We start from the raw sequence: 287,584 nt of genomic DNA, 5'->3' as shown, positions 1-287,584 counted from the left end.
GAAAAAAAAATTACCTCAATAAATGAGAATATTTTTTCATTTTTCTACAAAAGATGCCCGTCTGTGCTTTGTTATTTACCTTCAATCTACAATGCATGAAAATTCCCCTTATTGAAGGGTATTAGAAGTTTTATTGCCAGTAACAGTCTCCAGTCTTCATGCTAAGCTTAAATAAGCCATGTTAACCTTTCTAAGTGGTAGCATCCTACTTACAGGTATAAAACCATTTACCATTTTTATAAAATTAACCGCTGATTAATCAATAAGGTTTAATACCTAATTTCACTAAACCAAGTCTAAAATAAGCATGGCTGAGAAGGTAGCCTAACTTTACCTGATTGTTTGTTTTTTAATGTTAACCACCATGTGATAGAGTAACGCTATTACCAGTTACTCCTAAGGACACCCCAACATCCCATGAAGTTATGTTTCCCCATCTTGTCTGAGCAAAATAAAGATTTGGGTTTGCAGAACTTTTGGGGGCTTCCTCTGTTGTAGGAACAAAATTAAGAAAATGCACCGTTTAGGTTTCTTGCACAAAGTCATCAGTAGGGAGCCCACAAATGAGCAAAATTATTTAGTTAATTTTCTTTCTTATAAAAGCATTATCAGGGAGAGTTTGAAAATGAAGCATTTTAATCTGGAACAGAGTGGCAGCAGCCATTTCAAAGAAACTTTACAAATACCAAAGAACCGATAAGCGGAGGGCCATAGTGCAGAGTTCCCTCCTGTTGCAACAGAAGCCAAACATAGAGCTGCAGGTTACCGGTGTCTGTATGAATATCTAACTACAAGACCACCTCTTCCCCAAGCTTTTAAATGTTAGGAACAGTCTGCAAAGACTTTGGGCCATGCCAGCATGCAGGCCTGACCACTTCTTTAAGCCATCCGTGGCCTTGGTGCTTCATTTTAACAGAGCACCAAAGCACCGGAGGCTCAAAGTGGAGAGAAACTCTTTGAAAACTGGGGTTGCACTAAATTCAGCAGCAGCTTAAATGTAATATTTTGCAATATGATAGTCCTGATGGAAACTGGAAAAAACAAAAAGCTCTATCCAAGAGAAAGGTGTGGGCTTGTTTCTTTAGTTGTGGTTGATGGCGGAGCGCTCAGACAGCTGCTTCTCCTTCCCTGAAAGCTGTGCACTGTCAGCGTCTGGCATCCTTCACTTCATCCCCGAGTTCTCCAACAGGTGCTGTGTGGTAGTGAGGGGGCGGGGTCTGGTGGTGCTGGAAGGTAGGGGTGTCAGTAGTCGTCCCCCCGGCTCACCACCTCCTTGCAGGTGGGCCTGAGCAGGATGGTGTGCTCGAACTGAGCGGTGTAGCAGCCCTTGGTGTCGCAGAGCGGGGGGTAGGGGTCCACGATGCCGAGGTCGCACAGGTTCTTCAGGGCCATCAGGTACTTGCTCTCGCCTAGGCGGTCCAGCCAGCGCCGGCAGAACGCCAACGTGCCGAAGTTCTCGTTGATCACGTTCAGCAAGTGCTTCGCTCGCGGCAGCCTGGAGAAGAAAAGGAGTCAGTGAGTTACTGCTAACCAATACGCTCCCTGTCCAGGCGAGCTAAATAAACACAGGCTCTCACCTGATAGGGACGTGGCCGACGTCAAAGTTTTTCATGTAGTGCGAGCACTCCATGTCGTCGTGGACCACGCCTTTACCCGTGCTGCCGAACGTCTCGATGGCGTACACCTCGCCCTCCTGTAGAGCGACACCCGAGTCAACGAAAATAAAATCGTCAGAAGTGAAGCTGAAGGTGCTCTTCAGCTTCTTTTTACAGCGTTTAGTTTTTTTTTTACTTTTTAGAAATTCTGATATTGCGTTAGAATCACGTGCAGTGAGTAAGTTGATCAAAATGTGAGGAAACCAGGAAGTACTCGCCTCCATTCTCGTCGCTTCTCCTCCTTTAACGATGGGCACAGTCTTTCCAGCGTGTATCCTGTACTGACCGATGGAATGACCGTTCAGGTTTCGGATGGGCTTCACTGCAACGTAGGGGAAAAAAGACGAAATGTAAGTTTTTCCCAGTTTTAAAGTGAAAATATTCAGTTTGTGTACACACCGGCACACAAATATCAGCAGAGGAGAGACTCCGTTGTAGATTTATATCTTAGAATAATGCCCTGAATCTAATTTTTCATGATCGGCATATTCAAAATTTTTGGTTCAATGTCCTTTTTGATGCAACTCTCCACCTTTATCCAGACTTGAGACGCCTTGTGGACACGCCAGTTGTTGTTTTAATAAAATAAGAGTAATTTGTTTAACTCGCTTGCTGACTAGTTGCACACGTCTTTAGTAAGCACTGGGAAATATTTGAAGCTCTTCATGTCAGTTTTTTACAGGAGCTACGCAGAGTTTAAAATAATGTCTGAGCTCTGATTTTGCTGCATTTAGAGTAAAAGGATCACAGAGGGAAAAATATGTGAAGCTCTGTCATGCGAGAACGACCTCAGATCATTTACATGTTGCAGATTTTTGCTCTTTTCTTTATTTTTTTGCTTAAAAAAACAAAATAAACAAAAAATAATTCAGATGAAACAGAAATGCACGAGTCTGTGAACATTACCACACGAGTCATGGTGCACGTGAGGGTGGATTTTCACAGATAGCATAAACTACTGTTTTCTATAAAGTTGAGTATCCTGTAATGACAGTGTGATCTCACCCTGGTATGTTTTGCCATCAAGCTCGACCTCGTAGGACTCCATCACCTCTTGGATTGCCTCTCCGACATCACACAGGCGCACATCGATGCCGGCGTTCTTCAGAGGAGAACAAACATGTTTCAGCTGCAGGATCCACAAACACACACCAACTAAAAACGAGGCGTCCGTTCAGGTCTTACTTTGATTCCGGTATTGGTGGCGTCTTTCACGGCCTCCAAAAGCTTGTCGTACTTTGGGTTAAACGTGACGGTGAAGGCACAGTCAATGATTCTCCCTGCGGGCAGACACCGGAAGAAAGAAGCACACCGGTCAGCATCCAGTGGCTGATGTATTTTTAAACAGCAGTAAAAGAAGCAGAAAGGTTCAGTCGGCGTACCGTTGATGTGAGTGCCAAAGTCGATCTTGCAGACGTCGTCGTACTGGAGGACAGTGGTGTCTCCAGCGTTGGGAGTGTAGTGAGCAGCACAGTGGTTCAGGGAGCAGCCGGTGGGGAAGGCCAGGCCGGCGTTCAGCCCGTTCTCCTTTATCAGCTTACGAGAGCAGTCCTCCAACCGCTCGCTAATCAAAACAGAGAAGGGCATCAGCAGGAAATCCAAATCTTCTCATCTAATTCCAAAACAGCCGCCTCTACGAGCGACAGAAGATAAAAGCAGTCTCACCAGATTTCGATCATGGTCATGCCAGGTTTCAGGAAGCTGCGGACATGCTTCCGGACCTGCCTGTGCGCCTCGGCCGCCTGCCTGAAGTCGTTCCACATCTCCTCGTTAGCTTTATCCAGCACCCGCTTCTCCTCGTTGGTCATGCGTGACACGGCGCTGCGACTGGGAGGTGAAACAAAAACAGCAGCGCAGCACGTTCAAGCATCAAATTTGGATTCAGTTACAGTTTCTAAAGCTAATAAAAACATCTGGAGACCACATTCTTCATGAATATGCACCTGCTGAAACTACTTAGTTGAATGTTTTTGTCTTTACTGGAAAATACAGAGTCTCTCCTCTGTTAAAGACAGAGATGAGTGAGTAATTTTTCAGATCACAAGATTAAAAAGTGTTTCCCAGAAAGAGGAAATAAAGACTGCGATATAAACACTGCACAGTGTGGTCCACAGCTTGCTGCAGGAGCCTCACATGTAAAACCTCTGATGTAATTCAGCCAGAAAACACAGGAACAAGAAGGGAAGGCAATGGAAGTAAAAACAGATTAAATGAAACCTGCACACCTCAGGCACACACTCAGAGGAAACCACTAAAGAAGTCCTTCCATGCTAACTATTGTTACTGTTAGTACCACTCTGAGTGATACTAACAAAAAGAGAATAAGTTAAGATTTTGAAATATTATTCCAGAAATGTAGTTAGAATTTTGAGAATAATTTTGCAATACTATTTCAGGAATAAAATCAAAAATATGCATTGCAGGGAAATCCACGTCTATTCCAAGAGTAAGTTCAATAGGGCTGCCACAAACAATTATTTTGATAGTCGACTAGTCACCGATTATTTTTGCGATTAGTCGACTAATCAGATCATCATCCATTGGACGTACAGCTTATTGCACCAGCAGCATCTGGTCTTATATAACTATCATTAGCTTACAGCTTGAAGTGTTTGTGCTAACTAAAAATAAAGACAAGATGGTAGTTTATTAATTTTTAATGAAATTTGCAGATTGTTTCGGTGAAGTTTAATAAACTCCTTGCTTTCTAAAATATAACAGGACACCGGAGTATATTCTCCAGCATCTCACACTTCTGATAATCAGCTGTCTGCTTGACAGTTTTAGCTGTGCAAAAACTATAACTTTAATCTCAGCCAAAACGATTTACTCAGGAACAAATAAAATACTAAAGAAAGCCAAACAATAACATTTTTAAGTTATCTAAGTGACTTATATATCATGTTTAACCTGACTAGCAAAAGACGGCGGTGGGTTTGAAAACGATTTGCCGGGAGTCCGGTGTTCTCATGGCTCTAGTTAGCCTTGCCCCCGCCTAGCTAACGAGCTAGTGGGTAACAGACGTCTCCGAAAACGTTGGAGCACTTTTGAAAATATGTGGTGTCTTGATAAACTGAGCAGATATTTGAGGTTTACACAGCTACATTCTCGGCTGAAAATATGTTAAATGTTTATTTTGTGACCCAGAAAGAATAATAAGAGTAAAGTTAAAACTAACTAGCTGCCGCCATTGTTGACAACTGCGCTGGGCTGCGCTATGAATTCTGGGACACAGCTTCTTCTTCTTCGGGGTTTAACGGCAGCTGGCATCCTTGTACATGCAGTGCTGCCATCTTCTGTTTCAGTCCGTTATTACACTCTTAAATCCTACTACTCATTCCTGCGTCCTTTGTGATCTTACAAAGCTTCAAACGATGCGTCGACTATTAAATTAGTCGTCGACGATTTTAATAGTCGACATAATCGTGACTAGTCGACTAATCGTGGCAGCCCTAAAGTTCAATTCCCAAAATTAACTCAGAAGTTTTGGAAAAAAGTCAAAATATTATTTTGAAAAAACCCACCTGGCATTTTAAAAGCTAAAGAGATTTAAAAGAGAAGTAGAACTTAAGTCGCAAGTGTAGGTGTGTGTGTGTATGCTCGTCTTACCCATCCTGAACAACAGGGTATTCACATTCCTGTCCAATGGGGAAAACTCCGCTTGGGTAGAGCTCACAGATGGACACAGATGGAGGATCAGTCTGACATTTAGCTGTCAAAACACAACAAAGACTCACCAACAGATGTCTTACAGAAACACCTGGCTCCGGTATAAAACACACCGAGTCTGCTTTTCCACTAAAATATCATTAACTCACTTCCTTTCTTCTTCTTTTTCTTCTTCTTCTTCTTTCCTGCAGAGTTCTCTCCATCGTCTCCGTCTGTGTAAGTTAAGACTTTTTTAAAAAAAAAAACAGCTACTAAATCCAATGTTTACATTTGACCTGTCCACACCACCGCAGGTTAAAGTGTTGATGTTTGACTTCAGTCACCTTCCTCGCCCTCCTCTTCCTTCTCTTTGTCCTCTATCGCCTGCTTCTCCAGCTGTTTGGTCACCTCGGCCACTCCGTCTGCCTCCACCTCTGCCTCAGTGCCTGTAAACAGATGCCAGTGACCCAGAAATGAATCGTTACTCACTACTTTTAAAATATACACCTTTAATGGCCTGATAGGGAAGCAATATCAGGGTTAAAACGAAATAAGATGTGAAGGTCTGAGCCACGCTCTCCTGAAATCTCAACACTATAATCCACAAATGAGGAACATCCTTCAAGAGATTCAAGATTCTTTATGTGTCACATGCATAGTTATACAAGTATAACACGCAGTGAAATGTAACCTGACACGCTCCTCGACTTGTGCAAAAGGGGGGGGGAGAGGAAGAACATTATATATTATATACATTAGGCGAATGTGCAGTAGTAGCATTGTATGCAGCAAGCAGGTGAATTCTGTACATTAAGTGAATTAAATAAGAATAGAAAATTGCACATTTTCCTGCAGTTTTTGATGGATTAAAGCTTACATCACTATAAAGTAAACTAATAAAAACAAAAGTAACATTTCAATTTAACTCTCTAAAACACCTTCGGTAATGAGGCAGACCTTAAGGTGTACACTAAGTAATGTGACCACACACCTGAGCTCTCAACTTAGCCCAGCTTAATCCTGCTTTAACACAGTTTTCCCTGTTTGATGAACCTCTACAAAACTGGCTTTTATTAATAGAATTGTTAAATGTTCTGACAGGAACTGTGCCCCTCTTTTCACCTGGGCAAAGATCAGGGCATACACACAAAAAAACGAGGGCAATATTAAACCGCTGAAGGGCATGCTGGGTAATGACAGCGTGAAGGTCTGTTTGTGCTCACCACAGCTCTGCACCATTTACACCAGCAGCACTAAGGGCGCATCACTCGCTGATACAGGAGCCAGCGACTTTTCATTGACACTATGCCACAAATAACCCATCAGCCAGGATTCTCCATGACATCACGGCCAATTAGAAAAGGAGGAAGAGCTTAATGACGCCAGACGGTAGCCAGAGGTGTATGGATCAGAGCTCAAAAATTGAGTGAACAGAGTCTTGCTATCAGTTTGGCTACTGCTGGTCTTGTTGGTTAGCATAAATATTTCTTGGCTTCCAAAGCAACTGCATAAATTTGCAAGGGGGCGGGGGGCTACATGCTGATTCAGAGTTAGTGAAGACAGATACAAGAGCAGAGATGGCCTCAGAGAGGAGACGTGTCTGCTGGTATTCAAATAAAACAAGGCTTGTTTTACTTCATTACTGCCTCAGCTGAGTCTGTGCTGGACCTTCTATGTGGGCGGGGCTCAGTCAGCTCTACCCACACAGTTAAAGATAACCAGGTGAAGAAGAATAAGTACTGTTGTGTTATTGTCCTACTTGAAGGCAGTGTTTTTTGTTTCTTTTCTTTTTTCTCTTAAATAAGAAAAACAGATCAGACACAAAGAAAACTGACACCACTGCCCATTCCCCATAAACTTAAAATATGGCTTTTAAATAAATGTCTTCAATTACACAGTGTATAAAAGCTGTATTTTATTTTGTAATGTTCTGAATGTTATTAACTATCTAATAAGTAAGAAAAATATTTTTAACTGCGGCTAATTTTCAAAATAAACCTTCCTCTGTTCTTTTCTTACATAATAAGTCTGGCAAAGGGAGAATTACGAAACAGGAGAGCTTGGCTGAAGCTCGGCGGGGGGAGGGCGGCAGCAGCAGGGAGGACAGCTCCTGGAAGGACTATCTTCCACCCTAAAGCTGCCCTTCCACGACAGAGGGCACGTTTCCCGTGGGGAGCTCCGCTTAAAGCCCGGTGTCCTCGCTGAGGCCCAAGAGGCACAGCGGTAGCCCAATCTGCACTGATCTGCGCCCGCATGTCCAACGAGTAGGACGTGGAGAAGCTGAAACCACTCAACTGCACTGCTTCCGGTGTAAATTTCAGAATAAGATTAGATTAGATAGAACTTTATTAATCCCTCGGGTGGGTTCCTCTGGGAAATTCGATTTCCAAAAAAGCACAGCACCGACAGAAGTTACAGAGTTGCAGAATATTATATATATATATAATATATATATACACACACACACACACACACACACACACACACACACACACACACACACATATATATACATATACAGAGATAATATAAATAAAATATACGAAGGGGATAAATAGAATAAATAGGAATAAAAAATAAAAATACAAGTGAATTGCACATTTCAAGTATTGAGGTCTATTGCACTGTTGACTATTTACAAAAGTATTGTACAGTGAGGTGAAGAGGCACTACAGCTTAGTTGTTCCCCCCTCCTTTGTCCTCCTGTTTCCCCTCCCTCTCCCCTCCAGAGAGGAGTTAAACAGTCTGATGGCGTGTGGGACAAAGGAGGTTTCTGTCACAATGCCTCTATTATGGAAACCAAGAGATGTAAACTAACACTGTCTAAATAATATAGTTAATTCTTCCAATCTTATTCCTAAATCTCATATAACTGACGCATTACAGCTCTTGTAATGCATGGCTCAAGATCTCTTCCTATATGTCAACACATTATCTCACATACTTTATCATGGAAATCAGCATCACAACTTAAATAAAAAATTTCCTAGCAAAAACAAATCACAACTACTTAGCTTTGAAACAATACACGTTGGTGCAATTTAAATATTACATTTATAATTAAAACTTTAACTGTCGATTTTATTTTGAAGCCGTATGCACATATTTCCGGTTTGGTCGCGGCTAACTCGTCCGTCTAACTAACGTTAGCCTGTTAGCACGAGACTTCACCTGTCGTGGCTCACCTGTCCCCGCAGACTTGTTCTTCTTCTTCTTTTTTCTCTTCTTTTTCGAGGTTTCCTCCGCTGGATCGGCCTCCTCTCGGTCCTCCGCTTCTCCGTTCAGCTCCCGGTTCAGGACCGCTTTCTGCTCTGCTACCCGCTCCGCTATTACGTCCGCCATGATCGCAGGCGCTGCTGGAAGAGGAAGCACAAGGGGTTGTGGGAGTCCTCAGTATGTGTTGCCTTCATGGACACCCGGGATTTTTCTTCTTGTTAATAAAACTAATTACATTAATATTTTATTTGTAAGTACAGAGGGACTATGTTTTACTAAAACAAATACACATATTATCTCAAAATATTTAATTATAATATAATATAATTAAATATACTCACACCTAGTGAGTAATCATATATAATTACTCAATAGTTGAGTCTTTAATTAATTTAGAAACATTTATTTAGTAAACACGATACAAATGGAAATAATAACGTTTTTTATTATATGTTGACCCACGGGCACTCTAAAAACCAGGAATAGGTTTAATCTCCCTGCAATTTCAGTTTAAATAGTACTTTCAGTGTGGTGGCATATGCTTGAATGCTTAAAATTAATTATTAAATGACCACACCCTTAATGCACCACACACTGACTGCCATGTTTGGTGTTTAGCATTTGTTTAGCAGTTAACTTGTCTGCCAGATGAACGAAGGTATGATTTGGAATATTTTTTATAATGCGCGGAGTTTAAAGACGTTTAGTCAGAAACCGGAGCTCTGTACGCAGCCCCTGAAGGCATCACATAGTAAAACATGCCGAATCAGCTGAAGAGGAGCTTTAACACCTGAGGAACCAACAGATGTGATATACGAATAATTAAAAGGATAACAAACGAGTTTATCACACTAAAGAAGACGAGTTTTTCTTTCTTTTAACACAAAAATATAAAATACTATTTATTTTACAAGTTTAATCCTAATATAAGGACCGGGGAAGTTCCAGAATCCGCCACTAGGTGGCAGTAAATACTACAGTAAACAACCTTTATAAAACAATGTAAACACTATAGTTGTACACATGTTTGCAGCATGTGGGTGGCCTAAGTGCTAGTGGCCGACGATAGTGACTGTTATTGAATGTTTAAGCAGTTTAATTTAACCGTTAAAGCTTTTACATTTTTGTTGTGTTTTTACACAAAAGTGATCAGTTTTTCCTCCTCACTACCTATCAGTGCATTCGATGTGCACCTATACAGCAAATTTTAACTTCTTCCTATTTTCAATAGCAACTCGTGTGATAAATAAAGTTAATCTCAACTAATTTTCTCCCTTATTTAGTTTAAAAGTTTTATTTCGGTACAACTCATTTGGAGATACTGTCTCTGAGTAGCATAGATGGTGTTATTTGTTATTTTCTGCTGGTACCTTAGCAGTTTGAAGTGTTTCTCCAGGATCACTTGAACAGATCAGATTCAGGCTGGCTATGGGGCAAGTCGACAGACAAAGAAGCCTTTATCTCTTAATGATTCAAACCTAAACCATAACAAAACTGTATTATACTGAACAAAGAGCTCAGTATTGCTTCCATGAAATTGAACTTTGTCAGTGCAGTCTCTTTGGAGATTTTAAGATGTCTCATTAAGTCAGAATTGTAGATTTCTCAGGTAAATATCTTGCAGTTACAGAGTAGCAGGTTCTGCTCCTGGTTGTGTCATGAGGTTTATTATAGTTTGTGTTTAACTTGTTTTTGGGAGTGTTTTTTAAGCTGCCGTAAGAAATTAACTTCCCACTTCTGTGATAAACAAAGTTTATTTTAATGGCTCTCCTACTTAATTTGGTATGGTTTATAAAAACTCACCACACACTTTGTTAGGCAAAATGTTCAACTGTTAGTTAATGCAAATGTCCAATCATCCGCAGCTCAGCGCATTTAGGCATGTAGACACGAACGAGACAACCTGCTGAAGTTCAAACTGAGCATCAGATTTTAGTGACTATAAATGTGATTCGGCCTTTGAGCTGACAGAGAGGCAACAGTAACTTAAATAACCACTTTATAACCCAGTTACGAGGAAGAGAATCTCTGAACGCGCAGTACGTCAAATCTGGAAGCAGATGGGCTACAGCAGCAGAAGACCACACCGACCGCTGCTCCTGTCAGCTAATCCATAAAAGTTAATTCTGTTTATCTGGACATAGCGTTTTTAGTGGGAGAAACGTTTTGTCACTCATCCAAGCGACTTCTTCAGTCTGCACTGAAACGTTTCTCCCACTGAGAACACTACGGCCAGATGAACAGAATCAACTTTTTGGGATTTACTTGTCTGGATGATTGAGCATGCATCCTGTCAGCTAAGAACAGGAAACTGAGGCTCCAGTTAAAATAGGCTCACCAAAATAAGACCACAGAAGATGAAAAAATGTTGCCCAAGTCTTGATTCTTGCTGTGACATTCAGGGTTAGAATTTAATGTAAAAATCATAAAAGCATGGATCCATCCCTTCCTTGTATCCATAGTTCAGGTTGCTGCTGCTTGTGTGCAGGATATGCACACTTTTACCTCCTTAGTACCAACTGAGTATTGTTTAAACTCCATGGCCTACCTGCATATATTCTTTGATTGTTGCCATCCCTTAACGGCCACAGTGTGCATATCTTCTGATGTACTCTGTACTCAAACGCCCTCCATAGTCCAACGGAGCACCTTTAGGATGCTCTACTGGAAGCCATCTCAGAGAAATATTACCAGCACCTTATTGAATCTGTGCCATGTAGAATTATTGCAGTTTAGAAGACAAAAAGAGGTCCAATTCGGCACTAGTAAGGTCAGCTGAACAGATACAAGATGAACAATTGTAACTGATTCAGGCTGTTTTTAAGATCTCTTTGAGCATATGTCTGTTCTTGGTTTTTGGTGAAGTGCCTTACTCACACCTACATTAACTCTTTCCACCATGAAGACCTTCCATGTACCCTAATTAAAGTGTTTTAACACCTCAGTATACATCATTAAAGATGAGATTTGATGACCATTAGAAGGGCAGAGATACCCCTCATTGACTTCTTAATGCATAGCCAGGCTTGAAATATGACCAAAACAAGTGTCAGCTCTATTTGGCATTCACAGAGGAAAGAGTTAGGGTTTAGTTTTAGTTTAGTTAACTAAAAGTAACTTTAGCAGCTACCTCTGCCCACTGCAGATCTAAGTATTTGCCTCCAAAGCCAAGAGGGACCCAAAGAAGGCGCAGCAGCAGCTGCAGCTGTTGTAAGTCAGGCAAGAACAAAATCCCACACGAAACAGATCAAATAACCGACCCAACCTGTTCTTTAACCCCGCTGTGACACACGAGCGTGAGGACAAACTTCCAGGATGGTTTTTTATTTCACACTGAAAAATGCAGGAGGACAAGGCAGACATGGTGACAGGAGAGAGGGCTGGTTGGGTTGGAGGCGGGGCCAGCATCAGGGCTGTCAGACAAATGAGAGAAATACACCTTTGTTTCTTTTAATACCGTACCCGTAGAGGTGAACGTAAACTCACAGCAGATCGTTAAACTCACACGTTTGAGCCCGACCCTTCCGCTGAGCGTGGCCCTGTAAACACTGACGCAGAGAAAGGGGATCGAACTGTGAGCAGTTCACAAAACGTCACTGGAAACAGGATTGTGGACGCACGTTCAGCTACATGTCACCTCCTCCGAGTCCCATCAGGGGCGCAGAAGCCCCCACGAGGACAAAAATAAAAGCGCTGATTGTAAAAATAGCTTCACTTCCTTTTCCCGCAGAGCTGCCTCTCACACAGATCCTTAAGAAATCAGCTGATTTGACCTTCAGCTCCTCGGTGTGTGTGTTCAGACAGAAAATCGCTCCTGGACAGATTTCACTGTGTATTTTACTCCCTGAAACATTAAGGCTCAGATTTCCTGATGTGTATTAAAAACTTTTGGATTCATATTTAGAAACTGGCTAAGCATGTAGAACCTGCAGTACACTTTTTTTTTTTATTGTTTTATTTAAGTTGGTGTTAGTGTTGAATTCCTGGTTTGAGTTTACTTCCTGTGAGTACAGTTCCCCTGGCGTTTCCTCATCTGCTCCTCTCTCAGTTTTGTCTTTCTGTTTGTGTCTCAGGCTCAGAATGGTGTACTGCAGAACAGGCTTAAAGCCTCTTTTCACCAGGCTGAATCACCATGGCAACCTATGCTGGAGCAGGTTATGTTCAGAGTTTTGTTTAAAATCTGTGAAAGCTTTTTAACGCCACAGGAAAAAAAAAAGATTATTATCTCAGATGTTTACATTTATAAGTCGTCTCATGGCGAGATGTATTTATTTTTTTCCAATGGCGAGAACAATCTTCCGTTGGAAACCCACTGAATTGAGAATATAAAAAGTAAATGACTTTTAGTTTGAACTAAAGTGATTCCTTCGTCAGAGAGCGTCAGACCTGAACACACCGAGTCACCTTTTAATATTTAAATGTCTGCAGCGTTTTGGAGCTCTCGTGTGCAGCTGTCGAAATAAACAGCCTCACGCAGAGCTGTAAAACAAATGTTAATTTTAAGCCACCTAAAGCAGAGAAAGCCTGGTTATATTGAGCTTTGTTGGCAGCTTGCCCCTCTGTCTTCATGTTTAATGCCAGCATTGTTTAATGCAGCTTGGTTCGTTTTGGGTTACTTCCTGCTTTACTGAAGGTTAGCTTTGTGTCCTTTACCCGATTCCCTGACTATTCTCGCCTCTTAACTGTGTTCAGCTGCTGTTATGCCTCCGAGTGTTTTTAGATACTTATCTGTCTCCAGCGTCCTGTATTTGGGTCCAAACTTTGCAATTTTTAAGGAGTTCTAAACCTTTATTGGATGAGAACAGGTGAGAGGAGACAGGAAAGGAGGAAGAGAACTAAAGGAAGCCATCTGCAGCCTTTCAGCCTGCAGGTCGCTTGTTATTCTTTATATTATGAATAAATTTTTTCAAATTCCAATTTTATAAAATTTTTCGTGTTATTATTATAAATGAATAAAATCAGATGACTGTGGAGGGGTTTCTGCCTGAACACACAGTGCAGCTCTGATTTAAAGTTAAAAAATGTGCAACTAAAACCGTTTTTCTTCTCATACAATCAGAAGTTTCTTCCACATCTACAGAGCGACTGTGATCACGTTTCAGAGTGTGGATGACACCGGGGTCTGCTGACCTCAACACTGTAAGGTCTTCATGTTGTTATAGTGGTTCTGGTACCTGAGTTTTAACAGCAAACAGAGCAGTAAGAATTGTGGGTAATGTACAGTAATGTGGACGGATGGGTGACAGAGTGTCGTGGGCTGGATTTTCTCTGATGTAACACAGACATAAACACTGTCTCTGCTTAGTGCTCGGTTAAAGCGGTTTCATCTCTAGTCCTTCTCTGGGTTTTGTCTGTCTCTGCCCTCTTCGTCGTCCCCCTCTTTCTCCTCCTTGTCATCATCATCTCCGAACGTCTGCTCCTCCATGCTGATGAGGGAGTGTGAGCGAGCAGCCACCTGAGCTGCGAGGGCGGAGCTGAAGCTGAGCGCCTCAGAGCCGTGGATCTCCGTCAGTCTGTCCATCACAGAGACGGCGGAGACTTTAGGCTTCAGGAAGCAGTCCAGGCCGTTCTCCCCCTCCCCCTCCTCCAGGACGCCATCATACTGGTGCAGCTCTGACGCACCTCCTCCTCCTCTGCTGCAGACAGACGTTCCTCCCATCTCTGATTGCTCCACACCGCAGCTGAACTCTGTCACGGGGTCGGTGGAGGGGTTAGGCCTCACCCCATCGTGTCTTCCTTCCTGCTCCTTCTCTTCATTTCCAGCAGAGTGCTCTGATAGGTTGTTTCCTCTGTTGATGGCAGGTTCTCCTTTGTCCACAGATGTCAGATCGTCTGACGGCTGAGTGGAAGGGTCTGAACCCTCTGTGTGAACCGAAAGCCCCACGGCGGCTGCGAGAAAGAAAGAAAGACGTGGATGATTTCAGTGACATCTGCTGGTGGGGAAACTTGTAGGAATAATAATTATTTATTAGGCTCTGCTGCTAACTATAACATAACATTAATAAGGAACATTAGCTCAAAATTTGAGTAATAATTATTCGTTTTGCCTGCATGCATTTAAAAATGTACACGCAGATTTTATGAACTGTCATCCTGAGGATCAGTAGACGCGTTTTTCGAACGTCCAGTGCAGACCTTGGTCGCTGAAGAGCAGCTGCTTCCTCTTCATCCTCTCCCCCTCTGACGCACGGAAGCCCAGGACAGCTTTCAGCTCAGACAGGACGCGACGGGACTCCTCCCTCTCCCGCCGCTGCCGCTCCCGCTCCTCCGGTGACAACATGTCAGACCATGACCCTCTGCCTTCGCCATCAGAGTCCGAGTCAGACACGTAGGCCTCCCACTCCTGGTCGAATAAAAGAGTGGGAGAGGCTGACAACAGGGCAATAAGTCATCAGGGGAAGGGGCACGAGTTATACACATGGTTTCCTGTCCTGACAAAAAATACTCAACAATCGTGCTAAAAATAGCTTCAGATTTAATGTTAAACAGTCGACAGCTGATCTTACCAGCTCCTCCGGCACGGGGTCTCTGTCCAGGATCAGCGGGTAGGATGGAGGAGGATCGGGAACCTCAGGTGGAGGAGGACTGCACTGCTCCAGACCCTCAGCGCTGGCTACACAGAAAGATTTCAGACTAACATTATTGTGGGAAAGCAACAGTTTGGTCACTGTGCAGACAGCTGTGCTATGATTGGTCTATTTCTTGTCCTACAATGTGTTTAAGCAACTTCCTTCATGACCGGCAACAGTCTTGAGTCATGGTAAAGGAAGGAGGGATAAAAATAGGCCTGAAGTTACGTGAAACCACTGAGCTGATAACGTGGAAGTCACTGCGATGCCTTCACAGGTCGAACCTGACATTATGCGTTTGACCCGCCTCACCTGTACAGGCGTTGGCTCGTCTCAGCATGCGCTCCACCTGACTGATGGTGTCCTCCCAGCAGCCAGTGCTAGCCTGCATGTGTGGCTGCAGCTGGTGGAGCCGGTCGCTCAGGTCCTGGTAGCCCTCGAGCGTCAACTCCGTCAGCTCCTTGGACACCATCAGCTTCTCCAGGTCGTCCTCCAGGATGATCATCCTGATGATGACAAAGAAAGAGGTTCTTTATACACAATTTTCTTCTACAGGGAGTGCAGAATTATTAGGCAAATGAGTATTTTGTCCACATCATCCTCTTCATGCATGTTGTCTTACTCCAAGATGTATAGGCTCGAAAGCCTACTACCAATTAAGCATATTAGGTGATGTGCATCTCTGTAATGAGAAGGGGTGTGGTCTAATGACATCAACACCCTATATCAGATGTGCATAATTATTAGGCAACGTCCTTTCCTTTGGCAAAATGGGTCAAAAGAAGGACTTGACAGGCTCAGAAAAGTCAAAAATAGTGAGATATCTTGCAGAGGGATGCAGCAGTCTCAGAATTGCAAAGCTTCTGAAGCGTGATCATCGAAGAATCAAGCGTTTCATTCAAAATAGTCAACAGGGTCAACAGGAAAAACCAAGGCGCAAAATAACTGCCCATGAACTGAGAAAAGTCAAGCGTGCAGCTGCCAAGATGCCACTTGCCACCAGTTTGGCCATATTTCAGAGCTGCAACATCACTGGAGTGCCCAAAAGCACAAGGTGTGCAATACTCAGAGACATGGCCAAGGTAAGAAAGGCTGAAAGACGACCACCACTGAACAAGACACACAAGCTGAAACGTCAAGACTGGGCCAAGAAATATCTCAAGACTGGTTTTTCTAAGGTTTTATGGACTGATGAAATGAGAGTGAGTCTTGATGGGCCACATGGATGGGCCCGTGGCTGGATTGGTAAAGGGCAGAGAGCTCCAGTCCGACTCAGACGCCAGCAAGGTGGAGGTGGAGTACTGGTTTGGGCTGGTATCATCAAAGATGAGCTTGTGGGGCCTTTTCGGGTTGAGGATGGAGTCAAGCTCAACTCCCAGTCCTACTGCCAGTTTCTGGAAGACACCTTCTTCAAGCAGTGGTACAGGAAGAAGTCTGCATCCTTCAAGAAAAACATGATTTCCATGCAGGACAATGCTCCATCACACGCGTCCAAGTACTCCACAGCGTGGCTGGCAAGAAAGGGTATAAAAGAAGTAAAACTAATGACATGGCCTCCTTGTTCACCTGATCTGAACCCCATTGAGAACCTGTGGTCCATCATCAAATGTGAGATTTACAAGGAGGGAAAACAGTACACCTCTCTGAACAGTGTCTGGGAGGCTGTGGTTGCTGCTGCACGCAATGTTGATGGTGAACAGATCAAAACACTGACAGAATCCATGGATGGCAGGCTTTTGAGTGTCCTTGCAAAGAAAGGTGGCTATATTGGTCGCTGATTTGTTTTGGTTTTGTTTTTGAATGTCAGAAATGTATATTTGTGAATGTGGAGATGTTATATTGGTTTCACTGGTAAAAATAAATAATTGAAATGGGTATATATTTGTTTTTTGTTAAGTTGCCTAATAATTATGCACAGTAATAGTCACCTGCACACACAGATATCCCCCTAAAATAGCTCAAACTAAAAACTACTTCCAAAAACATTCAGCTTTGATATTAATGAGTTTTTTGGGTTCATTGAGAACATGGTTGTTGTTCAATAATAAAATTATTCCTCAAAAATACAACTTGCCTAATAATTCTGCACTCCCTGTATATGTTCTGCTTTGTTGCTATGGTGACCTGCTATCTCTGAATGGTACACGGTCTCCTTTTATTTAGAACGAGATTATTCAAGGTTTTCTCACTCGCTGAGCAGCGCTTTCAGGTGCAGCTGCAGGCTTCGGATGGAGGTGTGGAGGGTGTTGAGCTCTCGGCATTTCTCTCTGGCTCGCCCTGTCCTGTCGCAGCCTGTGGTCCTCGGCTGGGTCTCAAAGTGTCTGTGAAAGTCGAAGCTGCGCTGCACTTCGCCGAGACAGCTCGCCAGAGCGTGATGGAGGGGCTCGGTCACGGCGGAGATGGACCGGTAGAGCGGAGGAGGAAGAGGAAGAGGAGAGGAGGCGTCTTCTGTGGGTCTGATTTCCTCAGACTCCTCTACTCGGCTCGGAGAGAGGAGAAGGGCCAGCCGACGGAAACATTCGGAGCTTTGACCGACCCACAGCTGGAACAGCATCTGCATTAAGACAAGCCAATAAACCTGAGATAAATAGCTTCTTTCAGGCGTTCTTGCTTCGATATAACCAACACACTTCCTCTCTTTCTTCAGCACTGCTTCAGGCTTTTGAAAATCAGAAGCCAAAGTGAGGTCAGAGCATGAATAGACTTTTTTGTATCCTAGTTATTTATCGAGCTCTAAAAGGTTGAAGAAAATAAGCGATTTGGCTAAAAGTGTCCGAAAATGTGTCTGAAAATAAACAGGAAACAGAAAGTATATGGCAAAATTCATAATAACGACTGTTTTGGTTAACTGAAATCAGGATTATTTAACAGGGGGAGCAGAGATGTTATCAAAAATCAAAGATTTTTTGAATTTTAGAAAAAGAAACAGACGTCTTTAGGGGGGAAAAAAACTGTGCTTTTCCTGATTTTTGTGTTTTAATAATGAGTGGAAGCCAAAATTGTAAACGCAATGAGAATTTGATTAACTGCCTTTGACCCTTGGGCTTTACCTTCAAGGCAGGCAGGCTGTAGTCATCCGTAAGCTCCTGGGCCTGCTCGTCTCCCAGGTGTTCGATACCCAGGCCAAGCCCCAGCTCCTTCAGAGGCACCGCGGACACGTAGTTGGTCACATTATCGATCTCAGAGTTCAGAGGGAACGTTGATGGGCATTAAGGACAAGTGATAGAAGTGTGGAAAGTCTCTTTTGCATAAATACATAGAAGTTTATAAATTTCTCATTTTATATAGATCTGCGCGGATCTTTTCGAATAGTTTAAAGAGGTAGCCTTGACTGTCATCAAAGGAAGCTTTGGGATTTCCACCCACACCATCAAAGCCTCAACCTTCAAAGACAATCACATTTCCCTCAGATATGTGACCACGCTTTGATGACAACGATAAATTCAATTATGAGTTCGGTAAAGGACATTCAAATACTGAAGAGAAGAAACTGTCTAAATTCAAGCTCCTAAAAGCTTAAAAATCATGAAAATAAAGAATTCCCTGACAACAGCATCCACTCCCAGTTATCTCAGGTAAAGGATATGCCTTGAGCATGTGACAGGTGGCCCTGCGCGATGCCCTGAAGGCCGAACGCAGCGCCCGGTACAAGGCCTTCCTCAGTCCGATGAGCTGTTGGCCACGTAGCCCCGCCCCCGGCCCCGCCCTGCTAAAGGAGCTGGCCGCACTCACCCTGTCGAGCAAACTTGACAAGTGAAATGTGATACAACTGTGGAGACGTCCCAAAGAGGCAGGGGGGCAACACACAACACTGAACAACACATCACAGAAGACGAGACAAAGACACTGAGACGGGTTAGAAACGCTTTAGTGTCAGAAACAAGCAGGTGTGACAAGAACAGCTACGCAACTCAACACATCATCTTTTCTTAAATGAATCAATACTTGAGTATTAATCCAAGCTAGCAGCATGTAAATAGCTGTCCAAAGATAACCAAATCCATCCTCCAGCAGCTTTTGTGTAAAAAAGGTGGAGGCAAAAGAGGACCTCTGCAGGTCTGTTAGTCCTGGTTTATTGCAAAACACTACAATATAGTGATTAGAAGATGAAAATTAGAATATTTTACATATTTTAAACAAAGTTCTAGAAGCCGACGGACAACTTCAGGGAAAAAATAATTAGATAAACATATCACTTATATGGATGGGTTCAAAAATGACTCCACTTGGTCACTTAGGGGTTAAAAAAAGAAAACGCTCATCATCACTGACTCCAGTAAAATGTGGACACAGAGGAGTACACAGAGACATCAGAGGAAAACAATCAAGGCTGTGCATATATGTGTGCCCTTGTAATCCTCTGAAATGACTGTGTGTGATGGGATGCACTACCAGGAGCTCCACACTGTTCTTTCAACTTCCAAGCAGAAAAACCGAGCCGTTCAGAATAAAAGACCTGAAAAAGGGTGCTATCAGCAGGAAGCATCACTGATAAGTCAACCAAATGTCAGGCGCTGATAGTTTACAACTTGTTTTACAGTAAAATGTAGACTGTTCGAAAAGCTGTGAGTAACGTTACAATATTTGCATGTAGCATGTGAGCACATTTGTCAAATCAGCCATAGATATATATACACAAAGATGCCCTTTTATATTAAAAGAGTGCTTATATCTATGATTATTAGCTTCTAGCAGCTAAATAACCACCAGGCACAGTGAACTATGAATTTTTGCCAAAAGGCATTTTGTTTTACATTGTGATACTGATTGTTTTCCCCTTGTTTATTGACTGTGACATACAGTGCATCATGCCTACAGACAGACAGAGACCACAGTAGGCTAAAAATCAACGATTAACCAAGATAAACACAGAGGATAACTAATGGTTAGGACACAGAATTAGTTTAGCATAAACAGTCAAATATGGGACAACATTCTGTAAATGCCCACCTTAACTACACTGATCGATTGATGTGTGGGTGGATGTAAAACAAGCACACTTACAGGGTGAAACCTCTGGAGATGACTTCAGTCTCCTGCACCAGACGCAGGGCTTTTCGGGACAGCCCCGTCAGGGTCTTGCCGTTGTGAACCAGAGTCTGGAGCTGGGTGGCCCTGGTGTGGACAGCTCTCTGCATACGGCCCTGTCTCCACAACGTGACCATCCTCAGTCCCACCCAGCCCAGCAGGGCCAAGCCCCACGGAGCTGCAGCCAGCGACCACAGGCCCCCAGACACGGAGCAGAGCCCCAGCAGCACTGAGGCCAGGCCGACCAGCCCGGCCATGTCCCTGAGAGACGAGCACAGGGAGGAATTTTGACCCTGTCAACATTTATATGTACTGAGCCCGGATAAAAGGGCAACAATTTTACATGTCAGTGTTAGATTATTAGAGTTGGGGAGTACGTGGGAGTAAACGGCTGTGTAATGTCTTCTGTGGTTCTGGAGTCACATTAATTAAAGCTATAACGATCATGCACCACATCATCCTGTGTGTGATGCAATTTATATCTGCACTGGATTTTCTCCAGCATCAGCATTCATCAAACATTGTTAAATTCCTGTTTTTGAAGCTCTTTGATGTAAACCTCCCACTAAGATGCTGAATTTTCATGAATCATTAAAAATAATGAACACAGAGGTTCATTCTTGACCTCATAGAGACCTTTTCACTTAAAAGCTTTATGAAACATCAATTTTAGCCAAAAGAATTTTGAACTGTAAGAGCTTCATTGACAAACTAAGACTATTCACCTGTAAAACTTAATAATAGAGACTTTAAATGCAACCAGCTTTATAAAGACAATAATCCTTATTTATTTCCTGTCAAACTTTAGTGCGGCCCCTCACTTCATTGACCACTTGAAACAACACTCCCCTTAAAGGCCACCTGCCATTTAAGCCAGTTTTCCTATGATTGAAGGTGGCGCTTCTGTGCCAATGAAAGCCTACAGAATAGCTAAGTTTCATATGATAAGAATTTTGGTCAAAAAATTTGACATTTAGTTTTGTAGAAGATATCCAATACCTTGGATGCAAAAAAAGTCATTCAATATTTGTGAAAGGGAGTTCTCGACTGTCTGTTTCAAAGTGGCGTACCATAGGGAGGGCTTGGCGATGAGGCTCGGTCTAGGTAAGGTGTTCGCTCTGCGAGGCGAGCCAGAGGGTGAGGAGCCGAGGGTGAGCAGACTCGGGTCTAAGAGCTCGATCAGCTCCACGTCCTCCTGCAGCAGCACGTCCTGGTCCAGAATGCACCTGACCGAGTACTGGCCGAACATGCAGTCCTGCAGAGGGCAAAAAAAAAAGTTTATTTTAAAAAAACAAAACAAAAACAAACCAAACAAAAACACGAACTGTAGGCGCTGGTTTCAGTGCCAGTCTTCCTGCACCTACCAGCTTCTGGTCCAGCTTGCGAGATGCTGCCGCCTGGTGAAATGGGCTCCATCTCCATAAGGCCTCAGCCAGTCTCCATAAGCCCTGCATATTACACACAAGGGAAAGGTTTGGATCATTTAGGTCAGGATTCCATTCCAGCTTCATGCAATATTTTATCCCGCCAATAGTAAACAAAAGAATAAAAGTGAAATATCCCACTATGAATCACCTCTATGACTTTTTGTTTGCCAACATATTTATTACATTTTTAACACAAAACAAACAACTGATAGAAAACCTCAATCAGGACAACAAAGTACACAGCTATTATAATGAAAAAAAGGCTATATTAATTTAAAAAACACAAGAAAAACATCAATAAACAACCATTCTCTACTCTCCGATCCAAATACTTCCCTTCAAAAATTTCAAATTTAAGTGTGTCATTCAGTTCAGTGACTCAGATGCACTGGAAACCATTGACCTGCTGGATCACTGCTCTGCACCCACATGTCTTCAGACTGTTTTGGTTTGCTTCGAGTCCCAGAACGAGTGTGCAAACACACTTCCAAAAAAAAAAGGGAAAAAAAAGGAGTATCCCAGGAGACAAAGCCTTTCAGGCAACCACAATAAGTGCAATGTGTGTTTGTGAAACACCCACGAGTCTTTTATATCAGCACCAGGGCACGAAAGCCACACAACCACTTCACTTTGATGAATTTCTAGTTTAGCGTTTACACTTTCTGCCTCAACAAGACTACCTTTTATCCCTTCAAAATGCAGGCCGGACAGAGGAAAAGGACGGGCTCCTTTGATTCCAGAAATATGAAAAGTTTGTACGCCCTTCATTCGACACAATGCAGACACACTTCTGTTTTATTTCTCGCTTCCTAGGAGCCTGGATTCCTAGCACAGTAAAATATACGATTAACTGAGACGGCGAGCCTCTGGCTTTTTGGTATGTTGTAACGTATTTTTTCATGTGCAGCTAAAACAACAAAAAAACAAATCCAACCCGTGTACTAGTCATGAATGGGATTTTCTTTTCACTAATCTGCTTAGTGTTGCTTAGTGGTATCAGTGAAATGCTTTGTTAAAAAAAACAGGACTCATTTTGAAAGACGTTTTCGGCCTGGAGGCTTTGGTTCTTGTTCTGCTAATGTTACAAAAAAATGAAGGCCAGCCTGGAGATTAGCGTGATAACATTATCTGAAGTCTGCATGTGCTCCAGTTTACAGCAGAAGCAGGGGGTTATTGATCCGACATGGGCAGCCAGGCCACTCTGACCCTTTTTCTCTGGGGATGAAAAGAAAAAAATCCAAAGTGTTATTAGTCTAAAGGCTGCGGTCGTATTGATTACTGATCAGAGAGTGAGTCTAACCCATCACCATGTGTGCTGCCAGTGTGGACCACAACTCTGTTCACTCTGGTGTGGAAAGTATAATGAACACCTGAAATACCTATGGCTTCTGCATTAACAGCAACATGTAGTTCTCAGGTTACAGTGCAGGGTTTTCAGCTACGATGTACCTGTGGTGCAGATTTAACACAGAAGCATAAATGCACTGTTGACTGTCTCCGTGGCTGTGAGTCAGCTGCCTCCAAACGTGCTGCGTTTGCAACTTCTTAAATATTCTCCAGACAAGCAACCTCGATATAACAGCGATTAAAAACAAAACAAATTCTGAATATAGTAAAAGCAAAACCAAAACTAAAGATTTCCAACAATATAAGAACAAAGCTGAAATGACCAATCTAACTGAAGGTAAACTCAAAGCAAGCCTCAAAATGAAACTGAAAGAAAAGCTCATTTGAAAATGCAAAATTATAACAACTCTGGAAACACAGAAATAGATCAACCATTTAAACTGAGAAAATGTTTTTAAGAAGTTGGGACAGAGCTGTGTTTACCACTGTGCAGCATTCCCTCTTCTTTTAAAAACAGTCTGTAAACATCTGGGAACTAAAGAGAGCAGCTGCTGGATTTTTGGGGGAGGAATGTTGTCCTGTTCTTGTCTGATAGATGATTCTAGCTGCTCAACAATCCTGGGTCTTCTTCTGGGTATTTTTCCCTTCACGATGCTCCAGAAGATCTGGATTACAGGCAGACTAGTTCAGCACTGTGACACTTCTACTATGATGCCATAGTGTTGTAACAGCTTCAGTATGTGGCTCAGCATTGTCTTGCTGAAATATGAAAGGCCTTCCATGAAACAGACTGGAACTTGGTGAACTTCTTTAATAAGAAACTCTGCCTTACTCAGATGCTCTTTCTCATTCCCAGCCATGTCACTGACCTGTTGCCAATGAACTGAATTATTTGCAAAATGTTCCTCAAGCTGTTTCTTTTTAGTACAACTTCCTTTTCTAGCCTTTTGTTGCCCCCATCTCAACATTTTGACACATGTCGCTGTCATCAAAATTTTAAATTACTTTATTTTTCCTAAAATGTTCAATTTTCAAGGTTTAAACATTAGATGTGCTATCAATGTTCTACTGTGAATAAAAAAGGCTTTATGAGATTTTACAGCACCCAACTTTTTTAGAACTGGGGTTGTATTTGGACCTATAATTAAAGTAAGGAAGCACAGTAAAGAAGTAGCTGAGAGGGAAGCATTATTCATTCATCAGTAGTGTAACTTCGGGAATAATGCCACCTCAAAAACCGAATAAACAAACAGCTTATTTTTCAGAATCTTTAAACACGCTGTGCGTTTACCCCGTGTTAGGGTCAGGATTTTACTGTAATGAGATCTGTCTATGTGGTCGAATCGTTTTTGCTTGAGCTCCAGCTTTATCTGGACTCCAGGAAACGGATCACGGTGGAACAACCAAAAAGCTTTCCTGCCTGATCTGAGTCCCTCATCCTCCTTGACTCCTTAGAACAACAGTGCACAGCAGGGAGGAAGCATGACACATACGGAAAGTTCCTGAACACCATTTCCCATTTCAGGAGGAGGGGAGGCCGAGTCATGTTGTCCTGAGCTTCCCATCCTCAGACTGAATCACAGGCCGCTTCAAACCGCAGACGTTTACGGTTAGCATGATGAAAGTACCATTAAAAATTCAGGAGTTTAAATCTTTTAATTGCAGGGGGAAAAAAAGCATGTAGCACACATGTGATCATCAGCACACACACGCAGGCTGTAAACGGATGCTCACAGAGGCAGGAATTACGTCAGGCGGAAAGCAGCATGTCGGTAATCGTATTCAGGCGTTCTCTTCTGAGAATCAGAGCAGCAGCAGGGAGAGAAAAATATACCTGAATCAGTGTGCATGAAGCCCTGCTCTCAATGTCTGTCCAAAGTGAAACATATAAACACAACTCACGCAACCGCTGTCTGTGGACGACTGCGTGTCAATATGTGTGAGGAGTCAATATCCAGATCAATTACTTTCTGCCTGACTGCACAATCGTGCACACATGCTGCCCGCTCAGGGCTGCAGAAAACATGGTTAGAGCAATAACCTAACCTGATGAGGGCTTGTTTGACAATGAAGAAGATGTTTTATATGACCTAAAACTTAATGTGCAGCCTATCTGAGCTCTAACAGAGAGCTGGTGTCAGAAACTGATCCACGTAAAGCACGCTGCAGTGTTTGGCTCGTAACATGTTCTGAAGGGGCAAACAGATTTTTCTCAGTATTTCTTTTTCGGCTCCATTGTTATTAATGTTAATAAGGATATTGTTAAATCTTATTGCTATTGCTATTTTTTCAGTAATTACAGGCAAATAAATGGACAGGTTCCACCATCTGAACAGTTTATATCTAATAAAAAAAATTAACCTTTTAATACCTTAAAGATCTTAACTTTTTTCTCATTTTTCACTATTTTCAGACACTTTATAGACCAATGAATAAATGAAATGATCCAAAAATAAAACAAGAAATATTATTGTTGTTATTAATTTATGTAACAGATTTAATATACATGTAATTTCTTGTGTTTTATGTAATGTATTTTCCTTCTATGGATCATGATTATGCAATAAAGATTAACTGACTGTAAGGTCGGAGCTGGATGTCAAGCAGTCTCTTGCTTATAAATTTATTTTAAGCTGAATCTGTGTTCCATTCACTCAACCGTGTAACAAATTTTTGTTTAACAAATGGCCAGAAGTGAGATTACAAAAGCACAGACTACTGTTAATTTGTGCATTTATTTCATTTTCAGACATTTTATAGACCAATCAACCAGGTAAATAATCCACAAAAAAGAAATTAAGAATTATTCCTAAACTCAAATATCCTATTTTAAAACTAACTTAACATTGGATTTTAGTCTGACTTTGTAAGATTTTTTCCACAGAGGAATAATGCAAAACTGTTTTTTATACATTTTAAACAAACTAATTATGTTCTTCAGCTAACAAACACATTGCTTCAAAGATCCCTGTGGTTTTTTCCCACCCTTTTTGAAGAACGAATAACTGCTTTTATGTTCTTTGTCACTCATGGATAGTGTTTTTTTAATAACAAGTTCTATCTACAAAGCCTTTTATTGTATTTTAAGATCATGTCTTTGTCTGGTTTGTGTGTCACTTGGGAGCAATGTGTTAGAGGTTTGATTTAGATCAAGTGGTTGTTAGTGTGTCGTTTCTGGGAGAGGATGTGGGGAACTCACTGAGGTTTTCTGTGGGTCTCCACCGGGAGAGGTGAGGTCTCCCTCTTGCTCGCCATATTCCTCCTCCTGTGATGCTGTCGGACATGCCTCAAAGTCTGTGTGCCCTAGATCCTGCAGATACTGGAAAAGAGGAGAATTCTGCAAAGAGAGAAAGAAAGAGACCGGTTAAGGAGGAGGGGGGAAATTGCATAAAACAGAGCCGGACGGATGAAGACTGGGAGAAGGAGAGGAAATGTGATGATTAGATTAATCAACTGGATTCAGGGTGAGCTGACACTCATCCCGATTTTTGTCCCAGTTTGTCTTGCCGTGAATAAAAAGACGAGGGAAAGGCAGAGACTTTCCCTCAGCTGAGTCTCTACCCTCTCTCCCATGCACCTTCTTCTCTACTCTGGGAGGATGTGAATCTGGAAATCATCTCACACTCACACAGATGTCAGCAGGCACCTAGTTCTTCTCTCCTCAAGTCTAAGCACAAGGTGTCATGTTATAATCCTTTCCTGTCAGAGAGGTATAAACAGAGGTATTGCTGCCTGCTTTAAGAAAGCTCAGAAGCAAATCAGCCATGCAGAAAGCAGAAAAATATCCCCCTGCTAAAATTTGCCCAAACGATGTCTGACCCAGTTCTCCCCAGCTGCTCCTCTGCTGCAGCTCTGATAAGCCAACATAAAAACGCATATAGCACCAGCCTGCACAGACGGTTAAACAAATATTAACTGCCACTCACATGCATGGTCACACGAAGTCGCAGCTCATGTTGTCATCATCCTGGATGCAGAGGTGTGTGTGTCATTTTTCAGAACCGACGCATTGGACGTGGTCATCCCCACCCCACCTCTTAGTAGTGATGAAACACCAACAAACAATGCGCACAACTAGCCCGGCTCAGCCCCTTCTCATGACCACCAAAGCTCCTTGGTAGGAACACGGTTAAGCAGCCAGCCAAATATGTGGAAATGCTTAGGATTGGCAGTGCATGGCAACGGGGCAAACGGCAGGACTGATAGCTAGCTCGGCTAGCTAATGAATTGGGCTCGTAGCTCCTATATTTAGTACAGAACTCGAGCGGTATGACAAAGCATCGGCTGCAAGTTTTGCTAATAAACAGGGGTGGTAATACGTACCTCAAACACCACATCTTCATCAAACTCCTCAGTCATTGCTCTCCGCCATCAACACGCAGCCCGTTTAGCATTCTGAAGTTGTAGGCAACAGTAATCAGGGTAGGAGCAGCGGCTGAGAAGTTAGTTGTTAGCCGGTTGCTAAAGCTCGCCTACAACTTCCATAATGCCTCTGTGTCTTCCAAACGCCGAAAACGAACGTTCGGCTCGATACGCTTTAGAGAGCCTCAGGTGGTCACGAGCGGTAGTGTGGTTTCCCATCCGTTAATGCAAGGGGGCACAGGAGAGTGAAGTTTTCGAAAATTAGCGCGCAAAAAAACGGAAGTTATCTTCAAAATAAAATGCTTCATGTTTTTAACACTGTAGAGTGCTAAGATTTTAAGTAAAACAACTGCAATTGCGATATATTTCAATGGACTCGTATGTTTGAAGACAATGTGCTAACATACACGCTTTACTTCACAATTTAATTTTCTATACGTCTTCTTTGAAATGTAATGTATTTTGTAAACTAGGACCGGAAATCTGTTGTTTGCTATGTCCAATTTTAGATTTACACAGTTGGAGGAAAAGCACCGTGGCTGAAAACTTGGAAAAATGGGAAAAGTAGCAGGCATTAAGACTTTATCCGCGCATCCGCTGGCGAGATAAGGAACCACAGAGATGTATCTGCATGTTTCACCCACGGAGCGGATTTCACGCTGACAATAATGTCGAAGGAGGAAAAAACGCAGATTTCCTCGCAATTCCATTGAAAGTAAATTTACTCATGGAGAGAGGAGCAAGTCGGGAGTCATGAGCACAGGTTTGTGTCGTGGGGGAGCTGAAAAAAAATCTGCTTTGCAAGCGTATTTTGTGGCAATAAAAGTACATGTAATGTCTTTTAGTTTTATTCGTGATACTTTTTCAGAAAGAAATGGTCAATTTCCACGCTGTAGCTGTCGGTAGCACCACTCTATTTTTATCCAGCCAGAGTTAATTACAGTTTTTCTTAATAACAGCTTCCAAAAAGACATAAAGGTGAACTGTTCCGACCTCAGTTTGAGTGCTTTGTAAAAACTCAGTGAAAAACAGCAGTTTCTTTTTGTTATCTAAACCTCTGTTGCAGCTGGAGGGGGTTAAATCCTTTGTCTCAAAACATCTGTCCTGCTGTTCCTGAAACATGTCGGACTTAATATCAAGCTGCAGCCCAAACATTTCACGAAAAGCAGCAAACATGTCTCTGGATGAAAGTCTTTTCATTTTATTTGGGGGTTATACTTTTTAAACGTTTTAATAAATATGCCCGGCGTTGCCTTATAGAACTAAACATAACACCAGATTCCGTTTTAAAACATGCGAATTTAAAGTTGCTTCTTTAATAAATATGGTTGTGTGTCTTCCAGAGTGTAGTTTATGACTTTACATGCTGTTGTTGCATACGCTGACAGATTCGGCTCATAGATAAAACAGAAAGAAACAATAAAATTAAAAGTTGTGTATCCACACTCTTCTTACCAACACCGCCATCCATCGTGGGGTTTTTCTTAAGTTTGGGTGAAGCACTTCGCAAAGTGTACGCTTACTAACATGAAGTGTGCGCCGAATTGAAGGGTGGTTCTCGGTGATCAGAAAAAAATTCAATCACTATTTATTAGTAGTTATTACTGGTTGCAGTCACAGTGAATTAATGTTTTGCGATGTTTTTGAAGGGAATTTGGTTGGAGTCAGGCTTTCAGCTGCAACCGGAGAGCGGTTTTCGATCGTTGGCCTTTTCCGAAACATCCGCTCGATGACTCGACTTCTCGTGGTGTCGGCCAGCCAACAGTTTGAACCAATAGAGTGGAAAATATAGCCTACAATCCTAAACCAGAGGTTTTTTTTTTAAATTAACGACTATACTTTTTTTTTCTATTTTAACCTTTATTTAATCAGATTATTTCCTAATAGGATTAGGAATGCTAAGCAAGGATTTTTTTCAGGAAAACAAACTGTCATGAAGAAGAGTAGGAAATGCTCTTGAGTACACAGGTCTATCGACAAATAAGAATAAACTGTGACTTATTTAAGGAAAAATTGGACCAAGAAGAGATAATACAGTAAACGCCAAGGTTATTATAGTGAACTGATACAACATTAAATGCAAAGAAATCTGGTCCAGCCATACCAAATATGTCAGAAATTAAGCATGTTTGAATCAAATAATCTAGATTTGCTGCCACCTTCAAACATTAGCTACGTCAGTTCACACTCATGAGTAAATACTTTGTTATAACGGGGAAGATGGTGCAAAATAGTTGAAAATTACTCATTTCCTATCTTCGCCCTGTCAGTGACCTTGTGACCTGAGCTTGCCTGTGCTTACATTAGAGGAGGCATGGCTTTTGTGTCTGACACTCCCTCTCTTTCTAACACACAGGTGTAAAGAAGCCTCCATTAGCTCCCAAACCTAAACTCCCCGTCACTACCAAACCTTCACCCCCACCCGTCGCTCCCAAACCGGGACTCATTTGTCAGCCTTTGGCGGTCTCCCAGCCCTCCCCTTCCACTCTGAAGAGGGCAAAACCGGCTGTTGCCCCCAAACCATGCATCCCCAAATACTCTGTTGCCTCTTCTCCCCTGGTTTCACCCCCGCCGCCACCCAAGCCTGCTGAACTGCTTATCCCATCTCAGGAACAGCAGGAGGCTTTTGATGATGGCCTCAATCTTCTCAACTCCAAAAACGGGATATTATCTGAGGCTAGCAGACGTGAATCGGATTACATCATTCCCACCTGCTCCTGTGGGCTCCGGGACTGTGCACAGTGTCAGCCCCTGGAAAATGGGAGCACATCTGAGGCTGGGGGACATTCACACAAAGAGCTGTTAGAGAATGGCGTTTCCAAAGAGGGGTTCGTGGGGTCAAAGCCACGAAAGGGTGGAGAAAATCAAGAGGAAGATAAGGGTGAAAGTGTGCAGATTAGCAAAAAGCCCAGGGGTAAACCTCAGAGACAGAAACACCTTGATAGGGGACCGGTAAGCAAGGAGGTACAGAGGACTAAGGAGCAGGAAGTAACTTTAAAAAATCAGGAAAGCCCTGCTGCTGAGCTCGATGTCTCTAAAGTATCGACGGAGGCCCAAAACACACACTTGAAGTCAGCCTGTGATGTCATAGGTGGCATCATTGTCTTCTCAAGCATCTCTCCTCTTGAATTGCCTACAGAGTACTCTGAAAGCAGCAACACTGTCAGCAGAGTGTCTCCTACCCAGTCACACCCTGATCTGCAGGTCCCCGCTGCTCCTAGCAAGCCTCTCCCAGTCCCTCAGCCTCGTAAACTTAAAAAGCCGGCGTTGGTGAGGCAGGATGGTCTGGAGGGTGGTGCTCAGGAGCAGTTTGTGGAGGAGCAGAAACAAAGAACTGAGATGAAGGAAGCTGAGGGGAAACTAGCTGCTCTGTCTCTCAGTACAGAGAGCGAGGAGCTCAAACCGGATGCGTGTGATGACAGTTCACCCCCAAAAGACTCAGGTTTAGGAGACGATGAGGCTGACGCGCCTGTCCCGCCTCCTCGGCAAACCTCTCTGTCACCTCATCTCCACAGGTCATTTCGCATAAACCCCAATCTTAACAAAAACAACTCCCACTCCTTAGACCTACTCTCACAGCCCGACTCTGTCAGCCACAGTAAAGAGGGTGAGGCGCGCCGGGCCGAGGAAGATGAGGAGGATGGGTACGGCGACTTTGAGCGGTACCCCATCAGTCATAGCCTCCCTAAACAGATCAAACTCAGCTGTCACCCTCCTCTGGCGAACGACAGGAAAGCCTTCTCCGCTGAGGAGGAACAGTCGCCGAGGGCACCGCCAAGAAAACCGCAGAGACACAGCCTGCCCGCACCTCCTCCACCCTCCATCTGCCCTCCTGCACCTCCACATGCTAACACCCCAATGAGGGAGCTGCCCGCTCCTCCTCAGGAGAAAACAAGCTGGCGCTTCTCGCGACCCTACGTGACCTTCTTCAGTCGACAGATCCCCACCAGGAGCAGCGTGCCGCCTAAGAGTCGAGCCCCGGTGCTGGGGGGCAAGCAGAGGGCGCAGTCTTTCTCTGCAGCTGACCTGGCAACCCGGGCCAACTCTCCAAAGAGGAGCCTCTCTTTCCGGAAGCTGCTGGAACTCCGGCTGTCAGTGAAGATGCTGCCAAAGCTGCTTGCCAAGGGAGGGCAGTCCCTGGACTGCACCAGCGTCGAGTCAAACCGGGGCAAGAGGAGCCTGGAGAGGCCCAGTAGCTGCATAGGGGAGGCTGATATTTGCGGAGAAGGCATAGAAGGCTTGGCGGAGTATGAGAACGTCCCGCTCTATGAGGAAATCCCGGAATACATGAATCTGCCGTTTCACAGTGCCAGGCTGGGCTGGCCTCATGACCCAGATGCAGCTGATGCAGACATCTACGAGGTGCAGGATCCATACCACAGATGTCAGGAACATGAGTATGAGAGGTACGCTGCTTTGTTAATCAATTTTTTCTCAGCTATTTGAGTTGATAGAAGCAGTTTAAGAGAGAGTCAGAAAGGTGGAGGGAGAAGGAGTCGGGGTGGTGACACAGTTGTTTTTCTGTTTATCTTTTTATCTCTTGTATACTGATTTTGTTGATAGCCAATCACTGCTACCAATCTCAGTCTGCATGCTCTTTAAAAAGATATTTTAAATCTCAAGAGTCAGATTTTCCTGGTTCACTGGAGTTTAGGGATCAAACCCAAGCCACTGCAGAGGACTCGGACTCAGTACACACTCTAACAAGTGAGCCTCATGACCGTTTATTTCTGATTCTGGTCATTTGGGGGATTTATTTTAGAAGGATTAAAGTAGGTTAATCCTCAGCAGTTTAGCTCTTCTAGCCCTCAGGAGGGCTGGTTAAGATCCTAAAGCACGGAGGATGAAAAGCTACTAATTTATCTTGTTATTCCTAATATCTTTGCTGTATTTATTCAGATGACAAAAACGTGGTTGTTTATAAATGATTAACAACAGAATGATATAGGGTTAGGGTTAATTTAATTATTAACCAGTGAAATCAGTACATGTATTGATTTCTTTGGTCAGTAATGTAAGGTCTCCAATTATAATACAAACTGTGTACTCCTGGATTCATATCTTTGCTTTCAATTTCAATTTACCTGCAGGCTGACGGCAGCACTTTGACACATTTAAACTCAGACTGCTGCCATCACAGTATTTTGTTTATATTTTTAAAAACTATCTATTTGTATTTTTACTCAATACAGGAATGATTAACAACACCCACAAAACATTTTAAATAAAACAGAATTTTCCATAAAATGCAGCAGCTCTGTTATGCTTTATGTCTGTGACATTTCTTTACTCCTAATTCTTCATCCTGTATTTAGCGGTGACTTGTACAAAAATCATGTTGTGGATACAGATTTTGGTGAAGTTACATACATGACATGTGAAATAAATGCAACCAGAGAACATAACATCTCATTCGTACTAGGATAGTGAAATTAACATAACATAGAGGAAAATCATAAGAATTGGGATTTAATACAATCTTTTTTTAAAACCGTAGAGATGCTAATAATCGCTGTGTGTGTGATGATGCTTGTGAAAAGTTTCATTCAGACTAGCTCAAGCGTTAACTACTTTCAGGACCTCCCCAAGGACATGCCCACGTGTTTTAGGTCCTGAACCTAAAAAATGTATAAATCTATTTACAGCTTTATAAAAACTTTATCAAGTCTTATCATGTTTGGAAAATGAATTCGTTGTAATTGTACAAAAACCGTACAAGAAATGGTTACACGGTTATATAAGATCAAATGTACATTATTGATGGGATATCAATATTTAATTGGAAAATATCACTGCTGTCAGTGTTAATCTCGTTAAAATTACTTTAATGCCATAATTTATTTAACCGCATTAACACGGCAAATCTCCATTAGCGAGTTAACGTGGATCGCCCCGTGCGTTAACGCGTCAACGTGTTAGCGCCATGCAGCTCATCACATGCAGAAGTATGTGGTCTCAGACTAAAATTCTTATTAGTTTTTGTTTAACTGTGAAATATTAGGTTCACAATCACATTCAATAGAAAAGCAGAAAGTTCTAAGTATTTATCTCTATTGATTAAAATAATTTTTTTAATCCTCTTTTTTTCTATTAGCTCTTTTTTCCTCTCTTTCATCATCTTTCTGAAGTGATACTGCAGAGTAAAGATGTTTTATAGTGTGAGATAAGAAGGGCATCTTTATACCAGGAACAATGGCATGCTTTTCTTTGTCCATGTGGGAAAAAAGGACCTGCAAATTGATGTAGCGAGCTTTTATTACTGTCCTGTAATACCAGGTGAGCCACAGCTTCATTGCATGAACCGCCAGTGTGCAACAGGTTGGACAGGTGAAACGAGCGATTTGTGTTCAAGAGCATGTGAAAGTCAGCCTTTGAGGCAGTCAGACATTGAATTTGAATAGAGCATTGATGTGCAGCAGGTCAGGCTGTTTTCCTGTGGGTTATTTTCAGTGGCCAGGGCAGGAAATGTCTGAGAATCGCAGAAACGCCACACAGCTCTCTAGAACAGGGAAAATAAACCTCTAGCAACCACCAGCCTCCTTTCTCCTCCTCTGCCTGCCCGCCCTCGCACCATGTTTAGCCTCTTCTTAACCTCATCACTCCATTTTTCTCCTTTGCTTGGCTGAGTTTGTTCTCATGCTGAGTACATGCTAAATAATTTTCACACTCGTGGAAAAGCAGAGTTTGCAAAAAGAGCCACATAAGAGATGTTTTAAAGAGAAGTATTTATGTAATAAGAAGTATAAAAAATGAAAAAGGTAGACAAATATGGTACATGAATTATTTTGGAAAGATTAACAGCTAGGGAGTAGGGACTAAATTATGACAAAATGCCCTCGAGCAAGTTTGCAGTTCTGGACAAAACTTTACATGCACTCAGCATTGGTGTAAATGTCATGGTAATTTGGGCTTCTAGTTATTTATTTGAACTATTCTTTTTCCACAGTGGAATGTTAGTACAGTAAGCATCTTCAATGAATGTAAAAAAACAAGAATTAGGTGCACAAGTTTGAATTTAATTTCGATTTTCTCTAATCAGCTTTTGGCATAATTCTGGTTGGATATTTCGCCACTCGTCTTGGTAAATTTTTCGTAGGGTTTGTTTAAGATGGTTGGTTTCCTGGCGCAAACCTGGCTTTTAAGGATATGCAAAACATTTTCAGTAGTGTTGAGGTTAAGGCTTTGGGAAAGCCTTTGTTTGTGGGATTGGTGTCCAGGTTTCCATTGTCTGGCTGTTGATCTGAGGTGAACTTAAATAATTTGGAAGTAGTCCTCCTTCTCCGTAATTCCATCCAGTGGAAATGTAGCTGGGTAATTATGTCATTGGCATCGGTGAGCCACTGTCAATATGTGACATATTGAAATCGCGTTTGAATTTCCGCTTGTTTTTTGCTTTCACTTTGCAATCGCGCGAACTGTGAACTGAGAGCGACGGTACTGATTGGTGAGTGACGATAATTTGCGCACCAATTCCTCTGACATCGTCTTATCAATCGTTAGCTTACTGTGCAAACATGAAAAGTGAACTCTCCCGCAGCAAGCTTAAACATGTGAGAGGTTGATCGCGCAGAGAATCGCTGAGCGTTATGTGAGTGCGGCAGGATATATATTTCAGTTCTGCTGAGCCAAATAAGACAGGTCAGGGTGAAGAAGTGACAGCCAAAGAAAAGCTTACCACAAAACGGAAAAGTTATGACAAATCAGACTATAAGGCAAAAAGAAAGTGCAGCTTTATGGTTTCATGGACAAAAGAATTTCTGTGGCTGCAATATGACGAGCTAAATAACCAGGGCTGCACATAAGTGGTTCGCAGGTGCTCATTCGCTGTCAAAATAAAAAACGCGCACAAGATGAGAAGTTGCAACGCGTGTTTGCGTACATAAGATTTTCTGGAGGAGGACAGACATTTGTTTAGAACTCTTAAAGATGTCGAAGAAGCTCCTTTAAGCAATTACTTTGGTGTTCCTCTACCTCCAAAGAAATGTCAGAAGGAGTCCGAACCACAAAAGAAGCGCGTATTCTCGGAAAAGTGGTTGCAGGAGGTGAGCTGGCTTCAAACAAATGATGAACGCACAGAGATGTGGTGCGGAATGTGCCGTGAAAATCCCACTCTAGCGGACAAAAACAGTGCCTTTTTGCAACTTCTTATCTGGTGCACGTCTTTTATTTTGACAGCGAATGCGCACATGCGGACCACTTATGTGCACCCGTGTAAATAACATAATGTTCTGCCGGGTGTGTTGTTGGTTAAAACATCAATCAAAAAAATTGCTCTCTTTTTTATTCGGGCTACTTAAATTTATTTTGGGCTACCAAAAACTGAAGAGTCCCTGCCCGAAGGGCTACCAGGGATTTTGAAATTTTGCGAGCCCTGTAACCTCTAGATCACAACCATTAAAATGACGACTGTAGGACAGGGTCCTCAGCATATATCATGTCATTGGGACCACATTTTCTAAAATGTGATTGCTTTTAGGGTGTCATTAGCCTTGATAACTTAGAAACTTCATGTGTTTTTAAAGGAAAAATCAGGATGAGCTGATTGTCATCTGGGAATAAATTGTGCTAATTGGTAAAATGCTCAACAATCTAGCTAGACATATATAAAAAAAAACATAAAACAGGGGTCCCAGAATTGAGCCCTGTGGGACACCACAGGACAAAGTAATTAGAGTCTCCAACAGAGGCAATGAGCCTTTTATCTAAGCCCTTTATCCAGGCCTTGTGCCTGTTTCCTCTGTTCATACAGGTGATCATGTCAGGTCACCTTAGCTAACGCTGAGGTAAACTGTTGTGAAAGTGGTCTTCTAAACAATTAAGATGTGCTCTGCGTCTTAATTCTGTCTGGTATGCAGAGCAGTCTGCCGGGTGTTTGTGTGTCAGAGAGGAAAAAAGAGGGAGCGAGTGAATCTGTAGTGTTTCCCAGGCATCCGAGCCTGTTAAGTTTATGTAAGTAGCCCCGGGCTGTAAACAAGTGGCGCTCTGTGCCTGACCCAGTATTCTGGAGCGCTCGACTACAGAGAAAGCATAAGGGAGAGAAAAGCAGACAAAGAAGGAGGTAGAGTCAGTGGGAATTGAAATTTAGGTAACAGAGACACATAGGAAAAGCAAGGAAGTGGGCAGAGTGGGCTATTCGTGGTGGGAGTGAAGGGAGATACCCATTTATTTTCATACCCCACACCCCAACGTCCACAAGACTCTGCATAAAGATTAGGATAGGAACTGACAGCAGGACATAGAGGATGAGACAAAATCAGGATGCTTTAAATCCTTCTGTTCTGAAGTCTCAGACAGGTTAATTCTACAGAAGAGACTGCGAGAGCCAGATCAAAACATTAGCAGCACAAACACATGTTGCTGCTTGTGCCTGGCACACAGCGCTGTTTGTGGGAAGACCCGAGCCAGCATGTTGTTTCATTGATGGCCGTAGGGCTGATAAAAGTGCAATGAAGAGAAAGACAGGTCTCAAAAGTATAATCACTTTTCAAATGCACATTATGTACAGCTGGGTGTTATAGAGGTAGGTCCGGGCAATTAATCATCTCTAGTTTTGGCCAAAATGACTAAAAGGGAGTCTTAAGATAAAGTAAACTCTCAAGGTTTTGTAGTTGAAATCATGGAACAAGTATTACTCAGTTCTTTTTATCAGAGGACTGCTCAGGGAAACACCAGATTCTCCACGATACAATATTATCAAAGTACCTTACTCATAATAATATTATTTCAATTTTCAGCATTTTGCAGAGTGGAGTATTCCAATAATGTATCTTGTGATTTATCACCTTTTTCTAACTGAAAGTTATGTCCTCAAACTTGTTCACTATCTGTTTTATCCAATAAGATAAAGATTCTGTGAGTTTGTCAATCATACCAATACTGTCAATAAAACCTGCTATATGAAGGAGTCAGTCTGCAATTTAATATGGTCGTGTTGGTAATTACATGCAATCTTTTTCTGATAATACAGTAATTAATTGTGATAAACTATTGAAAATCACATATTTCTTGCTGTGTACATAGCCAGAAATTCACATTTAACTATTACATTTATACTCAGTAACCTTCTTGTTCAATAGGTTGATTGTAGTCGTTTGAAGTCATTTTGCAACTGTTTGCAGAAGTGTTCCCTCTAATCAGGTGACCTGTGCAATTGTGAGTGTGCAACACGCTCAAAGCTCTGGGCAACCATTTAATCACTACAGGTTGCAATCAGTTGCAGAGTGTAAAAAAAATCACTACAATCACCAGGTAGCCAATATTTTTTTTTTGTAGATGCAAGGAGGTTGCTGTCCAATTTATGTTTGCTCTGATTTAGGAGGTGGCTTTCTCAAAAAGTGTTTCCAGTTATGTATGTTTTTGTGGCTCAGGGTTTTCTCAGGATGGTGGTGCAGGAGATTGGCTCTATGTTCATAGTATTCCCAGAGTATTTTCATTTTTTAATAAAATATTCAGATTTGGTGTCCATGTATCGATAAAATATCACAATACTATGCTGTATCGACTATGAACTAGTCTGATTTTGGGATTGTGCAATGGTTGGCTGTCAGCTTTGTTTCTCTGTTGCTTGCAGACGAGCGTTTGCCTGTGCAAGATTGGATTTGCATAAAAAAATTCCTAGTAAGGGGCGTAAAACTCCTTACTATATGACCATGTGTCTCCCACCACCTGCTCCACCTCTTTTTTTCATTTGAATTACATTTAAAGTCTAAGAAAGTCAACTGAACCCCCCCCCCAATTTTTACCAGTAATGCATATTTTTGGTAAATAATCAATTTTAAAAAACAACTAGTCACTCACATAGCTCCCAGTGGTTTGGTCCATTGCCCAGGTGTGGCTGTCTTATTTACTTCTCCCACACAGTAATATCACACTTGTTGTAATGAGACAATATTTCATTAGCTCTGTTATCCTTGTTACCAAATCTTATGCGCCAGTGCAGCCACATCTTACAACACATGGAGGCAGATTTGTGCAGTTTTCCAAGAGCTGTTGAGTTCTCTAAAGGAACAACTCAACCAGCTCTTTTACTGGATATAAGGAAAGGAGCTTCAGCGCTTCCTTTATTACCTCCTTATCAGAGGATACACTGGGCCTTTCTTTATGATGCTGAATATTTGTGCATCCAAACAACCAACATAGCGAACAAGTGGCACCGATGATAGAAGCCACTAGAAACAAACTATTCCAGCCTAATTGATGACATTTATGGCATTTGTTTTCTGTGCTGACTGATATGCTGCTCAGTGCTTTGCTGCCTGCTTTTAAATCAGATGTCACTCTGAACATAAACACAAGCTACATGTGATGTCTCTGATGTGTATCTGTTTCTACCCGTGCTGATGCTAGCATGACTAAAGCTAGCCAAGCAGCAGTAAATATGTGAAGTAAGGCAGAAGGATATACTCATCAAACAAACAGGATCATAAGAATATAAAACCACGAGCACTACAAATGTAACAGAAATATGTTGACATAAAATGGCATGTTATTTGAAATCTACACGAAACAATGACACAACTACTTTTTTTCAATTTTTTCAATTTATTTATTTTTTACCAATTGTCCAAATTAGTCTGTGATTGGCCTTAGTGTGACAGAAATCATATTTATATACAACTAAATATGACTCAGCAAACATGTTTTAAATGGATGATTCCTCACTTGATGACGAATGATCCATTTCCATATTTGCTGAGTCTTAAATTTGATGTCAGTGAACTTTTCAGTGGTTGGTGTTAAAAAAAAAGCCCCCAAATCCCCTATGAGCAAGCACTTGGCGACAGTGGAGAGGAAAAACTCCCTCTTAATAGGGAGAAACCTCTGACAGAACCGGGCTCAGGAAGGGGTGGCCTTCTGTCTTGACCGAGAGGGGTTCAAATGTTCACTGACAATTTAGTTGTATATAAATATGATTTTTAGGACTTGATGTTGACACCAATTATGTGAAATTGGGGACGCGCACAGTTCCGCTTCTTCTTGTTCTTCTTCTTACTTGGCGGAATCTCTGGCAGGCTCTTGACTTCAGTCTTGAGTTCAGCCACCTTGACATTGAGCATTTTCTGTTTGTCTTGTACACTTTGCAAAGATTCCTGTACAGAAAATGCAGCTGACTCTTCTTTTTCTATCTTCTGTTGTTCTGTGGTGTCTTTTTCTTTCTGAGGCTCCTGCAGAGACCTTGCAGTGGATGGCAGTGAGTCCTCTTTTTCCATCTTCTCCTGTTCTCCAGTCTCGTTTTCTTTCGGAAGCTCAAATTTGTGCATTTCATTTGCAGCAGTGGAATTTTGTTCTTTGTGCTGCTGTGGGATTTTAAGTGAGGAAGCTTTGGCCCCTTTCAGCTCTGGCTCCAGAGACTCTAGCTTCAAATCATGAAGGGCCTTGTTGGGGCAGAGCTGGGATTTCAGGTCACTGATTTCCAGGTTGAGTGTCTCCTGCTCCTGCCTATGTTTAACGGCCTGCTCTTCAAGCTGATTTTGAGCTGCTAGGAGCTGTTTCTGGAGCATCTCAATCTGCTCTTGCTGAATCCTACATTTGAGCTCAAATTCAGCCTCCTTAGAGGACTTCAGTCCTACAGAGTCAGTGTGTGAAGCCTCTGTGGTTGGAGTGGCAGACTCCACACACTGCTCTGTGGTAGGGTGGCTGATTTGGTCCTGCAGGGTAGCAATCACCTCATCCAATATGACCATAGCTTCATTGTCACTCACGAGAGTGTCTGTCTCACTGATGTCATAGGGCTTATTACTAGAAGCCTCTTCCAGCTGCTCTATGAGGCCTTTGATCGTTTCCTCGTGATTTTGCTCGTTCTCGTGAATTTCTTCACGAAGTTTGTTCACCTGAAGCTGGTGATAAGAGGCCCTCTTGTTTGCACCTACCATTTTACCGTAAAGGTCGTTCTGATGGTGTTGGGAGGCTTCCAGTTGGTGTCTGAGAGCAGCAATCTCGTGCCAGGGATTAAACGGGGGTCTAAATGTGGGAATGGGTTGATATTCCCAAGTCCCTCCATTAGGCACAGGGTTTGGTCTGCTGGGGTTCTTCCCATTTCTCTCTCTCTCCATGTCCTCCTTTGCATTTGAAATGGGGAGCATTTCTTCATTTTTTGGGTTTGCTCCATCAGCCGTGCTGTTTTGAGCTTCAAGAAGAGCCCGGGCATATGCCCGAGTAATTGCTCTTCTTGGTTCTTCAGCCACTCTTTTCTGTTTTTGCTTTTTTGGTTTCTTTGGTTTCACAACCGTTTCCTTTGGTGGTTGTGCCACAGGAGACTTTTTAGTATTTGGTTGTGCGGCTTTATCAACCTCAGGTTTTGGTGTGATGACCATTTCTATTTTTGCTTCTGCCATTGTAGATGCGTCAGCGTGTGCGTGTGCGTTTCTCTGCGTCCGCCTTGTCTTTGTTTTAACAACCAGGTTGCTTTGTGTTTCTGCCATCTGAGATCCACTAAAGTCGGTTGAACGTCTCCCCTATTTATAGGGTTTTCCAGTAGAATGTGCACTGTGACATCACAGGCTGTTCCTGTGATGCGCTGTTCCTTTGAAGTGCCATGATTGGAACAATTCAAAATAAAATGCCCACAAACCTAATGTAAAGGAAAGGCTTTTATTTTGTAGCACATACTGAATTAACACTATAAAAGCTACTCTACAGGAATTGCAGTAAAAAATAAAACAAAAGCAAAATATGTTTTTTAAATGGTTGTTAAAAAAACTAACCAAAGTAGAAGACAACTGTTTAGTGGAAAGTATTCGACATTCTAGAGATTCTCAGGCATAATAACTTCTTTCATAATTTAAACAAGGACAGGTAGAAAACGTTCATATTTAGTGAAAGATATTTATTAACATTATCCAATGAGAGTTACTGAATGTCTGTAGGCAGTGAGATCTTGGTGGTTGATGAGGCGACAGAATGTCATCTATGTTTTGTTTTAAATTCAGTTTCAATGCTGAATCTAAGAAACAACAGACTGCAGAGGGAGACTTTAATAGAGGTTTACTAACTCTTACTATCATATACATTGTGGAAAAATCTGTCTTTATTTAGCATAATATATTTGTTATAAGCACTAAATATGTTTTATGATTAACTGATGAACACTAACGTACCAAGCTGAAAATTCTGCTCACCAGTCAGCAGCTTATATTCACAAAAAACGGATAAATCTGCGATCCATGCAACTCTAACCAGCCAACAAAAACATGTGTTCATAATACAAAACAAGTTTACTTTGTGAAATGTTAAAAGGTACAAAAAATAAAACAATAAAATAAAACAATATGTTTTATGTTTTCTGCAACCATGTTCTACCGTTTTGTGCTAGTTCTGGTCGTTTTTCTTAGTTTATTTCTACTTTTTTCACGCGTGTCTGGGGACCCAGAGCAGGGATCCTTTGTTTACAGTAAGGATCAGCTGTTAGCGCTGCGTCCCGCAGCGGTACTGCCGGCGGACAGACCCGACATTCCCAGCGAGCTGAGGAGGAAAAGACGGGGGTGTCGTGCTGGGAAGGAGCGCCGTCGCCCGAGAAGGAGACGTTATCGACCATCTCTTCCTTCTGTAATCATTGGAAACGTAAGATCTTTGCCCAATAAGATGGATGAGCTCACGTCGCTAACCTGGTCACAGAGGGAGTACCGGCAATGTAGCATCATGATGCTAACGGAGTCGTGGCTAACACCGCTAACTCCGGACACAAGCGTGACACTACCGGGATTTCAGATGCTGCGAGCGGACAGGACGAGAGACAGCGGTAAGAGGAAAGGAGGGGGACTGGCAGTTTTTGTGAACGACAGATGGTGTAACCCTGGGCACATCACTGTGAAAGAACAACTCTGCAGCAGAGACATTGAGCTGTTAGCCGTTAGCATGCGTCCGTACTATCTGCCCCGGGAATTCTCGCATGTTATCGCAATAACAGCGTATGTCCCCCCCCTCGGCCAACGCGGATGCAGCCTGTGACACTCTCCACTCAGTGGTCAGCAGACTGCAAACACAATCTCCGAGAGCCCTTCTCATAATATCAGGGGACTTCAATCATGCCTCTTTGGACTCCACACTGCCCACCTTCACCCAGTATGTGACCTGCTCAACCAGAGACAATAAAACACTGGACTTACTGTATGCCAATGCTGAAGAGGCATACAGTTCATCACCTCTCCCTCCACTGGGCAAATCTGACCACAACCTGGTGCACCTTGTCCCTGTGTATGAGCCCTTAGTGCGCAGGGTGCCACCAGCCACCCGCACAGTGCAGAGATGGTCAGAGGAGAGCGAGGAGGCTCTTAAGGACTGTTTTGAGTCGACTGTGTGGGAGGTGATCTGTGACGACCATGGAGAGGACATCGACAGCCTTACTACATGCATTACTGACTATATTAATTTCTGTGTGGATAACACCGTACCTACCAGGACTGTACGGTGTTTCTCCAACAACAAACCTTGGATTACCCCAGAAATTAAAGCTGTCCTCAAGCAGAAGAGGAGGGCCTTCAAATCCAAAGACAAAGAGGAGTTGAAAAGGGTGCAGAGAGAGTTGAGGGGACTGATAAGGAATGGGAAGGACAGCTACAGGCAGAAGATGGAGAACCAGCTTCAGCAAAACAACGTTGGTGAAGTCTGGAGAGGCCTCAGAACCATCTCAGGCCACAAACAGCAGAACTCTCTGCCTGGGAGGGATGTGAGGTGGGCAAATGAACTGAATCATTTCTTCAACAGATTTGATTCAACCATGAGACAGTCTACAACATCGGCTGCAGACTCACCCACCCCCACTGCTGCTGTTCCACCTCTGACACCTCAGACACTTCACACCTCCTCTATTCACCCTGCTCACTCCCCCCCACCCCCAACAACAGCATCCAATACACACTCAACACAAGGCTCCAGCCTGTCTCTCTCAACCACCCAGGTTAGGAGGGAACTGAGGAGGATTAATGGCAAGAAGGCAGCGGGCCCAGATGGCATCAGCTCGAGGGTCGTCAGGTCCTGCGCGGACCAACTGTGTGGGGTGATGGAGCACCTCTTCAACCTGAGCCTGAGGTTGGGAAGAGTCCCACAGCTCTGGAAAACCTCCTGTGTTGTACCAGTGCCAAAGACTTCACGCCCCAAGGACCTCAACAGCTACAGGCCGGTGGCTCTGACATCCCACCTGATGAAGACCCTGGAGCGGTTGGTCCTGGCTCAGCTTCGGCGCCTAACAAGCTCATCACTGGACCCACTTCAGTTTGCCTACCAGCCTGGCATTGGAGCGGATGATGCTGTCATTCACCTCCTACATCGTTCCCTCGCTCACCTGGAGACCGCTGGAAGCACTGTGAGAATCATGTTCTTTGATTTCTCCAGTGCCTTCAACACTATTCTTCCCTCGGTTCTGAAGGACAAGCTGGTGAACTCTGGAGTGGACCATCACCTCACTACCTGGATTTTGGACTACCTCACCGACCGACCACAGTATGTGAGGACTCAGGGCTGTGTGTCGGACAGGGTCGTCTGCAGTACGGGGGCCCCACAGGGAACGGTTCTGGCTCCGTTCCTCTTCACCATCTACACTGCAGACTTCTCCCACAATTCCACCCAGTGCTTCCTGCAGAAGTTCTCTGATGACTCTGCAATAGTCGGCCTCATCACTGATGGGGACGACAAGGAGTACAGAGGACTGACTCAAGACTTTGTGGACTGGTGCCAGCTGAACTACCTCCAGATCAACGCCAGTAAAACCAAGGAGCTGGTGGTAGACTTCCGCAGGCACAAGCATTCTCCACTGCAACCACTGAACATCCAGGGTATGGACATTGAGGCTGTGGACAGCTACAGGTACCTTGGTGTTCATCTGAACAACAGACTGGACTGGACTCATAACTCAGACGCCCTCTACAGGAAAGGGCAGAGCAGGCTGTACCTGCTGCGGAGACTCAGGTCGTTTGGGGTGGAGGGCCCACTCCTGAAGACCTTCTATGACTCTGTGGTGGCTTCTGCTATCTTTTATGGTGTGGTCTGCTGGGGCGGCAGCATCTCTGCTGGGGACAGGAAGAGACTGAACAGGGTGATCCGAAGGGCCAGCTCTGTTCTAGGATGCCCTCTGGACCCAGTGGAGGTGGTGAGTGACAGGAGAATGGCGGCTAAGCTGTCATCCCTGTTGGACAACATCTCCCACCCCATGCAGCAGACTGTGACAGCACTGAGCAGCTCCTTCAGTGGGAGACTGCGGCACCCACGGTGTGGGACGGAGAGATTTCGCAGGTCTTTCCTCCCCACTGCTGTCAGACTCCACAACAAAGACTTTAACTGAACAAACACACACATCCACACATGTGCAATAACACTAAGTGCAATAATCTTTTCTGGCATCGTTGTATTTTTACTCAGTTGTATATAGCATTCGTATTCTATTTTTATCTTATTGTATATTTTTATTCTATTTTATTCTACTGTATATAGTATTTTATTTTATTCTATTCTGTACAGCTGTGTACTGTATTTATTCTTATTGTATTCTAATTTTTGCGTCATAACTTTTGCACTGTCCACTTCCTGCTGTGACAAAACAAATTTCCCACGTGTGGGACTAATAAAGGTTATCTTATCTTATCTTATCTTCAAGACTTTTTCACAAGTTCCTATATCTCACTGAAATGTTACTCTGTAGCTGATTTCTCGTATTTTAAGTGTGATGAGAAATTTTGACTAGAAACAAGACAAATATACTTGATAAGAGTTTGAGTTTTTGCAGTGTATATGCAGCTGATTGATTTGGTCTTTAACCAACATGGAATCATTTATGTTGGGCAGCTGTGGCTACGTGTACTAATCAGTGCTTCAGTCCACACGTCAAAGGGCAAGATACTGAACCTTCGATTGTCCCCAATGCATTTGGGTGTGAATGAAATGTATGACTATGACTTCTAGTTCAAAAAGGGCTATTTATGTATTTAAGTCCAGTTGTTGCTCATTCACTGTTACCTTGAACGAGTCATGCTATCACCACTCTGTGTAACAGATATTTCCTATATAAGCAAATATGTTTTACACTATTTACCTACTGAAATGAAATGACTGAATGTATCAAACATACATTTTGCTCTTACTTCACATTTTAATATTTTTAATGATAACATTATTAGGTTTTTAATGTCCCTTACTGCAGAATAAAGATTTCTTATGAAAGTTTGGTTTTGTTTTGTTTTTATCTTTAGCTCCATTCTAAGAAAATGACCAGTTTCAAGTGTCCTCAGTGTAGGACACATACAGGATGCCATGCTGAAATGTAAAGCACTTACAATAGAAGCCACCAGAAACAAATTATTCCAGCCTAATTGATGACATTTATGGCATTTGTTTTCTGTGCTGACTGATATGCTGCTCAGTGCTTTGCTGCCTGCTTTTAAATCAGATGTCACTCTGAACATAAACACAAGCTACATGTGATGTCTCTGATGTGTATCTGTTTCTACCCGTGCTGATGCTAGCATGACTAAAGCTAGCCAAGCAGCAGTAAATATGTGAAGTAAGGCAGAAGGATATACTCATCAAACAAACAGGATCATAAGAATATAAAACCACGAGCACTACAAATGTAACAGAAATATGTTGACATAAAATGGCATGTTATTTGAAATCTACACGAAACAATGACACAACTACTTTTTTTCAATTTTTTCAATTTATTTATTTTTTACCAATTGTCCAAATTAGTCTGTGATTGGCCTTAGTGTGACAGAAATCATATTTATATACAACTAAATATGACTCAGCAAACATGTTTTAAATGGATGATTCCTCACTTGATGACGAATGATCCATTTCCATATTTGCTGAGTCTTAAATTTGATGTCAGTGAACTTTTCAGTGGTTGGTGTTAAAAAAAAGCCCCCAAATCCCCTATGAGCAAGCACTTGGCGACAGTGGAGAGGAAAAACTCCCTCTTAATAGGGAGAAACCTCTGACAGAACCGGGCTCAGGAAGGGGTGGCCTTCTGTCTTGACCGAGAGGGCTTCAAATGTTCACTGACAATTTAGTTGTATATAAATATGATTTTTAGGACTTGATGTTGACACCAATTATGTGAAATTGGGGACGCGCACAGTTCCGCTTCTTCTTGTTCTTCTTCTTACTTGGCGGATTCTCTGGCAGGCTCTTGACTTCAGTCTTGAGTTCAGCCACCTTGACATTGAGCATTTTCTGTTTGTCTTGTACACTTTGCAAAGATTCCTGTACAGAAAATGCAGCTGACTCTTCTTTTTCTATCTTCTGTTGTTCTGTGGTGTCTTTTTCTTTCTGAGGCTCCTGCAGAGACCTTGCAGTGGATGGCAGTGAGTCCTCTTTTCCCATCTTGTCCTGTTCTCCAGTCTCGTTTTCTTTCGGAAGCTCAAATTTGTGCATTTCATTTGCAGCAGTGGAATTTTGTTCTTTGTGCTGCTGTGGGATTTTAAGTGAGGAAGCTTTGGCCCCTTTCAGCTCTCGCTCCAGAGACTCTAGCTTCAAATCATGAAGGGCCTTGTTGGGGCAGAGCTGGGATTTCAGGTCACTGATTTCCAGGTTGAGTGTCTCCTGCTCCTGCCTATGTTTAACGGCCTGCTCTTCAAGCTGATTTTGAGCTGCTAGGAGCTGTTTCTGGAGCATCTCAATCTGCTCTTGCTGAATCCTACATTTGAGCTCAAATTCAGCCTCCTTAGAGGACTTCAGTCCTACAGAGTCAGTGTGTGAAGCCTCTGTGGTTGGAGTGGCAGACTCCACACACTGCTCTGTGGTAGGGTGGCTGATTTGGTCCTGCAGGGTAGCAATCACCTCATCCAATATGACCATAGCTTCATTGTCACTCACGAGAGTGTCTGTCTCACTGATGTCATAGGGCTTATTACTAGAAGCCTCTTCCAGCTGCTCTATGAGGCCTTTGATCGTTTCCTCGTGATTTTGCTCGTTCTCGTGAATTTCTTCACGAAGTTTGTTCACCTGAAGCTGGTGATAAGAGGCCCTCTTGTTTGCACCTACCATTTTACCGTAAAGGTCGTTCTGATGGTGTTGGGAGGCTTCCAGTTGGTGTCTGAGAGCAGCAATCTCGTGCCAGGGATTAAACGGGGGTCTAAATGTGGGAATGGGTTGATATTCCCAAGTCCCTCCATTAGGCACAGGGTTTGGTCTGCTGGGGTTCTTCCCATTTCTCTCTCTCTCCATGTCCTCCTTTGCATTTGAAATGGGGAGCATTTCTTCATTTTTTGGGTTTGCTCCATCAGCCGTGCTGTTTTGAGCTTCAAGAAGAGCCCGGGCATATGCCCGAGTAATTGCTCTTCTTGGTTCTTCAGCCACTCTTTTCTGTTTTTGCTTTTTTGGTTTCTTTGGTTTCACAACCGTTTCCTTTGGTGGTTGTGCCACAGGAGACTTTTTAGTATTTGGTTGTGCGGCTTTATCAACCTCAGGTTTTGGTGTGATGACCATTTCTATTTTTGCTTCTGCCATTGTAGATGTGTCAGCGTGTGCGTGTGCGTTTCTCTGCGTCCGCCTTGTCTTTGTTTTAACAACCAGGTTGCTTTGTGTTTCTGCCATCTGAGATCCACTAAAGTCGGTTGAACGTCTCCCCTATTTATAGGGTTTTCCAGTAGAATGTGCACTGTGACATCACAGGCTGTTCCTGTGATGCGCTGTTCCTTTGAAGTGCCATGATTGGAACAATTCAAAATAAAATGCCCACAAACCTAATGTAAAGGAAAGGCTTTTATTTTGTAGCACATACTGAATTAACACTATAAAAGCTACTCTACAGGAATTGCAGTAAAAAATAAAACAAAAGCAAAATATGTTTTTTAAATGGTTGTTAAAAAAACTAACCAAAGTAGAAGACAACTGTTTAGTGGAAAGTATTTGACATTCTAGAGATTCTCAGGCATAATAATTTCTTTCATAATTTAAACAAGGACAGGTAGAAAACGTTCATATTTAGTGAAAGATATTTATTAACATTATCCAATGAGAGTTACTGAATGTCTGTAGGCAGTGAGATCTTGGTGGTTGATGAGGCGACAGAATGTCATCTATGTTTGGTTTTAAATTCAGTTTCAATGCTGAATCTAAGAAACAACAGACTGCAGAGGGAGACTTTAATAGAGGTTTACTAACTCTTACTATCATATACATTGTGGAAAAATCTGTCTTTATTTAGCATAATATATTTGTTATAAGCACTAAATATGTTTTATGATTAACTGATGAACACTAACGTACCAAGCTGAAAATTCTGCTCACCAGTCAGCAGCTTATATTCACAAAAAACGGATAAATCTGCGATCCATGCAACTTAAAACTACTGATGCATTTTATACCATAATCTGTTAATATGCAAATATGGAAAAATTATGCAGTTGTTTTCTTGTATTAACTCATCTGTAAATAAAATAAATTAACAGTATTAAAATGATCAAAGTGCAGTGGGATTTATTGTGGTGTATTAGTGTGTCTGTGAAGGTCTTTGACCTGGAGAAGACCTCCAGACCTAGTAGTTGGTTGTTTTATTCTTTTTTTTGTGGACACATTTTTTGGCGTCCCCTCATTTTCAATTCCTACCTAACCGCTGTCTGCATGACTACCCAAAATATTGTCTAATTGTATTCATCAGTATTTTCCGTTATACCAAACCTCTGAAGAAGTGTCGGTCTTGACTCACATACTTCTATGAGTAAATATGCGTGTTAAATTTGTCTAGGCCCCCTTATTGCACAAGGCTTCCTTAATCTTTATTTATCCAAGGAGGGTTTTTCTGAACTCACACACCACTCTGTAGCCCTGCCCTGCTTCCCTTTCACAGATTTAAACATTCCCTGTTAAGAAAGGCTAAATTAATCTCTGTCTGTCTGTGTTTGGGCGAATAGCGGCTGCCTCATCCAGGAAGTCCACTCTGAGGAGGAGGAGATCCACAGCTCAGATGACGAGGACAACAGCTCCACCTCTAGCAAGGAGCACTTGGACGAGGCAGACAGACAGGTACTATAATGAAACTCCGTCTGTAACATCAGGGGAATTCAGACAATAAAATGACTCAATGTGAGCAATAAAGTAATTAGGGTTGAATTTAAACTGAAACTTCTCCCAGTACCTGATGACTGATCATTTCCATGCATGTTACTCTGATACCACAATCCATAAACATTTATAATATTTACTTACCATCATGCCTCATGCTTTCACCAGTGTAATTATTATAATGAACATCCAGTCAAACGTCTTGGTTCTCAAATTCTTCCAGCAGAGTGTCTTTGCAGCTACGAAAGGCTCTAAACACTTATTTTCAGCCATTTTTTTTCCTTCTCTTGCTTCTGTATGACGTTAAAGAGAGTGGATATGCCTAATCTGGTCATATTTATGAGGGGTAGCCAATCAGAAGAAATGTGGGGTAAAGGGGGAGGGGCTGAAAAGCTTGTTTCAGAACTTAAGAACTGTGTCACAGCTCAGTAATAGAGAAAGGAGGATGATTTTAAAATACTAGTCATGCAAAGCTACTGTAGTAGATTCCAGGAAATGAAATATACTAATAAATATAATACATCAATTAATGTTAACATAAAGTTCACCTTTAAAAAACTATAAAGAATAATATATATTCTTTATATTATAACAATATATAATAATTTCTATGTTGAAATCTCCAATGCAATCCAAGAAACAAATATGGAGTTTGAAAGTAGTGTAAGAGGTCCCATTTTAATGTCTTCAAACTATAGCTTGGTTATGTCGAAATCATAATACTGAGATCAGGATTAATCATTAACTCACAGATTAAGATTTTTTTTTAATCTGTTGACCCAAATGAATAAATGAATATGAATGTGATAGGAAAACACAACGGTCCACTCAGGAGTTGAGTATAGGTTAAAGCCTCGTTTATACTTTCGCCTCAGAGTAACATAAATGTCATCATTAGAGGGTGAGGGTCTGTGTGCCCGCTTGTTTTCATGACCACGTGGACTCGTCTGGAGAACTTACATTACAGTGCACCAGCTATGACTGCAGCCCAGGAGGAGGACTTGGAGTAGATTTTCAGGGAAGTATAACAGGAATCACTACTCAGCTGGTGGTCTCTAGCTGACCATGTCTATAATGAAATATAATGAATGCAGTCCTAATGCAGTTAGAAAAATGTCTGATTCAAGTGGAAGATTTCCTTGTTTACTTTCAATCAAACATTGACATGTGACTCCTTGTTATTCAAGGAACGGGTGAAGCTACTGTGACTTATAGACTATATATAAAAGATGTGACTGCACAAAGTCACCTATTAGTACTTTAAAGTGGACAGGAGTCACTATATGTATTGAGAAACAAAAAAAACACCTTTGTGTTACAAAAAAAATACAATCCACAATCTGCACTGTAACTTGGAGATTATTTTCTCCTTCACTTACAGTTGGGCTTCATTTTTCCTCAATTCTATTATGACTTTATCTACTCAGTGAGATAATGTTTCCAACAAGTGTGGCATCTCTTCCTCGGAGGGTTTGGCTTTTTTTGGGGGGGGGGGGGTCCTACGTTGAATACATCAGTCTGTTTTCCCTGTGGACATCATGATGGATATCAAGATTCCCGATCGTGCTTCGCTAAGAAACTGTTTGTTCTGTGATGCGCATGTTGTAAACTGTTAGGTTGTAAGCTGTTTGGATAGACCATTTTATTGCATGAAATAATGCTGATCTCTTCCGTGGACATCTGCTGATCCACAGAGGTCCACAGTCTTGACTTCAGCTTGTTGTTTTGGTCAATCAGACCCCCCCTATGAGCAAACACCTGGCAACAGTGGGAAGGAAAAACTCTCTTTTAACAGTAGGAAACCTCCAGCAGAACCAGGCTCAGGCAGGGGCTGGCATCTGCCAAAACCAGTTGGGAATGAGGGGAGAAAGACAGGACAGAGTCCTCAAGTGCTTTACAAAAGTGAACATTAAGAGTAACAGGTGGATTTTTCTGTTTCAGTGCAGCTAGCAAAAAAAACAAAAACAACCCTTTTTGCTAAAAAGACAGAGAGTGGCAGTGGACAGTATATGCTTCTTATTACCATAAAAGTCATTGTTGCATAAAATGACTTTTATGTTAATTTTATGGCAGCAAAAAGTGGCCGCCTTAGACTGCTTTTTAGCTTTAGTGTTGTGGTTTTCTACTGTGTTACCAGTTCTGTTATTAGTTAGCTAGCATAAACTATAAGCTATAAACAGTAATTTAGAGCAAGGCTCCATGGTGAAAATTAGCCTTTATACATGTAGTGCTTCATGTCCACTTGAACGATTTGGTGTTCGCCCAACATCACGAGTCAGGGGTGAGTCTCAGAGGGGACATGCTCATTCAGAAGCTACTTCTACTAATTCCTCTTTAGACCTAGAGGCTCCATCCCTCTTTTATATACAGTCTGTGGCCCGAGCCACAATAGTCACATTAATGGTGACTATCACCTATAGCAAGATTACTAAGACTCCACTATTTGTAGTTTTTAGACACTTGAAGAGGTTAAAACAAGAAAAACAGAGAAATGTTATTTTTAGTCTCATTCCCAACCACACTAATCGGAAACCATAGTCTTAAAGTGGCTGTTTTTATTCACACTTAGTGGAAAATGCTACAGAATTATTACAAGGGCTGAAGTGAGCATATTTCCAGGGAAACATCTATGGAAAAACATCTCCAAGCGCTCTTAAAATATGATGTCAGCATGTGAAGCTGGCAGATCATTTACAGGTCACAACGGACGACTCGTATCTCTCCCGGTGACTCAACTGTCACCGCAGCAGCTGGAGGCTATGTGCTCACATGCATCCTGCCGAGTGTGTTTGTTGCCTTTAAAAGCTTTTCAGAAGTGGGTGTGTTTGTGTGTTGAAAGTGGGGGATGTTGAGCAAACACAGAAGGGCTACAGGTTCAGGAATAGCTCCCTCAATGGCTGAAAGAGTCAATACTGTCAGCACCTGTGTCTGATGGCTCTCAGAGCGCCGGGGTATCACAAATACAGGCTCCGATAGGACCAGTCGGCCATTTCGGTCAAGCAGGGGCCAAGGCCGGCGTCCAAATTAAGTCAAAGAGAATCCCCCCTCCCCCTTTCCCATTCAACAGCACACTGTTGGAGAGAGATGGGGAGAGGAGACAGGCAGAGAGGAGGGAAAGGTTCCTGCTTTATGTTGTTTGAAAGAACCTTAATGGTCTTTAAACACCAGCACCGGTGATCATGGTGATTTGCAGCGAACCTGTGAGTTAACTTAAAACTGTATTGGCGCCGGCGTCTCCCTGGCACCGTCCTGACCGTCTGTGTTTTGTCTTTTTTTGTGAAACTTTAGCAAGAAGACGAGATGAAGAGGAAGAAGGTGGTGCACATCGCCCAGGAGATCATGAGCTCGGAGAAAGTGTAAGTGCTTCAGTCACGAGGTAGCATCTGTACTGTAATCCGTGGCTGTCTAACGGACGTGTTTCTCTCTTTTATCAGGTTTGTGGATGTCCTGAAGCTTCTGCACATAGTAAGTGTCTTGTTCAGTCAAGACTTTTATTAAAGGAGGATTTCCATGACTTAATTTAGCAGCCAGAGCAAAGAGAGTGCCCAGCATAATAAGCAGCACTGTATGTTTTGGTGCTGGCACTGTGCTGTAACTGTCTTGAGTGGTGATCAAAGCCTTTTCCCTAGGATGGATTTGAATTAGTGGGCCCTTGACTGCAGTTGTCTTTGCTCGAGTGCCCTGGCTGAGTTGATTAATGCAGTTACAATCTACAGCTGAGGCTTTTAAAGTTGCTGCAACGGAGTGTTTCTGGTTTTCTGGGGGGCCGTGGTGGGCAGATAAATGCATGGCCACAAGGTGGGGGAGGAGGTGCTTTGATCAGATCCATTACAGAGATGCACTGAGAGAAGAGTGTAGGCACAAGAAAAAGAATGAGCTGTGGGCTGTGGAGTTTGCCTGGTGGCTCGTTTAGTCTGTTTGACATATTTTGGGAGAGTTGTCCTGCAGACATTTGTGTGTGATGGCCCAGTGATTTTTTTGAATATTGCAATTAACTGCAGTTATACTGCTAACAAATCTGCTGACTATTACTGATTTGAACTATAAAGCATCGATAGAAAGAGAAATCTTTCATGTGGAGGAGGATCATCACACGTGATGAGTGTCAGGTTTGATGTGGAGAGGAAGAAAAGGATGGAAACCTCAAGCTGAATATTCAACAAAAGAAGAGCCTTTTGTTGTGGCTGATGAAAAGTTCAAAATGAAACACAAAAGTCCAACAAAATCCAAAGAAGATGAGACAAAAAGGCGTTTCAACAAAAGGAAGGCGGGATTATTTATACTAACAGGAAGGGAGTGAGAGGCAGGTGAAAGTAATTAACCAATGAGGGCGAAACAGATGGTCACAAAAGAGGAAGTAAAAGCAAAAACAAGACTTGAAAGAAAACCAACTACCTAAGTAAAACAGGAAGAGAACAATCAACCAAAAAAACAAATACTGAGTGAAAATGGGGACAATCGGGAACCGATGAGAAGAAAAACAAAGAGGAGAGTGACATTTAAAAAAATCCAAACAGAATCCAAAAACACAAACTACAAGAATCAAAACTTCAAAACAACAGTGAAATCCGGAGTTCGGTTTCTAGCTACAACCTGGGTTAGTCCTTACTGTACTGTACTGAAGATGGTGATTCAGCCCAGGAGTGCAGCCATCGTACTGCAACCTCTGGGGGCTTCTGAGGGATAACATCAGGCGCAAATAACCTCAACTGTGGCGCTTATCACCGTGCACCAGTGCACACCTCATGGAAAACTAGCAGCCACACCAACACAATATTTGCTTTGCTCACCAGAGCTGGCTGCCTGCGACTGCCCTCTTCCTGGTGTTTTTGCCAGTGTATTAAATCCCTGTTAAAAAAGAGAGTGAAGAACCAGGCAGATGTTATGACTTAATACAGATTTACCCACTCACCTCACACCAGTCCACTCATAAGCACTCATGAGGGCAGTAATAAAATGATTTATTACTGTATTTGACCTTAGTTTGGCTCACTGAGTGTTGCTGATTAATTTTCTGTCAGCTGATTTATCGATTGTTCAACTTTCAGCTCAGACGTTTAGACAGGAAAGCTGTGCCTTTGTTTAAGTTTAGTCCAAGGACGGACTGCAGCAGGCGTTGTTCCCAGGGGGAATCCCAGGTGAGCGGGTTCAGATGACCCACGCCGAGGGCCCACCTGTCTTTCCGCCTCAGACATGGCTTTAGTGAAACCGCCGTGGGATTAGTAGAAAACGCCGCCCTGTGGCTGACGGGGAAGGGCGAGGTGCAGACCTCTGTCCAAGAAAGGAGGTCAGATCGCATTCTTCCCTCTCCGCGGCCAGCCCGGGCGCGCAGCAGCTGCTTCCTCAGGCCACAGAGGCGACCTCCAGACACGCACATGCCTCAGATAATCCTCAGTGTGTGTGTGTGTGTGTGTGTGTGTGTGTGCAGGTAGGTGCGTGGGCTCATGAGTGTACTGCATATTTGTGGTATGTTCATCCAGTTGTTTAATTTTTTAATTCTTTTTTTTTTTGTTTCTCCCCAGTCGACCTCTGTCTTTGTTTTAACTGCAGGTTGTCGATTTACCTGTAGGACCAGAGATTTTCATTCCCCATTTGTTAGATCCTCATGTCCTGCTAGGAACCGCTTTAAAATATACAATAACAACATATGTAGGTGTTTTATATGTGCGATAATAAGGTTTTAGTTTAAGTGTTTCAACTCTATCTAGCTTTTTGAGTTAGGTTCAGAGAGGTTCATTATCTGTCTAATCTGTACATTAGGTAAAACATTAGCGAGTAACATAATGGAGATCATATGCAAATCCTTTTTTGAATAACAGATGAGACAAATTAAAAGGAAAATCTGAATAATGTGTTGAGAAACAGCAGATGCAGAAACTTCCAGAAAGAGACACAGAACAATGAAGCATTTAACATCCAGCCATGCTTTGAGATGTGCTGAAAGATTGATTCTGTTAATTATGTTATTGTGTCAAAAGAGCTGCACATTCATGTTTTGTTTTATTTTTTTAATGTTTTAGATTTTAGAGTTTAGAGTTTCTACCAAACTGCTGGAACAGTAAATGAAAACGGTGATCAGAGCATTATCCTTCACCTGAGGAAGGACAGTGGGAAAGAAGGATGAATTGTTTTAGGGGTCCTAAAAGGCTGGAAGAGTGTGGTTGATGGGCGTAAAGTTAAAAGGAAAGTTACACCTTTTAAAACGTTGACTTGGAATATCAGTGAGGTCATGTGATCAGGCTGTTTCGGCATAAAACAGTCAAAGAAAGGAGGTTCTAGCAGGGCTTCAGTGCAAAAACCTTCATTAGAAAAGATGAATGCTCATCTGAGAGTTCAGTGGGTCAAAGCCCACAGAGGTGCTGCTTTACAGACGTGTGGGCACAAAGTGACGTTCAAATCAACTGAGTCATCCCTGACAATATTTTGTGTTGGAGTGTTGGCGAGAGCAGGCCAACTAAAGAAATGTTACAGGCCTGAATGTTTGATGCGCTTTATATTGTCCTGTAATGAAATACCGCGCTCATATTTTTAGGGATTTAGGGGTCATGGTTGATTTAATGTTAGATTCTGCTCTCCTTAATTATCACCTAAACACCAAAATGAAGGGATCACTTATTAAAAGTTTCAAAATGAATGCATGGAAGCACTAAAGTCTCACGGCTGTTGTTTTCTGGGATACATCTGGTCAGCCAGTCATGGCTTTTAAAAGAAAACTGTCCCTTCACATCTGAGTTTAGTTGAAGAGTGAAAGGAGAGGCTACGATAGAGATTAGAGCCACTAATTAATTTTCATGTGATTATTTGGTTGTAAATTGGCTGTATATCCACACAATGTCCATTCTGGGTACACATGCTAATTAGTTAAGATGAGCTAAGATAGGGGGCGGCACGGTGGTTAAGTGGTTAGCACTGTTGCCTCACAGCAAGGAGTTCTCTCCGGGTGCTCCGGCTTCCTGCCAGAGTCCAAAAGCACAGATGAGGTCAGGTTCGTTGGTGATGCTAAATAGACTATAATTGACCTTTTGCCCTGTGACAGGTGAGATGGGCTCTACCCTCCATGCAAACGTGAATTGGATAAGCAGAATAAAATAGATGGATGGAGCTAAGATAAGCTTTATTTGTCACATTAAACACAACATAAATAAAGCAGAATAGCGCAATAAAATCAATACAATATGGCAGAACAAAATGACCCATTAAGGTAAAAACACCAAACAAAACAGCACAAGATATAAATGTAATACAAATAGAAGCTTAATACATAAATATCTAACAAATAAATCCATGTTTGAGGTGGTGAACATTTTGTTTATCTGTAGTTGTGGCAAATAACAGCAAATACGTGTGCGTTATATTTGTTCTGAGATTATATTTTATTGTGTGTTGCGTGGTGAGTTTATCTTTCCGGGCATCTGGACAGTCATAATGTATTTCTCTCAAAGGTGACGCTGTGGTGCAGCTAAACAGACATATTTCTCAGAATATACTGCTGCTTCATTTCTTTGTGGTTGTTTTTGTTATATTCAACAAAATATGAAGCGCTTATGATTTTTTTCAGCAAAATTCTGTCTAGAATAAAAAGCCTTCCCTTTATATATTTTGGGTAAAAATGAGACTTTAAAAAAAGCGCTTTCCCAAATAAGGAGTTGAGGTGTGGGACAAGGAATGAAAATGCCATTCAGTCCCAGATAAAGAGGGATATCTGGTTTTACAAAGGCAATAAGATAAATGGGCCACGAGCTAAACAAACACATGACAGCTACGATTGTAATATTGTGTTTTGCTAATTGTTGTACAAACTGTGCTTATCGTCTGTAATGCCAAGCAGTGGATATATTTGTGAGTGAGAGAGCGCGAGTTATCCAGGACGTCGGGATTCCTTGTCACCTCCCTACTTCCTTCCAGGTGGATGTGTGTGTTGGCATGCTGGACAAAGTCAAAGTGCTGACTCAGCTCCATGTGTGTGGGTGGGGGTGGATGTGTGTGTGTCATAAAATATGTGCAGAGGTGTGGACGGGGAGGGTGGAGGAGCGGGCAGTTTATGAGGTGCTCCTGATCAGTTGTAGTAAAGTTTGTCGTCATGTGTCACTTCCAGACTGCCCAGCTGTGTCTGTGTGTGTGCAAAGTTTTGTTAGAAGAATTAACCCATGCGTTTCTCTCCAGGATTTTCGGGATGCCGTTGCCAAGGCAACCCGTCAGAATGGGAAGCCGGTGGTAGATGAGCGGATCCTCTGTCAGATCCTGTACTACCTGCCTCAGCTGTACCAGCTCAACAAAGACCTGCTGAGAGAGCTGGAGGAGAGAGTGGCACACTGGTAACACAAACACACAGTTTTCTTTCTCACTATCACAGCACAAAAAGCATCTTTGTACTGAACTACACCTTATAAGGCTTTAAAAGTGGAACATAAGGTTCCTTTTATAGAGATGGAAAAGATGGAAGATGAAAGCAGCAGTTACATTATATACACAAATCCATCCTGACATACACTTCCCTAAATGTAACTGTAACTACTTGTCACATTAATGCAGTCCACAGTGACTGTGATTGGCCTGTTCAGAGCTGTAGTTATCTCCATTTCATTTCCTGCTACTTCTTCATCTTCTTCTGGCATCATTTTTCAAATCAAATGTTTTGGTGTGCTAAATTGCACACCAACGCAGGTGTCAGGGACCAAGCAGTAAAGCATAAAGGACACAGGTGGTTTTAATTCAAAAAATGGGTTTTATTGACCCAAAAATATGAAAACATATTTAACAAAGCCAAAACTTAAACAGGCAGACCAATAAAAGAGGTCAACTCAATAGACTAAACTCAAGATAATAATTAACAAAACCTCAAACAAACATATGGTAAACTGACCTGCTGAAATGACACACAGGGGGACTTAAATACTGGTTTAGCTAAACCAAATGACACACGGGGGAAAACAAGATGGCTGCCATATAACCAACTAATACAAAACATTTAAACAAACATGAAACACCCCCCAGGCAATGAAGCATGTGGTGCAATCCAATTAGGCTGTCAGTAGTACTTCAGGTCTCCCAGCCCTTTGCCACACCTTTTGCCAGACAGGAGGAGACACCAACCCCCAGGTAACTCAAACAAAGAAAGATGTATTAATATAACATAAAACAGAACTTTGACCTTGCAAGGTTAATATGTGTGCACGCCATATAAACATTGGAAGGTGTGATGGAAAAATGAATACATTTAATAAAGAAACAATATTGAACAATAAGTAGAATATTTTAAAGTAGTGACTGTAAATTAAACTAAAGTGAACAGCGGGTGGTGAGGTGTGGAGCTTACCATGTGTGGCATGCCATCACAGCAGGGACATCACAAGCAAGAGTCAATGGCATCATAAAAAGTAACGGTGTTGTACACTTGCATCAGCTAAGTGGTGGGCTTTACTAGATTCAACACAAAAGTTGAAATAAAGCTTTAGTTTGTCTCGAGCTTTATTTAGTCGTCATCCCTTTAGCTTTCTGAAACCTGATGTCATGAGTGCATCTGACGCATCTGCATCTGAGAAGCCAAAGAACGCTGCACTCTCATTGGCTCATGAGAGCACACGTTACTTTATTGTCCTTTTTTTTACTCGAGTGGGTCATAAAAAAGTGATTATGTTTTAGTCAGTAAGAACCTTTAGCGATTGAGCCCACAGATCATAATCATAAATACTACCACAGGAGTCGCCACCTGGTGGCCATTAGAAAGAATGCAGATTAGCAATGCCCATCTTTTGTATACAGCCTGTGCTCCTTCTTTATTTTATTGTAAACTACAAAGGCATAACAAGCCTTATTTTAAATCAAATTAGACGAAACTAAGGAAAAAACAAAAACAACATGCTCTTTATTAGTTGGTAAAGAAGCAAAGTTATGCCCTAATCAGACACCTACTGCATTAATACAGTATTAAAATAAGTTATATCAAAAAAGCCTTTATAACAGTAATGGGAAAAAAACGATGAGCTCAGAGGAGAACATGCTCATTGATCCTTTATTTTTTGTCATAGTTTCACTTTATTATTATACCATAAACTGAAGTGAAACACCAGTCCCTCGTTTTGAGAATGTTGTTTAAAGTCCTGTGGAGTTTGTAAGCAATACTTCCTCGACTCTCTAGTCTTATATCTCGAGACCAGTAGCTACTCCCAGCATACTGAATCATCATTATGATTTAGATGCTCAATAAAGTTTATTGGAGGTCAATTTGAAACTTTATATGTGGAACTGTGTCAGATAAAGGACCAATAAATACATTTCTCATCAGAACTATTACTTTAAAAAAAAAAAAACCAGTGAGATTCATCTTATTATATGTTCATAATGTATCATAAAGTAAAGGGTGACTTGACAGGAGTTTTTAGAGGTGATTTGTTGAGTCAGAGCTGAGTCACCCTAACAGCAAAGAGCTGATCCTCTCTGATCTTTTTACACATGAAGTTGGGACAATCTTTGAAGAATTAAGTAAGGTTATTGTCAACAGCTGCCCTTTCTCACAAAAGGAAAGCGTTCTTTAGACACACTAAAGTCAGCACACTGGATTAGGCAGTGTTGCCTCACACACTCTTTGTTCTGGGGCGCAATGAGACTGTTTAATGTCCAGTCCTGCTGAGTCAGACACTGGCCTTCTCACATGCAGCTCGCTCCGGAAACATCCACTGAGAAACGTTCAGGGCTGCTGTGCCTGTTTGACAACAGCTATAGACTCAAAATATGAGCATTTTAAAACTTATCCTAAAATAAATATAGTGCAGAAATACTCATAATGACACGTGATACTTTACTTTCCTAGTTTTGGTCCAGCAGCTGCACTCTGTATGGTTAAAATTCAGACGTTAGATTAAGTCCTGAAGGTTTCTGTTGTATCTTTGTGTTTCTACATCTTAAGACAGCGCTCTGAACATGTAGGAAAGATAACCAGAATGGCCAAAATTGAATTAAACTGTTATAATATGAATATTCCAGGAATTTAACACTGAACTTCCAGGCAAGTTAGACTAGTAACCACAGTGCTGACACATCCTGACTTTTAGTTGCTTATTTAGAGTTACAGTTTTTTATATTTATCACAATTCATGTGTCATAAAAACTGTTAAACATGAGAGTGAAGTACTTGGACACATTAAATTAAATGCAACACGATTGCTTCTCTGTAGTTGGATGTTTTTCCCCATGATGAAGTTCTTTTTTCTGCTTTAATATATCAGAGCTGTTTCATTGACTTCAGGAAACTTTATGTCCACCTGGTTACAGGAGCGACCATCAGAGGCTGTCGGACATTTTCGTACAGAAAGGTCCTTACCTGAAGATGTACTCCACCTACATCCGCCAGTTTGACAACAACGTGGCTCTGCTGGACGAGCAGTGCAGGAAGAACCCCGCGTTTGCAGCCGTTGTCCGAGAGTTTGAGGTAGAGATCCAAACTTTTTTCCAGCCAGGACTTCAGTGAAGAATTTAAATGAAAAAAAGAAATATCAGAAGCCTCTGCACCATCATAGCCATAATAATAAAGGTCTTTAGATAATATCTGAAACCTCTCATATCTGTGGGATAATTGGGATTTGCTGTGTCTGTGCATCTGTTTGGGTTTTGCAGCAGCATTTAGAGTGACTCTGCTCTTGTTTTGTCTCAGATGAGCCCAAGGTGTGCCAGCTTGGCTCTGAAACACTACCTGCTGAAACCAGTGCAGAGGATCCCTCAGTACCAGCTGTTGCTCACAGGTACAAACTCAGAGAGGTGTATTCACTGCTCCAACACGCTGCAGGTCAAAACTTTATTGAATCTTTTTATTGGCGGCACGAGAACGAAAGCTGGAGTAAAGTCAAGTTTTAACTGTCCTGGTGTTTTGGGAGTGCACTGCCACCCAGTGGACAAATACGATGATCGAAGGAGAGCCTGTTTTCTGCAGAACAAAGTTACAATTATTTACTTTATTACTTTGAGGAAAATAAGAAGCTGTCAGCACACTGAGCTGAGGCTTCTGATATCAAAGAGGGAAAAAAATGTTTCAGACAAAAAGTACAAAACTTCTTTTCTTTTATGGATGTTCTGGGACTTTAAGTCTAAACTAAACCCAAAATGACGCCAGAGTCTAGAAAAAAGAAGAAGAAAAGTTCTTCACAACAAAATAAAGCTATGGTTGTATATCCTTGATGAGCTGAAGGTCTGTAATCTGACCCGCTGTTTTTATTCCCTAGATTACCTGAAGAACCTTCCAGAGGACTCTGAAGATTACAAAGACACACAAGGTTAGATAAAGGACATCCCTCACTGCTTCCTGTTTCCACCTTTATGCTGGGCACTTTAACACTGATGCTTTATCTTTGCTGTCCATGCAGCCGCCCTCAGTATCGTGAAGGAGGTGGCCAACCATGCGAATGACATCATGAAGCAAGGGGTAACACCTGATTCCCTTTAAAGCCTTTCAACGTTTTTGCAGTGATGGAAAGCCACTTGAGGTGTTTGGTGGTTTGTTTTTGCAGGATAACTTTCAGAAGCTGATGCAGATTCAGTACAGCCTCACTGGGCACCATGAGATCGTTCAGCCAGGCAGGGTATGTCACTCAAAATGTTATTTTTTTTGCCAACAGCCTTAACAGAGTGGTCTGACAGTGGGAGATTGTTTAAGCAACAGCAACACAAATAAGTAACACAAGCAGCATGCGGTAAGCAAAATTTATGGAGGATTAGGGCCACTGGGAAAAAAAAAGTGGGCACATTTTTTTTTTCTTTTCTAGAATTCTGAGATTAAAGTCTGAATTTTGAGAAAAAAGTCCAAATTCTTTATTTAATCTCAGAAATCTGACCTTAAATTCAGAATTCTGACTTTTTTCTTAGAATTCTGACTCTTGTTTTTCAGAATTTTGAAATTTAATTCAGAATTCAGATTTTTCCCCCCTCAGAATTCTGACATTAATCTCAAAATTCTGACTTTTTTCTCAAAATTCTGACTCTTTTCTCAGAATTCTGACTTTTTTCTCAAAATTCTGACTTTTTTTCTCAGAATTCTGACTTTTTTCTCAAAATTCTGACTTTTTTCTCAAAATTCTGACATTAATCTCAAAATTCTGACTTTTTTCTCAAAATTCTGACTTTTTTCTTAGAATTCTGACTTTTCTCAGAATTCTGGGAAAGAAGAAAAAAAAAAGATGTGCCCACCCCTAATCCTCTTCCGTAAAAATTAGAGCATCATGTCTCCACGCTAACTTGCAGCTGAAATCATGTATGCTTGACTATTACACTGCATGTTCTCAGTGAGAGTAAACTATGGTTAGGTTGTCATAAATGCTGTAAGTGTGCAGAGATAATTACACCGCTGTGGATTATTTGCACGGTGTAACCTTATAATGTATCCGTGTTTGCAGGTGTTTCTGAAGGAGGGCACGCTGATGAAGCTGTCCAGAAAAGTCATGCAGCCACGAATGTTCTTCCTGGTGAGCAACCAGTGAATTCAACACAATCTTCACCATTACACTCACACTGCCTGCCTCATTTTATTGTTTCTGATTGTTTTTTCAGTTTAATGATGCGCTCATGTACACCACTCCAGTCCAGTCTGCCCAGTATAAACTCAACAGTGTCCTTTCTCTGGCTGGGATGAAGGTTAGAGACGGTGGTGGTTTCTTGTCTTTCTTAACTTTCTTATTGCTGACTTTATTACTTAGAGATCCACCAGCAGATCCAAGACCAGCTGAAAACCTGTTTACACCTAGGCCAATCAAACGTTATTGTGAACTGGAAGTGATGTGCGGGCCAGTTGAGCGTAAGAGGTGTGGTGGGACTTGCAGGTTTTGAATTTGCCACAACTGAAATATAAGGTCTTTGCTTTTTATTCAAGGCACTTGCAATAGGATGTAATATGATGCGTCTATAACAGCTTCAACTCTTCTGGGAAGGTTTTTCAGAAGCTTTCGGAGTGTTTGTGAGTTCTGAGATCAGACGTTGATGTTGGATGAGAAAGTTTGGCTCGCATTATCCGTTCTATTTCATCCCAAAGGTGTTCTGTTGGGTTTAGGAACGGTCTCTGTGCAAGCCAGTCAACTACTTCTACACCAAACTCACTCATCCATGTCTTTATGGATCTGCTTTGTGCAAGGGTGCGCAGTCATGTTGGAGCAGGAAGGGGCCATCCCCAAACTGTTCCCACAAAGTTGGGAGCAAGAAATGTCTTGGTATTCATTTTAATTATGAATTATTATTTGATTTTTATTTTATTCGTTTTTAGTTTTTGCCGTTTCGTTTTATCTATTGTTCTTAACTAACTTGCTGTAAGCACTTTGGTCCTGTGTTGGCTTCAAAGTGCTTTGTAAATAAAGTTGGATTGGATTGGATTGGTATGCTGATGCATTACGAGTTCCTTTCACTGGAACTAAGGGGCCGAGCCAAACTCCTAAAAAACAACCCCACATCATAATCCCCCATCCACCAAACTTAACACTTGGCAAAATGCAGTCAGAAAAGTATCGTTCTCCTGCCGACTGCCAAGACTCATCCATCAGATCATTTATCACTCCCGAGCACACGTCTCCACTGCTCTAGAATCCAGTGGCGGTGTGCTTTACACCACTGCATCTGACTCTTTGCATTATTCTTGGTGACGTATGGCTTGAATGAGGCCGCTCGGCCATTGAAACCCATTCCATGGAGCTCTCCCTTCAGTGTTCATGAGCTAACAACAGCCTGAGCAAAATCTGAGTCTGATTTTTAAAAAAAGTCAAAGTCTGAGTAAAATCTTCAATAAACGATTATATAAAGTTTATGAAAGTGTCGTTTCAGCAACAAAACTGAAAAAAATTGTAGTCCTAAAAGCTGCAGTCGGGGGATCTGCTGGGGGTTTTCTTTTAAACCCTCTACTACACATTTACTCGTGTTGCATCTACACTGAAATACTGCCTGTTGTGTGTGCAGCAGCAGCTTCAGTTTACTTGCTTTTGAATTTTTGCAGGTGAGTAAGCCCAGCCAGGAGGCCTATCAGAACGAGCTGAACATCGAGAGCGTTGAACGCTCTTTCATCCTGTCAGCGAGGTAAGCACTCGGGCGAGTACTGCATCAGATTTTGTGCACCCATCGTGAGCTGTAAACTCACGAGTGCTGCTTGTGTTCACAGCTCAGCTACCGAGAGAGACGAGTGGCTGGAGGCCATCGCCAAGGCCATAGACGACTACACGAAGAAGAAAATCACCTTCATATCAAGCCGAAGTCAGGAGGAGGTAAGAACGTGACATCTATGTGGGTGGACAGTGTGATAACTTCACCTGGTGTGCATCCATATTAACCCGAAGCCTCTCTCGCCGCAGTCGGAGGGGGTCGTTGATAGCGGTGCCCCGTTAGGCTCAAAGGCTCCCATCTGGATCCCAGACCTGAGGGCCACCATGTGTATGATCTGCACCTGCGAGTTCACCCTCACTTGGAGGAGGCACCATTGTCGCGCCTGTGGAAAGGTCTGTATCGCTATAACAACGGCCACTCCGTCACATTTTCTATTACATGACCCTTTTCTCATGGCGGCTCTGTGTGCGTCCAACAGGTGGTGTGTCAGGCGTGCTCTGCCAACAAATACTACCTGGAGTACTTAAAGAACCAACCAGCTCGTGTGTGTGATCACTGCTTTGCAAAGCTACAGGAGAACAGTGAGTACAGAGGAAGGTTGCGCTGGATAACCAGCAGCAGGATGTCTCAGTTTAAGTGTTTGGAAGGATGTGAAAAGGCAAAAAGCGCCAAAGAACTGAGATCTGATGATTTTATAATTTGATACGTACACTTATGGACATTTTCACAGCCTGAAGTCTTAATCAATTAAGGATAAAACTAAATTTCCTATACTGTAGGTTATTTACTTTTTGGTATAACTCCTGTCTTCTGTCCTATTTAGTAACATGTTATCATATTTTAGGTGACCGCTGTGCTTCAACATCAATTTCTCCCATCAAATCTGGAGCTTTCTCCTTCACCAGGAAACAGAAGAAGATTCCTGCTGCACTGAAAGAGGTAAACAGGCTAAATTTATGTCAAATGTGTGATGTTATTTTGCATCTTTGGCATTGCAAGGATTCATTTTTTGCATGTTTACCAGGTGTCTGCCAACACTGAGAATTCCTCCATGAGTGGCTACCTAAACAGGTCAAAAGGCAACAAGAAGCAGTGGAAGAGGCTGTGGTTTGTCATTAAGAATAAAGTCCTGTACACCTACGCTGCCAGCGAGGTACTGTAGCTAAGTGATCTCATGTTTTTCTGTAAGCTGTGCATTTTTGCAGACTTTGAACGCGTATTTTTTCCGTGTAGGATGTGGCAGCGTTGGAGAGCCAACCTTTGCTGGGTTTCTTCCTGAGAGAGGAGAAGAACGGACCCGCTCAGAAGCTGCAGTTCAAGCTGTATCACAAAAACACACTGTTCTACATCTTCAAAGCTGACGACATCCCCACGGCACAGAGGTATCTGACAAACAGTCCAGTAATGTGGTAATATTAGAGATTTTTGTTTGCATTTGTGGTAACTACATGAAACAGGTGTTTGATTCCAGTGTGGTTGTTAATACTGTTAATATCCAGAGAGCAGGCAATGAGCTGATTTCATGTTGCATTTTCACAGCTAACAAACACATTTTAAAACACTCCGTTTGTCCTAATCTGAAGCTGAAATCTAGTCTCTGTTCAGTATAGCTTCAGTATTATGGGATATATCACAATTTCAGTTTCACTTTAGAAAGTGACACTTAGGTAAACATCCACATCACTATGTGGGTTAGGCGGTTTCTTTTCCTACATTTTGATGTCAGAAAATAACATAAATAACTATTGCTTAAACAGATCTTGCTGTGAATAAGATCAAAAAGTTGATCCGAGTGCATTAAAACTCAATAGTAATTCAGCTTATTTTCTGTTTTTGGCATTCTTACTTTCAGATGGATCGAAGCCTTCCAGGAGGCAATGATTCTCGAGCAGTAATCCCCCTTTTTTCAGTAGTGAAGTTGTGTGACAGCCCCGGAGCCAGTTGAAAGACAACTTACGACCCCTGATTGATCACAGGTCAGAGGTCACCAGCTCAGGAAGGACTCCAGGTGGACTGTCTACCTTAAACTGAAGCCTGCTGCAGAGCGTCACAAACTCTGCTTGGAAGCCAGACTCCTTTAGCTCTCCAAGAACTGGTTTTTCTGAACTTATTTTCAGCTTCTGATGCTCAGCGGTGCAAAAAGCGAGTAGCAGCTGCGGGTCAAAGGTCAAGTCCAGAAGCACGTGTGTGGAAGTGAGACCAAACAGTTGACTGGGCTTTTTAAAGTCCCTCGGAAATCCTTGGAAGTCGGAAGTCTGGGGATGATTTTTCAAACGCTGTTGGGCGAAGGAATCCGTGTGAAACAAACTTCATACTGGCTGCACACAAATAACATAAAATACCAATCATGTGTGATTGGCACTAATGTCTGAGGAGAGTTCATATATGTAACAGCATGGGCTTTTAATGTGAAAATCAGGCTTTAACAGAAACAGGAAGTGGACATTCTGCTCTTTAAATGCATCTCTCTGGTCAAGAGATTCTTTAATAACAAACATCCTGGAGACAACTGGAAGTGTCATGAAGATTATTGTATATAGGTTTTTTTGGCCTGTTGAGCCACATAGGAAGTGGTCAAAGGGTAAAACTGTGTACATTAAAGAACAACGCTGACCTTGTTTGTTTGTTTTTTGGTTTTTTTGCTGTTGTTGTTATTGTTGTTTTTTAAAGCCGAGAGCTAATATTTATAAAATAGGAAGATTTATTGTTTAAAAAGCGCAGGCTGCATTTAATTTTGGGAGTCAGGGTTTGTTATCAGAGACCTTCATACCCTTCAAAATAATTTTATTTTTAATACATGGGGCTTTTTTTAATGAGAAAACACTGTAGGCAATACACATGAACTATATATTTCTAAGGAAATATTCATTCTTGCATTTAGCAGACTTTGTGCCTTCTATATCCTCCTGTTTGAGATAGACTGCAGCAGCACAGATTGAAATTCCTTGCAGCGTAGGACATGCATGGCGCACTGTCCCGCGTCCTGCTAGGGTTCTCAGCCTTTCAACATGTTTAAAAAAACTGCATTTTGTTGCAGTCTGTTTGTTTGTTGCACACAGTCTGTGTGTTGATGTCACATTTGAACAAACCCAGAAACTTTTTTTTTTAGTAAAGTAATAAAAAGGGGGGAGAGTGTCATCAGAGCTTATACAATAACATTTGTAAACATCCACTCTATACGCGTTAGAGTCTCTTATAAACAGCATTTCTAAACTGTCAGGAAACAGTTTTTAATAAAATATATATGAATATAAAACGTATCCTCTTGTCTTCATTTCTGTGATTAAAAGCAGTGGCTATTTGGTGCCACAGTCATTAGCGCTGTCACCTCACAGCAAGAAGAGTCTGAATCCACCTACTGGTTAGGTTCTTTGGGTCCTCTGCCTTCCTTCCACAGTCCAAAGACATGCATCTTAAGTTAAATAGTGATTTATAAATTGTGTGAATGTAAAGGTGAATGGCTGCCTGTCTAAGTTAGACCTGCAACATACCAGGGAGGTCCTGAGAACGTTCTGCTCTGACATTCAGTCATGCATCTATTTTAAGGCCCAAGATTTTTCTTAAATTACAAATCTTACATAGGTGCTTAAAAACCTGATTTTCTTCAATTTCATGAAAACTGATCTTCTCTGAAGTGGCAGGTTTATTTACAACAAAGTGTTTCACAATGCTTGAGGCAGAAGGTTTCCAGTTAGTGAATTTGTCTAGATTCACAATTCTCTGTCAGATTTCTTTTAGGCTACACAGAAGAGAATAGGGGTAAGTTAAACAGAGTAAAACAAAGCAAACATACAAGCAAAGAGAGGCAGCTTCACAAATGCAGTTATTTCAATGATCCGGCATCAACTGACGTTCTTCATTAACCTCCAGGTCCTTGGAGTTGGAGGGTGAGGACCCAGGAGAAGAGCTCAGGAAAGAGCAGTAAGGAGGAGAGGGAAAGAAAAAAGGAGGACTAGGAGACCGTGATGAGAATGTCCATCTTACTCAGGCTTTTTGCTTTAGACTTTTCATTTTGGATCATTCTATGTGCAGAAATGTGCTTAAATCCCTGAAAACTGTTAAAACTCACCACAGATATTCATTTACTGGCTGTAATAGCAACATTTCATGGTTTCATGAATTGTGTTCATCTTGCACCCAACCACTTTTATCCAATACTACTTTAAATTCTGCTCTAATACAAAACCAGTACTGATGACCAGAATGCACAAATTCCATACTTGACAACACAATAAAGAACAACAAAAAATCAGAATGTGTGGAGCATCTCATCTAAGACAACCTTATGCCTCGCTATGGAACAATATTGCTGTAAGGATTGGGCGGAAAACTGTGTTCTGGAAGGAATGGCTTGTCAAAGGCATACGCAGGATAAGTGATCTTTACTCAGGGGGAGTGTTTATGTCATTTGCTGAAATAACCCGAAAATACGGTTTGATAAGAGAAAATAATTTTTGGAAATATTTACAAATAAGGGATTGTGTTACCAAAGGAAAATTTGCTCAAAGCTCGAATATGGTGGTGGAGTTTTTAGAATTGTCCAGTACAGCACATAGGGCAGCGGTTTTCTACAAACTGTTTAACAATCCAAAAAAAGAGATATGTGAAAACTTGAGGGTTATATGGTAGAGGGATCTGGGTTGTGCAATTTCTAAAGAAGACTGGCGCAGAATTTTGTCATTCTCTGATAAATATATAAGAGAGGCCAGGGGTAAATTTACTCAGTATAAATTAATACACAGATGGTACTTCACTCCATCCAAACTTTATAGAATGGGAATTAGTCCCAGTAATGTATGCTGGAAATGTAGATCAGATCCAGGGACATTTATGCATGCTATTTGGGAATGTGGGAAAGTTTATCCCTTTTGGCAAAAAGTATTGGACAAAATAGGAAGGTGGATTGTTTTGATGATACCCCTGTCACCAAGACTGTGCTTATTAGGGGATCGGTCAGTATTACCTGGGGTTTCAAAATATGACTTTGTGGTTATAAAGGTGGGGGTGATCGCAGCGGCTCGAGTTATTCTCAGTGTATGGAAGGAACCGTCTCCTCCAGAATATAATAGGTGGAAAGAAACTATGCTGAAAATGGTGTCGTATGAAAAACTCTTGGCTAGGATTAATGATGATAGGGAGGGTTTTGACAAATCGTGGGGACGTGTTTTTGGCTGAGATGGTTGGAACTTATTTGGTCAGGGCAATTATCTTTAGTCATGTTGTACGCTTGCTGCACTGTTTGTTTGTGTAGGCACTCAGTAAGGGAATGACTTAAAGATTTGAGTTAACTGATTTGAGTTTTTTTTTTTTTTTTTTTTTATATATATATTTTTTTTCTGTTGTTGTTTGTTGGTTGTTTTGTTTGTTTTAGTGTTGTGAAATGTTAAAAACAAATAAAGACTTCAAGTATAAAAAAAAAAAATTCAAAATGCCTTTTGTGTGGAATATGCATTTCTTGAGGATCTTCATGATCCAAGAAATGCAGTCATTGGCAATTCTCTCAGCAGCAAGAAGTGATATCAAACTTTTAGGGGGATCCTCCTGTAAGTTCTTAGAGGTTGATGGCTGACTTTGACCTTCTGTAGGCCCAGTGTCAGTGATTGGTTCAGGCTCAGGGCTTTGTTCTGGAGGTTGGTCCTGCTCTAGTACACTTCACACAGGAGACGGTTTTATTTTTGGGAGGAGAATCTGGACTTGACTGTGGTTCACACAGTCTGTCACTTTCTTTTTCCTCTGTTGGGGTCAGTGCTCTTAAAATCACATCCTGGATGTCTTCCATGGCACGAGAAACGTTTTACTTTGGACGGTTTGATCCAAAGCATCATTCTGTAACCACACTTTTGCATGGAGTCTTCAACAGTCACGTAGACGACTTCAAAAGAAAAGGGTAACTCATCTGTTTGCTCTGGAGACCTAGAGATTACCGTGTCTGAAAGATTTCTTCCCGGTAGCATCATAGGGAGTAAATATCTTTGAGTCGACTGGAGGTAGTCATTTTATCTGTCAACTCCCTGTGAAAAGTCTCAATTTCAGCACTTGTCATTATGTTCTCGGGGGTTTCTGGATAAGGTTAAGGTGCTCTGCCCGGGTTAATTTATTAAACAGTTGATCAATATTAGGTTTGATGGTGTTAAAATGGTGTTAAAATCAACTTATTCGTACACACACATTCACATTCAACAAAGACCAAAGCACGAGTGCTCAAATTAATGTGGTTTCTAAGTTAATACATCTGCGTCCCATAAGGAAAGAATATAAACATCAGTAAAGCTTTTTTCAAATCGTCTCTCCCTCTTGTAGTGGACATCGGATCTTGCTTAACCTCCTAGGACCTGGCGTCCACATATGTCACATTTTGGGTTATTTAGACCAAAATACTAAATTTTGCTCTACAAGGGCCTGATGTCCACTTACGAGAACAATATACTGCCTCTGTTTTATCGAAATTTAAAACGAATATCCTCATATGTGGCTCTCATTTTTCTTAGAAACAAAAATCAGGTAAAAAAAATAATAAAAATCTGGTGATTCTTTGTTTTTACATTCATCGGGTCCTAATATGCCCAAATATCAAAGAGAAATTAAAAATGCATGCCATGGAAGAGTTCGGGTCTTAGGAGGTTAAAGACCAAGTTATGTGACGTAATCCTGCGGAGCGAGAGAGAGAGAGAGAGAGAGAGAGAGAGAGAGAGAGAGAGAAGATGGAACTGAAGTTCTGGGCCTTGTTTCCCCCGACCGAACGGTCCGTCCTAGTAATCTTTCCGTCTTAAGATGGCGGGGTATGGAAACCTTGTCCGAAGGGCTTTGGGGCAGATAGGAGGTCATGGAGGAGTCCGGGGTTTTTTGCTCCAGCTGTTCAGGTGAGTTTAATAAGACGTGTGTGCCGTCTGTGTTTATCCGCTGGAGGTGAAAGATAAGGGTTAAATGCGGCAGAAGAGAAGCGGGGATTTGGAGAGCTAGCTGATGTTAGCATGCTGTAAAGGACTCCTGATTAGCTAGACATTAAGAAAATGGTGTAAAGCCCATTAAAGGGCTTGAGGAAATGTGTGAAAACTATCAAAACTTTAGGACTTTAAAGGTGATTCGTTTTCAAAATAAGGTTATGTAAATGCTACATGATGTTGTGTTTATGACCTGCAAGTTTTGGGGAAACTAACGTCTGTCTTCCTATTTTATTGGCAGAGTGAATGATATAAAAACGGGCACACTGGTCGGTGTGGATAAATATGGAAATAAATACTATGAGGACAAGAAGCATTACTTCTTCGGTGAGTCAAATTAATTTCAGAGCGCTATAGTAACTGTTTCACGTCTACAGATCTTTCTGTTATCTGGTTTCACTCATCCTAATGTTTGCAGTCAGGGTAGTTTAAGGTGGGTATCAACTTGCTAAATCAGTCTGGGATTTACTGATCCAGCCGTGATCTTTTCACGTTTATTTATATTTTACTAGGAAAATGGAAAATTAGGTGCAGCGATTTATTGCAACATGTGCAAACATACATGTAAATTAGGGGTGCAACGATATTCGTATTGATATTGAACCGTTCGATACAGTGCTTTCGGTTCGGTTCGCATATGTATCGAACAATACAACATTTGTAATTTATTTTATCAACTTTCCTTCTGAAGATGCTGTCTGTGTTGAGCGCTCAGTGAATCTGCGTTCGACTACTCCGCCTAGGCTGCACTGTCGAGCGCAGATCCACTGAGTGCTCAACACAGACAGCATAGTCAGGAGGAAGAGCGCAGGGCAAGCTAGCAAGACAGAAGTTAAGCTCCCCCACACTCATTCAGATCTGGCGTTTGGAATTATTTTGGTTTTCATGTGACGTATGACCCTGAAGGTAAGCTCAGGGACTAAAGTAAAACAGTATGTTGGATGTGCCATGCAATGCTCAATTACATGGGTGGGAGCTAGCGTGTTAGCGCAGTTAGCTCGTTAACGTGTTGGCCGTCTAGCCCCACCACGGGGCGATCGGCGGTAGCTCGTTAACGGAGATTTGCCGTGTTGTGGCGTTAAGGTCATTTCAACGAGATTAACCTGAAAGCACTAGTGGGAACACAACGAATATGACTGCACATTTACGCCGACATCATCCTAGTGCAAAGACAAAAACAACAAGCATGCTACTAACTTTAGCCGAGTCATTTAGACAGCTGTTAGCACATGATTCTCCTTATGGGGACCTGATATGTTTAATATGCTGCTGAGAATATAGCCCAGAAGAAGCGGATAGTATAGCTTTTATTTTGGAAAGAGACATTTCTCTGTAATAAACTCTCTTTTCCAAAGATGAGTGATTCCTCAATCAGATACAGGGCTCGCAATATCGCTAGCCCGACGTCCTGGGGATAGCGATTTTTTTCAGTCAGGCTACCAAAGTCTATCTCTTCCCTGCCCGTAGGGCTATTGTAGGAAGGAAAAATATATGTCAATGCTTTTGCATTCTTTCGGAAATGTAGCTGGGTAATTATGTCATTGGCATCGGTGAGCCACTGTCAATATGTGACATATTGAAGTCGCGTTTGAATTTGCGCTTGTTTTTTTGCTTTCACTTTGCAATCATGCGAACTGTGTATAGAGAGCGACAGTTTTATTAATCGTTAGCTTACTATGCAAACATGACAAGTGAAATCTCCCGCAGCAAGCTTAAACATGTGAGAGGTTGATCGCGCAGAGAATCGCTGAGCTTATGTGAGTGCATGTGTAAAAGCAGCAGGATATATATATTTTAGTTCTGCTGAGCCAAATAAGACAGGTCAGGGTGAAGAAGTGACAGCCAAAGAAAAGCTTACCACAAAACGGAGAAGTTATGACAAATCAGACTATAAGGCAAAAAGAAAGTGCAGCTTTATGGTTTCATGGACAAAAGAATTTCTGTGGCTGCAATATGACGAGCTAAATAACCAGGGCTGCACATAAGTGGTCCGCAGGTGCGCATTCGCTGTCAAAATAAAAAACACGCACAAGGGTTAGGGTTAAATTTAAAAACTGTACTTTTGAGTTAAAATATATATTTATAATTTTAATAAATGACATTAAAAAGGCATGAACATTTTTTTGTATCGAAAAAACATCGAACCGTGACACCAAAGTATCGAACCGAACCGTGAATTTTGTGTATCGTTGCACCCCTAATGTAAATGTACTTTCTCTGCTTTGTCTTATATACAGTTCTAATTCTAATGTTTAATGTGACCACCACTTTTCTTTAACACATCCTGAACTCTCTCAGGTGAGATTTCTTGTAATGTTTTTAAGTAGTCTTCAGGAATAGCTCTCCAGCTTCTTGAAGGACACTCAAAGCTCTTGTTTGGATGTTTGCTGCCTTTAGATGGTCCCACACTGCTTCAGTAATGTTAATGTATGAGCTCTAGGGAGGCCAGTCCATGTCTGATAGTGCTCCATTGTGTGTCTTTCTATCCATGTACGCTTTAACTGCATTGGCAGCGTGCTTGGATCAATGTCATGCAGGAACACGAAGCTCCTGTCAGTCAGATTTCTTTCAGATGATATTGCATGGTGGTCATGGCCGCAAACCATGACAGAGCCTCTACCATGTTTTACAGATGGTTGTACATGCTCACGTTTGTCTTCCTCTCCTGACCTTATTCCATCAGAATCAGTTCCACTGATTTTCAGTCTAGTTCTCATGTAATTTGGCATACCCCAGCCTTTTCTCCCGCCCTTCCTTAAGAATGGCTTCTTGACAACCACTTTTCCACTGAGACCATTACTGGTGAGGTCTCCGTGATTCAGTGAGGTTTTTAGATGATCAGCTGAAGCACCAGATGCATCTCTCAGTTCTTGTCATGTCTTATAATTCTTAAGAACATGGCCTTCAGATACTGTTTATCTGGTGTAGATAGTTTTTAGGCCTGCCACTTTTTTTTTTTTGTTTTGTTTTGTCACGCACTTGTCCAGTTTCCTCAAACCTTTTAAGGACACACTGCACATCATGGTGAGATATGCCAAGCTTTCAGCTGATAGCTCTTTGGGAATCACCTTGGGGAGAGGAAGGTCTGTGTGTCTGTTCTTAGACTGCTGCCCCCATGACTCAAACAGTACATTTATGACGATTAAATTTGTTTGATGCCAGGAAGGAATGCTGGCCAGCAGACTGTGTGACTATGGTTTTTATCAGTATCACAACTCAGATTAATGTATATTCCAGTAAATGAATGGTTAGATGTGAGGGACTCTGTTGTGTTTAAAAAAATAAAATAAAAAAATCCCAGCTTCAATTCCGGCAGGAGTAAAGATCGTGCCTCAGGCATTAGGAACCAGTGTACTTCAAGCCTGGTTCAGTAAGAGGCACTGATGTCCGAGAGATCTTCCAGAAATAGTGATGCTGATTTACAGAGAACTGAGAATCGGTCCAAACTCATTGAGCAGGTTAGGGCTGCTGCATCAGTTACCATGGTGATGAAGAGGAAGAGAAGTGAACCATCTTGGCAACACTGAAAATTCAGGGTTTAACCTGAATTTGACCTTGGCGATTCCCTAATCTTGCTCCATAGCACAGACATTATGTCAATGGTGACCTGTCTATGGTTAGAGGAAGGATTTGAGTTCAGTTTAAGTCAACTGCCTTTGACAGGAAAAATATAGTAAAGCCAAAGTAAATTAAACTTCAGGTCTTTGATGGGTCTCCAGCAACCTGTTGGATGTTAGGAGGTTAAGTGTAATTTAGGATGAATTTAAATGCTCCTTCAAAGAAAATCCCTAGTCTTAGTTTGTGTTTTGTCTTTGTGCGATCAGGACGTCACCGCTGGGTGATCTACACCACAGAAATGAACGGGAAGAGGACTCTGTGGGAGGTGGACGGCAGCATGGTGCCAGCTGAATGGTGCGGCTTTTATAATGGATTCAAATAGGGTCTGGAATCAGTTAAAAAGCTCAATAAGAAATGTAGAAAACCAATAATGTACATTTTTAATGTTAGAAAGTGTCCATAATATATAATTGTGTATATATAATTTTCCAGTAATCCAAATTATGTTTAGTATTTACTGTAAAGAATAATGTTTTGTGCAAAAGAAAGAACTAGTATGAGATGGTGAAAGAGGAATCTTTTATTTTTTTAAGACTTAGAGTTTGATCATTTAAAAGCTGGTGTTGTTTAAGCCTCCCTCTGTGCACTCTTCAGGCATTGCTGGCTGCACTGCATGACCGACAACCCCCCTACCACACATCCTCCGGAGCCCAAGAAGTTCCTGGCTGAGATTCACCAGTTCAACGTGAGCGGCACCCCACAGCAGTACGTGCCCTATTCTACCACCCGCAAGAAGATCCACGAGTGGATCCCCCCCAAAGCCGGAGCTCAGTGAGCTCGTCATCGTCCACATTTTAAATTATGGTTCCTTTCCTGTATCCCTGTCGTAAATAAAACCTCTATACCTGTGTTTGTGGTGTGAGTCCTTACGTGAAAGGGTTTTCACTTTTTTTCTTGAAAGCTTGGACATCAGACACCTCTAAATTGTTTTTAAATCAAAAACATCATGTATGTAGTATAATGGCTTTGGTGATTTTCTACAAATAGAAATGATTTTAGATGCTGTTCAAAGAAGATGGAGAACCTTGGAGTTTATTGATGTTTTAAGCTTTTAAAACCACACACACTGCTACACCATGCTACACCATGCTACCAGCCCTGTACTGTTGGTACAATACAGGATTCATGCGTTAATATTTACACAAAATTCTGACCCTATGTTGCAGCAGCATTAAAACTAATCAGAAGAGATGTTTGGTTTTTTTTTTCAAATGTCTGTTGTCCAAATTTGTTACCTTAGTTTCCTGATGACGATTCTGCTTGTAGCCCATCTTCTTTAAGGTTTCAGATGCTCTTCTGCATATTTTGGTAATAAGAGATTTTTTTTTAGTTTCTTTTTGCTTCCTACCAGCTTTTCCTTTGAATTTTTCCTTTTTTTTTTTTTTTTATCAGTGCACATTAGGTGGAAACATCTCTTTGCTTATTTTAAGCTTTTCATGGATGCTCAGATATTTTTGTAATTCCACTAAATTGGCTCTGCATTGCAGAAAAACTCATTCGCAGAGGTGTGACAGAAAGAGAGAGAGAAAAAAATTAAATCCAAACAGACTAAAACTCAAACACTGGACAGGAAGTCAAGACCAGAACTGCATTAGTAAACTGGTTGCACTGTGCGTCTGTTGTGTGTGCCTGTTGATTAGTGCAGGATTAGGCTGAGCTGGAGGAAAATTGCAGCCTGCAGCACTTCACTGAGATATGCAGAGATCCTCTCAAGTGCCCGACTAAAAGCCGCACTGATGGTAACACAGTGCCACACTCCCTGTGAATGTCAAGACCAGCCCAGAGCTCTCTGCAGGGCTGCACACTGACAGGTACGTCTGTCTTTTATTATTTACACAGTCTGAGTATCTGAGCATTAACACACATCCCTTTTTACTCCAACATAGGTTGCACCTTTTTATTGGTGTCCACTTTGCAAAAATGATGTGCAGCATTTGACAGTCTGTTTGCATCATTTATTAAAAATATAAGTAGTTTAGAAAACTCAGTGTTTTTTCGCACCTCTTTGTATATTTATACAAAAAAAAAAAGATTAAAAAACAAACAAACATTTTCTTCTCTAATCATACCAAGAATGTCATAATGATCTGACAGCTGTTTGTTATGCTGTGAAAAGAAGAAAAATGTTCACTGTTGAACAAGGAAATGTGGCAGCAACAGTTGTTTTTTTGTTTGTTTGTTTGTTTTTTAAACCCTTTAAAATATACTTTTTTTGGGGGGGGGGATTTCCTTTATTCTAAAGTAGTTTAAAACCTTCCACAAATTAAATAAAATGATCAGAATGAGAAGAAATAACATCTATGAGATCATGTCCCAGTCTGTAGCTTTGTTTAATACTAATTTGTACCACACGGGGGCACAGGGATTGAACAAAACCTGTATTTCACCAGGGGAGGTATATGGCAAAAAACAAAACTTTTACCAGAATCATAAATTAAACAGTAGCAAAAATCTGAGCTGAGCCCCCTACTGGTGAAAGCATCCCTCAATTCATTATATTCCACTTTTCCAAAGTCAGGTTAGGGTGGCAGTAGGCTAAAGACTGTATTCTAGGCATCCTGCTGGTCAGCCACAATTCCCAGTGTCTCCAGGGGGATACTGGAAATTCCCAGGCCAAACAACTGGCAGAAGGTGCCCAACTGAGGTCTCCTCTAATGGGGCACCCAGTTGGGCATAACCAGGAAACCACAAAAATAATACGCAAAATATGTTTTTTCCAACATGACTGAAAGACAGAGAATTAAAATTCTGGTGTTTATGTGAGAGTATTTAAAGCCAGCAGATCATGTTTAAATTATCTTGTTCAGTAGTTAAGACTTTGTTTTTATATATTTTTGTATTTTTTCAGCAATCTGCAGCTGTTAAATGAGGAGGTTCACTGCTTCATCACTTTTTGTTCAAGGGGAACATTTAGAAGAAGGTCCGTGCAGTGTAAGTGTACGTTTCAATTTATCTGTAATACAGTTTAGTGGCCAACAGGTGGAGTTGTTCCCCTTTTGTTGCCATATTGCTCTCTCAAACCAGATCATGCTCAGGGGGCTTTTTATATCCCCTTGACTCAGCATTTCAGCAAACAACAGTCCTCTCAGAAAGGCGACTTTTCATCTAAATCTTCAAATTAATTAAGAACAAAGAGCCAGAAGTGCTTTGATGTGATAACACAGAGGCTTGAGTGGCCTTTAGTGCGCTCTTCAGGCTGATTTCTACATTTCTATTCAGTGAACGGTTCATTTGTTGCTCATCTGTTCTGCCTACATCTCACGTCAGCTGATAGCTATTGTCTGATTCATCTTCTGCAAATGGAGCAGATAATCCCGTCTCTGCTTTTGTGTTTGCTGATGCAGCGCTACGCTGAAGTGGCAGCTGGTAAAAACAGCACCAGGGAGTCTAAAGACGGTCATCCTAACACAGAGACACCCTCCTTTTTCTTCACCACCTGTCTTGCCAGCTATCATAACTCTTAAGTGTCAACAGCTTCATGCCTCCTCTTTATCGAGTCTCTTTACCATCCTTCACTTTTGCCACTCTCTCCCTCCCCGTCCTCTCCTTTTTCATCATTCATAACCGACTTTCTTCCACGAGGGGGGTTTGACTCCTAGAGGAGCACCCTCTTTCTTTTTTTCCCACTTTCTTTTTAAAAAATCTTTAATTCTCTAAATGTTAGCTCAGCTTAGTGGGTCGTAGTCATTGCCTCAGGCCTTTGATTTTTTTTATAGACCTCTCCTCTCCTTTGGCTTTTAAAATGTCCCAGTTCTGCCCACTTCCCACGAATGATACTGCACACATGAAGGAGAAATTCAAAGCTTCTCCCCCCACAGCCTTGAAGAGATCCCCTGTCAGTCACTGGCATCCCCTCTCTTGGTTTTCTATAGCGAGATCACAATCCCTTTTCTCTTTGTTCATCATTTGTGTTTGCTTTGGAAAAGCACAGGTCTGTTAATGCTGTAGGTCTACTATTGTTTTTCAATATATCAAGACTTTTTGCCATAATTTATAAGTGCTGCAGTTCCTGAAATGCACCTGAAGGAGAGGCTGAATGAGTTTTCATTGAGGATACCTGCCAGGTTTTAACTAAAGTTCCTTAGCGAACCCAAATGCAGGGCTTCACTTAGGGGTAAAGGCATCAGAGTAAATGTTAACTTTTGAAAAAGTAACAGAAAAAAATGAGGAGGATCTACAGAATAATCCAAATGTACACCATCAGGAAAATAACAAAACTCCAAAACAAGGGGGAGCAGGAAAATTAGACAGGAGACTACAGAGAGTTAGGGAAGGCAAGAGAAGAGGAAATACTACATTCTAATTATTCAGAAAAGACTCCACCTTTTGGCCAGCGGCAGATGGGATAGGCTTCCTGACCCTGAATTTGATAAGGAGAAAATGGATGGATGGGCAAAGGGGAGGTCGAAGAAACGCAGTTACCAAAGTAAAACAGGAAGTAGAAACGATGAAGACAACGATAAGATGGAGGGACTCTGTAGACACTAGCAAAATATGAACATGGAGACATAAGAAAGGAGGTCAGTACACTAAACATGCTTAACTGTCTCTAGTTGATATGACCACTCTCACTGACACCACACAGAGCCAAGAGTAGAAAGTCTTAAATCTGAACTTTAAACTGAACTCATTATTTGAAACATTTGTCCTTGAGTCCTCTCATTACCCATGAGCACTCTGATGGTGTCATGGTCCTGTGTCTAGTGATCCAATGTTTATGTTTTTGATTATTCGTATTCTGAATTTTGGGGATTTCTAGTGTTTAGGTTTTGTTTCTCTGCCTCCCTTGTGTGCTCCGTGTTGCATCTAGTTTTTTCTGGTTTCCTGTTTTACTTTGACAGTCCTGTGTCCTGTGTTTGTGCATTCTGTTTTGCTTCCTCCCTGTCTTGTGTGTGTGTGTGTGTGTGTGAGATTAGTGCCAGAGTGTTCCTTCGTTACCCTCTTGTGTATTTAGTCCTCTGTCTTCTCTCTGTAATCGTTTTTTTGCATTTCCTTTTCTTTTGTTGTCCTTGTGTTTCCAGCTTTTTAGGTTTCTTGTTTGTTGTTAAGCTGTCATGTAGTGTTTAGTTTTCCCAGTATAGGTTTTGTTAGCTCTGTGTTAGTCAGCCTTTGCTTTTATTCTTCTGTTCGTGTAAAATTAAGGCTTAGGTTCTGTTAATATCCACCTCCATCTCCGTTGTCTGCATTTGGGTCCTCACTCCCTCATCTCCATGCCGCCTGCTTTAACAGAGGTGACAGATGGATGCATCATGGCCAACGTGGGGTTCAGTATTTCGCCCAGGGATACAAGGGATCAAACTTCTGACCTCCCACTCAGTAGATGGTAGATGACCCTGTGCAGCTGAACCACAGCCACAACCTGGCAGCGCATGTATGAGAGAAAACGAGGTACAGAATAATAGGACTCCTGTAAAGGTTGTGTTAGGAGCACACAACTTGGAAAGTATTTCCTTCTGCCAGTGTTTGGTACTTGTGTGTCATGACCTCAATTTCTAGTTTCTGAGACGTGAAACTGCATGTCCAGGTTTTTTCAAATAAATAAAAAGGTTCATATTTGCAGAAGGACATTTTGTTCCAGATGGTACCAAAATCAAATATAACTGCCGATCCAATGTTTGGCTTAATAATTGTAATAAATGTCACTTAAATAGATATTGCAATGTTGGTGAGTTGTTTTAATGAACATTTTGCGATCTAGTGAGCAGTTTTACTAAAAACTACTGTGTATTTTCCATAGTAATGAAGCAGCATGCCCTTCAGTGAAGCCTGGTTCATTATAATAGCAGCAGAGCTTCACAGACACAGTGGAATAAAGTCTCTGGATTATGTGGGAAATTGTTCCGTGTTGCTTCTATGCACAGCCTTTGAGCAGCTTTAATGTTTTAGCTGTTTACCGTCCCCTGGGGGCAGTGTGACAAAAAACAGGTGTGTGGGCTGCTTGGTCTCCTTGGTAAACTGCACACAAGCATATCTGCGCAGCCCGGCCCTCATGCCCCTTTGCACAGATTCAAAATGACCCAAATGATCATAAAGCAAGCAATAAGCTGTAACCTCAGACAAAGGAAAAATAAGGCAATGCAAAAGTGCCAAAATCTGCAGTTCCTTCAGTGGCCACTTGAAGCAAGTCTCTACACAGGAGAAATAAAAATAAAATATAAAAAGGTCAGCAGCCAGAACAACTGAAGGAACAGTGATGGAGAGCGGACAGGCAGGTGTGTTTCAGGAAGGTATTGCTTCTTGCAGGTTTGGGGTTCAACTTGACAGTTCAAGTAAATGCCAGGATTGTGACACTTTGCAGCTTGTTTTTCATTCTTGCAAGAGTTAGCTCCTTCCTCCATATACAAAATCACCTGCCTCCAAAAAAGCATCAAAATTCAGACTTTTAGCCTTTTAAATGCACTGGATGACATCATTGTAGCTGCCTTCATCTTTTACATTGTCTATGGTGGTAAATCTTTACTGAACCAATCAGCACGCATGCAAATGCATATTTTATATATTTATTACTCGTGCTATTTTGCAAGTGCCCCCTACTGCGCCCTCAACTGAATTGCCCCAATATCTGTACAAATAGGGAAGTAGATTGGCTCTCTTTTATTGGCTCATGGTTGAGCCAATCAGCCAGTGCGTAACGTCAGGGCGATTACTCTCCTCTTTTATAAACAGTTTATGCTCTGGACATAATACTGACTGCATTAAATCATTGTTGGTTTACACTGAGGAAAAGTGTCACCAGCGTCATCGTTTAAAGGTATTCAGAAGGATATGAGGATTATAGCCCTGAGACATTAGCAAGCAGATATTACTAAAATTCCTCACTCTTCAGTGGAATTGTTAATAATAACAATAAAGAGATAATAAATATGCCCTGTTTATTGTCCTCTATGTGTGTAGTTTGAGTGGGAGCGGGTGCAAAGTCCAGCACACACAAACACACACACACAGAGGCTGTTATCTGACGCTGCAGATTAGCAGTGCTGTCAGAGTCTCTGTCCTGTAGAGTGCGTTCACCCTCAGGGAGCAGGAGATTCCTGCATTAACTCAGCATTCCCACACTCTTTCATTCCCTTAAACCTCCCTCCCTCTCTCCAAGGCTGTCCCTATCTCAGTCCCTCCTCATCACATAATCCTCTGCTTCTTCCCTTTTGACTGGCAGTGGAGAATTGCTGTTGTTGTTGTTAATGTGTGCAAAGTGTGTCCCGGCCGGTGGAGGGTGGCCGATAAGGATCAGGACAATTCCTACTCAGGCTCCCTCATGCCTTTTTAAGGTGGCTTTTCCGCCTGAAAGGCACAAGTGTGTGAGGAGAGTAAAAGAACAGGGCAGCTCAGGAGGAGTGAGTGCAGTGCTGGTGGAGCTCTGACAGCTCTGCTGAGACAGGAAGCACTAGATTTCACAATAAGACGGTTGCATTGCACACAGAAGTCGACAGACAGGCACACACACTACTGCCTCCTCTTAGAGGGGAGTCGTAAAACTTCAAAGAGCCAGACAGAGCTCTGTGGTGATTTCAGAGGTCTCCTGAAAACCACGCTGGAATGCACTTTGACCTCAGGGTGTGAGGAAGAGGAGACATGAGGAAGAACTACAGTGATATTCCACTCATCTATGTGACAGAGGTAGCTTTTGAACTTTATTTCACTCTAAAATCTGACTGAATGTTGACTATCTTGTTGTCGGCTTGATGAGAGATGAAAAAGTCGCTTCTTATTTTGTTTACGTGAAGTCGCCTGCAATCACTTGATATTCACAGCAGCTCAGGCACACAAAGATAAAAGCATTCATTTATGAATGAAATGTGCTCTGATGTATAGTAAGAACTTGATATTCCTGTAGGCAGGGGAAGAAGATTTTTTTTTATCTTATGCTGTGTTGTGATTACATTGGCATTTCCCACTAAACATAACCAAGGAAGATGATTTTTAACAGTCTGAGGTTGAGTGAGACAAGTTTCACCACGTTTCTCTCTGAGCATCAACGTGTGATTGGCCTTTGGAGCTTGAATAACATCTGAGGAATGCCTACACCAAAACACTGGCTATGCACACGTATTAAAACTGCCCGGGCTGTTTTTATTTTCGCTTTCTTTCTTTCATGATTGTTCTAAAAGAAGTCAACCGTGAAGTTTTCTGTTTCTGTTCCTCCTGTCTCTATCTGTCCATCACAATCTCAGCTGCTCTATCAAAATGTCCGGTTCCTGAACTCTGTGGCTGTGAGAAAAGCGTCCCAGAGCGTATCCCTGGAAGGGCGCTGTGCTTTTGGCTGACACTGCTTTTGGCTGCTTTTATTGTGCTGACACTGTGTGTTTTATGTGTGCACATGCATTATGTGCCTCATTGTGCCAGTATATGCACAACACAAATGCATTAAAAAAAAAGATCTTATGTAACCACTTCCACCACAATGAGCCTCTTCCTGTCCTGTCAGGCTAACAGCCTCCATCAGATGACCAACAAGGAAACAGTAGAGGGAAGAAGCTGGTAGTTTTTATCTGTCATTCTCATCGAGGTCTCAGCGCTGCAAAAACCTTCAGCAACAAGTCTATAATCAGCTATCGCCTGTGTTTTCACAACTTATGCATGCGTGATACGTTGTCAAACCCTCTGTGTGCAGTATGTGTGCGAAGCCTGAGAAATGTAGAGACTTCCATCCATTTACCATGGTAACCAGCAGTGTCTAAAGCATTCAAGACCTTATCTTAGTGCTTCGCCTTGTCTTCCTCCTGCTCTCTCGCTGTGTTTTAACCCCATAACAGAGGGAACATCTCAAAGGACATCATAGCAAGAAATGTCTTTTTAACCTTCATCCTTACGTGCACTTAAAGCAACACTATGTAGTTTTTGTTGCGTGCGTATTTGGTCTATATCAGGTCTCAGAATTTGTTAAACGCAACCTGAAAGGAACAAAAACACAAGACATATTACACTGTGCCAGTCAGTTTCAACTAAAATTAAACCAAAATGTAAAAAAAGTAACAAATGAATAACTACAGCCTGCGATTCAGGTGCTTGTAGAACCACCTTTAGCAGGAATAACTTGAAGTAAATTGAAGTAATCGTTTTCTGTATGATCGTATCAGTCTCACATTGTTGTGGAGGAGTGTTGATTCAGTTCATTGAGGTTTGTAGGTTTTTGTTTATGTACAGCACTCAGGTTCAACCACAGTGTTTCAATTAGGTCGAGATCTGACATTAGATTTACTGCTGTGCTTGTGATCATTTGTTCTGCAGAATGACCTAATTATGACCGATCTTAATCTATGAACATAAGTACAACAAAGCAATCTAGCCATTTGATAACGCTTGAATGAAACATTATCAAATTCCATTTTAGTCAAATAAATTGACTAAAATGTAATTTTTATTCAGTGCCTTAGTAAATTGAACCCCACATAAAAATCTAATTCAGTTTTATTTGTACAGCCCCAAATCACAACAACAGTTGCCTCAAGGCACTTTATGTTGTAAGGGAAAGACCCTACAATGATACAAAGAAAACAGGAAAAACCCCAACAATCATATGACTCCCTATGCAATCGCTTTGGCAACAGTGGGAAAGAAAAACTCCCTTTTACAGGATAAAATATTCTAAAGTGAAATGCATTTTTGATTTAGTGCACGATAGGCAGACCCATCTGCCTCCAGAAATACATGCATTTAACCAGCCATTACAGCTGTATGTTGTATATCTGTGTATATATAATTGTGTATATACAGCATGCACACAGTCACAGACTCACATAAATGTTTATGTCAGAGTTTATGTCAAAGAGAGGAGAAAATGCCAGGAGGTGCCCAAAAACACCCTACACCTGCAGGCCCAAACCTCTACGTGTTTGATATAATGAAGTAAATCCACCTGATGGTTTCAGGGGTGTGTTTTATTTGTGTTGTACACTAACAGGTGCCCAATTCATGAGGCACCATACTTCTAAGTGTACAGATGACTCAGTAATTGTGTTTCTGCTGAGCAATAAAGACCCTGCAGAGGTTTCAGAGTGGTGTAGTGCTGCTTCTTGGAGAGATGCTCGTAGATATTATGATTCTCTCGGCTGTGGAGTTTAAGCAGTAGTACAAATGCTGTCACGCTGTGCTCGATGGCAAGTTGACCTTTGAGCTTCAGGTGGTTCTTTGAGGTTTTTAATGACGGCACCTTCATGAGATTGCTTTATTGTTGTTTTAACATCAAAAACACAAACAGACCTGCAGGCTGATTGACCCCCTTCTATGTCAGCTTAGGACTTTGAACAAGATCTATCCAATACACGCTGATGCCAACCTCCAGACAGGAAAGCCAACATACAGGTTAATCACAGGGGCCACTGGACTTTAAACATGTCTGTGCAATTATTCTGCCATTATTCTCCTGATTCATCAACAATCAAGCTTATGGTTGCCAATTATGGGCAGTCGAAGCTGTATGATTCAAATTCACAAAGACAAAGTTTTGAAAAAGTGAGCAAAATCATCATCTACAGAAAATATGCGAAAATAGTTTCCTTCCTGAAGTTCCTTAATGTATGGGGTCAAATCGAGCCACAAGTCATGAAGCACAAAGATGCCTCTTGATATCACATTTACAATTTGATGATTTGAATTTGCAAAAACAAGACAAAGGAGTTGAAGGATGGATGAATGCTTTGGTGTCCTCACACCTTGACTGTTTTAATTCATTATACTCTCACCATAATGATGTTTCTGGCACATGCCACCTGGAACAAATTCGTTTTGTTGTGAAGGACAAGCTGAAGGCTTTTGCAATATTTAAGTTTTGCTTTCTCCTCAGATAACATCCAGTACAGTACAGTCATCTCTTATCAAAGTGTTACAGTTTCCGTTCTAAATTTCAGTGTTGTGGGATGATTTTCTTTTGTTTAATTCTATTTATAGTCTTTATTTGGCAGTACGGTGCAGAGAGTAGACAGGAAAGCAAGGAGAAAGTGGGGCAATTGCGGGGGAAGACTTGAATACATGCAACTGCTCCAACCTTTGGTATTTGGAGCACCATGATGACGGTGACGTAGGTGGGACCACACATGAGAGCACCCTCATCATGAATCGTCCATGAATAGGCGCCTTAAAAAGATGGAGAGGTTTATGTATGCCCCTGAGGCCTATTTGCCCCAGTAGGCCCTCCCAGGGCAAAGTGGCTCCAGGTGAAGGGTCAAAGTCTGATTCTTATGACGATCTTTATGAAGGACTCATAAATGGACAACGGTGTCTCGCTGGGACTGGGGTTACAGGGTCCACACAGCCACGACTATACTGCATCTCCTGCACGTCTGCACTGTAATTTATAATTACATCGAGGTTATGATGCCATTAAAACCAAGCGAACACATGGACTGAAACAACTTTTAGAATAGAATAGAATAGAATTCAACTTTATTGTCATTGCACATGTCACAAGTACAAGGTACAATGCACTTTTACTTCTGCTGTCTTTTAAAGATTAAAAAAATAACATTTAAATAATCTAAAAGAGGCTGTAATGAGATAAATCATTAACAGGACTAGTCGCACTAAAGGGCAGGCTCGAGAACGAAAAAAACTTCTGTTCGTTTTTGATATTTAATGTTTCCATTTGCTTCTAGTCTCATTATGACTCACATTTTCCTCTCACGCTAATTACATTTTATTTTTGCACCCAGACAATTTTATAGAGTTTATTCAGCGTGTCTAGCATGTAGTGAACAAAAGCCCACATCTTCAGCATTACTCACAATCTCGCATCTGCCTGAAAACTGTCAGTCCTCATGATATAAATTTCTGAGAATGCTCGTTGCTCCACGTAGCGCTTACTGTGTTGACTTGCCAGCAGCTGGTTAGAAGCCAGTACGAGATCAGGAACTGAATTCATTAAAGACATAAAATGCATATCCTCGAGGTGAATCAGCTGAGGTTAAGTGTCTGTGAGGGTTTCGGTACAACGAGTTGTGTGTGCGTTTATGCATGTGTGTCTTTGTCTTTGCCTGCTACACTGTTAGTGGCTACAACTAACAATTAAAAAAAAATTTTTTAAATGGCTAAACTTGCAAGATTCCCATTAGCTTCAAAAGCACCGTAGTGCAAAACAGAAAGCGATAACAAGCTAAACTAAGCTGATGCAAGAGGCCAAAAGGAAGGTGTAAGAGTGTGCCAATAAAAAGAGCAGGAGCATAAATAATGAGAATTATTTAAAATAGCACTGAAGAAGAGTATTCAAAGAGTGTAAATCCCCCTAAGAATGAGGGCTGTACTAATACTTTGATATTTTATGATGTTTTTATTACAACATCCTGACATCAGAATGTTTTAATTATCCAGTCTTTAAGTCTGATGTCATTAGCTGTTTCTGGGTCCAAACTTCGCTTCATGTCCCAAAGAAAAAGAAACACTGTGGCAACACTTAGAGTTACAAACTGTCTACATCGTTTCATCTGTAATAAAATGGTCAGTGTGGCTGCTCTATCAGGTGTAATACAGTATATGAAGTTAAACATCCAGGCATCCATGAAAAGTTAGAGTTCACTAGTTTCCATCTAAAGATGATATACCATGTTCTGACTGAGGGATTTCACATTAGCACAGTGAAGCTGTGGATAAGTGATGAAATGTTTCTCCCACTGAAAACGCTATTTCCAGATGAATAGAATCAACCTTTTGGGATTACTCGAAATGGTTTCAAGGTCAAATTACAATGAAGGTCAAGGTCGAATGCTTAGCCAGCCCAGGTACACGTGTCCCCTGAGGCCTAATATATTGTTGTGAAGTTTAAGAATGTCCGTGGAAGCTTGTGGGTAATATAAAGTTTTTAGTTACAGTATTAGTTACAGTATCTCACTTTTAGCTCTACTTTTGGTCCCCACCAACTGCTGCAGAAAATGTCTAACTTCCCACAGTCACGGTAAAAAGAAAGTACACCCTCTTTAGGTTTTGTGGTCTGGGGAAGTTTTATAAGGCCAGTAAATTGACCCCAAGATCAATGACCATACAATACTCAGAGATACAGAAAAACCCAAGTGCTACACCTCAGACTCTACAGGCCTCAGTTAAATGTTAAAGTTCTTAAAGAAACTATACAAACGACTCGACAAGTGTTGCTTATTTTGAACGACTACCAAGTGAAAGCCTCTTACCTCTAGAAAGAACATGCCAGCTAGACTTAAGTATGCAAAGCTGCATCCCAACAAAGGCTTCCAGAACAATATCCACAGCATGTTAGCCCACACACCTCGTACCAACAGTGAAGCACAGTGGTGGAGGTGTAATGATTTGGGCTTGTTTTGCAGCCGCAGGACCTGTGCACCTCGCAGTCATTGAGTCAATCACAAACTCCTCCTCTGTACCAAAGTGCTCTGGAGTCAAATGTGAGGACATCTGTCTGACAGCTAAAGCTTGGCCTAAATTTGGTCATCCAATGGGACAAAGATTCCAAGTACAGCAGCAAATCTGCAACAGAATTACTGATAAAGAAAATAATCATGGTGTTGCAGTAGCCCAGCAAAAGTCCAGAACTCAGCCTGATTGAAATGTTCTTGTGGGATCTTAAGACTGCGGGCCGTAAATGAAAACCTCAACAAAGTGAAGCGACGTTATAAAGAAGAATGTCTCACCTCTGTGTTCCCTCACTAATAAAACCAGGAGATGAGGGAGGCAGCAGACTTCCACAAACTGAACATGGCCTCATCAGACACTGATTAGACCGGAGCTGTTTGTGTTCAACTCTCCTGATGATAATGACCTTCACTGACAAGCTTTTATTCAAATTACTTCCTCTGCATCCTCTGATTTTTGTGCACGCACTAATGAAAGGTGCCATGCCATAGTCACCGTCCATTACGCCTCATCTCTTCTGTTCATGCAATGCTCAATTTATCACCATGGGGACAAGCAATGTTGTTAGCAGCCTCTTACTGTTCATTCAGACACCCTATGACTAATTAAAGGAAAATCATAAACCCTTCATTCCTACAGTGACGGGATATTTTGACAGGTATTTCACCTGCTCAGTTTCTACAATAACAAACCAAAATTCGCACATTTATACCAGGATTAAACCACAAGACAACCACCTATTTTATAAAAAATAATCACCTAATTGTTATAAAAAAAAAAGTTGTGTTTTCACCGGTTGCTGTGATTTATGAAAGACACAAGCGTGTCTGTATATTTAGTTTGTCATTAAAGTCTGAGGGGCACTTCCTCTCCTCACATTTGAACACGAATGCTTGATATGATAGGATTTATTCATCCTTTAACCGGTTTCCTGTTGTGTGCGTGCTCAGCTTCATTAACATATAACCTTGTCCTTGACTTTAGCCTCAAGCTGCCTGGTCTGAAAAGTTTGTAGTGTAAACAGAGGCTTAGTCTTCCTTCTGTCATAATTTATTTTGTCAGCAGAAAATAGAAGCGTTAGATTCCCTCACTTTAGTTCTATTCCTGCTTACAATCCTACCCTCATTGAAATGATCCATTGTGGTTGCTCTGTAAAGGTTTTAATTCAGGTTTATGGTTATGCCGGAGGCCAATGCTGAACTGTATCACCTTATGCTGAGTTGGGTTTTGAGTATTTTATCCCTATAATCCATAGGTTAAGTTTTAGGTCACATCAGAACAAGGATAAAACCTAAATACAGGTTAGTGGAGAGCACAAAGAGAGAGCATGAGAAAAAATCAGCGCTTTTATAACAAATTCTTATCGGCAGTAACCTACGTTCTTCTATGTGTTACAAGAAGTTGCTTGAGAACATTGATGCCAGTCTAATATCAGCTGTACGCAAGCTAACAGCTAGTTCAGCTTATCACAAATACAAAATTAGCTGGTTTGGCTCTGAAATGTAACAATTTGATTTGTAAAGAAGCTAGACTTAAAAACGACAAAGAGTTCCCACAATAATTTATTTAACTTTTAAGTTTCATTCAAAGATAAAGCAAAGATGGAAAGCTAGCATGTTTTCGCTTAATGTGTCTCAGAGCTAGCAAAGGAAACATTGAGAAACAATGGATCATATAAGTGTCTGTTGCTCAAAAAGCTAATAAATCTATAGAGCTACTTATAAAGGAGACTTTTTGCTGTCGGGGTTTTAGCAGCTGAGTCACTTGATATTTTGAAGAAATAACAGTGAAGGTGTCGGTTTGTTGAACCCCTTCCTCTTATCTCTCGCTGACCTCTCACTTTAATGTCACACCTTTGTGATTTCCAGTTCCTTTAACTCTGCCTCGGTACACCTACACATCACAGCAGTTGTCACTGATTCTGAGGGAAAAAATTAGCAGAGAGAGACCTGAAACCACTCAGAAGAAGACAAAGGGGCCTAAATGTCACACTCTAGCAGTGTGGGGCAGGCGGTGACGTAGGTGGGACCACACATGAAAGCGTGGCAGCTGCCCCACGCTTTGAAAGCGTGACCCTTTAGATATTTATTTCAAACATCCTGTGATGCCTGGGTGTTTGCTCAGAGAGGCTGTGCTGTCTTTTATGAAAGCTTTCACACATTCTGATAGATCTACTCATGTAACCGTGTTTTGGATTTAATGTGAAACATATTAGACACAGCTAGGACTGGGACATGCAATAGAAATGTTTCATATGTTTCACATTAGATCCAATGGTTTCCCTGTTTTATCGCAATTTTAAAGATGTAAAGATGAATCTGTTAACTGAAAACGCTTTTATTTTTAATATGTAAACATTTTTACTACCTCTCTTTAATCCATAGTCATAGCAGACTTGTGTCTTTGTTTTATAAATTAGAACAAAGTCTAACAACTACAGCATGCTGACGAAAATGCTGGCCACGCCTCCTAATCTTTGATTCTGGTGTATAAACACTTTTCCTTGATATTCATTATGAAGAACTCACTGAGCTCGGGGATTGTGTGTGATGTGTGAGTCACCAACTCTCTGCTCACTCGGTAACTGCAGAGCTCTAAACCTCCTCTGGCATTAACATCAGCACAAAAACTGTGCTTCATGGCACAGGTTTCACTGGCTCCTGTAGACGTGACGCGTTGAGTTTATTATTACATATTCTCTGTTTGATTCTTGTCTACAGTTTACATTTCAGGCTTCATGTATTTTCTTAGTGTTTTCAGTATTGAATTCTTAGTTGTACATGTTTTATTCTGCTTGTTAGTTATCTTCTGTGTCTTATATTGAGTTTTACTCCCTCACATGTGATTGTGTTAATTTGGGGCACCTCATTTTCTCCCAGCTGTGTCTAATTCCCATTAGCCCTCAGCGTGTTAGCATGTGTAGTCCTGCCATTCCTATCTATTAAAAATCTTTTCTTTTTTTTCAGCCATTTTTGAATTGTTTGTTTTTCTGGTGGACTTTGCTTTATGGACTTTCAGCAAACAAAATTAAAGGCTTGCTTAAAGTTTAAGTTTGGCTAACCCATTTCCATGTATCCATATTTGGGTCCTGAGCGCTTCAATTCATCACACTCTTGTCCACATAGTGTCGCTGACTTGCGGTTAACCTCACAAATCCTTTTTACCAGACTTTAATGAAACATAAAGGAGAACAGCCATGCGGATCATTTTATTTTAACGAACTTGGGTAATTCTGATCTGTTAGTGGTGCCCCTTTAGAAGCTGCAGGAACCTTTAGACACAGAATTATAAATGACATTAGACTTAAAAGCAGAACAACATACATACAAATATAACTGTTACATTTACTGTGATGTTATAAAATGCTTAATCTTCTGAACATAAATTTAACAGTTTATGTTTAAAACATTTAATTTGAGACATAAAGTGGATATAAGAGGCCAGCTGACAATGTTAAAACTATCGCATCTGCTGACTTTTGTTTTTGGGTTAATTGGCCAACCCACCATCTTCAGGTATCTGGTTTTAGCAACTGGTTAAAAATATTCCATCTGTCCACTTCCTTTACCAATTCAGGGAAAAGACAAGGTAAATCCTGGAAAGAGAGAGAGACGATCAGTCACACCTATCGGCACTTTAGGATCAGTTAATCAAGCATGTGCTTCTTGGACTTAAATGATACTAAAGTATGAAAGACGAAACCTTAAAGGCACAGGGAAGCCCTAGCTGGTTTATGCCACCCTGGTTTAAAAAATTTTATTCAAATGGAGATTTTTCTTCTGGGGAAGGTCAACCTGTCGTTGGCAAGGGGAGGGATGCTTATATTTATTGTATGTAGGGAAAAAGAAAACAGCTAACACATGATTATTATTATTTTAAAATGAGGAGCGAAATAATTACTCTCTGGTATGGGTTAGGATCATCTTTTTTAAAATTAAGAAATATACCATTCACCTTGGTAAAGGTTGTAAGTTAGCTGTACCTTTCATGGTTTAGAAAAACAATAAAACTTGAATATACGTTTACATGTGTAAACACCACCCTCATGCATTCATGCATGACTTTAAACAGAATTTGTCAAGTGAATCAGCAACAGCTGCTTGTGGTTGAAAGCAAGTTGCTGATAAAGCAGCAGTTTCCACAGACTGGCAAGAAATACATTTGCATTATATGCAGTGTGAAAAACAGTCATCACCTCTATTTTGGTCCTTAAGCCTTTTGTTGGAGGGTAAAATGTAAATCACGTTCTTTGTTTAAACATAGCTACAGCTTCTTTTTGTACAGTTAAAATTTATACGGTACGGAGAAATAAAAATGTCCAAACATTTCTATTGTTTTTTCCGCCAACTTCAGAGGACAGTTCTTGATAATGTTTTTAGTTTGTTTGTTTTACAATGATAAGGATTTCTAAAGAAGCAGAATTCCTAGAAAATACAGAGAACAGTCCTTTGTGAACTCATTTGTAGCCAGAGTCTGTATCTAGTAATGCCCGTGAGTGTATCTCAATGCCATCTCAAGGTTTTCCTTTATATTTCTGGGTATTGTAGTGCTTTGAATTGGTTGAAAACAACATCAGCTGATATACCTCACTTATGTTTTCCCTGTTGGTTTGACAGATTTATAACCCGGTTATTTTCACCTCCAGGCAAACAAAACCCCATCTCTGTTGTGCCCATTCAGCAGACCATCTGTTGCATATGTTGCATGTTTGTGCTCCACTGTATTTGTGTGTCTAACGGCATCGATTAGGCCATTTACGCACATACAATCATATGTGCGTAATACATACAACAAATCAGCATACAACAAAGCTGCATCAGGGTTTATAAAGCTGTGGCTGTGTGACCAGCCTCGACAGTACAGCAGTTTGCTGCAGTCAGCTTAAAACTATAAAAGCTACTCTAGGTGTGAATGAAATGTATGACTATGACTTCTAGTTCAAAAAGGGCTATTTATGTATTTAAGTCCAGTTGTTGCTCATTCACTGTTACCTTGAACGAGTCATGCTATCACCACTCTGTGTAACAGATATTTCCTATATAAGCAAATATGTTTTACACTATTTACCTACTGAAATGAAATGACTGAATGTATCAAACATACATTTTGCTCTTACTTCACATTTTAATATTTTTAATGATAACATTATTAGGTTTTTAATGTCCCTTACTGCAGAATAAAGATTTCTTATGAAAGTTTGGTTTTGTTTTGTTTTTATCTTTAGCTCCATTCTAAGAAAATGACCAGTTTCAAGTGTCCTCAGTGTAGGACACATACAGGATGCCATGCTGAAATGTAAAGCACTTACAATAGAAGCCACCAGAAACAAATTATTCCAGCCTAATTGATGACATTTATGGCATTTGTTTTCTGTGCTGACTGATATGCTGCTCAGTGCTTTGCTGCCTGCTTTTAAATCAGATGTCACTCTGAACATAAACACAAGCTACATGTGATGTCTCTGATGTGTATCTGTTTCTACCCGTGCTGATGCTAGCATGACTAAAGCTAGCCAAGCAGCAGTAAATATGTGAAGTAAGGCAGAAGGATATACTCATCAAACAAACAGGATCATAAGAATATAAAACCACGAGCACTACAAATGTAACAGAAATATGTTGACATAAAATGGCATGTTATTTGAAATCTACACGAAACAATGACACAACTACTTTTTTTCAATTTTTTCAATTTATTTATTTTTTACCAATTGTCCAAATTAGTCTGTGATTGGCCTTAGTGTGACAGAAATCATATTTATATACAACTAAATATGACTCAGCAAACATGTTTTAAATGGATGATTCCTCACTTGATGACGAATGATCCATTTCCATATTTGCTGAGTCTTAAATTTGATGTCAGTGAACTTTTCAGTGGTTGGTGTTAAAAAAAAGCCCCCAAATCCCCTATGAGCAAGCACTTGGCGACAGTGGAGAGGAAAAACTCCCTCTTAATAGGGAGAAACCTCTGACAGAACCGGGCTCAGGAAGGGGTGGCCTTCTGTCTTGACCGAGAGGGCTTCAAATGTTCACTGACAATTTAGTTGTATATAAATATGATTTTTAGGACTTGATGTTGACACCAATTATGTGAAATTGGGGACGCGCACAGTTCCGCTTCTTCTTGTTCTTCTTCTTACTTGGCGGATTCTCTGGCAGGCTCTTGACTTCAGTCTTGAGTTCAGCCACCTTGACATTGAGCATTTTCTGTTTGTCTTGTACACTTTGCAAAGATTCCTGTACAGAAAATGCAGCTGACTCTTCTTTTTCTATCTTCTGTTGTTCTGTGGTGTCTTTTTCTTTCTGAGGCTCCTGCAGAGACCTTGCAGTGGATGGCAGTGAGTCCTCTTTTTCCATCTTGTCCTGTTCTCCAGTCTCGTTTTCTTTCGGAAGCTCAAATTTGTGCATTTCATTTGCAGCAGTGGAATTTTGTTCTTTGTGCTGCTGTGGGATTTTAAGTGAGGAAGCTTTGGCCCCTTTCAGCTCTGGCTCCAGAGACTCTAGCTTCAAATCATGAAGGGCCTTGTTGGGGCAGAGCTGGGATTTCAGGTCACTGATTTCCAGGTTGAGTGTCTCCTGCTCCTGCCTATGTTTAACGGCCTGCTCTTCAAGCTGATTTTGAGCTGCTAGGAGCTGTTTCTGGAGCATCTCAATCTGCTCTTGCTGAATCCTACATTTGAGCTCAAATTCAGCCTCCTTAGAGGACTTCAGTCCTACAGAGTCAGTGTGTGAAGCCTCTGTGGTTGGAGTGGCAGACTCCACACACTGCTCTGTGGTAGGGTGGCTGATTTGGTCCTGCAGGGTAGCAATCACCTCATCCAATATGACCATAGCTTCATTGTCACTCACGAGAGTGTCTGTCTCACTGATGTCATAGGGCTTATTACTAGAAGCCTCTTCCAGCTGCTCTATGAGGCCTTTGATCGTTTCCTCGTGATTTTGCTCGTTCTCGTGAATTTCTTCACGAAGTTTGTTCACCTGAAGCTGGTGATAAGAGGCCCTCTTGTTTGCACCTACCATTTTACCGTAAAGGTCGTTCTGATGGTATTGGGAGGCTTCCAGTTGGTGTCTGAGAGCAGCAATCTCGTGCCAGGGATTAAACGGGGGTCTAAATGTGGGAATGGGTTGATATTCCCAAGTCCCTCCATTAGGCACAGGGTTTGGTCTGCTGGGGTTCTTCCCATTTCTCTCTCTCTCCATGTCCTCCTTTGCATTTGAAATGGGGAGCATTTCTTCATTTTTTGGGTTTGCTCCATCAGCCGTGCTGTTTTGAGCTTCAAGAAGAGCCCGGGCATATGCCCGAGTAATTGCTCTTCTTGGTTCTTCAGCCACTCTTTTCTGTTTTTGCATTTTTTGTTTCTTTGGTTTCACAACCGTTTCCTTTGGTGGTTGTGCCACAGGAGACTTTTTAGTATTTGGTTGTGCGGCTTTATCAACCTCAGGTTTTGGTGTGATGACCATTTCTATTTTTGCTTCTGCCATTGTAGATGCGTCAGCGTGTGCGTGTGCGTTTCTCTGCGTCCGCCTTGTCTTTGTTTTAACAACCAGGTTGCTTTGTGTTTCTGCCATCCGAGATCCACTAAAGTCGGTTGAACGTCTCCCCTATTTATAGGGTTTTCAGTAGAATGTGCACTGTGACATCACAGGCTGTTCCTGTGATGCGCTGTTCCTTTGAAGTGCCATGATTGGAACAATTCAAAATAAAATGCCCACAAACCTAATGTAAAGGAAAGGCTTTTATTTTGTAGCACATACTGAATTAACACTATAAAAGCTACTCTACAGGAATTGCAGTAAAAAATAGGCATAATAATTTCTTTCATAATTTAAACAAGGACAGGTAGAAAACGTTCATATTTAGTGAAAGATATTTATTAACATTATCCAATGAGAGTTACTGAATGTCTGTAGGCAGTGAGATCTTGGTGGTTGATGAGGCGACAGAGTGTCATCTATGTTTGGTTTTAAATTCAGTTTCAATGCTGAATCTAAGAAACAACAGACTGCAGAGGGAGACTTTAATAGAGGTTTACTAACTCTTACTATCATATACATTGTGGAAAAATCTGTCTTTATTTAGCATAATATATTTGTTATAAGCACTAAATATGTTTTATGATTAACTGATGAACACTAACGTACCAAGCTGAAAATTCAGCTCACCAGTCAGCAGCTTATATTCACAAAAAACAGATAAATCTGCGATCCATGCAACTCTAACCAGCCAACAAAAGCATGTGTTCATAATACAAAACAAGTTTACTTTGTGAAATGTTAAAAGGTACAAAAAATAAAACAATAAAATAAAACAATATGTTTTCAAGACTTTTTCACAAGTTCCTATATCTCACTGAAATGTTACTCTGTAGCTGATTTCTCGTATTTTAAGTGTGATGAGAAATTTTGACTAGAAACAAGACAAATATACTTGATAAGAGTTTGAGGTTTTGCAGTGTATATGCAGCTGATTGATTTGGTCTTTAACCAACATGGAATCATTTATGTTGGGCAGCTGTGGCTATGTGTACTAATCAGTGCTTCAGTCCACACGTCAAAGGGCAAGATACTGAACCTTCGATTGTCCCCAATGCATTTGGGTGTGAATGAAATGTATGACTATGACTTTTAGTTCAAAAAGGGCTATTTATGTATTTAAGTCCAGTTGTTGCTCATTCACTGTTACCTTGAACGAGTCATGCTATCACCACTCTGTGTAACAGATATTTCCTATATAAGCAAATATGTTTTACACTATTTACCTACTGAAATGAAATGACTGAATGTATCAAACATACATTTTGCTCTTACTTCACATTTTAATATTTTTAATGATAACATTATTAGGTTTTTAATGTCCCTTACTGCAGAATAAAGATTTCTTATGAAAGTTTGGTTTTGTTTTGTTTTTATCTTTAGCTCCATTCTAAGAAAATGACCAGTTTCAAGTGTCCTCAGTGTAGGACACATACAGGATGCCATGCTGAAATGTAAAGCACTTACAATAGAAGCCACCAGAAACAAATTATTCCAGCCTAATTGATGACATTTATGGCATTTGTTTTCTGTGCTGACTGATATGCTGCTCAGTGCTTTGCTGCCTGCTTTTAAATCAGGTGTCACTCTGAACATAAACACAAGCTACATGTGATGTCTCTGATGTGTATCTGTTTCTACCCGTGCTGATGCTAGCATGACTAAAGCTAGCCAAGCAGCAGTAAATATGTGAAGTAAGGCAGAAGGATATACTCATCAAACAAACAGGATCATAAGAATATAAAACCACGAGCACTACAAATGTAACAGAAATATGTTGACATAAAATGGCATGTTATTTGAAATCTACATGAAACAATGACACAACTACTTTTTTTCAATTTTTTCAATTTATTTATTTTTTACCAATTGTCCAAATTAGTCTGTGATTGGCCTTAGTGTGACAGAAATCATATTTATATACAACTAAATATGACTCAGCAAACATGTTTTAAATAGATGATTCCTCACTTGATGACGAATGATCCATTTCCATATTTGCTGAGTCTTAAATTTGATGTCAGTGAACTTTTCAGTGGTTGGTGTTAAAAAAAAGCCCCCAAATCCCCTATGAGCAAGCACTTGGCGACAGTGGAGAGGAAAAACTCCCTCTTAATAGGGAGAAACCTCTGACAGAACCGGGCTCAGGAAGGGGTGGCCTTCTGTCTTGACCGAGAGGGCTTCAAATGTTCACTGACAATTTAGTTGTATATAAATATGATTTTTAGGACTTGATGTTGACACCAATTATGTGAAATTGGGGACGCGCACAGTTCCGCTTCTTCTTGTTCTTCTTCTTACTTGGCGGATTCTCTGGCAGGCTCTTGACTTCAGTCTTGAGTTCAGCCACCTTGACATTGAGCATTTTCTGTTTGTCTTGTACACTTTGCAAAGATTCCTGTACAGAAAATGCAGCTGACTCTTCTTTTTCTATCTTCTGTTGTTCTGTGGTGTCTTTTTCTTTCTGAGGCTCCTGCAGAGACCTTGCAGTGGATGGCAGTGAGTCCTCTTTTTCCATCTTGTCCTGTTCTCCAGTCTCGTTTTCTTTCGGAAGCTCAAATTTGTGCATTTCATTTGCAGCAGTGGAATTTTGTTCTTTGTGCTGCTGTGGGATTTTAAGTGAGGAAGCTTTGGCCCCTTTCAGCTCTCGCTCCAGAGACTCTAGCTTCAAATCATGAAGGGTCTTGTTGGGGCAGAGCTGGGATTTCAGGTCACTGATTTCCAGGTTGAGTGTCTCCTGCTCCTGCCTATGTTTAACGGCCTGCTCTTCAAGCTGATTTTGAGCTGCTAGGAGCTGTTTCTGGAGCATCTCAATCTGCTCTTGCTGAATCCTACATTTGAGCTCAAATTCAGCCTCCTTACACTCAGAAAAATTATGGTTTTTAAATGGTTCTTCAGATGTCTTCATGGTTCTTTAAAGAACCATCATACGTCAAAGAACCTTTTTATTTTGTGGATGGTTCTTCAGCTATTACAAATGGTTCTTTAAAGAACAAAAGGTTCTTTATCCTTAGCAATCTAAGTTTGATGGTGTAAATGGCATAAATATTTATTCACTATAATGAGGCTGTGAATTATACTGTGTGTTTTCTTTGTGTGCATGTGTGTGCGAAGGGGAAGGGCGGGATACCTGGCAATTACCATTTAAGAGAAGATGGTAGGAAACTGAATATTCAAATAAAAGTTAGAAATATTTGCAAACAATAGACACAATACACACATTCAAATACTGTACTTTAGTTTTAAATTTTAATAAAGCATTACTATTTTCTACTCCAAGGCATTACTTTTGAGATTATTATATATTTTTGAAAATATAGCATAATGATAATAATAAACTTTACAAACCACCCAGCAGTATGTAAAGTCAAATTATAAAATACAAGTAAATAACAACTGCAGAACAGAATGTCAGTGTAATGGACACAGACTTCGTTTTGACAAAGCACAGCTTAGGTAAATGATCTGAGTAGTTGTTCATCACTGATCAATTTGTTAATATGTGTTTCGAGCCAAATAAATGACAGGGAGAGAGAGAGAGACGTCAGAACACGTCATACTATAATCTCCCGGGAGCGGATGGAGGGGGTCAGCCGTTGGGATGCGCATGCGCAGACAGAGTGTGCGAGCGGCGGGCCTTGACCTTCGGGAAAAAAAAACTCACGGACGGTGACAGCGAAACGGATAACAGTCTTCAGTACCTGCTGGACTTTGAAGCTGTGGATTCTGGGACTGTTAGAAAAGGTAAAACATTTTCATTAAAACCTTATTACTGTTTTGTTTTTGTTACTCGTCATTGTAGCTTGCTGTTAATGTTGTGCTAACAGTAGCGATTAGCTAGATACGTTAGCCGTTGAGGTCAACGCAATTTAGTATCCAACTGTTTTCCTAACAAAACCACTGTTATAATTAAGTGAAGCTGCTCCCAGCTAATTTGAACCTTTGGCTTCTAAAATATGTGGTTCAATTGCGTGCTGCGTACATAACCTAATGTCAGCTAGACCGAAATTAAAATTTAATATATTGTTAAAGTCACTAAAATGGCGCCTGAAGCCTGTTGTGACGTGAGCTCTGTGTCTGCTCTAGAAACTCTTGAAATTCTGTAGATCTGAGCCGTACATTAAATACTCACATGAACCTGTACTTTGAATTCTGTATGAGCTGTATAAAATACAGCTATGCATAAGTGTTTTGAATGAATAATTAGATTAGATAACTCTTTATTGTCTAATCGAATTATATAGAAATGAATAGAAATGTGACATGAGAAGGTGTGTCTTTGACTGTTCCTGCATAACTTAGTTTCGGACTAGTTGACAAGTTATGCTACGGTCATTTGATGTTTCCAAGGTAGATGTTCTTTTGTAATATAGTTAATTTTTTTGTATATTTCATTTATCCACCATCATACATCATACATACAAGCTAAGAAGAGGTCGTTATACTAACAAGAGGTATCAACGCCGGGCCAAAGTTCAGCACATGGTTAAAGTTTGTAATCCAGCCAGGGTGTAAATATCACTCAGCAGCCAGAGCTGAAGCAGGTAGCATCAACACATAAATCTACTCTACCCGGCTTAAATCACAAGAGCACCTCTGACCAAAAAGCTGTAGATTTTTCTTGTTTGCACAAATTAATCCAGATTCACATTAATTGTGTTCACAGCTCCAACAAAATGAGGAAGAGGAGGGGGAGAAACACAATTAGGTTGAATTACAATTGGATGGAAGGCGAGGACAAGGAGAAGGAAGCTTAGGATGAGGAGGAAGAGAAGCAGCAGGAGCATCTTTAGGGATCCCTATGATGTCATTGAGGTTGGTTTCATTAATATGGTCCTCTCACAAAGAACGATGACTTGTTTTAGTTCACCTACTTCCTGTATTAAATAGTGATGTGCAAAATGTTGTGGAAAACCATGGAGCAGGCACGTATAGTGCATCTGCAGGTAAATGAACATCAAATCTCTAAGACAGACTGAAATCTGTATATTTATCACCCTTATGATAAAACCCATGTCAGCCATTGGTTTATGGACTTTGTATTTTGAAGCCTCAACATTTGCTTTCTTGCTGTTGCTATGTTGGGACCATATTAGGATGAGGGATCAGAATCTGGAGTCATGCACACTATTGTTTCATTTAGTGTGTATCCATAAGATTCGTACAGCAGATCCAAGTTGTGCCTTGAAAACAGGAAATCCGTCTGCATAGAGGAGAACTGTAATAGCAGGCTTGTAAAAAGTGAGGCTTTGTGCTCTCGTTTTACTTCTGTCACCCTGTTTTGATGCAGATTTCACTTGAAATCAGGCAAGAACTGGACTTATTTTTTTATGTGTTCTTGTGAATTGATTGTGTATCGCATATGTTTGATTTGACTTTCTGCAAGACAACAGTTGTCCGCTGGCCAAAAAAGTTTTCCAAATACCTCCACGTGATCTAGCCTGGATTTAGAAAAGAATAGCAAAAAAAATCTGCACCTCCTGCTTCAGATGCAATTTGTGTTTCTGTGTTCAGAGGCAGCGGCGAGAGGGGAGACCTCGGCTCATCCAGCTGGAGAGCCTGACCAGGAGGAGTCGAACATTAACTGAGCTCTTCCAGGGCACCCTGCAGACTCGGCTGCTGGCATCGGCGAGCAATGACGTGAACGCCAAACTGGAGTCCATCACAGGTCAACTGCAGGTATGCGAGTCAGACCTGAGGAGGGTTTCACTTTTCTCTTCTTTATAATTGACTCTTTTCTCTATCTCTTTCAGCTCCTTGTCTCAGAGTGGGAGGGATTTGAAGCACAAAGGGAGGAACTTGTCATTTGGTTGGCTGATATGGATGTGAGGTTGACCAGCTGACAGGAAACACCAGTGAAAAACTGAAACAACTGCAGGTGTGGGCTTGTTTTGATATGACATATACAGGGAGTGCAGAATTATTAGGCAAGTTGTATTTTTGAGGAATAATTTTATTATTGAACAACAACCATGTTCTCAATGAACCCAAAAAACTCATTAATATCAAAGCTGAATGTTTTTGGAAGTAGTTTTTAGTTTGTTTGTAGTTTGAGCTATTTTAGGGGGATATCTGTGTGTGCAGGTGACTATTACTGTGCATAATTATTAGCCAACTTAACAAAAAACAAATATATACCCATTTCAATTATTTATTTTTACCAGTGAAACCAATATAACATCTCCACATTCACAAATATACATTTCTGACATTCAAAAACAAAACAAAAACAAATCAGCGACCAATATAGCCACCTTTCTTTGCAAGGACACTCAAAAGCCTGCCATCCATGGATTCTGTCAGTGTTTTGATCTGTTCACCATCAACATTGCGTGCAGCAGCAACCACAGCCTCCCAGACACTGTTCAGAGAGGTGTACTGTTTTCCCTCCTTGTAAATCTCACATTTGATGATGGACCACAGGTTCTCAATGGGGTTCAGATCAGGTGAACAAGGTGGCCATGTCATTAGTTTTTCTTCTTTTATACCCTTTCTTGCCAGCCACGCTGTGGAGTACTTGGACGCGTGTGATGGAGCATTGTCCTGCATGAAAATCATGTTTTTCTTGAAGGATGCAGACTTCTTCCTGTACCACTGCTTGAAGAAGGTGTCTTCCAGAAACTGGCAGTAGGACTGGGAGTTGAGCTTGACTCCATCCTCAACCCGAAAAGGCCCCACAAGCTTATCTTTGATGATACCAGCCCAAACCAGTACCCCACCTCCACCTTGCTGGCGTCTGAGTCGGACTGGAGCTCTCTGCCCTTTACCGATCCAGCCACGGGCCCATCCATCTGGCCCATCAAGACTCACTCTCATTTCATCAGTCCATAAAACCTTAGAAAAATCAGTCTTGAGATATTTCTTGGCCCAGTCTTCACGTTTCAGCTTGTGTGTCTTGTTCAGTGGTGGTCGTCTTTCAGCCTTTCTTACCTTGGCCATGTCTCTGAGTATTGCACACCTTGTGCTTTTGGGCACTCCAGTGATGTTGCAGCTCTGAAATATGGCCAAACTGGTGGCAAGTGGCATCTTGGCAGCTGCACGCTTGACTTTTCTCAGTTCATGGGCAGTTATTTTGCGCCTTGGTTTTTCCACACGCTTCTTGCGACCCTTTTGACTATTTTGAATGAAACACTTGATTGTTCGATGATCACGCTTCAGAAGCTTTGCAATTTTGAGACTGCTGCATCCCTCTGCAAGATATCTCACTACTTTTGACTTTTCTGAGCCTGTCAAGTCCTTCTTTTGACCCATTTTGCCAAAGGAAAGGACGTTGCCTAATAATTATGCACACCTGATATAGGGTGTTGATGTCATTAGACCACACCCCTTCTCATTACAGAGATGCACATCACCTAATATGCTTAATTGGTAGTAGGCTTTCGAGCCTATACAGCTTGGAGTAAGACAACATGCATGAAGAGGATGATGTGGACAAAATACTCATTTGCCTAATAATTCTGCACTCCCTGTATTTGATATGAAACATACGTCAGAGACATTATCCTAAACTGGACTAACAAAGGACCATGAGTACAACATGAAACGTACATTACATAGCGTAATGCTAAAGTTCATTGATCATTTTAATCATAAACTTGTTGTTGAAATATTTTTACTGAACATGCAAACATCTGCTGATGAAGATGTGTTGATTTATTGGTCTGTTATGAAGCTATTGCTATTTCTAATGTGTTTTATCACATACACACACATATTAGTGTTTAAAACACTAATATGTGACATGTATTAGTAGTGATGTTGTGCTGAGGGTTAAAATGCCTTTTTGTCTTTTGGTAACTACAAAATGACAATAAACCATTAATATATGTCTATGCTGTGCTCGTATTTATTTTTACCCTACTCAAATTCAATTTATGATGCATTTTAACTTCTTAATAACTTCTTTCATAATTTAAACAAGGACAGGTAGAAAACGTTCATATTTAGTGAAAGATATTTATTAACATTATCCAATGAGAGTTACTGAATGTCTGTAGGCAGTGAGATCTTGGTGGTTGATGAGGCTACAGAATGTCATCTATGTTTGGTTTTAAATTCAGTTTCAATGCTGAATCTAAGAAACAACAGACTGCAGAGGGAGACTTTAATAGAGGTTTACTAACTCTTACTATCATATACATTGTGGAAAAATCTGTCTTTATTTAGCATAATATATTTGTTATAAGCACTAAATATGTTTTATGATTAACTGATGAACACTAACGTACCAAGCTGAAACTTCAGCTCACCAGTCAGCAGCTTATATTCACAAAAAACAGATAAATCTGCGATCCATGCAACTCTAACCAGCCAACAAAAACATGTGTTCATAATACAAAACAAGTTTACTTTGTGAAATGTTAAAAGGTACAAAAAATAAAACAATATGTTTTCAAGACTTTTTCACAAGTTCCTATATCTCACTGAAATGTTACTCTGTAGCTGATTTCTCGTATTTTAAGTGTGATGAGAAATTTTGACTAGAAACAAGACAAATATACTTGATAAGAGTTTGAGTTTTTGCAGTGTATATGCAGCTGATTGATTTGGTCTTTAACCAACATGGAATCATTTATGTTGGGCAGCTGTGGCTATGTGTACTAATCAGTGCTTCAGTCCACACGTCAAAGGGCAAGATACTGAACCTTCGATTGTCCCCAATGCATTTGGGTGTGAATGAAATGTATGACTATGACTTCTAGTTCAAAAAGGGCTATTTATGTATTTAAGTCCAGTTGTTGCTCATTCACTGTTACCTTGAACGAGTCATGCTATCACCACTCTGTGTAACAGATATTTCCTATATAAGCAAATATGTTTTACACTATTTACCTACTGAAATGAAATGACTGAATGTATCAAACATACATTTTGCTCTTACTTCACATTTTAATATTTTTAATGATAACATTATTAGGTTTTTAATGTCCCTTACTGCAGAATAAAGATTTCTTATGAAAGTTTTGTTTTGTTTTGTTTTTATCTTTAGCTCCATTCTAAGAAAATGACCAGTTTCAAGTGTCCTCAGTGTAGGACACATACAGGATGCCATGCTGAAATGTAAAGCACTTACAATAGAAGCCACCAGAAACAAATTATTCCAGCCTAATTGATGACATTTATGGCATTTGTTTTCTGTGCTGACTGATATGCTGCTCAGTGCTTTGCTGCCTGCTTTTAAATCAGATGTCACTCTGAACATAAACACAAGCTACATGTGATGTCTCTGATGTGTATCTGTTTCTACCCGTGCTGATGCTAGCATGACTAAAGCTAGCCAAGCAGCAGTAAATATGTGAAGTAAGGCAGAAGGATATACTCATCAAACAAACAGGATCATAAGAATATAAAACCACGAGCACTACAAATGTAACAGAAATATGTTGACATAAAATGGCATGTTATTTGAAATCTACACGAAACAATGACACAACTACTTCTTTTCAATTTTTTCAATTTATTTATTTTTTACCAATTGTCCAAATTAGTCTGTGATTGGCCTTAGTGTGACAGAAATCATATTTATATACAACTAAATATGACTCAGCAAACATGTTTTAAATGGATGATTCCTCACTTGATGACGAATGATCCATTTCCATATTTGCTGAGTCTTAAATTTGATGTCAGTGAACTTTTCAGTGGTTGGTGTTAAAAAAAAGCCCCCAAATCCCCTATGAGCAAGCACTTGGCGACAGTGGAGAGGAAAAACTCCCTCTTAATAGGGAGAAACCTCTGACAGAACCGGGCTCAGGAAGGGGTGGCCTTCTGTCTTGACCAAGAGGGGTTCAAATGTTCACTGACAATTTAGTTGTATATAAATATGATTTTTAGGACTTGATGTTGACACCAATTATGTGAAATTGGGGACGCGCACAGTTCCGCTTCTTCTTGTTCTTCTTCTTACTTGGCGGAATCTCTGGCAGGCTCTTGACTTCAGTCTTGAGTTCAGCCACCTTGACATTGAGCATTTTCTGTTTGTCTTGTACACTTTGCAAAGATTCCTGTACAGAAAATGCAGCTGACTCTTCTTTTTCTATCTTCTGTTGTTCTGTGGTGTCTTTTTCTTTCTGAGGCTCCTGCAGAGACCTTGCAGTGGATGGCAGTGAGTCCTCTTTTTCCATCTTGTCCTGTTCTCCAGTCTCGTTTTCTTTCGGAAGCTCAAATTTGTGCATTTCATTTGCAGCAGTGGAATTTTGTTCTTTGTGCTGCTGTGGGATTTTAAGTGAGGAAGCTTTGGCCCCTTTCAGCTCTCGCTCCAGAGACTCTAGCTTCAAATCATGAAGGGCCTTGTTGGGGCAGAGCTGGGATTTCAGGTCACTGATTTCCAGGTTGAGTGTCTCCTGCTCCTGCCTATGTTTAACGGCCTGCTCTTCAAGCTGATTTTGAGCTGCTAGGAGCTGTTTCTGGAGCATCTCAATCTGCTCTTGCTGAATCCTACATTTGAGCTCAAATTCAGCCTCCTTAGAGGACTTCAGTCCTACAGAGTCAGTGTGTGAAGCCTCTGTGGTTGGAGTGGCAGACTCCACACACTGCTCTGTGGTAGGGTGGCTGATTTGGTCCTGCAGGGTAGCAATAACCTCATCCAATATGACCATAGCTTCATTGTCACTCACGAGAGTGTCTGTCTCACTGATGTCATAGGGCTTATTACTAGAAGCCTCTTCCAGCTGCTCTATGAGGCCTTTGATCGTTTCCTCGTGATTTTTCTCGTTCTCGTGAATTTCTTCACGAAGTTTGTTCACCTGAAGCTGGTGATAAGAGGCCCTCTTGTTTGCACCTACCATTTTACCATAAAGGTCGTTCTGATGGTATTGGGAGGCTTCCAGTTGGTGTCTGAGAGCAGCAATCTCGTGCCAGGGATTAAACGGGGGTCTAAATGTGGGAATGGGTTGATACTCCCAAGTCCCTCCATTAGGCACAGGGTTTGGTCTGCTGGGGTTCTTCCCATTTCTCTCTCTCTCCATGTCCTCCTTTGCATTTGAAATGGGGAGCATTTCTTCATTTTTTGGGTTTGCTCCATCAGCCGTGCTGTTTTGAGCTTCAAGAAGAGCCCGGGCATATGCCCGAGTAATTGCTCTTCTTGGTTCTTCAGCCACTCTTTTCTGTTTTTGCTTTTTTTGTTTCTTTGGTTTCACAACCGTTTCCTTTGGTGGTTGTGCCACAGGAGACTTTTTAGTATTTGGTTGTGCGGCTTTATCAACCTCAGGTTTTGGTGTGATGACCATTTCTATTTTTGCTTCTGCCATTGTAGATGCGTCAGCGTGTGCGTGTGCGTTTCTCTGCGTCCGCCTTGTCTTTGTTTTAACAACCAGGTTGCTTTGTGTTTCTGCCATCTGAGATCCACTAAAGTCGGTTGAACGTCTCCCCTATTTATAGGGTTTTCCAGTAGAATGTGCACTGTGACATCACAGGCTGTTCCTGTGATGCGCTGTTCCTTTGAAGTGCCATGATTGGAACAATTCAAAATAAAATGCCCACAAACCTAATGTAAAGGAAAGGCTTTTATTTTGTAGCACATACTGAATTAACACTATAAAAGCTACTCTACAGGAATTGCAGTAAAAAATAAAACAAAAGCAAAATATGTTTTTTAAATGGTTGTTAAAAAAACTAACCAAAGTAGAAGACAACTGTTTAGTGGAAAGTAGTCGACATTCTAGAGATTCTCAGGCATAATAACTTCTTTCATAATTTAAACAAGGACAGGTAGAAAACGTTCATATTTAGTGAAAGATATTTATTAACATTATCCAATGAGAGTTACTGAATGTCTGTAGGCAGTGAGATCTTGGTGGTTGATGAGGCGACAGAATGTCATCTATGTTTGGTTTTAAATTCAGTTTCAATGCTGAATCTAAGAAACAACAGACTGCAGAGGGAGACTTTAATAGAGGTTTACTAACTCTTACTATCATATACATTGTGGAAAAATCTGTCTTTATTTAGCATAATATATTTGTTATAAGCACTAAATATGTTTTATGATTAACTGATGAACACTAACGTACCAAGCTGAAACTTCAGCTCACCAGTCAGCAGCTTATATTCACAAAAAACAGATAAATCTGCGATCCATGCAACTCTAACCAGCCAACAAAAACATGTGTTCATAATACAAAACAAGTTTACTTTGTGAAATGTTAAAAGGTACAAAAAATAAAACAATATGTTTTCAAGACTTTTTCACAAGTTCCTATATCTCACTGAAATGTTACTCTGTAGCTGATTTCTCGTATTTTAAGTGTGATGAGAAATTTTGACTAGAAACAAGACAAATATACTTGATAAGAGTTTGAGTTTTTGCAGTGTATATGCAGCTGATTGATTTGGTCTTTAACCAACATGGAATCATTTATGTTGGGCAGCTGTGGCTATGTGTACTAATCAGTGCTTCAGTCCACACGTCAAAGGGCAAGATACTGAACCTTCGATTGTCCCCAATGCATTTGGGTGTGAATGAAATGTATGACTATGACTTCTAGTTCAAAAAGGGCTATTTATGTATTTAAGTCCAGTTGTTGCTCATTCACTGTTACCTTGAACGAGTCATGCTATCACCACTCTGTGTAACAGATATTTCCTATATAAGCAAATATGTTTTACACTATTTACCTACTGAAATGAAATGACTGAATGTATCAAACATACATTTTGCTCTTACTTCACATTTTAATATTTTTAATGATAACATTATTAGGTTTTTAATGTCCCTTACTGCAGAATAAAGATTTCTTATGAAAGTTTGGTTTTGTTTTGTTTTTATCTTTAGCTCCATTCTAAGAAAATGACCAGTTTCAAGTGTCCTCAGTGTAGGACACATACAGGATGCCATGCTGAAATGTAAAGCACTTACAATAGAAGCCACCAGAAACAAATTATTCCAGCCTAATTGATGACATTTATGGCATTTGTTTTCTGTGCTGACTGATATGCTGCTCAGTGCTTTGCTGCCTGCTTTTAAATCAGATGTCACTCTGAACATAAACACAAGCTACATGTGATGTCTCTGATGTGTATCTGTTTCTACCCGTGCTGATGCTAGCATGACTAAAGCTAGCCAAGCAGCAGTAAATATGTGAAGTAAGGCAGAAGGATATACTCATCAAACAAACAGGATCATAAGAATATAAAACCACGAGCACTACAAATGTAACAGAAATATGTTGACATAAAATGGCATGTTATTTGAAATCTACACGAAACAATGACACAACTACTTTTTTTCAATTTTTTCAATTTATTTATTTTTTACCAATTGTCCAAATTAGTCTGTGATTGGCCTTAGTGTGACAGAAATCATATTTATATACAACTAAATATGACTCAGCAAACATGTTTTAAATGGATGATTCCTCACTTGATGACGAATGATCCATTTCCATATTTGCTGAGTCTTAAATTTGATGTCAGTGAACTTTTCAGTGGTTGGTGTTAAAAAAAAGCCCCCAAATCCCCTATGAGCAAGCACTTGGCGACAGTGGAGAGGAAAAACTCCCTCTTAATAGGGAGAAACCTCTGACAGAACCGGGCTCAGGAAGGGGTGGCCTTCTGTCTTGACCGAGAGGGCTTCAAATGTTCACTGACAATTTAGTTGTATATAAATATGATTTTTAGGACTTGATGTTGACACCAATTATGTGAAATTGGGGACGCGCACAGTTCCGCTTCTTCTTGTTCTTCTTCTTACTTGGCGGAATCTCTGGCAGGCTCTTGACTTCAGTCTTGAGTTCAGCCACCTTGACATTGAGCATTTTCTGTTTGTCTTGTACACTTTGCAAAGATTCCTGTACAGAAAATGCAGCTGACTCTTCTTTTTCTATCTTCTGTTGTTCTGTGGTGTCTTTTTCTTTCTGAGGCTCCTGCAGAGACCTTGCAGTGGATGGCAGTGAGTCCTCTTTTTCCATCTTGTCCTGTTCTCCAGTCTCGTTTTCTTTCGGAAGCTCAAATTTGTGCATTTCATTTGCAGCAGTGGAATTTTGTTCTTTGTGCTGCTGTGGGATTTTAAGTGAGGAAGCTTTGGCCCCTTTCAGCTCTCGCTCCAGAGACTCTAGCTTCAAATCATGAAGGGCCTTGTTGGGGCAGAGCTGGGATTTCAGGTCACTGATTTCCAGGTTGAGTGTCTCCTGCTCCTGCCTATGTTTAACGGCCTGCTCTTCAAGCTGATTTTGAGCTGCTAGGAGCTGTTTCTGGAGCATCTCAATCTGCTCTTGCTGAATCCTACATTTGAGCTCAAATTCAGCCTCCTTAGAGGACTTCAGTCCTACAGAGTCAGTGTGTGAAGCCTCTGTGGTTGGAGTGGCAGACTCCACACACTGCTCTGTGGTAGGGTGGCTGATTTGGTCCTGCAGGGTAGCAATCACCTCATCCAATATGACCATAGCTTCATTGTCACTCACGAGAGTGTCTGTCTCACTGATGTCATAGGGCTTATTACTAGAAGCCTCTTCCAGCTGCTCTATGAGGCCTTTGATTGTTTCCTCGTGATTTTGCTCGTTCTCGTGAATTTCTTCACGAAGTTTGTTCACCTGAAGCTGGTGATAAGAGGCCCTCTTGTTTGCACCTACCATTTTACAGTAAAGGTCGTTCTGATGGTGTTGGGAGGCTTCCAGTTGGTGTCTGAGAGCAGCAATCTCGTGCCAGGGATTAAACGGGGGTCTAAATGTGGGAATGGGTTGATATTCCCAAGTCCCTCCATTAGGCACAGGGTTTGGTCTGCTGGGGTTCTTCCCATTTCTCTCTCTCTCCATGTCCTCCTTTGCATTTGAAATGGGGAGCATTTCTTCATTTTTTGGGTTTGCTCCATCAGCCGTGCTGTTTTGAGCTTCAAGAAGAGCCCGGGCATATGCCCGAGTAATTGCTCTTCTTGGTTCTTCAGCCACTCTTTTCTGTTTTTGCTTTTTTGGTTTCTTTGGTTTCACAACCGTTTCCTTTGGTGGTTGTGCCACAGGAGACTTTTTAGTATTTGGTTGTGCGGCTTTATCAACCTCAGGTTTTGGTGTGATGACCATTTCTATTTTTGCTTCTGCCATTGTAGATGCGTCAGCGTGTGCGTGTGCGTTTCTCTGCGTCCGCCTTGTCTTTGTTTTAACAACCAGGTTGCTTTGTGTTTCTGCCATCCGAGATCCACTAAAGTCGGTTGAACGTCTCCCCTATTTATAGGGTTTTCCAGTAGAATGTGCACTGTGACATCACAGGCTGTTCCTGTGATGCGCTGTTCCTTTGAAGTGCCATGATTGGAACAATTCAAAATAAAATGCCCACAAACCTAATGTAAAGGAAAGGCTTTTATTTTGTAGCACATACTGAATTAACACTATAAAAGCTACTCTACAGGAATTGCAGTAAAAAATAGGCATAATAATTTCTTTCATAATTTAAACAAGGACAGGTAGAAAACGTTCATATTTAGTGAAAGATATTTATTAACATTATCCAATGAGAGTTACTGAATGTCTGTAGGCAGTGAGATCTTGGTGGTTGATGAGGCTACAGAATGTCATCTATGTTTGGTTTTAAATTCAGTTTCAATGCTGAATCTAAGAAACAACAGACTGCAGAGGGAGACTTTAATAGAGGTTTACTAACTCTTACTATCATATACATTGTGGAAAAATCTGTCTTTATTTAGCATAATATATTTGTTATAAGCACTAAATATGTTTTATGATTAACTGATGAACACTAACGTACCAAGCTGAAACTTCAGCTCACCAGTCAGCAGCTTATATTCACAAAAAACAGATAAATCTGCGATCCATGCAACTCTAACCAGCCAACAAAAACATGTGTTCATAATACAAAACAAGTTTACTTTGTGAAATGTTAAAAGGTACAAAAAATAAAACAATATGTTTTCAAGACTTTTTCACAAGTTCCTATATCTCACTGAAATGTTACTCTGTAGCTGATTTCTCGTATTTTAAGTGTGATGAGAAATTTTGACTAGAAACAAGACAAATATACTTGATAAGAGTTTGAGTTTTTGCAGTGTATATGCAGCTGATTGATTTGGTCTTTAACCAACATGGAATCATTTATGTTGGGCAGCTGTGGCTATGTGTACTAATCAGTGCTTCAGTCCACACGTCAAAGGGCAAGATACTGAACCTTCGATTGTCCCCAATGCATTTGGGTGTGAATGAAATGTATGACTATGACTTCTAGTTCAAAAAGGGCTATTTATGTATTTAAGTCCAGTTGTTGCTCATTCACTGTTACCTTGAACGAGTCATGCTATCACCACTCTGTGTAACAGATATTTCCTATATAAGCAAATATGTTTTACACTATTTACCTACTGAAATGAAATGACTGAATGTATCAAACATACATTTTGCTCTTACTTCACATTTTAATATTTTTAATGATAACATTATTAGGTTTTTAATGTCCCTTACTGCAGAATAAAGATTTCTTATGAAAGTTTGGTTTTGTTTTGTTTTTATCTTTAGCTCCATTCTAAGAAAATGACCAGTTTCAAGTGTCCTCAGTGTAGGACACATACAGGATGCCATGCTGAAATGTAAAGCACTTACAATAGAAGCCACCAGAAACAAATTATTCCAGCCTAATTGATGACATTTATGGCATTTGTTTTCTGTGCTGACTGATATGCTGCTCAGTGCTTTGCTGCCTGCTTTTAAATCAGATGTCACTCTGAACATAAACACAAGCTACATGTGATGTCTCTGATGTGTATCTGTTTCTACCCGTGCTGATGCTAGCATGACTAAAGCTAGCCAAGCAGCAGTAAATATGTGAAGTAAGGCAGAAGGATATACTCATCAAACAAACAGGATCATAAGAATATAAAACCACGAGCACTACAAATGTAACAGAAATATGTTGACATAAAATGGCATGTTATTTGAAATCTACACGAAACAATGACACAACTACTTTTTTTCAATTTTTTCAATTTATTTATTTTTTACCAATTGTCCAAATTAGTCTGTGATTGGCCTTAGTGTGACAGAAATCATATTTATATACAACTAAATATGACTCAGCAAACATGTTTTAAATGGATGATTCCTCACTTGATGACGAATGATCCATTTCCATATTTGCTGAGTCTTAAATTTGATGTCAGTGAACTTTTCAGTGGTTGGTGTTAAAAAAAAGCCCCCAAATCCCCTATGAGCAAGCACTTGGCGACAGTGGAGAGGAAAAACTCCCTCTTAATAGGGAGAAACCTCTGACAGAACCGGGCTCAGGAAGGGGTGGCCTTCTGTCTTGACCAAGAGGGGTTCAAATGTTCACTGACAATTTAGTTGTATATAAATATGATTTTTAGGACTTGATGTTGACACCAATTATGTGAAATTGGGGACGCGCACAGTTCCGCTTCTTCTTGTTCTTCTTCTTCCTTGGCGGAATCTCTGGCAGGCTCTTGACTTCAGTCTTGAGTTCAGCCACCTTGACATTGAGCATTTTCTGTTTGTCTTGTACACTTTGCAAAGATTCCTGTACAGAAAATGCAGCTGACTCTTCTTTTTCTATCTTCTGTTGTTCTGTGGTGTCTTTTTCTTTCTGAGGCTCCTGCAGAGACCTTGCAGTGGATGGCAGTGAGTCCTCTTTTTCCATCTTGTCCTGTTCTCCAGTCTCGTTTTCTTTCGGAAGCTCAAATTTGTGCATTTCATTTGCAGCAGTGGAATTTTGTTCTTTGTGCTGCTGTGGGATTTTAAGTGAGGAAGCTTTGGCCCCTTTCAGCTCTCGCTCCAGAGACTCTAGCTTCAAATCATGAAGGGCCTTGTTGGGGCAGAGCTGGGATTTCAGGTCACTGATTTCCAGGTTGAGTGTCTCCTGCTCCTGCCTATGTTTAACGGCCTGCTCTTCAAGCTGATTTTGAGCTGCTAGGAGCTGTTTCTGGAGCATCTCAATCTGCTCTTGCTGAATCCTACATTTGAGCTCAAATTCAGCCTCCTTAGAGGACTTCAGTCCTACAGAGTCAGTGTGTGAAGCCTCTGTGGTTGGAGTGGCAGACTCCACACACTGCTCTGTGGTAGGGTGGCTGATTTGGTCCTGCAGGGTAGCAATCACCTCATCCAATATGACCATAGCTTCATTGTCACTCACGAGAGTGTCTGTCTCACTGATGTCATAGGGCTTATTACTAGAAGCCTCTTCCAGCTGCTCTATGAGGCCTTTGATCGTTTCCTCGTGATTTTTCTCGTTCTCGTGAATTTCTTCACGAAGTTTGTTCACCTGAAGCTGGTGATAAGAGGCCCTCTTGTTTGCACCTACCATTTTACCGTAAAGGTCGTTCTGATGGTATTGGGAGGCTTCCAGTTGGTGTCTGAGAGCAGCAATCTCGTGCCAGGGATTAAACGGGGGTCTAAATGTGGGAATGGGTTGATACTCCCAAGTCCCTCCATTAGGCACAGGGTTTGGTCTGCTGGGGTTCTTCCCATTTCTCTCTCTCTCCATGTCCTCCTTTGCATTTGAAATGGGGAGCATTTCTTCATTTTTTGGGTTTGCTCCATCAGCCGTGCTGTTTTGAGCTTCAAGAAGAGCCCGGGCATATGCCCGAGTAATTGCTCTTCTTGGTTCTTCAGCCACTCTTTTCTGTTTTTGCTTTTTTTGTTTCTTTGGTTTCACAACCGTTTCCTTTGGTGGTTGTGCCACAGGAGACTTTTTAGTATTTGGTTGTGCGGCTTTATCAACCTCAGGTTTTGGTGTGATGACCATTTCTATTTTTGCTTCTGCCATTGTAGATGCGTCAGCGTGTGCGTGTGCGTTTCTCTGCGTCCGCCTTGTCTTTGTTTTAACAACCAGGTTGCTTTGTGTTTCTGCCATCTGAGATCCACTAAAGTCGGTTGAACGTCTCCCCTATTTATAGGGTTTTCCAGTAGAATGTGCACTGTGACATCACAGGCTGTTCCTGTGATGCGCTGTTCCTTTGAAGTGCCATGATTGGAACAATTCAAAATAAAATGCCCACAAACCTAATGTAAAGGAAAGGCTTTTATTTTGTAGCACATACTGAATTAACACTATAAAAGCTACTCTACAGGAATTGCAGTAAAAAATAGGCATAATAATTTCTTTCATAATTTAAACAAGGACAGGTAGAAAACGTTCATATTTAGTGAAAGATATTTATTAACATTATCCAATGAGAGTTACTGAATGTCTGTAGGCAGTGAGATCTTGGTGGTTGATGAGGCGACAGAATGTCATCTATGTTTGGTTTTAAATTCAGTTTCAATGCTGAATCTAAGAAACAACAGACTGCAGAGGGAGACTTTAATAGAGGTTTACTAACTCTTACTATCATATACATTGTGGAAAAATCTGTCTTTATTTAGCATAATATATTTGTTATAAGCACTAAATATGTTTTATGATTAACTGATGAACACTAACGTACCAAGCTGAAACTTCAGCTCACCAGTCAGCAGCTTATATTCACAAAAAACAGATAAATCTGCGATCCATGCAACTCTAACCAGCCAACAAAAACATGTGTTCATAATACAAAACAAGTTTACTTTGTGAAATGTTAAAAGGTACAAAAAATAAAACAATATGTTTTCAAGACTTTTTCACAAGTTCCTATATCTCACTGAAATGTTACTCTGTAGCTGATTTCTCGTATTTTAAGTGTGATGAGAAATTTTGACTAGAAACAAGACAAATATACTTGATAAGAGTTTGAGTTTTTGCAGTGTATATGCAGCTGATTGATTTGGTCTTTAACCAACATGGAATCATTTATGTTGGGCAGCTGTGGCTATGTGTACTAATCAGTGCTTCAGTCCACACGTCAAAGGGCAAGATACTGAACCTTCGATTGTCCCCAATGCATTTGGGTGTGAATGAAATGTATGACTATGACTTCTAGTTCAAAAAGGGCTATTTATGTATTTAAGTCCAGTTGTTGCTCATTCACTGTTACCTTGAACGAGTCATGCTATCACCACTCTGTGTAACAGATATTTCCTATATAAGCAAATATGTTTTACACTATTTACCTACTGAAATGAAATGACTGAATGTATCAAACATACATTTTGCTCTTACTTCACATTTTAATATTTTTAATGATAACATTATTAGGTTTTTAATGTCCCTTACTGCAGAATAAAGATTTCTTATGAAAGTTTGGTTTTGTTTTGTTTTTATCTTTAGCTCCATTCTAAGAAAATGACCAGTTTCAAGTGTCCTCAGTGTAGGACACATACAGGATGCCATGCTGAAATGTAAAGCACTTACAATAGAAGCCACCAGAAACAAATTATTCCAGCCTAATTGATGACATTTATGGCATTTGTTTTCTGTGCTGACTGATATGCTGCTCAGTGCTTTGCTGCCTGCTTTTAAATCAGATGTCACTCTGAACATAAACACAAGCTACATGTGATGTCTCTGATGTGTATCTGTTTCTACCCGTGCTGATGCTAGCATGACTAAAGCTAGCCAAGCAGCAGTAAATATGTGAAGTAAGGCAGAAGGATATACTCATCAAACAAACAGGATCATAAGAATATAAAACCACGAGCACTACAAATGTAACAGAAATATGTTGACATAAAATGGCATGTTATTTGAAATCTACACGAAACAATGACACAACTACTTTTTTTCAATTTTTTCAATTTATTTATTTTTTACCAATTGTCCAAATTAGTCTGTGATTGGCCTTAGTGTGACAGAAATCATATTTATATACAACTAAATATGACTCAGCAAACATGTTTTAAATGGATGATTCCTCACTTGATGACGAATGATCCATTTCCATATTTGCTGAGTCTTAAATTTGATGTCAGTGAACTTTTCAGTGGTTGGTGTTAAAAAAAAGCCCCCAAATCCCCTATGAGCAAGCACTTGGCGACAGTGGAGAGGAAAAACTCCCTCTTAATAGGGAGAAACCTCTGACAGAACCGGGCTCAGGAAGGGGTGGCCTTCTGTCTTGACCAAGAGGGGTTCAAATGTTCACTGACAATTTAGTTGTATATAAATATGATTTTTAGGACTTGATGTTGACACCAATTATGTGAAATTGGGGACGCGCACAGTTCCGCTTCTTCTTGTTCTTCTTCTTACTTGGCGGATTCTCTGGCAGGCTCTTGACTTCAGTCTTGAGTTCAGCCACCTTGACATTGAGCATTTTCTGTTTGTCTTGTACACTTTGCAAAGATTCCTGTACAGAAAATGCAGCTGACTCTTCTTTTTCTATCTTCTGTTGTTCTGTGGTGTCTTTTTCTTTCTGAGGCTCCTGCAGAGACCTTGCAGTGGATGGCAGTGAGTCCTCTTTTTCCATCTTGTCCTGTTCTCCAGTCTCGTTTTCTTTCGGAAGCTCAAATTTGTGCATTTCATTTGCAGCAGTGGAATTTTGTTCTTTGTGCTGCTGTGGGATTTTAAGTGAGGAAGCTTTGGCCCCTTTCAGCTCTCGCTCCAGAGACTCTAGCTTCAAATCATGAAGGGCCTTGTTGGGGCAGAGCTGGGATTTCAGGTCACTGATTTCCAGGTTGAGTGTCTCCTGCTCCTGCCTATGTTTAACGGCCTGCTCTTCAAGCTGATTTTGAGCTGCTAGGAGCTGTTTCTGGAGCATCTCAATCTGCTCTTGCTGAATCCTACATTTGAGCTCAAATTCAGCCTCCTTAGAGGACTTCAGTCCTACAGAGTCAGTGTGTGAAGCCTCTGTGGTTGGAGTGGCAGACTCCACACACTGCTCTGTGGTAGGGTGGCTGATTTGGTCCTGCAGGGTAGCAATCACCTCATCCAATATGACCATAGCTTCATTGTCACTCACGAGAGTGTCTGTCTCACTGATGTCATAGGGCTTATTACTAGAAGCCTCTTCCAGCTGCTCTATGAGGCCTTTGATCGTTTCCTCGTGATTTTTCTCGTTCTCGTGAATTTCTTCACGAAGTTTGTTCACCTGAAGCTGGTGATAAGAGGCCCTCTTGTTTGCACCTACCATTTTACCGTAAAGGTCGTTCTGATGGTATTGGGAGGCTTCCAGTTGGTGTCTGAGAGCAGCAATCTCGTGCCAGGGATTAAACGGGGGTCTAAATGTGGGAATGGGTTGATATTCCCAAGTCCCTCCATTAGGCACAGGGTTTGGTCTGCTGGGGTTCTTCCCATTTCTCTCTCTCTCCATGTCCTCCTTTGCATTTGAAATGGGGAGCATTTCTTCATTTTTTGGGTTTGCTCCATCAGCCGTGCTGTTTTGAGCTTCAAGAAGAGCCCGGGCATATGCCCGAGTAATTGCTCTTCTTGGTTCTTCAGCCACTCTTTTCTGTTTTTGCTTTTTTGGTTTCTTTGGTTTCACAACCGTTTCCTTTGGTGGTTGTGCCACAGGAGACTTTTTAGTATTTGGTTGTGCGGCTTTATCAACCTCAGGTTTTGGTGTGATGACCATTTCTATTTTTGCTTCTGCCATTGTAGATGCGTCAGCGTGTGCGTGTGCGTTTCTCTGCGTCCGCCTTGTCTTTGTTTTAACAACCAGGTTGCTTTGTGTTTCTGCCATCTGAGATCCACTAAAGTCGGTTGAACGTCTCCCCTATTTATAGGGTTTTCCAGTAGAATGTGCACTGTGACATCACAGGCTGTTCCTGTGATGCGCTGTTCCTTTGAAGTGCCATGATTGGAACAATTCAAAATAAAATGCCCACAAACCTAATGTAAAGGAAAGGCTTTTATTTTGTAGCACATACTGAATTAACACTATAAAAGCTACTCTACAGGAATTGCAGTAAAAAATAGGCATAATAATTTCTTTCATAATTTAAACAAGGACAGGTAGAAAACGTTCATATTTAGTGAAAGATATTTATTAACATTATCCAATGAGAGTTACTGAATGTCTGTAGGCAGTGAGATCTTGGTGGTTGATGAGGCTACAGAATGTCATCTATGTTTGGTTTTAAATTCAGTTTCAATGCTGAATCTAAGAAACAACAGACTGCAGAGGGAGACTTTAATAGAGGTTTACTAACTCTTACTATCATATACATTGTGGAAAAATCTGTCTTTATTTAGCATAATATATTTGTTATAAGCACTAAATATGTTTTATGATTAACTGATGAACACTAACGTACCAAGCTGAAACTTCAGCTCACCAGTCAGCAGCTTATATTCACAAAAAACAGATAAATCTGCAATTCATGCAACTCTAACCAGCCAACAAAAACATGTGTTCATAATACAAAACAAGTTTACTTTGTGAAATGTTAAAAGGTACAAAAAATAAAACAATATGTTTTCAAGACTTTTTCACAAGTTCCTATATCTCACTGAAATGTTACTCTGTAGCTGATTTCTCGTATTTTAAGTGTGATGAGAAATTTTGACTAGAAACAAGACAAATATACTTGATAAGAGTTTGAGTTTTTGCAGTGTATATGCAGCTGATTGATTTGGTCTTTAACCAACATGGAATCATTTATGTTGGGCAGCTGTGGCTATGTGTACTAATCAGTGCTTCAGTCCACACGTCAAAGGGCAAGATACTGAACCTTCGATTGTCCCCAATGCATTTGGGTGTGAATGAAATGTATGACTATGACTTCTAGTTCAAAAAGGGCTATTTATGTATTTAAGTCCAGTTGTTGCTCATTCACTGTTACCTTGAACGAGTCATGCTATCACCACTCTGTGTAACAGATATTTCCTATATAAGCAAATATGTTTTACACTATTTACCTACTGAAATGAAATGACTGAATGTATCAAACATACATTTTGCTCTTACTTCACATTTTAATATTTTTAATGATAACATTATTAGGTTTTTAATGTCCCTTACTGCAGAATAAAGATTTCTTATGAAAGTTTGGTTTTGTTTTGTTTTTATCTTTAGCTCCATTCTAAGAAAATGACCAGTTTCAAGTGTCCTCAGTGTAGGACACATACAGGATGCCATGCTGAAATGTAAAGCACTTACAATAGAAGCCACCAGAAACAAATTATTCCAGCCTAATTGATGACATTTATGGCATTTGTTTTCTGTGCTGACTGATATGCTGCTCAGTGCTTTGCTGCCTGCTTTTAAATCAGATGTCACTCTGAACATAAACACAAGCTACATGTGATGTCTCTGATGTGTATCTGTTTCTACCCGTGCTGATGCTAGCATGACTAAAGCTAGCCAAGCAGCAGTAAATATGTGAAGTAAGGCAGAAGGATATACTCATCAAACAAACAGGATCATAAGAATATAAAACCACGAGCACTACAAATGTAACAGAAATATGTTGACATAAAATGGCATGTTATTTGAAATCTACACGAAACAATGACACAACTACTTTTTTTCAATTTTTTCAATTTATTTATTTTTTACCAATTGTCCAAATTAGTCTGTGATTGGCCTTAGTGTGACAGAAATCATATTTATATACAACTAAATATGACTCAGCAAACATGTTTTAAATGGATGATTCCTCACTTGATGACGAATGATCCATTTCCATATTTGCTGAGTCTTAAATTTGATGTCAGTGAACTTTTCAGTGGTTGGTGTTAAAAAAAAGCCCCCAAATCCCCTATGAGCAAGCACTTGGCGACAGTGGAGAGGAAAAACTCCCTCTTAATAGGGAGAAACCTCTGACAGAACCGGGCTCAGGAAGGGGTGGCCTTTTGTCTTGACCAAGAGGGGTTCAAATGTTCACTGACAATTTAGTTGTATATAAATATGATTTTTAGGACTTGATGTTGACACCAATTATGTGAAATTGGGGACGCGCACAGTTCCGCTTCTTCTTGTTCTTCTTCTTACTTGGCGGATTCTCTGGCAGGCTCTTGACTTCAGTCTTGAGTTCAGCCACCTTGACATTGAGCATTTTCTGTTTGTCTTGTACACTTTGCAAAGATTCCTGTACAGAAAATGCAGCTGACTCTTCTTTTTCTATCTTCTGTTGTTCTGTGGTGTCTTTTTCTTTCTGAGGCTCCTGCAGAGACCTTGCAGTGGATGGCAGTGAGTCCTCTTTTTCCATCTTGTCCTGTTCTCCAGTCTCGTTTTCTTTCGGAAGCTCAAATTTGTGCATTTCATTTGCAGCAGTGGAATTTTGTTCTTTGTGCTGCTGTGGGATTTTAAGTGAGGAAGCTTTGGCCCCTTTCAGCTCTCGCTCCAGAGACTCTAGCTTCAAATCATGAAGGGCCTTGTTGGGGCAGAGCTGGGATTTCAGGTCACTGATTTCCAGGTTGAGTGTCTCCTGCTCCTGCCTATGTTTAACGGCCTGCTCTTCAAGCTGATTTTGAGCTGCTAGGAGCTGTTTCTGGAGCATCTCAATCTGCTCTTGCTGAATCCTACATTTGAGCTCAAATTCAGCCTCCTTAGAGGACTTCAGTCCTACAGAGTCAGTGTGTGAAGCCTCTGTGGTTGGAGTGGCAGACTCCACACACTGCTCTGTGGTAGGGTGGCTGATTTGGTCCTGCAGGGTAGCAATCACCTCATCCAATATGACCATAGCTTCATTGTCACTCACGAGAGTGTCTGTCTCACTGATGTCATAGGGCTTATTACTAGAAGCCTCTTCCAGCTGCTCTATGAGGCCTTTGATCGTTTCCTCGTGATTTTTCTCGTTCTCGTGAATTTCTTCACGAAGTTTGTTCACCTGAAGCTGGTGATAAGAGGCCCTCTTGTTTGCACCTACCATTTTACCGTAAAGGTCGTTCTGATGGTATTGGGAGGCTTCCAGTTGGTGTCTGAGAGCAGCAATCTCGTGCCAGGGATTAAACGGGGGTCTAAATGTGGGAATGGGTTGATATTCCCAAGTCCCTCCATTAGGCACAGGGTTTGGTCTGCTGGGGTTCTTCCCATTTCTCTCTCTCTCCATGTCCTCCTTTGCATTTGAAATGGGGAGCATTTCTTCATTTTTTGGGTTTGCTCCATCAGCCGTGCTGTTTTGAGCTTCAAGAAGAGCCCGGGCATATGCCCGAGTAATTGCTCTTCTTGGTTCTTCAGCCACTCTTTTCTGTTTTTGCTTTTTTGGTTTCTTTGGTTTCACAACCGTTTCCTTTGGTGGTTGTGCCACAGGAGACTTTTTAGTATTTGGTTGTGCGGCTTTATCAACCTCAGGTTTTGGTGTGATGACCATTTCTATTTTTGCTTCTGCCATTGTAGATGCGTCAGCGTGTGCGTGTGCGTTTCTCTGCGTCCGCCTTGTCTTTGTTTTAACAACCAGGTTGCTTTGTGTTTCTGCCATCTGAGATCCACTAAAGTCGGTTGAACGTCTCCCCTATTTATAGGGTTTTCCAGTAGAATGTGCACTGTGACATCACAGGCTGTTCCTGTGATGCGCTGTTCCTTTGAAGTGCCATGATTGGAACAATTCAAAATAAAATGCCCACAAACCTAATGTAAAGGAAAGGCTTTTATTTTGTAGCACATACTGAATTAACACTATAAAAGCTACTCTACAGGAATTGCAGTAAAAAATAGGCATAATAATTTCTTTCATAATTTAAACAAGGACAGGTAGAAAACGTTCATATTTAGTGAAAGATATTTATTAACATTATCCAATGAGAGTTACTGAATGTCTGTAGGCAGTGAGATCTTGGTGGTTGATGAGGCTACAGAATGTCATCTATGTTTGGTTTTAAATTCAGTTTCAATGCTGAATCTAAGAAACAACAGACTGCAGAGGGAGACTTTAATAGAGGTTTACTAACTCTTACTATCATATACATTGTGGAAAAATCTGTCTTTATTTAGCATAATATATTTGTTATAAGCACTAAATATGTTTTATGATTAACTGATGAACACTAACGTACCAAGCTGAAACTTCAGCTCACCAGTCAGCAGCTTATATTCACAAAAAACAGATAAATCTGCAATTCATGCAACTCTAACCAGCCAACAAAAACATGTGTTCATAATACAAAACAAGTTTACTTTGTGAAATGTTAAAAGGTACAAAAAATAAAACAATATGTTTTCAAGACTTTTTCACAAGTTCCTATATCTCACTGAAATGTTACTCTGTAGCTGATTTCTCGTATTTTAAGTGTGATGAGAAATTTTGACTAGAAACAAGACAAATATACTTGATAAGAGTTTGAGTTTTTGCAGTGTATATGCAGCTGATTGATTTGGTCTTTAACCAACATGGAATCATTTATGTTGGGCAGCTGTGGCTATGTGTACTAATCAGTGCTTCAGTCCACACGTCAAAGGGCAAGATACTGAACCTTCGATTGTCCCCAATGCATTTGGGTGTGAATGAAATGTATGACTATGACTTCTAGTTCAAAAAGGGCTATTTATGTATTTAAGTCCAGTTGTTGCTCATTCACTGTTACCTTGAACGAGTCATGCTATCACCACTCTGTGTAACAGATATTTCCTATATAAGCAAATATGTTTTACACTATTTACCTACTGAAATGAAATGACTGAATGTATCAAACATACATTTTGCTCTTACTTCACATTTTAATATTTTTAATGATAACATTATTAGGTTTTTAATGTCCCTTACTGCAGAATAAAGATTTCTTATGAAAGTTTGGTTTTGTTTTGTTTTTATCTTTAGCTCCATTCTAAGAAAATGACCAGTTTCAAGTGTCCTCAGTGTAGGACACATACAGGATGCCATGCTGAAATGTAAAGCACTTACAATAGAAGCCACCAGAAACAAATTATTCCAGCCTAATTGATGACATTTATGGCATTTGTTTTCTGTGCTGACTGATATGCTGCTCAGTGCTTTGCTGCCTGCTTTTAAATCAGATGTCACTCTGAACATAAACACAAGCTACATGTGATGTCTCTGATGTGTATCTGTTTCTACCCGTGCTGATGCTAGCATGACTAAAGCTAGCCAAGCAGCAGTAAATATGTGAAGTAAGGCAGAAGGATATACTCATCAAACAAACAGGATCATAAGAATATAAAACCACGAGCACTACAAATGTAACAGAAATATGTTGACATAAAATGGCATGTTATTTGAAATCTACACGAAACAATGACACAACTACTTTTTTTCAATTTTTTCAATTTATTTATTTTTTACCAATTGTCCAAATTAGTCTGTGATTGGCCTTAGTGTGACAGAAATCATATTTATATACAACTAAATATGACTCAGCAAACATGTTTTAAATGGATGATTCCTCACTTGATGACGAATGATCCATTTCCATATTTGCTGAGTCTTAAATTTGATGTCAGTGAACTTTTCAGTGGTTGGTGTTAAAAAAAAGCCCCCAAATCCCCTATGAGCAAGCACTTGGCGACAGTGGAGAGGAAAAACTCCCTCTTAATAGGGAGAAACCTCTGACAGAACCGGGCTCAGGAAGGGGTGGCCTTCTGTCTTGACCAAGAGGGGTTCAAATGTTCACTGACAATTTAGTTGTATATAAATATGATTTTTAGGACTTGATGTTGACACCAATTATGTGAAATTGGGGACGCGCACAGTTCCGCTTCTTCTTGTTCTTCTTCTTACTTGGCGGATTCTCTGGCAGGCTCTTGACTTCAGTCTTGAGTTCAGCCACCTTGACATTGAGCATTTTCTGTTTGTCTTGTACACTTTGCAAAGATTCCTGTACAGAAAATGCAGCTGACTCTTCTTTTTCTATCTTCTGTTGTTCTGTGGTGTCTTTTTCTTTCTGAGGCTCCTGCAGAGACCTTGCAGTGGATGGCAGTGAGTCCTCTTTTTCCATCTTGTCCTGTTCTCCAGTCTCGTTTTCTTTCGGAAGCTCAAATTTGTGCATTTCATTTGCAGCAGTGGAATTTTGTTCTTTGTGCTGCTGTGGGATTTTAAGTGAGGAAGCTTTGGCCCCTTTCAGCTCTCGCTCCAGAGACTCTAGCTTCAAATCATGAAGGGCCTTGTTGGGGCAGAGCTGGGATTTCAGGTCACTGATTTCCAGGTTGAGTGTCTCCTGCTCCTGCCTATGTTTAACGGCCTGCTCTTCAAGCTGATTTTGAGCTGCTAGGAGCTGTTTCTGGAGCATCTCAATCTGCTCTTGCTGAATCCTACATTTGAGCTCAAATTCAGCCTCCTTAGAGGACTTCAGTCCTACAGAGTCAGTGTGTGAAGCCTCTGTGGTTGGAGTGGCAGACTCCACACACTGCTCTGTGGTAGGGTGGCTGATTTGGTCCTGCAGGGTAGCAATCACCTCATCCAATATGACCATAGCTTCATTGTCACTCACGAGAGTGTCTGTCTCACTGATGTCATAGGGCTTATTACTAGAAGCCTCTTCCAGCTGCTCTATGAGGCCTTTGATCGTTTCCTCGTGATTTTTCTCGTTCTCGTGAATTTCTTCACGAAGTTTGTTCACCTGAAGCTGGTGATAAGAGGCCCTCTTGTTTGCACCTACCATTTTACCGTAAAGGTCGTTCTGATGGTATTGGGAGGCTTCCAGTTGGTGTCTGAGAGCAGCAATCTCGTGCCAGGGATTAAACGGGGGTCTAAATGTGGGAATGGGTTGATATTCCCAAGTCCCTCCATTAGGCACAGGGTTTGGTCTGCTGGGGTTCTTCCCATTTCTCTCTCTCTCCATGTCCTCCTTTGCATTTGAAATGGGGAGCATTTCTTCATTTTTTGGGTTTGCTCCATCAGCCGTGCTGTTTTGAGCTTCAAGAAGAGCCCGGGCATATGCCCGAGTAATTGCTCTTCTTGGTTCTTCAGCCACTCTTTTCTGTTTTTGCTTTTTTGGTTTCTTTGGTTTCACAACCGTTTCCTTTGGTGGTTGTGCCACAGGAGACTTTTTAGTATTTGGTTGTGCGGCTTTATCAACCTCAGGTTTTGGTGTGATGACCATTTCTATTTTTGCTTCTGCCATTGTAGATGCGTCAGCGTGTGCGTGTGCGTTTCTCTGCGTCCGCCTTGTCTTTGTTTTAACAACCAGGTTGCTTTGTGTTTCTGCCATCTGAGATCCACTAAAGTCGGTTGAACGTCTCCCCTATTTATAGGGTTTTCCAGTAGAATGTGCACTGTGACATCACAGGCTGTTCCTGTGATGCGCTGTTCCTTTGAAGTGCCATGATTGGAACAATTCAAAATAAAATGCCCACAAACCTAATGTAAAGGAAAGGCTTTTATTTTGTAGCACATACTGAATTAACACTATAAAAGCTACTCTACAGGAATTGCAGTAAAAAATAGGCATAATAATTTCTTTCATAATTTAAACAAGGACAGGTAGAAAACGTTCATATTTAGTGAAAGATATTTATTAACATTATCCAATGAGAGTTACTGAATGTCTGTAGGCAGTGAGATCTTGGTGGTTGATGAGGCGACAGAATGTCATCTATGTTTGGTTTTAAATTCAGTTTCAATGCTGAATCTAAGAAACAACAGACTGCAGAGGGAGACTTTAATAGAGGTTTACTAACTCTTACTATCATATACATTGTGGAAAAATCTGTCTTTATTTAGCATAATATATTTGTTATAAGCACTAAATATGTTTTATGATTAACTGATGAACACTAACGTACCAAGCTGAAACTTCAGCTCACCAGTCAGCAGCTTATATTCACAAAAAACAGATAAATCTGCGATCCATGCAACTCTAACCAGCCAACAAAAACATGTGTTCATAATACAAAACAAGTTTACTTTGTGAAATGTTAAAAGGTACAAAAAATAAAACAATATGTTTTCAAGACTTTTTCACAAGTTCCTATATCTCACTGAAATGTTACTCTGTAGCTGATTTCTCGTATTTTAAGTGTGATGAGAAATTTTGACTAGAAACAAGACAAATATACTTGATAAGAGTTTGAGTTTTTGCAGTGTATATGCAGCTGATTGATTTGGTCTTTAACCAACATGGAATCATTTATGTTGGGCAGCTGTGGCTATGTGTACTAATCAGTGCTTCAGTCCACACGTCAAAGGGCAAGATACTGAACCTTCGATTGTCCCCAATGCATTTGGGTGTGAATGAAATGTATGACTATGACTTCTAGTTCAAAAAGGGCTATTTATGTATTTAAGTCCAGTTGTTGCTCATTCACTGTTACCTTGAACGAGTCATGCTATCACCACTCTGTGTAACAGATATTTCCTATATAAGCAAATATGTTTTACACTATTTACCTACTGAAATGAAATGACTGAATGTATCAAACATACATTTTGCTCTTACTTCACATTTTAATATTTTTAATGATAACATTATTAGGTTTTTAATGTCCCTTACTGCAGAATAAAGATTTCTTATGAAAGTTTGGTTTTGTTTTGTTTTTATCTTTAGCTCCATTCTAAGAAAATGACCAGTTTCAAGTGTCCTCAGTGTAGGACACATACAGGATGCCATGCTGAAATGTAAAGCACTTACAATAGAAGCCACCAGAAACAAATTATTCCAGCCTAATTGATGACATTTATGGCATTTGTTTTCTGTGCTGACTGATATGCTGCTCAGTGCTTTGCTGCCTGCTTTTAAATCAGATGTCACTCTGAACATAAACACAAGCTACATGTGATGTCTCTGATGTGTATCTGTTTCTACCCGTGCTGATGCTAGCATGACTAAAGCTAGCCAAGCAGCAGTAAATATGTGAAGTAAGGCAGAAGGATATACTCATCAAACAAACAGGATCATAAGAATATAAAACCACGAGCACTACAAATGTAACAGAAATATGTTGACATAAAATGGCATGTTATTTGAAATCTACACGAAACAATGACACAACTACTTTTTTTCAATTTTTTCAATTTATTTATTTTTTACCAATTGTCCAAATTAGTCTGTGATTGGCCTTAGTGTGACAGAAATCATATTTATATACAACTAAATATGACTCAGCAAACATGTTTTAAATGGATGATTCCTCACTTGATGACGAATGATCCATTTCCATATTTGCTGAGTCTTAAATTTGATGTCAGTGAACTTTTCAGTGGTTGGTGTTAAAAAAAAGCCCCCAAATCCCCTATGAGCAAGCACTTGGCGACAGTGGAGAGGAAAAACTCCCTCTTAATAGGGAGAAACCTCTGACAGAACCGGGCTCAGGAAGGGGTGGCCTTCTGTCTTGACCAAGAGGGGTTCAAATGTTCACTGACAATTTAGTTGTATATAAATATGATTTTTAGGACTTGATGTTGACACCAATTATGTGAAATTGGGGACGCGCACAGTTCCGCTTCTTCTTGTTCTTCTTCTTACTTGGCGGATTCTCTGGCAGGCTCTTGACTTCAGTCTTGAGTTCAGCCACCTTGACATTGAGCATTTTCTGTTTGTCTTGTACACTTTGCAAAGATTCCTGTACAGAAAATGCAGCTGACTCTTCTTTTTCTATCTTCTGTTGTTCTGTGGTGTCTTTTTCTTTCTGAGGCTCCTGCAGAGACCTTGCAGTGGATGGCAGTGAGTCCTCTTTTTCCATCTTCTCCTGTTCTCCAGTCTCGTTTTCTTTCGGAAGCTCAAATTTGTGCATTTCATTTGCAGCAGTGGAATTTTGTTCTTTGTGCTGCTGTGGGATTTTAAGTGAGGAAGCTTTGGCCCCTTTCAGCTCTCGCTCCAGAGACTCTAGCTTCAAATCATGAAGGGCCTTGTTGGGGCAGAGCTGGGATTTCAGGTCACTGATTTCCAGGTTGAGTGTCTCCTGCTCCTGCCTATGTTTAACGGCCTGCTCTTCAAGCTGATTTTGAGCTGCTAGGAGCTGTTTCTGGAGCATCTCAATCTGCTCTTGCTGAATCCTACATTTGAGCTCAAATTCAGCCTCCTTAGAGGACTTCAGTCCTACAGAGTCAGTGTGTGAAGCCTCTGTGGTTGGAGTGGCAGACTCCACACACTGCTCTGTGGTAGGGTGGCTGATTTGGTCCTGCAGGGTAGCAATAACCTCATCCAATATGACCATAGCTTCATTGTCACTCACGAGAGTGTCTGTCTCACTGATGTCATAGGGCTTATTACTAGAAGCCTCTTCCAGCTGCTCTATGAGGCCTTTGATCGTTTCCTCGTGATTTTTCTCGTTCTCGTGAATTTCTTCACGAAGTTTGTTCACCTGAAGCTGGTGATAAGAGGCCCTCTTGTTTGCACCTACCATTTTACCGTAAAGGTCGTTCTGATGGTATTGGGAGGCTTCCAGTTGGTGTCTGAGAGCAGCAATCTCGTGCCAGGGATTAAACGGGGGTCTAAATGTGGGAATGGGTTGATATTCCCAAGTCCCTCCATTAGGCACAGGGTTTGGTCTGCTGGGGTTCTTCCCATTTCTCTCTCTCTCCATGTCCTCCTTTGCATTTGAAATGGGGAGCATTTCTTCATTTTTTGGGTTTGCTCCATCAGCCGTGCTGTTTTGAGCTTCAAGAAGAGCCCGGGCATATGCCCGAGTAATTGCTCTTCTTGGTTCTTCAGCCACTCTTTTCTGTTTTTGCTTTTTTGGTTTCTTTGGTTTCACAACCGTTTCCTTTGGTGGTTGTGCCACAGGAGACTTTTTAGTATTTGGTTGTGCGGCTTTATCAACCTCAGGTTTTGGTGTGATGACCATTTCTATTTTTGCTTCTGCCATTGTAGATGCGTCAGCGTGTGCGTGTGCGTTTCTCTGCGTCCGCCTTGTCTTTGTTTTAACAACCAGGTTGCTTTGTGTTTCTGCCATCTGAGATCCACTAAAGTCGGTTGAACGTCTCCCCTATTTATAGGGTTTTCCAGTAGAATGTGCACTGTGACATCACAGGCTGTTCCTGTGATGCGCTGTTCCTTTGAAGTGCCATGATTGGAACAATTCAAAATAAAATGCCCACAAACCTAATGTAAAGGAAAGGCTTTTATTTTGTAGCACATACTGAATTAACACTATAAAAGCTACTCTACAGGAATTGCAGTAAAAAATAGGCATAATAATTTCTTTCATAATTTAAACAAGGACAGGTAGAAAACGTTCATATTTAGTGAAAGATATTTATTAACATTATCCAATGAGAGTTACTGAATGTCTGTAGGCAGTGAGATCTTGGTGGTTGATGAGGCTACAGAATGTCATCTATGTTTGGTTTTAAATTCAGTTTCAATGCTGAATCTAAGAAACAACAGACTGCAGAGGGAGACTTTAATAGAGGTTTACTAACTCTTACTATCATATACATTGTGGAAAAATCTGTCTTTATTTAGCATAATATATTTGTTATAAGCACTAAATATGTTTTATGATTAACTGATGAACACTAACGTACCAAGCTGAAACTTCAGCTCACCAGTCAGCAGCTTATATTCACAAAAAACAGATAAATCTGCAATTCATGCAACTCTAACCAGCCAACAAAAACATGTGTTCATAATACAAAACAAGTTTACTTTGTGAAATGTTAAAAGGTACAAAAAATAAAACAATATGTTTTCAAGACTTTTTCACAAGTTCCTATATCTCACTGAAATGTTACTCTGTAGCTGATTTCTCGTATTTTAAGTGTGATGAGAAATTTTGACTAGAAACAAGACAAATATACTTGATAAGAGTTTGAGTTTTTGCAGTGTATATGCAGCTGATTGATTTGGTCTTTAACCAACATGGAATCATTTATGTTGGGCAGCTGTGGCTATGTGTACTAATCAGTGCTTCAGTCCACACGTCAAAGGGCAAGATACTGAACCTTCGATTGTCCCCAATGCATTTGGGTGTGAATGAAATGTATGACTATGACTTCTAGTTCAAAAAGGGCTATTTATGTATTTAAGTCCAGTTGTTGCTCATTCACTGTTACCTTGAACGAGTCATGCTATCACCACTCTGTGTAACAGATATTTCCTATATAAGCAAATATGTTTTACACTATTTACCTACTGAAATGAAATGACTGAATGTATCAAACATACATTTTGCTCTTACTTCACATTTTAATATTTTTAATGATAACATTATTAGGTTTTTAATGTCCCTTACTGCAGAATAAAGATTTCTTATGAAAGTTTGGTTTTGTTTTGTTTTTATCTTTAGCTCCATTCTAAGAAAATGACCAGTTTCAAGTGTCCTCAGTGTAGGACACATACAGGATGCCATGCTGAAATGTAAAGCACTTACAATAGAAGCCACCAGAAACAAATTATTCCAGCCTAATTGATGACATTTATGGCATTTGTTTTCTGTGCTGACTGATATGCTGCTCAGTGCTTTGCTGCCTGCTTTTAAATCAGATGTCACTCTGAACATAAACACAAGCTACATGTGATGTCTCTGATGTGTATCTGTTTCTACCCGTGCTGATGCTAGCATGACTAAAGCTAGCCAAGCAGCAGTAAATATGTGAAGTAAGGCAGAAGGATATACTCATCAAACAAACAGGATCATAAGAATATAAAACCACGAGCACTACAAATGTAACAGAAATATGTTGACATAAAATGGCATGTTATTTGAAATCTACACGAAACAATGACACAACTACTTTTTTTCAATTTTTTCAATTTATTTATTTTTTACCAATTGTCCAAATTAGTCTGTGATTGGCCTTAGTGTGACAGAAATCATATTTATATACAACTAAATATGACTCAGCAAACATGTTTTAAATGGATGATTCCTCACTTGATGACGAATGATCCATTTCCATATTTGCTGAGTCTTAAATTTGATGTCAGTGAACTTTTCAGTGGTTGGTGTTAAAAAAAAGCCCCCAAATCCCCTATGAGCAAGCACTTGGCGACAGTGGAGAGGAAAAACTCCCTCTTAATAGGGAGAAACCTCTGACAGAACCGGGCTCAGGAAGGGGTGGCCTTCTGTCTTGACCGAGAGGGCTTCAAATGTTCACTGACAATTTAGTTGTATATAAATATGATTTTTAGGACTTGATGTTGACACCAATTATGTGAAATTGGGGACGCGCACAGTTCCGCTTCTTCTTGTTCTTCTTCTTCCTTGGCGGAATCTCTGGCAGGCTCTTGACTTCAGTCTTGAGTTCAGCCACCTTGACATTGAGCATTTTCTGTTTGTCTTGTACACTTTGCAAAGATTCCTGTACAGAAAATGCAGCTGACTCTTCTTTTTCTATCTTCTGTTGTTCTGTGGTGTCTTTTTCTTTCTGAGGCTCCTGCAGAGACCTTGCAGTGGATGGCAGTGAGTCCTCTTTTTCCATCTTGTCCTGTTCTCCAGTCTCGTTTTCTTTCGGAAGCTCAAATTTGTGCATTTCATTTGCAGCAGTGGAATTTTGTTCTTTGTGCTGCTGTGGGATTTTAAGTGAGGAAGCTTTGGCCCCTTTCAGCTCTCGCTCCAGAGACTCTAGCTTCAAATCATGAAGGGCCTTGTTGGGGCAGAGCTGGGATTTCAGGTCACTGATTTCCAGGTTGAGTGTCTCCTGCTCCTGCCTATGTTTAACGGCCTGCTCTTCAAGCTGATTTTGAGCTGCTAGGAGCTGTTTCTGGAGCATCTCAATCTGCTCTTGCTGAATCCTACATTTGAGCTCAAATTCAGCCTCCTTAGAGGACTTCAGTCCTACAGAGTCAGTGTGTGAAGCCTCTGTGGTTGGAGTGGCAGACTCCACACACTGCTCTGTGGTAGGGTGGCTGATTTGGTCCTGCAGGGTAGCAATCACCTCATCCAATATGACCATAGCTTCATTGTCACTCACGAGAGTGTCTGTCTCACTGATGTCATAGGGCTTATTACTAGAAGCCTCTTCCAGCTGCTCTATGAGGCCTTTGATCGTTTCCTCGTGATTTTTCTCGTTCTCGTGAATTTCTTCACGAAGTTTGTTCACCTGAAGCTGGTGATAAGAGGCCCTCTTGTTTGCACCTACCATTTTACCGTAAAGGTCGTTCTGATGGTATTGGGAGGCTTCCAGTTGGTGTCTGAGAGCAGCAATCTCGTGCCAGGGATTAAACGGGGGTCTAAATGTGGGAATGGGTTGATATTCCCAAGTCCCTCCATTAGGCACAGGGTTTGGTCTGCTGGGGTTCTTCCCATTTCTCTCTCTCTCCATGTCCTCCTTTGCATTTGAAATGGGGAGCATTTCTTCATTTTTTGGGTTTGCTCCATCAGCCGTGCTGTTTTGAGCTTCAAGAAGAGCCCGGGCATATGCCCGAGTAATTGCTCTTCTTGGTTCTTCAGCCACTCTTTTCTGTTTTTGCTTTTTTGGTTTCTTTGGTTTCACAACCGTTTCCTTTGGTGGTTGTGCCACAGGAGACTTTTTAGTATTTGGTTGTGCGGCTTTATCAACCTCAGGTTTTGGTGTGATGACCATTTCTATTTTTGCTTCTGCCATTGTAGATGCGTCAGCGTGTGCGTGTGCGTTTCTCTGCGTCCGCCTTGTCTTTGTTTTAACAACCAGGTTGCTTTGTGTTTCTGCCATCTGAGATCCACTAAAGTCGGTTGAACGTCTCCCCTATTTATAGGGTTTTCCAGTAGAATGTGCACTGTGACATCACAGGCTGTTCCTGTGATGCGCTGTTCCTTTGAAGTGCCATGATTGGAACAATTCAAAATAAAATGCCCACAAACCTAATGTAAAGGAAAGGCTTTTATTTTGTAGCACATACTGAATTAACACTATAAAAGCTACTCTACAGGAATTGCAGTAAAAAATAGGCATAATAATTTCTTTCATAATTTAAACAAGGACAGGTAGAAAACGTTCATATTTAGTGAAAGATATTTATTAACATTATCCAATGAGAGTTACTGAATGTCTGTAGGCAGTGAGATCTTGGTGGTTGATGAGGCTACAGAATGTCATCTATGTTTGGTTTTAAATTCAGTTTCAATGCTGAATCTAAGAAACAACAGACTGCAGAGGGAGACTTTAATAGAGGTTTACTAACTCTTACTATCATATACATTGTGGAAAAATCTGTCTTTATTTAGCATAATATATTTGTTATAAGCACTAAATATGTTTTATGATTAACTGATGAACACTAACGTACCAAGCTGAAACTTCAGCTCACCAGTCAGCAGCTTATATTCACAAAAAACAGATAAATCTGCGATCCATGCAACTCTAACCAGCCAACAAAAACATGTGTTCATAATACAAAACAAGTTTACTTTGTGAAATGTTAAAAGGTACAAAAAATAAAACAATATGTTTTCAAGACTTTTTCACAAGTTCCTATATCTCACTGAAATGTTACTCTGTAGCTGATTTCTCGTATTTTAAGTGTGATGAGAAATTTTGACTAGAAACAAGACAAATATACTTGATAAGAGTTTGAGTTTTTGCAGTGTATATGCAGCTGATTGATTTGGTCTTTAACCAACATGGAATCATTTATGTTGGGCAGCTGTGGCTATGTGTACTAATCAGTGCTTCAGTCCACACGTCAAAGGGCAAGATACTGAACCTTCGATTGTCCCCAATGCATTTGGGTGTGAATGAAATGTATGACTATGACTTCTAGTTCAAAAAGGGCTATTTATGTATTTAAGTCCAGTTGTTGCTCATTCACTGTTACCTTGAACGAGTCATGCTATCACCACTCTGTGTAACAGATATTTCCTATATAAGCAAATATGTTTTACACTATTTACCTACTGAAATGAAATGACTGAATGTATCAAACATACATTTTGCTCTTACTTCACATTTTAATATTTTTAATGATAACATTATTAGGTTTTTAATGTCCCTTACTGCAGAATAAAGATTTCTTATGAAAGTTTGGTTTTGTTTTGTTTTTATCTTTAGCTCCATTCTAAGAAAATGACCAGTTTCAAGTGTCCTCAGTGTAGGACACATACAGGATGCCATGCTGAAATGTAAAGCACTTACAATAGAAGCCACCAGAAACAAATTATTCCAGCCTAATTGATGACATTTATGGCATTTGTTTTCTGTGCTGACTGATATGCTGCTCAGTGCTTTGCTGCCTGCTTTTAAATCAGATGTCACTCTGAACATAAACACAAGCTACATGTGATGTCTCTGATGTGTATCTGTTTCTACCCGTGCTGATGCTAGCATGACTAAAGCTAGCCAAGCAGCAGTAAATATGTGAAGTAAGGCAGAAGGATATACTCATCAAACAAACAGGATCATAAGAATATAAAACCACGAGCACTACAAATGTAACAGAAATATGTTGACATAAAATGGCATGTTATTTGAAATCTACACGAAACAATGACACAACTACTTTTTTTCAATTTTTTCAATTTATTTATTTTTTACCAATTGTCCAAATTAGTCTGTGATTGGCCTTAGTGTGACAGAAATCATATTTATATACAACTAAATATGACTCAGCAAACATGTTTTAAATGGATGATTCCTCACTTGATGACGAATGATCCATTTCCATATTTGCTGAGTCTTAAATTTGATGTCAGTGAACTTTTCAGTGGTTGGTGTTAAAAAAAAGCCCCCAAATCCCCTATGAGCAAGCACTTGGCGACAGTGGAGAGGAAAAACTCCCTCTTAATAGGGAGAAACCTCTGACAGAACCGGGCTCAGGAAGGGGTGGCCTTCTGTCTTGACCAAGAGGGGTTCAAATGTTCACTGACAATTTAGTTGTATATAAATATGATTTTTAGGACTTGATGTTGACACCAATTATGTGAAATTGGGGACGCGCACAGTTCCGCTTCTTCTTGTTCTTCTTCTTACTTGGCGGATTCTCTGGCAGGCTCTTGACTTCAGTCTTGAGTTCAGCCACCTTGACATTGAGCATTTTCTGTTTGTCTTGTACACTTTGCAAAGATTCCTGTACAGAAAATGCAGCTGACTCTTCTTTTTCTATCTTCTGTTGTTCTGTGGTGTCTTTTTCTTTCTGAGGCTCCTGCAGAGACCTTGCAGTGGATGGCAGTGAGTCCTCTTTTTCCATCTTGTCCTGTTCTCCAGTCTCGTTTTCTTTCGGAAGCTCAAATTTGTGCATTTCATTTGCAGCAGTGGAATTTTGTTCTTTGTGCTGCTGTGGGATTTTAAGTGAGGAAGCTTTGGCCCCTTTCAGCTCTCGCTCCAGAGACTCTAGCTTCAAATCATGAAGGGCCTTGTTGGGGCAGAGCTGGGATTTCAGGTCACTGATTTCCAGGTTGAGTGTCTCCTGCTCCTGCCTATGTTTAACGGCCTGCTCTTCAAGCTGATTTTGAGCTGCTAGGAGCTGTTTCTGGAGCATCTCAATCTGCTCTTGCTGAATCCTACATTTGAGCTCAAATTCAGCCTCCTTAGAGGACTTCAGTCCTACAGAGTCAGTGTGTGAAGCCTCTGTGGTTGGAGTGGCAGACTCCACACACTGCTCTGTGGTAGGGTGGCTGATTTGGTCCTGCAGGGTAGCAATCACCTCATCCAATATGACCATAGCTTCATTGTCACTCACGAGAGTGTCTGTCTCACTGATGTCATAGGGCTTATTACTAGAAGCCTCTTCCAGCTGCTCTATGAGGCCTTTGATCGTTTCCTCGTGATTTTTCTCGTTCTCGTGAATTTCTTCACGAAGTTTGTTCACCTGAAGCTGGTGATAAGAGGCCCTCTTGTTTGCACCTACCATTTTACCGTAAAGGTCGTTCTGATGGTATTGGGAGGCTTCCAGTTGGTGTCTGAGAGCAGCAATCTCGTGCCAGGGATTAAACGGGGGTCTAAATGTGGGAATGGGTTGATATTCCCAAGTCCCTCCATTAGGCACAGGGTTTGGTCTGCTGGGGTTCTTCCCATTTCTCTCTCTCTCCATGTCCTCCTTTGCATTTGAAATGGGGAGCATTTCTTCATTTTTTGGGTTTGCTCCATCAGCCGTGCTGTTTTGAGCTTCAAGAAGAGCCCGGGCATATGCCCGAGTAATTGCTCTTCTTGGTTCTTCAGCCACTCTTTTCTGTTTTTGCTTTTTTGGTTTCTTTGGTTTCACAACCGTTTCCTTTGGTGGTTGTGCCACAGGAGACTTTTTAGTATTTGGTTGTGCGGCTTTATCAACCTCAGGTTTTGGTGTGATGACCATTTCTATTTTTGCTTCTGCCATTGTAGATGCGTCAGCGTGTGCGTGTGCGTTTCTCTGCGTCCGCCTTGTCTTTGTTTTAACAACCAGGTTGCTTTGTGTTTCTGCCATCTGAGATCCACTAAAGTCGGTTGAACGTCTCCCCTATTTATAGGGTTTTCCAGTAGAATGTGCACTGTGACATCACAGGCTGTTCCTGTGATGCGCTGTTCCTTTGAAGTGCCATGATTGGAACAATTCAAAATAAAATGCCCACAAACCTAATGTAAAGGAAAGGCTTTTATTTTGTAGCACATACTGAATTAACACTATAAAAGCTACTCTACAGGAATTGCAGTAAAAAATAGGCATAATAATTTCTTTCATAATTTAAACAAGGACAGGTAGAAAACGTTCATATTTAGTGAAAGATATTTATTAACATTATCCAATGAGAGTTACTGAATGTCTGTAGGCAGTGAGATCTTGGTGGTTGATGAGGCTACAGAATGTCATCTATGTTTGGTTTTAAATTCAGTTTCAATGCTGAATCTAAGAAACAACAGACTGCAGAGGGAGACTTTAATAGAGGTTTACTAACTCTTACTATCATATACATTGTGGAAAAATCTGTCTTTATTTAGCATAATATATTTGTTATAAGCACTAAATATGTTTTATGATTAACTGATGAACACTAACGTACCAAGCTGAAACTTCAGCTCACCAGTCAGCAGCTTATATTCACAAAAAACAGATAAATCTGCAATTCATGCAACTCTAACCAGCCAACAAAAACATGTGTTCATAATACAAAACAAGTTTACTTTGTGAAATGTTAAAAGGTACAAAAAATAAAACAATATGTTTTCAAGACTTTTTCACAAGTTCCTATATCTCACTGAAATGTTACTCTGTAGCTGATTTCTCGTATTTTAAGTGTGATGAGAAATTTTGACTAGAAACAAGACAAATATACTTGATAAGAGTTTGAGTTTTTGCAGTGTATATGCAGCTGATTGATTTGGTCTTTAACCAACATGGAATCATTTATGTTGGGCAGCTGTGGCTATGTGTACTAATCAGTGCTTCAGTCCACACGTCAAAGGGCAAGATACTGAACCTTCGATTGTCCCCAATGCATTTGGGTGTGAATGAAATGTATGACTATGACTTCTAGTTCAAAAAGGGCTATTTATGTATTTAAGTCCAGTTGTTGCTCATTCACTGTTACCTTGAACGAGTCATGCTATCACCACTCTGTGTAACAGATATTTCCTATATAAGCAAATATGTTTTACACTATTTACCTACTGAAATGAAATGACTGAATGTATCAAACATACATTTTGCTCTTACTTCACATTTTAATATTTTTAATGATAACATTATTAGGTTTTTAATGTCCCTTACTGCAGAATAAAGATTTCTTATGAAAGTTTGGTTTTGTTTTGTTTTTATCTTTAGCTCCATTCTAAGAAAATGACCAGTTTCAAGTGTCCTCAGTGTAGGACACATACAGGATGCCATGCTGAAATGTAAAGCACTTACAATAGAAGCCACCAGAAACAAATTATTCCAGCCTAATTGATGACATTTATGGCATTTGTTTTCTGTGCTGACTGATATGCTGCTCAGTGCTTTGCTGCCTGCTTTTAAATCAGATGTCACTCTGAACATAAACACAAGCTACATGTGATGTCTCTGATGTGTATCTGTTTCTACCCGTGCTGATGCTAGCATGACTAAAGCTAGCCAAGCAGCAGTAAATATGTGAAGTAAGGCAGAAGGATATACTCATCAAACAAACAGGATCATAAGAATATAAAACCACGAGCACTACAAATGTAACAGAAATATGTTGACATAAAATGGCATGTTATTTGAAATCTACACGAAACAATGACACAACTACTTTTTTTCAATTTTTTCAATTTATTTATTTTTTACCAATTGTCCAAATTAGTCTGTGATTGGCCTTAGTGTGACAGAAATCATATTTATATACAACTAAATATGACTCAGCAAACATGTTTTAAATGGATGATTCCTCACTTGATGACGAATGATCCATTTCCATATTTGCTGAGTCTTAAATTTGATGTCAGTGAACTTTTCAGTGGTTGGTGTTAAAAAAAAGCCCCCAAATCCCCTATGAGCAAGCACTTGGCGACAGTGGAGAGGAAAAACTCCCTCTTAATAGGGAGAAACCTCTGACAGAACCGGGCTCAGGAAGGGGTGGCCTTCTGTCTTGACCAAGAGGGGTTCAAATGTTCACTGACAATTTAGTTGTATATAAATATGATTTTTAGGACTTGATGTTGACACCAATTATGTGAAATTGGGGACGCGCACAGTTCCGCTTCTTCTTGTTCTTCTTCTTACTTGGCGGATTCTCTGGCAGGCTCTTGACTTCAGTCTTGAGTTCAGCCACCTTGACATTGAGCATTTTCTGTTTGTCTTGTACACTTTGCAAAGATTCCTGTACAGAAAATGCAGCTGACTCTTCTTTTTCTATCTTCTGTTGTTCTGTGGTGTCTTTTTCTTTCTGAGGCTCCTGCAGAGACCTTGCAGTGGATGGCAGTGAGTCCTCTTTTTCCATCTTGTCCTGTTCTCCAGTCTCGTTTTCTTTCGGAAGCTCAAATTTGTGCATTTCATTTGCAGCAGTGGAATTTTGTTCTTTGTGCTGCTGTGGGATTTTAAGTGAGGAAGCTTTGGCCCCTTTCAGCTCTCGCTCCAGAGACTCTAGCTTCAAATCATGAAGGGCCTTGTTGGGGCAGAGCTGGGATTTCAGGTCACTGATTTCCAGGTTGAGTGTCTCCTGCTCCTGCCTATGTTTAACGGCCTGCTCTTCAAGCTGATTTTGAGCTGCTAGGAGCTGTTTCTGGAGCATCTCAATCTGCTCTTGCTGAATCCTACATTTGAGCTCAAATTCAGCCTCCTTAGAGGACTTCAGTCCTACAGAGTCAGTGTGTGAAGCCTCTGTGGTTGGAGTGGCAGACTCCACACACTGCTCTGTGGTAGGGTGGCTGATTTGGTCCTGCAGGGTAGCAATCACCTCATCCAATATGACCATAGCTTCATTGTCACTCACGAGAGTGTCTGTCTCACTGATGTCATAGGGCTTATTACTAGAAGCCTCTTCCAGCTGCTCTATGAGGCCTTTGATCGTTTCCTCGTGATTTTTCTCGTTCTCGTGAATTTCTTCACGAAGTTTGTTCACCTGAAGCTGGTGATAAGAGGCCCTCTTGTTTGCACCTACCATTTTACCGTAAAGGTCGTTCTGATGGTATTGGGAGGCTTCCAGTTGGTGTCTGAGAGCAGCAATCTCGTGCCAGGGATTAAACGGGGGTCTAAATGTGGGAATGGGTTGATATTCCCAAGTCCCTCCATTAGGCACAGGGTTTGGTCTGCTGGGGTTCTTCCCATTTCTCTCTCTCTCCATGTCCTCCTTTGCATTTGAAATGGGGAGCATTTCTTCATTTTTTGGGTTTGCTCCATCAGCCGTGCTGTTTTGAGCTTCAAGAAGAGCCCGGGCATATGCCCGAGTAATTGCTCTTCTTGGTTCTTCAGCCACTCTTTTCTGTTTTTGCTTTTTTTGTTTCTTTGGTTTCACAACCGTTTCCTTTGGTGGTTGTGCCACAGGAGACTTTTTAGTATTTGGTTGTGCGGCTTTATCAACCTCAGGTTTTGGTGTGATGACCATTTCTATTTTTGCTTCTGCCATTGTAGATGCGTCAGCGTGTGCGTGTGCGTTTCTCTGCGTCCGCCTTGTCTTTGTTTTAACAACCAGGTTGCTTTGTGTTTCTGCCATCTGAGATCCACTAAAGTCGGTTGAACGTCTCCCCTATTTATAGGGTTTTCCAGTAGAATGTGCACTGTGACATCACAGGCTGTTCCTGTGATGCGCTGTTCCTTTGAAGTGCCATGATTGGAACAATTCAAAATAAAATGCCCACAAACCTAATGTAAAGGAAAGGCTTTTATTTTGTAGCACATACTGAATTAAATTTACCGCCACATCTCCTTAAACCCTTTCAGCCTTTACCCACCCCCAGCGCACCCATTCAAGTGTCCCATTCATTAAGGCTTGGAGAGAAAAGGCATGGCTGGAAAGTGGGGAACTTTAGCCTTCCCTGAAGAAATGCTATTATAGAGGGTGAAAAGCGCTTAGGGAGCGTGAGGAAGAGGAGGAGAAGGAGGAGGAGAGAGTCTTCTTCAGTTCATTTGCTTGAAAGAAACAGAGTTGCTTCTCAGGCAGAGATACAAAAAGGAGGGAAGGCAATAAATAAAATGAAGAAATTGAATTAAAGGCTTGTGCACACAGGTTCAGATGTCTTGGAGAACTGAAGATTAGAGCACACTGTTCATGGTTTTACTAGATGTACCTGCTGCCTGGCTCATCTGAAGCTAACCTACAAGAAAATGTAATTTATTTAACACTTCTGATCTCAAACTTGGTTTGAAATGTTAAAAATGTTTTTAAACAAAGATTTAAACTATGAAGATTTTTAAATTAAATAACTGACACACTCAAAGTTATAATATAACACGAAATTGCCAAATAAAGATAGCTGGGTTAGGATAACAAGATATGCACTGACTGTGGTGCAAGCTCCGTTTACAAAGGATGGGCTCGCTTATACTCTTTAACAAGGATCTGAAACTAAGATACACAGCTGAAAACCCTTTGCATCGACATGTAAGGCAGTGCTACAACCAGCAGTCCTGCATAAATAATAAACTTTGGGCTAACGTGGCAGGCTACCCATGATATTTAGGATAAACCACACAGAACCAGATCAAAAACCAGTATAGACAACTGCAACCAGATGCATGTGGTGCACAAGCTGATTCATGAAGTCACAGTTTGAATCCTTGAGTGAGAGAGCAACTTTAATCTGAGGCAGGCCCGGCCCTAACCAATCTGGCGCCCTAGGCAAGATTTTAGGTGGCGCCCCCCTACATCGGCAGTGTAGTGTATGTACTCAGAAGAAACCGAATAGCTTTGTCTTTGACCTTTTTTTTTTTACTTAAAGAAAGCAAATTCACAATCAGAATAATTAACAAGATAAAAAAATATATGAATAAATAAATGAATACAAAAAATAAAAAATGAATATATGAAATACAATAAATTTTACATACATAAACACAATAAAACGTGTCAACAAGTTGGATAAAATAAATTAAAAATACAATATAAATAAGGCACTGCACAAAACAAGATATTAAATAAACCAGTATGACTTTAACAACTATATTACAAAAAAGGGGATCCTACAGAGTTGCTTTTTAATACTGCATTAACTAGAATGACTTACAAATTACTGTACACCACCCCCTCATCAACCTCACATCACCTGCTACAGCCTTACTCTCCTAGTCTTTCTTGCAGCAAAGTCATCTACAACATCATCATATGACAACTGATTTGAGACCACATGATTTATGCTTATGATGGAAAGTCCACTGAGACGTTCTTGCATCATAGTAGATCTCAGGTAGGTTTTAATGAGTTTGAGCTTAGAGAAGCTTCTTTCAGCAGCAGCCACTGTAACAGGAAGAGTGGCAAAGATTCTCAGAGCAACCCACATGTTGGGGTAAATTTCTGCCAGCTTCTTCTCATGCAGGAAGGTCAAGAGTTCCATGTTTGTCATGTTCTTTGATGGCAATGGTGGGAAATTCTGCATTTCCATTGCAAGCTCTGTGCCATTAATGTCCGGCTGGCTGTCATGGGTCAGAGTAGTACTCAGTGTTTGGCACTGCTGTAGCAGCTCTTCTATTTGTAAGTTGTGGAAATTGAGGAGTACTCCAAACTTGTCATTCACCTCTCCAAGGTTCTGAAATCTCTCATCAAGTGAAGAGATGGCTGTATCCACTACCACATTAAAAAATGTGGTTTCCATTTTTTTTTAAGGGCATCTTGTATGGGCTCATCTGGAGACTCATAACCGAAGTGCCTTTTGGTGGTTCTCAATCGCTTTTGTTTGAGTTCAGCCTCCACATTCATTTCTTCACACATCTCCTTTGCCGTTGTCTGTGCATCAGAAAATCCAGTGTTTCTGTAGCTGGTGAGGGAATCTTTGGTTTTCTTCAGCAAGTCGACAGCCACATCTAGCTGCATGGAGGGCGACTGCACCGCTTGATGCTGCTGCAAAACTGGTGGGTTGTGCTGCTGAGGTGGAGGCAACAGGAAGACCGCTTGATGCTGCTGCATCATGGCTGGGTTGTGCTGCTGATGCTGCATCACTGGTGGGTTGTGCTGCTGAAGTGGAGGCAGCAGCGGTAGATGTGGTAGATGGCCCAGGGGTGGGATTTAGAAACTTCAACAGTGCATCTGAAGAGAGGAGTATGTGACACCACTGAGTATTAAAGTCTAATAATAAAAACATATGATTCCAGGAATAAAATGAAATGATATAATATAAATGAAAAACCAAAGAGATATATGTATGATGTTAACTGATATGCAAATTAGATTAGATTCAATTCATTGTCATCATTACAGTGAAATGCTGAATAGCAGAATGCAAAGTAACAGTATAATATCATATGAGAATGTTATTTTATGATTATCTTTGACCGAATCACAGCAGTGCTCATATTAAAAAACAGCATTCCCTCTCATGTGATATTGCTTAACATTAATGATGTGCACTTTAACAACTAGGCTTAGAACTATAATATATACAGGGGTGGAAAAGTGACTATTACCTGCAGGGTAAACGTTAGCTAACCAGAAGGCAATAACAATGTAAACAAAAAACACCTGCTTAAAAGATGAATACAAATGAGGAATGGTGGGAAAGGTGGGAGTACTGTAATTACCTAACGTTACATTATTATTTTCCATAACAATTTAGCCCCCTCCACAATATTAACTGACGTTAAAACAGTTAACTAGCTATTTATTGATTAGCAATTAGCTAATCATGTAACATTAGCTTAATGCTAAAAATTTAGGTTACTATCACATTCAGACAAATAATTTCATGTAGGCTAACGTTACCTACCTCTGTCTTTTTCTCGTTTCTCCTCCTCTTCTTTTCTCTTTTTTCTTCCCTGGGCACCTGACAGCTTTGGCCGTTTTGACATCTTGTGTTGATTTTTTGATGTGGTGACGTCCAAAAGGAACCATGATACGGGAAGGGAGGGGGCGCACCGTGCTGGGAGGGGGGGCGTAATGTTGTAACAAATAATATTTCTATTAAATAAGCTTTACTTTGCATTTTAATTAACGTGGGATTATTTTTTGTATTTAGAAATAATAGTAAATAATAAAATGTGCCATTAATAATAGCACCAACTTTTTTTTTTTTTTCAACATTTGTGGCACTGGCGTGGCGCCCCCTGATGGACGGCGCCCTTAGCATTTGCCTATACGGCCTATGCCACGGGCCGGCCCTGATCTGAGGAGTACGAGCTTGTAAATGTATACTACTGTCATATCGAGTGCTGCTTGATAGGCAGACTCAGGGAAATGCTCAGAAATATAGCTTTATTTCTGAAACTCATAAGGTGGTTCTAGGAAGCAGATCTACCAAGAATACTATTACAATTGGAATGCTAGGAAGTCAGAACTTACTACACAAAAGGAAAACGGGGCACAAGGAAGACACACAGCACAAGGATATAGGGACCATGAGGAATAACACAACAAAGGGCAGAAGAAAACTGAGGACCAAAGTTTAGATGTGAGGTAAAGGCAAAGTGGAGACACGTGAGGGAAGACAGCTGAACAGAATCCAACTAATGAGCCGAAGAGAAGCAAAGCGGAACATAACACACACAGAATGAGAGACTATCAGAATACGTCAGGAATGCGGGAACAGAAATGCAGACTCAACACAAAGACAGAAAGGGAAACACGCAGAGACAAGGCTGACCTCATTCAGAGATCAATCCAACACCACACCAGGGCAGACTGGAAACAAAAGGGAACCAACAACAACTAAGGAACTGAGAACTAGAAACTTAGATAACACAACTCAGAAGTGCTGGGAAATAATACTGTAGTCAAAGGATGACACACAATATAGAACTAGAATGTAAATCACCGGGTACGACCCAGGAAACATGACAGGACTTAGAAGAAAATGGTCTGTGCACACAACTGGTCGCATAATAATAAGCTTCTTTTGATCTGCTGCCTCTGTTAAATGTACTGCATTACTGCAATATTCACACAAACTCAACATTTCCTTCATAATTAAAATTAAAGCCTTCATTTCAAAACTTACGTTATTTGAAGAAAAATGGCACAGGAGATTATCCACGGCTTTGATATTCACCCTCTGAAAACTGCTTACTAATTCTCACACACCAGGGAGGAAGTGAGGGAGAGACAGCAAGCATCATACAGGGAAGAACATGGAGAGGGAGAGGACAGCAGCTATGGGGAGAGCACGGAGATGTGGCTGATGAAGATGATCAGACAGACAGATGAAGGAGTGTCACAGTTTTAAACTTGGCACTACAGATCTGCTCTGACCCTGTGCGCCCTGCAGTCCCTGTTCACCAATCTGCAGACGAAGAGACGTAGCCATATACTCCATATGTACGTGAATAGGTCTCATCTGCTGCAGATTAAGCAGCTGTTTGCTAGGAAGTTCACAGTATCAGCGTATTTCTGTTTCCCGCCTCGTGGCCAAAGATTTATTTCAGGTCTAGCCGAGAAGGACTTAGTGACGGATTTATAAAAGAGTCGTGCACCTCGCACTGTTGATTCTACATTTCAGCAGGCTTGGCTTCATGGCTGACCCGCTGCTGGAGTGTTTGATAATACCATGTCAGACTGATTACTTCTGCCTGATGATACATGTAGATGCCCGGACTGATTAGTCACTGTCCCCACTGCCAAGCTTTAGCCGCAGCAGCCTCCGTCCTACTCTGCTTGTATGAAAGTCTAAGGATCCTTACTTAGTCACTGCTGGACCTAATGGGGCTCATCCCTATCAACAGAAAAACATAGAAGAACATCTGCATAGTTGAATCTAGTCTTGTGGACTAAATATAGAGGGATTACACCCAGTTTTAGTTTTCAAGGTTCCTTTGGATTGCAGCAGAACTGCAGGGTTGAAAGGGATTAAACGTGCAGTGCTAAGTTCTGCAAGTACACGAATAAGTGACAGAGAGGAAGATCGTGCAGAAGATAAAAGCCTAGAGGTGACAGACAGGCAGGGAAGTTCTCTTCCAAAGGGGAGAAGCATAAAAATGTTGGAAAATATAATTGTTGGCTCAGATTTGTAATGAAAGTGAGCAGGAGGGTGGCAGCTTTAATGGGAAGAGAGGGTGAATGTGAGGACAGGGAAGCAGAGGGAGATGAAAGGAGGGGTGTTTTTGGCTCGGCGGGGCACAGGCAGGGCTTAAAAGCGAGGAAATTTTCTGTGCCTGAGACATGTTTGAGTGTCAGGAAACGCAACGAAAGGAGAGTGAATATGAAGGTGATTACGGCTGAAAATGTTTGCTTTACTCCGAGACACTTCATTTCCTGCATCATGGAGGAATATAACGCACAAATTTAGCATGAATTGATGGCAAATATATGTAAAAATAAACACAAAAACAAAAGAAATGTGTGTGTGTTTTAGATTTATAATTTATAAGAACTTTGGACATCTTTAATTATGTTATTTAAGCTAAAATACCTAAAAAGAAAATAGTTTACAGACTTGTTCAAACTGGTGGCTCACGGCTTACTTTGATTAAAGTTGTTTGGAGAGGAAACATCAGACCTCCTCCTCCTCCTTCAATTGTTCCCTCTGGCTGTCTCATATCTACCTGACCGCGTCCATGTGGCGCCACATGAGAGGAAGGGGTGCTGTGCAGATACTGACTAAAATCACAGCAGTGTGTGTGTGTGAGTGAGTGAGAGAGAGAGAGAGAGAGAATAATGCTGTTTTCCAAGGAAGATTCAGAGATTTTATGAACTCATAAATCATATTTGTGGTGTATTATGTTGGGGGAAAAGACTCATTTGAACAGAATGAGAATCCTCTGCTTCTTTTATGCTTTTATCAGGAGAGACGGATGCATCTGTTCTATATATTCCATGGATATATCCCCTGCATTTCCTTTCTTTAGTGGTATAAAATGCTAAAAACAAAGGCGTGACTTGAAGGCTAATTGTGAAGCATTGTGGGCTGTCCATAAGTCAGGAAACATTTGGTAATTGTACTCAAAGTCTGACTACTACTTCCATGAAGTCATAAAACCTCTGCTGCTGTACACTGCAAAAACTCAAACTCTTATCAAGTATATTTGTCTTGTTTCTAGTCAAAATTTCTCATCACACTTAAAATACGAGAAATCAGCTACAGAGTAACATTTCAGTGAGATATAGGAACTTGTGAAAAAGTCTTGAAAACATATTGTTTTATTTTATTGTTTTATTTTTTGTACCTTTTAACATTTCACAAAGTAAACTTGTTTTGTATTATGAACACATGTTTTTGTTGGCTGGTTAGAGTTGCATGGATCGCAGATTTATCTGTTTTTTGTGAATATAAGCTGCTGACTGGTGAGCTGAAGTTTCAGCTTGGTACGTTAGTGTTCATCAGTTAATCATAAAACATATTTAGTGCTTATAACAAATATATTATGCTAAATAAAGACAGATTTTTCCACAATGTATATGATAGTAAGAGTTAGTAAACCTCTATTAAAGTCTCCCTCTGCAGTCTGTTGTTTCTTAGATTCAGCATTGAAACTGAATTTAAAACCAAACATAGATGACATTCTGTAGCCTCATCAACCACCAAGATCTCACTGCCTACAGACATTCAGTAACTCTCATTGGATAATGTTAATAAATATCTTTCACTAAATATGAACGTTTTCTACCTGTCCTTGTTTAAATTATGAAAGAAATTATTATGCCTATTTTTTACTGCAATTCCTGTAGAGTAGCTTTTATAGTGTTAATTCAGTATGTGCTACAAAATAAAAGCCTTTCCTTTACATTAGGTTTGTGGGCATTTTATTTTGAATTGTTCCAATCATGGCACTTCAAAGGAACAGCGCATCACAGGAACAGCCTGTGATGTCACAGTGCACATTCTACTGGAAAACCCTATAAATAGGGGAGACGTTCAACCGACTTTAGTGGATCTCAGATGGCAGAAACACAAAGCAACCTGGTTGTTAAAACAAAGACAAGGCGGATGCAGAGAAACGCACACGCACACGCTGACGCATCTACAATGGCAGAAGCAAAAATAGAAATGGTCATCACACCAAAACCTGAGGTTGATAAAGCCGCACAACCAAATACTAAAAAGTCTCCTGTGGCACAACCACCAAAGGAAACGGTTGTGAAACCAAAGAAACCAAAAAAGCAAAAACAGAAAAGAGTGGCTGAAGAACCAAGAAGAGCAATTACTCGGGCATATGCCCGGGCTCTTCTTGAAGCTCAAAACAGCACGGCTGATGGAGCAAACCCAAAAAATGAAGAAATGCTCCCCATTTCAAATGCAAAGGAGGACATGGAGAGAGAGAGAAATGGGAAGAACCCCAGCAGACCAAACCCTGTGCCTAATGGAGGGACTTGGGAGTATCAACCCATTCCCACATTTAGACCCCCGTTTAATCCCTGGCACGAGATTGCTGCTCTCAGACACCAACTGGAAGCCTCCCAATACCATCAGAACGACCTTTACGGTAAAATGGTAGGTGCAAACAAGAGGGCCTCTTATCACCAGCTTCAGGTGAACAAACTTCGTGAAGAAATTCACGAGAACGAGCAAAATCACGAGGAAACAATCAAAGGCCTCATAGAGCAGTTGGAAGAGGCTTCTAGTAATAAGCCCTATGACATCAGTGAGACAGACACTCTCGTGAGTGACAATGAAGCTATGGTCATATTGGATGAGGTGATTGCTACCCTGCAGGACCAAATCAGCCACCCTACCACAGAGCAGTGTGTGGAGTCTGCCACTCCAACCACAGAGGCTTCACACACTGACTCTGTAGGACTGAAGTCCTCTAAGGAGGCTGAATTTGAGCTCAAATGTAGGATTCAGCAAGAGCAGATTGAGATGCTCCAGAAACAGCTCCTAGCAGCTCAAAATCAGCTTGAAGAGCAGGCCGTTAAACATAGGCAGGAGCAGGAGACACTCAACCTGGAAATCAGTGACCTGAAATCCCAGCTCTGCCCCAACAAGGCCCTTCATGATTTGAAGCTAGAGTCTCTGGAGCGAGAGCTGAAAGGGGCCAAAGCTTCCTCACTTAAAATCCCACAGCAGCACAAAGAACAAAATTCCACTGCTGCAAATGAAATGCACAAATTTGAGCTTCCGAAAGAAAACGAGACTGGAGAACAGGAGAAGATGGAAAAAGAGGACTCACTGCCATCCACTGCAAGGTCTCTGCAGGAGCCTCAGAAAGAAAAAGACACCACAGAACAACAGAAGATAGAAAAAGAAGAGTCAGCTGCATTTTCTGTACAGGAATCTTTGCAAAGTGTACAAGACAAACAGAAAATGCTCAATGTCAAGGTGGCTGAACTCAAGACTGAAGTCAAGAGCCTGCCAGAGAATCCGCCAAGTAAGAAGAAGAACAAGAAGAAGCGGAACTGTGCGCGTCCCCAATTTCACATAATTGGTGTCAACATCAAGTCCTAAAAATCATATTTATATACAACTAAATTGTCAGTGAACATTTGAACCCCTCTCGGTCAAGACAGAAGGCCACCCCTTCCTGAGCCCGGTTCTGTCAGAGGTTTCTCCCTATTAAGAGGGAGTTTTTCCTCTCCACTGTCGCCAAGTGCTTGCTCATAGGGGATTTGGGGGCTTTTTTTTAACACCAACCACTGAAAAGTTCACTGACATCAAATTTAAGACTCAGCAAATATGGAAATGGATCATTCGTCATCAAGTGAGGAATCATCCATTTAAAACATGTTTGCTGAGTCATATTTAGTTGTATATAAATATGATTTCTGTCACACTAAGGCCAATCACAGACTAATTTGGACAATTGGTAAAAAATAAATAAATTGAAAAAATTGAAAAAAAGTAGTTGTGTCATTGTTTCGTGTAGATTTCAAATAACATGCCATTTTATGTCAACATATTTCTGTTACATTTGTAGTGCTCGTGGTTTTATATTCTTATGATCCTGTTTGTTTGATGAGTATATCCTTCTGCCTTACTTCACATATTTACTGCTGCTTGGCTAGCTTTAGTCATGCTAGCATCAGCACGGGTAGAAACAGATACACATCAGAGACATCACATGTAGCTTGTGTTTATGTTCAGAGTGACATCTGATTTAAAAGCAGGCAGCAAAGCACTGAGCAGCATATCAGTCAGCACAGAAAACAAATGCCATAAATGTCATCAATTAGGCTGGAATAATTTGTTTCTGGTGGCTTCTATTGTAAGTGCTTTACATTTCAGCATGGCATCCTGTATGTGTCCTACACTGAGGACACTTGAAACTGGTCATTTTCTTAGAATGGAGCTAAAGATAAAAACAAAACAAAACCAAACTTTCATAAGAAATCTTTATTCTGCAGTAAGGGACATTAAAAACCTAATAATGTTATCATTAAAAATATTAAAATGTGAAGTAAGAGCAAAATGTATGTTTGATACATTTAGTCATGAGTATTTTACACTGTTATTATTCCTGTTAAGAGTATCTGGAATATGCACTCCTTACAGTGGCCATGTTACACCCTGCTCAAATGTAGGTAATGTTAGACATGAGTCTCCTGGAATTAGACCTCAGTACTGTTAAAGTTGAGTTACTGACCTTTTGCTGTGTCAATAAAAGTTCAAAAAATAAGAGTGCTTTTGATGTTTTGCTTTAAGATAAAGTCCCATATTTTTTTGTAGCTTTTTGAACAGATGGTGTCTTATTCTCAGCACTTTTTTCTAATTATTGTTCTCAGAGTTGAGATTTAATTCTTATATTTAACTCAATCGAGAAAGAAACAATTCAGTCTCTTTCCTTGTAATAAGTCAAATTTTCTTCATTTAAGCATAACATTTAGATACTTTTGTCTAGTTAAAAGGCATAGATTCATTTGCTAGTTTTAACAATTCTAGTCAAGCAACTTTTGCTCACCCCACTGGCAGATTTTTTTCTTCTTCTCAAAACAAGAAACTTTTGTCAGATTTAAGAATATTTGTCTTGTTTCTAGTCAAAATATCTCATCACACTTAAAATACGAGAAGTCAGCTACAGAGAATGTTTGTGTGTTTTCCTCTTCTGCCTTGGTATACTTGGAGAATTACTTTCTGTAATTGACAGTTCTGCACTTTCTAATCTACATCCTGCTCCGATTTGTAATCCACAATGAAACGGTGCTCTTAAGTAAGATCTGAAGACTTTGTGCCAATTAAAGACTCACAACAAATGTTCTCACTTTGCTAAATGCATAAAAGCTTGAAAAATGCTGTTTTGCGTTGTTGAACAACCTGTACTTGTGGCAGCTACTGCTTTACTGGACAGTGCAAATCTCTGGTAACAGTGAGTCACCAGTGCAGTTTGTGCTGCATAATAGACCTGTTGTAAAGATTCATTTTCAAATAAATCAAAAAAGGTTTCAGTGCCAGTGCAAAAACAAACACTGCTGTGGGAAATAACACCAGTCGATCAAAAGTTAGTCCCTAACTGTGTGTTTCTCATGATCAGTGGGGTCCAACTTTCATGGTCCTGGTTTCTTTTAATCTTTTTATATTTTGATTTCGCTTCATAGATCTTCATTCTTGTGTCCATATTTTCCCAGTGTCTTTTTCTTTGTCTCCTCTCTGATAGCTCCTTTGTCTACCTTATTTCTACTTCTCGTTTTATTTTGATAAAATGCTTTTTTCTTGTATGTCGTTTTGTACCCTGCCCTGATTGGTTTGACCCGTGTCTAAACAGCCTGACGTATATACAGTCCCATCTTTCCCCCTGTGAGATTGTTTTAAGCTTATTTCCCACACCTTATGCAAGCTTGTTGCCACCACATGGGAAAAAAAGCATTTCTGCCAGCCACAAGTCTTTTTGGTTTGGTGTGTTATTTCGTGATTCTGTTATTTACTCAGAAGGTTGAGTTTGGAAATGCTTCTGAGGCACAGAAAAAGAAAGTTGCTGGGAATTGCATTGCCAAGGCAAAGCATTTATAGGGACAGTGTGTGGAGTAAAGCAGACAATATTGTGAGTGATGTGAAGCATTCACTTGCCTCCTCTATCTATTCTTCCTTCTGTGAATTCCTATTTAGTTCTTCGATCCCTTGGACTTTGTGTTATTGGTTTTTAATTAAAAGCCAAATAAAGACTCACATATTTGTTCATTTCACCCACCTGTTGTGCACTGAGCTCAATAACGGATCAGTCCAAAATCTCCCATGTGTTTGCAGTAGGGTCGAGATTTGGTTAGAGCACACAAATCACATCATCCTCATCAAGCCTTTCTGTTACCATTTATTCCCGATGAATGTTATCCTGGAAGAGATCACGCTTATCAGTATAAAAAGGATTGGCTTCCCTCTAACATAAAAGACCAAAACTAGGATGTCTCTCAGAGCGTGACAGGGACAGCATATCTCCTCGCTGCAGGGGTCAAACACTTCTTTTTTAAAATGCCTTTAATTTGTCACCCATCTGTGCACAAGCAGCCATATAAATGCTGCATATCAATCACTGTGAAGGAAAACTTCATTGCTCCAGCTACTCAAGAGAAATCTGTGTGCATCTCCATCCTACTTAATAGATTCAGACTGAAATGAATCAATTAAACTTTAATCAGCGCTCAATTAAACTGTCTTCGCTCTCCCCTTATCCTCCTGACACCTTGGAGAAAAGATAAGTGATGCACACAGCAGTGGCCTGCAGCTTCCTGCCTCTGCTCGTCTGGATGTAGCCACATTCCCATCTGACAGTTATGAACACATTAGTTGTTCTACGTAACAGCGATACCAGACATTAGATGGGAATCATAGCTGTGAATTATTCAAGATCTTAATGAAATCCTCTCCACTTAATGTCTTTATTCCTGGAGCTCTGGGCGATATGGTATCAGTTAGTTGGCATGATACTCACATGCTTCATTTCTCTTTGGTGTTGAAAAATACATTTTTTGAAACATTATGTGATTTGAGAGTATATAAAAGTGTGTGTCTCTGTATGTCAGCGATATCTTTTGAGGAACAAAGGAAATGGAGAAGCAAATAGACGTTTCTTCCCACAGAGTCACGTTTGAGAGCTCTCAGTCTCCTCTGCGGAAAGTTTCCCTTCCTGTTTGACTCAGAGACACAGCAATAATCAGGCCGAATCAGGACAGCTGTGTGTCACTTAACTCCCAGTTTCCTCTCTCGCTTTCTCCCTCCGTCTGTCACATTCTCATACGCTCATTGTATGACGGAGGTTACATGATAGTGAGGTATGGGAACTGATATTAGCTCTGACGTCAATTTTCCTGGCATTGAAGTAATGGGCATTAACGCTGGAGGCGTTTATACAGGGATCGAGTGACATACTGTGCTAGCATTAACGTCAGTCAAGTCACCAGTGTGGTACAGGGTTGAAAACCAAATTTCAAAACAATGACAAGACTATCAGGATGTGCTGCTCTTCTCTGGTAGAGCATACCAGAAAAGCTAAATGATTCTTAGTAAAATACATTAACCAACTAACATTTAACATTTTGTGTGGCCTTCTTTGGCCTTGATAACAGCAGTTTTTATGGGCATTTCAATAGTTTCTATTTTGATATTAAACTCTAGATACTTTCTAGCTGTTCCCAAAGGCTTGTATAATTGGGTCATTGTCTTGTTGGTAAATGAACCCAAGACCAATTGGGTTCTGTCATGGCTGGGTCTGTGACCCAGCATTTTGAGTTCATTATATATTGTGTATTTCTGTTTTTAGTATGGGAAAATGTTAAGTTGCTTTTGCATTGTCAGTTAGAACTTGAGTCTTTGTGTTTTGTCATTTATTGTTTGGGTTAAGCTCATCTAGCTCTCTTAAACCCCTAAGTTGTTCAGCCTTAGTTCTGTTTATTGGATCTCCTCATTTCTCCTTCCACTGGATCTTAGTCTCATTTGCCCTTTGTGTTCCATGTCTCATGTTGTCATCCCATGTTGTTTGGTCTGTCTCATCATGTTTCCTGTTTTATTTTGAAAGAGCCCTCTGTTCTTTGTTCATTGTATTTAGTTTCACTTCCCCTGTCCTGTCATTAGTTTCATGTGTGTCAGCTGTGCTCCCATGTGTGGCCACTTCCCTTGATCATCCCTTATGTGTATTTAGTCTCTGTGTTTCATTCAGTCTGTGTCACGTCATCTGTGTAACCTTCCCAGTGATTCCTCGTCATAGTCGGCACAGTTCTCACAGTCATAGAATTAGTTCTTGAAGTTTCATAGCTTTATCTCAGTTTCATGGGTTTTTCTTAGTCTGTTTTCCAGTTTAGTTGTCTTGCCTGCACTTCTGTCATCAGCCATAATAAAGGCTCGCCTTTTGTTAAGTCATGTCACGTCTCCTTGCCTTTGTCTGCTCTTGGCCTGCTCTAACTAACACACCAGCGCACCGCGCTGTGACAGGTTCAGGGCACAAGGGATTTCATGTTGCAGTAAGATGTTGTGGTAGACCTTCGTTTTCATGATAGTGTTGATTTTCTTGTATTGTGTTGACGTGGCAGTTTTCAGTGGGAGTTGCATCTTTTTTATATTGCTTCTTGTGACAATGATTAAATGCCCTTAAGTTATTGGGGGTGAATAAGTACTAACAGTGGGTAAACTAATGAATATCATTCAGCTGAAGCACACGTAACACCGAGCTGACTGTTGCTGTGGAAAGTAGAATAGAGACATATTCTTATTCTCAGTTTATCACGTACTGTAGATGGGTCAGATTCTCTTGGCATCACACATTTTATTATTTTGACATGTAGGGTGGTTCTCCACAAGTATTAAAAAGCAAATTCAAAGTCTCCGTAAGAAAGTATGACGGTGACAATGATCACAGGACTTCCACCCACAGGACAGGAGTTTCTGACCTGTCTAGCACAACAATATTTCAACTTTTTGAGTTCCTGTGTGGTTAGGGACCAAAACTATGTGGTTAGGTATATTAAATGATATGGTTTGGTTCAAAATACACAAAATACATGGTAAACTTTCACCTTCTGTTGCAACTTTTTCATCTTTACTTAGTCTTTACTACAGTTACAATAGTTATAAAGCAAGAAGGGATTTAACTGTAATGTAATCTATTTTAGATGTGAAGACCCTTATGTTAAAGAGTTGCACTGAAGCACTGCCCAGTGAAATAAAATGTGATGCCAATGGATCCTGACTAACTACAATATGCAATGAGTTGAAAGCAACCTTATATTTCTGGTTTGAGCTGAAATGATCATTCTATGTTTGTTGCAGTTAAAAGCATTGTACCCTTTCTTAGTAGTGTAGTTTTGCCATTTAGGCATATCTTAAGCCAATCCACAAGCTTTTCCTAACCGATGATGAAAGATACATTCGATGAATGCTCTGGAATGTATCTCTCTGCTGCCTCTGCAGTCCGGATGGTTGTTCTTCTGAACGGCCATCCGAACCAAAAAGGTGAGAAGGAAAAATTAAAAAATGAGTATTAAATCCAAAAGTCCAAAGGCAATGTAAACCAGGTTCCTTTACCTGATACACCCAGGACTTATCCTACCTCCTAATGTGGACTTTAAATCTGATCACTGATCACAGATTCAAATCTGATCACATTTAACAACCAGAAAACGTTAGGGAAAACCTCAAAAGGCATCTGACATAGCTGTAATATGTAATCGTAGGATTGCACAGGAAATTACTTCTCCAGAATCCTGTAATTACCGACTGTGGCCACAGAGGCCCCTGTTTCCACTTTCCGCACAAGCTATGTAGTGATGCTTCAAATGTGAAAATTATGACCCTATCTTCTTTAATTCCTCTCACGTTTCACTTCTGATCCCTTCAGGGTTTCAGCCAATGACTGCCTTAGCTAGCTAGCTAAGGATGTTAATTTATTGATTAGCTTAGAAATCCCATATTTAACTTAACATAAAAGTGCAGCAGTACCTCAGGCCCTTGTACTGGTTAGTCCAGTTTGCTAGAGAACAACTCACACTCTCAGTTTGAAACAGACAGCTGTGATCTCCTTCAGTGACCCTACTCTGTCTGGAAATGCTGAATAAAAATGTGCAAGTTTTTCCATTACTGCAGCTGCCACTCATCATGAAGCTATACCCCAATTTTAGAGCACCAAGTTACTAATTAAAAACAAACTGAGAGGAAAAATGACCCCTTGAACCCAAATCAATGTGATGACTGATGTAAATGCCATTAGGCATCTTTAAAAGGGGCAGGGTTCATGACCTTTACTGCAGCCAGTCACCAGGGGGCGATAGACATTTTGGGCGAGCTGTCAGGTTGCGCATGGTTTCTACAGACAATGGTTTCAAGAGAATACTCTGAGCTCAGTTTTTACTCATTCTTGAGAACAGCCTAATCTCATGTGAACATAATTTAAACATTCCACAACTACCAGCGGAATACTAGAACTTTACGACCACATCGGCTAAACATTCCAGAGCGGCTGCATCATTTTCTGACCTCAGTCAGTTCCTGAAAAGCCTCACTGGAACCTGCTTCACCCAAGCAATCCAAAGAAACAGCGCAGACTGTTATCAGTGTACCGGAGGTTTCTGGTACATCAGAGGTTAAAGTTATACCCCAGCTGAGATGGAGGCAGGAAGTGAAGCAGGAAGACCAGTGCTCGAGGGGGAAGAGAACAATGGCATCTTGTGATTAACAGCAGAAATTATGTAAATATTTGCTTCCTTGACACAAAAATAAGTTTTGCATCATTTTATGATATGAAACTCTGGGGTTTACATGCTGGAGTTTTAAAAAAATGATGTAACCTGACTCTGGTTTGGAAACATAACTGGATTTGTAGCTCTATTACTCACTTATTAAAAGTCAAAGGAGATATTTAGATAAAGACGGAGTGCATGCGTGTGTCCATGTGGATACATTTGAGGTTTTCCTGCAGTAAATCGAAACACTTCCTTAACCTGTTTTTCTGTTACAGTCTTGCAAGTGTCACAAGGTTGGACATATCCATTAGGTCTGCTCTTAATGGTATTTAAAGGCTTGTGAGCTTGTAGATAAAGCTTGCCCTGAATCAAATGAATTCGAAAGTACAAACAGGCCACCAATCTGTGCCTAATTAAATGTCACAATTAACTCTGCCTGCTATCTCTTTTTCACACAAATGGATTTTGTATGTCAATACTCAGGGGAAGTGGAGTGGAAGTGCATCAGGATTGATTCATCCTGAAGCTATACAATGACGACCCCAAGATGCACGTGCACGCTCGTGGAAATAAGGCGATGTGATTTGTTTGGAACACATTGCACCTCAGTACGGGGGCTCGTGGCCTGCAGGCTGCCTCAGTGCCAGGTGCTGTGTTCTCCCCTGCAGGCTGAATCACCGAACCTCACGGCGTCCAACCTGTCAGCACACACACTTGTCACGGTGATTAACAGCCCGCTGACTCACCCAGCATCCTCATAAACTAGGCTTCAGGTCCATGTGCGCATAAGGGAGAAGAAAGTGATAAAGAATGACAGAAGAGTGGGACGCCGCAAGGATACTGGTGTGTTTTTCACCAGATTGGAGGTCCAGGGCGAGGTCGAGTGCCAGCCAGAGGACTTACATTGCGGGGATTAATTCTTAATGTCCGCTTTGACAGAAAACTATCAGTAGGCTCAGATCACATGACAAGGCCACGGATCATCCTAATTGGTTTCTTTATCAGTGGGGCCAGACTGGAGCTGCTGTGCCTTTAAATCATTCATGAATCAATCCCAAGACCTTTGAGGAGTAATTCATTTAACCGGTGTCATGTCTATCACATTATCCATGTGACTGTGTTTCCACTAGGTGTAAACAAGAACTTTGGCAAAACACAGGTCATGTTAAAGGTGGCAAATTCACAAAGGGTAAGAATAGCCTGCACTGGAAACTTCTATTAGTGTGAAAGGACCGAGCAGCATAGAAACTTATTTTTTCTGATAATTTTACACTCATATGCAATCAGTCTCTCACAATGTAATGTATTCTACAAGTACATTACCAGCGATAACTCAAATACGCTTCACATGCACTATTAATAAAGTCTGTTTGGTCATTTGAAGAATATTTGCATAGATTTGTAGGGTTTCCATACGGAACGGAGGCTCAGATGGGTTATTTCAACCATTTTATGTAAAACACTAAATCAGACACATGCTATTAGTCCCAGCAGAGGAGTTTTCTATATTTTCAAACAGATCTGGAGAGGATTCATTCTGACGTCAGTTTTACTGGCAAGAAAAAGAAAAGATTAATCCCATCAATCTAACAGCTCAACCCTAATTTCTACCTTGACAGGGTTAATCATTTGAATATACAGTGCATTAATTATTGAAGTTAGTGTCGCTGTGGTGCTGGTCTGGATTATATACTGTATACAGTATATATACAGAACTCACATTGTAATCTTCCTATGAAGATTGATGATGAATATTGACTGATGAATATGTGGCAGATCTGCTGCATATTGTGCATTAAACTGCATCGGTATATTGTTGTTATGCTTATATTTAGAATAAAGCCCCCTTATCGTCCTGTCAAAATTATGTTTTATGTAGATTTTCCTACTGTGGATTGTTGCTCTCTGTCATGGGTTTCACATATTTATCTGCTGAAGGAGGAAAGTTTATCTGAGCTCACCATAAAATTTGTTTACAAGCATATTTGTCACATAGACATATAAATGATCAAAAACACTATGTTGATATCATAAAAATGATACATTTTAAGGAAAAAAATCTTTATCATTTAATGTGACACCGAAATGGGTTCTCAAGTTGCTGCAACTGTGAGTACGACTTCAAAAGGGACAAAATCCCTCGAATTAGCTGATTTGCCATGAGAAAGCACTTGGTGACACTGGGGAGCAAGAACTCCTTTGTAACGGGAAGAGATCTCCAACAGAAGCAGGCTCAGGGAAGGACACTAATCTACTGGATGTGGTTGGATGATTAGGAGGAAGTCCTGATGATTTTGAGTCATGTGACCACTCTCATGCTCAATAGCCGGTTGACAACATCTCCAATGAATAAGGGAAAGTCTGAAGGATTTTAACTATTTATGTTTTAAAAAAGGCTTCATCAAACATTTGTGCCCTGCAGCCTGTTTGTAACTTGATGACCCATGGCCTAGTTTTCCTGGGCCAGAATTTCCATTAGATAAAGGAGCCCAGAATAAGAGGAAAACTTTTCTTTATTTCCTTTTGGGACTGTGTTATGCTTGATATTAATTATGATTAAATATTGATAAAGATATTGTTGAGAGTAAAAAAAAAAGAGCCAGCAGATCTCACTGGTAGACCAAGGAGGCCCACTGTTTCGGATTATAAATTAATAAGAGTGGGAGTATTCGATATGCCTCCCAGCCCCTCCCTCTGTGTAAAAATGTGGGCGGGGCGTAGTTACACGCTGTGTGTCCACTGCTCGCCGGTTTTAGGAAGATTATCGCGGCGGGCTGGTTAGGAGAGGGGACCACACCGTTGCTTGTAGCCGTTGGTCGGCCTCCAGCAGCAGCATCAAGTGGACGAGGGAACCCCGATGGCATGTGGTTCACAGACGGTGTTAACGGTTAATTTTCACACGGAGAGAAACGGCACAGGGGAGCCAGTGTGAGCCCGAAGATTATGTCCGGAGCTGGCTCTGCTACTGGGGAGAAAAGTTTGGAAGTAGGGATACGCTCAAATCAGCGGCGGTAAAATGGTAAATATGTCCTTTCTGCTAATACGAAATCAGTTAGCGAGCTAACGTCTGTGAAACTGTCGGTTTTGCTGTCTGACCGCCTAAATCTCCACCCCAGAGTTTATAAGTTATTTATAACCGTCGAGTTTCTGTCACTGGGATGAATTGGCGTTCCTCCTCTTTCCAACAGCTGTCAGTCAGCTTTTCGCCGACTAGTCCCGTCATTTATTGTGTTCACGTGCCTTGTCACACTTCATTTAGAAAATCCAGTTTTTCCCCTGCTTGTTGGAATTTGTGTGTATCCTGTACATAAACAAAATATTTACACACTCATTATTTAACATTTGGAGCTTTTCTTGAATTCGGCACTAGTCTGATACTTTAATCGATTATTTTCCGAAATGTTTACCTTTTTAAAAAATTGATTATTGATCATATTGACGATATGTTAGGGAGCGTTAAATTGACAGATTTCTTAATGGAGTTTGGTTCAGATGAACGGAGCTTATTGTAATAAAATTTTAAAGCAATTTTGACTCCACTACGGGATGTTTTTATTGATCCAGACATGATGCATACCAGTGGGAAAACTAGTCTGTCAATTTTCCGTTTTTTATGGCTATTTGATAAACACAAATGTATTTTATGCTTGAGTAGATGAAACCTTTCGTTTATTGTAGGGGTGTCAAACTCACATACAGTTCAATTTGTACTCAAATAGGTCCATACTAGTTAAAGCCCTACATAATAACTTGTGTAAAAAAGATACATTCCTGTTTTTGTTTTTTGTTTTTGATTTAAACTATCACCAGGATCTAAAGAAACTACTGTCAAAATATCTGTATATGTCTTATAGAGAGATCAGCTAAATTGGAAGCTGAAGTTTTTATTTATTTTATCCATTGTTTTGATGGCCTCTTATGAATTCATACTTATGAATTTAAATTGAAACACATCTGTACCAGCGTTTCCTGAGCTGGAACTGGTAGCGTGGGATTCTAAATCATACTCAATAAACCCACAAAGATTTTCAGAAGCATTCAGCATGCATTGGATTTCTTCATGTTGCTTTTAAAGTTTTAAGTCTTGTAGCTACACACAACTGTCTTGAAGTCTGCTGGGTGAAGCTATAGGCCTATAATTATCAAGACTGCCTGCTTTTACCAGCTTTTACCTTTTAATAATCATCACAATCTGGCAATAAGGCGTGCGCCAAACTGCTGGAAAAACAAAAAGGAAAGCAGTTAAGCAGAAATAGGATCTAACCCACATGCTTTCTTTTCTCTGCATTATAGCCTAAAACATCTCATGCAATGTAATACTCCCTGAGTCTTTACCCTTAATGTTATCTACCCTATCCAAAAGCCAAAACTGTAAAACCTTTCTAAAAAATCTGGCCCAGCTGGAAAACTCAGTCACTAGAGAGTCACACGGTAGATTTTTGCGGAATATGATGAAAGTCAGTACAGCTTCAATGTAGACTCGTAATAAGTGTGTGAATATGGAAGAAAGGAGATTCTCTGAGCCTTTTTTTTCATGTTCTTCTCCATTATTTATGAGTCTGATATGAAGCCTGTAGCCCCTAAAGAGACAGGAAAGGCAGGTGATTAATACTCAAAACAGCATCTGATCTGAAATCAGTCACTTTAAGGGTTATTGGGGTTATTAGAGGGGAATTTGGGATTATCGCTGTTAAATAAAATATGTTCACATGTTCTTCACATCAATCGTCAGTTATTTTGATCAATAGTGAGATCTTGATTATTTGACATGATTACTCACAAACTTTGGAAAAGAAGAAGAAACCTATCTGTTCAGTTAGGTTGATTTCTGTTTTCCGCAACCTGGAGGCCGAAAGAGAGAATGATTGAACTGTAACTGTTTAATCAGGTTAGTCTTGTTTCAATAGTTACTGGAAACCTTACTGAAATTAAGCCTCGGGTAGAACTACCTGAGATGTCATCAATCTGTCTCACTAATATACATTCATTGAGTCGGCTGTAATTACATGGTCATGGCAATTATTAGTGCACAGTAAAAAGTCACAGAATCTTCACTTATAGTATTTTAAATCTTTATTATTCAAGCAGCTTGTCTGAGATGTAAAAATACTTTTAATTTTCCATCCTTTTGCAGGAAATTAGTGCATTTTTCTTTAAATATTAAAGTGGCTGCACCGAACCCTTCGGCAGCTCAATTCTAGCCTCCAAACTGTGGGATTGACACCCCTGTTTTAAGTTCTTTCAGCATTGTTTTATTATCTGGACACATAATGTTGACAGTTTTTAAAGGAATAGGATAGCGTATACATGCCCACAGACGAAGTTAGTGGTGGAGCAGGTTTGTCAGGTCTGTCTGCAGTTTTACTGATTTCAGGTAAAGTCATTACGTGTTGCCATTATATACAAATTTCGTGGTGTAGATAAGAACCTAAACGGAAATTATTGTTGTTCGGAAGTGCATTTAAATTCCTCAATGACAGGGGCATCCTGTCAGAGGGAGGGTAAAATGACCATACAGTGCCGCGCTGACTTGATTGCAGTGCTAATCCTCCTAATCCTTAACCTGTGACTACATGTCATGACATGAAAAAACATTCCTCCATGATTCAGTTTGTGAAGTCCTTTACAAAAACATCAAGCTGACTTGTATGCTAAGATCTGTGTGACAGCCATAGACTGTATGTGAAAGCTGGTTGTGGCCACAATGACTACACCCACCCTGCATTTGAAGCCTCAAAGTCATTGTCGCCATGTTATTGACAATATTTAGATGTGTGGTTTGAATGCAACCGAATACCTTCGTACCATTTCATAGCTTGTGTTTGGGTTTAGCACAGTCTGAAAGAAGGGTTTGTTTTAAGATGCTTTGCTTATGAGTTAGGATTTGGGAAGATCAGATTTATAAATATTTTTCCAACTTTGCCAAATGATTTCCATACACATTGAAAAAGCTTGACTGAACAGCAGCTAAGAGAGCAAGATCATTTGCCGAGCATTTAACTGGCCTTGTTGTCTGTGCAGAAAGTAAATACACCTTGCAGGTCTGCTAGAATGTGGCAGATGGGTTTAATTTAAATGTAGTGTGAGTAGAATTTGTGTAGTGAGTATTTTTGGTAGACAGTCTAACAAGATGACTGAGTACTCACCAAAACTGACGCTCAGACTTCTTGGTGACTTGTACCTCACAGAAGAGTTTTTTGTGAGATCACTCTCCTGCAGATGCTGGTTGGCTATGGCTTGCTCTGCTGATACAACCTTGCTAGTATCCAAATGGATGAGAATGGATTAAAAAAAATTCACTCACAGTAGAGTAGTTATGAAGGAGGGCTCAATGCAAACAGGTCAAAGCAAATTTTTTTTGTAGAGGGCTGTAAACATGTTTTGTCCTGCTCTAAAGTTAAACATTGTAAAATCGGAGTGTTTGGTGATTGCCTTGCTTTGTTTTTCGGCCCCACAAAGTTGCCACTTGTTAACATAAAATGAGTTTCTTCGCCTTTTATACAGCCATGACTTTCACAGGTGTAGAGGCGACACTGTTTTCTTATTCAGTTTGGTTTAATTTGATTGGTTAAAGAGCTAAAAAATGGTAACACCATTTTTTTTCTTATTTGGGGGCCAGCTGACACCCATATACACAACTGTGGAGCTCGTCTCTGTGGTACACCGGTACACCGAGGCATTTTTCAGCCCATGACACCTTTCGTGAGCTGTTCAGCGACCGGAGGCAAGCCGCCACATCCTCGCTTGTTATCCTATATTTGACAACACTCGGGGGATACTTGTGGTCGACTGAGGATCTTTCCAGCGATGCCTCACATCCAGCCTGGCGCAGACATAGTTTACAGCCTTTCCCTAAGGCTCCTTAACAGGTTATATTCATTCACTTTCCTCAAGCACATTTTTCCACTTAGTAGCTGAAGAGTATAGTGTCTGAACACTGAAGCTTGCACAATTTCCCTCAATAACACCTTTCCTTCTTCGCCTGCGTCACTAGTATTTGCACAGATAATTTTGTCTTTTCGACTTTTTGTTTTTAGATTTAAATATTTCTTTATTCTTTGGTCACTTGACTTAAATTTTTGGATTTATCTTTTCACAGTTTAACGTCTAACTGTAATACAGCAAGAAGAAAAAGCACAGAGGTTTATGATTATTGCATCAAGTAGCTTTTGCTCACAAGATCACTTTCAAAGGGAGATATTTCTTCCTCTTCATGTTGGACGTTTGTGTCTTTGATCCAGAGGAAGGGGATAACGTGTGTTTCCTTCTCCGAGCTCCTGACAGTATTCCCTGTAGGCAGCGTTTGTTTACAAGTCTTCTTTTTCTCGTGTCTGCAAAGAGAAGGGGATTGTCTTCCTCAAGGTTTAACTCCACATTTTTTGGCACAGGCACAGCAGGTATTTATTTACTATTGCTAAAAATATGACAGGTCTGCCAACAGTTAAATCAAGTTTGTTCATGCATTTGGTTTATTTTGGTTTGGAAATGCGTCATGCGTAGACCTTTCCCATTAGTGCTGGATGACTGCACACCAAAGAAAAGATAGTTTACGCCAGATTTAATGATAAATATATCCTTTTTAACACACAGTTTTTTCTTCATTTAAATGTTTCCAGTCATTCTCAAGACTTGTACATATTCCTTGGAGTACAGTTTTTATTTTTTAAGTCTTAAATCTGATGGACAGAAATCAGGTCAAGGGAGCAACCAATGTTTACGTTTAATATTTACCATTGTAGCCTATAATTTGTTGGTTTGACCTAAAAAAAGATAGCAGGAAATGGTTTATAGAATACAATAAGTCAATCATATTTTCTAATAGTTGAAGAAATGATGAAATTATGATTATTTAGTGACTGAAATGGGCAATTTTAATAAAAAAGTAACTTTTATTTAATCAGTTTAATCAAAATGTATTCTCCAGGGACCAACTAACCAATTAATCAGCTAATGGTTGCGTCATTTATCACAGACACCTAGCAAGCATTTTCTTTTTTTACTTGGCTATACTATCTTTGGCTTTAGGACTACATCTATTCATCTTCCACTTATCGCAGTGGGATCATGGTTAAATCAGCATAAGCAGGATATTAATTTTCCCAGTTCTTCCTGAGTAAGATATATTAACCCTTGTCCCAGTTCTGGGTCTGCTCTGGGGTCTTCTCCCAGGTGGATGTGCCTCAGAAACCTCCAAAGGAAGTCTCTCTGGGGGCATCCTAATCAGATGGCCGAAGCACCTCAGCTGATTTATTCTGATGCTAGGGAGCAATGGCTCCAGTCCAAGCTCCCTGTGGATGACTAAACTCTTCACCTTATCACAGAGCCAAGCAATCTCATTCTTTCGGTCACTGCCCACAGCTCATGACCGTAGGAGAGGGCTGGAATGTAGATGAACCTTTAAATCGAATGCTTTCACCTCAACTGTCTGGTCCAGTAGCCACATTACTGCTGATTCTACACCAACCTGTAGCAGCAGCCTTCCGCATTTTTTTTTTTTTTTTTAATTGATTAATAGAAAAAGATTCCATAAATCAGTCAGCTGTAACGAGCGTGGCATTCGTTAGATCCATCTCTGGGGATTTAGCTCAATATCTGCTGGCTGACACATAACGGAACAAAATATATATTTTTATATTTATTCTCCTGAAGTTCTCCAGCCTGAGTGATTGAATCCATACATTATTATTGTCTTCTCACTTGTTTCTCTTTATTAAACCATAAAAAGAACTCCCTGAGTGTGTGACAGACTGTTGCCACCGCTTTAATAATAAAAAATGTGAGCCATCTCTGTAGCGTTGAGCGCTCACTGCAATTTGTTTTCCTCCTTTTACTTTTATTCATACTTTCACGCTGACGTGTCTGATCTGGTAGCAGTCACAGGTGTCCTCAAAGTTATTTAGCTCCTTCTCCAGTTTCAGCACAGTGGTCTCTTGGTCTGCTGTAACATTAATTGCACTGAGGGAATAGCAGAGGTGTGTTGGCCCAGGTACATCTCTGCATACACAGCGGGTATCTAGAGAGAGAGATAGACAACAGGGATTTTATTTCCATCCTTTACCAGGGAAGGCAGCAGATGTTATAACGTTTGTTTATCCCACATGCTTAGGTGATCCTACAGGTTGTAATATGCTGGAAGAAGTGCTATAAACACCACTTTTTCTCTGTCTGCAAGATTGTTCCTGCTTCAACTACTGTGACAGATGTAATCTTATTCTCTGAAATAGACAATAGAGGGTATGAGTTGTTGTTCTTGAGTGTTTATGGATTTTTCCCTGCTGGTCATAGCACCTGATTTAATGCAAAAGCTCTGACCAGACCTTGTATTTTTGTTGCTCTAGCTCTGAGACCTGTGGGGTTTTTTTTTTTTTTTTTTTTTTTTCTTTTTTCTGAAAGCCTGCTTTTATGACCAGCAGACACACAAAGTGTCCCGTTAGCACCATAAATCGCAGTGATGATCCGTGCTGAGCCTAGGCCATTGTTTGGCCATTGAGAGAGAGAGAGAGAGAAGAAAATGGGAGGGGTGAGTGTTGCTGAATGAGAGCTGAATGATGGTTTTCGCCTTTGACTCGCTTCACTGGCGAGGTGCGAGGCCGGCTATAATCGGTTGCGTCTGTTGTCAGGGCAACTGGTGGAATCTGCTTCCGTCTTTTTGCTGTATGAATGAATAAATGGCGCTTAAAGTTGATAAGAAGAGAGAAAATTATCAAGACTTTTCACATGTAGGTACACAGATCTATCTCCTTGCCTTCGTCTCTCCCTCTCTGTGCTGCTGGATTAGGGATCGAGTGGGCTAAGCCGACAGTGAATAGACACACACACCAGCAGTGATGCCGGGTGTGTGAGTAACATGGTGTGGATTAGCTAACACACAAATGCAGCACCCATCAAAGAGGTCCTGTGTTGGTTTCACACACACGCACACGGCTTTTCCCTCATTAATCATATCACATGAAGCCGATTCACTGCCAGGTTTTCCACTCTGTTAGAACATGCATTTAGCTGTCTACTTAAATTTGGCTCAGCCTGTCCAACATTTTAGTTTCCAATCTCTTCAAGTGAGGACAGCATGCTGCCTGCCTCATTACAGTGGGTTGTGGTGATAGCTCAGTCAGAAATAGAGTGAGATCCATAAATATGTGGACAGTGAGTACATGTTCACTGGTCCTACACTGTAAAAAAAAAAAAGGGTGATTTTTCTTTCCCCACAATGTTCCTGTTATTTTGAAATACCTGAATTATCAATAAAACGTCAAAATTAAAATGATTTCCATGCAACAGTTAAAAACGATCCTGATGTTTAAAATGATTCCAGTTACTCTGAAAAAACCCAAATGTAATTTGTAAACTATTATCGTAACACTCCTCTTAAATTAAAGCTGACAGTCGGCACTTCAATCACTTCTAGATTGTTTGATTTAAAACCCACTGTGTTGGTGTACAGAGGGAAAATTACAACAGCTGTGCCATTTTCTAAAAACTGCATGTGGTCAGGAACACTTGCAGCTTCACGGGTTCTGGTCAATTGTGTGATTATTAAGAGATTAATCAAAGTAGCTGTTTGCCTTTGTGCCCGTTGTAGTCCTGCAGTAATGTAACACTACATGGTGTAGCTATATGTTTCTACTGTGAAGAAATAATTGTGCACATTGTGATGATTGCTGTTGTTGGATTGTTACGTTTTAGCTGATTCCGGCCTCTCTCCTATTGTTTTTGTTATATATTGTTGCACATTCACTGTTTTGGGGCTTTTGAGTTGTTGTCTGGACAAAAAAAATGTTTGAACATTAAATGTTTATCTGCTGATATTTTTGAATAACAATTTCAGCTCTCCATCTACATTTGAAATATAACTACTTTTTTTGCAGAAAATTGTTACTGTTCCGAGGTGAGTTGAACGTCACCAATTAATCAGCAGATTCATTGATAATGAAAATAATTATTCGGTGTAGTCTTGCATTAATGTGGTCCTGTGTGGCCTGGTTTCTTGTTGTGGAGTAGTTGTTCAGCACTCTGCCACACTGTCATATGTACAAGAGCAAAAATCAGTATTTATTTAGGCAAAGCTTCCAGTTTTATGGATTTATGGGTTATTTTTCTTATAGATTATTCAAATTTCATTATTTTTTTCATTTTGGACTGACAGTGCAAGCAATTTGAAGACATGATCTACATCTGTTCATGTTGGTGTTGTTGTGATTGTTATGTAAGGTGTCTCAATTTCTATTGCAAACGTGCTGAAAGAATCCAACCTAGCTCTGCAACATAAGTGGCCTCAAAGTCTGCCTCTGGCATTTGTTTTTATTATATTTGCTTGTGTCTAGAGTCACGTGATGGTCAGTAAGCTGAGCTGTACGCAAATGATTTGAAAGTACCTAGTCTGTATGAAGAAATGAACAGGATATTGGTCTGAAGTATAGAAACGCTCACAGGGGGGTGGTTTACATCAGAATTCAGGTGGTCTTGCAAGTTGTAAAGATGTGTGGCTGCCCTGTTCTCTGTGGTAACCAGTAAGTGACGATTAATAATTCTGCAAGCTATAGTCTTCTGAAATGCTGCACTGAGGAAATCTGGTCACATCAAAATTTATTTAACAACATCAACTTGAAAATATATTCTTTTTAAAAAATGGATGTTTGAGTGATTAGTTGATTCAGACGAATAAGTATAAACGCTATTGTTTTTAGCATTAAAATGCTGATTCCATTTGGAACAAGCCACAATGAAAACAAAGTGTGACCTGCTGCCTTGGTGAAACACGCTCCGCAGTGTGTAAATAAAGTCATAGTTATTTCCGTGGAGTCTCTGCCCCACTCACCTGCCAGTTCTTATGTAATTCACGGTCGGGGGGTGTTTGCATGTTGTTGTGTGCCAACGCATTCAGAATGTGTGGACACCTTTGAAGGCTACTATGCAGGATGAGTTGTATCACCACGGCTCTGGTTTGAACTGCTGCCAACATCTTGGTGTACTCGGCTCTTTTAAGTATGTTAGAGACTTTGCTGCGTGTGAGTTTAAAATGCAGAAGAGCATTCTTAATGAGGCATCCAGAAATGGAGCATCGGCCTTTGGATGAGTGGACTGTAACTGAACTCTTTCCTTGATATGGTTGGCATTTGAATACACAATAATTTGTAGAGTTTGCATCTCTCCATGAGCTCCTCATAATGAGTCTCAGTTACCTAAAATTTAAATGGACAGTTACTGATATAGGGCTTTTGTGCAGATTAGAGGAGCCAGGGTTCGAACCAGTAACATTCAGATTGGTAGTAATATTCAATATGTTGGGTGTTAAAAGGTTAAGAAAGGGAATGCCACTTCTCTACGAAAGAAATTCATAGAATCATCATCATTATCACTGTCATTGGTATTCTGTTACCAGAGAGTGAAGTGGCTACCACCCCAACTTCAGGGATTATCAGTATTTAAGTGGATCAGTTATGATAAAAATCACCCCCTGTACAGTCGTCTTAAAGGGTGAAATTAGCAATAGAGATCAAAACTCATGGGTTATTCTCACAGTTAAAGCCGGGCATTTTAACATGAGAGTCCGGGATAGCATCTGTTGGTTTTGGTACTTCAGCACTGGATTCATTTTTTTTTTTAACCCTAGTGGGTTATAAATAAATAAAGATATTGATTTCCTGTTCTTTTCTGGGTTTTGCTTCTATTATTTTCCAGATAAAGACTTTCTCCAGTCGCCCTTTGGTTTGCATTTATACTTGGCCCAACAAAGCTTAACAGATTTAAGTGACGTCTCACAGCAGCACTTGTTCTTGTTGGCATTAACGATGAACTTCATCATCACAGCTAGTGGCGATGCTGCTGTCTGGCTGCAGTGCAAAAACATTGTTCTTTCTCTCGTTTTTAGATGCTAAAGCAGACTTTAAGCTGTTCTTAACATGCACTGTCTGAGGTGAGCTGTAGAGAGTCATGAAAAAATAATCAGCCAAACTGGCAGTGTGTGCGTCACTGACTGAAACGGGCAGCGTCAGAGTATAAATGGCTTTTTTAGTCTGCTGCACACTGACATTCCCATATTTACTCATTAAGTTAAAACTAAGAAAGTCTTTGAGCACTTTGACATTAAACTGATTGAACTTGGTGCAACTTTGAGGTCCTGGTCTTTCTATTATTTGCCCTTTTAAAATAACTGGAAAGATGCCACAGAGTTTCAAAGCACCAAAGATGACAAACTAGTTTTAATGAGTGTGATATAAACGTCACTCATGTGAGATTTGGAGATTCTCCTGCAGAGAAAACTGGGAGGAGGAAGCCTGAGGAAAGGAACAGTTAAGGAGTTCATCTGGATCTACAAACCCACATGTGCAGTTTTAAACTGGCCTGGCTTGTTCTTTTTGTAATGTGGCTTTTAACAGAAGGAGGATTTCGATGGAAAGCTGTAGTTGATGGGATGTGCCGTGATTGTGCAACTTAATTGCAATATGTGAAGGAGGAAATTTGCCCTTTCAGCTAGGTGGTGGATGGCCTGCTGGACAGGAAAGCTTGAGAGGAAAATAACGAAATAAGATGTTTGCTTCTTGACCATAACAGAAAGCCTGAAAGAACCGGACTTACGAGCCCGGACCCTGCTAAATCCATAATCCATAACTTTTTGCCTTGGAAGAAAACACCTGGCTTCTGTTTTAGTTTGGTGGTTGGATTTTCAGTATGTTAGAAATGTGTTAGCTGCTCTGATGCCTTCAGAAAGAATGACTGAGGATCCTCGGTGTGGCAATTTATTACCAACATTACCTTTTCCTTTCATCTACTGGACATGAATAACCTTAAAACTCCATAATCGGTTATAATCTGATCTTTAAATGGAATACATTTTCACCCATGTTTTTGCAGTTTCTGGATATTTTCCTGCCTTATTATTGAGAAGGATAAAAATATGATGGAAAGGTTGAATTCATACTTTGTCTTTTGTTTGATTCTCATACATTTAAGGCACAAGGTTTCTATAACTCTGTTATTTCTGACTCTATCAAATTAAAGCTGTTAAGAAGACTGGTTTAAATGTTTTATTTTTTATTACAGTGTGTTACTAAAATGTCTCCATGCAGGACAAGCCGTGCACTATGTATATGATTTATTCATGAAGGGTCTGAATTTGACCAAGCCTGTTATGGTTAACTCGGTGCAGTGCGATTAAAATTTAAAAATGGGCCGATGTTCCCATAAAGGCCGCATGATATACTCTGACCTTAACTTGTGAGCACTCTTTTGAAGCTCTAATCTGATTCCGATGGTCCACCTGTGGAGTTCAAACACTGACCTCAGGGTTTCTCTCTCCTTCTCACTGATTCCTCGTCTGACACTTTCTGTCTTCATCACTTCCTCTTCCTCGCCCTTTAAATCTGTCCTTTTTTAAAAAAAGAAAAGAAACTATTTTTGTCTTTTTCTCAGGATTATAGCCTTGCACATCTGTGTCCTCACCCCGCTCTGTTTTCTGCGGAGCGTGTGAGGCCGCCGTCTAAACGGGAGCTGCTGGATAATCTTTACTATGGAAAGCAGATTAAAATCTCAGATTACAAGAGGACAGGAGAGAGAACAGGAGGGGGGATTACAAGTTTTTTTTTTTCACCTCTTTTTCCACCCATTGAGTCTCAAACTTGTATATGGATGGGTAGAGCAGGTTGTATACAAACATATACATGGATCAGGCTGTGCTGAGGCTTTCCCACTCACCCATAAACCAGTTTTCTCAGATACAGTAGGTCATTTTTTGTTCTAAGCTGAAGATTTACTTATGTGGGTTGTTGCTATAAATGTAGTGTTACCGAATCATTAGCGAATGCCGAGCCCCCGTGATAGTAAACAAGTTGCCAAGTGTTTATTGATTTGTAGCTCAAAAATCCATCCAGTTACTCTCATTTTCAATCTGCGGGTGTGATTTATTGATTCACTTTATTTCCTTAGCTTTTTAGCAGATCAGTGTTGGACTACATCATCTCAGAGGGAACACATCATCACCTCTCAGAAGTTTATCACAGCTTGAACCACAGTGAACTGCCAGCTGAGGCTTAATGTTCCCTTGAATTGTGGGAAATGATCCAAATGAAATGCAAATAAAGTAAAGTGAACCTCCCTAAATATAGCACATCATCATCACAGGCATTAGTGTAATTGCATCAAACACTTAACACCAAATTGCTGAAAAGAGTCCCACTATCCAGTGTGACTTTAGAGTAAGCCATGTGTGCTCTTCTGCTGAGACATTTTCTTCTTCATGCTCTAAAATGCACAGATTGTGTTATGAAAGGCTGCCGTGGGCTCTTATCCATCTCAGGCTGCAGACAAGTAGAAGCATCCTCTTAGCATGTGGAGGCAAAAAGGTTTTTGCAGTATGTGGCCTGAATGTTTAAAAGCACATAGCGGAACAGAAAGTGGAACATGTTTTTTAGACATGTGAGTGGTTCAGCTTCTGCGGTGAGGGCGAGGTCGGTCGCTTAGTCAGCGTGACATTTTTCACAATTTATTCATGAATTCTTTATTTTTAACGGTGATCAGCCTGACATCTAATGCTACAAGCAGGTGAGATTTTTGAGTTTTTAGAATTCTCCTCGATAATTCGGCGGATTGTCAACAGGATAATCTTTGCTTTAGTGCCGTGATCAGGCATGTGATGATCCAGTGTCAACATCAGCAAAGCTTATTCCTTTAAGACTTGGCTCTGCTTTGTGTCTGGAGTTTATGAGAATGCTTAACCTTTTGCCTATCGACATCTCGTAACAGTCACCAGATCACCTCTCTGGATTTAAGGGTAGTGTGAGAAAGGCTATCTCGGCAGGTCACCCCACCTTGCCTGAGGAATGGAATGTTGGAAATGTGAAACGAAGACAATGCACACGCCATCTGTAGCATCCTGTTTATTGTTCAATGATTCAAAATCAATTTGAAAGGCACAATACATTGATTATAATTTTAATTTATAAATGCTGATTGTAAACTTAGAGTTTGTGTGTAATGATTCGAAAATATTTGATGTATTATAATGATTGAATTATGGAGTTAATTATTCGGGAGTAAGGGGAAAAAATCGTTATGTGTCCCTCTAGTATCCTGGGAGCGCTCTGACTTTAACTTACAGAGCCTGGAGTGGATCTCTACTCAAGTTTCATCTGGATCTTGTGTTTTCGCTGTCCTTTCAGGCCCAGTGACATGTGCTGACTCTCACCTTGAAACTGTTTCAGGTCAGTTGACTGAAACTGGGAGAGTCAGGGAGGTATTTTCACTTACCTAACCCTGGCAGCTGTGATCTCACAGATGTTTAGAGGTTAAACACGGACTTTTGGCATGTCAACAGAATTTCTAGAAAAACAGCTCAAAGACTGATTAGAAGATAAATGTATCAAAATAAACACATCGCTTTGCACTCAACTCTGAAATCCTGATTCTGTAACATCAGATAAAAATCTGCATTCGTGTATGTTTAAAATACTGATGTGTCAGCAGGTGAAGGTGTTGTAGCGCTTCTATTGGCTGATTTTAAAACACTGAAACAGACTGTTAGAGAAGTAGAGCTGAAAAGCAGCGTGTTATTAGCTAGTTGACTAAAATCTTGTGGCTTCACTGCTCAGTTTCTAATGTGCAAATTGAAAATGAAAGTAAAGCATTAGGCTTCATGGGCTTGCTCCGTCCTCTTAGTCGTATTTATTGTTGTTTATCCTGAGCATATGACCCCTGAAGAACTGCTTTCCATTGCTTAAATAGGTTTGACTGCATGCGGTAAGCCTATCTACAGCAACCTTTCCCTTGGGATCATCTCAGCTGATCATGGTTTAAATTTGCGCAGAGCGTAAAGGGGAATAAATAAGGAGAGGATGAGAGCAGGATGTCTCGGCCACTCTGACTCATTCAGATGTGCCCTCTGTGCTCTGTCCCCCCCATCTGTGATTTCTTAATTAGTCTCTTGAGGCTATTGCAGGGCCGTGGCACTGTATGGACATCCCAAGTCTGAGAAACTGCTCTGTTAGGAGCCAGCTTGCTTTAACTCGCAGCAGAAGTATTCAGAGAGCTGTGAACTTTCTAAGTTAACTTTAGAAATCTTTTTGTTACTGTCAGACCTCTGGTCAGTCAGGAGTCACACCCACTGTTGTCGTATGTTTATCTAGATTACATAAGAAAATTATCTTCCATAAGCTGCAAGCACTAGCTTTAGAGGGAATATAAAACAAAACAGAAGCCAAATAATCTTTCAGTCATTGCTTGTTTTTGTTCAGTCATTGCCCTTCTCTCAGTGTGTCAATCAGATGTCACATCCATCCATCACACTTGCATTCATCCTGATACGTGTACTCAAAAATCAATTGCACTGCTACCACAAGTGGGTGAGGATGCTTTCCACTGATTCCCTTCATCACAGTCTCACTGATTTCTTTCAAGTGCATGGATTTTCCGTTCAAAAGAGGTTGAGACGGGGATGGCACAGCACTCCATTAAAGTGCTGTTGAATCAAAAAAGCAGAATTAAGTTTGTTATAAAAGCTGTAAGAGAAATGAGCGATTGTAGTCAATCACAAATGAAGTGAGGAAGATGGTATAATGTGATAACATGTTATGGATGTTTCATATTTCTCAAATACTGTGGCGCTAATGTAACTTGGACGTGTCCTGTTCTGCCTGCCACGAGCGCAGTGCGTCTGTGGGTGGTGCAGAGAGTAGCCTGTTAGGACTTGAAGTCAGGCTTCAGTTACTGCTGCGTTTTATTGAGGCAAACTGTTTACTTGCCCTCAGCCCCACCTTAAGTCTGACCTAAATACGTGTGTGTGTGTGTGTGTGTGTGTGTGTGAGATTACCTGAAGGTTGGAGAGCAAAGGTTGGACCTCTGTTTTGTTCTGAGTCACCGACACATTAAACAGAAAGTAAAAGGTTTATGTATATTACACATCGCTGATAATAAAACTTTATATAAATATTCATATCTAAGCATATGTACATTCATGCACTTTATAAGATTAAGGGCAACATTTTCTCTACTTTGTGATATTTTATAAATAAAAAAAGGAAAGAATCTGTAGTCTGAAGAAGCTGTAGTCTCCTTCTGTGGTCCTTATGGCTGCTCCCTCTAGGATTAACACAGCAGATCATCTACTTCCATCTCATCCTATCCCAGGATCCTCCTCTGTCACACCAGCCCTCTGCATCTCCTCCTTCACTACATCCATGAATCCTCTCTGAGGTCTTTTTCACAGGAAGAGCATCCACTATGCCTCCTCTGCACACGTCCAAATCATCTCAGCTTTGCCTGTGTAGGGGATTATTCTACCAAAAGCTCAGGCTTCACACAGCTCTAAACACTTGGTTTTCTTTTTTTTTTCTACTCTCAGCCCTGTGTGATGTCATTGACAGCAGATATGCCTAATATGATCATCTGAGGCGCACAGCTCCGGCTGTGCGTACACACCTTTCTCATTGTTGAAAAGATGGTGCAAGACATTTGAAACAGAAGGCAATGATTCTAAAAGGATAAAATATTAACTACTGAAGTATCACTGTGATGAAAGGGTACAAGTGCATTAGTAGCAGTAGCAGTGTTGCAGTAGTGTATAAAATAAATGCACAAACTGTAAAATTAATAATATATATTTAGGTAAAAATATTAAAGTTTTATTGTCATTCCCATCCACCTGCTTCTCAGGATGTTTTCACACCTATGCCGTTTAGTATAAATCGAACTCTGGATCGTTTTTCCCGTCGGTGTGGTTCCTTTGTGCACATGTGGATATTATAATCACAATTAGATGCAGACCAAAACAACCGTGCCAGGATCCTTTAGAGAAAGCTGTCTCAGTCCGGTTCCAAACGAACTCCAGTTCACGGTTCGTTTTGCGGTGATCTGACCTCGATCCGACCAAGTTATCAGGTGTATGCAGACAGTTTGAGCTACATGCTTTCCCTTTGCCAAGCATGCGTTGCATTCTGGGATTTAGCCTGAGAACATCTGGTCAGTCAGATGACCAGACTAAATTTTCTCATGTGGGTTTGTAGTGATTTTGGATTTCTTTGAGTTTTATGTGTGCAGAAAGAACCCAAACTACAGAAATACCCTGAAGCTGTTTCTGACCAGAGGAAACGAACTGAAGGTGTGAAAATGCCCCCAAATCTTGTGTTTGGCTGCCACAGGCGATAAAGAGAAAGCTGTCTTTAATGGAAAGGAGTTAAACCAGCTGTGCTGAGGCTCAATATCAGGGAAATAAGATAATAATTGAAAGCTACTTAAAATATGGAGCTGGAAATCTCCAGTTTCTGGTCACAGTGTGACAAACACAGATTTATTGTTTTGAATCATAATTTTTGACATAAAAGTCAGTTTTATTTGTATTTTAAAGAATTTTTTTTAAAAATAGCAAGTTTTCCTAAAAGGTTTTTACCTGAGAGGTTAAGTTTCCCTGTTTCCATCACTTCCCTGGGTTTGTATTCAGCCCCACTTCTCATTTTCTCATCCGGTCTCTGACTGTTGTGCTCTTCATTTAATCCCAGGATGATTCTCTGTTAAATCTCTGGACCCCCACGGGGGGTGTGTCTGTCTGCCAGCTCCTCTTCCCCACAGGAGGCTCCTCTCTCTTGTCACAGAGTCACGGGTGAGCCCCTCCAGACAGAAGGCTCAGCGGTCCCATTTATATTCAACCCGGTCTCATTTCGCCTAAAACTGTCCTCTTTTTCTTGTCATAGGTGAACATCTTTTCCATTGCCCTACGTGGTCTGAATGCAGTTTAAATGGCAGTAGCTGAGTTAGCACACCCAGAGGATGTCCAGTTACCAAAACCAAGCTAAACCCCTAATGCACAAAAAGCTTTGTGGCAATAAAGTTCATCATTATATTGCTGTGAAAATTTTACAGATTAAAAACAATGTTCCTTTGGTTCCTGACTTTAATATAGTGACTTCCTCTGATTAATTATGCAAATGAGCTTCATTTAAGTCACCCGAGGACATTAAAAAAAAGTTGGAGTTGGAGTGCTGTTTTTCTAAAAACGTGAGAATGATGTGAAAATTATACAGTACAATACAGTGTTTTAAAAGCCCTCCAGGTAATGGAAATGATGCACAGCAGTTGCAGAAACTCAGTGTGAGAATGTTTAATTTATTATTCATACAGAGCAAACAGTACTTTGTGCCCATTTCTGTTTGATTTGTACCGAAATGGATTTTAGTCATTCGTCAGCACAAAAGCTCCCCTTGCTTTTTAGCGTTTCAGAGCTGAATGGATTTGAATTCAATCACAGGTGCACTGGTTTGTGTAACCTGTGCCTCATCCTGTGGCAGCATGATGCATTAGGGCCTGGTGTGCGAGCCTTTCTGGAAGCCCTCAGGAAGTGGAGTCATAAATAACCAGGAAAGCTCATCAGTGTTGTTCTCAAGCCTGTTGTAACAGAGTGACAGGGGTTTTTTTTTTTCTGACATCATCTCCATGTTTATCGAAATAGCTGCTGATTTTCTTTCTGTGCTGTGCTGAGTGTAGGTGTAGGTCAGTGTAATGGACAGATCCTGGTTCTTGATTTTTGAGGGTTATTTTAGAGTGTCACGCTTACGTCATGGCCAAATACCAAAGACAGAAAACAGACTTTTTGCAAAAGTTGCCATCATCTGTTTGGTTAAGCTGGCCGTGAGTATTTATGGATAGCACAGTTAGTCTGTTGGCTGGATAGACTCACTTTTTTCAACAGTTACCAGACAGATTAACAGGAATTTTTAGATTTTAGACTTCCATCTACGGCAACACCAGAGCGTCAGTGTCCAAAATATAATTATCTTGTTTTCTCAATGGAATGGAACATGGGCATTTACCCCCTAACAAAGGGTTTGGTGATGTGGTGGCATGTATCTGGTGACACTGGCAGTACAGATTCAAAGTTTAAATTTTACTACTGATTACATTCAGCCACCTTCTTGGATTGCTAACTCAGGGCATGGTGGTCTACTCTGACCTTCTACGTTCATCAGGGACTAAACAAAAAATTTCTGACTTCCAACTTATTAAGAAATGTACCAATGGACCCGCTGCTCAAACCTTTTGTCTATGAGGGGCAGGGAATCAGAAGAAATCTTGCTTAACGGGAAGTGGAGGGCACATTTCATGGTTGAGGAGCTGCACCAAAGCCCAGTATTGAATAAATAACATAGAAAGCTACTTTAGTCAAGTCCAATAAAAGCGAAATGGAAGTGGAAATGAGCAGAATATTCCCTTTAACATGCCATCATACCTAACAGTGAGGTTATGGTTCCACTAATGTACATGTTAGGGCTGCAGTCGTGGCTTCTTTGTGTGGTAGGTGAAAACTGTGTGGTTCAAAGCAAGATTTGCTGAGATTTGGCAGTGGTGCAGTAGTTAGCTTTGTGGCTTCACAGCAAGGAGTCCTGGGTTTGAACCCACAGGCTGGGGGCGTTCTTTGTTCAGTTTGCATGCTCTCCCTGTACTTGATTGGCTTTTCTGGGTACTCAGATTCCAAATTTGCTGTAGCTGTGAATGTGATCTGGATAAGAGGTGAGGAAATAGATGGATGGAAGATTTTCTGAGTTTTTCTGTCATCGCTGTATTGATGATTTGATAATTTTGCTTTATTGTGAGGTTAATGTGTTGTACCTCCCTGCAGTTGTCTTTAGAAACCTGTTTTTAAACACCTCCCTCCACTAAATCTCTTTATCCGGATTCTCACAATCCAATTATTTCCTCCCCAGCACTCAAACTCTTACCAGTTCAACGCCAACATTAATCTGGTGTTTGGGTTCAGACACTGTGTGGCCCCATGCTGGGTTGGAGCCGAGTAATAGATGACTAATGTGCCATAACGTGTTACCCTTCACTGCTGTTAGCACTGATTTATTAAGGAGAGTCACAAGTGCCAAAATAATTATTTGTGTTGGCCTTCTCACAATCCTCTTCTGAGAACAAACAAGACACTAATTAAATAGTTTCCTTCAGGATGTACTTTCATTCAGTATATTAATTGGTGATTAACTGTTTCACAGTATTTAGCCCTGTCTGTTAAATTTGCTCACCAGATGTTTTCTGGTAAGCAAAAAACAACAGGTATGCTTAAGTCCAATGAAGCCAGTATATCTTTGAATCACTATGGGTTAGCTGAACATTGGGACTGCAGCTAACAGCTATTGTCATGTATTAATGTGATTACTTTTTATATTTTGCTTTAAAAAATCCCAGAAAATCTTTTTTTTTTTTTTTATCATTTCCCACAGTCAGTTTTGGCACCACCACACTGAGTTTATCTTGATTAGGGTTATGCCCAGCACCGTAATCTCAGAGATCTTACAACTTTTAATATTATCTCAAGGCATGCTGCAGGTATTGCTGCTAGAAAAAGAAAGGGCAGGGGATGGCTGCTGATAGTATGTGGCAAATTAAACAAGCAGTTTATTTGCATGCAGACAGCTTTTATTTAGCTCTTTCTGTGGGAGCGGCTAAAAACCTCACATTCAAGATATGAGCACAGGTGGTTTCACTTAGAACTTTTACAGGTATATTAATGTGAAAATACAGACTGCTCATTAGTGTTGGTGGGTTTGAGACACTTTGCCTCACAGGATAGTGCTACCTTAATTGTGTGAATGTTAAAGCCAAACGGATCACATTGTGGAGCAGATCACCAAACTCATGCTTGATCATACTTGATTCTGATTCTGAACCAGAATGGTTGCTGTTTCAATTTGTTGATTAATTCAACTCGATTCCACGGCCCAGTTTCCAAACATTTACTGTATGAGCAAGACGTGTTATCAGCTCATTAATCTTTATTGTCAGGGTGAGATGTCATTATTGCTCAGTGGCTTCCTGTGACCCTGCTGACATTGACTAATAACATGTATGTGCAGTGCTTATCTTTACTGGTCAGAGGGGCTTTCACATTTCCTGCAAACAGCCTTGAGTTGATTGATTAGCGCTGGATCAATCTGCGGCCACTGATTGGTTTTTGGCAAAATGATCAGTCTTACCTCTGCACTTCAGTTGTTTGCAAGTCACACTGACGAGCTGAGGGGAGGATTTCATCGTTCACGGGGGACAGAGTGTTTACAATTTGCTCGTTTTGGACTACCTCTGGCTCATGTTAGTGGAAAATAAATTGATGGATCGGAGGCAGGAATAAATAACTTGTTACTCTGCAGAGGGAGCAGCAGAAGAAAAGGTTTCCCTTGGCAATTTCCTGTGTTTGTGCCAGGCTGCCGTCTCCCCATGGCAAGGTCCCTCCATCAGATGAGCTGTGGGTGGTGGAGAAGCACTTGCCGCCCCGCTCTCTCTCCTTTTTTTAATATAAAGTGCACACTACGAGCTTTGACTCTAGTTCCTAATCTTTCATTTTGATCACAGAAAAGTGATGTGGAAACACACCAGAGTTCACACACAGGCGTTGAGTTTTTTATAGTTAGCCTTCTACTTATCTCTGTAAATGATACCTGCACATAAAGACGCATATGCAGGTATACATTTGTAGTCTGATTTCTGTCAAACATGTGTTGGATGAAAACAGTCCTCTGTAATCCGATGACAAATTAGCCTTATTTCAGCGTTTTAAACTTGAATCAACAACTAATGGATGGATTGGCATGAAATTCAGAGCATACTGTCACAGTGCTCAATGGACGAGTCCAGCAGATTAAATCATCACCATGAAATGTAATATTTGGGCCCATACAGATGTTCAAAATAACAGTTGGGTTGATAGCTGCTACAATTTTCTTTCTCTTTGCTTATTTTTGTTGTCCTGTGTTGCCAAGGAAACAAAGAAATCTTCATTGTAAAAGATAATTGAATGATTTTAAAATCTTTAAATACTGTTTGTGAACATTCATCCAGTGGAAGCAGCAGATTAATGTCTCCTGCCAACATCTGTGAGTTTGGTGTTTGCAGCTAGGCCACCGGCTGCCTGTGCAGCTGATGTGTGGCTGGTGTATTGTTGCATGCTGTGGATGAATTGTAATAAATAAAGTCATTGCTGACTTTGAATCTGTGGATATAATTGGGTATTTGATCAGTTTTGTGCCTTTAAAAAATGGATCATTCTGTCAGCACTATGCTTTGGTCCAGACTTTTTAAGCAACATCAGGGGAGTAAATAGTCTTTTCACTCCTGCTCCCTCTCACTTGTTATACTCAGTCCAACACTTGTCAGAAAAGCTTTTATTCCACTTTCAATTTCATTAATATTTCATGTCACCCGGCTCTTGATTTGTTGAGTAATTTCGTTTTGGAGCAGTTAGTCATGAAACTGACATTCCCATCAGTTTAACAGCCGATGATTGTCTGCAGAGAAGCGCACCCACTCGGGAAATAATGCCCCAAAAATGATCCATGATCTTTTATTTGGGAAGGAGGAACATTTCAGCCAGTGCACAGTACAGCTTTACAGGTGCAAGACAGAACGCCTAAGTTCAATTTTTAGAGATGAGCAAGGAAGCAAAATAAATAATAACATCTCAGTAGTCGATGGCTGATTCATTTGTCCAATCACACAACCCTAATCTGTTCTTTTCTGCTTAATTGTAATTAGCAGGTTTTTTGTATGTTATTCATTTTACAGTGATGAAAAAGATGGAATTGAACATTTGAGATGCTGATTGGTCCATAATGATAGATTTACTGTAAATGAGGGCTTTTAAACTAATTTGAGTTCACAGGCCACATACAGACCAGTGCACAGTAATCTTTCAAAACAAGCATTATTTTCCTTTGTTTTAGTATAAAGAAGTGCATCTGCAAACATTTATTTTCAGTGAGTCAGGCCTTTACAAAGCAAATGATTAAAAACTTTTACAGTTTCACATTAAGGAGAACTTGCAGATCACAGCGGATCTATAAAGACACAAAACCTCCATGTATGGGATATTTCAAGCAACTCGTCGGTCTTTTTCTGATCCTGCACAGTAAGAACTTGAGCCACACCAGGAACAGCACTGGATTTTATTGACAGCCCTGAATTAAACAGTTACCCAGGCCGTCACTGATCGTCTCCACTTTAAGCTGTAATTTAAAAGATGTGTTTTTGGGGGCTTCTGTGCGTACAGATAGTTGTTTGTCTAATTCAAAGCTTGGAGACTTACAGTCTTCACCGCAGGAAGCTACAGATTTTATGTAAATTAGTACGTTTTTGTTTTGCTTCCTCACAACATCTGATTTTTAGCTTTTTTTGAAATTGTGGTTCTCTTCAGGGAGAACCATGGGAGACTCATTATCTCTGCATTCACATTCATCCGTTTATTTTTTATTACTCGGATACAAATTGAACTGCCTAGTTTGGGACAAGTCAATATGTGGATATCCTCGTTTTATTTCCCCGTGGACAAACACCCTGATGTGCTATCTGTGTTTTGGCTCAGAGTTCACCCATCTGTATAATAATCTAAATGGCCCGAGTGCAGACCCGGGTCACGAGGCGAGCAGTGACCAGACATCGGCTCTGTAAAACAGACACATGGCCTCCCTCTCTGTCCCTCTGTGTGTTTGTGTGTGTTCACATGTTAATAATTCTCAGCTCTCGCCCTCAGACCTACTTTTCCAGTGGAAGTCTAATACGTGTGTTGACTGCTGAGCGGGAGGCTCTGGTAGATTTACACACTCGAATCTACTGCGTCCCAGCTGATATATGAGCAGGGTTTGTAAGTGTGTGTGTGTGTGTGTGTGTGTGTGTGTGTGTGTGTGTGTGTGTGTTGCACTGATGCAGGGAAGAAAATCTACAAAAACGTGTTGCCCTTTATCTTGTTCCTTCTACATGTTCTGATCATTAGATGCTCTCTGATGTTTTTGGCTGCAGTTTGCTGCAGATAATTGTTGTTTTCTTGTTTCCTTACAAAATCTTCCGCCTACATTTACACAATGCAACTCAACCACTCACTTTTCAACCCTGTGGTACTTTGATTTTGTCATGATTTAGGGCAGCGTAACATAAGTTAGTAAAGCCTTGAGCATTTTCACCATAGCCATCTTGCTTCATCTTTGATACTAGATATGATTAGCAAGTGGTTGATCTGACTGGGAAACTGAATGATGCTGCACACTTGTACGTTTGAGACTCTCCACCCTGAAGTATATATTAGGGGCAGGGATAGCTCAGTAGGTAGGTAGGTACACTGCTCCCCGGGCACCCAATGGCTCCCCACTGCTTCACTGAGTGAATGGGTTAAATGCAGAGAGGAATTTCTCCACGGGGATCATTAAAGTATACATTATTATTATTATATCCTGTATTGCCATAGTTTTTTAATTTACGGGGGCCATGATATAGAAAATGAACAGCATGTTGTATTTAATAAGACTTGAATCTAAAGCCTAAGCCTAGAAGCTCATCAGGGGCTGGTTTTATAAAGATTCTGAAGCTGGAATTGATTTACTTGTCGCTCGTCGCTTTGAAGCTAATGGCTTGTCACTCGTGGAGATTTCAGGTTGCCTAGGTAACCCACTAATGTATTTACAGGTCATATGTCAATAAACTGAATTTTCCACTCTGATTGGTAGTCACTTTAGACACTCATCTGAAAGTTGGAAAAATCCATAAATTGAAGTTGCGAAATCTCATTCGCTGTCCGTTGACTCTGGTCGCCATGTTGCTGCTAAACTCTTCCAGTGTGTCTGCAGCTTTAGTGTTTTCGGTAGAGTTAGACCAGTGTTAGGTTTGGACATCGACTAGTCAAATTGATTGACCAAAACATCCAAAGATGATAAGAAACTTGGTTGGAAGTTGTCCAATGGTTGCTGGCAGCCTTTTTGTCACATCAGTAAATCCTGGGTAAATAAATCTGAGTCATTAACTTTTCAAATCCACTGTTAGAAATTTTAAATGTTTTTTTCTGCTGTTTACCCCATAAGGCCCCAGTCACACCGACCTAGAAACCAGTTGGCAACCATGGCCATTACCTGGTTGGTGAGTTGTTGCTGGAGTTTGATTGAAGTTACTGTGAAACTGGTTACTAAATATCCAATCACAGTCGGTGACACCACCCCAGTAACAATAAGTTGCTACGGAAAAATGTATACTCTCCAACTGGTTGGCAAGTGGTTGTCGAAGGTTGATAACAGTTGCTGTGAAATTGGTTGCAAAGAGATGAATGGCCCCAAAAACCTCCATGTGATTGCTTTGGTTGTCAGTAGTTTTCACAGACGATATAATTTTTGCTCAGCGGGTATTAGTGAAACTGTCAAAAGTGAGACTGAAAACAGAGACCATTTTTCTCCTTTTGGCTACACTGATGACGCACAACTTTTGCTTTGAAGGCGAACGTTTGTGTTGCACTTGACAAAGTTTTACTACCTCTCAGCGAGTAGCTGGTGTTTGCGAACAAGTCGGCCTCTTCTATGCAAACTACAGGCGAATATGGCAACCAAAGCAATCACAACTTTTTAAAAAAAACAAAAAACAAAGTTCCTCTAACCAGCAGGAGACCAGCAGTGTGTGAAATTATTATTATTATTTTGGTAGAAACTTGACTTTACAAGTGCTGGACTAGTCTATTCTTGCACGCTCATCTCAAGGCAGCTTCTTCCGACCGTACCCAAGAGATTAGTAAACAGGAAGGTGCCGTTTTGGTCTTAAAATATCAGTTCGACTCTGCCCCAGACCATTTCATTGTCATGTTATTCCCTCTTGCTCTCTCCCTAGTTTCCATTCAATGAACACTAAATTTCCCTAAAAAACAGAGGAGATCAGGTAAAAACATCATGGAAGTCTATGGAAATCCGCCTTGGTGAATCTGGCTCCAGGAAATTTTTTAGTGAGGTCACAGATCAAAGGTAGTTAACTCGTAGACTGCTATACATCCAGGCTTCTTTTTGCAACCACGGGAGTTACGCCCTGCCGGTGTTAGAATGCCCCCCTTCACAAAGGCTGTGGTTACTAGTGGCACTTTTTTCTTTATTCTGTGTCAATTAAATCAGTTTATTTACAACACAACTTTGTTCTGGCTGTATTTCTTCCCCTCTGATTGGATGTGTGATGTTCTGAGGGCGTTTGCATCTGTACTCAGGAGTAGCACAAAGAATAGTTTCATTAAGATCGATTCAATAACATGAATGATGATAATCGTTGCTGTTTCATACCGTAGGACTGTTTTTCACTGCTCGGGCTAATGATTGCTGACTTGGCCGCACGGCTGCAGGTCACAGGACACAATTACAGTGTCATGTCTTCTGCTTGTGCTTGCGTAACACAAAGACAACAGGAATAAAGGCACAAAACCCGCCCTCGGGGTATGTCAGCAGTTTGTGTGTGTGTGTGCTTCAGAGCCAAGTCTGACAGTGTGTGCGCTTTGCTGCCGTGGCAACTAGAGTTACCACATACTAATATTTTAGGTTGCCTTACATAATCGTCTGCTTTTGTCAATGCAGAGAGTAGATTTTCAGGCACCGGGGGCTGCTTGTTTGGAGCTCTCGCTGCTCCCATAACTGACCACTGTGAGGTCTTACGAGTGCTTTAATGTCCCATCACCTGCCTTCCTGCCCTCCAGTCTGACACTGACTACACAAAGCCTCTTACATACTGAGTACGCACCTCTATAAGGATCCTCTTGTTTTGCCAACATGGTAGGGTGTGCTCACTAAACACAAGGCAGACAGAATATGAAAGGAATCTGTTTTCTTTCTTTTTTGAGATTGTATAAGTCCACCTGCCATTTTAAATCAGTGGTGTACAACAGTCGGCGGGTTTTCTTTCTTTTTTTAGTGCAGAGTTTTGCCTCAAAGCCTGAGTTGTCTGCAGGGTCTGAACAATGTCTGCCGTTTTCTCCAGAGAGTGCATTTGTGCCTCGTTAGTTTTAAATGTCAGCACAATGCTTATGAGAGTTTTCATTTGGTCTCTTGAATGAGGCAATTTTGTACTTTTCAACAGCAATTTTAGGCACGCCGGCGCACCAGCTCTGCGGGGCATGCTGTCGATTTGCTGGTCATTTAACCCACCGCTTTTGTTCACACTGAAATATCTCAACTGCTATTGCATGAGATGAGTCAACTTGAGTACCCTGTATAGGACCACCAAAGTCTCAACTTTTGACTTCCACGCTGTGGCCTCACAGTAGCATCGACCCATTCGGCCTGTTCTGGGCCTCCCAGGGTTAATTAGGTGGATTTGGACTTGGAGGAAAAAGCTGGATTGCTCTTTTGGGTTCAGCACAAGTTCCAGTGTCTCTCGAGGTCATCACGTAGCATCTGCAGTGATGCAGACTGTGCTGGTTTGTTGATGTAAAGAGCGAGCCAAATGCAAAGGCAAAGTTGTCAATTTAACCATTGATCTACATGCCTACCCTCACCCGTGGTCACGAGCTGTGGGTAGAGACTGAAAGAATTTAGAGGAAATGAGCTTCCTCTGAATGGTGTGTGGGCTCAGCCTTGGAGAAAGAACGAGGAGCTCATAGTAGAGCTGCTATTCTTCTGCATCAAAAGGAGCCAGCTGAGGTGGTTCGGGGCTCCGAGGCGAGGTGTTTCAGGCATGTTGAACTGGGAGGAGACATGGGGGCAGACTCAGGACAAGCTGGAAAGAGTGTGTCTCTCAGCTGTGAATACTGCTTTACTGAATCGCAACGAAGTTCAACTGACCTTCATCAGGCACAAAACGATGTTCATATAATCACTCTTACACACACACACACACACACACACACACACACACACACACACACACACACACACACACACACACACACACACACACCAGGTAGAATTCAAGCATCTTGTTGGAGAATAGTAACTGGTGAACTCTTAACATGTGTGTGCTTGTAATCACATAATGAGGCGATTAAATTTGAGGATGATGGGGATTGTAAGCTGTTACACATTTAGGTGTACAGAGATTTTGAACCAGTTAACTTGTGATTTAATTAAATAACTTTGGTCACTCAAGTGTACTCATGTGTTAAACTCAAGACCCACAGGCCACTCATTTCAATCAAGCCCGCAGATATGCACATTTCGGTTTCTTAATAAATTGTGGCCAAACTGGCGAACCTCTATTGCAGCTGCAAGCATACAAGCTAGTTAGCAGGAAATGGCATATAAAAAGGAAAGCTGATGCTGAGGGCAGGCAATTACAGGTCAGCCTGTATTCTGAGTACTGCTTTACAATGTGTAGAGTGTGTGTTTCAGATAATAGAATTTGCCTCATTTTGATATCACACACCAGCAGAGAGATGGAGTCACAGAGGAGTAAAAGCCCCAGAAAAAGAGGCGTGCAGCTAGATCAGAATAGGTTCCTTCAAGCTACATTTCAATGTAATGGAGCAGCAGAGGCGAGTTTAATGATAGTTGAGGAAATGGCTAAATCAAGGAGGTCACTGAGTGCAATTTAGTTAATTTGCAATTTTAGGTTTTTATGTGCAGCCAATTTCATGCTAGGAGGATGGGTTGTATGGGCCTACACGGGCTAAGATCTTTTTATTTTTTAGCCAAATTTTTGCTAGTAGTTTTTGCACTTTTGTTTTTTGTTTGTGAAACAGTTTATGTGCAATGCAACAAGAACATTTCTTTTTGAAACTGAACCATTTCATTTTCTATACCTCAACAATCTTGGCATGTTTGCTCCTAATGAAGCCGAGTTTGAGTTCTCCGTTCTAGTTGTGACGGTCAAAATTTCGATTTTCTGGTTTACTGCAGTCCCACAGATATCATTACAAACTAAGGTGGTAACCATGGAGATTAATATACCTGCTCAGTATGAGTATTGGGTATAAAATATGTAAAAATCTGTGTCTCATCAGCTTCTTTTAACATCACTTCCACTTGAGAAATGCTGTCTGAATGCAGCATTATCCAACTCTCAGTAAATGTTAGTCTCAGTCGGATATTATCAACAGTGGGAGAGTATTTGTGGCATCAGAAATGGCAGTTTGTTGTCTGCCTCTGGGTTTCAAGCCATGAATGGCCCAGTCGGTCATATGAAAGACAAATTAGCACAGTGGTTTTTGACACGTCATTGCGTTTATATTGTACAGACCAACCCAAAAAATAAAAACATATACACTCATCAGATCATTATGTCTGCAGGCGGAGCGCAGCGGCTGCGATGTCCTCAGCATCCCGGTGCCCATTCGCCGCGGCGGCTCAGAGTCCAACCTAGACGTGGTTGACGGTGTTGGGCACGACGGCGTGGGTCTGGATTTCACCAAAGGACCGCTGGGAATCGACAGCCTGCAGCAGAAGATCCTCAAGGTAAGAAGGAAAACATTGCACACCTGCTTCAGTGTGTGTCTGTAAATTTATCGTGTTTAATTTGAAAAGCTGTGGGTACACATGGGACACATTGGCACTCAGAACTCAAGCACCACACTTGAGTAAAAGACAAACTAAAATATCTCCTTAGCTCTGTTTGGTGACACATGAAGCAACAGAAGCAGTTTTTTTTAAATCCAGTAATGGACTAAATGTCCTTTAAATGTCAGTTCTGATACGACGGGGAAAGAAAAAATCGACTCGGGTCCGTCTCAGTCCTGTCTTTAGAAATTAGAAGTGTTTTTCACAGTAGAGGCTTATTCTGCACTTTAATATCAACGTTTTACAACTGTAGAGACTAAGCTGAACTCGTGCTGCGTGCTGTATATTCACTGGTTTATCCAAGCAAAAGTAGTTTGAGACTTCAACAATAACCTAACAGTGAAATTATTATTACAATGTGATGAACTGCTGCTCCCAGTCAGGAATATACACAAAGAAACAAATACAGTGAATGAAAGCAGACCAGAGAAAACAGTTTGATCTGTAGCATCAGTATCAGATGGTAATTTTTAAACTTTCCATGGTTGGAATAAACTCGATCACATGACTGAGGGGCGCATTGACTGCTACCCTTTAGCAACAGGAGGCTAAAAAAATCTTGGAGGAACTTTGTTTTGTTCTGAGGAAACGCCCGTGTGAGGAGGTTTAGAGATGCCTTTAAGACCAGCTCTGTTTACACAGGATAACTTCTTCACAAGCAAAGAAAAGCAGGTGTTAACGTCTCCTCTCGTGGCTAATTATCATTAGGGATCAGAAGTGCGGGGCCAAATTAAATTAGTATCAGTGAGCTCAAAGACAAACAGGGCTGCTGTCAGTATTCATGCAGCATTATTTTATTCTAACATACCCGTGTGAAAGATGAGCAAACTCATAGAACAAATCGGGGTGTCGGTAAGAATCAGAAGCGCTGGTATCATGCATGCTTAAATGATTTTAAATCTTCAGCAGCTGTTTTCACATCTGTCATTTGGCTCTGCCTTCAGGTGACGGAGCAGATTAAGGTGGAGCAGACGGCTCGGGACCAGAACGTGGCCGAGTACCTGAAGCTTATGAACAATGCCGACAAGCAGCAGGTGTCGCGGATACGGCAGGTGTTTGAAAAGAAGAACCAGAAGTCTGCGCAGACCATCGGTCGGCTGCAGAGGAAGCTGGAGCAGTACCACCGCCGCATGAAGGACAGCGAGACCAATGGGAAGCACAACCAGAAAGACAGCGGCGGCAAGGAGTCCGGGACTCACAGCAAGGAGGGCAGCCTGCGGGACGTCAGCACCACCGGGCGCCACCAGGCACTGGATAAGGTGAAGACGATCGGGCCCGGCGTGTCGCTCTCACCTCCATTTTTCTTCAGTAAGCCGCGGGAGTTCGCTAACCTCATCAGGAACAAGTTTGGCAGCGCTGACAACATCGCTCACCTGAAAAGCTCTATGGAAACGGGGTCAGGGCTGCAGGTGGAGGGCGGCGCGAGGGGTCTGAGTGGCAGCGCTACCACAGTAGCCAAGGCGACCAAGTACCAGAGCGACGATGAGTGTTCCACCGGGACGTCTGCATCTGCTGACTCCAACGGGAACCCGGCAGGAGGATCGGGGGTGGAGTCAGGGGGGCCAGGGAGGTCTGACTCCAGCGGGCGCCTAGTGGAGGTGCTGGACATGGTGCGGGACATCAGGGATGCTCAAACGCAGCTGGCAGAGGACATGGAGACTCTGAACACACAGTTTAAACGAGACTACAACTACTTCACGCAGGTGATGCAGGAGGAGCGATACAGGTGAGCACAGCATCACGAGTCTAAGGAAGGCTTTTCTCCCAGAAAAAAAAAATTCTTGACAAATTTATTAGTTTTTTACTCTTTTTTTTTTTCGTTATTTCTAGGGAGGTTTTAGGGGGGAAAGCTTGTGTGCTCCAGTACTATTTTTAAATGCTTCACATCTCCGCTGTCACCAGCATTAAAATGAGAAATGCCAAAAATATAGTATTTGAAGAAAAGAAAAATCTCCTAAACTGAGGTGCAAGAAAAATAAAATGACATTTGGTTGCTTATAAGGAGCTTTAGAGGATTTGTTCTTTGTTTTTCTTCCCTGGTACTGAGGGCAGATTGTTTCTCACTGTGGAAAGATTTTTTTTTTTTAGTGTTTCTTTTTTGCGTCACAGATCAAAACAGAATATTTTGTGTTGTTCTGGGAGAGGAGAATATTGTTACCCACACATGATGGTTAAATACTCTTCCATGAACATTTTACAGATAATAGAGCACAGACTCACATGTTTCTTTCTTAAATATACCCATTAGTATAAAGTCAGCCCCTCGGGCTTTGAGTGAGCAACAGTTCAGTGTTAACACCTTAAACGCCCCTCATACAACTATGACTTGTAAAATCACTTGTATTATTGAGCTCTGAATTAAATCAGAAAATCCAATAAAACACTGAACTGAGAAAGATAAGAGAAATATTATACTGTGTAAAATATTTCTGCTCAACAAATTATGCTGTTTTTGTTTTGTGGAAGGGTCTTTTTTCCTTATATCTTTTATTGTCAGAATATGTGTGCTTCAGTCATGTCACAAGAATATTTGCACAACGATTTGTACGACTATAAACACGAAATACAAAATAAAAGCGGTTTGCACATTGCTTTGAAGCTAACCGGGGGATGCTAGCAGAGGTTTTTTGCTCAGAAGGCAAAAGGTTTGAGGATCACTGATCTGTATTAAGTAAAATTGTGGCATAATTGTTGGATGAAGATGTTTTCACACTTCGGTGCTTCAGTAATGGTAGCATTTCTATCCTAACAGAGCCAACGTTGTCATTACATGAGCTGTTGAACTTTAGAGAGCTTTTGACAGTTTAGGAGTCCATCATTAAAAGCCTAAAAATAGCCGGCAGAGCTTACACGTAAACCCCCCAACCAAGGGCAAATGCTCTGAGCAGCTCGGCTGCAGCAGATACACTGCTGTACTGTTACGTGCCCACACACTCTCAATAATGCATTGTTTCTCTCTCCTTGGCTCTCTCCGCCTCCACCTACTCTGCATGTTTGTGGGTGTTTCTGTCTGTCAGGTATGAGCGGTTGGAGGACCAGCTGAATGACCTGACGGAGCTGCACCAGCACGAGACCAGCAATCTGAAGCAGGAGCTGGCCAGCATCGAGGAGAAGGTGGCCTACCAGGCCTATGAGAGGGCCAGGGACATACAGGTGACTTATGTTTGGGCATAAGCCCCCACCACTGCCACAGCACACGGCTGATTAAGATTAGAGTTTAGGATTAACCCTTTAAGTAACCAATGTCTTACTCAAATTGTAAGTTTAATTGAAAGGCCTAATGTATTATTGCCTTATTTACAGTGTTCAGTTTAGACGAGTTTGACCCCTTAGTGGGAAAGGTCACTGCGTAGTGTACCTTCATCATTTGAGGCTATCCTGGTAAAAGTGGTCTCTGCCAGGATGACGACAGGCCTATCCACACGGCATGCTCACTGTGGTTAATGGGTTTGCTACAAGAACGCTTAAAGGAGAGAGAAGCCCCCTCCATTCATATCACTGGAAGATTAGCATTTTGGAGAAATAATTAATCTGAATCTTTTCCTTTCACTTCGGGGAGGTTTTAATTACAAATTTCTGAGCGTCCAAATGATTAATTGATGACATGTCTCTCATGACATGTCACACTGAAGCCACAGCAGTCCCTCCATTGCTTCCTATTTCTAATCGGACGTTCTTGCGCTTGTTTCTAATGCAGCTGAAGTTCATACACGATCCAGTTTTGCTGCCCTTTCGCTGTGACTCACTGCTCTCCAGAGTTTCCCTGATCTCTAACCATTTTTCTGTGTGTGTGTGTGTGTGTGTGTGTGTGTGTGTGTGTGTGTGTGTGTGTGGTAGGAGGTGCTGGAGTCGTGCCAGACTCGCGTGTCGAAGCTCGAGCTCCAGCAGCAGCAGCAGCAGCAAACCATCCAGCTGGAAAACACGGACGCCAAAGTGCTGCTGGGCAAGTGCATCAACATCATGCTGGCCATCGTCACCGTCATCCTGGTGTGCGTGTCCACTGCGGCCAAGTTCACCGCCCCGCTGCTGCGCAGTCGCCTCCACTTGGCGCTCACCTGCGTGGGCGTGTCCCTGCTAGCGCTGCTGTGGAAGAACTGGGAACATTTGCAGTGCGCTTTGGAACGATTGCTCCTCCCGCACTGAGACCGGTGTGGGGAGGAAATCAACATGTAGCCTTACATGAGCCGATGATTCTGGGCTCCACGGTGACTCGGTTTAAGGCTCTGAGCCTCACCAAGAACACGTAAACGGACATAAACGCTCAAGACCTGAACCGGAACTCTCTGAAGGTGCACACATGAAAACGTGGCTGCTCTGCTGCAGATCTGCAGGGCCAACAAAAGATAAATCGGCTCAGCTGCTTTCATCTGGTCACCAGGAGACTCTGGTGGCACCGGCATCACACACACACTGAAGTCTAAATATAAATGAGGGGGATTACATCAGGGCATGGAATAACACGTTATTTTTTTTCCTGTCCTTTAAAGGGATGCGTTTCTGTTAGAGCACCACCTCCACACAAACTGTCAGTTATGAGTCCAGTGGACCTGATTTGAATGTGCACACCAAGCTCGCTGTGACAAACACAAACACACATCCACCTGAAGGTTCATTCGCACCGCGCCTCTCTCTCGCTGCTGTTCTGTATTTATGTGAGGTTTTTTTAAATTCAGCATCTTCTTCAAAGCGACAGTTTGAAGTCTGGGATTGCACATTGTTTTAAGCTGTTTTCTATCAGTGTGTAAATTTGTGTATTCGTGTGCGTTGTGCACTTACTCGTGTGTCTCTGTACTGTGTTTCTTCAAGGAACAGTTAAACATTTTGGAAAATAGGTTCAAGTCTGGATGGTAGATGTGCAGCTAGAGCCGGGAGAGATCATTAATGGACGTGCTGTGAAAGAAATCTGCTGTAAGAAAATAAAACCTTTAAGCTACAGCTGCAGTGAAAAGTGATGCCCAAACCTGCTTTTATCGCCCTCCTTCATTTTTATTGCCCAAATCTGACCTCACAGTAACTAAATGATTATAAATTTGAAAAAATACTCCTAATTATGCGTTAATTTAATGAATTAGCTTCATGATTCTGCTCACCTCAACTGCTTGATTTTTTTTTCCCTGATCCATAATTATTATTGTTCAGTCTTCTGGTGTATCTTTGAATCCTCACAATAATCCTTATGTATCTCAAAGTTGATCCTCGATGCGGCCCCTTGGTCACGGTGCTTTGAGAACACAGCAGCCGCTGCTCAGAAAACGACTTCATGCAGTTATTTTAAAGCCCTTCTTTAAACCTACCAGGAGACTTTTGTCCAAAATGAGCTTAAAATGTTCACATTCCTGCAAGTTATGTTTTTATTGGTGTTTTGGTCCAGAGCTCCGACCCTCCCAATCAGCGTTTCCTGCCAGAGCGCTGAACGGATTTCCTCACAGTTCTTGTTACAAATGCAGTAAAACGAGAAAAATTGTTTAAAATGTGCACACAGCTTCATCTTTACCAAGATAATGATCAGATACACCGTCATTTACTGGGCAACAAAACGATGGCCTCTCTAACTCTTTCCCCATTAAGATGACATTCAACGATCTCCACATTTCCTGTAATGACAAGTTTTGACACATCTGTAATCAATAAAGAGGCTGTTAGACAATACGTTCCTGTACAGCCAGAGACCACTTCATTAACTTCTAATAGATACACAGTCATTTTAGTCTGAAGTAGCCTGAAATATGACAGAAACTCCTCAGTTCAGGTAAAAGAATCAAGAGTTACTCCTAACAGGCTCCCAGATGGAAACGGTTAAAGCTGGGGGCGGGACATAGAGATAGACAGCGTCTCTGCATTGCTTCATTCTGTCTGAAACAAGCCGGTTTACCTCCCTGCTGGTTACCGCCAAGTTTCTTTTACCTGTTTGTCGCACTCACCTGCTGGTCACCACGTCTGATGTGATTAATGTGTTCAAAAACACCAGGGACTGGTTACTTGTCTTATAGTTGGCCAACATCTCCGTCCTCTGGCTCTAACTTCACACTGAATAGACCAAAACAAAAAAACAAAAAAAAGTGACTATTTCCCAAAATGTCAGGCTGCCTGTTTTGAAGTGAAAGCTGCTTAACTGCCTCATCTCTTGTTAATTTGGTGTTTTGTGGTTATTTTGTTATGATGTTTGTGTTTTCAGGTAACTGTTGCTTCTGAAAGCTTTTTAAAGCCTCTAACAGTGAGAAGGGAAACCTTGTACTAACATCAAGAGATAGCTGAGAAGCAGAGCCTGTTTTCTCACACGACACATGTAGAGAGAACACTAACGCGTGATGCAGTTTGGTGCACGTGGAGGGAAATAAGGTGAAATTATGCCGATTTGAAATTGTTTAAAGTTGACAGGTGATCACATGCAGGCTTCACTTTTTAAGTCCTGGATCATTAGATGGCCTTTTCTGGAGAGGTGATCAGAACAAATTACAATGTGTGTGTGTGTGTATGTGTGTGTGAAGCCTTTGATGCTGTGCTGCGTTCATGTCCAGGGGGAAAAAAAACATGGCAGCATTCAGACGCTCTGTTCTGATATTTAGAAGATTTGAGAGGCTGAAGATTTTTCTCTTTTTACTTGAAATAAGCGTCTGTTCAAACATTAAAGCAGCATGTTTCCCAGCAGCGATAGCCGCTTTCCCACACGTGACATGAATGCAGCATCGCAGACTGGACAGAGGGAAGTGAAAAATGTAGCTCCCCGACCCCATTTCACTGTGATGAAGATGATGACGAGGGGGTTAAAAAATAGGACTGATGCCTTTTCAGTGCAGCCTGTTTTTTCTTCTTCTGTGTGTCCTTCTGTTTTTCTCTATTCTAAGAAGAAAAAAAAAAGCCAAATATGGAGGTTTTTATGAAACCTAAGCTCATCTTTGATGTTTTTTGCAAACCGATTCAAACACTATCTCTGTTAGGAGAGACGTGTACCTCCTCTCCAAAGCTCTGAGTTCATGGTGTGTGTGCGTTTTCTTTGTCTTTTTCTTTTCTTATTTCTGTGCATTAGTTTCTGGTTATGGGTTTTCTATAACTGTATTATTACGGTATTATATTTTCAGATGATAAAATAAATCATTGTTTTTCTATCAAGGTGCCTTTTTTTTAAAATAAAAAAAAAATCTGAGCTTCTTATTGATTATGGAAGATGTAATCCAACTGTGAAGATCATACTGCTCTGCAAGCTTCCTAAGGAATACATGTATAAACCAGGGTGTAAATCACTTCAACTTAAAGCAGCTGGATAAGCTTTTAGAAACGACATTGATTTAACTGCATTCAATTTCACTGCTGTCTTCAGTTTAAATTCATGGATGCTTAAAAATCCATTAGAATCTTCTGCAAAACTCAAGTGCAGGCAAACAAAGGGAAGTAATTTAGGATTTGCAGGCACAGATGGATCTTAAATTGAACGCCAGGTGTCCTTTATTGCTTTTCATTAAGACAGACATTTTCATTCTGTTGTCTCAGAGACAAACGTCAAATCAAAGCAGCAGCAGCCCCACCCGGGATTTACAGTTATCATTAGCTGCACAGCGCCAGAATTTCCAGTTTTCTGGTTTTGCTGACCTCTGGCGATGATGTTTTGTGAAGTGTTTTCCCCTTACAAAGGCTTACAAAGGGTTCATACTGTATAGATGTGTATAGTGAAAACATCAATGGTTTGTGGCTTTAAATAGAGATATAGTGACAACTAGCGGCCAAACAGGAGCACTGCCTCCAAATATCTCTAATTAGTTTTATTACATATATCTGCTTCAAATATTTTTTTAATTATATACGGCAACTATACTAAAATAATTAGAAATTTACTATTCAGTTAGATAGTACCCTGCCTTTCTTACTGCTGGAACCATGAATTCTGATAAATACGCAAAAAACTAAGGAAGGGACATAATTCTTTTTCATAGCACTTTATTTGCACTGTTCCAGTGATGGATGCTCATAATAAGCAGGTCTGATAATGAAGTCGGTGTATACATCAGTAATCCCTGTGAACCAGCAGCTCAGGCTTCAGACTGCTTCAAATGTCTGGTGTCAGTTTTTTTCTTGGCTCTGCATGATGTGAAATAAAGTGGATATTCCTAATATGGTCATATTTGGCATATATCCCCAACCACTTTTAAACAATCTGTTTAACAGCCAATCAGAGGAAAGTTTGCTTAAACGGTACTAAGGGAGCTTGTTTTGGACAGAGGATGAAGTGTTGGGCTGCAATAAACATAAATAAGGATTATTTAGAATCATGCAAAGCTGCTCTAGTGGAATACAAACAAAATGTGCAGCTGGTTAGGTCTGGCTAAATAATTGCACACATTTTTATAATACTAGCGATGTAGGTTCACAGGTGATTTGTAATAGATAACAGCTACATTATTAGTACATAAAGTTACTGCATCTATTTACAAATCTAGCTACACTGTATTCCCAATAGAGTAAATTACCTTTTTTACCCAACAAAAACAGACTATGAGTGTTTACTAACCGAGTGCTGAAGACATGAAAAGGACTTCAATTCAAGCTACGAAAATTAAAGATTACAATGTGCAAATTTATGATTTTCAAATCCTAGTATTTCTCTTAAATTTATTTTCAGAAATTCTGACATTAAAGTTGAGTTCACCTGTCCTGGGTGAAAAAAAAAACAAAACAAAAACAAAAAAACACCTGTTGCTGCGTTCATCCGCAGCAGCAGGTGGCGATAGTGAGCGCTGTTGCTGCTGTTTTGGCGCAAAGCGGAAGCTGTCATAACTGTCCCCCTCATGAAAATGAAAAGTTCAGCGCTGTTATGTGGGTTTAGCAAAGGCACCTTATTATTTACTGTCTGAAAAAAAAAAAAAAAAAAACTCCCGTGGTTGATTTATGCGAAATATCTGACGTTAACTGAACGTGTCAGCGCTGGTTAGCGGTAGCTGCTTCAGCCATTAATGTGTTGAGGCTAGCCGGAGCAGCAGCAGACCTGGTTTAGCCTTCAATTTATGTTGTTTTCAAATGATCTGAGCAACTTTTGGACTAACCTCAGCTTTAAATGGACGAACACAAGGAGAACATTCACGGCCAGGAGGACAATGTGAAGACGTCCAGCGTGAAGGACCAGGAGAAGGTTGGTGAGCTAGCAGAATCACTGCTCCGTGTAAACGCTGTTTGCGTTGAAGTAAACTGGCTGGTGCGTTCATTGACACCAAAGACAGGCTGGTGAGAGATATGTCCCGTTGGGTTCTTTGGTGCCGACTTGATGAAAATGACTAGAAACCGCGTTACTTTTAGTTACTCTTGTATTGGAGTAATTAATACTAAAATATTTGAAGTAGACGGGAGCTACATCACAGTGTTTTGTTAATGTGAGCCCTGCAAATCGACCCCGATTCTCTTTTGCTCTGTGTACTTCATCTTGTCGTGTTGTATTTTAATTGACTGAGCTATTCTTTTTTTAAGCTAAAGAGATCGCTATTCTCGGGTTAGACCCCGTTTTCCTTCAGTGTTACTTCTTAAAGGCACATAATCAACAAGAAGTTTGCTCCAAGTTATCAGGATAGCATCGCACAGTGGGTGCTCATCCATGATGCGACTGTTGGATTGAGATCTGGTGACTGTGCAGGCCATGTGAGGTCAGAGAACTCACTGTCATGGTCAAGGAACTAGTTTCCTGTTAGAGGACAGCAGAGGCACCCAGTGTGGTCGTCTCCTGCTTCTAGGTTTGAGATGCTCTTCTGTACACTTGACCTTCCTACTCTTCTGCATGGTTGCATTAAGTTTGAACAGTCTGCCTATTTTCCTTTTACCTCCTAGAGATGGTTTTGTGGGAAAATCCCAGTAGATAGGTCTCAGTATTTCAGAAACTGCTATCTACTTTCTTTTGCAGATAATCTTATCTGATGTGTTGTTGGACTTCACTCTAAAATGATCTGTTCCTCCAAACAAACCATTGATCCATGCTCTCTGTGTTTTTGATGGCCAAATTTGTAGAGTTACATCATTTTCTGACACATAACGACCCACACGTCTCCTCCTCAGGAGAAGCCTAGCAGCAGGCTGTGTCCTGCGGGAGAATCTGCTCCTCAGGTGTCCCCGTCTCAGTCGAAGGGTGACTTCAGCCATCCGGTGTACAAAGAGATTGCTTTGGCCAACGGCCACATCAACCGCATGACGAAGGAGGAGCTTCGGATCAAGTTAGCGGAGTTAAAGCTCGACACACGGTGAGTTTTTAATAAATGTTTGAGGACCAAACACTCGTGCTTGTCCCTTAGAAGTGTTCTACCAAACAGTTTTTCTCTTGGTGTGTGCAGAGGAGTGAAGGATGTGATGAAGAAGAGATTGAAGAGCCACTATAAGAAACAGAAGCTGATGCAGACGGCGGCAGAGGGAGGCCCCACCGACACGTACTACGACTACATCTGTGTGGTGGACTTTGAAGCCACATGTGAAGAGGACAATCCTTCAGACTTCCTCCACGAAATCATTGAGTTCCCTATGGTTCTCATCAACACGCACACCTTGGAGATTTTAAGTCACAATCTTTACTAACATCAGGAGTTGTCTTTTGTTGTTGTTGTTTCTGTTGTTGTTAATAATGATGTTCCTCTAATGTTCTGCACAGGTGGACACCTTTCAGGAGTACGTGAAGCCTGAGCTTAACCCACAGCTCTCAGACTTCTGTGTGAAGCTGACGGGAATAACGCAGGTCGGTTGAGTTCACGTCACTATCACATTACACGTGTGGGTCATTTACTCATTTTTCTGTGTTGTGTTGGTAGAAAATGGTCGAAGAAGCAGACCCGTTCCCAGTAGTCCTGCAGCGAGTTGTGTCGTGGCTTCAGAAAAGGGAACTCGGGACAAAATACAAATACGCCATCCTGACTGACGGGTGGGTTTCACGTCAAAGCTTCTGCAGGATGTTTACTTTCTTCTCCTCACTTGGTTTACAGCGCCGTTTCTTTAACATCGTCCACAGGTCGTGGGATATGAGCAAGTTCCTCAACATCCAGTGTCGGGTCAGCCGAATCAAATATCCTCCGTTTGCAAAGAAGTGGATAAACATAAGAAAGTCATACGGAAACTTCTACAAGGTACATTTTACGGCTTTGTACAGACACGCTTACATGTTTTAGATTTTTAAAACTAATTTTAATATTAGTCAAAGATGATTTCATTTATTTAGGGGAAAAAGTTATCCCAAGCTACCTGGCTCTGTGTGGAAGAAAGAAAAAAAAAGTAACTGCACCCTTATTTCATTAATCACACCCAGCTCTGATTACTGCAAGACCTGTGGAATCAAGAAATCACAAATAGAACCTGTCTGGCAAAGTGAAGCAGGCTAAAATATCTCAAATAGCAACACATCAAAGCCCAAAGAAGAAAAAAAAAAGCAAAAGGGAACAAATACTTTTTCACAGTACTGTATTCTTACTGTTCCAGCTCATTTCAGTCATTAAACCCTCTGCATGCCTTCCTATGTCCCGTCCATGAACCTCCTCACAGATTTGGCTATTTCTCACATGTCCTAATGTCTTCTATGATAAAAGGTCTCCACTGCTAACCAGCCATATTTTCTTCTTCTTCCTCCAGGTCCCGCGTACTCAGACGAAGCTGAGCACCATGCTGGAGAAACTCGGCCTGACGTACGAAGGTCGTCCTCACTCCGGGCTCGACGACTCACGCAACATAGCGAGGATAGCTGTCCGCATGCTGCAGGATGGCTGCCAGCTGCGCGTCAACGAGCGCATGCACGGCGGTCAGCTGCTCTCGGTTCCCAGCTCGGCGCCTGTGGAAGGAGCTCCGCCTCCACACAACCCCCGCAGCAGGGACTAGAACCATGACCACTGAAAATACTTATACTGGAGCTCAAAGTCTCCTTTTACACCAGATCTTTAAAAGTGGATCATTCCTTCATTTTCTGGGTGGAAAAGTCTGCCTCGCCACGCCTTACCGCGCTGCTGTTTCTCAACAGTATCACAGAAATATCTTTCAGTTGTCTTGTGGTGGGGAGAATTCAGTTTTTACCCTTGACAGCATAATAAAGCCTAATCTGCAGCTTCACATGAACACACATATCTACAATTTAAACTACTGTGCTAATAAAACACATAAATGCTGCTGTGCTGTTTAAGGTGCTGCACGATGACACTGCTCACCGCTTTCCTCGCAGAGAGTCGAAGAGTCGGTCCTGTGGACTCGGACAGCTCCATAAATGGACCTCTTAAAGAAAGCTGTAATTAAGGCGTTCAGCCTGTGTTGTACTGTCGTCACGTGTACAGATGTCTTGATTTAATGTTTGTTTCATAAATGAGGATTTGTTTCAACTGAAATGTCTGCAGATCTGATAAGTAATGCAAATTAAATGTCTCTTTTTGTTTGCAGTTTTTCATCTTCTTCACTCTGTGTGATGCATGCTTTAGATTCAGCAAATTTTGAAGGGACAAGAGAGGCAGTCGAGTCACTTTAGAAGCTTGGCACAGGTGCCTTACAGCAGGCAAGCGTTGACAGGCTAAACCTGCTCTCAGGGCATCAGGGGCGGTATTCTATGGCAAATATTAATCAGGCTCCACAGTGCTGGGCAGCAAGCGCGGGGCCCACTAGAGGGCGTCACACCTTTATGACACCAGCATGAAGCCTGTTTCCGACTCGCTGATCAGACTTTCACACCACTGTCCTGCTGGAGGTCATTTTGTAGCTCTGGCTCTGCTCATCCTGTTCCTCTTTGCACAAAGGAGCAGATAGCGGGCTTGCTGATAGGTTCGGGGCTTTCTGCGGCCTCTTGGAAGGCTGTAGAGTAACTCTAGAGTGCATGCATATCTCCTGGAATTTCCTTCCTGCTCTTAAGACTGTGCTGCGAGATACAGCAAACCTTCTGACATCTGAACATATATATGGACTACCTGTGTGACCTCTGTAGGGTCCTGGTATCACCTCATGCTTCCAGTAGTGACACTTTGGAAACCTGGGTGTAAACTAAACACAGTGTTGTTTTAATCTAACACTTATGTGTATGTTTGCAGACCCAACTGTCTGTACTATGATCATCAAAAGAAGTGCAGACACAGCTTTCCCTCAAGGTTTCTTTGTAATTCAGCTGCTTCTATCATCAAGTCTTCCAGGCTTTGTGGCTGTGCAGCCCATTTCTCTGGTCTTTATTTATTTATAATAGGGAAAAAAGTGTTGTTGTTTTTTTACCAGAACACAAAAGATTAAACAAGACCAGCTGACATGTGTTTTTCTTGTAGTCGGGTTTATTATTGGCTGGTTGTTAAGGCACCATGTCCAAGTGATATCTTTGGATTATTAAGTACATGTGAAATGTTAATCCTTTTAATATAGATATTTAGTTACAATTAAACACAGATTGTAGTAACGTATGCAGGTATATTGGCTTCGAGGTCATGATGGCTTCTTTCCTTCTGGACTCCTTACTTTAATACTCTAACGGTCTTTGGCAGCTTTAAAGCTTTTTTTCTGTCGTTGAAACATTTTTTGGCAACGTCAAATATATTAGTGTTTTTATTTAACAGCCGTAAAAGGAGCAGGCATGTAGGAGCAGTACGTCAGACACTTTGGCACTGTCAATAAAGTCAAAGGCGGCGATGGTTTCATCACAAACAGGTGCTGTACAGCGCTACTTTGCGGCTCATCTCCTCCAGCATGTTGCGGGCGGCTTGCTCCAGCTCGGCCAGCTCTTTAGCTTTGGCCTCCAGGATGCGCTGGTTGTCCACGTAGGAGACCTCTAACTCTGAAAACGCCACACAAAAACAAAACTGTCTTTTTTAACAGTTTAAATTTCTTGCACAAGTGGAATATTTTTTTCTTAATTTTTATATATCTGATCATACTTCAGAAACTGACTGGTTCGTAGCAGATTATTTCATGTGCTTCTGTGTATTTTTTTAACGGGAGAGGATCCAATAATGTAAAAAGAAACAGATCTAAACAAACAGGAAGAGAGCAAACTCCCTTCTTGTTTGTTAGAAATGCATTCGTTTAAAAGAACAGAAGACAAAACTACAGAGTTATTATACATTTATCTGAACAGTGTTCACCTTTGAGTCTCTCCAGCTTTCTGCTGCTCTGATTGAGCAGCTCTATGGCCTCCTGCTGCAGTTCGTCTGCCCTCCTCTTCGCCTGCTGCACCGACTCCCCTTTAACCTCCACCTGGTCCTCCACCTCAGCGAATTTATCCTTCAGCCTCTCATTGAACTCCTGCACACACAAAAAAAACGCACTGCAGCAGGAGTGGATTCACATGCAAACCAACACGGATGCGCGCGTTTGTGAGACCTGCTCTGCTTCGTCGGCGTCCTCTTTGGCCTGCTGCGTCGTCTGCTCAGTCGACACCATTATCTCCTCCATCTCCAGGTTGTTCTGCCTCAGCAGGCCGACCTCCCTCTCCAGCTGCAGCAGGCGGCCCGTGGTGTTACTGAGCTTCAGCTCCGACTTGGCCGTCTCCGACTCCACCTGACGCACAAATGCACAGATTTATCTTGTCTTTTCTTTTTCACTTCTTCTTTTTAACTGTTCAGGGTTTGCCTCATACTCTTTCTGCTAATCCCACCATCATTAATTTCACCTGCATCTCATCCCTATTAAGCCAGAGTTTCTCCTGTGTGTTCACATGAAAGGAGCGGCGCTGGCAGCTTCTGACCAACCACAGCTAAAAAAACAGGCTAAAGTTTAGCCTGTTCAATGCCAGGAAGGAAACCCAACTATAGCATAAGATATAAGGTCACAGAACTCATATAGAATAATAAGTTATCTTTAAACATCTATATTTATTACTGATGATCATCGGGGAAAGCTAAAGACTTCAGATGCTATTAAAAATCTTTGGACCCTCCTGTGATCCACAGATCTGAGGGATGGCTATTTTCCAGAGATTTGATTGGTAAGTAGCTGGTGACTTGTTGATCCAAACTGGGTTATTTTAGTTGTAAATATTTTTTCTGAATCCAGTTCAGTTTCAGGAAGTTTTTGGAGCTCATTCAATCTTTCAAGTTTAGTTTAATTTTAGTTAAACTTGAATACCTTTTGTATCTTTATAATTTATTTTGTGGGTGGCGTTGTCAGGCATTAGTAAGTCAGTTTCCTTTACGTACATTCAACTTTTGTTTGCTATATTATTTTTATTTTTTCAAAGTTTCTAATTTAATTTGTTATTTTTTTATGTTTCTTTTTAATAGCTTAGACTAAAAATGCTTTTTAAAATAAAAATATTACGTCCGAACACCCGACAGCAATAAAACATTTTTATATCACTGTGATTAAACTAAATCAAAGCTGAGCGTTTCCTGACTGAAATATTGTTTTTAAAGTCAGTTGTTACTGAAAACAAGGCAGACCGTTCTAAAACGGCAACAACGTACGACTCCATCTCTTGAACTTTGTGCTGTTTTTGTCATCCCGAAACAGTAAACGGAGTCACTGAATCAAACCGCATCATCACTGAGGTCAGCCGTACAGCGTTCAGCAGGTCCATGGTGCCCTTGGTGTTGTTCTGGGCCAACTCAATGGCGTCCATGGCGATGCTCTGAGCGCGGTCGGTCTCGTCCAGGGCAGCCTTAACTACTTCTGCGGTGTCCTTCATGTTAGACACTTTCTCGCTGACAGACAGGGAGAAAGAAAGATGGGTTTATTTACACATTTCTGTCAGAGGCAGCCAATCAGAAGAATGTCAGTTCAAAGGGGGAGGAGCTAAAACAGCTTGTTTTTCACATTTTAAATTTGCAGTTGGCTGCTCGCTGACCGCTTCACTGACTGACCTCCTGTGTTTGAGCTCAAACTGGTAACAAGGATTTAGATTTTGACCAATCACCTGCCTCTGATGTCCTGCATTTGGCTCGTAGTCCAAGAAAATGTTTACAACAATTACAGAAGAAAGCAAAAATATTGCCACCTGTAAGACTGCAAAAAAGATTTTTTCATGTTGAATTTTTTTATCCCGTTCCTCCTGTTTTCCATCCTGTCAGTCGTCACGTGTTACCTTGCAGCCTTAGCCTCCTTCAGCAGCGACTCGGCCGCCATGACATCCTCCGCGCTCTGACTGAGGATCGTCTCCACACTGGTCAGAGTGGTGACCTTCTCCCTGATCTCGTCCGTCAGCTCCTGAAGCTTCTTGGCCGACGTCGGCATCTCCAGAGCCAAAACCTCGTTTGCCAAGGCCTCGATAACGGACGCGTCTGCTTTCTCATCTGGATAAACGCAGACCAAACATAAATGAACCGTTTTATTTTAAGAAACGTGCATAAATTTTTACACATTGTGAAGACTAGACGTGTACAGGAAAAACTCACTCATGAGAAGATCTCGAATCTCCCTGATGAGGTTGCGGAGCTGCTCGTTGCTCTGCTCCACTCTCTCTTTGCTCTGGTTGGATTTGATCAGCACCTCCAGAGCGTTCGCTTTGGCTTCGTTTGCTCGGATGTTCGCTTCCCACACCTGAGCAGAGTGTCCACACAGGTCCAGGTTACCTGTCTCACATCCACCTGCAGGTGTTCCACATTATAACACGACGACCATGTTCACTTACCATCCTGGAGAGCTCGTCTACCTCCTGCATAGCTTCTAGGATCGCCTGTTCCAGCTCATTGGCTGAATTGAGAGACGTCTGAGCGGTTGTGACAGCGCCTCCACACTCTTCTCCTCCACAGCGAGGCGCTCCATCCTCGTTGGTGCAGCCCAACCCGCCACAGGTGGAGCAGCCATCATCACCTTCAGAGGCTCCACCACAAATCTTCAGAGAAAGACAGAATTACCAACAAAGGTGAACGTGTGATAGACAGATGCGATCTTCCCGTGTTCTCACCTTTTCATTTAGTGAAGACAGGCTAAATTTATCGAGCTCTTTGGACAGCTTGTCCAGCTTCTGCATGTTTCTCTGTTGTTTTCGGTCAAATTCCTTCTTCGTGCTGCTCAGTTTGTCCTCCGTGGCTTTCCGTACTGCAACTGACTGCTTGACTGTGTTGCCAGGGTCGCTCGTAGAAGCATTGGTGCGCTGCTCTGCCATCCTAGACTGCATGTGCGCAGCAGTAATAGTCTCCAGGGCACCTGGAAGCAGTAAAGTTAGGGAACAGTGAAACAGGGCTGGACGGAAATGTAGTACTGATGTACCGATTAAAACGTGCCGACTTTCTGTCTTGGCTAAGCTGTAAAGGTCTAAGAGTGAAGCTTTAGGCTGAAGCACTTGATTTCTCACCGTGTATGTTGGCGTTCTTGGCGTCGTCCACCTGCTGTCTCAGCCTCTGGACGCTCATCTCCAACTGGTTTGCCTCAACAGTCAGCACGTCTAAGTCTGCATCGGTGGCATTTGCATCACTCTGAAGAAGTTCCAAGGCTTCCTCGGTTGTGTTGAGCTTTCCATTGAGATAGGACATCACACCACTAAAAGCACAGTGAAACAATAAACACCAGTTGCTTGCTACAACCCCAAGTAAGCCTCTGTTTGGTGGTGTGCATACGTTATCTGATGCATCAGCTCCTGTATCTGCTCCAGCTTCACCGTGGCGGCGTTGCTCTCCAAGATGTCTCTGACAGCCTTGGAGTTTCTCTCGAGACTTCCAATCAACTCTTTGTACGGCGCCGTCACTCCGACAGTCTGCAGCTCGTTCACTTTGGCCTCCAGTCGGCGAGTTTGGTTGGTCAGCTCCTCGACCACGGTGTCCCAAGCCGCAAAGCACTTGTGGCAGGGTTTGCAGTCAGGGAACTCACCGTGGTAACCCCTAGCACACTCGTTGCACCGGGGGCCCGCCACGCCCTCCACACAGGTACACTGCCCTGTGGCACGATGACACTGCTCACTGGAGATCCCCCGGTGGTCGCAGTCACAAGCTAGAAACACACACAGGAAGGTGGAGACGCCAACTAAAAAAACGACTCCCAAGGGTGAAACAACCCAAATGTTTAATTAATAACAGTTTTTTGTTGTTTGTGTTTGTATATCAAGTTTTATATTCTGTATTTGTTGTAGTTTTAATGCAGTACTGAAGCAGATTTAATGCGATAGGGACTTAAATAAAGGTAAAAACATAGCAGTGTTTCTTTCTGCACTGTTCCTGCTGGTGTTAAAGGGCGAGAGGCAGGGCAGACTCAAATCATGTCACCAATCTGTTGCAGTTAACCAATGGCAGTTAACCTTACATAGAGAAACCGATGCAGACACGAGGAGGACGCAACCTTCCCAGGACCTTCTTGCTGAGTGTTTAGAACTAACCTTCAACTTTAAGTTTTATAATGTCAGAACAATAAAAACAGTAAAAACATGTAAGTTACGCGCAGCCCTCATAATCCAAAAAAAACATCTTCAAGTTTTTGTCTCCTTGGGAAGTAAGTCACTTAAAGTTTATTTAACCTCAAATGGTTTCAGTAAATAAACTTGGACATGAATATGACCTCGAAGGTCAGGTTTCGGTCGCTCCATGGGGGAAAAAAAAGGAATATCACGTGTCAGAAAGAAGGAAAAAACAGTCTGACAGATATTCCCCATCAGTGTTCCTGTACTTAGAACAGAGAACATATCAAATGTCTAAACTGAGACATTTGATTATTTCATGAAACATTTGATGGCAGTATGTCTCAGAGAAAAAGGGAGCAAAAAAAAATGCTTGAGGAGCATTTTTGCAACCAATTCACTTTAAAAAGAACTAGTGCTGTCAGCGTTAATCTCCTTAATCTTGCCGTGCAGCCCCACGCACGAGGCGATCCGCGCTAACTCGCTAACGGACATTTGCCGCGTTAATGCGGTTATGCCGTTACCATAATTTTAATGAGATTAACGCTGACAAAAAAGAACATCTTAGAGACAGACAGAGGTTCACCAATCTGCAAAAAAACTGTCTACAAATTGTCCGACAATTTTACAATAACATTCCTCAAGGTAAAATCATGACGACTTTGAATATCTTGTCATCTACAGTTTATGTCATAACAACATCAGAAGATTTAAAAAATCAGGAGAAATCTCTGTGCGCAAGAGACAAGACCAAAAATCACTGGATTGTGGTGTTCAGGCCCTCAGACAGCACTGCATTAAAAAACAGACATGATTCTGTCATTACTGAGATCACTGCATGAGCACAGTTCTCTGTGCCATGTATAAATCCAGCCTCTGTGATGCAAAGAAGAAGCCACATGTGCGCATGATCCAGAAACACCGCTGTCTTCTCTGAGTAAAAGTGGAAAGCTGAGGTCAGACGAACTGAAATTTTAAATTCTTTCTTGGAAAACATGGACCCCGCATCCTCTAGACTAAAGAGGAGAGGGATCATACAGCTTGATATCAATGCTCAGTTTGAAGTCTGGAATTTGTAATCAAGAAAAAAAAACTAAGAAGAAGACTGAGGACTGCTGAGCAGCTGGAATCCTCCCTCAGATGAGAACTGCTGGTTTGCTCAGTTCCCAGACGTTTGTGGACTGTTGTAAAAAGAAGAGGGGATGCTTTGAAATTGTACATTTTTTCAGTTTAAACATGTGGTATGTTTTTCAATATTCTACTGTGTATAAATGAGATTTTCTGGTTTTTATTTTTATTTTATGCAGTGAGCGTCCAAACCTTTTGGGGTTATATTTGTGTGATTTATGCAACAGAAGGTGAGGCTCTGGTTTAATGAGGTTGAATTGTTACATCTTTCTGCAGAAACACAGTCATGGATGAATGTAAATGGTGATTATTGGTTACTAATTGAGAAAAGCTACACTACTATTATATTAAAAAGACATTTTAACCGCTGACACTTGTAAATCTGAGGCGTTTTTTTTTATCTGCATACAACATATACATATAACACTCCTCACTGAGGAGGCCACAGTGTTCCTGTAAATTGGTGCATTATTTCATCATCTGTGCAGAAAGGAGGTGAAGTCCAGCTGCTTTCAAGGCTTAAAAGACCATCAGAGAATTCAATGGGAATATTTCATATTCCTGTTTCCTCTGTGTGTTTGTCCGTGGCGAAAATGGGAAGCCTGGGAATTCTGGAGAACATCTGTTTCTCATGAGAAGAGGTCATTCCCAGATCCAGCTGCCCCTGTTGCTCTCTCTTTCTCTGAGGGTGAGCCAGCTACTGTGGGACACTTTACTGCAGATCGACTCTTCAGCAGTTTGTTTCGCAGACAATAAAAATTTTCAGGATCCAAAAACAAAGCTGAGCGCCAACCCGGCTGACTGAGTGCTACCAACACGTAACTGCTGTCGGAGTAAGCTGAATCATCTGGAAACCATTTCAAAGCTATCGCTGCTGGTCTCCCACTGAGTCACAAGAATAACATCCTGTGAGAACATGAATACTAAGATCCAACCACAAGGACACATCAGGAAGTATTAGAATAGTGATGGTTTAGCTCCAACGTGCTGAAATAGAAGTGAGGGTATTGCTGGTGCTCAGCGTAAGACTGAAGGTCTGCAGTGTGAAGACAATACTGATAAAAATAAAAACAAGGCCACAGTGGCATGTCCTTCTTAACTCCTTCCCTATTCAGGGTCTCAGAGGGGCTGGAGCCTCATTAAGTTTCCCTTTCTGTGGCGCAGAAGGCAAAAAGGCTGCTAGAAAGTTATATAAGCTTGTGAGATGTTTAGAGCTACAAAAACTTCACAAAAGGCAAAGGAAAAATAAGCACCGTACCATCAGACCGTACGTACCACCTGGGGGCGGCAAAAACAAGCTGATATGATGAATTTCGGAGTAGTTTCTAGACTAGATGCTGCTTCAGGGTGCCGCTAACCTCCGAATATTTGTCTGCTTCACCATGAAATACTTCATTGTGTTCATCGGGTAGTTTTTTACTGCACTTGTGTCCCACACAGGTTTACTTGAAACAAACTCCAGAATCTTTGGAAGAATCTGTTTTTCACAGCTCAGTCTTGAGCTCAGTCTCAACACATTAAACCACTTTTAAAAAACGATTTCTTCCTGCTTGCTTTCACGACTAATTGAGCAGGGTAGCCTGCCGTTTATCTTACTCACTTTGTTTTTATTTGATCTTAACATATATTCATTGTTGATTTAGTGACTGTATATCATATATATATTTTGTATAATCCCTACAGAAACCGCTTTACTTTGGCTTCAATTTCAGGTAATCTTACTGTTCTTATTTTAACTGGTGAAGTCAGAGAGGAAAGACTGACATGGTTCGGACATGTGCAGAGTAGGGATAGTAGACATATTGGTGCTGCCAGGGAGGAGGAAATGAGCCTCAGAGGAGATTCATGAATGTGGTGAAGGTTGGTGTGACAGAAGGAGATGGTAGAAACAGGGTGAGATGGAGGAAGGTGATCCACCATGGTGACCTCTAAAGTAAGGAGGAGCAGAAACAGGAGGATAAAGCTTTTACTAGACCTTACTACAGCATTTGATAGTTGACCGTAGCATTTCCCTCAAGAGACTTAGGAATGAGGCTGACCAAAGCAGAAAGGCACTCAAATGGGTCTCATCCTACTTCTACTTCACCTGTAGAGTATTCAGAGTCACTGCGGTCAACTTTATTTCATCAGCTGATCTAATAAGATGTGGAGTCCCACAGGGCTCGGTTCTTGGACCTACTTGTTTAGTTTCCATCTGTTGTTAGTTGATATTATGCCTGTTAAATGTCTCGTTCAGGAAAAGCACATAAAAACAGAGCCTCTCCATTCTTCCCACGTTGCCATTAAAAACAAGAGGACTTCCAATTTCTTACAACTGATAAAATGTGTCTTTATTGTTCCTGATCATATTTCTAATAGTGCCGCTGTCCATCTTAAACAACTAAAAACCGACCACCAGCAAGCTACTCAACACCTGAGCATTACTTTGAACATGTCAGTGTCTACCAGCAGTCAAAAGACTTTTACACTGAATTTTAGTTAATACAGTCAAGTTTTTCTTTTAAAAAACGAGACATAGTTTCTACATTTTCCCTGTAAGTTACTGAAATATCCTTTTACATTTTACAATGGGCTCTTTACGTTTGTATAAAATTCTGAGTAAAGAAATATGTTGGTGGGTCAGACTCACTAAGTAACCGGGATTATTTTAGTAGTAATTAATTTCTCCTGTGCTCAGTTTGTCTCACCTGTTACCCTGTTAGTATTCTTGCTATATGCATCCACCCCCCTGTTTCCCACAGCCAGCTGCCAGATAGTCTTGTTCTCACTGACATGAAACTTTCCAGGCATATCCCAGAGTTCCTGATGGTTTCTTGTTTGCATTTTTCTGTCATATTTAAAGTAGTTCACCGAGTTCTTTCTTGTATACTCCCTAGCAGACTGGCTGACCTTCAAATGTTTGACTCTCTGGTCCTGCATTTGGGTGGTGGTGATATCTTACCATAACATTTGACCTCTGGATTCCCCCAGAAGAGCTCTTTGCACTCCCGGCACATCCGGCCACCAAAACCGGGCTTGCACATGCATTGTCCTGTAACCTGCAGGCAGCGCAAAAAACACAGCGATCAGGTCAGAGCGTTCAATAAACTTCAAAGCTCTTCTCTCCGATGCAGACACAATAAAGCTTTGAAGTTTGGCAGAATTTGTTCCTGCCTGGAAAGAAAATTCCTGTGTCATTCCACAGTGTATTCCGAGACTTCCTTCCTCCGATGGAATGAAGCCAGTAAACACAGAAAGCTGAAAGTTTCGTGTGAGTGAGTGTCATCAGTTCTTTACATGTGAGAGGAGAGAAGCAGGTCCTAAACAGCTGGAGTCCATATACAGTATCAAAAACTACTTGAAGTTGTTGGGATGGTCACACCCTACGGTGTGGGGGTTTGGGAAAACCAATCCCCAACACTATGTAAGAGAAAGTTTGGAAACAGCAGCTCATAGATGGACAGGATTTTGTGGTTCATTTCAGATCGTGTTCAGAGAGAGTTAACTGGAGTAGCTGCTGAGACAATGGTGCGGGGGTTTCATTACTTAATTAACTGGAGTTTAGATTTTTTGTTCTCCTGAAATGTCAATACTGTCCTTGGATACATATCCACATGTTTCCGTCCACACTGTTTGCTCCGGTTCTTTTCCCAACTGTTACTATAAATACCCATTCGTATATCTTTATACATACATCCAGCCTGGCAGATACAGGAAAAATCTGAGCAGGGAAACCATTCATCTGGCATTGACCTGCTTGGTATGGATAATCCTACCAGAAATAAAAATTTCTAGTGGTATTTGTGCTCCAGGTGGCTCACACCAAGCAACTGAGCACAAGTTTTAGATTTCATCACCTAAAATGTCTCTAAAAGTTAAAAGGCTTACCCAAAAGTTACTGCATGATAGTGTTAAAGGACAAAATATGGTTATAAACACAGTCTGCCTCACCTCATTGCAGGAGGATTTGAACGAGTGGACAGGATCGCAGTCGCAGCGCTGGCAGCCCGTCCCGCTGGTGAGGTTCCACGTATCTGGAGCGCAGCGGTCGCAGTGCTGACCGACCACGTTGGGCTGGCAGGGACACTGGCCACTGCGCTGGTCGCACTGACAGTCATCGGGGGACGAACAGGCATAAGGAATCGTCCCTACTGAATAACACGTGCACTCTGCGGAGTGAAGAAAGAAAGAAACAAGAAAGATGCACCGCAGAATTATGGGAAATTTACTGGCTAGATGGATATTTGAGATCTGTCTATGTTTGTTAACATAGACTAGCTGCTTTTACAGCAAGAAATCAGCAAGTGTTTGTAGTCAAGTCGCCAACTTTAAAATTACAAGTGACCAAAGCAATCATGAGGAGGATTTGGTGCAGCACCTTCTTTGTCCAATATCCAATTCGCTATTTTGGATGTGACGAATTCTCAAGCAATGCTCGCAATATGTCACACAAGAAACCACAACAGACTCCAATTTTAAAACGTCCACCTTTACATTTTGACATAAATTCTCTGGTAAATTGAACTTCTGCGGATTTAACTATTCCAACAGTCTGGGTCCAGTTTAGCTGCTTTTGACTGCTCCTTTGTCACAGGGGGTTGCTACCTGATCCAACCACAAAGGGGATTTGAGGCTCTGGCTAGAATCAAATCAGCAACCTTCTCGTTACCAAGTAAATATGCTAACCACTCTACCATTAGGTCCAAATGTATTCATGATGATCACTTTTGGATACACAAAAAGAAGATGGCAACGATCCAAATGCTAAACTCAGAAAAAAGGTCGTCCACAATCCAATGGCAGACACTACTTTGACTGTGTCTATCTTTTAAATACAGTCTATAGCACAGGTGTCGAACTCCAAGCCTCGAGGGCCGGTGTCCTGCAGGTTTTAGATGTGTCCTTGATCCAACACAGCTGATTTAAATGGCTAAATTACCTCCTCAACATTTCTCAAAGTTCTCCAGAAGCCTGGTCATGAACTAATCATTTGATTCAGGTGTGTTGACCCAGGGTGATATCTAAAACCTGCAGGACACCGGCCCTCGAGGCCTGGAGTTCAACGCCCCTGGTCTATAGCTGGCGCTGAGCTTACATGAAGTGGGGGACAACATTTTTTCGTCCCAAATGGTCAGACTAACTTAGATAAAGTAAAAGCTAACGGCCATACGGTACCCAAATTAGGACGACATCTTGCCAATTTACTGATACAACTACTACAAAAGTCAGAGGTCACTGTAATCACATGCACCAAGACTGGGAGGATGTGTACTGGCCTCCTTCTGGCTGTGGCTACAATTATTTAGCAGGAAAGTGAAACCGGCATTACACACAGGAAGCACTAACAAATATATTTTTGGATAACAATAAATATGATGAATCATGTTCAGCTGTACTCACTCCTGCAGCTCTGTGTGGTAGCATTGCCATAGTAACCCAGTTTGCAGTGCTGGCACCCGTCGCCCTGGGTGTGGTACAGGCATTTGAGACAGGCGCCGGTGCGAGCATCGCAGGAGTCCAGGTCGTGCATGTCGATGTTGTTGTTGCACTGGCAGGGCATGCAGCGCCCACCGGGCACCAGAGGATTCCCAAAGTAACCCGGGGCACACTCGTCGCACCTGACACCTGGAAGGGATGCAGGAGACAAGTCAGCTGGTATGGTATCGTACATGAGACCTCAAGTTTGTTGCTTTTCTTTTCCTCTTGAATCTAAAGATTGAGGTCTGGCACGCTAATTACAGACTACTGAAGTGTGTTTGTACTTGTGATGAGCGTGTGACGTGAAGACATGTTGACAAAAACTGCACCTGAGCCCCGCTTACATAAAAACAAATCTGTGAAGTGTTGTGTTTACATGCCTTTGTATCCGCGGCCGCACACACACACCAGCTGATTGGTATTAGGCAGAAGGTAACAGCTGTCCGCAAACTGGCGTCTGCTGCGTGGCCCATCAGGACACATACAAGGGCGACAGTATCCGCCTGAACCCAGCTCTGGGTCACCATGGTAACCGCTCAAACACCTGGTAGCAGAAGAAAAGGTGTTAATGGATCCTTCAGTTTAGATCTGGAAGGAAAAGGTTAGTAAAAATCAACTGTTTCTGAGAGACACCTGAGTACTGAAGAAATGTCTGCCCAAACTGCAACGTCCCATATAGCTGCATTCATATAATTTTGCCTTAAAATTACATCGGATAGACTCAGTTCAACACAGGAGAGAAGGAGCTGGGTTTGGATGGGTTGCAAAGCGGCTTGCAGATCCACAACTCCAGCACTGTGCAGTTTTCCTCAGACAACTTAATAATAATAATAATAATAATAATGATAATAATAATAATAATAATAATAATCTTTATAAGCCTCTTTCTGCTGCTCAAAAACTAAATAAATAATATAAAATAAAAATGTTGCCATCCATAACTGAACATTTTGATTTATTAACTAGAAATTTCAGGATTTCTTTATTTTCAGGTCATTTTCTCAGAAGTTTGAGTTAATAGGCCAAATTCTTGAGATAACAACCTGAAACTTTAAATTATGAACGGCAAAAAAAGGAAATGGAAGTTTTATTTGAAGTGTCTTCATCACTAGCAGTGTTACGCAAGAAATAAAAACCCAAATGAAACGTTTATTCTTTTATTTTCAACCCTGTAATGCCAAGTGTGTCATATTTGATGCGTAAGATTTTGTGAGTTTTTTAAGATTTCTGCATGATTGGAGTGTTTTTTTCCCTAAAAAAACGGAATAAAATGCACAATTAACTTTTCTAAGCAATGAAACTGCACAAGAATATATAAATTTCATTTCTAGAAAATAGTCTCTGTAAGAAGGTTCAATAAACACTCACTAATAACAGTGTTTATAACCCATAAACACGGTCAAATTGAATTTTCTGGTAATTCTTTAATGGTTCAGGGTTTACAGGGATAAATGACAGAAAACTGAATTAACTGAGGAAGTCAGGTTTTTTGTCCTGTTCTTTTTGTAACTGATGCTTGTGCTTATTGTTCTCATCTTTAATTCAAATTTGACAAATACTGTGGGCTAAGAAATGCTATCTTCTGCTGTCCTTATATGTTGCCACCTTTTTTTTTTAGACATCTACACTCCTTTCCACACATTGGGGTTTAATGGTTAAATCTCCCTTTTTCCTTGACCAAGGAAATGAGTTTTGAGGCCCTTGAAAAGCTATTATACTAATTCTTTTATGTTGAATCTCTATAATATCTGTCTCTACCTCACTAGTATTAGCAGATTTAAGCTACCACCACTGCATCTACATTCACATCCTCACCTCTCGCAGTGGTGTCCGGTGGTGAAGTCTCTGCAGCCCTGACACTCTCCAGTCTGAGGGTGGCAGTACTCGCTGTGGCCGTTACACTGGCACGGTCGGCAATGAGGGAAGCCCCAGAAGCCCGGCAGGCAGTGTGAACACTGGCGACCCGTGGCCCCTGAAACACACTCGCAGTGGCCGGTGGCCTCGTGGCACAAGGGGCTGACAGAGCCCAGAGGGTCACAGTTACAAGCTGTGGGGGTGAAGGGATTAGGATTAAAGAAAACATTTAAACTGAAGATGAACACGTCGGCATTGAACTTCAGCTGCACTCACGTCTGCAGCCGGCGGGGCCGAACAGGAAGGTAGCCGGGGCGCAACGGTCGCAGTTCCTGCCTGCGATGTTGTGTCGGCACTGGCACTGACCGCCACTGGGGTCACACAGGGAGCTGAGTGAACCCTGAGGGTCACACTGGCAAGCTGAGGGATGAGATTGGAGGGGAAAGGTGATGAGAGTGGAAGCAGGAACAATTTTTAACATCTTCAGATTCTGAAGATGAAGATGAACTACACACCCATGGCTCCTTTGTGCAGCAAGGCAGAGGCACTGAAGATGTACTGTTTACAGATGTCGGTCATGGGGCTCTTTATGATGCTCTGGCTGTTCTCCAGACATCGATAGCGCTGGAACGTATCCCATGCTTGCTCTCCCACGTCTCCGTGGAACATTTCTAGCTCTCTGACACGGGGCATCAGCACCACCTTTAAAAACAGAGAAGAGCGTAAGGAGCTACTGAGGGCCACTATGGACCAACAGTTGGAGCTTTCACTGGCTTGGAAGGACATGAAATGTTCCTAAAGCAACTGCTTTAGAAAATGAGTGTCCGTGGTCTTAAGTTTTTACATTTCAAGAGAGCCGTACGATCTGAGCAGGACAGGTCCTGGAGTACAGGCAGGACCTGTCTGAACAGGTGTGTGTTTGTGTGCAAAGCCACATACCGAATCGATGAGTGTGTACGGGTTCTGGACGGTGCTGACTGACGAGTAGAGAGGCAGATTGAGTTGGATCGTGTAGTTCAGCCCTTTCTCAAAACACACCGGCCTCACCAGCAACACATGTCTGAAACACACACAGAGTTAGTTTATGTGTCTGTGTGAGCATGTTCAGTGTACAGTAAATGAATGTTTTACCTGGATCCAGGTGGAAGAGAGATCGACTGCTGGTCTCCGCTCTGGAAAGAGTTACTGCAGTGACTGGAGTAGTTTGGAGGGTTGAAGACGGGGCGCTGCACTTGGATGTTCACCTCCTCCCATTGCTCCGGTAGCTGTCGACAAGCAAACATACATGTGGTATTCCTTCATCGTTCCTCCGTCTTTGTTTCTGTTTGAGTGTATTTATTCAAATAAACTGTCCATAGGCTACCCTGTGTCACATGTTTCATGAAAAAGAGATAGTTGGCATTCAGGCAAAGTTTTTCCCAATCTTCTGTCCAACTTTGGTGAATGAATTATTGCCCTAGTTTCTTGTTCTTAGCTAACAGGAGAGGTACCCGGTGTGGTCTTCTGCTGCTGTAGTATTCAGACATGCTCTTCTGCATACTTTGGTTGTAACGAGTGTTTTTTTTAAGTTACTGTTGCCTTCGACTTGAAACAGTCTGGCAATCCTCCTCTGAGAACTGCCGCTCACTGGATGTTTCCTCTTACTCGGACCGTTCTCTGTAAACTCTAGAGATGGCTGTGCAGTGTACTGCTGATCTCAGTAGATCGACAGTTTGTGAAATACTCTGAGAAGCTCGTCTGGCACCAACAACCATGTCATGTTGAAAGTAACTTAAATTTGAGCTTCAGCAGGTCATCTCGAGCACATGCCTGACTGCACTGAGTTGCTGCCATGTGATTGGCTGATTAGATATTTCTCTAAACAATGGTATTCCAGTTGGCAAACAGCTGTCACATACTTCATATTTATCAACACTTATTGATGAACTAGATAACTCAGGGTTTATGTAGAGAATATTTTCATTTAATTAATGACGGAAAGGACAGGAGATTGACGTTTGCACGAGTTTTCTGCCTGTTTGTCTGCCTGCTCAAAAGATTACGCAAAAATATTCGACCAAACTTTAGGAAAATGTTCAGTAAAGAAAGAAACCATAAAAAGTTAGTGACAAAGGTTCTTTCAAAACGCCATGGAGCAATAACCGACTCTGAAATATGCAAATCATTTGTGTTACCTGTGGCTCATAGCGTATAAGGATGTCATAGTCCATGGACTCGGGAATATTGTCGATGCTGAACTCTAGATAGGTTCCTTCTGGCACATTAACGAAGCCCATACCAGTCCACGTAGGACTCCGACCTTCAGGATAGGGCCGAGGTACCAGCGTCACGCCCTGATGGGGAAACAAACGTTCACAAATCTGGAGGGAAAAAAAAGCACCACAAGTCGATGTGAACACACTCACAGGGCCGCGCTTGGCGTCCTCTGCCTCGTATATGTAGTGATCCAGAGCCATGAAGTAGTAGCCGGACTCGACCTGATCGCAGCGGCGCCCGAACATGTGCTCCCTGCACACACACTGTCCTGTGTGAGGATCGCAGCTGTGGAGAGATGGCAGGTCGGAAAAAGAAAGACAAAGTTTTACACATCCACATGCTTAAACTATTTTTTTCCTTGTTTATAATTTAATGAAAATGGTGAGATCTTCCATTAATTTCATTGCTTCCTGTTAGACATCTTTCTTCTTTAGAGGCAAAACAGCTGCACATCTTTCTGCAGGAGCTGTTCTATTTAATGGTCAATGGTAATCTCTTCTTGCCTCCATGTACAATTGTAAAATGTATTTTAATAAAAAATAACTAATATAGAAACATGCATCTGTCTAGCATAGACCTTCACTTTGGTTAAGAAGTGGCCTGAGTCACATGCAAACAGAAACTTCTGGAGGTGAAAATATGCAACCATAAACTGCAGTTCCTAACCTGGCCACTTGAGGCTGTCTTAAAAAACAAGCCAATCCCAAAGACACAAAACGCTTTACTTTACAGCAGTGAAAAAGCCTGTTTGCAGACTTATATGAAAACTGCTTTATTGGACATTTTTCCAAAAATTAAGGGTCATTTTATGCTCAAAACATTTTTGTGATGAAGGAAACATTTGGTCAGCTGGCATGAAATGACCCACTTACCTGTCATATTACTAAAACTAAACACAGATGTTTTTAATATCATTAATTACACCTACTCATTGTTGACAGCCCCGCCCTGGTCACAGTCACATGGTCTGCAGCCATCCATGTCATTGGACAGACCCCAATGCTGTGGCTGTAAAAGCAGAAAGCAGATGTTTATGAGTAATAAGCGCACTAAGGCAGAGAGGAAGGTATCCAGAGTGAGCGTGGATCCGTACCCGACACTGATCACAGTTGTGTCCTTCGACGAGGTGTTTGCAGAAGCAGCGTCCTGTGTCTGAATCACACGGCTTTCCTCCTGGCAGCATTCCCAGCGGATTACAGGTACAAGCTGCCAAAACGCAAAACGAAGCAACAGGATAAACTGCATCAGCCTGTCTGACTGTAGTTACTGTATGTTTATCTATACTGAGTATGTTTGTGTCTATTTTCATTTGAAGTTCTGTGGTATTACTATGATATTTTATTATTATTGTCTTCCTCGAACCAAATCACTTCAATTTTTTTATCCTAAAATTCCACAAATGTACATATTAACATGCTGAAATTAGGGTATATTTAATATACTATGATCTATTTGAATTTTAAAATGTAGAGGGACTTCTCTATAGATTATACAGGAAGTAAGAACTTTGTGCTGCATTATTATTTGCACAGCGGATGGATTCACATGTGTGATTTGGCTGATTTTGCACAGGATGCCCTTCCTGATCTAACCTCCCATTCATCTGGATCTGGGACCATCGACATATTTAGAGTTTTCACCAACATACCAACAACCTTAACCTTAGTTTAAGGTTTGCTCGGTTTTTCAGGCTTTAATTACGAATTAACTCACTTTATTTTGTAGCATTTTGTTTCCATCTCCTTGTGTTAACCTTTGCTTTAATATGATTTCATAAGAAAGCGTATAATCTGACTTACGCAGGCAGCCATGTGGCCCTTGTCCCAGCCCGTAGTGTCCTTGTCTGCAGTGGTCGCAGCGCTCTCCTTCCACATTGGCTTTGCACCGACACTGACCTGAGATCAGCCCGGCAATCACATCTGTCCTCGGGTCACACAGGCCACCCTCCAGAGAACCGGAAGGCTCGCAGTTACAGGCTAGAGAGAAGAAAAAGACATTAAAGAGATTAAAAAAGGAATGGACACCAGTTAGTGCACCAGGAAAACATTCAGCGCCTTAATACACAGTATAAGGCTCAATATGCCAAAGATATCAAAAATATATCATATGTAGCAGGATGTAGTTTGTAGCATCACTTCTGATATCACTAAGGACAATTTAGTAGATTTTTTGCAGCTTATTCCAAACTTACAAATTCTTTACTCTGATTTTATAACAGATGTTTTCATGTTTTCTCTCATGATAGACTGAACTGCGGTTGCGTAGCAGTGACCTACGTTCACAGACGTTTGGGTCCCTCAGGTTTCTGCTGGGGTGCTGGTAGAAGAACGGCGCGCACTGCTCGCACTGTCGGCCCAGCGTGTTGTGCTGACAGTCGTCACACACGCCTCCGCTCACGTTGCCGGACGCCACGTACACGGCCAGGTCAAAGTGGCACGACGTGGAGTGCTGGTTACACTCACACTCTGAGAAAGAAGGAAAGTGAAACGTAGACTTTGAGTTTTCTTTGAAAACAGAAGAGCACATTTCCTGTTCACATTTTCAGTGTTTTCATAACTTTACTACCAATTAAAAAGTTTACATCCATCCATCCATCCATCCATTCGCTTCCGCTTATCCTTTTCAGCGTCGCGGGGGGCGCTGGAGCCTATCCCAGCTGTCATAGGGCGAGAGGTACACCCTGGACAGGTCGCCAGTCTGTCGCAGGGCCAACACACAGGGACAGACAACCATTCACTCGCACATTCAAACTTAGTGGCAATTTGGATTATCCAATTAACCTATCCCCACAAGTTGCATGTCTTTGGACGGTGGGAGGAAGCCGGAGTACCCGGAGTGAACCCACGCAAACACGGGGAGAACATGCAAACTCCACACAGAAAGACCCCAGCCTGATGATGGAATTGAACTCAGGACCTTCTTGCTGTGCAGCATTTGGGGCGATCGTGGCTCAAGAGTTGGGAGTTCGTCTTGCAATCGGAAGGTTGCCGGTTCGAGCCCGGCTCCGACAGTCTCGGTCGTTGTGTCCTTGGGCAAGACACTTCACCCGTTGCCTACTGGTGGTGGTCAGAGGGCCCGGTGGTGCCAGTGTCCGGCACCCTCGCCTCTGTCAGTGCACCCCAGGGTGGCTGTGGCTACAATGTAGCTTGCCATCACCAGTGTGTGAATGTGTGTGTGAATGGGTAAAAAGTTTACATTCAATTAAAATACGCAAACCATTTTTTACCCCTGGAAGTTTCACTGCTTCCTTTATGATTAAAACATTATCCTACACATATCAATTAAGCGTTCTTTGACTGTCAGTCTCCCTGTTCGCTGTCAGTACTGTCATCATGTTTGTGGAGATCTTACTCTGAGTTTAAAGAGCTGAGAGCTGTAGACAGACTTTTCCATGTTTGTGTTCTTACTCTTGCAGGCGTGGGTGTTTCGTCCCTCAGCAGGCCTCCAAGGCAAATCGTGATAAAAGTCTTGGCAGCGCTCGCAGTTCAAACCCTCAGTGTTGTGATTGCACATGCACCGGCCATGGACCTACACACACACACACACACGCACGCACACATATACAGTAATAGCTTATTACTGATTTAACCACCACAAATGTCTGATAGCCAAATATATTTGTTAATATCAGTTTATTAAAATATACGAAGCTGAATCAGGTTTCTTCAGCACTGAAGTGCTTTTTTAACATTTCAGGCTTGACAAAATTATTATAGCCTGGTTCTACTGGAGGTTTCTTCCTCCTAAAAGGGAGTTTTTCTTTCCCACTGTTGTCAAAGCACTTGCTTGTAGGGGCTCATCTAATTGCTCGGGTTTACTCTGTTTTCCTAGCCGTATTTTATGGTCTTTAGCACACAATATAAAGTGCCTTGAGGCAACTGTTGTTGTGCTTAAAAGAAATGAATTGAATTCACACACCTTCCTCGCATCATCTCATCCCCAGTGGTAAGATTTCTAAGAAAAGTCAGAATTCTGAAATTAAAAGTCAGAATTCAAAGATTAAAGTCAAAATTCTGACAAAAAAGAATTCTAAAAAAAAGTCAGAATTCTGAAATTAAAGTTAGAGTTCTGAGAAAAAAGTCACAATTCTTAAAAAACAATTCGGACAAAAAAGTCACAATTCTAAGATTGAAGTCAGAATTCTGAGGAAAAAGTTGGAATTCTGACAAAAAATAATTAATTAATTTTTTCTCAAATTCTGACTTTTTTCTTTGAATTCTGCTGAAGAATTCTGACAAAAAAAAATTCTGAGAAAAAAGTCAGAATTCTTTTTTTGTCAGAATTCCGACTTTTTCTCAGAATTCTGAGATTAAAGTCAGAATTCTGAGAAAAAAGTCAGAATTCTGACAAAAAAAGAATTCTGACTTTCCCCCCAGAATTCTGATTCCAACGTTTCTGACTTTAATCTCAGAATTCTGACATTTTTCTCAGAATTCTGGAAAGCAAGAAAAAAAGATGTGCCCACTTTTTTATTTTCCCGTGGCCCTAATCCTCTTCCGTAACTCACTGATAAACACCATGAGATCCAATTTATTAGACTTATTGCATGCTTGTTTCATCATTAAATTAATTCTTTTAGGTTATTACTTTGTGTCATGGTCTGCCTGAGCAGAATAAGTTTAAATTAGATTTAAAAATGGCAAAAATGGTGTTTCTCGCCTTTTCTTTATATGCCTGTGTGACGTACCATGCCCTCTGCACTTGTTGGCGCTCCATCAATTGGGGCACACTCGGAGGCGTGCCCATAGCAGAAGCAATTTCCCCGGACGACCATGTCATAGAGGGCGTAGTAGTACTTATCCTTCACCTCGTCGCTGGAGTCGAGCAGGTTGTCACCCAGAGTGTGGAGCTTCATGAACTTCGCCCTGAGGTTCGTGATCTTCAGCATGTCTGTGTACACACAGGAATGCATTATTAAAATGGTTACACACGCACACACACACACACACACACACACACACACACACTGTTTTACAGGGAGATTAGTATCTCGCCCGCAGACATCTGTGAAAGTGTTTCATTAAATCCAAAGCATCTATGTTTCAGTCAGGATCACTTTCATCACATTGAGAATATTACTATTATTAATATTGTTATTATTATTATTATCATTATTGCATCTGCATTGAACAGTATTGTGTGGGATAAAAATTAACACAGAAACAATAAGAAAAAGAGCAACTATATTTTAAGTGGGTTGCAAAAGGCTTGCAGAGGCAGCAGAAGCTGCAGACTGGCTAAAGCTAGCCAGTTGGTGCACCCAACGTAAGGTTACTAATGTACCAGAGTCCAGTTCTGTTTGTTACTAATGCACAAACAGAACTGGCCCTTGAGCGCCAGAGTTTTAAACTTTGTGGGAATATTTGTTTATTATTTAAAGTCTTTGTGTTTTCAGGTTGTAGTATCAGTATCAGTAGGTGATTTCCTGTTTTATTTTGACATTCCTCAGTTTACTTCCCTGTTGTTTTTCAATATGTGTTCTAAAAGTCTGGATTTCTATTTTTGTTTTCTTGGATTTTTGAACGGTTGTTTTTTTCCACCATTAAAAGTGTGCTTTCTGTTTAACCCGTCTCCCTGTAGAGTCTTGCTTGTGAGTCCAAATTCCTGCAAACTATGACACATTGGCCCCACGTATAGCGCTCCAGCCTCCCACCAAGAGAGTCTGAACTAGGACTGACCCTTCTTTTGGAGTTTGACTCTTCTCCTGCATGAATTTGCTCCAAGAGCTCCAGTTTCCCCCGCTGTGTTAGGTTAATGCTGCCTGTCTTGCCTGCAACATACTCAGAAGAGATTCTTCATCACAACCCTTAAAGTCTCAAACTGTGAGTCTCATTCCTGTCCATAAAGGCTCAGTGATGTCCTGCTGTGTTAAGTGCACAAGGGCATTTTGAGCCCTTGATACACACGCAAGTCTCCTTGACAACACAGCACAGTTTATATCACTGTGACATTAAACACAAGGTTTCAGGGGACAAATTGCATGTGCTTTATTTATTTAATTGAAGTTATGCTCAATTCTGAAAGTTGGACAGAAATATTTCCACTTTTTCCCTTCCCTCCATAAGACCGGAGGCGGAAAGATTTACAGATAAAATGCTCAAGTTTCACAGCCATGAAGAAAGTGAAAATGCAAACTACATGGTCCCAGACCGCAGCAGTTGTTTGACTCGAAACAATTTTAACCTCCACATTTCTACTTTTCTTTTACTCAAAATTAACAGTAATATTTTTTTAAATTTCACTTTCGAACTAAATTAAAAAGAAAATGCTGATTCCATCAGCTTAAAGTACTAATAGAGGACCTGCTGAAACTGTACCAGAGTCCATGAACGAGTCAGTATTTTGGTTTTATTTCTTCTCACTGATTTCAGAGTTTCTGAGCGTGAGGATACCGCCGCAGTTCCTTACACACCCACAGCGGTTACCATGTACTTAACATGAGCCAACTGCATGTGTGTGCGATCAAGGAACAGAGGCAGTGTGTGAGGTTACAAAGTCCAAGTTGCTTCCACCTGAGAAATTCTTTCCAGTGTTGGTCCTGTCTGATCTCTGACGCCTGCAGATCTGCTACAGGTAGCTCAACAACTGCTGACTAAAAGAAATCATTCTGGTATCCTTCTGTGGTACGTTCAGAGTCTCACTCAGGTTAAATCTTTCATCAGTTTCATATTGGTTTTATATAAGTTTCCTGTAATCTGGTACTAATTTGATATAAAAGAGTGGCTGCATTCAATTAAGTAATTTCGGATTAACCAGTTTTATTAGTCAGAGATGCTGTGACACAATCATCTAGCCATCACTTGTCAAACTCGCTCAAATCCTTACACTTTCCCATATTTCCTGCTTCTAAAACATCGACTTTGAGGGCAAAATGTTCACTTGCCCCTAATTTATCCCACCAGCTAACAGGTGCTGTGATGAAGAGATGATCACTTTACCTCTCAATAGTCATGATGTCAGTGTAAGCATATTTACAGCCTGGTTTCTGCCAGGATTTTTTACCTTCTGAATGGTAAAATTACCTGCATTGATTAGATTTTTTTCCCCTCAAACTTGGCATGAATCATCTATTTACTCATATGAATCCATTTCAGATTTTAAAAGAGAAAGCTTTATCTTAAAGGGTCACAAAAGTAAATGTTTGAGTTTCTAAAACCAGAAGCAGCTCACTCTGTATCCTTGTGCTGTAGGGGTCGTCAATGTCAAACGCGGGGTCCAGCACTCGAAAAATCACCTAAGAGACACGAGGGGGGAAAGGTAAGAACTAAAAATATGGAAAAGTTTGTTTTCAGAGGGAGGGAAAAAATGCAAACACAAACTAGCCTCTCCCTCAGTGGATGGTTCGATATCAGAGTAGCGGGAGTCGCAGATGATGTCGTCCACTCTGACCATGGGCCCGGTGAAAATGCCAGGGAAGGTCGAATTGCAGTCGTAGGCAAAGTAACGATAAACCTGCCACGATTTTCCGTTGTCCATGGAGCGCTCGATCATCATGGCAGCCGGCCGAAACGTCTGCAGGCAGATAAAGACCAACAGGCATCTTATTACTGTAACTGATACGACTGTTTCTTTTATGGCCACTGCATCACTCACATATGAAAAATAAATAAAATGATATTCTGCCTGAAGACTGGGCGGAAATCTACTGACGTCTACATTAAGCCGTAATAAGGGAACATTTTTTCTAGTGTTTGGGGTTTTTTTTTATTACATAAAAAGGTTGAAATAAAAACAATTTAACACGTAAGAGTGATTCTTCAGAGGACAGAGAGGATGTGTTAATCTCCATGTTTTTTTAAGCATCTTTACTTAATCTGGTATTTATAGTGACATGTTTGTGTGCCTTATGTTTAATATAAAAACGTCACTCTAAAACTTTTTTATATGATGCATGTGACGGTGAAAAACAGATACCCACCTTATTTCAAATTATTTGGAATATTTTTTCGTAAGATTTTGACACCATAGTGGCATTTAACCAATATTTTAATAAAATATAGCCTACATGCACATTTTCTGTAATAGTTCTCTGTTTAAATCAATTATAATTTATACATAATAAGCTAAAATAAACTAAATTAGCTGATCTTTCCTGTCTTGGATGGGCCGGATGTGCATTGTGTCTCTGAGAGTGTTTGGACTCTGACGTAGAGCTGCTGAGTTGATGAGAGGCAGCTCCAGCTGGCCACCATCAAAGCCGAGCAGCCACGAGAGGCGAGCTGCATTCTTTTACTTGCCCTCTCCCTCCTCTTCCTCCTCCTCCTCCTCTTCCCACCGTTCTCAGGAGACTGATTTTCAGTGTTTCCCCACCACAGCTGTTCAACACTGTGTTTTTCTGCCTGCCCTGGGTATGGCAGCAGTTGTATGATGTGTGTGTGTGTGTGAGGGAAACCAGGCACCTTGAAGGTCATGATAAGGTGTGTGAAATGAAACTCCGCCTCCAGGTCAAGCTGGATGATCACGTTCTCCACACCTGCAGCAGACAGGAAACAGGAAATACACATTTCAAGTTTTTCGCAGACTGATTTCTTCACACGCATTAACATGCGTTCGACTCTTTTACGCAGTTAAAGTTAACACAGTCAGCTCGCTTTCTTACGCTGCAGTTACTCAGCCAACAGTAACATCATAAATTTACTTGCATGCAAAACTTTATATGTAAAAACATTCAAAGCAGAGTTTGAATTTAAAAACAGCAGCTCGGAGGACTTGGAAGATTCCTGTGGGGGAATTAGGAAATCCCAAGTGGCTCCTGCAGCTTCCTGCTGTTTGAGAACCATCTGCACTGCTGGCCGCCGCTCTGCCGTGACTCACACCTCTGACAGATTCCCACCGCTCTGCAGGAACAACTGCATGGGAACCAGCTGCACTGGGATCACCATGAAGGATCCAGCTAAAGATTTTACGATGCGGATTCATGGACTTAATTTCACAGAGAATTGCATATAATATGTTCTCCAGCTTGTTTGGAATAAAGCAAACTAAACACAAGTTGGTATATTTAAACAACCTGACTGCAGCGTATCAGGTGCACTGATGTTTGTGTATGTTGGAGAAGACGTTTGTTGCTGTGGTTGAGACACAGGTTAGGATTCATGACTTCCAGAAGTGATGTAAGTTGCTGACTGAGGAATGAGTCAAACAAGTGATGTTGAACTTGGCTCGCCAGTTTTCACACAAGCATCTCTTGAGAAAAGTCACAGAAAACTTTCATGGTAAAACTAGAGCTGTCATGAGAGCAAAATGAATTCATAAAACCAAAAGAAAGTCAAACAAAAATGTCAAATTTAAGAAAATTTAAGAAAATAAAATAGAAAACTTTAATGACTTATTATACGATATGTTTGTTCTCATGTTATTGTATGCGATGTGTATATTTTAGATTATATCAGAGTTAAATTCATCAAAATTTGACCTGTGCTTACTTTCTTCCTTCTATGGGAACTTATTTTATCCACACAAACTTTAAACAAAGCTTTAGGTGCAGGAAGACGTTTTGTGTGCACTGAATACATTTCCCATGTAACCCCAAAAACTTGAGTTGTTCAAATCCACCAAACTTTATTTCAAACTGCAATAATTGACCAGTTTGACCAATTACCAATAAAATTAACCAAACATACCAAATAAGTACAATTTGTTTAAATGATGCACAACGTTTGCACAACTGGGTGATATTAATAAGGTTTCATAGAAAAGTCTCATATTAATGAATCTGGGTTTGTCTACATCGAAATGGTACAAAATAAAAAGATTGGCTGGTAATTTTGTCAGTGGAAGAAAATCATAAAAATTACAACCACAATCCTCACATTTGGGAAGGATTTGGTAGTTTTAAGCTTCACTGTGAAGCTCCTCCCTGTACCAGTGGATAACAATGAAACAGGTGATTACAGGTGAGAAAACCTCTCAGTTAGAAACTGTCTCTCCGTGGAGCTCTTAAAGCTCTCCTGTCTCACGTCACGCTTCTCATTTTTTCCACTTTAAAGTCAAGTGTTGACACACATCTGTTTCTTACCCGCACACCTGTTCTCCTCAGCGCACCTGTAAGCCCCACCCATAAGGACTGCTGCTATGAGAGGCTCTGTGATCGGTCTGCTCATTACTGAGCTCAGTACTCATGAGATCGGCCTCTGTGAGGGCTCACACGCTATTCTCCCTCCAAAGTAAACAGGAAACACCCCTCATCTTGTTTCTCTAGTGCGTTTGTGTCTCTCACCGTTCTCCGACTGCCACCAGGTCTTGAGGCGGTTTGGGGCGAAGGTGGTGACCACGTTCTCGATGGTGTGGCTGATGTCGTTGCTCTCCTCGTCGTACATCTCCCTGGAGTCGCACACAAAACATTTTGTCTCCTGATGGACAGGAAGTGCGAAAGCGTCAGTTCGCCATACTCTTGATGTGCCAGAAATAGCAGCTGATTCATTAACATTAAAGGACATCGGACAGTTTTCTTAGGGACTGTTTCTTGCATAGAACGTGGTTCAAATGGGGTGAAACGTTTAGGCAAATTTTAATTGTAGATAACAAGCTTAAAATACACAAGATCTTGTAATTTTACAAAAAACTGTTTTTTCTGTTTTTATATTTTATGCGACAGTAAATATGTTTTTTAATGCAATCCAGCTGCTATGATGTGAGTGTTTTAATGTGAGTGCTAGTTTTGCAGTGTACCTAAATGGGAGTGTTGTATATTCCCACAGAGGGGAGCAGACTTTACAAAAAGCATCCACAGTTTTAGAATGAACTATTCAACAATGCCCTATGGAGGTAAGATTGAAGTGTCCACATACTTTTAGCCATGCAGTGGTTTAACTGATGAGCTGGAAGAGATGAAGTCAGTAATGATGTACAGTGTATATGATACTGCTGCTGCGCTTCTCTGTGCCGTGTCTGTTTAATAATCCCCTCCACTGCCTCTGGGATCTGCACGCCAGATGGTTTGGCATGTACGCAAGCTAAACTACAGTTCACACACACACACACACACTCTTAAATGTCACAATATTTCCGCGTGTGAATAAACAAAATGAGTTTCTCAATTTCACCAAGCTCTGAGCCAACTATGTCTGCGCTGAAATGGGAGTAGATTCCGAACAAGAGGCTCCACTTAGTAGGAAAAAAGGAAAAGAAAGCCAGCTGCTTGAGTCAGACTTCTTTCCCTCCACTTCATCTGCAGCTCATATTTTAGGATTGTGCTCATCCTCAGAAGTCTCAGATGGCCTCACAGCGAGCCTGTGCTTTCATAAAAAACACCATTCACACACAGGACTCGCTAAAGGCTGTTTGATAAAGACAGAGTATCCCCTTCGTCGCCCCCGGCCCGCATCCACACAGGGAAGGCTTTGTGAGGCGCACAACGCTTTTATTGTGGAGGGGAATGTCTGAACTCCCACTCGACATTATATACATGCGCATCCTCACACACACACATACACACACACACACACACACACACACACACACACACACACACACACACACACACACACAATCATAATCAGAGAAACAGAGTAAAATAAAGTTTCTGTGTGCTGAACACCATCACATGTTTGAGAACAGTTGGAGAAATCTCCACGTCTATTTGCTCTTCGCTTATCTCTAAAACTGTACACGTGATCTGCTTCAAACTTGGCAAGTGTGTTGCTTGGGTAACAATTTGATGTGATGCTAAGTTTGAGGTCATTTGGATCACCCGTTCTCTTATTTAATGCTGAAATATTACCTACAGTAACTGTTGCTTGTGCCACTCTGTGCTTAGGGTGAGGGGCAAACATGCTTGTTTGGGAGGACATTTACACAATCCCAAGTTACCCCTCAAGTTAACCATCAAAACTAAGCAGACCCTAAGCTAAGCTTAATTCTAAATTTAACCCTAAAACCAAGGCTTAAAATAAACTTCTAACCAGTTTTGATGGTCAAAAACTGCTTCTGACAAAAGCAGCTAGAAGATTTTTGTTTAATTTTAATTTGGCCATGTTGTTTTGGAAGAGTAGTTTATAAAGACGCTGTATCCCACAATTGCACAGTCAGGTTTTGAACATCACACACACATATTCAGTGAATATAACCTCATAACTGCCCCTTTTCCAAAACAGTCACTTAATGATAGCCTGCAATGATTCATCTGTAAATTGTAGCTAGAGTAAGATGGGTTATATTCACTGAAGGGCCTCTTCATCACTACATTTACTAAGGTTTCATTCATTCAGTAGCTGCGCTGTCTCAAAAGCACTGATATCAACAATGTATGTTGACAGAATTCAAAAGCGATAACTCATAGAAATCTTCAATTTACACCTGACCCACTTTCTACCATTTGCAGGGACTTTGTCTGCAGCTATGAGGGACTTCTCAAAAACGTAATCATCTAATCAAATTTATCAAAGTCGTGAAGATATGAAAGTGCTTTTGAGGGGAGCAGGAGAACTGCATTAGCTTGTTAAAGTGAGTTAAGCTGACACACAAATGTGTTTGGAAGTGGCGTGCTGTGATTTAAAAGTTGTGTTTCATGTTGGACAATGATGCAGAAATGATCGCCAGCCAGGGAGGCAATAAGGAAAGAAAAATATTTAAGTAAAGTGTTTAACAACTTTATTTAGGGTGAAATCATTTAAAATGTAAAACTCCCTGTGTTAGTATGGTCAGTTTTTCAAATACAATTCTACAAAGTTAAAGTGAACCTTTAATATTTTTCCGGTTATATATATATATATCTATATATATATATATATATATATAGATATATATATGTACTGTTACATTGGTGAATTAAGCATGGCCAGAGTTTCAAATAGTGAGATCTGTGTGTAACCAAGACAAAACCTCAATCTTCAGACGCTCTGTTTCTGGCAGTTTTTTCTGCTTTTGGCTCTGTATGATGCCATTCTGTGTGCCTGTGCCTAATATGGTCTTCTAGGCACACAGATCTAGCTGTGAGCCTAGAAGACCGACCCACTAGCTGTTAAAACCTTATGTTTATGAGAAGCTAAAACAGCTTTAATGATAATGGATTGCATTTATATAGCGCTTTTCGAGACCCTCAAAGCGCTTTACAATTCCACTATTCATTCACTCTCACATTCACACACTGGTGGAGGCAAGCTTTCCAGCTATTTCAGTCAGAGGAGCTACACTGAGGCCAAGGTATAAGTAAAACACAAATAATAAATAGACTATCAATAATGCAAAGCTTCCCTAGCAGCATCTAGAAAAATGTGAAGCTAGAAATATTCAAAATTTCAGAAATAAAGCTCTGAAAATTGATGTCAGCTACAGAAATCCAATAATCCAGCAGGCCTTTGAGCCATCTGTTACAGAAATACTGTAGTGGCAGGAAACACCAAGATGAAATAATTTGGTTGGCTAAACGTCTCTTTCCACAACTCTGTTTACAGAGACGGTTCACGAAGTCCACTGAGACTTAGAATTGCTTCACATGGTTGAACTGTGGGCCTGAGTTCATGAGTGTTGTGCTGTAAGGAAACTGCTCATGTTGTGAATGCCACTCTTATATATCAGTGATGTTTGCTTTTTCTACTGACATCCTTTAAATGTTGCATTTAAATGACGTATGACATATATGAACTGTCACATATAATTACAGTCAATATATTTTCTTTCTGATTATATTCAGAATCATCCCAATGGGAAAAATCTGCTCTGCAGGCAACCACAGCTTTGAGTTTACGCTTTGTTTTTACAAACCGTGGTTTCAAATCAAAGAGAAAGAAAAACTACTCGAGTCTAACCACTGGATGAGAGAACACTCGAGGACAAGTATTCACAAGTGGTGAGATGAAGCGTAGTATGTTTTTAAACCTTACTATGTATATTTTTGCGTGCATATGAATCTGTAATTATGATCCAATAAACAGATGTACAGTAGTTAAAATGCAGTAATCCACCTGTCCACTAAAGGAGCAAAAGTGTGCCAAGAAAATATCCCCCACAGCTTTCCAGCACAAACACCACCCGCCTGAGCTGCTGATATAAGGCAGGATGGATCCATGTGCTCATGTTGTTGCCATCAACAAGCCTGCCATCCAAACAATGCAGCAGAAATTGAGACTCATCAGAGCTCATCATCTTCTGTTGTCCAGTTTTGGTCAGCCTGTGTGAACTGTAGCCTCAGTTTCCTGTTGTTAGATTTTCTGCTGCTGTAGCTGTCACAGCTCTTACTCGTTAGCTTAGCTTTACTGCTGCATAAGCCCTGACGCTAACCCTATATTCTTCTGAATAAAAGTATTTAATATCATAATTAATGACATTAAAACACACTGGAGTTATCATCTAAAGTTTAAGGCAAGTATCTTTGACCAAAATCGGAATAAATTGACTTTATGTAAAGATTAGAGATAACCCTATTTCCTTACTGATATCAGAAAATATTTATCATTGCCCCAATATTTTGTTCTGTGGGTTGTTTTTTCTTTTCTTTTCTTATTTTTGTAACTGTAGATAATGGAGAAAAACAGAATAAAACAAAAAAGCAAAGGAATATTAGTCATGAATATAGGAAAAAGAAAATGAGCCATTAGAAAAAACAAAGGCTCATTTAATTATAAAAACAGAGTGGTCAAGTGAGGCTTAAAAAAGTCTATATAAAAGGCTATCTTCTTTTGGCACTTTGTAAAGCAGATATTAAACACAAAACACGTGCAGGAAGCCTTCAATTGAGCCTTCTCTGCTACCTGTGCTCTAAAAAAGATCCTTTCTTACCTCCAGGTGTCCCACGATGCAAAAGCTCTCGGCCTCATTCAGTCCGCAGGTGGAGGAGGCGGTGAGTTTGTGCGCCCTGCCGATCAGCAGGTCACCTGTGGCTGGGTAGCAGCTGCCCTCGGTGCAAATATCTGGGAACTGCGGAACCTGCTGTGCCCTGACAGGAGCCCACAGGGCTGCAGGGAGGAGAGACTGGTGTCAGTGAGATGTCAGCACAAAGCACTGGCCTCGTTCTTCTTTTGGTTTTAATGATAAAAGCCAGAAACAGAGCAGGCTTGCGGTCAGTTTATTTCAATTAGAATCACATGAATTTACTCTTCAGATGAGAATTAAGTGCGCAGCTGTGGGAAAGTGCTCTACTGAAAGTTTTATTTAGCTCTTAAACTCTCCTCCAGCATTTGTTTTGGAACAGGAAAACGGTGGATAATCGTTTACAGATGCCTCTCATTACATGTGATGGGAGCGAACATGTCCCAGCAGATTAATTTTAGCCAAATAAAGTTGTTCAAATTAAAACTTCAACTCACCCAAAGTGGTTAAAAGGTGGATTATGAGCAACATGGCCCGGACCCGTGCACTGACAGCTTATCGTGATGGTCCTACCGCAGAGAGTGTGTGCTGATGTGCGTGTGTGAAGTGTGAAGTCAGAGGCGAGGGTGTTGTCTTGTAGAAAGTTCGCATCCCACCAAACAACAACTCCACCCCGCTGTCAGCAGCGCGCCACCGAGAGATCTGGAAAACGAGCGCACCCTCTGCTGGAAGGCCTAAAGAATTCGTTTTCTACACGTTAATATTCGCAGTTTCCTGCTCATAGTTTATTACTTCATTATAAAAGCTCGATTTAATTCTGTTTAATTGTCCTCTTTATGTGCCAGAACTATTGTTTGAATCTTTAAAGCTTATTTCTAAATTTCCTTGTACTTTATCAACTCGATCTCTGACCATTTCAAAACTAATTTTTAAATAAATTCAGTGTCAGTGGGAATATTCAATGTTTGGGGTAAAAATAAAGCATCATGTGAGCATCACAAGACCAAAAACAACTACTTAAGTTTAAAAACATACCAGAATGGTATATTTGCAGACTGGCCTTTATCAGGATCATCTCCTATTTATGTTGAATTATTATTAATGCAAATATGGAAATCAGCTGGGATAATTCTGGTTTATATACTGCTACACTGCAGGGGAGCTAGATTCACCGTGTTTTGTTTTTGACTCACTCTACCCCCAGCTTACAGGTTTCGAGAACCAAGAGGAATAAAAAGCAGTATGTATATCTACTTAAAGACTAAAATATCACAAAATAGATCATTGTATTTAGAACTATGGCATAAACACATAGTTTAACTCTAAGTTAATATTTTTTCAGAGGTGGAAACAAGCTTCCATAACCCAGAGCTCAATAAGATGAATATTTGTCACTATATGTTTGTAAAAGGTAATTTGTGTTTGAATTGTTAGTAATTCTTTTCTGGATAACATTTTTTATAGGGAGCGACCAACATGAATAGGGACAAAGGATGAAGATGAAGAGGAAAAGAGGAAGATTCAGAAAGGAGAGCGAGTGAGATGGAGGCAGTGGTAACCCCTACAGGGAGCAGCCGAAAAATAAAGGCCCTTAAAGCGGAATAGCGCTTTAACGACACGTGGAACGTCGGACTCTTGTTGGAGACGGACCGGAAGTAGCGTGAGGTTACAGAAGATTCTTGTGAAGTGTTGCACCTGGTAAGTTTATAAGCGGCTCTTTAGTGGCCACTGAGGAGCTCATTTTTGTACAGTTTTGTGACACGGGTTCGTCTCCAGGTGCTCCCCGCTGTAAATCCGCGCTTGGGGAGAAAATCGTTGATTACTGGGGGTTTGTTTCGAGTCTGCATCCTATGGCGGGAGAACTCTCAAGCCTCGATGCTCCTCTGAGAACCCGGAGCTCTGACTCTGGTGGTCGGTGCTACATAAACTGGGCTAATTTCTCTGCTAGCTTAACTCTGAACTCTCTTTATTGCATATAAAATATGAACTTACTAGTAAAACTCTTTCTAAATCACCGAAACAAACTAGCATTATTAACAAACTAGCATTGAAGAGATGTGGGTTGTTATAAAAATTACTTGTGTATTTGTTTCTTCAAAATAAAGTAATAGCAGTTTGCTTCTGAGTAGATCTTTTTTATTTATTTATTTATTTTTTGACATTTTTTACTTCGAGCCTTGTAAAAGCAACCCTATAGCTATCTTGAAATGCACCAGGTCACGTTGAGCAGTTACTACAAAGCAAAGGTGTAAAACATAAGGCATGGTGTCTAAAATCGGCCCGGAAAACACAATCCGGCTAAACATTTTAGACTATTAACTGTATGTAAGTTTAGCTGTTTTTCTACTTTTAAAGACTTATGTCATGGCCAGTGGTACTACATTAAAGTAATTAAGTGAAAGCTACAAACTGTATTTGTGTAATATACCGAGTACACAGTGTTAATAAAAAAAATAAATAAACAGACAATATGAGGTAACAAAAACATTTATGTTCTACAATTACAGGACAGTCTGGAACTACCAGGACTTTTTTAGTTGTTGCTAACCTTACAGATTTTTCACAGTTTCACTGGTCTGGCTCACTTCAGAGGTATTATAGTTTTTTGTTTTCTAATTATTTCTCATTTTTATTTCCTTTTGGCTTTTTGTTTTTAATTCTGTTTATTTTGCTGGTTACTAGAGCTGATTTTCTCACTTCATTTTAGCTTTTAATGTTTAAAAATGTTTAGTTTTTTAGTATCAGTATTAGTTTTAGTCTTTTTAGTTATGACTCACAGTCTTGTAGACTTCCAGAGTCTCAATAAACACGTCCACTGAGCCAGAGAAAATTGGAGAAACACAGTAGTTTTTCTCATATTCACATATTGCCGTGACTTCGGTGTATAATATGTTTTAAATGTGCAGCTGCAATGAGTAAGCTTGGAGTTGTGATTTAAACACACTTCTTAATTGGAAACTCTTCTTCAGCTCCATATGAAGTTCCAAAATACACTTTACAGTTAAAGAGAATGCATGAAAATAAAACTAAACAGATAGCATGTAGTCAGCCACATTTAAATATCCTGTTTGTTGTTGCTGATTAAAATAGTTTCTCTCACTCGTGAACGAGTCAGTCAGCATTCCTGCCTTCACCAGCTGAGGACTGAAAGCGGAAGTTAGATGTACAAATGGATGAAATGAGCTTCGTCTGAAGGTTTGTGGGCTCAGAGTAGAGCTGTTGCTCCTCCACATCAAGATGAACCAGCTGAGGTGTTTCGGACAAGTCCAGGTGGTCCAGTTGGCTGCTTTGGGAACGCCTCAGTGTCGCACTAGAAGAAATGAAGAGGAATGTCTGAGCTTCTGCTTAGATCGCTGCCCTCACGACCCAGACATGAATAAGCAGCAGAAGATGGATGGATGGATGGAAGGAAATGCTACTTTGGGAGATATTTTAGTGCAATGATAACATATTTATGTTAACTATAATCTTTTTTTTCTTTCAAGCTTAAGGAAGATATTTGCAGCCCACACATTATTTCTATTGTGTTTTTCAGATCTGCACTGTATCAGTCTCAGCTGCTGTGTTTGTCTTCAGTCAGAAGAAAGATGCTTAGAAGTGCATCAGCACAGGTGAGGAGGAAATGGTTGGCGCTGGACTATATAAACCGTACCAGATAAAATCAGTATTAGATTTATGATTTGTAGGTATTGTAATTAATAACAGATGGAATGGGGAAAAAAGTAGAAATTGTAAATATATATTTAAAAAAAAAATCTTGTTGCCAACATTTTGAAGTATTTTAACTATTTGGCTGTTCCTTCTCAGATCATCCGGCAGGCGGTGAGGTACAGGAGTACAGACGCCAGCCTCATCCTGGAGAGATGTAAGTGAATTTCTTCTCCAGCTTCTCTTCTCTCTGCTTTGAGGGGTTTCGAATCTTTTTACAGATGTTCAGATGGGTTGAGATCAGAACATCAGGTCGCTGCAGTGTTTTCTCATCATGGAGGACCGGGACTGCGTTTAGTTATTACACATTAATTCAAAGGGGATTTTCATAAACGCTGGGCTAACTGTAATAAATATGCTGTCTGTATCTGTTTCAGCGATAAACCGGGTGCAGCTGTTAGGTCGGGTCGGCCAAGACCCGGTGATGAGACAGGTGGAGGGCCGAAACCCGGTTACCATCTTCTCATTAGCGACCAATGAGATGTGGCGCTCTGGAGAGGGAGAAATGAGCTCACCAGGTAGGAGTGTATAATGTAGTCTTTAGACCCAACAAAAGATCTACTAAAAACTTACAATACACCTCCAACTGATGTTCATACTATTATTCTCATGTGTAAAGAATTAAGGCCAGAATTGGCCCAAGAAAGACTCCAATCAGACCCACTGCACATCTTAAGGAAATGTGAACCAGGGCGGTTACTACAGCAGCATTTATTTATCATGTAGAAAAACTAGAACATACTGTTGACACTGACCTATTTATCTTATATTGATATATCTCATGGATTAAATAGTTAAATTTGAGAGAGAAGGGCATTTTCACTTAAGATCAAAGTGGGCTGTGTGTGTCCCACATTGTAATATGACTTTGACATCTTTGATGTTGATGTGTTGGATTAGTGCTGTTTGTATGTTAGGATCTTTAGGGTAATCTTGGGATAGTGTAGTGATTTAGGTTAGTACATATGCATTTGGTGCATATTGCTTGTTGTTTGAGTCTGTACTTATAAGCTGTGGTTAGCTTAAGGGGAGTCCCGTTTTACAAACATAACAATTTTATATATTATCGTATTTTAATTGTGAATAAACTGAAACGTCCTCCTCTGAAATGTGACATTTCTCAGCTTGATCTTTCAGCTCAGATTTACTAAAGTAACCAACACCCCTCTTTTTATTCTGATTTGGTTCAGTCTGGTTTTACACATTGAAAGCACCAACATTCAACAGGGTTTGTGATGATTTGGTCAGCTTTGTTTCATTTTGCTGTTGCTCAGTCATATTTACGTACTGCACTGCATGATTTTGATCCGTATCTGCAGATCAACGTGAACTGATATTATCTGCTGTTTTTGCTGCTAGATGTTTTTCATATCATGCATTTTCTGCAGGGTGAGGGCTGTTTGCACTTCAAGGTCTCATTTTTCTTTGCCTGCGTCCCTGAATTAAACACGAGCATTTCAGTGTCGGTGTTTCTGTGTTAGTCACTGAGTAGCAGACGCATTCTCTGCATTCTAGCTTAAATTTTGAAGCTAGAGTGAAATAAAAGGTCAAGTGTTCTTTGAAAAGGTTTAAATGCTAAAATAAATATATGTTAAAAATGCACTGATAAAGCTGAGTGAGCTGATGAGAGGGTGCAAATAAAGGAGATATAATAAACTATCTGGATGATGTTTCGGTAACAAGAAGGAAGAAATTATTTAGGAAACTAATAGACTTTAACAAAATAAACGATTAACTGGAGCTTCTATTGAAGGTGGGATATTCATGTTGTTGTGACATCACTGTTTTATCAGTCAAAGTTGGATGCAACTGCTTGCATTTGCCACTAGAGGGCGTCGGCGAACGTTAACAGATTGTTATTCATTACTACTGCTGGATTTCAAGGTTTTGAGTCTAGACAGCTGCTCTTCATGTGCCTCTGCACTGGGCTCAGTCATCATCAGACACTCCAGCCTTTATGGTTCATTCATGATCGTCATTAGAAATCATAAATACAACTGATGAGACACGTTTCATAGCTCACTGTGATAGAAAAGCTGTGCAGGCAGCCTTTAAAGTGTTTAAATATTAGAATGAATAACACTCCAAATAAGAGGATTGACTGTTTTTCTCATGTTCTCTTGGGCTTAGCTCGGTTTTTAAAGGTATTTCAAGCGCTCTTGTTTCTTTGGAGAATCTGAATACCAATTAATCTGATTCGCCTGCTGCTGTTTTCTAATTCCAGGTGACATCAGCCAGAAGACGACGTGGCATCGTGTGTCTATATTCAAACCTGGTCTGAGAGACGTGGCGTACCAGTACGTCAAAAAAGGGTAGGACCTGCATGTTTCCTGTACAGGCAGAAGACTTAGCTGTGAATACATGTGTAGATTTACTGCTCTGCTGCAGATGGGAAAGGGGGAATAAAGCTGCATGACTATTTTTACCAGCTCTCTAAATGTTCCCAAACCCAAGCCAATCACAGAGTAATCAGAGTAATCCTATCTGTGTTTATCCACTGTCAGACATGAGTTGGCTTTCTTCTGATTGGCTGCCCCTCATAAACAGAAGGTTTGACCGGTATGTGAGTGGGAATTATGTGAAATGGCCATATGAAGAATACCCACTCCCAGTGACTTGTCTGGCATTGTAGATTTAGAGCTTGCAGTAGTTACTGTAAGAATCAGCATCCACCTTTGTGACAGAGTTAGAGATGGAGGCGAGGCTTAGATGGTTTGGACATGTGCAGAGGAGGGAGAGGGGCTATATCAAGTCAAAGATGCTGACGTTGGAGCTGCCAGGCAGGAACAGGTTGTTCTCACAGCCTGCGTGACAAGTAAACACAACCTGATGTAAAATCACTTGTAGTGCTTCTTTACCTTATAAAGACATGCAGCATTTTATTAGTATTGCAGAGTAAAAACACTCCTCGGTGGGGGGGGGTCTTTGGTATTTTGAGTAAGAAGTAGTTACTCAGTGACTCCTACGACTTCTGTTTTCAGATATAAAAATATGCTTTTATGGTCTTTTAAAGCTCCAGAATCTCTTCATCACATTAGGAGTTTCAGAATAAAAGAACATTGTGCGAATGAACCATTGTCATTTTCAGGTCGAGGATTCTAGTAGAGGGGAAGCTGGACTACGGCGAATACGTGGACAAGAACCAAGTCAGACGTCAGGCCACCACCATCATCGCAGGTCAGGTCAAACACCCACACAAACACACTCGGGCCTGATTTAGACTTTGATACTCTTTGCGTCGGCACTCCCGGCATTTATTACTTGTTTTTTACTGTGTGGTGGTGTCTCTGTGTTTCATATGCAGTAGCAGCCAATAGAAAGACATAAAATGCTGGGACTTTTGCACAGGATTCAGGGTTTTTTTGTTTGTTTGTTAAAGCGTAGATTTCCAGCTGAAGCCTAAATCCAGTGACTCACATCTACTCTGTCAACATGTCACCCCGATGTTCTCCTCTCTGATTCTTTTTGATTCTCTGCAGACAACATCATTTTCCTGAGCGATAACGTGCGAGACAGAACCTGAAGGACCTTCCTCTCCGTCTTCGTCTCCACCAAACACCAAGGCGACTTCTTTTTGTATTTTCTTCTTTATACCAAAATAAGACTCAAGGATGTGAAGTAAAGGAACTGTTTTCACAAGAAGCCGGGAGGACGGACAGGATAAGCTATGATCATCTTTGGCTGCGGCACCACCTGCTGGTGCACATGAAGTCTTTGAGGCTTCAGGAGGAGCAGAAAGAGCTCAGCTGTAGTAAATGTACACCTACTGATTATGACTTAGACGTTACAGATAACTTTAATGTTGTTTAATCCATCCAAGTGTTCTAAACGCTTCTCCTGAATCATAACTCTGAGTTTGGGGACTCTTTGAAAAGTTGTAGCTCTGTTAAGAGCAGCTCTCACTCTGCTCTCACTTACTGTGACTTGTAATGTTATAGATTTTGTTTCCTTGTGCCAGTAAAGACATACTGTCTTTATAAGCTGAAGTTGTTTCATGGTGAGTAAGACAAATTTACCCTGTGAGCCAGTTTCACAGGGACGCCCACAAACCTGTTTCGAAATTTAAATTAAATTCTGCCTGCAAGTTATTTTCCCTCATCGCATCTCCGTCACGCTTTATGCTTGAAATCGTTGAGTTTTCTAGGAAAGATGCAGCAATAATCTTCATTTCAAGTAGCTGCTGCCGAGGTTAACTCACAGGTTAGGTCGTCTTGTATGGCCTAACGTGATCTCCTGCTTCTTAAATGCAGTAAAGCTTTCAGAAAGTCACTGGATTATGTGTAAAATGCATCACCACAAAACAGGTTTGTTTCTCCATGCGCGTGAAATGTTGATGTGTTGCAGATGGTCTTAAAATCAGATTTATGGCAGGTAATCGAATCTCTGTGCCTGTCTCTGAAACTAAACGGCTTCAAAGGGAGGTCTTTTTTTCTCGGAGTTTAATTAAACTGCTTCCTGTCTCTTCCTCAAGCAGAAAGCTGCTGTGTTGGAAGCAAAGTCATCTCAAGTGTTGCAATCTGCGTGCAGTTTGCACATTTTTGTCTTGCTACATGATCAGCCTCAGGAGTGGACGCTTCTGCAAAATAAGATACATCTCTGATGTGGTAGCAGTTTTGTCCCATTTGACCCCATGTTACCTTTTTTTTTCTTCCTTTAAAGAAAAAATTAAAGTATTGTCAGCATTTTTCTTCCAGCTCTGCTCCAGTGAAAAGCAGTTTCACTGGAGGTCAAGGTTCACATGTCTCGCAAATTTCGACTCCTTAAGACTGGTTTTAATTTCTGCTGTTTTCATTATTAACTGCACGAGTCATCTATAGCTATAACCACTTTACTATGTGGGGAATTTGACAAATATTATCAGTTACATTTACTCTTGTTTTCTGCTCTGTCACTCTTTTGTCAGTTGCACTTATCTGTTTATCTTCATTTCCTTCCTGCACGGTGACTGAACTGTTCAGAAAGGACATACTAGACGTTTGTTTGTTTTAATACATATATGTTCCTAAAGATACAATAAACAACATTTGTTTAAAATATTTATTAAATGCACTTAAAATTTACTTTATATTGGGTAAATATACAAAACAAAATGAGATAAAACGTTTGAAATAAGCTGAAAATGTAATTTTTATAGTTAAGGTATATATTTTTTCAAATATTGTTTTAAAATGAACTCTTTAAACCCGTGTTTTTGTTTTAACCAGAATAATGTGATTGGCTGTTTCAGTAGCAGCCGGGGTGGGATTAAAACGAGAAGGTATTCTTGGCCTAAAGTAATTGGTCGCACGAGTTTTTGAAGTTCCTGATTGGCTGCGCAGGTTGTCATTGAAAGGCTCTGAGGAGCTTTAAATACAGAAGAGATGTGATTGGTCAGGCGGACGAATGTGGGCGGGCGGTTGAGTTACGGGAGCACCCTGTGGATTCAAGTCCAATCAACCACAGTGATACCGGAAGTAGCTTCGGGTTATTTAAAAAAATAAAAGGTTTTTTGAAAGACAGGATTGACTTTAGTTTGTAACTTTGCTTAGTTTCATTTTCCTTCATAACTCACGGACTAGAAATATACAATTGATATTTTTTCTTTTAATAAGAAAAACACTATAATATTCATTTTCATGCAAGAAGTTAGAAAAAAATATGCGTCATACTTAACCATTAGATCTCAAGCAGCACCAATCTTCAAAACAATCACACTACTCAAATTATTTCTAATATTGTAATTAAAACATTTTTTATTTTATTTTTGTTACATTTTTAAGAGATAGCCTAGGGATAAATTAATTTAAGTTTAAATTTACAATCATCTAAACATTGTGTAATATTTGCATGCTGGAATGACCACACTACATAAAAAACATTCAGAGTTAATAGTTTGTACAATGTTTAAAAAAATATACTGGATTAGAGGAGACACCCTTCACAATTGTAACAGCAACAATTGTGCAGCAGTAGTTTCAGATACATAAATATAATCTTTGAAAATGTTCCAATGAAATGTATGTGTGCAAAGAATTTCTTGATGCATGCTCAATTATCCAGGTAAGTAAATCCCCAAAACGTTCTCAGGAGAGAACGTTTCTCCCACTGAAAACACCGCGGCCTGATGAACAGAAACAACTTTTGGGAAACAGAATTTAACTAAAGTTTTTCCAAAACCCCGAAAGCCATTTGACGTTGTTAGTTTTATATTTAAATGTAAGAAAATTGCTAAGATAATCATGCAATCTTTAAATCTAAGCTGAAGACTTAACCTTTTTTGTTGTTGTGGTGGCGGCTGGATAAGTTGATTATACAATGTAAAGGCTTTGATGCTATAATAATAGGTTTGTTTGTTGTTTTTTTTAAAGAAACTCTAAATAAGCTTTAGATAATAATTATACAAATGTCTAAACTTGACTATTATTATTATTATTAATTTATTATTATTATTGTTACAACATGGTACTAGTAGTAGTATTTTTTTTTACATCACAACTAACAAAAGCAAATATTTTTGTATGCAATTAATATCTTTGCATGTATTATCATTATTATCATTATTATTAAAACAATATTGTTGCTGTCGTTGTTGTTAAATTACTGACATTTTGTCTTTGCCAACAACCAGAAAAAAAGCTCTGCAATCACTATTAGGGTTTTTATTTTGAAATTAGAGACCGGAAGCTCCGCTTAGTTAACCTGACTATTTTCAAACTAGTGGCAAAAGTTAATGACGGAGCTTTTACATGTTCTGTTTTTAATATGTTGTGATGTTTGATGCTCTTTATCAGTCGTACTAAAGGCTGAGATTAAGACTTGAGTTTGCTTTGTGTTTTGTGTTTTGTTTTTTTTCCTCCGTCTCGCTGTCTGTGACTCCTCCCACACATTCCTGTGTCTGAGAGGAGGAGGTAAGAAAAGGAAGGGGAGCCTGGTGGAAACACTCTGTGGACCCTGATCCAGAGAGGAGAGATGATAAACAACAACAACAACAACAGCTCTCAGCTTGAATGCGTCTGCTTCAGCCCTCTCCCACATTTATCTCTCTGTATCTGAACCGACTGGACGTGTTTCGACTGCGTTTTTATTTCTTTGCCTTCACTCCAAAAAGTTGTGGAGAACTTTCCGGTGGAGTTTGAGGTTTCCAGCCTGACTGTCTGCACTGCAACAGAGCCCCGCTGTGTTTCTGCTGCTGGAGGAGGAGGGGAAAAAACAACAAGGCCACAGAGAGTCTATGTGGAGGAAATCATGGAGATCCTGGACAGCAGTGAGCCGTTTCTTCACTGGGACAGGAACCTCAGCGAGCTGTCCGAGGCCGGAGAAATCGATTGTGTGCTCAGCACCACAGTAAGTGATCGATTAGCTGGGGTGTAAATGATCGATCAGGGGTCTGGTTATAGGCTCTGCAGCTGCTCAGCGGGGGATGATCACCCTTATCTCACTTAGATGAGGTATTAGTAGAGAGGAGGGGGGAGGATGTGTGTGTCTGTGTGTGTGTGTGTGTGTGTGTGTGTGTGTGTGTGTGTGTGTGTGTGTATAGTACCCTGCTCTCCATTCAGATGTTGAGCCTTGGGGTCCAGGATGCTCCTCTGACTCATTTTTACATTTTTCAAACAAATCAGTCTGCAAGGTTTTACTCAGATGACTCACTAAGACACACATTTAAAGCACTCTACACAAGTATATTTACACTGTGTACTTCTACTCTTTCATACTTCAGAGATGAATAATGTGGACCTCATTACAGGTATCTGGCGGTTTTATTTATAAGCTGCTTTCCTGAAAATCATTATTTATCAAATCAAAGCAATTGCTTTTAAAAATATATATATATATATTTCCAGGTCCTCATTTATGTAGTATTTCTTTCTTTAGTATAGATGCACACGCAGATATTTTTAGTACTTTTCTCATTCAGACAACCACACTCGTACACCAGTGGCTTTGGAGCTACCAGTGCTATTCTCAAGAATCCTTCAGCATCTGGAGACTCCGAGCATCGAGCCACCATCCCTGCAACAAGTAGATTTAAATGAGTAATAACTTTAGTTTTAGTGCTTTACTAATGCTGGATTCTTTGGAGCTGGCTCTCTACCTAACAGTATCCTTTAAATATTTATAAAGTGTGTTAAAGTGAGCTGCTGCTTCATGTCCCGTAGATGATAAAACCTGGAGTCGGACCATGAACTCGTTATAGCTGCTGTTATTATATTGGTCAGGTATCTTATTTATAAAAGACATCCATGCAAAGTGGGGATATTTAAAGAATTTATTCACGCGCAGTCAACATTATATCGGCTTCAGTTCTACCACGTTATTTGCATAAACACAAGCTTCTGCTTTTATGTGCCCACAGAAGGTGTTAGTCACAAACAATGGCGTTGCAGTGCAGAGAAAAGAGCAGCAGACTAAAGTAGAAAAAAGAGAGAAACATGAGTGCTGCGTCTGGCCTCAGTAAGATGAGGCCTGCAGTTATGTAACTTGAAGGGTGTCTCCCAGCTGTGTGACTTCTCGGGGAACACTGTGGGCCAAGAGGCGAGCGAGTGAGATGGAGAAAGCGAGACTGAGAGGTGTTTGTGTGTCAAATCTGCATATTTGTGTGTGTGGAGAAGGAAGGGGGAGCGTCGGCATTTGCAGGGAGAAATCCAGCTCACTTACAGGACGGGAATCAGACACCACAGGCGCCTAATGAGCCTGACTTTTGTTTCCATCCTTTCTAAGGACATTGCATTGACTTAATATTAACTTCTCTGAGCCCTTTCCCCCCCAGCTTTAAGCCACATTACAAATCTGTAATTTAATCATTTGCATCATGCTGCCTTGCCCGCCCCCTCCCCCCCAAAAGTGAAAGAAGTGGTGTTCCTGCTCTATGTTGTGGCTGTGTGATGAGATTTGAGTGAGTAAAGCAGGCTCACACAAACACAGACAGCCTCCCGCAGACAGGTAAAGACTTGTGTTAAAGCTTCAGAGAGCATTCATGCTGTGAATGAAGGGCCTTTAAACACGACCCGAGGCTACAGTTCCTCTCATGTACCTGCAGACCCGAGAGCTGTAGCTGTGATCTTTGAAAAATGAAAATACAGGAAAATGCAGTAAATTATGCAGCCGTTTGCATTTCTGTGAGCCTTCCGATCAAAAACATTTACCAAAAGAAGCAGTTGGTCAGGGGGAGGCCAAAAATGGAGCAAAAGTTGAGTGAAAGTCAGCGTTGGTAACAACCCACCACTGGATGTGTAAAAACAGCCATTGTTTTGCTGAATCATTCACCACCACGACTTCACGATGCGCTTGCAGCTTTTTCCCGCCGTTAGCGGCTTTGAGTATGAGCTAAATCTTTAGAGAAAGATGCATATCATTACCAACTTAATGGAAATATTGGTTCCATTCCATTTGCATGTAAGCATTTCTGATGTATTTCTATTTTGCATACGTTATATCTACTGATTTATATACTGCAGATCACTGGAAAATGCAGGCAATTTGTTCCAGAGGCAAGACCTGCCACTTGACAGCCATCTTGGCAACATGTCTGGGCAGTTATTTCTGCAGCCGCATGGAAATTTATTCAAACTTCATGTACATAATCAGTTAGATCTGATTATAAAGTGCTTTAAAAGTTTGTTAATAAGGTTCATACTTCTTCTACACAGCTCATTTCAGAGTGCCTTCGACAGGTGGTGTAAAATAAGTATTTTGCTAACATGACATCACCTAGCTAGCTGTTAAAGAAATCTTTTTCTTTTTTCCAACCTACGGCATTGCCCCCTGCTGGCCATAGGTCACATTGCGCTTACCTAAACTATATATACTATATATAGAAGTACTGGGACACCTCCACATTACACCTCCAGGAGCTGCTCAGCCATGGGGGCCGTGAAGCTCCCAGCCTTCAGCTTCTGTGCTGATGTTAACGTCAGAGGAGGTTTGGAGCCCTGCAGTTACTGAGTCAGCAGAGCGTTGGTGACGACCGCACTCTGTGACTTTACGTGGTCTGACGCTTCGTGCTGGAGTTGCTGGTATTCCTGAAACCTTTGTAATAAAAACACCTGGAGTTGATCGTGGAATATCGAGGAACCTCCCAAACTGACGTAATTTTGATGTCGTACCTGTTCCGATGGGACTGAACACACCTGAATTCACAGATTATAAGGTGTGGCTAATTCTACTTTGTTTTGCTACAACAACAAGTACATAAACCAGCCACTGCATGGTGATATACTCGTGCAGCCCCCTTTTTTTGCACCATCGCCTGCTGATTGGCGGAAACTTTGTAATCTCCCACTTTGTGGCTAAAGTTGGTTGAACTTCTCAGACTGAAGACAGCTGAGCAAAAGTCTGAAACTTTTTTGATGTTCATTCAGACGACAAATCAGCGAAATGTGCTCCCTCCAAATCTCCTTAAACCTGTTTCTAAAATCTAGAATAAAAATTAAAAGAACAAATTTTTTATATTTTGTGACTTTTAGCAGAATCAGCCTTACAAATCGGTTAATCTTTAACACTAAACACACTTTTCACTTTAGTTTCTTTGCGGTGAAACTTCACCAACATACACACACAGCCCAGGTTGTGTTAAGAGGCAAGGTGCTCCTGTTAGGTCACTGGACACTATATTTAGTAAGGCATGTGTGTGTGGCAGTGGGGGATGCATGATTGCAGAAACCAACAAGCCTGCAGTGTTTGAATCTCCGGCAGCTTGAGAAGCAGACTGGAGTCTTTGTTCCTCCGTTCAGGTCGTGGGTCGGGTCTCTCTCGCACTTTCTCCCTCCTCCACCCCTGGGGAGGGAGGTTTTTTGCCATTCGCTAGAATTCCTCTCGACGGTGTAAAGCTTCTCCGTCGGTAGCACGTGTCGTTTCCTCCCATGTCATCCCGTCGCTGTTTGAAAGCTTTTATCGTGTTCAGGTTTCTCAGGTTTTTGAACGATAACGCCTGCTTGGTTTAAAGGTGGAGGCGCTACTTTTGTTTTTCCTGTTTCTTTTTAGCCTTTTATTTCCACTCACCCGTGAAATTCCTTTAGTGACACTGTAGTAGAGTAACAATACATATTTTAGGCTTGTCTGTCTGTCTGTTTCAAGAAGTTGTTCAAGTCTTGTGCAGTTTTCTGAAAAAACCAGTGTAAATTATTTAGTTATTGAAACATTTTAAAATCTTGTGTATTCATATTTTTACTCTTTAAAAATTGAGTTTTTGAAGAGACGGGTGACTTTTGTACCTGTGGTACCATTTTTTCGTCATGACAATCCACTTGACGCCTTTTACTGCCAGGTGTGGAAAAGAGATCTAGTTTTGCTTCACCTTTCAAATAGTCCAATAATTGTCCTTTTTTAGCTCAATTCTTGGTCACTACCAAATGTTTCTGGTTAGTTGCTAAATTCTGTCTGAACTTGTGTCTTTGTCTGTCTCCGTGGTATTAAGGGAAATTGTGGGTTTTCATTTACGTATTTATTTGTTGTTGAAAGAGACTCAAAGCAACACATGAATAACAAAACCTTATGATAAAAGAAGTTGGAAGTGTTTGCGTGCTTGAGTTAGATCTAGCTAAAACATATAGTTTGGAGTCATTTCACAGAGTATTTCACAGAATATTCAGTAGATTTACACCTGAAAGAGACGTTAGTGACGCTAATCTGTCCTGCTCTAACCTCCTTAATGGTCATTTAATGACTCTTGAGTGTTGTGGGATCATTACTTGTGTTAGACTTGTTTTCTGTCTCACTTTTATCTTATCTCTGCTCCTTTTTCTTGTGAAATACCAGATGTTTTTGTATGTGGAGACGTGAATGAATCACACACTGGGACTGCTGGGCCCAGGCCCAAGGATCAGGGTGGCCTGGACTAGAGTGTGCGTCCCACGTGATGGTTTTCGTTTTTATTCAAAGGTCACTCCCAAAACAACCACGGTGGCCATTTTCACGCACGCACGCGGTCCTGCCTTGAAGTTGTCTAGACGCATGTCAGAATCAATCGGGTCAGACGTTAAATGCCCTTTGACCTGCCAGCTCTCTAATACAAAGATCCTGAAACATCTGATTAAGCTGATGTGTAAAAAGAGCAGGTAACAGTCTTGTGAGTTTAGGGACATTGTCTAGAGTTTGATGTGAAAGCAGCTACAAAATAATGCAAAGTATTTGTAGAGCATCAGCATGTTCACAGAGTCAGAAACTCATGGGAGGAAAGCAGAAAGAAATGCACACTGACCACAGTAGTCAGATGGAACAACCACCAAGAGATAGAAAACCACTGCAAACAAACGCAAAAAAAACCCAAGACAGCAAACAGAAACAGAAAAATGGATCCAAAGACTCACTTTGTGTGTGTTTGCCTGTGAGTGCTGCTTGTGTGCAGGAGTGATGGGGTCTGTTCTTTTATTTTCAGTTCTGTATTTTGTGTACATGAGTATTTTTGCTTGATTCATGTTCACGAATAAGCATTTATCTTAGTGCCGCCACTGTCACACATCCATTTAAGCCAGTTTTCTTCTGATCGACTGCCGAGGTCATATTAGGGATATGCACTCTCACTGATATCATGCTAGAGTCAAGAGTGGACAAAAGAAGGCGTTTAGAGTGGTTTGAAGCCAAATCAACAGTACAAATATGACAGGAAATAAGGAAAAACACGTTAGACCCTCTTAAACAAAGAAGGGAAAACAAATCACTCTTCACACATACACCTGTAGCTAAGACCTGCAGCAAGTGGAGAAGAGACAGAAAGTGACGGTAAGATCATATTTTTGTCAGAGGCTTCAGGAAAAGGAGTCAGGAAGAAACCTCTGATTTAAATTCCATTTCAGAGTCTGGCAGGAAGCCGAGCACATGCTGAACTCGCTGCCCTTGCAGTGAGCACAAGAGACTGACATGCAGGGGGAAAGTGTGCGTTTGCTCCACATACGCGCTACAGCTTTCCTTACATAACACTCAACATACCTACAGATAATCTCTGGGCGCTATCCATGAGCGTAACTCCAGCTGTAACCCAGCACTTTTATGAACACATGTGATGGGCTGGTGGCGGCTCGGCACACTTTTGGGACAGAGGTGTTTTATTCCAGCAGAGGGGGAACAGCTTGACCCGTGTGCTCACACTGCAGAGCCTGTTCTCCGTCGGGGCAGGGCATCCTGCTCGCCGGTGGCCTCGCTCCGTCTCTCTCTGAATGGTCCGAGTGTGTGCTGTAACATGAGTGTCAGAGCGCGGAGAGAGATGCTCATTCAGGGCATAGGGACACACACAAATGCACAAACAAAAGTGCGCACACACACACACACATTCACAGCAGTATTTTATTCTTAGAATCACTGAAGCATAATTTTACAATACAAGGATTCAGATTTAAGCTCGAATTGTTCACGTTGCATGTCACAACCAGGCACGCCTCTTTAGATTTGTTCACCTGTAACTCAAGTCTGTGCTGAAGGAGCATACCTGAGTGTGAGAACAAAGCTCAAAGAAGCTGTTATTAGCGCAGGCGTGGTGCCGGATCTTCAGGTTGTTCGCAGAGGCGACTGTGACTTTCGCACAGGAACAAAATGATGACGCAAAGATCCTGTGACGCAGTCTGATTTATTTACAAACTGAAGCGTGTTTGACAATCCGGTTCCGGGTTATGAATGGAAGTCGTAAGTTTAGATAAATATGCAAACGAGTGCAATAAATTTAAACTGTAGATGCTTGACAGCGCAGAAAGTTTGTAATATCCTTTTGTTAATAGTTCATCTGCACAGGTTTTTAATAATCAATTAATTTCTTATCAAAGGAACCAGAGATGACCCTAGTTTTAAAAACCTGAACATATTCAGTTTACTGTCATTTAAGGAAAAGGAAAACAGCACATCGTCACATCAGAGAAGCTGAAACTGGAGCAACATTTTCACTGCTACTTAAAATGATTAAAACAATTCATCATTTCAGGTTCAGTTTTTACCGTCTGGTCCTGAATTCTGGTTACTGCCTAAACTTGTCTGCTATGCTGGTAATTTGGTAAACCCACACGCTTCCTTAGAGTCAGGTAAATCCCGACAATTAAATAAAATAGCAGATTGAAGGGGCCAAATTCTGTGTTTACTCTTAGTCTGAGTCTGACTTTGACTCTGAATACCTGAACTGGCCAATGACTTCGAGTACCACTGAGACACAGGTTGAGACAAGTAGGACTAATACTAGCAGGTAAACGGGGATGAAATGGATGTGTTTGAATTGGATTTCTGTAAATGTGTATTTGGAAGGCTGAATGTGGGTTTTATTGCTTCCCTCGACTTTGTTTTGAGTCTGTCGCACTTCCTGAATCTCCACAATAACATGATAAGTCAGATTTCACTCAGTGATTAGAAGAAACTGTCTGAATAAAGAACATTTTACTTTAGTGAGTTCATCTGAAAAATCAACTCTTTAGATTTTTCTGGCCCACGCTGCTGCTTATCCAGCTGTGTAGTTTTACTGTAAGTGTCCCAGTTTTGGAGATGGTTGCCTTCTCAATGGTCATGACCCTGTTAACGCCACATAGCCTCAGTTTCTTTTTGGATCTGTTCTCCTGCTACTGAAATACATCTAAGGCTCAGGACTGTCTGATAGGATGCAAATATTTATGGTATCCCTCTTCAGCTGACCTGCTGAAGAGGGATACTATAAAGACCTGCTTTGGGGGACAGTAGAGGGAGAGAAAAAGAGAAGCCACAGACCTGGATGTAAGCAGTTTCATTAAGGAAGTATTTTCTAAGCAACCAGGTCAAAATTCATGAAAAGGACCTTTTTTATTGGTTGTTTGAGCACCACAAGTCAAGCGGACCAATCGCACCAAAAGTATACAGACCAGGAGTGTCAAACCCACGTTAGTTCATGACTCAGCCTACAAACCTATCATATTTATACAACTGATGACAAGCAGCCTGAGATCTCTGTAATAAAGTATGCGCAATTTCAGCAATGCAATTATAAAGAAATGCTTTTGTGGTAAGTCAGTTAAGCCAGTCAGTGCAGCTCTTCAGGTTTAAATCCAAATCTAAACTCAGTCTTAACTTACTAAGTAAACTGGCCTTGTTACTGTGGACCTGCTGTAAAAACAGGAGAGTCTCTCATAATGATGAGTTCGTGTATTTATTGGGATACAAAGACAAAATAAACACTTATTTTCTGTTGTGTGGAGGACATTCAACATTTCTGGTCTGCGTTGCACTTTTTTTGCATTCAGTAGTAGTAGTCAGCAAGTGTTTGCAGACAAGTCGGCATCTTCCGTACCAGCTAAAGGTGACCACTAGGAGTGCAACGATACACAAAATTCACGGTTCGATATTTTTTCGATACAAAAAAATGTTCATGCTTTTTTAATTTGTCATTTATTAAAATTATAAATATATATTTTAACTCAAAAGTACAGTTTTTAAATTTAATGTTGCTGAAACAACAAAGTAATAAAAAAAATAAATCTATCTGATCGAGAAATCACTCATCTTTGGAAAAGAGAGTTTATTACAGAGAAATGTCTCTTTCCAAAATAAAAGCTATACTATACGCTTCTTCTGGGCTATATTCTCAGCAGCATATTAAACATATCAGGTCCCCATAAGGAGAATCATGTGCTAACGGCTGTCTAAATGACTCGGGTAAAGTTTGTAGCATGCGTGCTTGTTGTTTTTGTCTGCTTCCACTTGTCTTTGCACTAGGATGATGTAAATGTGCAGTCATATTCGTTGTGTTCCCACTAGTGCTGTCAGCATTAATCTGAAATGACGTTAACGCCACAACACGGCAAATCTCCGTTAACGAGCTACTGCGAATCGCCCTGTGCGTGGGGCTGGACGGCGTCAACACGTTAACGAGCTAACTGCGCTAACGCAGTAGTTCCCACCGATGTAATTGACCATTGCGTGGCACATCCGACATACTGTTTTACTTTAGTCCATGACGCGCTTACCTTCAGGGTCATACCTCACATGAAGACCAAAATAATTCCAAAGGCCAGATCTGAATGAGGGTGGGGGAGGTTCAATTTGTCATGTTGCAATGAGCTTAGCTTCTGTCTTGCTAGCTTGTGCTGCGCTCAGTGGATCTGCGCTCGACAGTGCAGCCTAGGCGGAGTAGTCGAACGCAGATCCACTGAGCTCTCAACACAGACAGCATCGTCAGAAGAAAAGTTGATAAAATAAATTTAAAAATTTGTATTGTTCGATACATATGCGTACCAAACCGAAAGCACTGTATCGAATGGTTCAATATCGATACGAGTATCGTTGCACCCCTAGTGACCACGGCAGCCTGCAAGAAGTCTCACCTAGTCGCTACCCGACACCTCCAGCAGCCGGTCGAATACACAACTCTCCCCACGATTGGTGGTTGCCAGGAAGTTGCAGACTAGTCTAAAGGCCTTTGTGAGCAGGATGGTTAAAAAATCCAAAGTTTATTTGTTCCTTCTTTGCATTTTCCAAATCCATCCAGGGAGTAGGATTGAACCCTGGTGGGCCGATTCTTGTCCCTAGACCGTATGTTTGTCACCCCGAACTGACAGACAAGCATGGCTGCAGAGTGATTCAAAGTTTCCTGCTTTAAAACATTTAAATGCACATTTATTTCATGCCGAAGCTGGACTGCACTCACTGAAAAGTTTTTAAAGAATCCGACTGAACTTTTAGGTTTGAATGCTTCTACACTGAGAATAAACTCTCTGACTTTTCACTTTCCTGCATCTCGTTAATCATGTCACTGTTTTGGCCTTTAAAAGTGACAGTGGTCTGCAGATGGTGCACACACACACACACAGAGGATGAGCAACACTTTTTTTTTTCCTTTGTCAAATCTGATGCAACTTTTCTTTTGACTTTGAAAGTGGACTCAGACTTGAGCTTGCTGCAGGCGTGCAGCCATTTGAGAGCAAAGCGAAGGTAGTAATCAGCGTGGGGAGGGATCATTATGGAAAATCCACAGGAGCCTTCGTTCTTTGAGGCAAAGCTAAATTTATCCCTCTGTCTGTATTTCTGTCTCCTTCTACCTTTCTCTCTCTTTTTTCTCGCTCCATCCTCTATCTCTCTGCCCCCTCTCCCCTCAGCTTTAGGCACCATAAAAGGTTTTAAATGGCAGTGTGTGGTTAGCAGGGTGTGGGTTCAATGTCCCTCTGAGTACTTTATACACCCAGCCCTTAAATGAGCCTTGAGGCGGTTTTACGTCGAAGCCGCTGTTGGTGAAATACAGATAACTGACCTCTGGTTCTTTACTCTTTAGAAGCATGTTTGGTTTTTTTAATTCTTTAAACGGAAGAGTTTCAGGCGAGTTTTCAGAGCTGCTCTACAGGATTTTGTCCATGTTAGAAACTTTAAATTCGCTGAATAAACAGAACTTCAGTGGCTTTAGCAGCTTGTAGTGAGACTTTGGGATTTTTGCATGAGCTCCACTATTTCATGTATTAAACATCAAAGCGTGTAAAGCCTGTAAACTGGGTATTAAACAGTGTGAGCACCAAGAAACGCTCAGCTTTGATGTTTTTGTTTTTTTAGTAGCTGGTAACCTGCCTTGTGACTCAACAAAAGTCCAATCCAGACCTGTTTAAGATGCTAATCTGTCCATCTGCTGTCGAGTTAGCATTTCACTCCTCTTTCTACCCATTATCCACCACCTTCCTCACCCCCCGTCACTCCTGCTAGACGAGTCAGCTCCTGTTGGAAATGCCAGAAACGTCTCTGCAGCTGTTCCTGACTCGTCTTTCTGTATGTAGAGTGACTTGATCAGTCTGATTTGTTTCCTAACCTTTCATTCTTTCACATATTAATGCATTTCCTCATAATTTTCCATGAATCCCCTCTAAATGGACTATTATGTTTAGCAGTATCGCTGTAATCTGTCTCAAGATGCAGATTCTTTTTCTGCAGAAGTTGTTGAATGCTTTGTTCAACACAAACTTCTGCAGAATTTCCACAGAAAAGCACTCTGCAACATGCCAAATCTGTCAGTCTTTGAGGTTTTCTTTTAGACATTATAAAGTATTACCAAACAAACAGTTGTCGGTTATACAACATGAGTCTGCAAAAGCAGAAAGATATTAAAACCTATCTGAGACTAATTCAAATGCATTTTAGCTTTTTCCACCTCTGAATTAAGTTTGTATTTTCTGTTGTAATCATTTCGAATCCCTAATTCTTTCAAATTGAATATATTCTACATTGCTGGATCTGATGTTTTATCCCATATTTCCCACATTTTTTGGCATTCCCACTCATTGACTCCCAGCCATAATGTAAACTACTGATGAGGACTGCTCCCCTACGACCTCCTGGTCACTTGGGAAAAATGGAGTATTCAATGACCAGTTACTGGGGAGCTGAAGCTGTTGAGGGTGCAGCACCAAAATCCTCATTGTGATCACTTTGGATGCTAGCACGATGCTGTAGTTTACATTAAAGTCACCCACATAAACACTTGCTAACTGCTCGTCGAGCTGCACTGAAATTTGAAAACAGTTGTCACAAACTGGAAAGGGAGAGCTTTCACCTTCAAAGTAAAAGTTGTGGTACTTTACCAGCGTGTTTCAGAAGGTAAAACCTTTACTTTGAAGGCCCAAAGTTCTCTGTTTCTGATTTGTGTTGCACTCTTTTTGCTTTCACTACAGCTCGACAAAGGGTTGGTGAGTGTTTGCAGACAAGTTGGCATTTTTCATGCGAACTGCTTGTGACCGCAGCATCTTGCTAGTAACCAAAGCAATCACAAGAAGTTTTTAAGCAGCATCCTGTAACTCTTTGTAACCAGTTTCACTCTAGCAACACAATCCAACCACTTGCCACACACATTTTGCCCTAGCGACCTCTGGAGGGTCACTGACCGGTCTCCATCCCCGTGTTGTCTTTAGGCCTTAAACACACAATTTTTTTGGTTTTACTTCAGTCATTCTTGGTGAGCTTCAGCAGATGTTAGCGACACAGAAAGTTACTGCATGTGAGTGTGAAGTCGCCAGATGTGGCTTCACTTTAGGGTGTGTGCAAACTGCACCAAGCAGCCCGGTTTGTGCTCGTTTTGAAAGTGGAACATAAGCTAAACATTTAGTCCATTTTTAGTTTTAGCACATTACTCAGTGCAAGTGTGGAGAGACTGAGGAGAAAGTATCACAAACTACTGAAGATCCGTATATCTGTCGGGATCCACAGACTCCGTTTATGCATGACATTGAGAAAATTTCATCCTTGTTGTGTTTTCATTACCCAAATATTAGATTTTAGCATCCTCTTTAAACCAGATGTTCTGCTCTTCTGACAGAGCACACCTTTTTTATAACCTGAACTACCCTGAGGTACCCCTGAGCAAGGTACCGTCCCTACACACTGCTCCCCGGGCGCCCAATGGCTGCCCACTGCTTCACTGAGTGAATGGGTTAAATGCAGAGAGGGATTTTCCCCACGGGGACCAATAAAGTACACTTTCTTTCTTTCTTCTTTCTTTCAATCACATGAGACGCTAACAGGCCCAGTCATCCATGCAGAGTTCACCACATGTGTGCAAGTGGCCTGCATGACTTTTCATTGAAGCATGCGTCTGCTTGGAAAGCATCCACCCCAGGAAAATTTTGCTAACAGGGGAATCAAGATCAGCAACGCCCCCAGGACGGCGCACTATAGGGTGCACAGCAAGACCAGCGCCGGCCCAGATTTTACCCCGAATCCAGCAACAAACCGGATAAACTGAGCTTTAGGAGAGATTATCTTCAAATGAATCCCTAAATCTTCGCACATCAACACAGTGTTGAAGAAGTTTGTGTTGTTGGGAGAAAATCAGAGGCTCGAGAGAGCTGGAAGAACTCAAAGTATGTGTGAGTAAGGGTGAAGGAGTTCAGATGGAGAGGTGTGAGTGTAATGGTCAGTGTTAGCAGTGCAGAGATGGAAAAAGTTAGGAGCGTGCTGACCCAGTTTTTAAGAAGGAAATGCACACAAGATGAGGGCCAGCTGTGCTTGTGTTTAACAGAAACGCTGCCTCCCTGCTGCGTCTGACTAGAGACAGACCACACAATGATTTTATTATCGTACCAATATTTTGACCTGTGGGAAAAAAAAAAAAAAAAAAAAAAAAAAAAAAAAAAAAAAAATATATATATATATATATATATATATATATATATATATATATATATATATGTATATATATATATATATATATATATATATATGTATATGTATATATGTGTGTATATATATATATATATATATATATATATATATATATATATCATCACCCCCACCCGACAATGGGTGCCAAGCCCCAAGAGAAAAAAAAAAAAAAAAAAAAAATACATATATATATATATATATATATATATATATATGTATATATATGTGTGTGTATATATATATATATATATATATATATATATATATATATATATATATATATATATATATGTATATATATATATATATATGTATTTTTTTTTTTTTTTTTTTTTTCTCTTGGGGCTTGGCACCCATTGTCGGGTGGGGGTGATGATATCTCCCCCCCTGACCTGTCGTCCTGGTCAGGGGGACAAGCTGTGAGAGCAGTCCCTTCTTCCAAATGTTGGGACACTGAGCCACTTGTTGTTTCGCTGAGTTTTTAATTTTTGCAAATTTTTTTATAACTAACGTGGAAGCGAACAATGACAGCATGCGATTGATCACTAAGACTTCGTTATAATGTACTTTTGCTAGCTAAACCTAAACACCGCTCTGAGGCGTAGCCACAACAGTGAAAGTCACAATTTTTGGTCCAGTACTTTAACGTTTAAACTCTGACTATCTCATGAGTCCAAAGTTGTTAGTACGCTGTTGTGGCGGAGGCGTGGCCCCGGGCGCAGCTGCAGGGGAGGAGTGGAGCGGAAGGCTCATCAGGGCGGCGCTGCGAGGCCGGTAAGAACAGCTGATGTTGTTTATGGACTGATGATGGTCTCCCTCCGCTGTGTTTATAGTGAGACGAGGAGGAGCGGCCAGGAGAGAGATCAGCTGGGCTCGTGAGCTGTCAGACTGTGTGACTGAGTCAGCTGTCAAAACAACAAACACTTGAATAAATGTGGAAGTTGGCTGTACCTACCTGTGTGTGCGTGTGTCTGTGCCTGGTGTATTCCACAAGTGGTGCCGAAACCCAGGAAAGTGCCGGTGGGGAAATGTCCGACCCACAGGCCGCGCCACCCGCCCAGCCTCTGCAATTCTTGGCGCAGATGCTGGCGGAGATGGCGACGATGAGCCGGGATCAGGCGGCCGACCAGCGTGCCCACCTGGCCGCGCTGCGGGAGCAGACGGACCGGCAGACGCAAGTTCTGGAGCGGCTGGTCGGGGCCGCTGCCACGCCGAAGCCCTCGCCACTGTCGGTGGCGGTGCCCCGGATGGGGGACGGGGACGACCCACATGTTTTTTTGGAGACCTTCCGTGCCACGGCGGAGGCTTGCCAATGGCCGCGGGAGGAGTGGGCTCCGCGGCTGCTCCCCCTGCTGTCCGGGGAGGCACAAACAGCGGCCCTGAGTCTGCCTCCGGCGTCGAGGAGCAGCTTCGCGGACGTGAGCCGGGCGGTGGTGGACAGGCTAGGGCTCACCGCCGAAGACCACCGCCGGCGGTTCCGGGCCTGTCGGCTGGCTACAACGGACCGACCATTCGCCTGGGCCCGGCAGCTGCGCGACGCGGCGGTACGCTGGCTGCAACCGGGAACATCGGAGGGGGAGACGAAGCTGGTGGACAAGGTGGTGCTGGAGCAGTTCACGGAGGGATTGCCAGCGGAGACGGCGAGATGGGTCCGGTGCCACCGGCCCGCAAGCTTGGAGGTAGCGGTGACGCTGGCGGAGGACCACCTTGCCGCTGGAGCAGGGGAACCCGGGGACGCCGGACGGAGGCCGAACAAACAGGCCCCGGTGCCGGCCCCGAGGCGCCGTGTGCCGGCACCAGGGCAGGCAGAGCGGCTGCCGGCGCTGAGCCCCACTAACCCTTTCGCGGCGTTGGTGCCGTCCAGGGCAGCCGAGCCAAGTGGAGCCGCCCCCGAGCCACGGAGAGCAGCACAGACGCCGGGGCCGGAGTGTTGGAAGTGCGGGCAGCCGGGGCACCTGAGGAGGGATTGTCCGCTTATGGAAGTGGGGCAGGTGTTTCATGTTGCTGGCGCCCCAGCACCCTCCCCCGGTCCAGGAGGGACATACAGTATTCCGGTAAGGACTCGAGGGGGTATACGCCAGGCGTTGGTGGACACGGGCTGCACGCAGACCCTCGTACACCAAAGCTTGGTTCGCCCCGGGGCATTGCTGGAGGCAGAATGGGTGGAGGTGAGGTGTGTGCATGGTGACGTTCACAGGTATCCCATAGTGCCGCTGTTATTAAAGTATAAGGGCAAAACGCATAGAGTAACGGCGGCGGTTAGCCCGCGCCTGTCGCACCCCCTGATTCTGGGTACCAATTGGCCGGGGTTTCATCAGCTACTGGGACAGTACGCGGGGATGCGATCACGACCGGAAGCGGGGTGTAGCGTGTGCGCGGCGTTCAGCGGTGACGCGGGGTCGTCCGACACTGACTCCGGGGGGGAGGAGCCGGCGGGTCCCTCACGGGACGTCCCGCCGGCCCCGGAAGTGTCCCCCATGGGTGATTTCCCACTGGAGCAGTCTCGTGACGGCACCCTACGCTCAGCCTTTGACCAAGTGATGGCTATTGATGGTCACGTGGTGCGCCCTGAGGCCGCGCAGACCTACCCGCGTTTCGTCTTATTAAACGACCAATTATATCGAGTGAGTCGTGACACTCAGACAGAGGAAACACACACCCAGTTATTGGTGCCGCAGGGCCGCCGGGAAACGCTTTTCCAGGCGGCCCACTATAACCCCATGGCAGGGCATATGGGCTATGAGAAAACTCTGGAGCGAATAACGGCCCGATTTTATTGGCCGGGCATCCGAGCGGATGTGCGCCGCTGGTGCGCGTCCTGCCCGGACTGCCAACTTGTTAACCAGCCGGCCATACCGAAGGCGCCGCTGCGCCCTCTCCCCCTCATTGAGGTCCCGTTTGAGCGCATCGGCATGGACCTCATCGGGCCGTTTCACCGGAGTGCACGCGGCTACCGCTTTGTGTTAGTCTTGGTGGATTACGCAACGCGGTACCCGGAAGCAGTTCCGCTGCGCACCATCTCTGCAAAGAGTGTGGCGCAGGCACTGTTTCAGGTCATCTCCCGAGTCGGAATCCCGAAAGAGATACTGACTGACCAGGGCACGTCGTTTATGTCTCGTACACTGCGGGAACTGTACGAATTACTGGGCATTAAATCTATTCGGACCAGCGTCTACCACCCTCAGACTGACGGGCTGGTGGAGCGGCTGAATAAGACTTTAAAGTCCATGATTCGGAAGTTCATTAACGAGGATGAACGCAATTGGGATCACTGGCTAGACCCTCTGTTATTCGCAGTGCGGGAGGTGCCCCAGGCCTCCACGGGATTTTCTCCCTTTGAACTGCTGTTCGGCAGGAGGCCACGTGGGGTGCTCGACCTGATTAAAGAAAGCTGGGAGGACGGTCCGAGCCCCGCCAAAAATGAGATTCAGTACGTGTTGGACCTGAGAGCAAAACTCCACACTTTGGGGAGGTTGTCACGGGAGAATTTGCTCCAGGCTCAGCAGCGTCAGCAACGCCTGTATGACAGAGGGGCTAGGCTCAGGCAATTTTCACCGGGAGATAAAGTGCTTGTGTTACTCCCTACTTCCAGCTCGAAGTTGCTCGCCAAGTGGCAAGGACCCTTTGTGGTCACACGGCGAGTCGGGGACGTGGACTATGAGGTCGCTCGGTCGGACAGGGGAGGAGCCACGCAGATTTATCACCTCAATCTCCTCAAACTGTGGCGAGAGGTTGAAACCGCTTCTCTGGTGAGCTTGGTGAAGGAGAGAGATGAGTTGGGGCCTGAGGTGCCAAATTCTATCATTCCCGCCTCCCTCCCTTGTGATGACCATCTCACACAGGCCCAGAGAGCGGATGTTGTCGCGTTGCAACAGCGTTTTGCGGACGTGTTCTCCCCCCTGCCCGGCCGGACGTCCCTCATCGAGCACCATTTCGTGACGCACCCTGGCGTGACGGTGCGTTCACGGCCCTACAGGCTCCCGGAGCACAAGCGAAAAATCGTGCAGAGGGAATTGGCGGAAATGCTGAGGATGGGAGTAATAGAAGAGTCGCACAGCGCCTGGTGTAGCCCCATCGTTCTGGTGGCGAAGAAGGATGGGTCTATACGGTTCTGTGTCGACTATCGCAGGGTGAACGAAGTGTCACGCTTTGATGCCTACCCCATGCCTCGGGTCGACGAGCTCCTGGACCGGTTAGGCACGGCCCGCTTTTTCACGACACTGGACTTAACCAAGGGCTATTGGCAGATTCCCTTGTCTGCCGAGGCCAGGGAGAAAACGGCCTTCTCCACTCCGTACGGTTTGTACCAGTTCGTGACACTTCCGTTTGGCCTGTTCGGGGCCCCGGCCACTTTCCAGCGTCTCATGGACCGGGTACTGCGTCCGCACGCAGCGTATGCTGCCGCCTACCTGGATGACGTGATCATCCACAGCGACACCTGGGCGGAGCATGTGCTGCGGGTGGCCGCGGTCCTGGAGTCCCTGAGGGGGGCGGGGCTCACGGCCAATCCGAAGAAGTGCGCGGTTGGACGGAGGGAGGTGCAGTATCTGGGGTACCACCTGGGGGGCGGGCAGGTGCGTCCACAGGTGGAGAAGACGGCGGCTATCGCATCCTGCCCACGCCCCAGGACGAAAAAGGAGGTGAGACGGTTCTTGGGGTTGGCGGGTTACTATCGTCGCTTTGTGCCGGGGTTTGCGCAGCTAACCAGCCCCCTGACCGATCTCACTCGAAAGGGTGCCCCGGATCTGGTCCAGTGGACGGGGCCGTGCCGGCGGCGTTTGTGCAGGTGAAAAAGGCTCTCTGTGGGGAGCCGCTGCGTCACACTCCTAACTTTTCCCTCCCTTTTGTTCTGCAGACTGACGCCTCGGACAGAGGGCTGGGAGCCGTTTTGTCCCAGCAGGTAAGGGGGGCCGACCGCCCTGTCCTATACATCAGCCGGAAGCTAGCAGAGCGCGAGCGCCGGTACAGCACCGTGGAGAAGGAGTGCCTGGCCATCCGGTGGGCGGTCGGCTCCCTGCGCTATTACCTCCTGGGACGCTCATTCACCCTCTGTTCGGACCACGCCCCGCTGCAGTGGCTCCACCGCATGAAGGATGCCAACGCCCGGATCACCCGGTGGTATCTGGCGTTGCAGCCCTTTAAGTTCAAGGTGATCCATAGGCCGGGGGCGCAGATGGCAGTGGCCGATTTCCTCTCTCGCTCGCGGGGGGGGGGGGAGTTGGCTCGGCCGGACGGCTCCCCGGCCTCGAACGGGCGGTGGGGGTGTGTGGCGGAGGCGTGGCCCCGGGCGCAGCTGCAGGGGAGGAGTGGAGCGGAAGGCTCATCAGGGCGGCGCTGCGAGGCCGGTAAGAACAGCTGATGTTGTTTATGGACTGATGATGGTCTCCCTCCGCTGTGTTTATAGTGAGATGAGGAGGAGCGGCCAGGAGAGAGATCAGCTGGGCTCGTGAGCTGTCAGACTGTGTGACTGAGTCAGCTGTCAAAACAACAAACACTTGAATAAATGTGGAAGTTGGCTGTACCTACCTGTGTGTGCGTGTGTCTGTGCCTGGTGTATTCCACAGCTGTATTATGGTTTAAAAATTTAAAGTACAGCTTGCTGCTAATCCGGTTGTTCAGTGATGACGCGACGAATCCTACTTCCGGGTCTAAAGTAGCCTGTGTTTAATATGGCTTTTGTGTTGTTAACATGTTTAATGTTATGTATTTTCTTCTATTTGATCTCAAAAAGCTCCTAAAACAGTCAGTGGTCACTGTTGACCTCCCTCGGCTTTTATTACCGCTAATCATTTATTTAAGCTCAGTTTTTAAAACCTTAGGATGTAACTACAGCCCAGCCCATGCAGCAGTATATGAATGACTAACCTCGTATTGTGGATGGATTATCTCAGTTGTTCTCCTGGCTGAAGTTTGGTCCTTTTACAGCATCCTGCCATGCGATTACATTTGTTCCTGACCACCGAGAACACTCATGTTAACTTTTATCGAGTGGAAAAAAAAGTTAGCTTGTTTATATTATGCTAACATAGCTGTGTCGCTAGCGGTCACGTAGCACATCATTATATACCAGCTAGCCAAACTTCAGTAAACCTACAAACGTCACTGCTGTTTAGTTTTCTGTCTTCATTTATGCTGGAAGTGATAGCAGAGCTGTACGTTTTAATTTGTTTCCAAAACCCCGCAGTCAGGACATGCTATATTGTATTTAGATAGAAGCTAGCGAGCTAACTTCCTGCTAACTTCTAACTCCTTTAAATGTCATAAATTCCGTTTTCATGGATGCCTGGATGTTAAACGCAATTGTTACACCTGGTAGAGCAGAACGCTGATCATTTTATTAAAGATGAAAGACTTTAGACAGTTTTTCAACTCTCAGTAATGCCATAGTGATCGTTTGATATATGGACCTGCAGCGGAGTTTAGACCCAGACACGGCTAGTGACGTCAGACTGAACAACCAGATAGGTTTTTCCTCGAAAGCATCAGACCTTACAGTATTAACTGTTTTCACAAAAACAAAAAGTCTTGTATTTTTACTGCAGTTTGTCGCTGTTTTCTTGAAAAGCAATATATTTTTTATTATTAATAAGAAGCTTTTAGCAAAAAATAGTCTGCGTGGAAGATATAAAGCATTTGTCGGGGACTATTTTCAGCGGTGGATTAATACCTAGTGTTTGCTTCAGCAAAGACAGGGTTTTGGCCAACAGCAGAGCTTCATGACACAGAAGAATAAGATGCAGATTATCAGGCAGAATCGGTTCACTGTTGGTCTGTTTATGACATTTGTTCTTCTCATAGGTTCCACTGTAAAAACAGGCTAAATAAATACAGGCTGATATCATTGCCTGCTCTCCGGTGAGGTCATTGTGTAACATCTGGAGGGTCGGTGGGGGAAGAGTGGGGGTTGCACAGATGATAGGTCAGTATGACAGGGAAAGAGTGGAAAGTGTGTGTCAGTCTGTGTTTGTGGGAGTTGAAGTTGGAACTTTTTGGGAAGCTGTTAGAGACAGGCAGAGGGGTTGGCGGGGGGAGGGGATGGGTTGGGTTTTACTCGTCAGGGGACCCTGAAACGGTTTTTCCATTTGTCTTCTTGTGGGTCTGTTTGTGCCGCCTCCGTGCTGCACACACGCATTTCCAGTACCATCACTGCATGCTTCAGAGAGCAGCTGACTCACAGCTCTGAACTTTGACTCGGGATGTTTTCCATTCCGGGACCTCAGAGATTCCCATTTTGAACACATTTCCTGTCGCGGCTCCATTTAACTGCTGACATTAAGGCTTTTTTTTTTTTAATAATTCAGCTTGAAACATTAATGAGGTCTGAGGCCGCTGTGTTAGACAGGAAATGGATGTTAACCTCTGGAAACCTTTATTTTGAAATGGATCCGCTGCAACTTTTGCAAAGTTCAGATGTTTTTTGTCTTTGTGTTTGTTCATACGTGGGTGGAGGGTAAACAGCGTTGCTGGACTTAATGCCTGCTGTTATTCTCTCTCACATCCTGCTGTTTACATCCGTTAACCGTCTCTCCGCCCTACCATTATGTGTAAAAAGAACAAAGTCTGATATGTGATAATATCACTGCTGATGCTAATGCAGAATGTTTTGTGTGCTGGAACAGTTTCTCTAATTTAGGGCACAGAGTCTTCCTTCAGATTCACCCACAGCATCTGATTAGTCTTTGTGACCTCTGAGCAAGTGTAGAGCATAAAATCTGCTTTAGGATTGCTCAAAAGCTGCATTTAATAAATCTTTTTACCAGAAATTACTCAGTCAACTATATCGTAAACCAATTGTTTGGTTATGTAGCCTGTAAAATGTTAAAAGTGCTCATCACACACGAAAATAGAATAAAAAGTAGAGTAAATCCTCTCTTTTCAGAAGCTGTTAGTTATTTTTAGGTTGAAACAATTATTTGATCAGAAGAATTGCATGAGCATTTACCCCTTACTACACCTTGGTAGTACCAAGTCAGACCCCTTTTACCTTCAGAGCTGCTTTAATGATTTGTGGCAGGGATTCAACAATGTGCTGGAGACAATCCTCAGAGATTTTGGTCCATGTTGACATGAGAGCATCACACAGTCGCTGCACATCCATGATGTGAATCTCCCGTTCCGCCACATCCCAAAAGTGCTCTGAGATCTGGTGACTGTGGAGGCCATTTGAGTTCAGAGAACTTAGTGTTCAAGAAGCCAGTTTGAGATGGTCTGTGGTTCGTGTTGTGTTATCTTGCTGGAAGCAGCCACTGGAAGATCGATGCACTGTCATAAAGGGAAGGACCAATCTGGTCATTCTCCTCTGACCTCTGGCATTATTCACAGAGAACCGCTCACGGGATATTTTCTACTTTTTCGACCATTTTCAGGAATCCCTAGCGATGTTCATGTGGGAAAACCCCACTAGACCCTCCAGACCAGCCTGCCTGACAACAATTCCAAAACATTCAAAGTCACTGAGTTGCTCTCATGTGATTGGCTGATATTTTTTTTCTGTCCTCACTGCCTACTGGTTGTTTTTTAATCTGTTTCATATACTCTCAATAAGGGATTTCACTGTCAGTCCACCTCTTAGTGCTTTGTTTCACATTCTGCAAGGCCAATGTTAACTCTTTACCTCTTGAAAGCCTACGAGGAGTAATCCCTGAAGCTCATATTTCCAGCCTGCTTCCAAGACAGAGTGAGTGGGTTTGGATCAGTTAGCCAGGGGGATCTCTGCCCCCTCCTACCCTCGTAAAAACCCGGAAACTATTCTAATGGTCGACAAACCATGTCGTTATTGATTCATACTGAGCTGTCAAAACTTGTCATTAAGGGTAGAGTTGAGGTCGTCAGATGTTGTTTTTGTGGGGAGAATGGTTAAAAGCTTTTGTTTACATGCTTAAAAAATCCGGTACAGAGGCTTTTAAAAACTTGTGCTATCCTATAAATTACCATCATGTTTGGGACAGTCCTGCTTCAGAGGCTCAGCGTGTACCTAACCCAAGGCTGGAAGTAAAAAAGGCCCAAAAGCTTTAAGTGGCAGTTCCTGCAGTGCAGACATACAAAAAGTGCTTCTTTCAGCAGTCAGAAGAACTATAAAAAAAGCTGTGCTGCTCAGTGCTGGGCAGTTCGTCAGATTTTAAAAGCTTTGTAATTGATAACAGCCTCCTGTGAATGGAAATAAGCTGATTAGAGCAGTAAGGATGGAAACTGTGAGGTTAGAGGCCAAAAAACCCCAAATAATGAGCCAAAAGGTTTTGTGTTTGAGGGAGGATTAAATTGATAAAGTTTTAAAAATGATAACATCTAGTTCTTTGTTTTAAATGATAATAAATTTAATATTTTAGAGGTTTTGGCATCCTGTAACATTTCTTTCAGTTTTAAGTACCCATGACTGTTTAGAAAAGCTGAAAAAGTTTGAATTTGAATGAAAATAGTCATTATTTGTGCTTCTAATCATCCAGGCATCCTTGACAGCTGCTGGTTTTCTGCCTTCCTCTGTTATTATCCTCTCTTATCCCCTGGTGCACTCGCTGCACCTTTGATTACCAAAAGGGGGGGTGGTTAGCGAATCAAGCTGGGATCGAAGTCAGGAATCTGGGTCAGGGAGTGTCTCTATGTCCTTATCGGTGTGAGAACCGGATCGTGTTTCTCTTGGAATGAAGAGGTTTTTGTCAAACAAGGTCGTTCCTGGCTGAGCTTCACATCTCTTCAAATTCCCTCGTGGCTGTGGTGAGACGGCTGTGTGTTTGTGTGCCTGCGGATGAAGCTTAAACAGCTGGATCTCTGTGAACTTTATCGCTTGTTTTATGTCAAACAGTTTGTTAAAAGTGATGGAAGCTGCATCCTGTGAGTTCTTACGGCTGTCTGGACATGTGGGCTCAGTGCTGGGCTCACCTGCTACTGCCACCTCCCCCCTCAGATAAGATCCAGATAGCCGAACCTCTCCAAGGTCTGTGATTTGTCTTGTTGTGCTAACACAGACAGTATCAATGCCACAGCGCGGACAGATCAAGCCCAGTGCTGCAGAGACAGGTTTAACGTGGTTCCAGACTGATTTATGATCCTGCTAGCCATCACGTTTATCTAATTAAACTAATTTATCTGTTCTGAAAGACATTTGTGTTGGCCTGATCCAGTGCAGTTTGTTTTTGGTTTGATAATAGCATGCAGGGATTTGTCTCAGTCTTCAGGCATCTAGTTGTGTTTGGTGACTCACTAAAATGTAACTGCAGAGAATCATTCCCTGTCTCATTCCCTTTTTTAAATGAGATCTTTCCAGGCTTGTCAGGTGTGACTGCTGTGATTCACATTTTCAGTTGTTTATAGTTTATTTCACTGCAGATTAAACGGCCTTAACCAAACAAATTTGAGCTGATTGGCTCTGAAAGATTCATGATAAACTAATAGGACTCAGTAGTCTAGCCACAACTACCGTATTTACCGTAATCTCTCCAGCAGGAGAATGTAAGGTACCTTGATAATAATGCTGTTGTTTTGACTTTATGCAATACTTCCAGGTGATCTTATGTGCGTTTCAGTTTCCATAGCAAGCATAAAGAAAAAACTCCCTGTTAACAGGAAGAAACCTCCAGCTCTCCAGATCCTCTGAATCTTTTGATGATATTGTGTAATGTAGATAATGAAATAATTGAGGAGCATTATTTTGAAATTGTTCCACAGTTTGTAGACACAGTTTTTGCAGATTGGTGCATGTCTGCTCTTTATAGTACTTTTTGCATTTCTGGCCTTTTGTTCCCAAGTCTCAGCTTTTTTTGAGACATGTCTCTTGAAATTATAAATTTGTCCCAGTTTAATATGTTTTCTGTGTTTAACAGTGAATAATATTTGGGTTTATTAGGGCAGAAGATGATTTCTTTCTATTTTTATTTAAGTTTTAGGAAGTTTCCCACCTTTTTTGGAACTGGGGTTGTAGAAAAGTTTATAAGCTTAGTTTTTTTGGGTGATGAACGAGGGTTACCAGTGGTTACCATCCTTTACTCACTGGACATCGTAAGAGAAATGAAACACAATAAAGCACATAGTTCATACTCATCAAAGGCTTGAACACATTCTACATTTGTCTTTGGTCAAACGTGTACATGAAAGGCAGATTACGAGTGTAAACTTTAAAACATAATAAGCCTTTTAAGCCAAAAAGTTTTCTTTAATAAAATGATGTAAAAAATAAAAGATTTGTAGGGGGCAGTTGGATTTTTTTAGATTAAAAATGGCAGGCGTGCACAAATATTATTCACATCATTATCAGTGTCATGTGTGACAGACTGCTTCTGAGGTCATCGATGAGTGTTTAAAGGTTGTACTTAGTGGAGAGCAATCTCTGCTCTTTGGCTGATAAATGCTGTGCACGTGTGCACACTTTAGCTAAGTGTTAAAACTGCTTGTACACATTGTTATCATTCCAGGGGGGAGTTTCACTCATTGCTAAAGTGCTGTTACCACAGCGGCTGAGGACCAAATATCCAAATATTCAAAGTGTTTTGGGAATTTCACCAGAGGGCCCACATTAGGAGAATCAAACTAGAGGGTGGGGGAACCGGATTTTAAGAGAATTTGAGAGCAAGTGGGGAAAGTGAAGTTAGAGGAGAAAGCTTCGCTTCTCTATCTCTTAATGACGACATAGCAGGACATGATAACAAAATGATGCGTTAGTCAGATAGAAGATTCCTGCAGATGAAAGTTCAGGTCTTCATTCAACCTTTCGCACTGGTTATCGGTTGATAATTGGACACGTGTTGGTTATTAGTGACAGTAAAGCGACCGGGACAGATAATCGGGATCCACATCAAACTATTGAGTCATTCAGTTGGTGCTGATACACAGACACGTTTACTTTATTAGGCTGTCATCAGCAAAAGTACACACAGCTGAGTCCAGGGCAAGGTACACACACAAACACACTCAGTCAGTCAGCTGGACACACACTAGAGGAGGGGGACGGTGGGGCCTGTGTGGTTTTAGTGTGATTTATAGTTTGTAGGCATCTGGTTTGGGCTTTAAGGGGAGGAGGGGACATCATCAAACTTTCCTCGAGCTTTAGGATCTGCTCATTAAGGGTTAAAACAGATGCACATCGTACTTTACAGAAGAATTACAGACAGGGAAGCACATTCCTCTCCTCCCTCTGTTAAATTAGCTGCTAACCGGTGATCAACACAGATGTCGAGGCTTACCGCTCGCTGTTCTGCCTGGCAACTGGCTAGTGTGCAGTGGACTGGATATTTCTTAAATCCCACTGGTTTTATTTTATTTTCTAACATTTAGATGTAGGGTTGCTGTGGCTCATTTTCAGTTGGTCTTGGAGTCATGTATCAGCCATTACTGGTACTCAGTATTAAATTAATAAGATATATTCCTCATTGTGATGAAGATGCTGGGATTATCGTTTTATGCTTGATTTAAACTTTCTTACGTTTCTAAAAAGCCAAACTGCTTTGCTGTTTAGCTTTCTTTGTGCTATGTTAGCTCTCATGCTAGCAGTTGCTACTGATGCTAGCAGTTGCTACTGAGGTGTAAAGTAGTAACTCAAACCAAAAGCACATAACTGAGCCAAATTTCATATGAGTGAATGCCTATTTAGTACATATTTAGTACATCAGGGAAAAATGTGCTTTTCCCTGATGGTTGGGAAATGGTTGCTGACAAAGATAGAGCTGGGTCAAAAACTTCCTTGTGATTGTTTTAGTCACCAACAAGCTACAATCTCCTGTAGTTTGCACTGAAGACGCCGATTTCTGTAAACACTCGCCAGCTATTTGCCAAATCTTGAAAAAGTGCAACTCAAGATGCAGAATCTCTGCCTTCAAAGTAAAAGTTGCGCCCTTTGAAAGATTCTGGTTGCAGCGGTAAGGCACAACTTTTATTTTGAAGGTGAACTTTTCTCAGTTTCATTCTGCAAGCAGTTGGTGACTGTTTTCAGACAAGTTGCCATCCTCCAAGCAAACTACTAGCAAAGCAATATCAGCAAATTCTACCAACATGTTGCCAACCGGTAGAGGAGTACACATTTTCCCTTAGCAACAGGTGGTTGCCAGAGGGTTCGCTGACTGGTCACTAGCCATATGTGAAGTAAACAGCTGTAAAGATATCAGTGTTATGGTCTGTCTCCACAGTGCTGTCTGCGTGCCACTTCTGGTGTAAAGTGAAGAAAGTCTTTAGCCTGTTGGCATTAATCTAACACAGTCACAGTCAATTTGAAACAGCTCAAACTCCAAAGTGTTTATCTAGCTCGTGTGTCCCAGTTTGGTGCTTTGTCTTCACCCCGTTTCCTTTGATGTGATCCTGATATATGAAAAATATTGTGCGGCTGCTGGCTGTGTTGTCTCTCTCTTTGGATGACAGGGAATTTCTGCGGACGGCACTGATGTCTCATCACAGCTCGAGACATTATCTGTCTTCATTTCCGCCTCCACTGACAGATTTCATCGCGACTTCAATTAAAAGATTGCGATCTGCGCCGTCAGCTGAGTCCTCTGCTTGTTTCTGCGTGTTACATTAGAAACATTATTATAAAAAATATGAGGGCAGCCTCTTTATTATCACCCCTGCTCCCTCAGATGAGTCAGTAACCTGCTGATTCTTGCTCTAGTTCTAGTGTAATCTCCCAATTTTCCCATTTTGGCTTCAGCTCTCGTGGTTGTTTCCCAGCTGGAGAGCGTCGGGTTACAGCCAGCCCTAAATTACACCTCTCTGTTGGGATGCAGGGGACAAAGAGGTTTCTGTTGTGCGTGATGAGCTACACCCGGCCAGTGACCTATGCTGCAGCCCAGTCTCACACACAACCATGACCACAAACTCCCACAGCAGAAATGACAGGGAGCTCATAAAGCCTCACTGTGTGCCTTTGGTGTGGTTCTGTTTTCAAGCAGGCGGAGTTGGACCTCTCCCATCTCCTGTTCTCCAGAAAGAGGATATATTTGTTTCTGAGCCTCTATGTTTTTTTATTGATATTTTTTAAACTAAACTTAAGGCAATAAAAGCTGATTATTTATTTATTTATTTTATTTAGTTTGTTTCAGTGTCATTGTGATATTGGGGTGGTATCAGATGTCCCATAAACCAGACCTTCTCTTGTAAACATGGATTTGCTCCGTATGTAATTACTCCTCCTCCCTGAAAGCTAAAAAAACACACCCACTGTTTTTTTAGGTTTTGTTTTTTTCGGTCCTTAATGTGATTTTAATGCTTTGTCACCCCCCTGTCTCACACAAACACACACACTTTTTTGTAGGAAGCAATATGCTGACATTATGCTAAAATAAACGCAGTCACATGGCTTAAGCTACTATGTTAGATGTGATTATGTTTAAGGTAATGAACCTCGTATCGTCAAAATTCTTAGTATGATAATCCTAAAATCTATACAAATCTAAAATTTGTGTAAAAGTACAAAAATACAGTTTAATTTCTATGTTTTAGGAATCTTGGTTCAGCAGATATAGCCTCACTACAGTTGCTGTGCATCTGCAAGCCACTTTTCAACCCACCTTCAACCCCAGATCTTTCTTTTCATGTTTTTCTGACTCTATCAAAGTCATGTATGTTGTCAGCGATGCCTGCTTTTACACTCTGACTCTCGCTGCTTGCTCGTGGTATACAAGCACAGGGAGGTCCCAGAACAAAGTCATACCGCCAAATATAAATCGCTGTAAATAGAAATGAGGATAGTCTTTGAACTGTAGCGTTATCATTATTATTTATATTTAAAATGACTATTATTACTGTAATTAACACCCAGATCTGTCAGTGTTTTATGTGTTTACTTGTTTAAAATGGTTTAAAGTAATAAGATGCCTCTTGGTAATGCTGCTGCTGCCAGGAGATGCTGGAATGAGGGTAAAGCTGTAAATGTTTGTCTACAGTGCGCACAGTTGTTCACGTTCTCTCTCTCTCTCTCTCTCTCTCTCTCTCTCTCTCTCACACACACACACACACACACACACACACACACACACACACACACACACACACAGTAATATATGTTGATATAATGGGTTGTTTCCACTTATATGCGCTGTTCTGGAGGTTAAAATAGAACCCACGGGTGTATAAATGTGTAAATATTTGTCTTCCCTCTTGAATAGATTCACGGTGTGCTGTCGCTGTTTGCATTGCACACACACACGCACACACACGCACACACACACGCACACACACGCACACACACAGTGAAATGACCTCTGTATGCTGCCCTATAAGGGCCGTCCTCAAGCCTCTGTGTTTGTGCATGTGGGAGAAAATGCTAGAAGTTAAGCTCTCTCTTTCTCAGACTGTAATCGAAGCCGCATGCTTGGCATTTGGTCGTCCACCTTCCTCCTCTTTCCTCGTTTCCTGCATCTTGATTTCACTCTCTCTTTATCCCTCTTCTCATTCATGTATACATCTTTTTTTGTTGTCTGTTTTGTTGTTTTATAACAGTTTGTCCAAACCATCGGTGTCGTAATAGGTTGTTTTCCTCGTCTTGCTCTTCACGTGTCTCTAATTTAAATGGTTTTCTTCTCTCACACTGGCCAAGTCCCATGTAGCTGAAACTGCAATTGGAAACCTGCTTCTTATTTTGTGTCCCAGCAGAACTTGAAGTTGCATCACAAATGTTTTTGAAGCAGCGAGTTCAAGCGAGGACAGGGCTGGAAAAATGTAGCTTTGAGTTTGAAATGTATGCGATCCCTGAGGGTAACTGTACATCATTTCTGTTTCTTAAAAGAATGATACAATGATATATAAGAGCGATAAAACATCTCAAATAGAAAGCGTAGCAGACAGTAACACCACAAGGAGATAAACATGTACAGAAGTTCATCAGTGACAAAACTGCAGGGGATTTAGGATTTAAAAGTAAGAAAAAGACGTGTTTGTCAAAATAAATCACATGTTTGTACATGCCTGTGTACTCCTAGTGCCAATTCCAGAAAAGAAAAGAGAAACAAGCGTTACCCACGGGAGGCAACACAAGAGGAAAAGAGTTACCCACCTACTCGGGTACTTATGTTTTTTGCCAGTTTTTCCCCCAAACTGAATATGACGAGTTAATAAATCAATCTAAAAAGGACGAAAAACTGCACACATGATAAAAGTAATGGCCTATATTTTTTCATAATCTTTGTAATCTTAATTTCCTCTTAGCAATTTTTATGCATTGAATAAGTGTTTTGCTAACATATAAATCAGGCCTGCCTGCTTTCATAGCCCGGCTCGATAACTGTGACAGGGGATGGGAGACCTTAAAAAACACAAGATTATTTCCAGATTAAACTGCTTTAAATAGCTTTTATTTATGAGTGAGTGAGTGAGTAAGGGTAGAGCGTGGATGAATATCACTGTAAGTGTGCTGCAGAACTGAGGGGAGGAGGGAGCTTTTCCAGCCGAGCTCAGTGCGGAACAAAACAGAGGCACCAAGGGTAGACTATATTCAAACAGACTTACAGTAACTTTATTACCAGTTACTTTATTTTATATTGAATGAAAGTAATGCAGTTTTATCTTATTTCACAATTTAGTTTGGCTGAAACGATAACTGCCTCCATGCCGGCGACTGCTGTAGCAGGACGAATGATGTTTTCTGAATCCTGGCACCGACTCAGAAATGAACGACATTATAACGTTCTGCAAATGTTCTGCAAAAACACTTTAACTACATGGTATAATAACTTCAGAACAGAACATTGTGATTCTATTTCACTTTTGAATCGGTGATATCCACCTTTTAAAGTTTGTGGCTTCTTGGCATCGACGTCCATATTTGAACCCGTGTACACTTCCATTTCTGTTAAATTGCTTCAATTATCCCTTCATACATGTACATGTAGTGTTTCTGGACAGACCGGATATAAACTGGTTGGTGGTTTTTCTAGAAACATTATACAACATTTGTTGTATAATAGCGACTGCAAAGTGAGGACTTCATGGTTTTATCTACTGTTTATTGCTTTAAACTGAGTATGTTTGGGTTTATCTGATAGGATAAGACATCAATGTTCTGTTTTCCTTTGTCTTGGGGACCAAAACTGTTGAACTTGGAGGTCTAGTCTGCATGTTTTCTGCATGCTGAGAGGAGCAGAGGAAGGCCTAATCTCCAGCATACTTTGCTTTGGCTGCCTTTTGTTTATTAAAGTCATAACAGCCAATCACAGGGGGGAGATCTACACATGCTCACCTGCCTAAGAGATAAGGAATGTGATGATGGGGGATCAAAGGCTGGGAGGAAGAGGGCTTGTCTGCAAACTTCTGTATGTGTTTGGTAAATGTGTCACCACACTGAGAATCAAACACACACTGAAAGAGAAGCTGTGATTAGTGGGGGAGAGGTTTGAGTATTTGATTGGCTGCTTTAGTCTTCTCTGAGGGAGAGCTGAGGGAAACCTCAAGGCAAGGTGCCAATAAAGAGTTTAATAGTCTGTAATTACAGACTGACGGTCGTAGGCTCCCGACGATGTGGCTTTATGTAATTATCTGTCTGATTCCTCCTGCATGTCTGTGACAGGAGTTCAAATTAAACATCCTCTGAAAATTCATAGTGCTTTATTTCTCCTCCCTGCAGCACTTCTCCGAGCTGCTGGACGACCTCTCCCAGGATGCTTTGCTGGGTCAGCTGCTCAGCGACCCCTTCCTCTCCGGGGGGAGAGACTCGGTGGAGTCCATGGAGGAAGACGACGACGCCGACCTGTCCCCGTCTTCCCCTCTTCCGCCCCACATCACCGCTGAGCACAGCTACTCGCTGTGCGGTGACAGCCGACCCCAGTCACCCCTGTCACACCTGACCGGAGAGCACGGCAGCGAAGCAGGTGAGATGCCAACACAAAGATTGTGACTTTAAAGGACAACCAATCAAAAGCACCGGGGTGCTTGTCCTCAAGCTCACAGTGATTATTAATCACAGTTGTTGGTTTTAAAGACTTTTTATTTTTTGATACAAATCCTATCGCTGGGATTAAAAGTGTAGTTAAAATGAACTTCACTGGGAGAAAGTGGAGTCTCGCTGGTCTGGCCCACTTAAATTCAAAATATGTGGCTCGTGATGTAAAATCCCTGCTTTGATTCTCACGTCATCACACTGAGAATCAGACTAGAATCAGAAGAAGAAAGAATAAAAGACAGAAAACAGTCAAACAGCATCTTACCACTAAATCTGCTTTATCAAGGCTTTTATAGCTTTTATTGTGAAAGGACTTTAAACAAAAGTTAAAACTCAAAAGTTAAGATTGCTAATGAAGCATTAATGCTCTATAAACCAGTATTTGTTACCCGTTACCGTAATATTTATGGAGCTGCTCTGCTACTGTTGTTGGTAAGTGTTGGTATTATTGTGTGCAGTGGTAGATAAACCTTAATCTAATCTAATCTCATTGGTAAAGAGCACTAACAGGAGCACGCTTTGCCTCCTCTGCAGCTGAGTCCGATGGCGATTCAGCCGAGTGGCCTATGGAGCAGGAGGAAGCCATTGAGAGCCTCCTGTGTGAGACTCCCTCCCTGCTCCCCACGCTCTCCCTCTCTCTGGCCACCAGTGAGGGGTCCCAAACGTCCGAGGGTTCGGCCCTGGCCCCTGCTGCCACCTCGGTTCAGGTCACAGTGAACCAGAGCAAAGTCATCAAGGTGAGAAACGATGGTTAAATCAGATATTTGTGCTCTTTTCTTCTTCTTTTTAATGTTTGTAACATTTTAACACCTCCTGTTTGTCTTTTCCTCTGTTTGAAGATAAAGGAGGAGAAAATCAGCCCTAAAATTAAACTGGAGCCTCATGAAGTGGACCAGTTCCTCAATCTCTCACCAAAAGGTCAGTTCTTTCCTCTCCTCTCTTTCCACTTGCTGCACTTCTGTAATGGTGTGCTACGAGGACCCCTGCTGGTGATTTGTTTAAATACCTCACAGCTGAGTTTGAAAACCCCTGAGCATCAAAAATGGTTTCTAAATTTAAATTTTTATAATTTTTCTCTGTTTTCTCTGAGACTGAATGAATAGCTAACAATCCAGCCGCTGTGTTTTAGGTCTGGAGTCTCTACAGATGCCTCCCACTCCCCCGAGTTCCCACAGCAGTGACTCAGAGGGCAGCCAAAGCCCCGTTCACGCCCTGCCTGGCCTCTCCTGCCCCACATCCCCCACCAGCCCCCCTCCATCCCAGGCTGGCCTGAAGGTGTCACCACGAGGTGCTTCGTCCTCCCTCTCCAACTCGCCTCTGCTCACCGCTCCTCATGTAAGATTAAAGGAAATTTTAAAAGCCCATCAAACCTCAAAGAGAGCAGAATAGCAGAGTAACGTGTTTCCAGCTGATGTAATTAAAATAACTGGGTTTTTTTGCATAATTTTCCTGCTGTTTTTGCTCTGCAATCCATGAATATTACTGGACTTTCCACCTTTTCCACTCCTTTCACATCCCTTCTACAACCTAATGTATATGTGCAGACTATCGTGCCAAAAAAGAAGTTATAGTGTAAAATTCACAAGCATTTTTTAGACACCCTCCCTCTTTACAAAGTTGTAAACAATGTTTACGTTTATTTGTTGTTTCCTGTAGAAACTGCAGGGTTCTGGGCCGCTGATCCTGACCGAGGAAGAGCGCCGCACGCTGGTGGCCGAAGGTTACCCTGTTCCCAACAAACTCCCGCTCACCAAAGCTGAGGAGAAGGCACTTAAGAAGATCCGCAGGAAGATCAAGAACAAGGTGCCGATGTAGAGCACAGTTCGTATTTTGGATGATCTGAGCAAGCATCCGTGATCATCCGTAAAGAGTCTAAAAGACTAGGAATATGTTTACTGCAAGTTAGAACAAAATAGTTAACAAAAAACAAGAAAATATTTGTCATGTCAGGCGAATTTCTGATTTTTCTACTTTTTCTGATTCTGTTTCCTTCACCATCTCTCAGATTTCAGCTCAAGAGAGTCGCAGGAAGAAGAAGGAGTACATGGATGCTCTGGAGAAGAAGTAAGTCCTTCTTTTTTCCTCTTTCATGTGAAAAACAATGTCAGGATCACTACAAATAGCAAACAGCTATTAATGCTGCATAAACTTTAGTGTCCCCTTTTAGAAAAAATGCTAGGTCATCTAAAGTATCCACATTCAAACATCATCAGGGTGAATCTCGGCATTACCGAGGTGTGCAGAGTGAAAGCAGCTGTTCTTAAACTACAAATAAATCACGCTAGAGTCAGAACAGGGAGAAAGTGGTGCTGATGAATGAACGGCGTTCAGTCACTGACCCTGCAGTACTGCTGTCTGACCACAGGGTGGAGACCTGCTCCAACGAAAACAGCGAGCTGCGCAGGAAAGTGGAGACTCTGGAGTGTACAAACAAGTAAGAGCAGCACACACGGACTCACAGTCTTAACCTCGTATAGGATTGATTTAATGCACAGTAACGGACCCATTTTAGATCCTTAACTTCTGAAACTACATAAAAATATAAAATTACCACATAGAAGTTAATTATTTCCTGCAAGATGCTTTTAAATTGCCCCTATTGGTCAAACATCAAATTCTCCCTCCTCTTTTGGCCTAAGGTAGGTAAGTAAACTGTCTTCACGAAGCACTTCCAGCAGTTCCAACGAGGAATTTTTCCGAATTAGAGAACGCGAGCACAAAAACAAAAGGATAACTGAGGTGGTAGTCCAGTTATTTGGGCTCTTTACAGATTCAGCCTCTGTCAGTGGCGACACAGATGAGTGAGCGACAGAGGCGATGACAAGTGTGTCATAAAGACTCTGGGATGGTGACAATCAAAACACCAGGAAAGTCATGAGGGAGGACGGGTTCACACCTAAAAATGTCCCTCCCTGGGCGCATGCTGGATTTAACACATCCTTGGGGATTTGGCTTTTTTTCCCTCTCCCTCTGTCTTTGTGAATCTCTAAAGGCATCTGTTTTTATATCACGCAGTGCAGCTGAGAAAAGCACGGAGAATGAGTGGGGAAACACTGACTCGCTTTTATTATTTGCAAATAGAGCTGAATCAAAAGCTCCCCGTGGATGTGTTCAGCTGCAATTTTGCATCCATGCATAATCATGAGGCTATTTTAATGTGAAATGCTCACCCTGCATCAGATAGACAGCGCTGTTTGCTCTCGTTATGCATGGATGAACCGTGCGTGCACCCACTGAGTGCACTGTGTTAAGTATAGCTGCCTGGAACACAGCTGTTCTGGGGCTTGTTTTGCACTCAGTGGTTAAAGTGGGCTTTGCTGTCAGTGTCAAAAACTTAATGAACCAGTTGCATGCGTGGTGTGTGTGTGTTTTTTATTCTGGGACACCTGGACAGCCAGCTTATGTTGTCGTTAAGCTCAGTTCCTTATTTAATGAAGCAAACGAGAAAGAAAAATTTCAGAAAAATGTTTGACTTGTGCAAAAATAAACAGCAGATTCTTCACTAAAGTGCAAATTCTGGATTTTACAATAAGGATGCTGATGTAATTTACTGCGATATCATTCACATTAACATGCAGAATGTGTGGGCGCACAATTCAATGAGTTTGCATAACTTTTATAGACTGTATATAAAAGATGGAAGCCACCATGAAGTCACCCAGTGGGTTTGTACTCTGTATTTTGAAGCTTGCCACCTTGTTGTTTTCAGTGCCATTAAGGCAATTCTTTCAAAAAAGCTCAAACAACACAAACAAAGAAGAGTGGTACAGTTAAGCATCTCCGATTAGCAAATATGAGGCCCGGTACACAACTACAGCTCCCCCTATCTGTCAATCACAGCAGCCAATATCTGGATAAATAATATTTATAAAATAAAAACACCACCATGCACTTATGGTGGGGGTAATGAATGGGGATGGGGGTGGGGGAGGGAGACTATCAATCGAACCCCAAATTGTAAAACATGCTTATTACTACTGTAAAATGGACATTTTAACATGTAAGTCTATGGGATCTGACTCACTTTGGAAGTCGGCCTCAAGTGGCCAGATGAGGAACTGCAGCTTTCTGATGCTTCCACAGTGGCTTCATTTTTCAGTCCTGGAGATGGCAGTACAGAAGAGTCTGCAAACCTGTTCAGATTACAACAATGTTTTTTTGTTTTTCTAAACAAAACAGAACAAATCAGCACACACATAACAACTAACAATGTCTTTGCATGTTAAAAAATTAATAAAGAAACAAAAGTTAAAAAAAAATATGGAGAAAGGTTGTTCAATGAATAGACATTGTGTGTCTGAAATGATAAGCTGATCCTTTCTCCCCTGAGAAATTAAATTTTAAGCTTTATTTTAAAAATATCTCATGGATCGTGTCATGTCAGTGCGTTCTAAGCTGTTTGCTTTCATTTCACACTTACATTCAGTTACACTTACACTGAGTGTAGAGACAGAAACAGCTGACAAAAAACATCAAGGTAGGAAATTTAAAAATAATCATAGAAAACCAACAGATTTAAAGGATCGAGGTTAACTGGGTTAGCCGTGTCAGGTATTATGTTGTGTGTTTTTAGCTCTATTGTTGGTTTCTGGTCACGAGTTCTAGCTTAGACACATTGTGTAGTTGTTTTTTTTGTTTTTTTTGTATAGCTAACCCTCTTACCACTTTGTAAAGAGAGGCTTTAGAAACTGGGCTCACACTTTGGTGTCCCGTGGTGCGAACGCCGTTTCCAGCACTTTGACAAAACTGAGAAAATGTTCGAGGCAGTCTTCAGTGTTGACACACAGATCACAGACCCACAAACAACTCTAAGCCAGGAGTCGGTGTGTTTTGTGGTCACCGAGTTCAAAAATGAGTCGGAAGAAATGTAAAGTGAGGCAGGTGTTTTATTGTGCTAAGCTGTAATGGTTTGCACTGTCTTTACGCGATACATTAAATGCAGATTGTCTATATGGTGAAAAAAGCATGCACGATGCACTCAGGTGTGTGTGTGTAACCTCTGTGTGTGTGTGTGTGTGTTTCTCCACAGGTCTCTCCTGCAGCAGCTGCAGTCTCTCAAGGCAGCCGTGGCAGGAAAAGTTTCCAAGTCCTGCAGGATGGTTGGCACCCAGACATCATCATGCTTAATGGTACGTGTGTGTGTGTGTGTGTGTGTGTGTGTGTGTGTGTGTGTGTGTGTGTGTATTAACAGAGATTGTGCTGATGAAACATTGATTAAAATATTGAATTAGAAACATCTGCTCCCATCGTTCATTAGCAGCGTAGCATTATGTGTGATTCATAATTTATTTGCCTCTCCCTCCCCTCTCTCCACCCTTCTTCTTCTTCTTCTCTTTGTGTTTGTCTCTCTGTAGGTGGTTGTGTTGTGTTTCGCGCTGTTTTCGGGGAGTTTTTATCCCAGCAGCTTTACGCCACGCTCCACCATCACTGAAACGGGCCTCGCTTCCAAACAGCTGGATGTCAAAGAGTCCTACACAGCTACAGGTAGTCACACTCACCAACCCGCACTCTATACACATGTTTAATACACCTTACTCAGCGTAGTTACAGCGTGATTTAGCCTAATCACATGCCTAACGTAAATGCAAAAATATAGTATTGTTGGGACGGTTAAATATTAATGTAAATATGAGAGGAAAGTATGAATATATTGTACTTGACATAGTCGGGTTTTCTGCATGAAAACAAAATAAAACTGAACAAAACAGCAAAATATGAACACAAATAAATACCCCAGATGTTTTTCAAAGATGTTTGCTAAACAGCTTTTTGCTGGCAGGGCAGATAGATGACCTCAGATGAACTTTAGAAAAGTTGATGGCATTTTGTGTTCCTGACTTTTTCCTGCTTCCATCAAAAACATACAATTGTACATTTGTCCAACGGCTCTCAGAGGCAGAGTATCACCATGGTTACGCTGATACTTTGATTACACAGAAATGTTTGCATTTTCCGTATGAAGCCGTATATTCATGCGTGTGGAGCTGAGACGAGTGTGGACACACACCCACAGTTCGAGTCACCTTTCCTGGTCATTTCAGCTTAAGTGACCTGCCCTGCTGTTTCCATTGTAATGAATCATTAGTTCCCAGCTATTAAACTTTGGTGGTCCATTATAACATTGCTGCTAATCAGATGCCTCCTACAGCTACAGAGACTGATTAGTGGCGTTGACCTTTCACTGCATCCTCTCTGCTTCCTCCCACATGCACGCACTTTTTCTTTTGTAAGAGAAACCAGATATAATTTTCTTAACAATCAATTTCAGTTTCCTCTCCCATCCTGCCCACATGCACACACACTCACACACACAAACCCACAGGCTGCACAGTCTTTTCACCAGGCAGACAATAACATGTGGTGCTACACAGTTATAAAGTGTGTGTGGGCTGGTGTGTGAGTGAGTGTGGAACTAAAAATGATTTTCCTGACACCACACAGTCATACTTTCTCCTCACAAAAATTAGGCACTAATAAGCACTTATCCCCAACTTTTAGTTAAGTCGAGGAGTCTGTTATCGACTTTCGAAGACGAACAGCCGCACCTCCTCGGCCTGGGTGGTGAATATCCCGACCAATGGGAGGACACGCCAGCCGTCGTGATGGCAGCGTGGCGCCGCTCAGAGCAGCAGAAACTCGGGGTTGAGCCCACCAGGATGGAAACACACCCACCTTTCAGGAATAAAAGCAACGACACACAGACGTCAAAAAACCTGCTCCTTCACCTGCACAGGTAAACACACAGCACGATGAGGAGTACTCGGATGATGATGATGATGATGATGATGATGATGATGGTACTGGGAGTAAACAGAATACCTGAACTCGATCAAAAGAAAGAGTTCACCCACTTTAACTTTCTCGATAAGATTAAAACCTCACTTTTCTCACAGATTTACCATAGATACAATTTTAATTATGATGCTCGTGAAAACGCAGATAACCATGACCTGTAATAACTAACACTACCTCCTCTGAGCACACTGGGAGTCTTGTTTTAATCACAAATCTTACTCCTCTGCATTTAACCCATTCACCCAGTGAAGCAGTGGGCAGCCATAGCGCCCGAGGAGCAGTGTGTAGGGACGGTACCTTGCTCAGGGGTACCTCAGGGTAGCCGATCAGTGGAGTCGAAGCCCGACCTTCCGATCATGGGGCAACCACTCTACCTACTGAGCTATCCCTGCCCTAAGCACATTGAGTTTAGGTAGAATGAAAGTGCTATATAAGTTAAAATTAACATCAGCCTCTATATCCAGGCAGGTTAGCACAGCCAAACATCGATCCGCCCACCATTATTCAACAGTCTGACATAAAGCCAGGTCATTAGTCCTCAGCTGCTAACCCACTTTTGGTTCATTAAATATATTTAGGTTGGGTTTTGGTTATTGTAGTTTTGTTTACTAATCTTAGTTTAGTGGAGAAGTCTGAATCCAGCGGCGCGGTTGTGTTGTGTGGCCTTCGTCTCCGCGCTGTTTATAACCCAGTCAGACACCTCAGGTCATCAGGTGCAGATCTTTTCAGTGTTCGTAGAATCAGACCCAAGTGTGCTGAGGGGGCCTTCAGTGACTGTGGTCCTGTTCTTTGGAACAAGCTGCCTGCTGACCTGAGATCAATCATCTGTGCTGACATTCAAAAACAGACTCGGAGCCTTTCTGCTCACAAAGACCTACACTCAATACCCGTGTGTGTGTGTTTTCATGTATTATTGTGCTGCTTTCACTGCTTTAAGCCACTGAAAACCTACACAGGTTTTTGTGTTTGTATTTTCTGTTAAGCGCATTGAGTTTAGGTAGAATGAAATGTGCTATATAAGTTAAAATTGACATTTTTTGTTTGTTGTTGCGGGGGCTCCCATCCGCCTTAGTTATAGACCATCTTTGTATGTTTGGATGGTTAAGCGTTTGCTGAGGTGCAGCAGAGTTTTGGCGTCTTATATGTTGGCTTCCTTTGAGCCTGACACAGAGAAGACTTTATTGTAGTGAACTGAATCTCATCCAGTTGTTCTGTGTCTCTCAGGTCTCTGGAGCAGAGGACGAACGAGAGCAGAAGTAAAGTGATAGAGCTGGAGAGAACAGTCAACGAGACTTCCTGAGATTTAAATTCACACCAAAAAAAACCCCAATCCTTCCTCCTTTACTCCCCACGATGACCTTTGACCCCTCTCTGGAGCATGGTTCAGTGTCCTGGAGCAAACCTCATATAGAAGCTTCCACTGCTGATATTTTAAGGTCATTCTTTTTAATGCCATCTCTGCTTAATCAGATACACTGTAATGGTAGGAATAAAAAAAGAGTAGAGGGGCACTGGTTGCCTTAATTTCTGAACTAAAGTTGCACTGAATAGTTTTTCACAAGTCAACTTACCAGTTGTAGTTGTTTTAATTGATCCGGCTCGAGACACTGTGTTTAAAAATCACACTTAGAGAATTTCAAAGAGAGTGTGGCATTTATTCGAGGGGTAATTATATTAAAATATGACATGTGAGGCTTTTTACAGGACACTGATGAGAACCGTTTATATTTATAGACGCTTTTGTTGATGTTTTTTTTTTCAAAATTTATTGCTCTTTATTGCTATTAAATGTTTTTATTTCATTCCAGTAATGCGTACAGCCCATTTTTATACTTGTTTGTGTTCATACTGTGTTTTGTCTTTTTATTTTTATTGTACTCTTTTTATATATTCTTTTTTTTTCTTTTCGAGGGCCTAGCTTGGGGTTCCTGCACTCGTGTAACATTTTTGACTGGGTTAAAACAATATATTCAATCTACACTCACATTCTTTCTATTTCCTCAAGGAAATACTGACTGAAATGTTCAAACCCAACCTGAAGTGGGTTATTCTCGTTCATATTTGGCACGTGGGGACCCCGTTAGCTGGTCTTCGGTTCTTTTTGTACGACAGTCACCGTGTGCCAGTCAGAAGCTGATATTTGAGACGTGGTTTCCTGCAAAATTATTTTATTTTTGTTCCTTTATAGGTCACGTTTGCCCATTTGACCTCAAAATGCAAAGAGCTAACTGAGATGATTGATACCACTGTCATACCTGCATGATTAATATTGAGCTTGAGCTAAGCTAACTGCTTCTTATTTACTGTTTAGACACTGCTGGCCTCATTCTGGCGCTGAGCATTGTCTAGTGAGGTTTTAGCATACTTCGAAAAGTTTAGCTCATCTGAAAGTGGCTATGAATGGTATCGATCTCATCAGACTCTTGGTGTAAAATCAGATTGGAATAGAAAAAAACAACAGCATGTGATTGGACATTTAAGTTGAAACCACGGATTCAGTTTCTGTATCATGTTTTTTTGTTTTTATCTTAAATCCTGCAACACTTTTGCCTTGCACACTTTAGCTGTCAGCTCCAGGAGTCTTTTACAGCTATTTTACAGCATTTGCCAAAAATATTTCTTTCGAGAAATGGGGAAAAAAAAGTTTATATTTTTGTAAATATGAGTTGTTAATAAATGAGAACGTCTAAATGTGTCTGGGATCTGTAGTTTGTGAACCAATCCATTATTCATTCTGACTCTATTTTGGGCTCTGTGCTGTTGATAAATTATGAACGTAAGACGTCTTAGCCGCAGGCTTTGTCCTGACTTTCTGTTTAGCTTAATTCCAGATCACAGTGACTTTAAAGTGTCTTAACTGTCCACCTCAAGTGTGTTACACATAGGTTTTAAATGTCTGAGCTTTGCTGCCGTCAGCTGTATGATACCAATCAGTAACAGAAGCTTTTTAAATTAAAGTTAACCCCAGAACCCGTGGTAATTTACAGCTCAGGATTAAAAACAACAGTTTTTGACCAAATCTACAGACTGTAAAGCCAAAATATGCATTTGAAGCTTTGTCAATATCAAGAAATGGATTTGTCAGCTTTCAATGACGCTCTTTACACATTTCTCACTGCCAGAACAGAAAGATCATCAGAGACTCGAGATGAGCACGCTGCCCTTTTGTTACGCCAGAAAACTTTTTTCCAAATAAAATTGAATTTCCTCGCTGCTTCTGTGTAAAACCAGCCTTTCTGTCTTTATGCTTTCAAACAAATAAAGTATTTTCCTTAGTAAAAGCATAATATTCACGAGTTTGTGTGTTCATTTGTTCGTTCTTTTTCAGTCTCTCATGTCGACGGTGTCATTCCTTTAAGTCAAGAGTCATTGTGTTTTACCTCTCTTGCAGAAAGTGTGCTGTGATAAGTGTTTGCATGGTATAAATATTCTGTACCACCTCAACCAGTTTGATCACAGCCGTATTACCGAATCTAGAACCAGACTAACATATTGGTTGACTGATGCTGATGCTAATTCTGGGCTATTGCCAGTAACTTACTCAGTATTTACTGTATGCTGTACAATATTTACTGATTTAATGAAGTTGACTTATAAAACACAAAGTAATGAATGGATGTGGTAATTAAGAAAAGGTATCATCACTTATTTAGCTCCATAGTGAGTTGCACAAAGATACAGTTTTAGTAAGTTTTTTCTGTCCACCACCAGGAATTTTCAATTAAATAATCAAGATTTGAATAAAGTGCAGACATTCCGTTTTAATTCAATCTGAACCAAATATTTTACATTCATTGTTTAGGAATGACAATTATTTTTATACACAGTCATATCAAACGCTGAAAAATAATTGAACAGTTGACTGTCAAGCAGTTTAATGACCAGGTGAGGCCTGTCCCCCTGTTATTTCATGACAAATGAAAGATTTGTTCCATTTGAAGCTATTTCAAAGTGTTGCATTTGCATTTTATGGCTTTTGATTGTTATATTTTAAACATGAGGTCCAACAAGATGTCAGTGCACATGAAGGAGCCTGAAGGAGTAGCCAAACAATCAAGCAGCAATCTGGTTCATTCAAAACAACTGGGCATCTCAGCAACAGCAAAAGACAACAGAAGAAAAGTGCACGATGCAAGAAATATTTATGGTTAAGGAAACTAACTTTACAAATCAATATAACCAAGTCAGAAACACGCTCAAGGAGGTAGGTGTGAGCGTTTACAACAAGGTGCAAACCACTGGTTAGACTCAAGAACAAGAAGGTCAGACTTTAAAAGAAACCATCTACAAGAGCTGGAAAAAACCCAATAAAAGCATCCTTTGAACAGATGAAGCTAAGATGAACGTGTAGCAGAATGATGGGTGGAGAAAAGCTCGTGATCTGAAGCACATCATCTGTCAAACATGGCGGAGTGTATATGGATGCCAGCGAAGATAGGTTGTTAGAGTTTATTGATGATGCGATAGCTGATAGCAGCAACATCTTGAACTGTGGGGTGTACAGGGCTGTACTCGCTGCTCAAATTCAGTCAAACCCTGCAAACCGATTGGCTGCAGTTTCACAGTGCAAATGGACAATGACCTGAAGCAAACTGCAAAAACAACCCAAGAGTTTCACGGGGCAAAGAAATGAGATATTCTTCAACTGACAAATTAGTGACCTGACCTCAAACCAGCAGAGCAGCTTTTCAGTTAGTGAAGATAAAACTGAAGGCTGATCGACCCACAAACAAGCAGCAGCTTGTCTGCGGGTCAATTTAGCCTTGTCCTAAAACCTCTGTAGCCGACTACATGAAGAATTCTGGCTTATGTACCAATATGGATATTTCACTCTCTAAAAGTCTCTAAAAGTCTCAAAAAGTCGAAATCAGTTTGGCACAATCTGGAAAAAACCCCCACAAATATTATGTATAAAATCAAGGGCTTTACTCTATTAAGTAAAGGTTATTAGTTTAAAATGAACTTGATCAACACAGATCCATGAAGGTCTGTGGGAAAAGACATTCATTTAATGCTAAAGCTTAAAACAGCCTTTAATTTTTAAATTTTAATTTTTATGTTTGCTAATTCCTGTGAATTATTTTCTCACTCAGTAAAGATGCAGTGCTAATAAAACCCAAACTGTCACAGCTATGACTGCACAAATGAGCTTTTGTTGTTTGTTTCCATTAATCTTTTGCGGTCATTTGTTTGTATTTAAAAAAAAAAACAGCATAAACTGTAGGTTATGTAATATCAATATCTTTGCAAGCTCCTTTGACTACATTAAAGACATTAAAACTAAGCTGGTGACCATAATTTCTTGCTAATGTCAAAGCTTCAAAGTGTGTTTTGATTTACGTTAGACACAAACTCTATTAGGACACAAATGAGCCTTGTGGTTAACACGCTGGCCAATAGGGGAGATTTTATCTTCTCCATCATGACAAAGATCCTGAAATAGATTAGCGGCAGTGTCTCATAATGAGTAGTGCGAATTGCTCTGACAGTTCCAAGACAATACGCAGTCCCACAGCCTCATTCCATTCTAGTCTCACAGCAACGCAGCCACAATGAATCCCACTAAACACTCCACCAATGGTGAATCATGCTGCCATAAAACCAATATAAACATCAGAGCAGACTCAGAAATACGGTATCTGATGAAACGCTAGTGGCAGAGAGTTAGTGCAAACTACAAGGAGCTGCGGTCTGATTTCACACTTTGATTCAGTATTGCAGAAGTTTCCAGCCGCTCTACTCGTTAATTATGGATGAAAATCCTTTCATCGGGGCTCACAGAGAAAGCTGCTGCATTGTTTTTGCCTTCAAGTCCTGATGGGAGAACGCTCATCAAGTTTAAAAGTGAATTTCACTCCTGGAGTGTTGCGTGAAAGCCAAACCCTGCACAGAGGGGAAAACCCCCAAACAAGTGATCAACATTACAACCACTGACAATGATAGCAGCTCTCAGTAACACCGGTCATCTGTTGGGATACCTTAGGCCCCGACATTCATGCTGAGGTTAATTTTATACGTACCCACCCATCTTGGCATTGTTGCACACAAAGCACACCTATACATAGCAGCGGCATTCTCCCAGGAGGACAGTGCACTAAACCCCAAAACCTCTCAGGGCATTCATCTCGACTCAAACTCCCCAGATACCAATCCAACTGAGCATTCACAGGATGCAGTGGAACAAACTCCACGACCCGTCTGGCCCAAAGGATCTGTTGTTACTGTGCCTCAAGACACGCCCGGATTTCCGTGTCCAGGCCTTCACAATAATAGGCAGGTTCTTTTAATATGCAGATTAGTATGTCAAAACTCTGAGTCCTAATTATCAGGTACTATGTAAATCAGCATTTATTGATACCTTTGGTCATGTTTCTTTAAGTTCTGCTTTTTATTATTAAATTTATGGAGTTTTAGATGCCTGTTTGGGTGGTTTTCTATTCTAATGCTCGTTTCTTTGGCCTTTATTTAACTTCAGTTTCTATTTGAGTTTATTTCTTGTGTGTTCAGTTCCTTCAGTGTTTCCCTCTCTCTCATCTTTACTTGTCTCATACTTACCTCCTTGTCTCACAAGTGGCTGTGGCTCAGGTGGTAGAGTTATCATCAACAAATTAGAAGGTTCCTCGATTCCTGACTCCTCGGCCCATGTACTGAGACATCCTTCTGCTAGGTGACGAATCTGTATGACTGTTAGAAACCACTCAAGCATGGATAAAAGCACTGTGTGGAAATGAAACTTGAAGCAGAAAGGTGCTAGACCATTTACTGTTTCTTACTTCCTGTAAGGTATTAGGAACATGCATCTGTATCACGACTCCCTCGGTTAATTCTCATTTTACTTTGAAGGTTTTTTTTGACTTGTCTTGGTAGCCGGGAATCGGTCTGCCAGGACCTCCGCTCTTGGCTGCCACCCGACTCACGATGCACCCGACCCCTACGGTGCCTCCTGTGGGTGCTGGGCCTGCAGGAAGATGGGCCCATGTCCCTTTTTCGGGCTGTGCCCGACGGTGGGGCGTTGGGAATGAGAATCAGCACCTCCAAATGTGAGGCCATGGTCCTCAGCCGGAAAAGGGTGGAGTGCCCATTCTGGGTCAGGGACGAGACGCTGCCCCAAGTGGAGGAGTTTAAGTATCTCGGGGTCTTGTTCACAAGTGATGGGAGAAGGGAGCGGGAGATCGACAGACGGATTGGTGCAGCGGCTGCAGTGATGCGGACGCTGTACTGGTCTGTTGTGGTGAAGAGGGAGCTGAGTGTAAAAAGGAAGCTCTCAATTTACCGGTCGATCTACGCCCCTACCCTTACCTATGGTCACGAGCTTTGGGTAGTGACTGAAAGAACGAGATCGCGGATACAAGCGGCAGAAATGGGTTTCCTCCGAAGGGTGGCTGGCCTCTCCCTTAGAGATAGGGTGAGAAGTTCAGCCATTCGGGAGGGGCTCAGAGTAGAGCCGCTGCTCCTCCACATCGAAAGGAGCCAGTTGAGGTGGTTCGGGCATTTGATAAGGATGCCTCCTGGGCGCTTCCTGGGTGAGGTTTTCCGGGCATGTCCCACCGGGAGGAGGCCCCGGGGCAGACCCAGGACACACTGGAGAGATTATATCTCTCGGCTGGCCTGGGAACGCCTTGGTGTTCCCCCGGATAAACTGGAGGAGGTGGCTGGGGAGAGGGAGGTCTGGGCTTCTCTGCTTGGGCTGCTGCCCCCGCGACCCAGCCCTGGATAAGTGGAAGAAAATGGATGGATGGAGGTTTTGTTTGTTATTGTCATCACCTGTCTGATCAGGCCATTCATTTTAAGCAGCATGGTTTCAGAAGGTACAGGTATGGAGATGTTAGTGGATCAGTCCCAGGCTCTTCCATTATGCATCCAGGCACCAGAGTCATGTATAAAGTTTGTGTAACTAGATGAATGACGCTCACAGAATCAATTGAGTCAGTGCTATAGACTGTATGCAAAATGGAAATAGCTACTGTGACATCACTCATTGAATTTGAAACTAGCACTTTAT

At 41.4% G+C, this 287,584-nt stretch overlaps 11 protein-coding genes across 16 annotated transcripts; 8 read left to right on the top strand and 3 right to left on the bottom strand.

The window, feature by feature from the left end:
• Window positions 1-615: 615 nt before the first annotated feature.
• On the bottom strand, window positions 616-8,685 carry LOC146689447 (methionine aminopeptidase 2-like). 2 transcript variants are annotated; one of them, XM_085435913.1, is made up of 11 exons: window positions 8,489-8,685; window positions 5,648-5,749; window positions 5,474-5,551; window positions 5,265-5,367; window positions 3,321-3,482; window positions 3,038-3,219; window positions 2,841-2,935; window positions 2,661-2,757; window positions 1,874-1,977; window positions 1,578-1,693; window positions 616-1,495 (listed from the first exon to the last, which is right to left on the bottom strand). In XM_085435913.1, the coding sequence occupies exons 1-11, from the start codon at window positions 8,643-8,645 to the stop codon at window positions 1,243-1,245; spliced, it is 1,449 nt and encodes a 482-aa protein (XP_085292039.1). In that variant the 5' UTR covers window positions 8,646-8,685; the 3' UTR covers window positions 616-1,242. The 2 variants fall into 2 exon arrangements, with proteins under 2 accessions (XP_085292039.1, XP_085292040.1); XM_085435914.1 differs by having other exon boundaries at window positions 5,474-5,536.
• A 3,797-nt stretch (window positions 8,686-12,482) lies between these two features.
• Window positions 12,483-27,773, bottom strand: vezt (vezatin, adherens junctions transmembrane protein). 3 transcript variants are annotated; one of them, XM_085436418.1, is made up of 12 exons: window positions 27,214-27,773; window positions 26,090-26,227; window positions 21,481-21,564; window positions 21,187-21,371; window positions 20,093-20,377; window positions 18,676-18,833; window positions 18,139-18,287; window positions 17,278-17,642; window positions 15,401-15,594; window positions 15,026-15,132; window positions 14,655-14,862; window positions 12,483-14,408 (listed from the first exon to the last, which is right to left on the bottom strand). In XM_085436418.1, exons 1-12 carry the CDS (start codon window positions 27,247-27,249, stop codon window positions 13,849-13,851), a joined length of 2,469 nt encoding a protein of 822 aa, XP_085292544.1. In that variant the 5' UTR covers window positions 27,250-27,773; the 3' UTR covers window positions 12,483-13,848. The 3 variants fall into 3 exon arrangements, with proteins under 3 accessions (XP_085292544.1, XP_085292545.1, XP_085292546.1); XM_085436419.1 differs by having other exon boundaries at window positions 18,676-18,821; XM_085436420.1 differs by lacking the exon at window positions 27,214-27,773 and adding an exon at window positions 26,817-27,168.
• A 7-nt stretch (window positions 27,774-27,780) lies between these two features.
• Window positions 27,781-67,586, top strand: fgd6 (FYVE, RhoGEF and PH domain containing 6). Its single transcript, XM_085436417.1, has 21 exons — window positions 27,781-28,015; window positions 29,609-31,658; window positions 49,098-49,209; window positions 52,537-52,604; window positions 52,683-52,713; window positions 57,412-57,563; window positions 60,520-60,676; window positions 60,899-60,986; window positions 61,464-61,514; window positions 61,605-61,663; window positions 61,749-61,820; window positions 62,631-62,699; window positions 62,785-62,868; window positions 64,211-64,290; window positions 64,373-64,475; window positions 64,563-64,706; window positions 64,793-64,895; window positions 65,159-65,253; window positions 65,339-65,467; window positions 65,548-65,696; window positions 66,167-67,586. The coding sequence occupies exons 1-21, from the start codon at window positions 28,006-28,008 to the stop codon at window positions 66,207-66,209; spliced, it is 3,849 nt and encodes a 1,282-aa protein (XP_085292543.1). The 5' UTR covers window positions 27,781-28,005; the 3' UTR covers window positions 66,210-67,586.
• A 3,461-nt stretch (window positions 67,587-71,047) lies between these two features.
• Window positions 71,048-75,723, top strand: ndufa12 (NADH:ubiquinone oxidoreductase subunit A12). The gene is made up of 4 exons (XM_085436423.1): window positions 71,048-71,174; window positions 71,497-71,582; window positions 75,080-75,167; window positions 75,468-75,723. Exons 1-4 carry the CDS (start codon window positions 71,086-71,088, stop codon window positions 75,646-75,648), a joined length of 444 nt encoding a protein of 147 aa, XP_085292549.1. The 5' UTR covers window positions 71,048-71,085; the 3' UTR covers window positions 75,649-75,723.
• Window positions 75,724-82,161: 6,438 nt separating this feature from the next.
• Window positions 82,162-194,610, top strand: tmcc3 (transmembrane and coiled-coil domain family 3). Of its 2 annotated transcripts, none has more exons than XM_085436421.1 (5): window positions 82,162-82,490; window positions 187,238-187,402; window positions 188,449-189,230; window positions 190,522-190,657; window positions 191,342-194,610. In XM_085436421.1, exons 1-5 carry the CDS (start codon window positions 82,446-82,448, stop codon window positions 191,645-191,647), a joined length of 1,434 nt encoding a protein of 477 aa, XP_085292547.1. In that variant the 5' UTR covers window positions 82,162-82,445; the 3' UTR covers window positions 191,648-194,610. The 2 variants fall into 2 exon arrangements, with proteins under 2 accessions (XP_085292547.1, XP_085292548.1); XM_085436422.1 differs by lacking the exon at window positions 82,162-82,490 and adding an exon at window positions 158,331-159,276.
• Window positions 99,338-109,150, top strand: LOC146689443 (uncharacterized). The gene is made up of 4 exons (XM_085436424.1): window positions 99,338-99,466; window positions 100,389-100,537; window positions 101,237-101,401; window positions 101,476-109,150. Exons 2-4 carry the CDS (start codon window positions 100,481-100,483, stop codon window positions 101,563-101,565), a joined length of 312 nt encoding a protein of 103 aa, XP_085292550.1. The 5' UTR covers window positions 99,338-99,466; window positions 100,389-100,480; the 3' UTR covers window positions 101,566-109,150.
• A 1,616-nt stretch (window positions 194,611-196,226) lies between the features above and the next one.
• On the top strand, window positions 196,227-199,878 carry eri1 (exoribonuclease 1). The gene is made up of 7 exons (XM_085437844.1): window positions 196,227-196,625; window positions 197,537-197,718; window positions 197,809-198,025; window positions 198,120-198,203; window positions 198,277-198,386; window positions 198,474-198,588; window positions 199,088-199,878. Exons 1-7 carry the CDS (start codon window positions 196,551-196,553, stop codon window positions 199,328-199,330), a joined length of 1,026 nt encoding a protein of 341 aa, XP_085293970.1. The 5' UTR covers window positions 196,227-196,550; the 3' UTR covers window positions 199,331-199,878.
• An 832-nt stretch (window positions 199,879-200,710) lies between these two features.
• lamb1b (laminin, beta 1b) lies at window positions 200,711-231,774 on the bottom strand. Of its 2 annotated transcripts, XM_085437842.1 has the most exons (33): window positions 231,674-231,774; window positions 231,147-231,322; window positions 226,648-226,780; window positions 224,828-224,901; window positions 223,752-223,940; window positions 223,599-223,662; window positions 221,116-221,318; window positions 219,836-219,956; window positions 218,705-218,893; window positions 218,228-218,404; window positions 217,522-217,634; window positions 217,357-217,436; window positions 216,578-216,713; window positions 216,347-216,505; window positions 215,304-215,437; window positions 215,112-215,232; window positions 214,688-214,874; window positions 214,449-214,592; window positions 214,134-214,365; window positions 212,699-212,862; window positions 212,241-212,465; window positions 210,792-211,009; window positions 209,803-209,899; window positions 204,964-205,333; window positions 204,702-204,886; window positions 204,312-204,553; window positions 204,036-204,239; window positions 203,800-203,944; window positions 203,490-203,697; window positions 202,968-203,109; window positions 201,791-201,967; window positions 201,553-201,712; window positions 200,711-201,245 (listed from the first exon to the last, which is right to left on the bottom strand). In XM_085437842.1, exons 1-33 carry the CDS (start codon window positions 231,705-231,707, stop codon window positions 201,109-201,111), a joined length of 5,340 nt encoding a protein of 1,779 aa, XP_085293968.1. In that variant the 5' UTR covers window positions 231,708-231,774; the 3' UTR covers window positions 200,711-201,108. The 2 variants fall into 2 exon arrangements, with proteins under 2 accessions (XP_085293968.1, XP_085293969.1); XM_085437843.1 differs by lacking the exons at window positions 223,599-223,662; window positions 223,752-223,940; window positions 224,828-224,901; ... (1 more) ...; window positions 231,147-231,322; window positions 231,674-231,774 and adding an exon at window positions 222,107-222,621.
• A 1,016-nt stretch (window positions 231,775-232,790) lies between these two features.
• On the top strand, window positions 232,791-239,922 carry ssbp1 (single-stranded DNA binding protein 1). The gene is made up of 7 exons (XM_085436921.1): window positions 232,791-232,874; window positions 234,712-234,787; window positions 234,984-235,041; window positions 235,262-235,402; window positions 237,109-237,196; window positions 237,973-238,061; window positions 238,364-239,922. The coding sequence occupies exons 2-7, from the start codon at window positions 234,764-234,766 to the stop codon at window positions 238,405-238,407; spliced, it is 444 nt and encodes a 147-aa protein (XP_085293047.1). The 5' UTR covers window positions 232,791-232,874; window positions 234,712-234,763; the 3' UTR covers window positions 238,408-239,922.
• Window positions 239,923-241,576: 1,654 nt separating this feature from the next.
• Window positions 241,577-282,796, top strand: creb3l2 (cAMP responsive element binding protein 3-like 2). The gene is made up of 12 exons (XM_085436728.1): window positions 241,577-242,207; window positions 272,473-272,716; window positions 273,322-273,524; window positions 273,627-273,705; window positions 273,917-274,122; window positions 274,444-274,590; window positions 274,793-274,851; window positions 275,153-275,221; window positions 277,817-277,916; window positions 278,142-278,271; window positions 279,286-279,520; window positions 280,807-282,796. Exons 1-12 carry the CDS (start codon window positions 242,109-242,111, stop codon window positions 280,880-280,882), a joined length of 1,647 nt encoding a protein of 548 aa, XP_085292854.1. The 5' UTR covers window positions 241,577-242,108; the 3' UTR covers window positions 280,883-282,796.
• Window positions 255,638-260,386, top strand: LOC146689438 (uncharacterized). Its single transcript, XM_085437488.1, has 5 exons — window positions 255,638-257,560; window positions 257,783-257,977; window positions 258,779-259,018; window positions 259,247-259,479; window positions 260,341-260,386. The coding sequence occupies exons 1-5, from the start codon at window positions 255,869-255,871 to the stop codon at window positions 260,384-260,386; spliced, it is 2,406 nt and encodes an 801-aa protein (XP_085293614.1). The 5' UTR covers window positions 255,638-255,868.
• Window positions 282,797-287,584: the final 4,788 nt, after the last annotated feature.

This window comes from Copadichromis virginalis, linkage group LG17 (assembly GCF_057382275.1).
Source record: "Copadichromis virginalis isolate Kocher_CV1m ecotype Utaka linkage group LG17, C_Virginalis_male_GT1.1, whole genome shotgun sequence".
Lineage (NCBI taxonomy): Eukaryota > Metazoa > Chordata > Actinopteri > Cichliformes > Cichlidae > Copadichromis > Copadichromis virginalis.
Note: the sequence above shows the minus strand (reverse complement) of the source record. Positions and strands in the feature narration are given on the sequence as shown.

Coding starts and splice junctions, on each gene's coding strand:
- LOC146689447 (XM_085435913.1), bottom strand. CDS start 8,645: ATGGCGGACGTAATAGCGGAGCGGGTAGCAGAGCAGAAAGCGGTCCTG. Junction 2,936..3,037: donor CTTTGGCACTCACATCAACG/GTACGCCGACTG, acceptor GTCTGCCCGCAG/GGAGAATCATTGACTGTGCC. Junction 1,496..1,577: donor GTCGGCCACGTCCCTATCAG/GTGAGAGCCTGT, acceptor TTTCTTCTCCAG/GCTGCCGCGAGCGAAGCACT.
- vezt (XM_085436418.1), bottom strand. CDS start 27,249: ATGACTGAGGAGTTTGATGAAGATGTGGTGTTTGAG. Junction 18,288..18,675: donor CACCTGTCACATGCTCAAGG/CATATCCTTTAC, acceptor AATGCCCATCAA/CGTTCCCTCTGAACTCTGAG. Junction 15,133..15,400: donor ACGAGCCAACGCCTGTACAG/GTGAGGCGGGTC, acceptor CTTTCTGTGTAG/CCAGCGCTGAGGGTCTGGAG.
- fgd6 (XM_085436417.1), top strand. Junction 64,291..64,372: donor TCTTTCATCCTGTCAGCGAG/GTAAGCACTCGG, acceptor TTGTGTTCACAG/CTCAGCTACCGAGAGAGACG. Junction 65,697..66,166: donor GACATCCCCACGGCACAGAG/GTATCTGACAAA, acceptor TCTTACTTTCAG/ATGGATCGAAGCCTTCCAGG.
- ndufa12 (XM_085436423.1), top strand. CDS start 71,086: ATGGCGGGGTATGGAAACCTTGTCCGAAGGGCTTTGGGGCAGATAGGA. Junction 71,175..71,496: donor TTTTTGCTCCAGCTGTTCAG/GTGAGTTTAATA, acceptor TTTTATTGGCAG/AGTGAATGATATAAAAACGG. Junction 75,168..75,467: donor AGCATGGTGCCAGCTGAATG/GTGCGGCTTTTA, acceptor TGCACTCTTCAG/GCATTGCTGGCTGCACTGCA.
- tmcc3 (XM_085436421.1), top strand. CDS start 82,446: ATGAGGAAGAACTACAGTGATATTCCACTCATCTATGTGACAGAG. Junction 189,231..190,521: donor ATGCAGGAGGAGCGATACAG/GTGAGCACAGCA, acceptor TCTGTCTGTCAG/GTATGAGCGGTTGGAGGACC. Junction 190,658..191,341: donor AGAGGGCCAGGGACATACAG/GTGACTTATGTT, acceptor TGTGTGTGGTAG/GAGGTGCTGGAGTCGTGCCA.
- LOC146689443 (XM_085436424.1), top strand. CDS start 100,481: ATGAGGAGGAAGAGAAGCAGCAGGAGCATCTTTAGGGATCCCTATGAT. Junction 100,538..101,236: donor ATCCCTATGATGTCATTGAG/GTTGGTTTCATT, acceptor TTCTGTGTTCAG/AGGCAGCGGCGAGAGGGGAG. Junction 101,402..101,475: donor CCATCACAGGTCAACTGCAG/GTATGCGAGTCA, acceptor TATCTCTTTCAG/CTCCTTGTCTCAGAGTGGGA.
- eri1 (XM_085437844.1), top strand. CDS start 196,551: ATGGACGAACACAAGGAGAACATTCACGGCCAGGAGGACAATGTGAAG. Junction 198,026..198,119: donor ACACGCACACCTTGGAGATT/TTAAGTCACAAT, acceptor TGTTCTGCACAG/GTGGACACCTTTCAGGAGTA. Junction 198,589..199,087: donor CATACGGAAACTTCTACAAG/GTACATTTTACG, acceptor TTCTTCCTCCAG/GTCCCGCGTACTCAGACGAA.
- lamb1b (XM_085437842.1), bottom strand. CDS start 231,707: ATGTTGCTCATAATCCACCTTTTAACCACTTTGG. Junction 216,714..217,356: donor GGCGGGGCTGTCAACAATGA/GTAGGTGTAATT, acceptor ATCTCTCCACAG/CTGCGATCCTCACACAGGAC. Junction 214,875..215,111: donor CGTACACACTCATCGATTCG/GTATGTGGCTTT, acceptor CTGTTTTTAAAG/GTGGTGCTGATGCCCCGTGT.
- ssbp1 (XM_085436921.1), top strand. CDS start 234,764: ATGCTTAGAAGTGCATCAGCACAG. Junction 235,042..235,261: donor CAGCCTCATCCTGGAGAGAT/GTAAGTGAATTT, acceptor TATCTGTTTCAG/CGATAAACCGGGTGCAGCTG. Junction 237,197..237,972: donor TACCAGTACGTCAAAAAAGG/GTAGGACCTGCA, acceptor TGTCATTTTCAG/GTCGAGGATTCTAGTAGAGG.
- creb3l2 (XM_085436728.1), top strand. CDS start 242,109: ATGGAGATCCTGGACAGCAGTGAGCCGTTTCTTCACTGGGACAGGAAC. Junction 272,717..273,321: donor AGAGCACGGCAGCGAAGCAG/GTGAGATGCCAA, acceptor CCTCCTCTGCAG/CTGAGTCCGATGGCGATTCA. Junction 274,591..274,792: donor GCAGGAAGATCAAGAACAAG/GTGCCGATGTAG, acceptor ACCATCTCTCAG/ATTTCAGCTCAAGAGAGTCG.
- LOC146689438 (XM_085437488.1), top strand. CDS start 255,869: ATGTGGAAGTTGGCTGTACCTACCTGTGTGTGCGTGTGTCTGTGCCTG. Junction 257,561..257,782: donor TAAACGACCAATTATATCGA/GTGAGTCGTGAC, acceptor CTTGTTAACCAG/CCGGCCATACCGAAGGCGCC. Junction 259,019..259,246: donor GGTGTAGCCCCATCGTTCTG/GTGGCGAAGAAG, acceptor GGTTTGTACCAG/TTCGTGACACTTCCGTTTGG.